Below are 283517 nucleotides of genomic sequence, written 5' to 3' on the forward strand. Positions count from 1 at the left end.
GCTGGGAACACCTAACTGGAGAACCCCGTTCCTAGCGGGGGGCAGTCTTCCTCATTGGGACAATCCCCATTCTACCCCCAGCCTTCCAATCAGAACACTGTCCCCATCCGGAGCACACTTTCATAGCGGGCCACCTTCCCTAATCAGTGCATACTCTCCCACAGAAGAAACGGACCCTGGCCAGAGCACCCACCAGCTGTGACATTACCCCTAATCAGGGCACCTCTCCTAACCGATGCACCCCAAACGGAGGCAAGTCTCCTCATTGAGACATCCTCCCAAAGTTGGGGCAATCCTCCCGTCGGAACATTCCCCTCCCCCCCATCGGGGCAGCCTTCTCAGTCGGCACACGGTCGGCACCCACTCCTAGCAGGACACAACCCCCCCCCCCCCCAGCCGGGGCACCCCCACCACCGGGCACAACCCGTAAACACCCTCTAGGTGGGCATTCACCCCAACCAAGACCCGCCCCACCATGCCGGGAATACCCTCGAACCCGGGCACCGCCCTAGGACGCAACTCAGGATCCGCCTTCTGGGAAGGCCGACGGAATCAATGTGTGTCCGGGGTTAAAGGTCAGGGGTCCTTCTCCACCCCGGCCAGCCCACCAGAATGCCCACGTAGAAGGAAAAGATATTTGCGAAAACCGGAGGACGACGCTTGGCCGCCGCGACACCTCCGGAAGATCGCTGCGTCCGGCCCCGCCCCCCACCTCGCCCGCGCGCGTCGGTTCCGGTCGGCGCAGGCCCGCGCCACGGACGCCGCACGCCGGGCTGCAGTGCGCAGGTGCGGGCGCGGGCGCAGGCGCAGACGCGCGTAACCAGCCCCGCCCCGCCCTGAGCCGCGAGGCGCGGGCGGGGCGATGGCGCGCGGGAGGGGCGGGGCCACGCTGCGGGCCCGGGCCATGGCCGCCGCCGATGCCGAGGTGAGGAGCGGGGCGGCGGGCCGGCGGCGGCGGGGGCGGCGGGCGCGGAGCCGGCGGGCGCGGAGCCGACGGGCGGGCGGGCGCACGGGCAGGCGGGGGCGCCGAGCCGGCGGGGGCCGGGCGGGCCCGCGCCTCCCCGCCGCCGCCGCCGCCGCCGCGCCTCAGGCCGAGGCCGGGCCGAGGCCGCCGGCGTCCGGGCCGCGCCGCGCGGGGCGCGCTTTGTGCGGCCGGCTGGCGGGGGGCGGCCGGCGGGCGGGGGGCGGCGGGCGGGGCGCGCGGTGAGGGCCGGCCGCCCGCGTCCGCGCCGCCGCCCCCGCGCGCCCCGGGCCTCGGCCGGGAGCCCCGCTGAAGGGGCGGAGGACAAAAGGGAAAGTGGGGCGAGCCGGCCAACTTCGCGGCGCGAGCCGAGGCGAGGCCGTCCGCTCCCGGCGCCTCTCCTGCGCCCCGCTGACCTTTCACTTTGTTCCGAATAGGATGGCACCGTCTTTAACGAAAAGTTGGCCGGCCCGGCGCGCTTCTCCCCAGACAATGCTGCCCAGCCCTGGCGGCTGTCAGAAGCAGGAATGCACGACTTCAGTTTATTTCTAAACAAACTGCCTAAGCGGGCTTTGGATATAAAAAAGTTCCCATTCTCTTGTAAATGCTGTGTAGTCTTCCCTTTTGCTAATTCTCAAGGATAGTTTGTTTCCTAGCTTGTAGCAGCAGAGAAAGCAAACTCTTCTGAGATGGACCACTAGCTTCCCACTGAAGGGAAAAGCAAGCAGGAGGCAGCGTGCCCGTGGAAATGCAGAAATAGTGCGGTCTTCCGGCTGACATAAGGGACCGGTTTGGAAAAAAGTGGTGATCTAAAAGTTTTTCTCTGAAAGTGCTTTCATGCGTGGTAACAAATGCGGAGACTTCTAAAGATCAGAAAGCAAAGGTGTAGTAAGGAGCTGATACGATAACCTGGTGCAGAGTAACGGATGGTCTTTTTATTCATCTTTTTCCTGCATTTTGGGGAGTGTTGATAGTAAGCTGCGGGGTGCAGGGAATTTTTGAAATTCAGTGCAAGGAGTGCTAATTGAATTCCTACCATACCTTCAAGGAATGTATTAGGCTCTGGACCAAGTGGGTAAATTAGTTAACTTTAAAAGTCACTTCCCAGTCTGTAGGAGAGAAGATGTACAGTGATTGATGATATGTATTGAGCGCTTGCTGTGACTCAGGGTACTGACTTGCTTACTTTGGGTAAGTTCTCTCATTTAGGTTTCTCTGCTCTGTGCAGCAGGTACTGTTATTTCCTAGTTAGCAGATGAGGAAAACAAGACTTAGAGGAGATTGAATGACTTGGCCTAGTCAGTTATAGTACTCGCACTTTTTCGGTGTTTGGCACATAGTAGGTTTTTCATAAATAATTGACGAGCAGGTGACCCCAGATGGCTCTCATTCCACAGGCAGCCTTGAATAGAGACCTTGACTGAACCAGTGATAATGACAGCCTGTGTTCACTAAGCCCTTACCTGTGTCCCGTCCTGGTATAGTGCTTTGCATGAATTCACTCATTAAAGCCTAACAGCGATCTTCTGAGGTGGGTACTGTTACATTCCTATTTGCAGGTGAAGAAACAGGCAGAGTGCATCCCAGGGTTTCAGAGCTTAGGCCAAAGATGGATGCAGACAGTTTGGCCTGAGAGCCTGTGTTCATTGTTCATTTAAACATGTGCTGTATCTTTGGTGGTCCCTTTCCGTCAATAGAAGCTCTGGGTTTAGATTCATGATTTTAAGTGTTTATTGTGGAGGTGCGTGATAGGGTAAGGGGCCTTCTGGACGGTGGGTAGGCAAGGATCATCTATTGCCGCTAAATCTGGGCAATGGTTACTGGATCAGGATTGCCAAATGATTGAACCAGCAAAGTGAACACTTGAAACTTACCAAATTGCATGTTTATTCTTTTCTCTTTTTCTTGACCTAGAGAGAGAGTCACCACTTTTTCACGCTAAAGATTAGTGGAGTATATCCCCTGCCCCCATTTTGTTGATTAGTAAGTGGGGGCTCTTGGGATTTAATGTGTATTCAGTATTGCCTGGGACCAGAGCACAGGGCAGTCACTTGACTTAAGGCTTTTGACCCAGGGATGTCACCTTTCAGCTGGAGGGCCTTCCCAGGCAGATCGTATGCTTTCCTAGCAGGGTGTCTACTGTGTATCTCTTTCTTTATTATTTTTTATTTATTAAAAAATTTTTTTTTAAAGCCTATTTCTTTAGAGAGAGAGAGAGACAAAGAGAGCTCGAGTCGGGGAGGGACAGAGAGAGAGAGAGAGAGAGAGAGAGAGAGAGGGAGACTCGGAATCTGAAGCAGGCTCCAGGCTCCAAGCTGTCAGCACAGATCCCGACGTGGGGCTTGAACCCACGAACCATGAGATCATGACCTGACCTGAAGTTGGGCGCTTAACTGACTGAGCCACCATCCCTGTATCTCTTTCTTTAAACTTACTATTTTGTTAAAATAATCAGTGCATATGTACATAGTTTAAAAGTCAGATGACTCAGTCTCAAACGGTAGAGCATGCAATTCTTGATCTCAGGGTTGTGAGGTTGAGCCCATGTTGGGTGTTCCTACTTAGGAAAAAAAAAAAATGAACTTAAAAAAAAAGTCAAATAGTGCTGAACAACATTTATAAAAAGCCACCCTCCTTCTCTCTTGCCTTTCTAGAGAGGCAGCAGCCACTTGAGTCTTTACCATTTACTTCAGGTATCTAAATCATATGCTTGTGTTGCCATATCTTCATTCACCAAGTTTAGGGGTTATTTGTTGGCTTCCAGTGACTGTAGATGAGGACTTCAGTTCTCTCATACCTTCTGTGTCTCATTCAGAAAACTCACAATTCTGGTTAGATTCACATCTAAAATCCTGTCTGTTAGGTTCACATCTAAAATTCTCAGTCTCTTCAAGTCATTATTGTGCCATGTGGAGCCAGGTAGTAAACCTACAACTGTTTTTCTTTCTTTTTCTTTTTCTCTTTCTTTCTTTTTTTTAAAAGATTTTATTTTTATTTATTTAAAAAAAAAATTTTTTTTTTTTTAACGTTTATTTATTTTTGAGACAGAGACAGAGCATGAACGGGGGAGGGTCAGAGAGAGAGGGAGACACAGAATCTGAAACAGGCTCCAGGCTCTGAGCTGTCAGCACAGAGCCCGATGCGGGGCTCGAACTCACAGACTGTGAGATCGTGACCTGAGCCGAAGTCGGCCGCTTAACTGACTGAGCCACCCAGGCGCCCCAAAGATTTTATTTTTAAGTAATCTCTACACCCAGTGTGGAGAACTCACGACCCCGAGACTAAGAATCATGCAGTCCACCTGCTGAGCACCAGGCACCCTGTATTTCTTTTTTTTTGTGTATCCTGCAGCCTTTTTTCTTCCCTGGAGTTAATAATTGCCTTATTTTTCATTTGTCTGGTTTTCTTTGAACCTCAGAATAACGTTCTTGCACTTTCTATTCTGTAAAATGTTTCTCAATTTAAGTTTCCTCCATTTAGCCCAGTCAGATCACTGTTCAGTTCCTCGGTGGTCCTGAGTCGCCCTGCCCAAGTCAGGATGCGCTTGTTCTCTTGGCTTGGTGCACACTCTCATCCTGGAATTCTTCCTGTCATTCTTCAGTAATGACCCCCTTTCCCTGCATCTAATGTCTCCCCTCTGTGTTTACTCACTAATGGTGGTGGAACACATTGCCCAGTAGCTTCCCAGGAATTTTTTGGGAGGCAGAGTTTTCAGACTTGCATGTCTGAAAAAGTACTTATTCTACCACTATAGTTAAAGAGTAAGTTTGGCTGGGTTTGGTGTTCCAGGTTGCAGGTAATTTTTAAGTTATCGCTCTAGTGTCTTCTAGTTTTCATCATTGCTGTTGAGAAGTCCAGTGTGATTGTTATTCCTTTGTTTTTTTTTTCATTAAAAATTTTTTTTTAATGTTTATTTTTGAGAGAGAGAAAGAGAAACAGAGCATGAGTGGGGGGAGGAGCAGAGAGAGATGGAGACACAGAATCTGAAGCAGGCTCCAGGCTCAGAGCTGTCAGCACAGAGCCTGACTCAGGGCTTGAACCCACCAGCTGTGAGATCATGACCTGAGCCGAAGTCAGATGCTCAACCGACTGGAGCCACCCAGGCACCCCTATTATTCCTTTGTAACCATTATTCCCCCACCCAATTTTTAGGATCATTGCATCCTTGATTTTCATAATTTCTATGATGTGCCTTAATTGTAACCTTTTTTCATTTATCATGCAGGGCATTAAATAGCACAAAATCTGGAGTTCGATGTCTTTTTGTTTATAGGAAATTTTGTATAATATATTTGAGCTACTCAGTTTAGTTTCTACCATTCATTTGAATGTTATAGCTCCTGTACTTAGTATTCTGATTTTTAAAAGCTATTTTCCTGGTCACATCTTGATCTTGTTCTACCTTTTGGGAGCATTTTTGACTATTCTAATTCTTTCACAGAATTTTTAATTTCCCTTTCCATATTTACATATTATTTATTCTCTTTTTCTTTTGTAATGATTCCTATTCTTGTTTAACGTATACAGTGATTGCTTAATTTTAGTTAAATATCCTAGAGTACAGTTAAAATTTTTAATTTATGTTTTTATTTTGAGAGAGAGAGAGAGAGAGAGAGGGTGCGAGTGTGCGCAAATGGGGGAGGAGCAGAGGGAGAGAGAGCGCACATCTCAAGCAGGCTCCAGGCTGTCATCTTGGAGCCTGACATGGGCTCCAGGCCACAAATTGTGAGACCATTACCCAAATGGAAATCAAGAGTCGGACGCTTAACCAGCCGAGCCACCAAGTGCCCCTTAAAATTTGTTTTTTTTTTTAAATTTTTTAAATTTTTTTTATTTATTTTTGAGACAGAGAGAGACAGAGCATGAACAGGGCAGGGGCAGAGAGAGAGGGAGACACAGAATCGGAAGCAGGCTCCAGGCTCTGAGCCATCAGCCCAGAGCCCGACGCGGGGCTCGAACTCACGGACTGTGAGATCGTGTCCTGAGCTGAAGTCGGACGCTTAACCGACTGAGCCACCCAGGCGCCCCAAAATATGTTTTTTTTTTTAGGTTTTAACTGTAGGGTTGCCTGGTGGCTCAGTGGTAAATGTCTGACTCTTGATTTGATTTCCGCTCGGGTCATGATCTCACTGTTCATGGGATTGAGCCCTGGGTCGGGTCTGCACTGACTTGGAGCCTGTTAGGGATTCTCTCTCTCAAATAAACCAAAAAAAAAAAAAAAAAATTATCTTAAGAGGCTCCTGGGTGGCTCAGTCAGTTGAGCTTCTGACTTTGGCTCAGGTCATGATCTTGCAGTTCATGAGTTCAAGCCTCACGTCGGGTTCTGTGCTGACAGCTTGGCACCTGGAGCCTGCTTCAGATTCTATGTCTTCCTTTCTCTGTCTGCTTCTCCCTGCTCGTACTCTGCCTCTCTCTCTCTCTCTCTCTCTGTCTCTCAAAAAATAAATATTAAAAAAATTATTTTTTAATTTTAAAAAATTATTTTAAAATTACTGTTTCCTGATTTTTTGTTTCTCCTGCATTCCTCTTTGCTGTTGTATTTTTTGATCTTTTTCTTTCATTCTGGAAAGCTTCTTCCAATGTCTGGTGATTCTGGGCTGTTTATTCACCTTTAAGAATAAAGTGCTAAAAATGGAGGGCTAAGTGTTTGGGGGCTTCTTTGCTTGTGGCTTCAGTGGAGGGTGATGACTGAATTTTTGTTGGCTCTCCTCCAGATGTTACTGTCCCCTGGTTTGGCTTCCTCAGAGAAGCCTCCTTGTCTCTCGCCTTGCTGGTGTTAAGCTGGACATTCTGGAGCTAGGTTAAAGGGGAGGAGGAGGAGGAGGAGGAGGAGGAGGAGGAGGAGGAGGAGGAGGAGGAGGAGGAAGGTCTTCCCGTGGCTCAGTACATAGCCTTTAATTTACCTAATCTCCCTGCTTTGTGCCCACTGTCCCCAAGTGTGGCACACTTCTGGTAGAGTTTTACAGAGCTTGCCCTTCTGGTCTCTGCGGCTACCAGTGAGGAGTTCTTTGCTGACTGGGTAGGAGGGGCCTGGAGACCTGAAAGTCCAGTGCTCTCTGTATGTATTCTTACACCCACACCCCTTTTTAGCCCAGGCATCATCCCCTTCTTCTGAGCCTCTCCATGGTTCTGTGGGGTCAGTCAGCCTGCTTCTCAGCAGTAACCCCGGATTTAGGCTGCCCTTTCTCTGTTCTGTGCATTGATTTAGCTTTCCTCCATCTTCCCATTCATATTTTGTGTATGGGTCTCAAATGTCTCTTGGGTGGAGTTTATGTTTCTCTTTCCTGTTCTTGTCTTTGGTTGATTTTTGATAAGAGAAGGGGGTGGAAAGTGTTCTGCCATGTAGAAATGAGAAGCATTTTCTGTAAATCTTGAGAAGTGAGTTTTCATGCACACTGAAAGCATAGCTCTCCTGTGCAAAGGGCTGCTTTCTCTCAGGATCTTACTATGTGGTTTGTGTTTCTGGACTCATGACTGGGGAAGGTTCTGGAGTCATAATAAAGGTAAGCAAGACCAATGAATGTATCTTACTTAGCCCTAATGCTCAAAGGACATCTGTGGGTAGCTTAGTTGTCGGATCTCACGTGTGATGATCCTTGCCCGAGTGGGGGCTAGAGTCTTAGTTTTCTGCTTCCTGTCCATAACCCAAAACAATTTTGTATGTTCGACCACATGCACTGATCACAGCAGCCAGACCTGTGTTGGGAAAGGCTCCAGGAGGAAGATGGGTTAGCCCAGGTCTTAAAGGAGGTGAGGTGTGAATTGGAATGCTGAGGCACACTATGCACATTTAAAAAAAAAAAAAAAAAAAAAGCATTTTTAACAAATTCAGGAAATTGAAACCTAAAAATGCCGAATATTTGTCATCTATTTTTTTCTGATCTTTATGAATGCACATGCTCATATTTAAAAGTGGATATAATCAGTATGTGCTGTTTTCATTCTCTTCTTTTGTATGTTATTTCCTGTGCATCGACATCTTCAACATATTTAATAGCCACATGGTGTGTGTTATAAGGATGTCCCAGTTTCCTAGACCATGATTTGGGGGAGTCTGCATCCTTCGGTACAAGGTGGAATTACTAGGTCAGAAGGGGCGAGTGGCAGGAGGTGAGGTTGGAGAGGCAGGGCAGGGTCATATAGGGTCTTGTTGCTTTGGTAACGAGTTGGTGGTTTCCTAAGCACTGTAGACAGTCATTGAAGGATTTTAGGCACAGAATGCTATTTTGAAAAGACGACTCTGGCTGCTGTGTGGAGGGTGGATTGAAGAAAGGTCAGAAAGGAAGCAGGGGGACCAGTGAGCAGGCTCGGGCCTGTTGACGTGGTGGAGGTGCAGAGGCCAGTGGATTGAGTCAAGCTATGTATATGTGTAAATTTAATTTTTTGAGTAGATTAGATAGTTACATGGTTCAAAATAAAAAAAAAAGTATAAAGTGAAACGTCTCTCTCCTTTGTCCCCTGTCCACTCAGTTCTCTTGGCAGTATTATCGTTATTGAACCTATACAAGCAGGTACACGTGTAGATATTTTAGATTTTTTATTATGGAACTTTTTCGAACCTATTTAGAGGTAGATTTGGTGGTAGAGTCAGCCTTGTGTGCCTGTCTCCCGGCATCAACATTTACCTCTTCATGGACAGTCCCCACTCCATCTGTGAATATGTTTCATCTGTGAATATTTCAGTTAGTATAAGTATTTCAGTCAATAAATACGCAGTTGCTATTCTTTTCTTTTTTTGGGTTCATATTTCTTATTTCATTTCAAATTAGGAAAAAAAATGTGCTCTATTCATTGCCCTGGATAGATTTCTTTTAAATCTTTATTTTTTTCTTGCAGTTGTTTTGAAGATAATGGTTCATTTGTCCCAAAGCTTTCCATAACCTTGATTTTGCTGATTGCATTGCTGTGATGTTATTTGACATGTTCCTCTGTTCTGTATATTTACTGTTGTTGATATGTAAGATCTAGAGCTGCTGCTTTCCAGTATGATAGCCATCATGCCGCTCTTGAGCAGTTGAAATGTGGTTAGTGTGAATTGAGATGTGCTGTAAGTGCAAAAAACACACTGGATTTTGAAGACTTAGTGTGAAAAAGAGAATGTAAAGTATCACATTAATACTTTAAAAAATAGTCATTGCATGTTGAGATACAAATTTTGGCTATATTGGGTTAAATATTATTAAAAATAATTTGTTTCTAATTCCTTTTTTAAAATGTGATTACTAGAAAATTTAAAATTCTCTACAAGGGTTCATGCTTGTGGCTCACATTATCTCTCAGTTGGACAGCCCAGGGTTAGAGCCTGCATCAGACGTAGGTTTGTCTTTTTTTAATTTTATTTTTTATTAAAAAAATTTTTTTTAATGTTTTTATTTATTTTTGAGACAGAGAGAGACCGAGCATGAGCAGGGGAGGGGCAGAGAGAGAGGGAGACACGGAATCTGAAGGAGGCTCCAGGCTCTGAGCTGTCTGCACAGAGCCCGATGCGGGGCTTGAATCCATGGACTGTGAGATCATGACCTGAGCCTAAGTCAGATGCTCAACTGACTGAGCCACCAGGTGCCCCCCCCCGCCTTTTTTTTAATGACTTTTTTATTTGCTCTTTTAGCCATTTCTTGTTTTTAATGATTATTTATTTTTGAGAGAGAGCTCATGTGCAGGGGAGGGGCAGAGAGAGGGAGAGGGAGACAGAGGATCCAAAGCAGGCTCTGTGCTGACAGCAGACAGCCCAGTATGGGGCTCAAACTCACGAACTGTGAGATCATGACCTGAGCTGAAGTTGGAAGCTTAACCATCTGAACTCTGCAGGCGCCCCAGGTTTGTCTTTTAAAAACATTTTTTTAAATCAAGAATACTTTGTTACTAGTATTGAGATTTTTTAAGTTAGGCCTAAGTCTGGTCATCTTGCAGATGTTAACAGTCATTGATATTTATTGCTTTTATTGCTCAGAATCATCAACTGCAAAATGGCAGTCTTCGTTTATTATTATGAGTACTTGTACCAAAAAAACAAACAAACAAAACTGCTTGGTTATCGTAAAGTACAACTCATGGGAAAGGAAAGATTTTTTTTTTTTGATCGAAGTATATTTGACATACAATAATATTACATTAGTTTCAGTGGAGGGAACAGAGTCTTGATATTATTACGTGGAAAGCATCTGACACCCAGTTGCTTCCTAATAAGTGCTGCCTAAGAGAGGCCTAGAGGACTCTCTGTCTTGTGTAGTTTGAAAATTGTTTGCTAGGTTCAAAAATTGTTTGAAAATTGTTTGCTAGTTGTTAAACTGATTTCTGTCCTTGGAGTCCAGGTCCTCTACTCCCTGTCAGATTCCAAGGCTGTATGTAGGCTTAGAGAGTCTCGGTTGCTTGCTCATCCTTGCCCTTCGCCTGTGTTTTGTGAGCTCCTTGAACACTAGAGTGAAACAAAATGCCAGCTGTATTATGGGCTGGTGAAAGGGCAAGATCAAGTGTTGCCCCATCTCTGGCTCATTGGCTCTTCTGTTTTCCTTCTCTTACAGAAGTGGTCTGTTAGGATCTGCCATTATGGGTCTGTAATGTCGGTCCCCATACAAATTCAATAACAGTAAGACATTTAGCCAAAACATAAAGACAGTTTCTGGGAGGACTTTATTAATGTATGGCACATAACACAGAAAAATGCACATTAGTGCGCGGTTGACTCTTGAACAACGTGGGTTTAAACTGCTGATCCACTTACACAAGATTTGTTTTGATAAATACAGTACAGTATTCTAAAGTGCTCTCCTTATGATTTTCTTAACATTTTTCTCTAGTGTTTTTTTTTTTATTATAACAATACAGGATATGATATACAAAATCTGTTAATCTACTGTTTATGTTCTTGGTAAGGCTTCTGGTCAACAGTAGGCTTTTAGTTAAGTTTTTGGGGAGTCGGAAGTTACATGTGGATTTTCAAGTGCACGGGGCTGGCACCCTGACTGTCTAAGTTATTCATGCGTCAGCTGCACTAGAACATGGTGTCTAGGAAGAGAGATACAAGAGTTTTAGTTCTTTCAAACATGGGTGCTTTCTATTTCTTTTCCTTTTCCTTGCCTGATTGCTCTTATTAGAACCTGCATTAAAAAGTTGAATGGAAGTGGTGAAAGCAGCCCACCCATCTCATTTCTGGTTTTGGGGGAAAGTGTTCAGTCTTTTACCATCAAGGATGATGTTAGCCTTGAGTTTTCATAGATGCCTTTTATCAGGTTGAGGAAGTTCCCTTCTATTCCCAGTTTGTTGAGTGGTTTTGTTTTTTTTGTTTTTTTAATCAGAAAGGGATATTGGGTTTTAAGTGCTTCTGCATCTGTTGAGGTGATCATACGGTTTTATCCTCTGTTCTGTTAATATGGCGTATCACGTTGATTTTCATTATGTTGAAACAACTCTTTCTGCGGTGAATCCACTTTGTCATGATACCTGATCCTTTTTACATCTTGCTGCATTTGGTTCAGTAGTATTTTGTTGAGGATTTTTGCATCAGAATTCATAAAGGATGTTATATTGGTCTGTAGTTTTTCTTTTTTATGATGTCTTTTAGCGTTTGGTGTCACGGTAATACTGGCTCTATGAGTTGGCAAGTGTATTCTATTTTTTGGAAGTGTCTGTGAACTATTGGTGTTATTTGTTCTTTAAATGTTTGGTAGAATTCACTTGTGAGGCAGTTTAGTTCTGGGCTTCTCTTTGTTGGAAGTTTTTTCATTATTAACTTAAAAAATTTTTTTTAAATGTTTATTTTTGAGAGAAAGAGAGAGAGACAGAGAGGGAGGGAGGGAGGGGGAGGGGCCGAGAGAGAGGAAGACACAGAATCTGAAGCAGGTTCCAGGCTCTGAGCTGTCAGCACAGAACCCAATGTGGAACTCGAACCCATGAACTGCAAGATTATGACCTGAGCTGAAGTCAGACACTTAACTGACTGAGCCACTCAGGTGCCCCTCATTATTAATTTCTTGTTATAGATATTTAGGGTTTATATTCTTATTTTTGGTGTTTTATGTCTTTCTAGGAATATGTTCATTTTATCTACTTTATTGGCTTACAGTTGCTTAGAGTATTCCCTTATAATTCTCTCTCTCTCTCTCTCTTTTTTAGAAGGTTGGTAGTAATATTCCCTCTTTCATTTCTGATATTAGTAATTTGGGTCTTCTCTCTCTTTTTTTTGTCAGTTTAGCCAAAGTTTTGTGAGTTATGTTGAAGTTTCAAAGAAGTAACTTTTCATTTTGTTGATACTCTTTATTTTTTATTCTCTTTTCATTTATTTCCACTCTTACCTTTATTTACTTTCTTCCGCTTGCTTTGGATTTAATTTGCCCTTTTTCTAGTTTCTTTAAGGTGGAAGCTTAGGATCTTGGTTTGAGTTCTTCTATTCTGATTGATAAAGGAATTTAAAGCTATACATTTCCCTCAAAGCACTTTTTAATTTGTGTTATGGTTGATTTGTATTCCCCAAAAAGATATGTCCTGTTTCCGCTCCCCCCCCCCCCCCCCCCCCGCCGCCCCGTACCTCAGAATGTGACCTTGTTTGTAGATGGGGATCATTATAGATGAGTTCAGATGAGGTTCAGAATAGCATGGTCCCCAATACAATGTGACTGGTGCCAGCATAAGAGAGAAGAGTGCTTTGTGAGGACAGGCTTACCTGGAGGGGACCTACAAGTTAAGCAACATCAAGGATTGCCTGTGAACACCTGGAAGCTGGAGGCACAATAAAGACCCCCTAGAGCCATCAGAGAGAGTGCAGCTCAGCTGGCACCTTGATTTTGGATGTCTGGCTTCCAGAATTATGAGATAATGAATTTATGTTGTTTTAACTCACCCAGTTATGATACTCTTTTATGGCAGTCCTAGAAAACTAAAACAAGCTCCTCCTCTAAATTTTGATATGTTGTATTTTAATTTTTTTTTCAGTTCAAAATATTTTCTGTTTTCCCTTGTGATATCTTTGACTCATGGATGATTATTTGTTTCTTTTTTATTTTTTCTAACTTAAAACAAATTTTTTTTAAGAGAGAGTGAGTGCAAGCGGGAGAGGGGGCAGGGAGAGAGACAGAATCTCAAGGTCCATGCTCAGTGCAGAAGCTGACATGGGGCTTGGTCTCACAACCATGACATCATGATCTGAGCTGAAATCTTGAGTCAGACACTTAACCGACTGTACTATCTAGGTGTGCCTGTTTCTTCTTTTTCTTTTTTTAGAGAGAGAGTGCATGTCCATGGGGAAGGAGCAGAGGGAGGGAGGGAGAGAGAGAGAGAGAGAAAATCTTAAGCAGGTTCCATGCTCAGAGTAGAGCCTGATGTGGGGCTCATTCCCACAACCCTTGGATCATGATCTCAGCCAAAAGCAAGAGTCAGATGCTCAACCTACTGAGCCTCCTGAGTGCCCTGCCCATTTTTTATTTTGTTTTTGGTAGGCTCCATGCCCATGATGGGGCTTGACTCACAACCCTGAGATTAATAGTTACGTGCTCTACCACCTGAGCCAGCCAGGAGCCCCGATCCATGGATTATATAGAAGTATGTTTAATTTCCAAGTATTTAGGTATTTACTAGATTTCGCTATTTTGTTGGTTTTTAATATAATTCTATTACAGTCAGAAGACATACTTTAATTTCATTTTATTTCAATTAGTTAATTTCTTAAAAATGCTCAGATTATGTTCTGTCTTGAAGAGTGTTTGATGAGTGCCTGAACAGAATGAGTACTGTGCAGTCCTTAGGTAGGTTGTTTCTCTGTGTTAGATGGAGCTGGTCTGTGGTGTGGAATCTTACTCATTCTTCCTTGTTGTCTTTTTAGTGATTCTGTTAGTTACTGGCAGTAAAGTTTTGGAGTCTCCTGGTATTGTTACATTTTCTTTTCTTTTTAGTCATTATCAGTGTTTGCTTCATGTGTTTTGAGGCTGTTAGTTGTGTGTGTATTTATAGTTGTTATATCTACCTGTTATTTTGACTCTTTCATCATTATGAAATGTCCCTCTTTGTCTCTGGCAATAGTTCTTTTTTTAAGGCCTGTTTTGTCTGATAACCATGTAGCCCTTTGGGTTCTAATTTGTGGTTTCTCTTTGTAGCTTGTTTTCCCACTTTTGCTTTTAAGCTCTTCGTATCTTTCAATCTAAGATGTTTCTTATAGACAGCATACAGTTGGATCATATATATGTACATATATATATGTACATATATGTGTTTTTTATATGTTGTCTGTCTTTTATTTTATTTTATTTTTTTAACGTTTATTTATTTTTGAGACAGAGAGAGACAGAGCATGAACAGGGGAGGGGCAGAGAGAGAGGGAGACACAGAATCCGAAACAGGCTCCAGGCTCTGAGCTGTCAGCACAGAGCCCGACGTGGGGCTTGAACTCACGGACCGCGAGATCGTGACCTGAGCCGAAGTCGGCCGCTTAACCAACTGAGCCACCCAGGCGCCCCTGTCGTCTGTCTTTTAATTTGAGTATTTAATCTCCTTACATCTAATGTAATTACTAAAAAGGTAGGATTTGCTTTATTAGTTTGGTCGTTGTTTTCTGTATTTCTTACGTCTTTGTTTCTCTGTTCCTCCATTCCTTTCTTTTGTGTGTTTTTTTTCCCTTAAAGTTCTTTATTTTGAGAGAACATGAGTGGGGGAGGGGCAGGGAGAGAGGAAGAGAGAGAGAATCCCAAGCAGGCTCTGCATTGTCAGTGCAGGGCCTTATGTGAGGCTCCGCATGCTCGCCAACATCTGTTGTTGCTTGAGTTGTTACTGTTAGCCATTCTGACGGGTGTAAGGTGGTATCTCATTGTGGTTTTGATTTGTATTTCCCTGATGAGGAGTGGTGTTGAGCACTTTTTCATGTGTCGGTCGGCCATCTGGATGTCTTCTTTGGAGAAGTGTTTATTCATGTCTTTTGTCCCTTTCTTCACTGGATTATTTGTTTTTTGGGTGTTGAGTTTGATAAGGTCTTTATAGATTTTGGATACTAACCCTTTACCTGATACGTCATTTACAAATATCTTCTCCCATTCCTTTGGTTGCCTTTTAGTTTTAGTTTTGGTGATTTTTTCCTTCGCTGTGCAGAAGCTTTTTATTTTGATGAGGTTCCAGTGGTTCATTTTTGCTTTTGTTTCCGTTGTCTCCAGAGATGTGTTGAGTAAGAAGTTGCCGCGGCTGAGGTCAGAGAGGCTTTTGCCTGCTTTCTCCTCGAGGACTTTGATGGCTTCCTGTCTTGCATTTAGGTCTTTCATCCATTTTGGGTTTATTTTTGTGTCTGGTGTAAGAAAGTGGTCCAGGTTCATTTTTCTGCATGTCACTGTCCAGTTTTCCCAGCACCACTTGCTGAAGAGACTGTCTTTATTTCATTGGATATTCTTTCCTGCTTTGTCAAAGATTAGTTGGCCATACGTTTGTGGGTCTATTTCTGGGTTCTCTATCCTGTTCCATTGATCTAAGTGTCTGTTCGTGCCAGTACCATACTGTCTTGATGATGACAGCTTTGTAGTATAGCTTGAAGTCTGGGATTGTGATGCTTCCTGCTTTGGTTTTTTTTTTCAAGATTGCTTTGGCTATTCAGGGTCTTTTCTGGTTCCATACAAATTTTAGGATTATTTGTTCTAGCTCTGTCAAGAAGGCTGGTGTTACTTTGATAGGGATTGCATTGAATATGTCGATTGCTTTTGGTAGTACCGACATGTTAACAATATTTGTTCTTCCTATCCAGGAGCATGGAATCTTTTTCCATTTTTTTGTGTCTTCTTCCATTTCTTTCATAAGCTTTCTATAGTTTTCAGTGTATAGATTTTTCACCTCTTTGGTTAGGTTTATTCCTAGGTATTTTATGGTTTTTCTGCAACTGTAAATGGAATCGATTTCTTGATTTCTCTTTCTGTCGCTTCATTCTTGGTTGAAAGACTTTCTTAATGTTTCTTATAGAGTAGGTCTGCCAGTGACAGATTCTCTTGTTTATATTAAATGCTTTAATTTCTTCTTCATTTATGGAAGCACTTTGGTGTGTGTAGAATTCCTGGTTGACATTCTTTCACCCCTTTGAGTGTGTCATCCTCACTGCCTTCTGGCCTCTGGTTTCTAATGAGAGATCAGCTTCTAATCTTATCAAGGATCTCTCTTACATGAAATGAGTTGGTTCTTTCTTGTTGCATTCAAAATTCTCTTTTGGCTTTCAGCAATTTGATTATGATGTGTCTAGGTGAGTATCTCTTTGAGTTTATCTTATTTGGAGTTTGTTGAGCTTAGAATTTTCTGACTTTCCTGATTATTGCTTTCCTGTGAATTGTGAATTGGCTTTGTCTGTAATGCCAATGTTTACTATTGTCTTCTTCTCTGGTTAGGGTGTCTGATAAGCACAGTGCTTTGCCATCAGAGTCAATAGCATAGTAATCTGTGGGTTAAAAGCATGTTTTTCAAAGTCCACCATTCTTTTTTTTTTCTTCTTTTGTTGTGATAGATATACACTGGTTACAACGGCAAAAATGTCCAGTCAGAGTAGACCTCGGTGCAGGTGCATTTGCCTGTCATTGCCGAGCTCTCCCTCATAGCATGAAAACAGACCACAAACCATGTGTGGACAAACGAGCCTGGCTGTGTGCCACTGTATGTGTGGATATTGGGATTTGAAGTGCAGATGATTTTTATGATTTAAAAAAAACATCTTTGGCTTTCAGGCTTTCAGGTGGCAGGCTCTGGTTTGCTGACTTCTGATGGGGATGTATTCCCTATGCTTCCAGAGCACCCCGTCCTTTGTCAGGACACATATCTGTGGGGTTTTATTTTTTAATTTTTTGAGTAATCTCCCCACCTATCATGGGACTTGAACTCACAACCAGGAGTTGCATGTTCTACCGACTAAGCCAGCCAGGCACCCCACATACTTTGTTTTAATTACTGGTTGCATTATATGTTATTTCTTTGTTATTGTCTTAATGGCGAGACCGTAACCTCATTGAAGGTAGGGTTTTAACTTTTATTAGTTTCCAGCACCTTGAATATTACCTGACACATTTTAGGTGATTTGTAAATGTTGTAAAACTTCATGAAAAAGAAGGAGCTGAAATTGGCTTATGGATTTTTTTTTTTTTTTTCCCTGTGGTGTTGTCTTAGGGTAAATCTTTTGGAACTAACTGGCTTCCAAATGTTTGTTCATTAGTTTGATTTTGTAACATTTAATGCCTTCCGTGTGTCAGTTTTGAACTCTTGAGCCACATCAGTATAAACATGGCACCTTGTCCCTATGGAGATTCTTGTATTCTAGTTTTGAGAACAACACACACAATTAGTTTGATAATTGCTTAAAAGAGAAAAATGTTGCAGAAGCACCAAAGAGGAAATGTTTAACCACTTGGGGTGGTTAAAGGAAGCTTCCTGTGTGTTCATTCCTGCTGCAGAATGATACCACGGGTGTCTTGCTCAGAATTCCAGATGGAATCTTGGAGAAAGGTTGGCTCCTGCACGTGTACAGATTGGAGTGGAGAGGTGGCTGGCATCTCCCAACAAGCTGGCCATAGCACCCCTGTGGCTTTTGAACACTTGACGTGTATGCACACCAAATTGAGATGTGTTGTGTGAAATGTACACTGGTTTACAGAGACTTACTGAGATATTTTGTATTCTTTTTAGTATTAATTATTTTATGTCGGTTGTATGCTGGAATGATAATATTTTGGAGATATATTGGGCTAAGTAAAGTTTATTACAATTAATTACTCCTATTTCTACGTCTTAAGTTTGGCTGCTAGAAAGTTTAAAATTACACTTGAGGCTTATCCTGTGTTTCTGTTGGTCAGTACTGCTCTAGCCTGAAGAACATTTGGAGTTGGCGTTCACTTTGGGCCGTCTAGGATGAGAGCCCTGTAATCTAGGGGAGAGGATGAGAGATGACTTCTCCAGGGAAGGGGCTAACAAGTAAGAGGACTTAGTGGAAGTCTGGAGGAATGTCCCCATTTTGTGGGTAAGAGGAGGGAGGTATCAGGAGAGACCGGCTGGAAAGCAGACTTGCTGGCGGCTGCCCAGCTGTGGAGCCCTGTGGAACGCAGGTGCACATGTGTGGGTCAGAGCCGCCAGGAACGTGTGGGGTGTGTGTTGCAGTTCTCTCGTCTTTGCATCTGCGGCCCTGCGGGGTGCGTATGGTCATGAGCTCTGGCTCAGTGGGAGGTCTGGGGTTTGGTCCAGCATTGCCACAGATCTCCTAAGCATAGATGTGGGTTGAAACGTTAGACTCTTATTTATTTATTTTTTTAAAGTTTCTGTTTTACTTTATTATTTATTTTGAGAGAGATAGAGCACGAGTGGGGGAGGGCCAGAGAGAGGGAGAGAGAGAATCCCGACTTGGGGCTGAAACTCACACTCAAACTCACAAACCATGAGATAATGATCTGAGTCAAAATCAAGGGTTGGACGCTTAACCCACTGAGCCACCCAGGCGCCCTGAAATGTTAGACTCTTAGCTGCTTTTTAGTTTCCACATTCTATCACCCTGGCTTCACAAACATGAGGTGTTTGTGTTCATGTGCTTCTTTACTTTTCTATAAACTAAATCCTAGTGACTCGGACTTCATTCTTCCTTTGCTGTTATCGGGAACTACCTGCCACCCTGCCCTTTGAGGCTGTTGGCACCATTAACCTAGGTGTTGGGAAGTTTGTTGGTTAGTTCTCAGCCTTCATCTTACTAGACTTCTTGACAGCATTTGACATAGTAGTTCAAGAAGAAAGGAGTGCTTAGTTTTCTTCCTTGGGCTTCCAGAACCCCTTACTCTTCTGGTTTTGCCTACCACATCAGGTCTATTTTCTCAGTCTCGTTTGCAGGACTTTTCCTCTGGAGCCTTGTAGTTACTCAAGTGCCCCAGGGCCCTATTCAGGTCCCCCTGTTCTGTGTCCCTACCCTGAACGACATCAGCCAGTGCTTTGTTGACCCCAGCGTCACCTTTGCCAGGCCTCCAGGTTCCGGGATGTATTAAGTGCTGGGAGGGCCGATGGGCACCTTCAACCCAGGGTGCAGCTGGAGCTCTCGCTGACCTCCGGAGCCTGCTCCTGTGGCCACTTGTCCTTTAGTGACTGACTCCATCTGCAGAAGGCGTTCCTCAGAAACTGCTGTTGGCTCTGCCTTTAGAGTACATCTCACGCCTGCCATAAAGGCTGTGCTGGGGCCCACGCCCGCCTCTTCTTCCCGCTTTTCCATGGCCTCCGCGATCTGTGCTCAGGAGCCTAGGTGTCCTCATAGTGTTTCTGCTGTGCACGCAGACTTCCCGTGGCTTGGGAGCTCTTCACCAGGGCCAACAAGGCCTCGTGTGGCATCAGGTCCTGGGCTCCCTACCATCTTTTCCTGTCACTTCCTCAGCTCATGCTTCAGGCCCAGTGGCCCCCTGGCTTTGTTTGTTTTTTTTTTTTTTAAATGTTTATTTTTGAGAGCGAGATCGCGTGAGACAGCGTGAGCAGGAGAGGGGTAGAGAGAGGGAGACGGAAGATCCGAAGTGGGCTCCATACTGACAAAAAGAGCCTGATGTGGGGTTTGAACCCACGAACTATGAGATCATGATCTGAGCTTAATGAATTTGGATGCGTAACTTGTGGAGCCCCCTGGGTGCCCTATTTTCTTTTATTTAAAAAAACTTTTTTTTTAAATTTTAGGATGCACACAAGCTGGGGAAAGGGGTGGGATGTGGGGGGAGAGAGAGAGGGAGAGGGAGAGAGAATCTTAAGCATGCTGTTGGGCACAGAGCCCGATGTGGGGCTCGGTCCCACAGCGCTGAGATGATGACCTGAGCTGAAATCAAGAGTCAGTCGCTTGACTGACTGAGCCACCCAGGCACTCTTGGGCACTCTTTTTTTTTTTTTTTTTTTAATTTTTTTTTAAACGTTTATTTATTTTTGAGACAGAGAGAGACAGAGCATGAACAGGGGAGGAGCAGAGAGAGAGGGAGACACAGAATGTGAAACAGGCTCCAGGCTCTGAGCTGTCAGCACAGAGCCCGACGCGGGGCTCGAACTCACGGACCGCGAGATCATGACCTGAGCCAAAGTCGGCCGCTTGACCGACTGAGCCACCCAGGCGCCCCGGGCACTCTTTTTTAAAGAATAACTTTCTTTCCTCTGTTGTCTCTCATTTTTTAGTATTACTGTAGAATGAATCTATGTTTATTAAATGCAGTCTTTTTTTTAACGTTTTCTCTTTAGAGTGCAAATTATACCAAATTTACCATTGGAGGCTTTCAAGCAAGATTCTATTTTTTAAATTTTTATTTTTCTTTTTTAAATATTTATTTAAATTCAGGTTAGTTAACATACTGTGTAGTATTGGTTTCAGGAATAGAATTTAGTGATTCATCACATATAACGCTCAGTGCTCATCACAACAAGTATCCTCCTTAATGCCCATCCCCATGTAGCCCATCCCCTACTTCCCTCCCTCCTAACCCTCAGTTTGTTCCCTCTGTATTTGAATCTCTTATGGTTTGCTTCCTTGTCTGTTTTTGTCTTATTTTTCCTTCCCTTCCCCTATGTTCATCTGTTGTGTTTCTTAAATTCCACGTGAGCGAAATCATACGGTATTTTTCTTCCTCTGACCTGTTGCACTTAGCATAATATACTCGAGTTCCATCCACGTTGTTACAAATGGCAAGATTTCATTCTTTTTGATCACTGAATAATATTCCATTGTGTATATACACTACTTCTTTATCTGTCAATCGATGGACATGTGGACTTTTTCCATACTTTGGCTGTTGTTGATAGTGCTGCTATAAACATTGGGGTGCATGTGCCCCTTCGAATCAGCGTTTTTGTATTCTTGGGATAGATACCTAGTCGTGCAGTTGCTATTTCTTTTTGACATTAGTCTTTGAGTGTCTTCTTGTTTTGCAGGATAACAGAATTGTAAGAATATGTTTTGTACAGTTCTTGGCAAATGAAAACCTAGATGAAGTGGAAACTTTCCTAGGAAAACATGATTTGTCAAAATTTACCCTAGTAAAGATAATATGCTGGTTATTTGTTGCTGCGTAACAGATACTCTCAAGTTTAGCAGCTTAACAAAGCAGAGATTAATGATCTCACGGTGTCTGTGGTTAGGACCCCATCCTGGGACCTTGGGGTCGGGGTCTCCTGAGCAAGGTCACAAACAGGATGCCAGATGGGCTGCAGCGGCCTCAGAGTACAGTTAGGACAAGACCTTCTTCCAGGCCCTCAATCTGTCTGGGTTATATCACGCATCCTACCCCCTACCTCTTTATCCTGCACTTCCTCCTTCCCTCTCTGTCGAGCTCCTCCTCTCTGTTACTCAGCCTAGTAACAAAGTTAGTTGCTTATCATCTTCGCTAATCTTCAACATTTTATTCATGGGATTAAGCAATGCATCAGACAAGAGAACTATTAGAGGCAAAAGAATTAGAAAATAAATAGTAAACAGTAAAACTATTTGCAAGTGTGATGACTGTGCCTGGAAACCCTAAGAGGGTCAGTGCTAAAATGCAGATGTTGAGATCATTGACTGGATGTAAAATTGACACATAAACATCAAGAGCCTTCAGATATACAGAACATCAGCCCCCTTGACAACACTGTCACAAAGGATGAAATACTCTGAAGTGAGTTGGAAATGTACAAAATTTATATAAGGAAAACTGTAAAACACGCCTGAAACAAAAGACCTGAACCAAGGAAAGACACTTCTTGTTCTTGGACATCATAAAGATGTTAGTTCTCTCAAGTAAATATAGAAATTTACCTTTTTCCTTGTAAAAATACAAGGAATCATTCTTTATTCTTTCTCACCTCTTGCATTCAGTCCATCAGGAAGTCCTGTTGGCTGTACCCACAGGACAACAGCTCAGTTCTGCCACCACTGTCCCTCTAAAGGTGTCACTACTTGGAACTAAGTCACCACTGTGCCTTTCTTGGATTATAGCAGTCACCCCTTCATTGGTCTTCCTAGTTTTTCTGTCTTCATGCTGTACCTACCCGATCTATTTTTTGTGCCAAAGCCAGACTGGTCCTTTAAACATTAGATTGTGTTGGAGCTGTTCAATATCTTGACTGTAGTGGTAGATAGGTGAACCTGAACAGGTGACAAAATTGTGTAGGATGTAACACAGTGACTTCCATCTGAATACAACTAAAGGTGAGGAGATCTGAGTAAGCTTGGTGGGTTATGTCAGTCTCAGTTCAGTATCCTGGTTATGATATCATACTGTAGTTTTATAAAACGTTACAGTGGGGCAAAGTGAGTACTAGTGGGTTGAATAGTGTCCTCTCAGATTCATGTTCATCTGGAACCCCAGAATGTGACCTTATTTGGACACAGGGTCTTTGCCAATGTAATTTATTAAGGATCTCAGGATGAAATCATCCTAGATTTAGAGTGAGTCCTATGTCCAATGACTGGTGTTCTCTTAAGAGGAGGACAGACCCAGATACAAAAGAAGCTTGCCATGTGCTCACAGGCAAAGTTTGGAGCGACGCATCTGTGAACCAAGGAAGACCACGGATTGCCATAGCCACTGGAAGGTGGAAGAAGCAAGGAAGGATTCTTCCCTGGAAACTTCAGAGGGGGCATGGCCCTGCCGTCACCTTGATGTTGGACTGCTGATCTCCAGAACTGTGAAAAGATACCAAGTTTATTTTATTTTAAGCCACCCGGTTTGTGGTACTTTGTGACAGCAACCCTGGGAAACTTATACACTGGGCAAAGTGTACAAGGCAGCCTATTATGTCTCATGCTTCACACGATTCTACAGTTATCTCAGTTGAAGATAACCATTTGAGGAACTGCCGGAATGTTTGCCACAGTGACTGCACAGTTTTGTATACCCATCAGCAGTCTAGGAGGGTTCTAATTTCTTTACAGCAGCATCAACACTTGCTATGGTCTTTCTTTTTTTTTTTTTAATAGGTTTGTTTATTTATTTTGAGAGACACACACACACACACACACACACACACACACACACACACAGCAGGGGAGGGGCAGAGACAGAGAATCCCAAGCAGGCTCCACGCTGTCAATGCAGAGCCCAATGCAGGACTCTATCCCACAAACTCTGAGATCATGACCTGAGCCAAAAGAGTTGGATGATCAACTGACTGAGCCACCCAGGCACCCCCTTTGAAACATTTTAAATTAATTTTTGTATGCAAATTAGTTTTGTATGACCCATTTTACATTAAATTAATTTTGTAGGCAGAGGTTAAAATACGTTGTTTTGCATGTGGATATCCAGTTGTCCCAGCACCATTTGTTGAAAAGACTGTTTTTTTTCACCATTGAATGGTTTTGGTATCATTGTCGAAAATTGATTAACTGTAGATTTATGGGTTTATTCCTAGACTCTTCAATTCTGTTACCAGTGATCACGTGTCTGTCTTTATGCTAGTACCACACTCCTATTTATTGTAGCTTTGTAGTAAGTTTTGTAATGAGGATGTGTGAGTTCTCCAACTTTGTTCTTTTTCAAGATTATTTTGGCTGTTTTGGGACTCTTAAAGTTCCCATGTGAATTTTAAGGTCCCCTGTCACTTTCTACAAAGAAATCGTCTGAGATTCTGATAAGGATTGTGCTGAGGTTTCTTTTCAATATAGTGATCTCTGTTTAGTATACAAGATATATAAAGAACTTATAAAACTCAACACCCCCAAAAAGCAAATAATCCAATTAAAAATGGGCAGAAGACACGAATAGACATTTTTCCAAAGAAGATATACAGATGGCCAACAGACACATGAAAAGATGCTCAGGGTGCCTGGCTGGCTTAGTCTGTAGAGCATGCACCTCTTGATCTCAGGGTTGTGAGTTTGAGCTCACATTGGGCGTAGAGATTACTTAAACTTAAAAAAAAATGCCTGACATCACTCATCATCTGGGAAACACAAATCAAAACTACAATGAGATATCACCTCATATCTGTCAGAATGGCTAAACTCAACAACACAAGAAACAACAGGTGTTGGCAAGGATGTGGACAAAGGGGAACCCTCATGTACTGTTGGTAGGAACACGAACAGGTGCAGCCACTCTGGGAACAGTATGGAGTTTCCTCAAAAAGTTAAAAATAGAACCACCCTACAATCTAGCAATTGCACTACTAGATATTTACCCAAAGAATACAAAAATACTACGTCACAGGGAGACATTCACCCCAATGTTTGTAACATTATCTGTGATAGCCAAACTATGGAAACAGCCCAACTGTCCATCGACTGGTGAATAGCTAAAGAAGATGTGGTGTATATGTATGCAATGGAATATTACTCATCCATAAAAAAGAATGAAATCTTATCATTTGCAGTGACATGGATGGAGCTAGAGTGTATTATGCTAAATGAAATAAGAGAAAGACAAATACCATATGATTTCACTCATGTGGAATTTAAGAAACAAAGCAGATGAGCAAAGGGGCAAAAAAGAGAAGCAAACCAAGAAACAGACTCTTAACTATAGAGTACAAAGTGATGGTTATCAGAGGGGATGTGGGAGGGGGATGGGTTAAATAGATGATGAGAATTTAAGGAATGCACTTGTGATGAGCACTGAGTGATATATGGAAGTGTTGAATCACTATATTTCACACCAGAATCTAACGTTATACTGTATATTAACTAACTGAAATTAAAACAAAAACTAAAATATATATCTCCAGTGATCCCTGAGTGGAGTCATATGTATACCTGATGCCAAGAAACGTGAGCAAATGTTTCTTGACATCCAAATTGAATTGCAGACTAACAGACATTATTGGGTCCTAATGGCAGTGGCCAGATTGAATGGTGTGGACAGGGAGGCAGCACAGACCTGAAGACTTGTGTGAACGCTGGGCCTACCCATGGCCAAAAACGTGTTACTGGATGGACAGACACTGGGAGATGTCTTTGTACTTGGAAGGTGTAGGCAGTGTGCATGTGAGGCAGAGTCCACAGGGTGGTCAGAGTCTGGGCTGGGTGGTGGGGTGTGTCTGAGCTGGATGGTGGTGATGATGGTTCATACGAGGCGGGGGTGGGGGTTGGCGGCAGAGGCAGGTATCAAGGATCCTTGGTTTGAGGAGAAGCAGCAGGAAGGAACCCATTGTTGATTTAGAACACCTAGCTGGCAGCCTAGCCCATGGGGGCTGGTCACAAAGACCAAAAGCTGTTTTGAGCACAGGCCCAGGCACCTTATCTTTGGGACTTTAGCTGAAGAGACGATAGTGCTTTGCATGTATTAGGTGCTCACTGAATACCCTTGAACAGTGAATGAATTCATAGTAATGATCACTTATGAAGACATTGTTTTTCAAAGTAAAGAGGAATTGAAAAATCACAGGTGATTAGTGATAGAAAAATGCTTAAATACTTATCATATGTCAACTTGAAATATTATACTACTATTAACGGGATAATTGTGAAGACTATGGAGATACGGAATGTTTAAGGGAAAATGATTGGTGTGACTCATGATCATGTAAAATGTGTACATCTGAAGAGAAACTGGAAGGAAATGAAAATTTTGAGTTAAGGTAGTGATATTTATTTTAAAATTTCCTTTTACGAACACCTTCCTGATAAAGACTATTGCCTGTGATTGCCTTGGAGCTGGGCTGGGCCCGAGTATGGGCTAGAACTACAACCAGGAGGGCAGAGGGTTGTGGACGGGTCCTGCTGGTCTCTAGTTGTTGTGTACATGTGGTCTGCACCTCTGTCTGCTCAGTCATCACGTGCAGATTGGGTGTCTGTCCCGTGCCACGTCTGGGCATGTGGCAGTGAGCCAGACGGACAGGAGCTCGTATCCCAGCAGAGGACACAGATGTGGGAAGAGCAAATGAGGAGGGATGTGGGAAGACAGGCATTGCAGTCTTGAGGAGTCAGCGAGGAAGCCAGTGTCACCGCAGTGGTGTTAAGTGGGTAACCTCTGGGGGAGATGGAAGGTTCTGACTTAAGTTTGAACAGGGCCATTCTTGTTGCATGTTGGGAATCAGCTGAGGGGCCAGCGTGTGAGCGGATGACATGAAGAGCTGCTGTGTGGTCAGCTGATGGAGACGTGGCTTGGGGAGACAGAAAGAAGGTCAGATTCAGGGTAAGTTTTAAAGGTGGAACACTCGGTGTGCCTGGGTGGCATGGTCAGTTAAGCGTCCAACTCTTGATCTCAGCCCGGGTCTTGATCTCAGGATCACGAGTTCTGGCCCCAGGTTGGGCTCCATGTTGGGTGTGGAGCCTACTTTAAAATAAATAAATAAATAAAATAAAGCTGGGACATTCAAGATTGGCAAGTGAGAAGTTGAGGATAATGTCTTGAGAAATGGTCAGATCCTGGAAATATGTTGAAGGGTAAGCCAAAAGGATTTGCTGATGGATTGGGTGTAGTTTGTGACATGAAAGAGAGAAAACCAGATTTTGAGGCCTTGGGCTTGAGCTCTGGCAGTGGTGGTAGAGTGAGATGGGGTGTTCCAAGGAGAGTAGATTTGCGGGGGGTGGATCATAAGCTTGGTGTTAGATACGTTAACGTACATTCAGGTGGAGATGTTAGGTAGAAGGAGGTCTGACCTGGAAATACAGATGTGGAAGTCTCAATACTGTAGAGAGGAAATTAAACCAAGAGATGGCATTAGTCACCAGGGAGGGAGTCTCTAGAGGCCTTCTCAGCCTCACTTATCGTATGGACAATGTGGCCCTGGCCATTCTTTATCGTAGGGCTGACCTGTGCGGTAGAGAGGGTCTAACAGCCTCCCTGGCTTCGACGCACTAGATGCCAGTCACTCCTCCTGACACCGTCATGACAGTGAAGAATGTCTGGGGGTGGGGGATGTGGTGGCGCAAATTGCCCCTGGTTGAGAACTGCCTATTTAGAGAGAATGTAGCTGGAATCTGACCACTTCTATGAATTTGATGTCCGTCACACGCTCAGTCTCTAGACCATTGCAGGATTCTGGTTACTTACTCTTGCTTGTATGATTCATTTTCTGCCAGGAATCCAGAGGGGCCTTAAACAAAAATACCATAAACAAAAATACCAGTCTCGGATTACTCCCCTCCCTCCCTTAAAGCCACTCTGTTATCGTAAAGTGTAGACCCTGCTTGTCAAAGGCCTTGGACCAGCCTGCCTCCCACTCACCAGGCTCCTCCCTGTCTGGTCTGAGCCCTTGCTATCCTTGTGCTTAGAATGTTCTTGTGTCTAAAGTACCTGCCCTGTGTTTTTCTGTTCCTTTACCTTGGTTTTTTATCTGAAGTTATCTTTTGTTTTTTTCATTTTTTAAAATTTAATTTACATCCAGGGTAGGTAGCATATAGTGCAATAATGATTTCAGGAGTAGATTCCTTAATGCCCCTTGTCCATTTAGCCCATCCCCCCCCCCCCCACAACCCCTCCAGCAACCCTCTGTTTGTGTTCTATATTTAAGAGTCTCTTAGGTTTTGTTCCCCCCCCCTTTATATTATTCTTGCTTCCCTTCCCTTATATTCATCTGTTCTGTGTCTTAAAGTCCTCATATGAGTGAAGTCACATAATATTTGTCTTTCTCTGACTGACTCATGTCAGAGAAATGATGGCTTCCTGATGGCTTCCTGTCTTATGTTAAGGTCTTTCATCCATTTTGAGTTTATTTTTGTGTCTGGTGTGAGAAAGTGGTCCAGGTTCATTTTTCTGCATGTTGCTGTCCAGTTTTCCCAGCACCACTTGTTGATCTGAGTGTCTGTTGTTGTGCCAGTACCATACTGTCTTGATGATTACAACTTTGTAATACGTCTTGAAGTCCAGGATTGTGATGCCTCCAGCTTCGGTTTTCATTTTCCAAGATTGCTTGGCTATTCGGGGTCTTTTCTGGTTCCATACAAATTTTAGAATTGTTTGTTCTAGCTCTGTGAAGAATGCTGGTGTTATTTTGATAGGGATTGCACTGAATATGTAGATAGCTTTGGGTAGTATCGACATTTTAACAGTGTTCTTCCAATCCAGGAGCATGGAATATTTTTCCTTTTTTGTGTGTGTCCTCTTGCATTTCTTTCATAAGCTTTCTATAGTTTTCAGTGTATAGATTTTTCACCTCTTTGGTTATGGTTATTCCTAGGTCTTTTATGGTTTTGGTGCAGTTTTTCATATATTTTTTTCAGGGGTTTGATGTCCTGCCCTGTCTGTCCCCTTCGCTTAAGAATGTGCACTTGAGGGCACCACATCATGTGTCTCTCTGTGCACTGTGGCTTCAGTGCTTGTCCTTGTAGATTATTGTGCACCTTTATGCGCCAGTGTAGGTGTCCATTATGAATGTTACATATGAACGCTGGTGGCCAGTACATGTATTTTAAGTAGCTTTTTTCCATAGTGCTTACTGTTTTCCACAGATTGTTTCCATTTACTTTTCTTCTGCCCAGTCCAAGATAGATATCATTCCTAACTGTGCTTTTCAGTACTTAGAAATTTTAATGTCACATTATTTTCTTAAAAATTGAGGCCTAAGAGGGGTGCCTGGGTGGCTCAGTCGGTTGAGTGTCTGACTTCGGCTCAGGTCATGATCTTGTGGTCTGTGAGTTCGAGCCCCGCATCAGGCTCTGTGCTGACAGCTCAGAGCCTGGAGCCTGCTTCCGATTCTGTGCCTCCCTCTCTCTCTGCCCCTCCCCTGCTCATGCTCTGTCTTTCTCTCTGTCAAAAATAAATAAAATTTTAAAAAATTAAAAAAAAATTGGGGCCTAAAAATGTGTTCTTATTTTTATTTTTTAAATTTTATTTATTTTTGAGAAAAAGAGAGAGTGCAAGTGGAGGAGAGGCATAGAGAAGGGTCAGAGGATCCTAAGTGGGCTGTTTGCTGACAGCCTGATGTGGGGTTCAAACTCAAAAACTGTGAGATCATGACCTGAGTCAAAGTCAGACACTTAACCGACTGAGCCACCCACGCACCCCCTTAGTTTAGTTTTTGATGTTGAATTCCTTATTTCTTCTGGAGTTGGCTTTTTTCTTGTATTTAAAAAAAGATTTTTAAAAAATGTCAGTTGGGATTCCGTGTCCTCTTTTTTCATGTCCTGCATCATTTCTTCCTAGCTTCAGGTATTGAACAGGTCTTCCTTTCTCCATGAAACTGATGCCCCATATCTCAGAATTCACATGTGTGTGAATTTCTTTCTGGATTTATGCCTTTGGCCAGCTTGCCAGCAGCAGTATGCTGCTTAGTTATCTTGTTTCATCATACATCCTGGAAATTAGTAGGGCAAGTCACTCCTCCATGCTTCCTTCAAAAGCATTCTGGATAATTTTGACCCTTTATTTTTTAATATAAACTTTAGAATCCTCAAACTTCATGAAAAATGTTATTGGGATATTAATTGGAATTGCATTGAATCTGTAGATCAATTTGATGAGAATGGACATCTTCCCAATATTGTGTCTTCCTATTTGTGAATATAGTATGTCTCTCTATTCATTTAGGTTTAAAAAAAATTTTTTTTTAATGTTTATTTTTGAGATAAGGGGTATGAGGGGCAGAAAGAGGAAGGCAGAGGACCCACAGCGGGTTTGGTGCTGACAGCAGAGAGCCTGATGCAGGGTTTGAACTCACGAACCATGAGATCATGACATGAGCCAAAGTCGGGTGCTTCACCAGCTGAGCCACCCAGACATCCCTATTCATTCAGTTTTTTAATAAAAAGTTTCAATGAAATTATATTTTTCCTAAACCGATGATTCTCTGATGCCATCATTAAATGATGTTCTCTCTGTTATTACCATGTCTAATTGTTCACTGGTGGTACATAGCAAGGCAGCTGAATATTTAACCTTACCTACAGTCACCTTCCTAAGCTCTGCTGTTATTCCTAGTCATTTATAGGTCATGTGGTCTGCAAGTACTAACAGTCTTATTTCTTCCTTTCTGATACTCATACTGCAAATTTCTTGTCTAATTGTACCAGTTAGTGTTGAATGGAGGCAATGCTGGTGGTTGCCCTTGTTCTTGGTTCCGTTTATTTATTTATTTATTTATTTATTTATTCATTTTTTTAAAGTTTATTTATTTATTTAGAGAGAGAGTGTGGGTGTGTGCAAGCAGGGGAGGGGCAGAAAGAGTGAATCCTAAGCAGGTTCTGTGCTGTTAGCATAGAGCCTGATTCAGGGCTTGAACTCAGAAACCGTGAGATTATGACCTGACCTGAAATCATGAGTCAGATGCTTAACCAACTGAGCCACCCAAGCGCCCGTTGTTTATTTGTATTATTATTCCTTTTTAAAAAATTTTAAGTTTGTTTGTTTGTTTGTTTATTGAGAGAGAGAGAGAGAGAGAGGGAATGAGAATGAGAATGAGAGCAGGAGAGGCAGAGAGAGAGAGAAGGAGAGAGAGAATCCTAAGCAGGCGTCACACTGCCAGCACAGAGCCTGGTGTGGGGCTTGAACTCATCAATCCAATTCTGGATTTTGTAGGAAATGCATTTACAATGTCTTTTGGGGTTCCTTGGCCCAATTCCATGTGGGGAGGGCCATTCCCCACATACAGTACCAAGCAGTTCTCTGATACCAGCAGGGTGTACAGTGTCCATGAATTCAACTCATTTCTGACATTACTTGGGGAAAGTATCTGGTTCCACAGGTTAAGTGTTGAGTCCTACAAGACTGCTCCTTCTCCCATTTAAGATGCCAGTCACTGGGGCGCCTGGGTGGCGCAGTCGGTTAAGCGTCCGACTTCAGCCAGGTCACGATCTCGCGGTCCGTGAGTTCGAGCCCCGCGTCAGGCTCTGGGCTGACAGCTCGGAGCCTGGAGCCTCTTTCCGATTCTGTGTCTCCTTCTCTCTCTGCCCCTCCCCCGTTCATGCTCTGTCTCTCTCTGTCCCAAAAATAAATAAATAAAAAAAAAACGTTGGAAAAAAAAAAAAAAAAAAAGATGCCAGTCACAAATCCAGGTGGTTGCCTCTGCTACTGACTGACTGGCTACAGATTGGAGGTTCCATTGACCTTCTCCTTAGGTTTGATTAATTTGCGAGGATGGCTCACAGAACTCAAGAGACTCATCTTACTAGATTCCTGGTTTATTATAAAGAGATATAACTCAGGAATAGCCCAATGAAAGAGATGCCCAGGGCCAGGTGTGTGGAAGGGCAGGTACTTACATGCCCTCACCAGGTGTGCTGCTTTTCCTGAAAATCTCCACGTGTTTACCAATCTGGAGGTTCTCTGAACCCTGCCCTTTAGGGTTTTTATGGAGGCTTTATTACTTAGCTGTTTATTAAACTCATTGGCCATTGGTGGGCAATTGATTCAGCCTCCAGCCCCTCTGACCTCCCCAGAGGTCTGGTTGGGACTGGAAGTCCTACCCCTCTAATCCTGTGGTTGGCAGGATTCATGGGCAAGCAGTTCCCATCCTTTAGGGCTTTCCCAAAGTCATCTCATTAACATAAAAAAAGACACCTGCATCACTCTCTATGCTTGGGAAATTGCAGAAGTTTTGGGGACTTGAGCCAGAAATGAGGAAGAAGACCAAATACATATTTCCTGTAATAAATTGCAATATCACAGCATGATGTTTACTTTATTAGTTTTTTAATACTCTTTATCAGAATAAGGAGATTTCTGTTCCTAATTTACTGAGTTTTTAAAATCATACTTGGGTATTGAATTTTACCAACATTAAAAAAAATCTGTTAAATTGGTAGATTACATTTATGAATTTTATAAAGTTAAATCACACTTGTATACCTGGGATACACCCAGTAATGCCTGGTAGTGTTTTCTATGCTTTTGGATTCAAGTTGCTGATGTATTCCTTAGAAGTTTTCATTTATAATAGAAATTACCAATTATTTTATTGTCTCTTTCCATCTCTTGGATTCATTTTCCTGTTCATTTATACCTTCTTTAGATGGATTTGTTGTTAAGCCCTTGACAGAGGTATTGGTGACCTTTTTCCATGAAGCTGCAGTCCACAGGTTCTGTTTGGATAGTTATTTTGGGTATGAAGAGGTAGGGGTGATGGCCTGGGGAGACCATGTGGCTGGTTGGGCAGAGATTCTCGTCAAGATTCTGGTTTTGCTGTGACTGGTGGGGCAATGGGTGCTTAGTACATGGTTAAAGAACTGAGTAGGTGGAGAAGCAGGGCCCAGTGGGGCCAGCACACTGTGCAAGGCTGGGTGCATCAGAATTCTTAGCACACTGGTGGCCCAAAGAAAAGAAGAATAAATAGTAAGGAAAGGTGCATGTTGCAGGGTAACTTTTTGCATCCTTTCTGCTCTTAATCTTCCTTACAAAGGTCACGTGCTATTAATAATTTCTTATAATTCCTTCCCAAAAGATTTTTGTGCACATGCCAGCATCTCTGTTCTTACAGGGATCTCACAGACACACTCTTCTGTACCTTAACTTGTGTTTGTCTCCATGGTTTTCCCCCAGTAGCTCATCAGCTTTTTCTTACACTTTTCAAGAGCTTTTAAGTATTTCCTTGTGAGCCTCTAACAATTTCTGTATCTAGTTGGTGGATATTTATTTATTCATTTTACTATATTTTTAAAAAATTTATTATTTTGAGAGAGAGAAAGAGAGAGCACGAGCAAGTAGGGGAGGGGCAGAGAGAAAGGGAAAGAGAGAAACCCTAGGCAGGCTCCATGCTAACAGTGCAGAGCCTAATGAGGGGCTCGAACCCACAAACTGCAAGATCATGACCTGAGCTGAAACCAAGAGTCGGACGCTTAACCAACTGAGCCACCCACGCACCCCAGGTTGGTGGATATTTTAGATGGTCTAATCTAGAAAGAAGGCTGAGTGGATGTCCTTGTTAGGTATGATTTGGAGTCCTTTTGCGAGGGTATCTTAGGGTAAACTAAAAAATAACCCTTGCCTTGCCAAGGGTTACGTATGTGTTAAAATTTTATAAATGTTGCCAAGCTGCCCCCAATGCGGTTTCATTAATTTTATTATCTCAACAGTATATGAGAATTGCCTGTTTATCCCTACTCTCATATTGTCAGGGTTTAAGATTTTTTGCCCATCTGATAGGTGAAAATGGTATCTTCGTTGTTTTAAATGCATTTTCTTAGTAATGAGCGAATAGTTGTATCTGTTTTCATTACCTGTGCTTTTATGTTTCTTTAATCAGCCTGACTTTTCTTTCTTTTGTAAGTCTGAGGAGTGGGAACTCAGGGTGGGGTCGGATTGTTGTCTGTTCTTCGTGAGCTGTCGGTAGATTTGTACAGGACCGTGGCTCCATCGATAATGTGTGTTCTACAGCTGAACTTCCAGTCTGTGTCTGAGTTTGGTGTCTTTGTCGTTTGCTCTTGGCTGAATGGAATCCAGGTACTTCAAGAAGAATGACCTTCATTTTTCTGGCTGACCTTTGACTTGACCCCCCTCCCTATGATGGTTCTGGGGTTCAGCCACAGCCCGCAGGCCCCAGCATCCAACCGAAAATACAGCATGGTGGGTAGGGAGTTTACAGAAGAGCATTTATATAGGAAGGTTAGTATTATTTTTTTTCATATAACCTCAAAAATAGGAAATAATATTTGTGGTTTTATTTTGAAGTTTGCTTGAAACACTACTTTTAAAATATTGCCTCTTTTAAAAAAGGGGCTTCAAATATTTCGTTTTGTGTTAAGAGCCACAACTCGGACTTGATTGGAGGGGCGGCACAGCTGTGGAAGGGTCTCTTCTCCTAAAGAGGAAATTCCATAGTGGAGGATGGGGGACATGTGGGCGGAGACCCGCTGCTCTCACACTTGACGGGGGCCCTGAGACCGCCCCCCTCCAAGGTGTGCTTGCGCTGGGAGGGCAGGAGCACTTGGAGGAGGGGTCTGATGTACATGGCAAGCTTTAGGTTTGCTTCCCTGTGATTCAGTCACTGGGTTCTTGGCTCTAAAGGTCATCTGTAAGGTGAGTTCCTTATGACAGGGCTGGTAAGAGGACTCTTGTTCCCTTAGACTTGACCTCAGGTTCCTGTCCTAGGTTTCTGTTAGTATTTTTTATACAAAGCTGATCCCAAGAGACCCTAAGAGTGATTTTTCTTTTGGCGGTGGTAGGGATGAGCTGTTTTGATGGTTTCTTTAAAAAGACCTTTCCCCATTTTTAGGGTGAAGACGATAAACGTAGAATGGTTTCCTCCTGAGAAAACTCCGCTCACTTAAAATGTTCGTTGTAACCATCTGAGGGGGTTCAGGTGCACTGTGGGCCTGTACCTCTGGACTGCTCCCTGCCTTGGGCTCCCTCCATTTCAGGAGGTGCTTACAGATGGTGGAAAAGGGCAGTGGAGCTGCTGTGATTCCCCTGCAGTGGCCGCAGCCAACAACTGCACTAGTGCAGGAGGGAAAAAATGGATAGAGGTGCAGGCAAGGAACGTGGCGTTTAATATTTTTCCTCTCTCGTTTAACCCCTTTCTTCACGAAGGTGCTCCTAGGCTGGGGGCAGGGCCTAGGAGGTAGGGTGTTGGTGGGGTCACCTCCTTGTCCCACCCCCGCCCCACCCCACCCCACCCCCTACAGAATAACCCTGTCGTGATGTCCTGTCACCAGATGTGTGTGCTTTCTTGGGAGTGGGGGTGGGCGATCCCTCCAAAGCTCTGATTATCGAAAACTATGTAAGGCCTGTTAGTTAAGCTGATGATAAGCCAGTATTTTTTCTCTTGCTTCGACGTTTACAGAGAAAGTACTGGAAGCTTTGGCTGACTAATGGTGTTGCCTCGTTTTTTCCTTCCCTGCCCCATGGTGGCCTCAGTGGTGATGGGGAGCAAGGAGGGCATGAGTGAGAGAGTGTGGGGGCCGGGGACCAGCCAGGCTGTGTGTGGAGGATCTGGCCATGTTATTTTGCAGTTGGCTCATTTTCCATGCAGGCTGAGGAGAAAGAAGTCTGTCAGCTCCGGGCTTGAGACTGGCACTGACCACTCCCCAAGAGTGCCCCTTGGAAGGCGGTGCCTTGCCTAATGGGATCTGCTTGAGCACGTGTTCAGGTTGCAGGATGGCCCTGTCTGCCTTGGTGAGTGGGGGACTCCATTTTCCTTGGAACGACAGAAATGAGGTCGTGGAGAGATGCCGAGACCCAAGGCAGCAGAGCTTCCACAAGGGCTTTCTCAGCTGTTCCGTAGAAAAGCAAGACCGTGGATAAGCACGTGCTAGACACATCTTGGGGGGAGCGACCTGGTGAGGGGCTGTGGTTTTACTTATTGGAAATCGCAGGATTGGAGCAGATTGGTGCATAGGCTGCCTGTTCTAGAACTGTATTCTTGGAACAAAAGGGTGGGGGAGGGTAGGCTACTCTCCTAGATCTGAGGAAACTCCAGCTCAGCCAGCGGAATGAGGAAGAGGGAACAATAGGGACGGCTCCTTTGTGCCTGCCCTTGAACGCGGGGCCACTGTGAATCCAGGCCCTGCACCCGCTGGCCCGCTGGGAAATGGCGCCGCTGTGGGTGGTGGTTCTGAGAGGAACCATTTAACCAGGTATGCAGATGCGTGTTGAACACCTGTGATGGAAATTTCATTGGTGGTTCATGTTAGCAGCGTAGCCCATAATGGAGCGTTTGTTTTCTTATTTTCTGAGTGGAAAGTGTGCTTTTAGAGGAACTTTTCCCCAGGCCATGTTGAGGTCGCACCCTGTGCAAGGGCAGGCTCTGGCCTCCCCTCCCTTTCTTCTCCTTCTCCTCTTCCCTCCCTCCCCCTTCCCCACCCCTCTCAGGTGAAGGGTCCTTCTGTGCGAAGGGTGGGCTGGAGACCAGGGTGGGCTGGAGACCGTTGGCAGGTGAAGCCTGCAGGTGCAAGGTGGGGGCAGAGCCTAGGCACGTGGGGAGGGCAGGCGGTTGGTGGGGGAGGCCTCTCTTAGGTAGACATTTGCTTTTCATTGTAAGAGAATTTTAGAGATGGGGAGTGTTTTTAAACGTTAGAAGATTTTTATCTTCTTGAAGCAGCACAAATCATCTGAGGACCGTGGTATTACGAGAAAACAGCATAACCAAAGTGAAAACATTCAAGTGAGGTAAAAAGTTTTGGTGGCCTTTTAAAATAAAAAATACAGTCAGTCAAGCATTTTGTCATGTCTTTAGAGAACTAGTCGAGGAAGGATACGCTTCTGTGCTGTTCATCACAGTGGCCTGGACTTTTTGGCATTTGAAACTGTGTTGGAGTTCATGCTGTGTAGGGCGCGTGCTGCTCGGTGGGCTTCACGGAATCCAGCAAAGGGCCCATCCAAACTAGCTCACCTTCAGGGTAAGCCTCTCTGTAGAATTGTAACAGAGGCTGTGAGGGACTTCTTCGAGGTCCATTTCCTCTAACGCATTTCTGTTTCACAGACTTTCTTTGGAAAAGAAAAGTGAGCAAATGTTGCGAAGGAGAGCTCACAGCTGCTTCTTAGATTTTTGAAGAGCACGTTCTTTTCTGCCTGGGGCAGGAAGTGGGGCCCTTGGAACTGTGCGAAACTGTGTGCAGCAGGAGGAGGAGGAGGAGGAGGAGGAGGAGGAGGACGAGGACGAGGACCGCCAAAGGAAGAAGTGGTGCTGGCTGTTCACCCCTGGGAGCCTGACCAACATGAGACTTCAGGCTCTTTCTAGGAGAGGAATACCCCCATTCACCGCCCCCCCCCCCCCCCCCGTCCACTTTCCACCCACTCACGCCCCCCACCCCCCATCCACTCTCCCACTCACTCTCCTCCCCACCCCTCCATCCCCCCCCGCTCCCCATCCATTCCAGCAGCCACCAACTCCCCCATTTATCCATCCATCAGATACTCATTACCTATTATATACCAGAATGACTAGTCTGGAAACTTGGGTATGTCCATGAATAGAGCACAAAAAATCCAGGACATTTTCATGATCCCCAAAAGAAACCTTATACCATCAGTAGTCACTCACATTTTCTCCTCCCCTTAACCCCTGGCAGTTAGTTAGGCATCTGTGTTCTGTCTCTGTAGATTTGTGTATTCTGGACTTCTAGACTTTTCATATAAATGGAATCATACAGTATGTGATCTTCTGTGCACCCATACTTGGAGAGTTTCTTTAATTAATTATTATTATTATTTTTTAGAGAGGTTAAATAATGGATTACTAAGGGTTTCCTATCTATAGTGATTTTGTTAGTACTTGTATACTTTACAGATGATCATCAACTTTTAAAAATGTTTATTACTTTCAAGGTAGAGCATGAGTGGGGGAAGGCAGAGAGAGAGAGAGGCAGGGACAGAGCATCTGAAACCGGCTCTGTGGGACAGCAGAAAGCCCAGTGTGGGTCTTTAACTCACAAACCGTGAGATCATGACCTGAGCCGAAGTCAGATACAACTGACTGTGCCATCCAGGCGCCCCAAGATGAATGTCAATTAAAAAAACTTTCATACTAAGTTTAGGAAAGAAATGGAAATATACCAGTTGTTTACTTAGTTATTCTGAATTGCTGGATTGACTGTGATTTTTGTTATGTTAAAAAAAAAACTTTTAATGAGCATATATTAGTTTTATGGTAAACAAATTAACAGCAACCCTTATTTATCTGCATTTCAATTCATGTGATTAATGCTCATTAGTTTTTTTTAAATTACAGTAAAAACCTGAAGGGAAGATGACCCCAGGTGGAGGTGATACTCTGAAAACAGAGCTAATAAAACAGCTGCATCATATACTTGTAATCAGTATGAAGTAAGGGTACCAGCCCTGCAGTGCTTGGGGCCAGGCCGCACCCCTCCCACACTTGGCTGCACTTGGTCCTTTCCCTACCCCCTTGTCCTTCTCTTACCATCTCCATCCCATGCTCTGTCCTTTGTCCCTCCCATCAACAAAGCTCCATTAGCGCGTGCTGCATACCAGACATAGTAGCAGGTCCCCAAGACCCTTCCAGACCTGTAAGGTCAGACTGTCTGTACTAACACCAGGGAGGACATCGTTGGCTTTTCCCACCCCGGTCTGTCAGGAGGCTAGAGGGCACACTTCTAGAGGCTGGCTACATGATGCAGGGCATGTGAGCCTTAAGCTAGAAGAGATATTTGCAGACTTGTAAAAAAATGACACATACACTCTCTCTTCTTCTTCTTTTTTTTAAGTAGGCTTCATGCCCATCTTGGGGCCCACCGCGGGGCCCTTGGGGCCCAACGCAGGGCTTGACCTCATCACCCTGAGATCAAGACATGAGCTGAGATCAAGAGTCATATGCTTAACTGACTGAGCCTCTCCTCTCTCTCTTTTGAAAAGTAGTTACTTTTTATAAAAATATTTTATGTTAGCATGTAATGTGTTATTATTTTTAAAGGAAGGGACAGTGATTTTAAGATTTTCTCTATTTTGGTTTGTAAATATCAATAGCCGTGATCCATAGGATCAAAATCTCTTTGGGATGCTTAGTACTCTCTAGAGTGTAACATGGTCCTGGGACTGGAATGCTTGAGAACTACTGTTTTATTGTACACTGAAGGGCTTGGTAGCCCAGCAATGGAAAAAAAAACCTCCGACAAAATTCCTGTTTCTCCTAGAGCGTGCATTCTGATGGGCGATAAATTCCACCTTTTTTTGGTCATATGCTTCCAAACATTCAACTCTTGGTTTACTTTCTTTATCATGCTCAGTCTTTTTGACAAAATAGGGATTTTGAATGAAATTCAGCTATAAATGTGTTTGTTTTCCCATGTTATTTCAATCCTGTTACAGAGCAGTATTGTAGAAAGATTTTTTTTAAATCACCAATATGATTAGGAATGTGGTCTTTTTCCAAGAATCTTTCTGATTAGAAGGGAAATTTATTAATATTTATTTCTGTGGCTTTCTTCCCATAGCCTGCACTTATTCTTTTAACCACCAGATGGTGCCTTTGTTCTAATAAAGCTAGAATGCTAACTCCACTGGGGATTTTCTAAACATTTTTACAGGGACAGTGCGTCGCAAAGGCACATCTTCCTTTCAAGCTAGTACAGTTCTGCTTTGTAGAATGATGTCCTTGAGAGTATAAGAAGTCATCTGTTGTGTATGTGCTCATACTGGGGTATTCTTTGGTGACCAGTAGATACCCACTGTACCTTCCTGGGTTTGTGGTCTCCCACCTCTGTCTTCTGCTACTTTTATGTTCCTGATATTTCAGCTAGGATTGTTGCTTGAGTTACTCTTCCGATCTGAAAAGAGAAATGGGCTTCTCCTTTTTCTTGGTATATAAACTCTGTCCAGTCTTATTTTTACCTCCTGCATTCTTCAGAAGAGAAGGTTGCCCTCAGAGGGGAGGTGCCCTGTGTAAGGTGCACTGTAATTGTGGGAGGGCTGGAGCCAGTGTTGAGCTCTGGCTCTGAGGATGTGCCCAGAAGTCGTGGTCAGTTACTGCTGGCCGGTGCTCTGACTGTGCCACATGGCCTCACAGTGCTGAGAAGTGGAATGCCCGACTAAAAATTAAACTGGGTGGCTGTTTCCGTAGGGGCTAAGGGCTGATGAGCTTCAGAACCTGGAAGAGGTGCAGGTCCTGCCTTCGGGGAGTCTGTGTTAGAAACTGCCAGATTTTTTTCAGTATATTAAAAACTTTTTCCTCACATCAAAAAATTTGAAGGCTGTTGTCATGGTAGTAATTGTGGAAAGTATGTACTAATTGAGAGAACAGAAAGTAACAAAATTACGGTCAATCTAGTAATGCTACCTACATGAAAAAATAGCTTGTATATGTGGTAATGTACTATTTGCTTGGCCCACGGCCAATCCTGGGAGGGCCTGCAAATTTGTGGGTCCTTCCTGGTAACTCCATTGTTCTTAGGAGCCTGCAGTTGAAGCCGGTGATCTAGGGCAGACCAGTGTTTTGCCCTGGAATAAAGCACACAGTCTGACTCACCCAGAGGGCTGAGGTGGGTGGTGACCAGTTACAGCTGCTCTGTCCCCTCTCTCTGATGTATAATGAGAGGAAATGGGTGATAGAGAGGTGCCCGGGACTGCAAGGGAGAATTTCTAAAACACAAAGATATGGGCCTTAGTCCTGGAGCACAAAGAGCACAGAGGGACAACAGCACCTGCCATTTGGTAGATAGACACTTAATGAAAGCTGTACACCTGTAACCTGAATAAACCCCAGGGCTTCATCAGGACTGGTCTCCATGCGACCATACTTTAAGAAGCAAATTCTAGGGGCCAACAGAAGTTAAACAGGATTTACTGACATCTATCAAGGAATGTTAAAACTTATTATTTTATTTTTTTTATTTAAGAGAGAGAGGATCCTTGGGGAAGGGGCAGAGGGAGAGAGAGAATCCCCAGCAGATTCTATGCTCAGTGTGGAGCCCAGTGTGGGGCTTGATCCCGCAACTCTGGGATCACGACCTGAGCCAAAATCAAGAGTCGGTCGGTCAACCATACCAGTCCCCCGGGTGTCCTGTACCAAGGGATGTTAAGATGATAGACATTAAAGCCCATAGTGGGTTCTCCAGCTCCCCTCACTTCTTCCAGCGCTCCACACTGTGGTCCGTCCAGCTCACTCCAACCCAGCACATGTCCTCGAACACTTGGCTTTCAACTCTGGAGCTTTCCTTTTGTGCTCTTTATTCTTGTGTCCAATCTTGAAGTGCACGTCCAGATGCACTTGGGGGCGTGCTGTGCGTTACTTTGTGCAGTCTTCCTGCCATCACATGACTTGTCTCTTGATGTCATAGGCCTGCATTGTATACTTAATCATCATTTTTATTTATTTAAAAAAAAAAATTTTTTTTTTTTTTTTAACGTTTATTTATTTTTGAGACAGAGAGAGACAGAGCATGAACAGGGGAGGGTCAGAGAGAGGGAGACACAGAATCTGAAACAGGCTCCAGGCTCCGAGCTGTCAGCACAGAGCCCGATGCGGGGCTCGAACTCACGGACCGCGAGATCATGACCTGAGCCGAAGTCGGCCGCTCAACCGACTGAGCCACCCAGGCGCCCCAATTAATCATCATTTTTAATGCTTATTTATTTCTGAGACAGAGCATGAGCGGGGGAGGGGCAGAGAGAGAGGGAGACACAGAATCCGAAGCAGGCTCCAGGCTCAACCGACTTAATCATCAACCCCTTAATCATCGTTTAAAGTGTGTTCTTTATGGGGTGCCTGGGTGGCTCAGTCGGTTGAGCGACTGACTTCGGCTCAGGTCATGATCTCACGGTTTGTGAGTTGGAGCCCCGCGTCGGGCTCTGTGCTGACAGCTCGGAGCCTGGAGCCTGCTTCGGATTCTGTGTCTCCCTCTCTCTCTGCCCCTCCCCCGCTCATGCTCTGTCTCTGTCTCAGAAATAAATAAAAACATTTAAAAAAAAAATGTGTTCTTCAGAAAGTCCGGGAATATGTGTTACGTGCCAGGTACTCTGCTAGATGCTGGGTTGCAAAGATGAGTAAATCCGAGCCCATGCTGCTCAGGGGCCCCTTCCTGCTGAGATAGAGGTGCTTAGGGAGTCTCAGTGCAGCATGTGATCAGCCGGATGAACCCTGGGGGCTTTGCCCGGCTGAGTGGCAGAGTTTTATCTTGGAGGATGAAAGCTGGGGGGTGGACCAAGGCAGTGACGGAGACTCAAGGGCTCTGTTCAAGCCACCGTCAGTAGCTTGATGCGTCAGCACTTCCATATGTTTGGCAGGCTCTTTTGGTGCCTAAAAATTGTTGGGCTGGGTTAGGGGTTAGCAAACTTCCTGGAAAGGGCCAGGTGTGCAGGCCACACCTGGCTTTTAATGCATATTCTTTTTTATATTTATAACTAAAAAAATATAGTTTTTAGTTCGTGGGAAGTACGGAAATAGGCTTGGGCTCGATTTGGCCAGTGGACCCCTGGCCTAGAGTGCCAAAGCACCTCTGTGCTGTGCTGGGAGGTGCGAGCCAGAGCCCATGCGAGGTGGGAAACACTGGGTGTTTTCAGATTGTGGTGAGGTCACAACTCTAGAAAGATAATTCTAACTGCAGAATAGATGTACTAAGTGGGAAAGGACAGAGATTGAAGGCAGAAAAATGAGTAGACCATTTTCTTTTTATTGGTGACTTTCGGGATGATGTGATTTACAGTAAGAAGGTGGTGGTGGGATCTGGTGGAAAATGTAGGAAGCACACAGCATGGTGCGTGCATGAAGAGGGGAGCTTCACTGGAGACGTGCACGGTTAGTATCCGTGATGCTTGTAATAGCTAAGCAGTTGGCTGTAGCCATGTGATACACCATTGCATGTCTTGCATATGATGTTATAGAGAGAGACCTCTATCATCAGGTTCAATGACAGAATGGATTAAAAATAAGTATATTATTTTGTTAACGTAAAAAGCTGTAAGTGATACACTAAGGTGTTTACTATTGGCGGTAGGCTTAGGGGTAACTGTTACCTTTTCTTACTTGTGTTAGACACCCCCTCCGCCTGCTGTCACTGCCCTGCATTGGCTAGAGCCCCCAGTGCATTGTGCAGATCATGAAAGAATTTTGTCAGATTTTTAAAATTTTGTTATTTTATTATTTTTAAAATTTTTATTTAATTTATTTTTTGAATTTGCATCTGAGTTAGTTAGCATATAGTGCAACAGTGATTTCAGGAGTAGATTCCTTAATGTCCCTTGTCCATTTAGCCCATTCCCCCCCCCCCCCCCACAACCCCTCCAGTAATCCTCTGTTTGTTCTGTTCAAGAGTCTCTTACGTTTTGTCCCCCTCCCTGTTTTTATATTATTTTTGCTTCCCTTCCCTTAATGTTCATCTGTTTTGTATCTTAAAGTCCTCATGTGAGTAAAATCCTATGATATTTGTCTTTCTCTAATTTCGCTCAGCATAATACCCTCTACTTTCATCCATGTAGTTGAGAATGGCAAGATTTCATTCTTTTTGATTGCCTTGTACTACTCCATTGTGTATGCATATCACATCTTTATCCATTCCTCTGTTGATGGACATTTGGGCTCTTTCCATACTTTGGCTATTGCTGATAGTGCTGCTGTAAACATGGGGGTGCACGTGCCCCTTCGAAACAGTATACCTGTATCCCTTGGATAAATGCCTAGTAGTGCAATTGCTGGGTCGTAGGGTAGTTCTATTTTTAGTTTTTTGAGGAACCTCCAGACTGTTTTCCAGAGTGGCTGCACCAGCTTGCGTTGCCACCAACAGTGCGAAAGAGATCCTCTTTCTCCGCATCCTCGCCAACATCTGTTGTTGCCTGAGTTGTTAATGTGAGCCATTCTGACAGGTGTGAGGTGGTATCTCCTTGTGGTTTTGATGTGTATTTCCCTGATGATGAGTGATGTCGAGCATTTTTTCATGTCTGTTCGCCATCTTTGGAGAAGTGTCTATGCATGTCTTTTGCCCATTTCTTCACTGGATTATTTGTTTTTTGGGTGTTGAGTTTGATAAGTTCTTTATAGATTTTGGATGCTAACCCTTTACCTGATACGTCATTTACAAATATCTTCTCTCGTTCCATCGGTTGCCTTTTAGTTTTGCTGATTGTTTCCTTCGCTGTGCAGAAGCTTTTTATTTTGATGAGGTCCCAGTGGTTCATTTTTGCTTTTGTTTCCCTTGCCTTTGGAGACATGTTGAGTAAGAAGTTGCTGCAGCTGAGGTCAGAGAGGCTTTTGCCTGCTTTCTCCTCAAGGACTTTGATGGCTTCCTGTCTTATGTTAAGGTCTTTCATCCATTTTGAGTTTATTTTTGTGTCTGGTGTAAGCAAGTGGTCCAGGTTCATTTTTCTGCATGTTGCTGTCCAGTTTTCCCAGCACCACTTGCTGAGGAGACTGTCTTTATTCCATTGGATATTTGTTCCTGCTTTGTCAAAGATTAGTTGGCCATATGTTTCTGGGTCCATTTCTGGGTTCTCTATTCTGTTCCATCGATCTGAGTGTCTGTTGTTGTGCCAGTACCATACTGTCTTGATGATTACAGCTTTGTAATACAGCTTGAAGTCAGTGTCAGATGTGTTTTTTTTTTTTTTTTCATCTGTTGAGATGATCATTATGGGTTTTTTGTGTTTTGTTTTGTTTTTTTTTTAATCATTGTGGTTTTTGTCCTATATTCTGTTAATAATTGTTGCATTGATTTTCAGATGTTAAACCAACCTTGCATTCTTTTTTTTTGTAATTAAAAAAAAAAATTTTTTTTAATGTTTATTATTTGAGAAAGAGACAGAGAGCAAGCAGGGGAGGGGCAGAGAGAGAGGGAGACACAGAATCGAAAGCAGGCTCCAGGCTCTGAGCTGCCAGCACAGAGCCCGACTCAGGGCTCAAACCCACAGACTGCGAGATCATGACCTGAGTTGAAGTTGGCCGCCCAACCGACTGAGCCACCCAGCCGCCCCCCAACCTTGTGTTCTTGGGGTAGATCTCACATGGTCATGGATGTGTAATTATGTTTACATGTTGCCGGGTTCATTTCCTGTTTTGTTAAGGGTTATTGCATCCTTGTGAGAAGATTGGTCTGTGTTTTTAGATTGCATCCTTGTGAGAAGACTGGTCTGCGTTTTTAGGAAATCTATGGCATACTTGCTTGCTGTGTGATCTCGCTGCTATGGGGGAGCTAGGGAACTCCTCCCCTTCTCCAGCCCTTGGTCACATTCAGGGCCAAGCATCTGCCTGTATGTGCATCTGTTGGCCACTTGGGAATGCCTGTTTCACTTTTTTGCCTGTTACTTTGTTGGTGGTCTCTGTCTTTACAAAATTGATTTGGAGTTACTATTTATCTGTTCCTTCTTGGGTTAAGAGTATATTAAAGGTACTAAGCCCATACACTGCATATATTTTTTTGAATACACATACACATGTGCGAGTGAGAGAGAGGGAGAGAGAGAATCCCAAGCAGGCTCTGCAATGTCAATACAGAGCCCTAAATGGGGCTCAATCCCATGAACTATGAGATCATGACCTGAGCTGAAATAAAGAGTTGCTTGCTTAACCGACTGATCCATCCAGGACCAGCACCCCCCACCCCTTTTTTTTCCAGGCTTTTAGAGTTATTTCTTTATTTTGTCACATAAGTGCTTAAAATATTTTGGTAGTTAAATCTGTAAAGCTTTTCTTTTGTGATTCCTGGTCGTGGAGTTAGTTAGGCTTAGAATCAGGGGTTCCTCACTTCAGGGTCACCAAGGATTTCTCCTAGTGCTTGTACAGTTGTGCTGCACTATATGTTATCCCTGCACCCATTGATTCATGTTTGTGATGGCCTTTCTCCCATGGCCAGCCGGTGGCCTCAGTGACCATTTTGTTAAGTATCCCCTCTTCTACTGATTTGAAATGCCCTCACCTTGTACTATGTTCTTATTTGTATATGTCACTGTTTCTAGTCTCTTTTACACATATTTAAGGAAAACTGTAAGAATTTTCATAGGCAGTGATAGATTTTCTTTCACAGAGTCATGCCATGACTAATGAATATAATTATGCTACTTGTGGAGGTTGTTGTTGCTTATGCTGTCAGAAACCTCAAGCTGATCGCCTTTTACCTATATAGATGTATCAGAAGAAATAGTCCATTAAGAAAGGTCAAAACTGCACTGTTCACATTCAGCATGAAATGCCACTGTTTTTAATTAGTACTATTTTGCCATTACAAGATTATTGTTGAGGCACCTGCGTGGCTCAGTCGGTTAAGTGTCCAACTTCAGCTTAGGTCATGATCTCATGGTTTGTGAGTTCAAGCCCACGTCAGGGTCTATGCTGACAGCTCAGAGCCTGGAGCCTGCTTCAGATTCTGTGTCTCCCTCTCTCTCTGCCCCTCCTGCACTCATGCTGTGTCTCTCTCAAAAATAAATAAACAATAAAAAATGTTAAAAAAAAAAGATCATTGTTCATCAGGTTTTCTTAGCAGCCATGGTCGATGATAATTAGAAGCTAGCATGGCGACTTAACAGAGAGCCCTCAGTCTGAGGGACACACGGAATTCAGTCTTTTCAGTCACAGACACACTATGGTTTCATTGTTTCTGCCATATGTGTAACCAGCACTGTAGTATGCAGGGGTCCAACTGAAATCCTCAGAACTGTACTCACCCTTAAGCTCCAGGATTTTGCTAAAATTTTGTAGTATCTATATTGCACATCTTACAAATTCTTTGTCCAAAAATTATTTGTCTTCTGTCTGACTTAATATATTATGGATATGAAACAGCACAAAGTACTTCTGCTTACATTCCTCCATTATTGGTGGCAGTAAAAATGTTGACTTTTCCTCCAGAAATTCAGGATCGTCCACTACCCCCAGTATTTCCTACTTTCCAAGTTGTAGCCCCAGTGTCCCTGGGAAGCCTCTGTGTCACCCCTCAAGATTCAGCCTCGAAGCAAGTGGATCCACTGTGTTGGAGGCACTCATTCTGTTTTTCCCTATAAGATTTGGACCAACCAGATCTGACTTTCGTCCTGACCCCATGACCACTAAGGCATGTGGATAGTGAGACATTTTGCTCATCCAAGTTTGGGGCGTGAGAGTGAGCCCTGGGATTGGTGTGTGTTTATGCTAACCCCTGTTTTAATGCTGCAGGAAGCTGTTGAAACAGTAAAAATCATTTTCCTTTACAGTAGTCACTGGGCTTGGGATTTATTAAATGCTTTAAAATCTTTGTTTTAATTTTTTTTTTTTTAATTAGAGAGAGAGAAGGAGAGCGGAGGAGGGGCAGAAAAAGAGGGGGACAGAGGATCTGAAGTGGGCTCTGCGTTGACAGCAGACAGCCTGATGTGGGGCTTGAACTTACAAACCGTGAGATCATGACCTGAGCTGAAATTGGACGCTTAACCGACTGAGCCACCCAGAAGCCCTTAAATACTTTAAAATCTTAAAAAGTTAAAAATTTCAAGTGAACTGGTTTTTCCTAATACCAGCTTTTTTTGTGTTTTGTGAGGAAATAATGGTTTATTTTGTTCTTGATTGAAAATTTGTGTCTAAGGAGTCATGATATTTTTCTCTATTTAGAAATTTGCTTTTATCCATTTCTAGTTAGTCTGTGGTGGCAGATGTCTTCCTACCACCCAGTTTTCGCTCCCTGGGGGGCTTTGCCGGTCATGGGCTGTGCTCCTTAATAACTAGGTGGCACGCAAGGGAAACTTCAGGGCCTCAGTTTGCGTCAGTGGAGAAAGAGATGGAACCAGGTAGCAGAAATCAACTTCAATGAGCTTCAACAAAAGAAGGGGATGCTGGGTGCCTGGGTGGCTTAGTTGGTCAAGTGTCCAATTTGATTTCAGCCCAGGTCATGATCTCATGATTTGTGGGTTCGAGCCCCCATTGGGCTCTGTGCTGACAGTGTGGAGCCTGCTTAGGATTCTCTCTCTCTCTCTCTCTCTCTCTGTCTCTCTCTCTCTCTCCTCTCTCTCTCTCTCTCCTCTCTCTCTCTCCTCTCTCTCTCTCTCTGTCCCCCTCCCCTGTTTGTGTGCTCTCTCTCTCTCTCAAAAATAAATAAAAGCATTACAAAAATTTAAAAAAGGGGGGGTGCATTGCCTCACATAACCAGGAACTTGGAGGGGAGGTTAGGGTGTCCTTGTGCTGAGAACCCTGCAAGCCACCTTTATGGGGATGCTCCGTTGAGGTCTCCAGATCCCATGGCTGGAGGGGGAGTTGTAGTCCAAAGGATGGCTACCCTACATGGTTGATCCCCCCCCGCCACTAGTGCACTGGCAGTTTAATTTAGTTCATGGTGCTAACAGAAGTAACAGTCACCGTGAAGGCAGACCCTCTCCTCACCCTCACCTCTGAGTTCTTGTTTTCCCGTGCTGTTTTTCTTCTCTCAGTTTTACCACTTGATACAGTTCTAGTGATGAGCATAAACACCGGAATCATGCTTCCTTCCCATAGGGCCCCTCTTGATGTGGACTAGTGAGCTCATTGTTGACAGGCATTCCTATTGCACAGACTTTATTTATTTACTTATTTGTTTTGAGAGAGAGAGAGAAGGTGCAAGTGAGCGAGGGGCGGCGAAGGGGGTGGGAAAGAGAGAATCCCATGAGGGGCAGAGAGAGAGAGAGAGAGAGAGAAGGAGAGAGAGAGAGAAGGAGAGAGAGAGAGAAGCAGAGCTTTCCTGGAGCAAGACTTGAACTCACGAACTGTGAGATCATGACCTGAGCCGAAGTCAGATGTTTAACTGACTGAGCCATCCAGGCGCCCCTTAGAGACTTTATTAAAGGGAGGTCAGGAAAGCTGCTACTGTGGGCCACGAGTGGGAACATAGAACATTCTGCAATAATTTGAATCGTTGTCAAAATAGCATGTATGGAGAAGAGACAGTCCCTATAGGAAGAGCCTGATGTTCCTTTCACGTGCAGGTACAGTAAGGCCATATAGCTGTGCGCGAGCATGCATGTGGAGCTCCAGGGTAGAAGGGATGTTGTGGCTAATGGCACACTACATAGGTGACTTGTTGGTAGTGTGACCTATTCTGTTAGAGTTTGGACTTCAGAAAAACAGTTGTTCGTGTAAATCAGAGTTGTGTAGTGCTTGGTGGCATTACCATAGCTGCTGGTAGGAGAGTTAGCTGGCTTGGAAAACAGCGGAGGTTCGTGTGCCTTTGTGCTTCTGTCACTTAGGGTGTTAGGAATCAACTCGGTAGCTCCTTAATTGGTCTACAAACAGTAACATTCAGTGATGTGAGCCTTGAGGTTGGCTGGCAGGAAGGGCTTCTGATCACTTCAGTGCTTCATGTCTTCTCTGACTTGGCTCTGTTGGCAGCTCCTTAGGTGTGTAGACCCCGCCTAGCAGGGGTCTGTTCTGTGTCTGGGACAGACAGGGCCATGCAGCCAGGCCTCACATTGCTGGTTTCTTGGTAAAGTGGGGTTGGGCCAGGGGAAAGGTTCCTTTCTCTTACAGTTGAGATTGAACCCTAGATTTACCACAAACAGACGTGAGAAGGATAGGGAGTTGTTTTCCAAAATGTTTTTAGTGTTTGAGTCTTAAGAAGGAAAAAAACACCCCCTCTGTTTAAGAGCCCCGCTGAGACATTTAGCACATCATTTGTGTAAGGGAAAGTATAGCTTTAATTTCTAGCTCTGTCCCTTTTCTTTTCTTTTCTTTTCTTTTCTTTTCTTTTCTTTTCTTTTCTTTTCTTTCGTCCTTTCTTTTACGGCATTCTTGGAGAAATTTATGGGGAACTACATGCAAAGGAGTGTATTAAGTGAAGGTGTTCACTTCAAGGCTGTTTATGATGCTGAGATGTCATAGATGCCCTGTGTGTCTCTTAGTTGGGTCCTGTGTGCGGGGAGAGCTCAGTGCATGCTAAGGATCTGCTGCTGCAGCCTGTGCTGTGACGGCATGAATTCATTTGCTCCCAGTAGTTAAGGGAAAAGTTGACTGCCCGTTTATGTAGTCTGTATTAGTTGTACCTTCATGAGTGTATTTGCACAGAAAAATGTTTGGAAAGTTATATGCAAATGTTACAGTATATGCTTTGTAGTTTTCACCTAACTCCCCCAATTCATTTCCTTTACTTAAATTAAAAATGTAAAATCGTGCAATGATGTAGGAATTTTCCTTTTGAAGATCAAATCCTGTTCAGGCAGGATCTGCCCTATGTGTCCCTGTGTGTCCCTTTCTTACTCGACAGTGTCCCCACAGTTTCTACGATGATTTGATACACATCCCTTCAGATTTCTCTCTTATGGAGTTTTATGCAGATGTATTCGAGCCCACCAAAACCGTGTAGTCAGTCTTTGTAGGTGTTGTGTTTTCTCTGTCTATAGAACTGCTTTTCTTCTTCTTTTGAAATACTTTCAAACTTAATGTAAGGAAAGTTGCAAGTATGATAAAAGAGATTTTTTTTCATGAGCCGTTTGAGATTAGGTTGCCCGCCAGATGCCCTACCACTCCGACAGCCGTAATCCAGCTATCCACATCAGATTGATATATCTCTTTTAAACAGTGTAGTTTGTGACGCCATGCTTTCAACACTGGTATGGTGATCTCATTTTTAAATACATAAGTGTTATATGTTATATTCTGATTTTGTATTGTATACACATTACATCTCTCCTTGTAAAGGAGTCCTAAGAATTGCATTGACTTTGTTAAAGAATCCCTGATTGTATAGGTAGAGTTATCCTGGCACACCCCTCAATCTTTTTCCGCATCTTTCTTTTTTATTGTGGTAAAATATGCTTAAACCTAAGTCTTATTGTTTCAGCCATTTTTTAAAGTTTATTTATTTTTGAGGGAGAGAGAGCATGCGTGAGCAGTGGAGGGGCAGAGAGAGGGGGAGAGAGAGAATTCCAGTTCGGGGCTCAGACTCACTAACCTTGAGATCAGGACCTGAGCCGAAATCAAGAGCAGAAGCTTAACCGGCTGAGCTACCCAGGTGCCCCTCAGCCATTTTTAAGCCTACTTTTGGTGGCATAAGTATGTTTACGGTGTTGTGTGACCATCATCATTGCCTGTTTGTAAAACATTCTCGCCACCCCAAGCAGAAACTCTGTACCTATTAAGCAGTAACTCTCCTTTCCTTTTTTTGTCTCTATGAATTTGCCTGAAGTAGGTGTTTCATGTAAGTAGACTGATTTGTCATTTTGTGCCTGGCGCATCTCACTCTGCGTAACGTTCTCAAGGTTCATCTGCGCGATGGCCTGTGGCAGAGCCTCATTTCTTTTTCTGGCTGAGTAATCTTCCCTCGTATGCGTAGACCACATTTTGTTTATTCATCTGCTGATGAACATGTGAGTTTTTTCCATCTTGTGACTGTTGTGAATAGTGCTGCTCTGAATGTTTGTGTACAAGCATCTGTTTGAGTGTCTCTTTTCAGTCTTTGGAGTGTACACCCAGGAGTAAATCGCTGAGTCATGTGGTAATTCTTTCTTTAACTTTCTGAGGAACCACCAAACCGTTTTCCACAGTAGCCACGTCATTTTGCATTTCCGCCAGCAACGCGTGAGGGTTTCAGCTTCTCTACATCCTTGCCAGCACTTGTTTTTGTTTTGGCTCATCTTTTTGACCATGGCTGTCCCAGTCAATGTGAAGTGGGTGCCATCTCCCAGCCTCGTCCCCTCCAGTCAGAGATCATGGCTCTGTGCCTCCTTGGCTCTGGTCGTTTTGTTCCCTTAGTCCTTCGATACAGGAGCTTTTAAAATGGTTCTTGTTTCCTGAAATAGAAATGAAGCACAGTTTACTAAAAATCCATGGGAAGTTGCTGATTCTGTTGAAGTGCAAAGTAGACAGAACTGATGAGAAAGTTGACTGGACTGTGGAAGAATTTGGAAAAGGGATAAAATGGGAATTATGGGAAACAATCGGCCGATACTGGTCAAGATGCCAAAATATTGTCAGGGGAAGGTCTCCTTTATTGGCATTCATAAAGTATATTTATATGTGCCTTTGAGTGTTTCCTTTATTATTTATTTATTTATTTCTAATTTTTTATTTCAGAGAGCGTGTGTACTAGCAGGGTAGAGGGGCAGAGAGAGAGAATCTTAATCAGCCTCCACACTGTCCGCATGGATCATGACCTGAGCTGAAATCTAGAGTCAGATGGTTTTTTTCTAATCAATCTTTTTAGAAGGGAGTTCTTACAATAGTAAAAAGTAAGAAAACGTTAAAAAAATTTTTTTTCTTAATGTTTTATTTATTTTTGAGAGATCGTGAGTGGGGGAGAGGCAGAGAGAGCCGGGGACAGAGGATCCGAAGCAGGCTCCAGGCTCTGCACTGTGACAGCAGCGAGTCCAATGTAGAGTGCGAACCCACGAACCACAAGATCACGCATGACCTGAGCCAGAAAGTTGAACGCTCAACCAACCGAGCCACCCAGGCGCCCCAGAAGACATTTTTTTATGTGCGTGTTTTGTGTCTGGGGAAGAGTCATGAGCTTGTACGTTGACTTGATGTGTGGCCCTGCCGTGTGTATTGGCAGTGAGTGATGCTCTTGGACTCCAGTTAAGTGAGGTCTATGAGTACTTGGGGAGGGGCTGGCCTCAAAGCTGGTGACGAGGGAGTGGACATGTGTGGGCTGGACCATGGCCTCTTTCAAAAGAGGGTGTGGTATTGAAGACTCGTGGGGAGTCTTAAGAGAAGTGTGACATTAGAGAGCTGGGGGAGTGTGGCAGCCCCTCCCTGAGATGGTCCGAGTAGTGGGGCCAGACCCACCCTTTTGGGAACTGGTCCTTCATAGCTTTTGAGCATGGCAGTAATGGGATCTTTGGAAAAGGAAAATAGCTGCTGCTCTTCTAGGGCATGGATGGAGACAAGAGAGCAGTGAGTGTGGTGACTGGTCACTGGGGCAGATAGGGTGCACAGAATCCACTGGGGCTGGGGCCAGCTTGAGACACGCTTGCGTTTGAACAGTTGACTTTGGGGAATGAGTGACAAGTTTATGTCTGGCACATGGCAGATACTAGAAATATCTTTATGATGTATGTACTAAGTACATCGAGCAGTAAAAGTGGCTGGAATTTATTGTGTGTTGCCCACCGTTTTGAACGTTCTGCAGCTTCCTGAGCCCTCTGAGCTGGGTTTTGGATAGTTGTACCCATTTGGTCAAGAGGAAAGTAAGGCAGCAAGGTACCATGCCTGGTCAGCAGAGAGCTGAGCTTGAATCGTGTGAGGGTGTCAGGCCTGCTGTGGACTGTATGTTGAGCTCTGCAGGACACTCAGATGTCATCTGTAGTTTAGAACTAGTTTTTCTTTAGGATTTTATGAAGAATTTAAGTTTCCATCATGTGCAAAGTAGACGACTTACAATTCCATGATCATGGTCAAGATTTTGCCACATGGTTCCTATCTTGTTCGTTCCTTCTCTTCCTTTTCCTTTTTTTTTGTTGCTGTGGTATTTTGGAGCACACCATAGAGGCCGCGAAACTTCCGCTTCTCAACTCAGAGGACGTACCTTTTAAAAACGCAGAAGGCATCCTTACGTAACCACAGTGTTGTTTTCACACCTAACAAAATTTGAAGTGATTGCTTGATGACATCTATTTTAAAATCACCCTCCGATTATGTCAAAATGTCATTTTATGGTTGGTTGGTTTAAATTAGGATCCTAACAGAATCCACACTTTGCATTTGGTTGTTATATTTGATATCTGCAACCATTACCCCTGCTAATATCTTTCATCTTTTGCGATGAGGAAGCTATGTCAGTGGTCTTGCAGAATGTCCCACATTGTGGATTTCTGTTACTGAGTTTGTTAGGACGACTGTATTTCTGAGCCACGTTGCCCATTTTGTTTTTTATATTGATAACCTAAGGGTATAACAAATGACATCATGTTGAGTGATTTCTCTTCGTGATGGTTTTATATTAGGAAAAACTTGGTTGAAACTGAGGAACTAAGAGCTAGATCTTTGGAGTGGAACTGAGTTACTCTGGCCTTGTAAGGTTACTCTCACTGTTGAGTCACCGTGGTACGTGCGGATGTAGCTGGTGGACAGGCCTGTGTTAGGCGCACAGCTGATTGCTGCATCCTGGTGGCCCCGTTGTCTCCACTCTGTGCCTTTCTGCCAGTGAGACATCCTCATTTCTTTTTTTTTTTTTTTTTTAAATTTTTTTTGTGTGTGTCTTTATTTTGAGAGAGAGAGAGTATGTGAGCCGGGGGAGGGTCAGAGAGAGGGGGAGACACAGAATCTGAAGCAGGCTGCAGGCTCTGAGCTGTCAGCACAGAGCCTGACGCGGGGCTCGAACCCACAGACCGCGAGATCATGACCTGAGCCGAAGTCTGACACTTAACCAACTGAGCCACCCAGGCGCCTCAAAGACATCCTCCTTTCTAATGGAGTCCATTTTCATTTTAATTTAGTCTGAGTTAAAGTAGGAGAGATGGAGTAGATGTTTTCCAATGTCAAAGATTGTGAGTCTTCCTGGTGTCATGTTGAGTTGTGTGCCCCATGAGCATCTAATGGCACTAGGTGTACCCAGACCCACCACTGGTTTTCTGCTTAGCCAGGTAGAGAACCCCCTGCACTGCTGTATAGGGTGGGACCCGTCAGTGTGAGAACCAGGCAGAAGGTCCCCATGGGAAGCAAGTGTCACCTTTGCAGGTCTGGAAACTTGATTTTGTCAGTAAACCAAATTGTGATGATCATACTATCCAAATTCACAAGAGACTGACGTATAAAAGAAGAAATCAGCATATTTATGTGGTAAATATGTGTAGATATCTTCACCGTGTGGAAAGTCAGACTGAAAGTAAACATTGTGTGACCTCCATTCCCTGGTTTATGCCCTCAGAACAGACACCTGCTATAGCCCAGCACTTAGCCGGTTATATCTTGGGAGATTGTTCTGGGTGTGTGGCTGGCTTTTGTTTTTGTTTTCCTCCACAGACCGGAAAGAGTTCAGATAGCATGCTTTAACTCATGGAAGCTTAGGGGGCTGTGGAGCCACGGTTCAGAGTGGGAGAGGCCGTGCTTTCCCCACAGGTGTCCACGCACCTGTTTCATTTCTCAGCTTGCTGTGTCTTCTCTGGAAATCACGTTCTATGGGGGTCTGACCTCTGTTGTGGGTCCCAGGCCCAGGGCTGTGCTTGGTGTGGCCTGGAAGGGACACAAAGGACAAGGGCACTGTTCGAGTTGTCTGTTAATGCTTAGCTCACTACCCTGAAACATAGTGCCTAAAGACAACAGTGATCACTTGTTATCCTTCATGGGGCTGGCAGTTCAGACAGGGCAGTGTGTGTGGGGGGGTGATGGCTTTTTTCTGGTCCATGAGCCTGGGGCCTCAGCTGGAAGCCTCCGGCACTGGGGATGGCTTGCACTTCTGGTGGTGTGTGCTTCTTGTGTGGGCTGCTGGTTGGAACGCCCACAGGTGGCCACAGCTCTGGGGTCCTCAGGGCTTTTGTGACCTGGCCTCACGCACCATGGAGCTCACTTTAGCCACAGTCTCAGGTCTAGGCTGTCACAAAAGCCCATCTTATTAAAGGCGAAGGAGCACAGCCCACCTCTCATGGAGGAATGTCAGCATCACCTTGTTAGAGAGGTGTGTAGGGTGGTGTGCACATTGGTCTGGCCATCTTTGGAAAACTACAATAGCCAAGCCTAGCCTAGGTCAAGGGAGCAGCAAGCACGTAGCGCCTTTGGTTTTTTCCTTTGCAGAGAAGCCAATTAAGGGTTAAATAGCAGATGGAAAGGGAGTCTGTTCTGATATTTCACAGTCCCTTAAATGTAATTTCTGGGGCTACTTTGGATAGTAATTGTATTTTCCAAAATTAGGAACTAACTCCTTTTGCTGCCAAAGGGAAAAAACAAAAAGACAAAAGAGGGAAAAGGAAATCTCTCAGATATTGAAAGGATTCATTCTTTTTCTCCCCACCCCTTTTGATAATTAGCTAGTGAAATTGGTATGTGGAAAATAGTTGAAAATTAGGGGGTGAGCAGATAGCACTCTACATCTCACAAGTTTCCTGGACAGAAGACGCATCCCATCTTTGGGAATCCATTTGGTGTTGACAGTGCTGCGCTGGCCCTGATGCAGTTCTCGAGGAGAGGACGCGGTCTCTGGGTCCAGATCTTGGGCAGAGTCCTAAAGGAGAGAGGAACAACTGGCAGGTCAGAATTAGCATTTCTCCTAAGGTGGCTAGAGCCATGACATCTCCACCCTTGGGAAGAGAAGGTCCTCTTTGCCCTGTGTGTGGGATGCTGCAGATTGCCTCCAGCGGCCGAGTGAGGAAAGCCTGTGAGCCGTGAGCAGTGTGCTCTTTGTTGGAGGAGAAGGGCTTTTCTTTCCCTTGGCCTCCTAGCTGTGAAATGTGAAAGCGCGATCACCCCTGGAACCACAGAGTCCAGCAAGCATGCACTTACGTGTTTAGAGAGGATTTTCCCTTCCTTTTTCTTAGTATTTCACCATTGTTGGGTATCTTTACAGCTCCAGTAGATACTATGTGAAATGTGGCACACCCCGCAAAACACGAGGTAAGGGTGCTTTGAGGCTGCATTGAGGAGATGGCAGTTTCGTGGGAGGACATGGACTCCCTCCCTCCTCCCCCTGTAGTGTGGGCACATCTTTACCGGGTTCCTCTGTGGGCTGCCATGTTGGTCACCTTCTCTCAAATTCTTTTTGGAATGGCTTTGACTCTTTTCAAACTTAAGGGGTGTGTGTGTGTGTGTGTGTGTATAGTAGTTAAAAGAGTAACCTTCTCAACATCTGTGCTTAAAATAGGAGTTCCGAATAACGTGGATACATGGGTCCAGGGTGGCTTGAGCCCTGAGAAGGGAGGGAGCTTATCTGTGAGATGGCTGTGGCCTTGGAAATGCTGGTGCTGCCAGGGCAGGGGGAGCAGCTTTCAGGCCCAAGATCAGACCAGAGCACTGGCTCCATGCACACACAGCAGGGTCTGAGATCTGTGTGGCAGGTTGGTTCGACGTTGGCTTCCGTATTTGTATGGCCGAGTCATGGAGCCGGCTGTCAGGAAATGTTTGTCCACATGTGCTGCTCCCTGTAGGTTTGGTCTGGCCTGGCCCGTGTGTGCTAGCCGTGGGGCTGGTCTGTTGTCCAGTGGACCCCCACTCCACTTCAGAGGTTAGAGTATTTGGAAGCAGTTTTAAATTTCTGATGCCTTTAAGGGTTTCGCCCTTGCTGTCATAAATAAGGATACTTTTTGTGGTTAGATCCTTATTGTTGAGACTAGAGTTTTCCCATTGGATCGCTGGGGGAGTTGGAATGAATGTGGGGGAAGATCTTCTTTCCACAGGAGTCCGCATGGCTGCATCTTTGTGGAGAAAGCCACGTTACGATTGGGCTTCACTAATTTAGGTCACCTGAGAGAACAGAGCTCTCTGGAAAAGTGAGCCAAAGGGCCCTGAGATAGATGATTCTCTTTTTTCCCTCTTAAGTCTTCCTTTCAGACTACTCTGCGCTCCCAGCCCCCGTTTGTTGTGGTTCCGCCCGAGTAGAGGCCGGCCAAGCTTCCACCATCCGGGGTTGGCTGCACCGCTGGCAGTGTGGAGACTCGGTGGGGCTGGTCCAGAGCTATCATTACCGTGGTTCCTGGCTGTCCTCGTGATGTGGACACCATTGGTCTGATCTGTTGAGAGGTAACTGGCTACCGATGAGGTGGGCTGAGCCTGGGCTGGCGCTGGGGGTCCTTGGCCGGCCCTTCCTGGGTTCACAGGCTGCCATGGAGCAGTGGAGGCTTTCCTTCTCATGAGCCAAAGGCCCGTCCGGATTTAGAGCTGACACAGTGTCGTGGTTCTTTCTGCCGATATCTTTACAGTTTAAATGGATGAAACTATTTAAATACTTACAGATTATCCAGAATTTGGTCCAGCCCTTATTTGTCTTTGAATTTTAGGAACTTTCGAAGGGGTGATGTCAGAGTTTCTGTGATCTTTCTCCAACAGCCATTGTTTATTTTACAAAAAGAAAACAAAATCAGCAGTGTGGTAGAAACCCGGCGGGGCAGGTACCTGGGAGGTTGAGCCTTTCCAAACCCTGGGAAACTGGGTTTGTTACCTCACCTACAGGGTACGCTGCCTGGCCTTGGGCACGTTCCTAACCTTGTGCCCGAGGCTCTTCACCCGTGGGGGCAGGCACTTCGCCTTGCAGGTGAACCCGCACAGGTGCTGATGAGGGGGCTCACTGTAAATAAAACAGGAGCTGACAGTAAATAAAACACAAGTGATGGGTCGTACTCTTGCATGGAAAAGTAACGAAGGTTCTACACAAAATCTTAACCGTCTTAATTTATACTGTATGCGTAGCAGAAACTGTCTTCTTAAAAACTATCTGAAATCAAATGTAGTAAAGTTGAAGTTAACTGTATTATGATGAATTATGTTTGATGCAGCCATTTCACGTCCATTGACAATGGAGAAACACCTTCTGTGGATGAAAGCAGTGCTGACTGAGGGGCAGAGTGGGGAGACCCTGGTCTGCCCTGAGAGGAAAATGCATTTAATTTAAAGTGTCACGAGGGGGTTGCCTTTATTTTATTTACATACTGTGTTATTTAAGTTGTAAGTGATTATTATATGCTTATTTTATGGTTATATCACATAAAGTGACGGTACGGTACAGACTCGTAAGAGATATTTTTCTTTTCTTTCCTTTTTTTCTAAGGTTTATTTTTGAGGGAGAGAGGGAGAGAGCATGAGCAGGGGAGGGAGGTGTCGGGGGAGAGGGAGACAGAGGATCCGAAGCAGGCTCTGTGCTATTAGCTCAGAGCCTGACACGGGCCTTGAACTCAGGAACTACAAGATTGTGGCCTGAGCCCAAGTCAGATGCTGAACTGACTGAGCCACCCAGGCACCCCAAGATTTTTTCTTTTGATCATGAAGAAAAACCTAGCTGAAACCTAGATTATGTCCACACATATTCTGATGTGGGGTAAAAATGGCAGCACTGCCTTCTTTCTGTCTTGTACTACATTTAAAAATGAAAAGAAGGGGGCGCCTGGGTGGCTTACTCCAGTTAAGTGTCCACCTCCTGATTTTGGCTCAGGTCATGATCTCGTGGTTCATGAGATAGAGCCCTGAGTCGGGCTCTGCACTGAGCGTGGAGCCTGCTTAGGATTCTCTCTCTCTCTCTCTCTCTCTCTCTCTCTCTCTCTCTCTCTCTCTCTCTCCTTCTCTCTGCCCCTCGCCTGCTTGTGCTTTCTCTGTCTCAAAATAAATAAATAAACAAACAAACAAACATTAAAAAAATACAGTAGATACTACTGTTGTGGTCTTTACATCTGGGCATCTTCCTCCTGTGCCCTCTTTTCTTGTTAACTTTAAATTTTTTTTAATGGTTTTATTTATTTTTGAGAGAGAGAGACAGAGCACAAGTGGGGGAGGGGTAGAGAGAGACACAGAACCCAAAGCAGGCTGCAGGCTCGGAACTGTCAGCACAGAGCCTGATGTGGGGCTCGAACTCGTGAACCACGAGATCAGAACCTGCGCCAAAGTGGGACACTTAACTGACTGAGCCACCCAGGTACCTCTCTTGTTACCCTTAAAAACAAACAACTGAGTGTTTTTCTTCAGAAATACTCTGTAGTCTTGTGTAGTTAGAATTGGTTGGTTGCCTGACTGTACTGAGGTTGCTTCTGGTTTTTGTGCAGTAGAGGCGTCTTGGCTGCATAAAATGTGCCGTGCAGGGTTTAAGGTAGGTGTGAGTGGGTGGTGAGGTCACAGCCGTTCCCCTGTGCAGATCATACTGGGACCATCCTGTGTCTGTAAGGCTGGCAGAGTCTAGACTGAGGCACAGGGGAGGCAGGCCAGAGGCGGGGGTAGGGTGGGGGCCTTGCAGCTCTGGGCATCTGATAGAGTGCTGGAGTGGGATTAAATTAGGGTATCTGAAGGCCCTGGAGTAAGATTTTATAATGCCTTTGGGTTTTTTCCTCTGTGTTTTATTTTCTTCTGTGTTCTTTTGTCTTACGGAGAAATTGTTTCATTAATACTTCTTTTTCTGGGGCACCTGGGTGGCTCAGTCTTTAAGCATCTGGTTTTGGCTCAGGTCGTGATCTCATGGCTTGTGAGTTTGAGTCCCACGTTGGGTGAACTGGGTGAACACAAGCCCCACTTTGGGTGAGCCCCCCTCTCTCCCCACCCCTTCTCTCTGCCCCTCGCTCACTTGTGCTGTCTCTCTCTCTCTCTCTCTCTCTCTCTCTCTTTCTCTAAAAAAAAAAATTGTTTTTCTTCTTAGGAATATGATTTCACAGGGCAGAGAATATTGCCTTTTAAAAATGTCAACACTGGGGCGCCTGGGTGGCTCAGTCGGTTAAGCATCTGATTCTCGGTTTTGGCTCAGGTCATGATCTCACACTTTCGTGAGTTTGAGCCCCACGTTGGGCTCTGTTGTGGCAGTGCAGAGCCTGCTTCGGTTTCTCTCTCTCTCCCTCTCTCTGTCTGCCCCTCCCCTGCTCACGCTGTCTTTCTCAAAATAAATAAACTTAGGGGCGTCTGGGTGGCTCAGTCGGTTGAACGTCCGACTTCAGCTCAGGTCACGATCTCGCGGTCCACGAGTTCGAGCCCTGCGTCGGGCTCTGGGCTGATGGCTCAGAGCCTGGAGCCTGTTTCAGATTCTGTGTCTCCCTCTCTCTGCCCCTCCCCCGTTCATGCTGTGTCTCTCTCTGACTCAAAAATAAATAAACGTTAAAAAAAAAATTAAAAAAAATAAATAAACTTAAAAAAATTAAAAAAAAATTAAAATGTCAACATTGCAGGGTGCCTGGATGGTTCAGTTGGTTAAGTGTCCGACTTCAGCTCAGGTCATGATCTCCCAGTTGGTAGGTTCAAGCCCTTCATCAGGCTCTGTGCTGACAGCTCAAAACCCAGAGCCTGCTTGGATTCTGTGTCTCCCTCTCTCTCTGCCCCTCCCCGGCTTGCACTTTGTCTCTCTTTCTCAAAAATAAGTAAACATTAAAAAAAATAAAAAACAATTTTTTTTTTAATGTCAACATTGCCACTTCAGGATTATTGAAACTTAGCGCCCTTTTGTCTTTTGCTGACTTTTATAGACTCCGTTCATGGTTGCCAAATTCAGCAAATAAAAAACACAGGATGCCCAGTTACATATGAAGTTCAGGTAAACGTGCTTACACTAAACAAATTGATGTGTCATATCCCTGAACTCTAAATGTAATGGACACCTGTAGCTGGAAGTGCACTTGACCTTGTAACTCCAGCACGGGTCAGGTTCTGCGTCACCCCGGGACACATTTTTCTCCTAGATTTTTGTTTATATCGTAATCTACCAACTTGTATTTAAGGGCAAAAACTTCACAGACTGGACAATTTTCCTTCTTTTTTTCCTCCATCCACAGCAGTGCTTCAGTGCATCAGATGGACATTCAAAGGGCAGAATGTCATTTTCTAGAAGTTCAGCTCTAACTCTAGCACATAAAGTGCATGCAGAGTGGACCCCATTATTCTGGTGTGCCTTTCCCAAAACGTTTGCTCCATTGCTGTGGTTTATAGTCCGTTCTGATCGCATACTGGACAGACTTTGTGCGGTGCTTCCCCCTCCCGCAGGGGCGCTTCAGCCTGTGGGCCGTTACGGTGCTGCTCTAACTCGGAATTTGTCGTAGGCCGTGAAGTTGGATGGGAGTCTGGGTCAGTGGGTGAGGGAGCTGTTAGTGCTGCAGTTTTGGGCCCGCTTCTTAGCTCCTGTTTCACCGCAGGTCCCCAGGCAGCCTCGTTGAGGCGAAGGGTGAGGAAGAGAAGAACGTGCAGGGTGGGAGTCCGCCCTCTGGGCCGCAGCTGCTGCCTCCTCCCCCCCTCCCCCCTTCTCCTCCTCCCCTCCTCCTCCCCCTCCTCCTCCTTCCCCCCCTCCTCCTCCCCTCTTCCTCCTTCTCCTCCTCCTCCTCCTCCTCCACTCCTCCTCCTCCTCCACACTCCCCTTTGCTTCCTCCTCTGCCCTGTGCCACTGTCAGTGGTCACTCAGAGTAATGAGCAGGGAGGATGCTTGGGTTCTAAAAGTAAGAGCTGCAGACAAGGCAGAGATGTTGGGGTCTTATTTTCGGCTCTGAGGCTTGTCTGGGGCCTGGAGTGATGGTTAGTGCTCATCAGAAGAGTTCCTGAATGCATCCGAATAGATGCAGAGCAGAATAGTGGATACTTCTGGTATTGTTTGAAAGTGTGTTAGGTAATATTCTTAAAACAGAGTTTTTTGGGGGAAGAAGTCATGAATCTTAATTTCATGGCTGGGACATGTGGCTGACAGTGGGGACAGGACACATTCGTGAGTGATCCGGGGAGGCCTGTCCTGCCATGCCTGGCCCTGGGCGCGCCGGGGGGTTTGGAGGCATTTTCAGCAGGCCTGTGATGTGGGGGAGCTTGGTGTCCTTGACGTATGGCTTGGCCTCAAGGCCAGTCAACAACCCTAAAAGCTGTTTAGGACCCCAGAGGGCTCTTGTTTATGTGAGTTCTATCTACTGGTATTGACCAAAACATAAATGAAAACTGAAGCTTTACAAAAACCCATATTTACTTAAAAATAACAAAAGTAAACCTGTAACCTGTTGTTTACATGTTAAAGTGAATGATTTCTGTGAAAAATAACTATTTTCTAAAACAGAACCACAGAAGTGTGGCATTGCTTTACAGGTTGTTGTATCTCTTTCTTGTCTGGCTTCTGACTGCAGGGATGTGCTGTTTGGTTGCAGTATGTGAGGAAGATCCAGCCTCGTGTAGACACGTGAGCCTTTTAGATAATTCCGGATGTGTTGCTGGCTGTAGTGTGCCAGAACCTGATGGGGCAAAGCAGAATGTCGATGGCCTTCCTTCCCTGTGAGGTTTAAACCCATGGTTGGCCTTGCATCTCAGTGCACCTTCCTGTCATGTGTGGTTTTAAAGATTAGGTACTGCTTGGGGCACCGGGTGGCTTAGTTGGTTAAGCATCTGACTTCGGCTCAGGTCATGACCTCACAGCTCGTGAGTTTGAGCCCTGGGTCGGGCTCTGTGCTGTTGACAGCTCAGAGCCTGGAGCCTGCTTCGGATTCTGTGTGTCGCTCTCTCTCTGTCCCTCCCCCGCTCGCATTCTGTCTCTCTCAAAAATAAATAAGCGTTAAAAAAAATTTAAAAAAATAAAGATTAGGTACTGCTCATTTGGGAAACACTGGCTCACTAAATTGTGGGGATCTTCCAAATGTTGGCACATTTCGTCATCCGAGATCAGAAAATTGTATTTTCTTATTAACGTCTCTTCTGTCATCAAAAGTCTTTAAGTGTCCAGCAGCTGTGAAGCTCATGGGGCAGATAGATACACATTTACCCAAATTCTAATTTCCAGTCAGAAGCTAGAATTTTAACATTGGCAACACACACTGTTGGTTTTTCTTTGAGGTCGTGGGCTCACTGTGTTTATTTTGAGAACATGTTTGGCCTGCATCCACACGTGCGTAGCCATGGATCTCGCCAGTTCTTCCAAATGCAGACACCCAGTGAGTGACACTCAGCCCGGCGCCTGCCCCGGGCCTCTCCCGAGCGGCCAGCAGACTGGATTGCTGCTTGCTTACCTCTTGTCTGCTGCCTTCATGAGAAGGCCCGTGGGGAGACTGCTGATTGCACCGCCTCAACAAGGGCATGCCCAGGTGAGGTTGGCTTTTCCGCCCTGAGTGCATAGCGTTGAAGAATGCAGTCACTTAGGAGTTTACTTTGGTCAGAAAAAGACAGATATTATGTGTGTTCACTCATACGTGGAATTTGAGAAACCTAACAGAAGACCGTAGGGGAGGGGAAGGAAAAATAAGTTACAAACAGAGGGAGGCAAACCATAGGAGACTCTTAAATACAGAAAACAAACTCAGGGGTGATGAGGGTGGGGCAGGGAAAATGGGAGACGGGCATTAAAGGGGGCACTTGTTTGGATGAGCACCGTGTGTTGTATGTGAGGGATGGACCACGGGAATCTACTCCTAAAGCCAAGAGTACACCGTATACACTATATGTTAGCTAACTTGACAATAAATTATTAATAAATCAATCAATAAATAAAAATTAAAAAAATAAAAAGTTTAATTTGGTGCTGCCATTTTGGCTCCTAAGGTACCCAAGTAAGCACAGTGAAACAGGCAGGTAGGCTCCTAGTATTACAATGAAGCTAGCTAGCTTTGACCTCTTGGACCCCTGGAAGGGTCTTGGGACCCCAGAGAACTCCTATTTGAGAGTGGGTTGTGGGGATAGGCTAGAGGTGGGTGGTTGGGGTGTAGCTGTGATGGGCTGGGAGTGGGGGCAAGGCCTGAGCATCTGGGCCTGACCCTGGATGGGCTGTAGGAGGTCAGGGGGCTGGGATTAGATGGGGTTAGGTGGCCCCCTGCCTACTTTCTGAGATGCCTGGCCAAGACCTGACCCTGGGAGGGACATCAGGCGCTGCTGGTGAGCTTAGAGGGGGGCAGGAGAGGGTTTTCCTGGGTCCACATACAGAGGTCAAGGGCTCTGTTAGGGAGTCCAGGAGCCCTTCCTCGGGCTCTGCCCGGGCTTCTTATTTCCCCAGACTCTCGAAACCCAGATTCTTTGTAAACTCTCCTACTTTTTTTTTTTTTTTTTTTTTTTGAGAGATTGAGAGAGAAAGACAGCTCGAGAGCGGGGGAGGGACCGAGGGAGAGAGAGTGGATCTCAAGCAGGCTCCACGCCCAGTGCACAACCCAACTTGGAGCTCGATCCCGCAACCATGAGATCATGACCTGAGCTGCAATCAGGAGTCGGACGCTCAACCGACTGAGCCACCCAGGCACCTCACGCTCCTACTTTTAAATGTTGATAGTTGATTAAAGATGGAGACATGTGCCAGTCAGCCCTGTGAAGCTGTCTCACTGGCGGCTCCTCGGTGATGTCAGGTCTGTGTCCGCCCAGCAACCGGGGCGTGTTGTGCCGGCCCCAGCGTAGCCACAAAAGGCTTAGCCCACAGAGAGACTTCTACTCAGCTGGTAGGAAATCTCGGGGCCAGAGATATGAGGGTGGACAACAGTGTGATGCAGCACCTCATGCTCTAGGAGTCTGAGAGTCTGGAACTTTCCTTGCCCTCACCTGGAATTGGTTCTCTCTCTTCCAGGAGCCTCAGTCCTCTCGGTGGGAAGTGGTAGAGAGGAACCAAGATTCTGTGCGTGGTGTGCTTGTTGCTGCCGAGGTGTCCTTGCTTCGGGGCCGTGCGGTGCAGTGTCCAGAGCGTCAGCTGTGCGTGCAACTGTCAGCTGCTTTCCTCCCCGCCGCCCCGTGCTCTAGAGCCAGCATCCTTATCCTCCTCCTGTGAGACCCCGGCCGTTCTCACAGCCCCCACCCCGACGCGGACCGCAGGCAGGCTTGAAGTTCTGTTTGGTTCTGCTGTTGCCAGTACAGGAGTTTGTCACTGGTTTGGGCTCCGTGTTCCGTCCTCACCCCTCTCCTGGTTTGGTGTTGATTTTGTGGATTGCCGGCTCTTGTGAGAAGGTGATGACAGCCATGTTCCCTCTTGTTAGCATACATAGGTTCGGTCCACAGAGAGCATCTGAATTTGGGAGATTTTTGTTCTTCCTGCTTCAGTTGTGGGCTGAGCTCATCATTGGGCTCAGTCCCTGGGCTTTTGGACTTTCAGACGTTCACACTGGCCGTGCCCTGCTCTGCCCTCACCCGTCAGGGGTTAGAGTGGCTACCACTCAGCCTCCTTTATTCATGCGGCAGACACTGGCTGTGGGCCTCTAGGTTGTTCCAGAGAATCTACACAGGTGTGTAGCTGTGTGGAAAGCAGACATGGAAGTGGGCCCAGTGGCCTTTCTTACTCAGTCCTCTTAGAAAGGCCCCAGTAGTTCTGTGGCCACATGCTCATCGGCTCCTTCTGCACGCCGGGCATTGCCGACACTTCGGGGATATGTCAGAGAACAGGACAGGCCCCTCCTGTGGAGCCAGAGTTTGCATGCTGGTGGGGCAGACAGGCTGGGTGGTATGTTTGATGGTGGTGAGTGCCAGGGGGCCGGCGAGGCAGGGTCCAGGAGAGGCCTTCTGATAAGGGGGAGATTGGCCTATTGAGAGGCCGCAGGGTCCGGGGACAGGAAGCTGGGGTCAGAGTGTGGAAGGAGGATCAGAGGCTGGGCCCTGCGACTTTGCTGCCCATGATGAACACCTAGGAAGACCCTGGGCTTTGAGGAGGGACACATCCAGCTTTGATCCCTCCCTGCAAGGACATATTCCCCACCTTCTGGGAGAAAGTCTCTGAGTTCCTGGATTTTAACTTGGTGCCTGGCACCGAATTCTGGCTTCCTGTGGCAGGAGTGTTTAAGAGGGATTACAGAAGGGGGTCCACTACTTAGACTCTGAAAACCACCAGTGGGGCCACGTGTGGTGCTCCAGGGGAAGGTGGGAGGGCAGTAGGGGGAGCTGAGCCATGCTCACGCCCCCTCTCATCCTGTCTACCCGGGGAGATGAAATCAGCTCTGTTTAGGAACTGCTGGGGGGAACATTCTGGAAACACTGAAGAAGAAGGGACGTCACAGGGCGGGAGGCTGCTGTGCACACTTGAGGTGGGTTGGTGGTCCAGGGCGACAGGGTGGGGCGCTGCCACTGCTCTTAGGAGCCGTGCTTGGCATTCAGGGAAATCAGGGACCTCAAGGTTCTGTAGGAATGTCCTGAGAATGTTTTGTGGTGTCTTTTGGAGAATGTGTTACGGAAGTTAGACACGTGTTTTGGGGGTTTTGCCCTTAGCTTCTGAAAGTTGTAAGTAGGGGGCCTGGAGGGGGCCTGCGTCTGCCCCTTCTGCTTCTCCATGGACTCGTGGTGGCAGCGGCTGCTGCACCTGCAGGGACCCCATCAGGAGTGTTTTGTGTGTGCTTCTCCAGCCAGACTCTAACTCTCCCTAAGGCAAGAATTTTTAAAAAACAATTCCAAGAGACGTTGTGTAATTCATGCCTCCGCATAGTAGAGCAAATATTTAATGATTGACGTTTTTATTGAATTTTCTTGATTTATCCATTTCTGTAGTTTTTTGTAGGTTTTTGTTCATTTGAAATACTTAGTTGAATTGTCATCAGCAGCAGAATGCACTTTGATACAATTTATAGCATTCCAGTAACAGTCAAAACTTTTGAGATTTCTAATTATGTAAGTGATGCGTGAACACATTCTTATTATTAAGAAACTGTCTCCTAAAATGCAGGTAAAGTAGAAGTTTCCTTGGGCTGCTTTCAGAGTGTCATTCTCCCTCCTGGAGGTGACTGGTATCTGCTGGTTTGAATATGTCCTAACTGTGCAGTCACCTGACAGTGAGTTTCTGTCAGGATCCAGATACCACGTCCATCTAGAGAAGTCGTGTTGGCGAATTGCTTAGTCTGCCTGTGGGTGAATCCAGGCTGATGGCTGTTTCTTCTTTAGCAGGCAGTTCCGGCGAAGGGGGAGACGAAGCAGGATTGCTGCATGAAAACAGAGCTGCTGAGGGAAGGTAAGGGCGCAGTTTGCCGCTTCGGGAGAAGTGGCCAGAAGACCCATCGCTCTGGTGTCTCCTCACCTGTCCCCGGCTCCCAACTTCTTTGCTTTTACTTGGGTTACTGCGTGGCTTCCCGTGTCCCATCCCCAGGTGGACACAAATGCACACACCTAGATCTGCTAGAGAAGGGAGCCTTTACCCAAGAGTGAAAAGCAAACACCTGGTAGGTGCTTATCTTCAAGTGCACCCAGGAAGTCGAAAGTGAGAAGGGTCGTGGTGAGGTTTATGGCAGCTTTATTTCTGGCGCTCAAAGCGGAAGTGCCCAGGTGCGCATCACCTGGTTATGGCCTGTGGCGTGCACACGGCGGGCGGTGCTCAGCACCTCAGAAGAAGGGGCAGCTTTGTTCTCACGGCAGCACAGACGATACTCAGTGTGTTTTGCTAAGTGAAGGAAGCCGAACCCACAGGCCACGTACTCTGTGACTCCATTTGTGTGACATTCTGGGCAAGGTAAAACTAGAGGCTTGGAACACAGCAGGGTTGCCAGGAGGTGCAGGGAGGCTGAAGAAGGGGCGTTTGCAGAGCAGAAGCCCTGTGAGGAGCCACGGTGGGAGGCACTCTGCTCTGTTGGTTAGGGCTACGGAATAGACTCTGACAAGTGAGTCCTGCTGTGTCACACATGAGCCACGCGAGGGCTGCCGAGAAGTTCACTTTGCAGAGCCGCGTCCTGGCCGGACACTATGAGGCTGATGGCTCGGGAGCGATGCAGACACGGGATTTCGTTTGGCTGTCTGTCAGGGGAGATGGGCGAGCCGCCCTGGACTGCCTGCCACACGGGCACTGGGGCTGAGCAACGTATCACGGCATCATCCCAGCAGCCTCGGAAGGTTAGCGCGGGAGGAACCTGCCCACGATCGTCACTGTCCCTCCTCACTGAAGCTGGTGGCTGCCGCGGGCACTCCTGGTGTTCTGGCCGCATGCCAGCCGGTGCTGTGTGGTTCTGTCTCTCCTCAGAGGAGGGGGAGCTGAGGCGGGGCGCACTGCTGGGCCAAGGTCACCCAGGCCGCCAGACTGGCGGCTTATCCCCTCCCCCGAGAACGTAGAGACGATGGTGTGCGGAGGCGCCGGCAGTGGCTGGTGAGACTGCTGTTGTGTGCACGGCAGGAGAGATGAGTGGAGAGCAGGGGCCCGTCTTACCGGGCCCCGCGGGTTGGCCCGCAGCGTCCCATCACTGACCTGTGTGTCTTGGTGGGTGTGCCTCTGAGTGCCCCCGATGCCTTGCAGGCCATCCCGGCGGTGGTGGGATGGCCTGCCGAGTACCACCTTGCCGCCGACGCTGGTGGCTGCCCTTCCGTGCCCTTCCTGAGCTGCAGCGTGGCCACCCAGCATGCATTGCTGCAGCCCCTGTCTGCTTCTCAGGCAGTCCAGGAGCTGCTGTGACACCTTTTCACATCCACATAGTCGCCTCACGTGAGCACTGTGCACACAGCCAAGGGCCACCGTGGGTGAGCGTGGAATGCGGGTGCTCCGGCGGCCAGGCCACAGGGCAGGCTGTCTTTCTCTGCATGACGTGCTGCACTGACACACCTTTGTAACAGAGCTGCTTCCGATTCCAGTAGAGTTCTAGGGGCTCCTGGGAGCAAGGTGGGTTGCGAAGCTGAGCAGTGTCTGCTTCGCTTCCTCTGACCATTTCCAAGCCTCACTTCCTCCCCAGTGGGAACCCTGCTCTCTGGGGGGCCCCCAGTTCAGGTCTGACCCAGTCAGGCACCTGCGTGATCGTGATCGAATGAGGGTTGTGGTCCTGCCCTGCATCCTGCCCTCACTTTGGGCCTTGGGGGGACCTCATCCAGGTGGGATCTCTTAAGACCTGCCTGAGGGTTTCTTCATGGTACTGTGCTCCCCTCCACTCCTTGAAGTGTCCTCTTTCATGGGCACCCACGGTCTCCAACTCTTCTTTTTCCCTCCCTGGCTCCCCTCCTGGGACCTTTTCTGATAGAAGTTGTGGATAAATAATGCTAGGTGCCATTTTCCTCTCTCACACACTGTCCCTGAGCCAAGGTCTTGACTTCCTTTTGAGGAATTGTTAGACTGATTTCCACAGCAGGGATACATTTTACACTCACACCAGCAGGGTGGGAGGGGTCCGGTTCCTCTACTTCCTGTCAGCTCTTGTTACTGGCTGTGATTTTGATTATAGCCATCTGAGTGGGCGGGTACAAACTGGTGTCTGATTGTGGTTTTGATATGTATTTTCCAGATGATTAGTGATGCTGAGCATCTTTTCATGTGCTTATTCGCCCTTTGTATGTTTTCAGATGAGTATCATTTTAGATCCTTTGCCTGCTTTTTAAATTGCTTATTGATTTTTATTGTTGAATTGTCAGAGTTCCTTATATATCATAGATACTAGTTTCTTAGCAGATATAGTTTGCAGATATTTTCTCCCATTCTGTGGCTTGTCTTTTCAGTTTTTCTGATGGTGTCTCTTTGAAGCACAGAAGTTTTTCATTTTGATGAAATCCAGTTTATCTGTTTTTTCTTTGGCTCCTTTTGCATTTGGTGTAACATTTAAGAAACCATTGTTTGATAGAAGGTCACAAAGATTTATGCCTGTGTTTTCTTCTTAGAGCTTTATAATTTTATCTCTTATAGCTAGGTCTTTGATCCATTTTGAGTTAATTTTTGTACATGGAGTGACATAGGGGTGCGGCTTCATTCCTTTGTGAGTGGATACCCAGTTGTCCCAGTACCATCTGTTGAAAGGACTGTTCTTTCCCTGTTGAGTTGTCCTTGCACTCTTGTTGAAAATCAGTTGTCCGTGTGGACGGATGGCTGTGGTGCCGGTGCCTCCTATTGTCCTTAAATGCTGTTCAGTGCTGGAATAGCTGTTGGAATGCCTGTACCTTCTGCTTCCACCATTGCTGTCATGTCTGGGTGTTTGTGGTTTTGGTTTTAAAGATTTTATTTTTAAGTAATCTCTACACCCAATGTGGGGCTTAAACCCACAAGTCCAAGGGTCCAGAGTCACAGACTCCACTGACTGAGGTAGCCAGGTGCCGCTGTCTGGGTGTTTCATTGCCTGACTTTTCTCTCCATTGTGGATTCTCTTTTTCCTCACAGGTCTTGTGATTTTGGTTAGATGTTTTGAATAATATTGTTGTGGCTTGAACACGATGTTATGTTTGGTTGTCTCCCCTACCTCCCTGTTCCCTAATAGATTGTTGGGCTTTTCCAGGGCACTTGATTGATTAATTCACAGACAAATTTGGCCTCTTACTGGTTTGTTTGTAAGCATTTTTAGCACTGAAATAGAGTAACCTTCAGTTAATAATTGGTTTGTTGCTGTTGTGTGAGAAACGTTTCTCAGGTAGCAGGTGTAGCTCAGTCCTACTAGTAAGGTGTTAGCTGTTCGGGATCTCTGCTGAATGCCCATCACTGAGAATTCTTTTCTTCACCGGGTCAGAGCTCAGCTCCTTGACTCACGTGTAAGACTCGATATTGAGTCTTCTGTTTCATGGACAAGCCATTTTATATCTCCATTTATTTTCCTTTTCTTAAAATTTTCTTAGCCACACGTTACTGTTTTCGGTGTACAGGTGTTGCCATGATTCTTCTGTATTTGCTTATGCTGTTGTAAATGGTGTGTCTAAAATTTTACTTTCCAGTTTTCCATTGCACTTTATCTTTTTGTGACTGAACTTTGAGGTAATTGAGGTCCACGTGCATTGATAAGAACTAATACAGAGAGAGCCCATGTATCCTTTTCCCAGTTTCCCCCAGTAGTGACATCTGGCATAACTGTAATGACAGCGCAACCAGGATATGGACGTCGATACAATCTGCGTATTGGGTTCCTCGGGTTCCCTGGCTTTACTCGCACACGTGTGCATTTATCCCTGGTCCGTCATCACAGTGTAGGTTTGTGTGCCCTCCCACTGCCAGATGCAGAGCACTTCATGGTGCAGGGGCTCCTCCCCCATGGCCCCCTGCAGTTACGCCCTGGCTGCGAGTCTGGGCCCTAGTGCCATGGTTTTGTCCTTTCACAAGTGTTCTGTCGATGGGGTCGTACTGAGTGCTGCCTTCTGGCATTGACTTTTTTCACTCAGCATCATTTCCTGGGGGATTTGTCCAGGTTACTTCACATGTCAGCAGTTTGTTCCTTTCTTTTCTGAAGTAGGAGTCTGTGGTGTGGATGGACTACATCTGTCTAACCTTTCACTCTCTGAAGGACATCTGGGCTGTTTCCAGTTCTCAGCGGCTGCAGTAAAGCCACTGTGAACATGTGTGTTCATCTTGGTTTGGGCGCAGCTTTCCATTTTTCTGGGGTAAATGCCCATGACCACATCTGCTGTCACGTGCTAAGTGCGTGTTTAGTCCTGGAAGAAGCTGCCAAAACTTTCCAGAACCACTGCAGCAATAGTGCGGTGCACGGCGGTGATGTCCTGTCCTTGTCTGTGTTGGTAATTATTCCCATCCGTGGCTGTCAAGCGCGGTCTCCTTGTTGTTTGGAGTTGCTGCTGTTTAGTTTTGAGAAATTTTACTCTTGATGAAGTCTAGTTTATTGCTTTTCCTTTTAGGGATTGTGCTTTGGTGTCAAGGATAAGATGTCTTGCCTACCCCTAGATCCTGAAGATTTTTTTCAGTTTTTTTTTTTTTTTCTTAAAAGTTTCATAGTTTTACACTTACATTTCTTTTCCATTTTGAATTAATTTTTATATAAGGTATACAGTTTAGATTAGGTTTCATTTCTATAATCAGTCTCTCTAAACTCTGCCTTTGGTTCTGGCAGCTTACTTGTTGGTTACTTTGGATTTTCTACATGGGATCATGTCAGTTAGGAATGAATGTTGCTGCTTCTTTCTGACCCCAGCACCCTTTGTTACTTTTTCTTGCTTGGTGGCTCTGGCCAGATACTGGTAGCAATGGCAGGTAGCTACAGTTCCGACCTCTGAGAGGAACACTGCCCTTCCCTTCTTTACCAGACTCTCAGGACAAGCCAACACCATGCCCGTGGGCTTTCCCACACCAGGCAGGTCTCCAGCTCTCTGTGACACCAGCTGGGTGTCCCACAAGCAACTCAGTTCCAATACTGTCTCCCTGGACTCAGGGCTGATCCCACAGGTCAGGGGCTCGGTCCCGCAAAGCTGCCGCCGCTTCAGATGCCAGTCCTAAGCAGAGGGTCCCCAGGGCACACACGACTTTGACTGGTGGGCTGTGAATTGGAGATTCCCACAACGCTCTCCTCGAGTTTGGTAATTTGCTGGAACACTTACAGAACTCAGGAACAGCCCAGTGGGAGTGATGCATGGGACAGGGTACTGGGGAAGGGCTGCAGAGCTTCGCTACCCTCTCTGGGCGTACCGTCCTCCCCATGTGGGTGTGTTCGCCCACCTGGAAGCTCTCCGAACCCTGTGGTTCGGGGATTTCTGTGGCGGTGTCCTCATGTAAGCATGATGCATTATTAACTCAGTCTGCGGCCCCTCTCCCCTCTCTGGAGGATGGAGTCCAAGCTTCTTACTGTGACTTTGTGTTTCTGGTGACCAGCCCCATCCAAGAGCGCATCCAGAGTCCCTTCCTGAGCTGTGTCAGGAGCCAGGGGCAGAGACCAGATACCTATATCTTGTTACATCATTCTGTGTAATCACATTTATCTTTTCTTGTTACTGTTACAACTTATGCTTTTGATGAATAACAAAGCTTTTCCCTGTTTCTAGGTCACAGATCTGTTCTCTACGTTTTCCCTTGTCAGCTTTGAGGTTTTCGGACCTCCTAAGACAAGTGTTTCTCAAACTCAGATTTGTGGATGAGCCACTGGAGGTCTCGGTGAGGCCCAGATGTGTGGAGCCCACCTTCAGAAATTCAGAACCAGCAGGTCTAAGCTGTGACCTGGGAAATCTACCTTCTGTCCAGCCCACCCCCTTGGGCTGCTGTCCACGACCCTGCTGTGACCAGCAGGCACCCCAGCTCCTCTTGTGGTGGGGTAGTGGAGAGGCCTGTGGTACCCTTCTCCAGGGGAGGGAACCTGTCTCCCTGTGCCTTTGCTGTTCTTTTTCATAATTTACTTTGGTGTTGGGGAAAATTGTTCTTCCCTCAATATTTTAGAATAAGGTGGTGGAGAGGCACCTGGGCGGCTCAGTCGGTTGAGTGTCCGACTCTTGATCTCACAGTTTGTGGGTGTGAGCCCCACGCCCGGCTGCATGCTGTCAGCACGGTGCCTGGTTGGGATCCTCTCTCTCCCTATCTCTCTCAAAAATAAGGAAATAAACTTTAAATGAAAACCCTTAATTTATAGTTGTGTAATCATTTAGGAAGTATTTACTGTGCTCATACTGTGTCCCAGGCCCTGTTTCTGTCTCAGGGCATGTCGTGGATAGACAGACAGAACTCTCCTTGCAGACCTGACACTCTAGGGCAGAGGGACAGACAGTATCATAACGATGGGGTCTCCCGTGAGAGTTATTGGAGTAAAGGGACTGGGATGGGTAGAGTCTTGAACTTGACCGAAGCTCTCTCTGCATCCATAGTGTAGTCATGGGCTTTCTGCTTTGGTCTGCCATGAGGTTACATATCTTTGTAGATTTTCTGATATTAAAAGGCATTTATATATAACTGGTCCCAGACAAGGTCTGTCAGAACTGTCCTGGGAGACCGAGCTCTTATAGAGGATAGGCTTGTAGTCCAGGGGTTTGTAATGGGCTTTCTGACTGATATACTGAAAATAGGACCCTTTTTCTGGTTTATTACCCATTTTCTTTAAGTTTGTTCTTGTGAAGCTACTTCTGAAACCTTTCTATCTTTAAACAGTTTTATTTTACAGTGGTGTGTTTGTTCCTGGTGGATATGCAAATCCGTGTAATATTTTGGAATCTTGAGGAGTGTTTATCTTGTGCTTCTGGTTTTACACTGTGTCCCCCAAGGCAGGACTGCAGGCCCTTAGTGTACCTCCCACACAGGATGGACAGATAGCCAGCATGTCTGAGCTCAGGGCAGATTCCCCTGTTCAGGGTTTGGCCTTCTCTAGACTTTAACCAACTAACTTCCAAAATTAATGTCTAAGACATTTTATTTTATTTTCTTAGATTTAAAAGATTTTTTAATTTTTATTTTTAAATTAATTTTTTAAAGTATTTATTTTTGAGAGAGAGAGAGAGAGAGAGAGAGAGAGAGAATGTGCGCATGAGCTGGTGAGGGGCAAAGAGAGAGGGAGACATAGAATCCGAAGCAGGCTCCAGGCTCCAAACTGTCAGTGCAGAGCCTGTTGCAGGGCTCAAACTCAGGAGCCGTGAGATCATGGCCTGAGCCGAAGTTGGATGCTTAAGTGACTGAGGCACCCAGGCACCCCTTTTGAAATTTATTGTTAAGTGATCTCTTTAACCCAACACGGAGCTTAACTCACAACCCTGAGATCAAGAGTAGCTTGCTCTTCTGACTAAGCCAGCCAGGAGCCCCTAACACATCATTTTACATTTACTCTGACCTTAAATCTTTGTGTACATGACGTGAAATGATTTTCCCTTGGATAGCTTTATGTAGACCACCTAGAGAAATGGTAACTGTTGTGTGGGTCGTGTCATGGCAGGGCAGGTCCACAACCTCTGACGCCGTCTCCTCTGTTCACAGAGATATCTATGGCAGCCGATGGAGGCGCATCGGAGAAGCAGGGAGGAGAGGGCCCCGTGGCCTCAGACGGCGAAGCTAATGGGTCCTGTGGAAAGAGCGAGGCTAGCAGCCACGTGACTGCAGCCCAGCACACTCAGGAGAACACAGCGGTCAGCCCACAGGACGGTACCAACAAACTAGCTCGGATAGCTGAAAATGGGGTTTCAGACAGAGACAGTGAGACGGGGAAGCAAAACCACGTCAACACAGATGACTTCACACAGACTTCTGTCATCGGGAGCAATGGGTACTTCTTGAATAAACCACCCCTGCAGGAACAGCCCATGCGGATTACCAGCACTTTGGCTTCCTCGCTTCCTGGTCATGCTGCAAAAACCCTTCCCGGAGGTTCCGGCAAAGGGAGGACTCCTAGTGCTTTTTCTCAGACGCCAGCCACAGCACCGGCCAAGCTTGCGGAAGCGAGTAAAGACACGGAGGACAAGAAGCCCTCGGGCCCTGGTGCCGATGTCAAGGTTCACAGGGCACGGAAGACCATGCCAAAATCCATCCTGGGCCTGGTAATGCGATCCTCGTCGGGACGGGGCTGTTCTCGTGTCTGTTGCGCTGTTTCCTTCCTGTTTGTATTCGCTTTTGTCACGGTGACGGCAGACGGACTCTGTGCGTGAAGGAGAAAGGCCAGTAAATGGCAGTGGTTGCCCCACAGGTGGTTGTGGGCCTGGGAAGATGAGGAAAGGCTGCTGACAGTTCAGGTGTGAACCACCGGCAGATGACCCCTCCCAGCCCGCCTTCGGGGCTTTGTGCTGCTTTTGGGTGTCGGTTGCCCGCTGAGACCAGATGCATCAGATGCTCGTGTGGAGACCTCCTCCTCTGCTTTGGGCCTGGGGCTTGCATCCCAGCACAGGAAGGCTGAGCACTGACTCTGGAGAGAAGTAGTCAGGAACTTGGTTAGCTTCTTGGTGTGACAGAGGGTAGGGACGAGGGACATCCTGATGACACGCCCTGTTTTCATGGTAGGCCCCTGGGAGCAGGGAACAAGCAGCGAGATCCCAGTGTCATGCTGGGTGAGGTGGCTTTTGCCACCAGTGAATATTCGGTGCCTGCTGCGTTTTCTCAGAATGTCCATAGTCATGTTTTGTCTTCCCAGTTCTGTGTTGATCTGGCTGGGGATGAGCTCTAGGTCTAGTTCCCTCGGGATTTCTTGTACCTGGCGTTGCTGGTGAGTCTGACTGTTCGTCATTAGTGGGTCATGTGTGATTTCCTCTCTGCATCCTTCCAGGGTTGCATGAGTAGGCCTGTCCCCTTGGGCCTTGTCGGTGTGAGATGTGTGTCTTTCCTCAGTTCTAGAAAAATGCTTTGCACAGCTTTTTTTTCTGTGGAGCTCTTGACATGGACATGGGGTCTTTTGTCTCCTCAGATGGCTCCTTCTGTGTTTTCCAGCTTTGATTTCTTCTTTAGCACTTTACTTTCTTGCTGTTCATTCTATATCATGATGATTTTACTTTTGACAGTTTTTTGCATACCTAATATCTCCAGTTTATTTAGTTATATTTTGTCTTGTCCTTCAAAGGACATTAGATTCTTTTATAGTCTGTTGTTTTAAAAAAATTTGTAATGTTTATTTTATGTTTGAGTGAGAGAGAGAGAGAGAGAGAGAGAGAGAGACAGAACGCAAGCAGGGGAGGGGCAGAGAGAGGGGAGACACAGAATCCGAATCAGGCTCCAGGCTCTGAGTGGTCAGCACAGAGCCTGATGTGGGTCTCGGACCCACGAACTGTGAGATCATGACCTGAGCTGAAGGTGGACGCTCAACCTTAGACTGAGCCACCCAGGCGCCCCTTCTAATCTGTTGCAAGACCTATTTCCTCAAGTGGGAGTCCTGTTTGGGCTCAGTGCCTCCTGTTTGTGTTGATTTTTCTCCCCGGGTGTGTGCTCATCTCTATTTCCATGGTTTTATATTGCCTGACTGTGAGCTTTGTTGCATTTCCTGTGGCCTGCCTGCGGTGATTGTCGGGAGCCATGGGCACTCCGTGGGGCTGGACCGCTGACTGCCCCGTGCTGCTGGGCCTCCATAGCTGCCGCATGATTCCTGCTCTAGGATCGCCGGGGCTGGGCATCCCCTGACTCCTGTGTCTCAGAGTGTGGGCCTCACCCCTCCCAGACTTGCTGGCCCTGACTTGATTGCCATGTTTTGCAGTATTCTTGTATATGTCCCAAAACTTAAAAAAAAAACAACTTTTTTTTAATAATTAGGAATTCACAGGAAGCTGCAAAAGTAGTACAGAGAGACCCCCATATATCCTTCACCCGGTCTCTCCGGCTGCATTTTATGCAGCCTAGAGCACAATGTCGATTTCTGTGAACACCCAGCACCAAACAGCTCCCCAGGGTCCCTCTTTATCCCTAACCACCCTGTCCCCAGCCCCTGTTCTCTGTCTCCACAGTCACGGCACGTCAGGTGTTCTGTAAGAAGGTGGGGACTTTGAGAGCGGCTCAGCTCCAATGAGACTGGCCACGTTGTGTCAGTGGCTCCTTCCTTTTCGTGTTGCAGGGTTTTCTGTGGTGTGGATGTCCCAGAACTTAACCACTCACAGATTGAATGGCTTTTGGGGGTTTCCATTTGGGGGCTGTTACAATAAAGTTGCTCTGGATATTTATGTACAGAATTTTTTTGGACAAATTTTCATTTCTCTGGATTAAATATCCAGGAGTACAATGGCGGGGTCATATGTTAGTTCGATATTTAGCTTTATAAGTTAACTGCCAAACCAGATTCCAGACAGGCTACGACATTTTACATTCCCGGAAGCAAGGTATATGAGCAGCCAAACTTCTCACATCGTTGCTGGCGTTTGGCATTGCCGCTAGTTTTTATTGTAGCTGTGATACCTCATCATGGTTTTAGTTTGAACTCCCCTCATGGCTGATGATGTTGGACATCTTTTCCTGTGCTTATTTGACATCTGTGTGTCCTTTTTGGTGAAATGTCTCTCATACCTCTTGCCCGTCTTACAACTAATTGTTTAGTGAGCTTTCAGAGTTCTGGGTGTGGGCTCTCTGCCATGGACCGGTTTACAGACTTTTCGCTCTGTCTGTGGCTCGTCTTCACCCTCTTATTAGGGTTTTCCCCGGAGCAGAAGTTTTTCCTTCTGACCAAATCCACATCGTCAGTGTTTCTTTTACAGCCTGTGCTTCTGGCATCGTGTCTTTGAACTCTCCACCTAGCCCTGGGTAACAAGATTTTCTGTAGTTTTTAAGAGAGTTTTTTATTTTTATGTGAACTTTAGATATATGGTCCATTTTTAGTGTTTGTATTAGGTACCAGGTTCAGGGTGATGTTCGTTATTTTTGCCTGCCATTTTTTGGCTTACCATTATCCGTTTTTAAATGCCTGTCTGAAATTTTATATTATTTGTTTATCTCCTTGAAATTATACTTTTATTCTGTTCCTACTTCCAGGATTTTATTCCAGTGCGTATATTTTTATTCTTGAGGCTCTTTTATTGTCACTCTAACATATTCCTCTAAGGAAAAAAAGGCAAATGAAATTCAACTTGAAGAAATCTCTTGACTGTGCAGGCCTATCCGAATGTTAGTCGTGCACTGAGTTAGTATAATTGTTAGCGGTGTGCAGTTGATGGTCACACGTATCGTTCTGGTCACTTGTAAGGACAGAGGACCAAAGACTTTTGAGACTTCAGAATGCATTTCCTGAAGACCACCCCTGCCCGCTGCACACCTGGAAGCTTCCTCTGTCTCTGAGCTCCGATGGGAGGAAGGAGGACACAGCGACGTAGCAACAAGATGAGCTGTGCCGGTGGGGTCACCGGAGTCCCCTCTGATATGGAGCCTCCTGGCTCCAGACCTGGCTTCTCCTGCCCCTGGGGTTCCCTGCCCCGCAAACCCAGTTCAGTCTTACTTGGTTTTCTTAGGAGACCATGTTTTATTGAAAATTGTTTTAAAATCAATCATTCCAGTGAGGAGTGTTGCAGGCTTGTGATAATAAACCCATTTTCTTTGTAAGAGTTAAAACTGAAGGTGTGTTCTCACCACACGGCCTATGCCCCTTGGCAGCAGGCTCTCTCTTATGCAGTGTCGGTACCGTCAGAAAACGCCAGCACAGGGTTAGACTTGTCCGCTGTTGAGCAGAGAAAGTGGAACCTTTTTCCCTTGCATTGAAGCGCTCGTTACTGTGTCCTGTGTTGCAGACCAGGACACTAGTCTAGTTGAATTGTGCCTCAGCATGGCGGTCCCCTAGCCTTCTTTTGTGTTGCTGTCCCCACATTCTCCCTGTCCACTTTCACACAGCCACTGGTATTCTCTAGGTTCTGGAAAAAAGACGTGGCCTTGCTCTTGGAGCCCTCAGCATGGTTAGAGAGGCAGTTCTGAATGACAGAGTTGTGCAGGTCCTTGTTAGTTGCCCCTGGAATTAAGTGTCTGGAAGGAGAGAGCTCACACTGAGCCAACATGGGCCTGGCTGGTGGCTCAGGGAGTGGCCTCCAGGCAGAACTGGAGAGGCGACGTGGAGTGCTGGGGGCAGGGAGGGCCAGCAAGAGCCAAACCCCGTTGTGTCTGTGGCGATGCGGGTAACCTTCTTCACAGCCCATGACTGCCCCTCTGCGTGGGGGAGGCCTAAGCTGCCTGGGTGCTCAAGGCTCTGTCATAGCAGTGGGCACCCCTCCGTGAAGTCAGACACTATCCTGCCTGCATGGGAAGCAGATCGTGTCTCTTTTATCTTTTTTGCTTTTGTCTGATAGTAGAGCCCTGGTAGTCTAGAATCTTCACCCAAGTTCAGCAGCTCTTGAATCTTCACCCAAGTTCAGCAGCTCTTGATTTTTTTTTTCTTTCAGATTTTCAGAAACAATATCTTAAAGATTTTGGGCCCAAGTGAGAATTAGCCTCATATGAATGTTTACTCCTCAGGTTTAATTTTTGCTTCCTGTTTCTGTATACTGTAAAATCATCTTTTGCATTTGCCTATATTAGCTGGTGGAGGCGGAGAGTTACTGTGGCTGCACATTCTGCGTGGTAGTTTGTAGGAGACAGAAAAGAACATTCTCTGACTCTTGTGTTCCAGCAGTGACTTCAGAGACAGATCTGGTATGTTTGAGAGAGACTGAAGAATTTTACAGAGCTGACAGGTTACATGTGGGTAGTAACTGTGTGCCGAGGGCAGGTTAATTGTGGAGGTGGTGGGGAAGAGGGTAGGGCTGGGAGAGGAAGGAAGGGCGCTCCAGGGCTGAGCCACATTCCCAGCCAAGCTACAAGCACACAGGGTCGCTGAGCCATGTAAGTCCCCTTGGGCTGTCAGCCACTGGCCATGCTCCCAAGCAGGCTCACTTTTTTTAATTTTAATTTTTATTTATTTATTAAAAAAAAAAAGTTTTTAACGTTTATTTATTTTTGAGAGACAGAGTATGAGCAGGGGAGGGGCAGAGAGAAAGGAAGGCACAGAATCCGAAGCAGACTCCAGGCTCCGAGCCGTCAACAGAGTTCTACGCGGGGCCTGAACTCATGAACCGAGAGATCACGACCTCGGCCGAAGTCGGACGCCCAACCGACTGAGCCACCCAGGCGCCCCAAGCAGGTTCACTTTTAAGGGCCGGGGCATCGAGCGCATTCACGTTGTCGTGCAGCCGTCCCTCCGTCTGTCCCCAGAACGTGTTCATCTTCCCAGACTGGACTCTGTCCTGTTACACATGGACCCTCCCCTCCCCCAGCCCCACCCCACCACCCCCCTCCATGTCTGTGGCTCTGACTCCTCCAGGACCTCCTGTGAGTGTCCACTCCTACAGGATGTGTCCCCCTGTGAGGGGCTGATCTCACTCAGCATGGTGTCCTCACTCAGCGCAGTGTCCTCCAGGTTCATCCACGTTGTAGCAGGTGTTGGGATTTCCCTCCTTTTTAAGGCTAATATTCTGTGGTGTGGCCGGAGCACATTTTGTTTATCCTTTCACCTGTCAGCGGACCCTTGGGTTGCTTCTGCCCCATGGCTGTTGTGAATGACACTGCCATGAACAGTTGTGTACAAATAGCTCTTTGAGATTCTGTTTTCAGTTCTTTTAGGTATATATCCAGAGTGGGATTGCTGGATCACATGGTAATTCTATGTTTAGCTTTTTGAGAAACTGCCCAACTGTTCTCCACAGCGACTCTGCCATTTTATGTTCCCACCAACAGTGCACAAGGGTTCTAATTTCTTCATGTCCTTTTCAACATTTGTTTTCTGTGTGTGTGTGTGTGTGTGTGTGTGTGTGTGTGTGTGTTTAATTGAGGTATAATAGACAGTTTTTGGTTTTTATAGTAGCCATCCTAATGGTGTGAGGAGATACTATGGTTTTGATTTGCATTTTCCTGATGATTAGTGATGTTGAACATCTTTTCATGTTGAATGTCTTCTTTGGAGAACTGTGTAGTCAGATGCTTTGCCCATTTTTTAATCAGGTGGTTTGTTTTGTTGCTGAGTTGTAGGAGTTCTTTATGTATTCTGGATATTAATCGCTTATCAGATATGTGATATGCAAATACTTTCTCCCATTCTATATAGGTTGCGCGTTCATTCTGTTGATTGTATCCTTTGATGAACAGAAATTTTTAATTTTGAAGAAGTCTAATTTATCTGATTTTTCTTTTGTTGCCTGTGCTTTTGGTATCATATCCAAGAAATCACTGCAAAATCCAGTGTCATGAAGCTTTTCCTGTGTTTTCTTCTAAGAGTTTTAGAGTTTTTTTTACAGTTCAGGTCGTTGGTCCATTCTGAACTAATGTTTGCGTGTAGCGGGTGGTGAGAGTCCGGCTCTGTTGTTTTGCATGTGGAGATCCTGTTTCCCAGCACTGTTGAAGGATGCTTCTTTCTTCACTGTTATTGCCCTTACTGCGTGCGTAACAAAACTTGGTTAAATGGAATTTGATATGAAGTCCAAGTATTTCGAGGCTGCAGGTGATTTTAGGGAAGTGGATGGAGGGGAGAGGGTTAGCTGTGTCTAGGCAGTCTGGAGCTAAGGCAACATTGCTAATCAGGATGAGGGCTGACGACAGTGCTGCAGGCTGCCAGAGTCTTGGAAGGCTGAGACTGAAAACAGATTTAGGAGATTGGTAAAACTGTGAGCAAAAGATAAGTTAAAAAATGTAGCATGGGTATCTGTTGTGCCATTGGGGTTGGGGAGGATGTTGCAAGGGCAGCCTTGAAAATGATAGGCCGTGAAAGCACTTCCATAACCAATACGTTTACCTAAATCAGGTGTTAGCAGACTCTTCCTGTGGAGGACCAGGTAGACAACATTTCAGGGCTTGTGTGCCACATACAGTCACTGTCGCTGCTTCTCTCTACTCCTCCTCCTCCTCGTTCTTGTCAACACCATTTTGAGCTTGCAGATGCTGGCCCACGTCATCCAAGGGGTGTCCTGGCACACGTGCACCAGCGCCAGGCCCTCTGATGGCGGCAGGCTTTGTACTTTATCTTCTTTCTTGGTCAAGGCAAGTTTATGGGGGAAAGGAACGGTGTTTTGGGGGCATGTTGTTTCAGTGACGATCTGCTTGTGTGTAATTACAGTTATTAATTGTCTTTGTTTTCAAGCATGCAACCAGTAAGGATCCCAGAGAAGTTCGAGAAGCTCGAGATCATGAGGAGCCAAAAGAGGAGATCAACAAAAACCTTTCTGATTTTGGACGACAGCAGCTTTTACCCCCCTTCCCACCCCTTCATCAATCACTACCTCAAAATCAGTGCTACGTGGCCACCACAAAGTCACAGACAGGTAATAGGGAGACCTGACAACTGGCTCTGCTCTCTGAGTGTGTGTGCTGAACCCGCACCTCTCGAAACTAGAAACTTGTTGACTGTGAATGCATATGTGCTGTAGGGGAGTGGGGTCAGGGTCGACGGGCCCTTCTCTGCTCACCCGTAAACCTGCAGAGGGATGTCAGACCTCTGTTCTGAAACCCGTTGAATCCCGATGTTGCTTTCTATGCCTGTTATCGATCTCAAAATGAAGATTGTTTTCATTAAGTCTTGCCCCCCCCTTGTTCTGATTGGATAGAAGACCTTAGATTTGAGAACTTCCCCCTGCCCCCCACTTTATAAGTTAAGTGCTGTTGGAAACAGCAGTGTGTTGGGGAGACCTTTGGGTTAAGGTTGTAGAGAAGGGTGGTTTGATTCTGTGATCAGCCACTTCCCATGGGCATTTCTCACTCATTTGAGCTTCTGTCCATGGTCAATTGAGGGAGTAGGTGAACATTTGATCTCTTATCCAGGCCTCTGCAGGAGGTGGGGCTGCAGGAGCGGCCCCACAGGGAGTATACTGGGGTGAGCGTGTCTCGAGCAAGGGGCCTCCCTCTGGAGCCTCTGAGACACCCACAGTTCCTACAGAGATGAGGTGACTCTCCCCAGTGCAGAAAGGACCTTTCTGTGAGGTTGTCCTGTGTATCAGGCACTTCTGATGTCACCTCCTGGGAAGGGGACAAAACCACAACTTCTGTGCCTAGGAGTGTCTCCTGCAGAGGGAAGTACCACCGTGGCCGCCTTGCCTTATCACAGGACAGATGGTGCACCTGTCAGTGTCGTAGGAGTTGCAGAAAGCCTGCCGGGGTGGGGTGGGGGGTGCTCCTTGCCTCTGGTCAGGTCTGCTGGGATGAGTGGGGCACGTGTGGATACAGCCCTCTGTGACCTTGTCCAGGTAGACCGCCTCTGTCTGCTTTCTTCTTCAGACCTCGTTCCTTCCTCTGCCCCGTTGTGCTATCTTCCCTGAGGGGGGGGGTGGGCGGAGTGGTGAAGCCGGTCTTTTCTCTCCATCAGTATTTTAAATTACTGTGGTGCTGGCCCCAGAGCTTCGTTCCTTTCCCATCCTGTTGTAGCACAAACAGGAAGGCCAAGCAGACTCAGTGGCTGCAAAGTGGATCTTACTCTCCGTCTCAGCTTGGGCACAGCTGTGCCTGGCACCAGTCACCCCGTTCTAGCACAGGAAGGACAGAGCCGTGTTTCCTTGTGACCAGTTATGCGCTCAGAGCCACCCCAGTGGGGTGCAGGGCTGCGTGGATGACTGTCTCAAGTGTCCTGTGTGCCCCTTGGCCTAGGGCTGAGGCACGCCTGGTGTCCTCAATGCCACATGTGGGGCTGTCTGCATGACCCTTACTGTGGCATAGTTTACGCTCTTGTATGCTTTTCCAATGCTCTTTTCCTCTGCTTTGTGGAACAAAAATGGAATGGAATAGAGGTTTTATATCCCTTTAGAAGAGTGGTTTTCAGATTTTTTTTTAAAGCCTAGAACTTAAAAAGAAAAAAATTATTATAGACAGCCTCATTCTGTTTTTTTTTTTTTTTTAAATTTTTAATGTCTATTTATTTTTGGAGAGAGAGAAACAGAGTGTGGGGAGGGGAGGGGCAGAGAGAGAGGGAGACACAGAATCTGAAGCAGGCTCCAGACTCTGAGCTGTTGGCACAGAGCCGGATGCGGGGCTCGAACCCATGAACCATGAGACCATGACCTGAGCTGAAGTTGGACGCTTAACTGACTGAGCCACCTGGGGCCCCAACAGCCTCATTCTATAAAACAAGTCAACCTGGAGCTGCTTTATTCAGAACAGGCTTAGGAGTCCTCAGTCCCCAGGAGCCCCAGCTGTTGTCTGGAAACCTCAGACCCCCAGACGTTTGCTTTTTCCTGTCCTGTGTCTCCCTTGACCTCGTGTACCTATGTGGTTTGCTTCACATACTTCTTTCCCTTCGGTTGGTGGACTGCTTGGTGAGGTGGAAGGTGCTGGGAAACGGTCCAGGGAATGACGGTGGCCTATGCTGCATGGCCACACTCTCTTTAGAGGCGGACACATCTAGAGACTGTGCCGTGTGCTCCTCGTCGTGGGTGAGGAGCAGAGTCTCAGGGAGGCAGACTGGACCCATCTCCAGTGATGGGCAGCAAGGCCGCCTTCCCCCCCTTCAGCCTCCCTCGTGCAGCCGCACCGGTACTAGAGACGGGACCGTCCAGAGGCAGGGGACCAAGTGTGGAGGGCGCTCCAGGGCCCTGTTGCTGGTGGGCGGTGGGTTTGCCCTTACACTTATGCCTGCTTGCTGTGGGCTCATAGTGTTTGCCGTGCACAGGGCTGAGTGTTTATTGTGAGCAAAACAAATGATCTGTAAAGTCTTAGCAGCTTTCTCTGTGCCACTTGAAACAAGAAATGCCTGTCACTTTTGTGGCAAGCTGATGATTTTGGTAATCAGAATTTGTGAATTATCACCTACCTTTAAAAAACATTTGAATGGTATTTCTTTTTCCTCTCTTGTCCCCTTTTGACTTTTTTTTTTTTTTAGCTTGCTTGCCTTTTGTTTTAGCAGCTGCAGTATCTCGGAAGAAAAAACGAAGAATGGGAACCTATAGCCTGGTTCCTAAGAAAAAGACCAAAGTATTAAAACAGAGGACGGTGATTGAGATGTTTAAGAGTATAACTCATTCCACTGTGGGCTCTAAGGTAAGGCGTGCCTGGTTGGTTGCACACGTGCTTGGAAACCCACGTCTCTGTCAGGACCTCTTTGGCCACGAGAGTACCATGTGAGGTTGTCGGTAATTTGATGACCTCGGTCCATTTTGGAGGAACCTAGGCTCTGAGGTGCCTCGCTCTGGGGTACAGCCTCCTGCCCAGTGCTCCCTGCCCCCTCATCCATTCCTCCTTCCTGGCCCTTCCCCCAGCGGCAGGGTCTCTGCATCCCACCCCACAGGCCACACCCTGGCAGGAGTTGGCAGGTTGCTCTTGATGCTGGGGTTCTGAGTGACAGATGCGCCCTTGCCCGTGTTCCAGGGCGACAAGGACCTGGGCGCCAGCACCCTCCACGTGAATGGGGAGAGCTTGGAGCTGGACTCGGAGGAGGACGAGTCGGAGGAGCTGGATGAGGACGAGGACCAGGGGGCCGAGCAGGCCGCCGCGTTCCCCACGGAGGACAGCAGGACCTCTAAGGGGGTTGTGCCAGAGGCCGACCGCACCCAGAAGGTAGGCCCTCCTCCCCTCTCAGGGAGGGGCTTACGGTCCTGAGAGGGGCAGTCTGGCCCTCTCAGCCCCAGTCATTTCCCTGTTTCCTTCTTCTTCTCTCTCTCTTTTTTAAAAAGTTTATTTATTTTGAGAGAGAGGGAGAGAGGGAGAGGATCCTGAGCAGGCCCTGCTCTGTCCGGGCCCTGGGATCATGACCTGAGTGGAGATCCAGAGTCTGACGCGCAACCCACCGAGCCACCCTGGCACCCCTTCCCTGTTTTCTTCTGACTTAGGTCTTTGCATTCTATTTCTCGAAGTTTCGGCCTTATTTTCATCAGATGAGTGTTTGTCTTCTTGTACAGCACTCTCTGAAGTAAATGTCTGGAGCTTCTTTGGGCTCTGGATGATCAGGAATACACTGATGGCAGACTGCGTGCCAGTGGTGGCTGCTTATCGCTGGCCTTGGCGTGACCGACCTTGCGAAGTCCTAGGTGCGCCACAGGTGCGGTGTTCCTGCAGGGGAGGTGCTGACACCGGGAGGCCTCTCTTGTCCTGGTCGGAGTGAGCAATCGGGGCTGCCGACCGGGCCTGTGGAGCGGCTATGTGCAGTCCGCTGACACCGGCTGTATCCTGGTGTGCCGGGCGTGTCCTCGTCAGACGCAATTCCTCCGTGTCCACCCAAGGACGTGCTCTGGGAGGTGGCAGCGCGCCAGCTCGGTCACAGGGCACTGCGTGCAGGCAGCCCCGGAGCTCAGCACCGGGCAGAGTCTCCGGGGGCACTGGGCGCAGAGCCGGGCAGAACCCAGTTCCTGAGCAGATGCTGACTTGTGGGCCTGCGTTATGCTCGTAGTTCTGAGGGGGATGAAGTAGAGGAGGAGGGCCAGGAGGGGTTGAGAATCAGGCGGTCACAGATGGGTGTGATCCTGCTGATCTGTGTGTCCTGCTTTTTGGAGAGAACTTTGGACCATCTTTATATAAGATGGGCTGTCGTATCTGATGAGGTTTCTAAAACTTGTGGTAGGCAGAGAAGTGCCAGGTGAGTTCCTTGAAAAAGTGACCTGTTTGAAATCTATAATTTTGCTGATCGTCTTTTTACACTTTGAGTCAAAGTGTTGTGCTGTGTAGATACAGCCTTTGGCACGTGTAAAGTATGTCCCTCCAGCTTTCAGAGTTTTGGGAGTTTCTTTTCTTGTATCAGAAGCCACGGCTACTAGTCTGTCTCTTTATGATTTCTGGGTTCTGTGTTCTAATTACGATAAGCGGACCTTTCTTAATGGTGATTTTGAATAAGTTAATGTGAGCTGTCTTATACTTCATTGGTCTCATTCTTTATAAATATTTGACTCATACATTTGATTTGGGATAAAATATGAGGTAGATACATTCAAAATGGGTGTATTTTATGGTATATAAATTCTATCTCAATAAAGCTTTTTAGACAAAATGTGAGGTCAGGGTCCCATAGCTTCCCTCAAGATGGTTAGCCACACGATGTCAACACCATTTATTGACTGATGTTTCTTTCCCCCGTTGATTTGAAATGCCACCTTTATCGAACACCATATGGCATACGGAGTTAACTCTGTTTCTGGATTCTCTCTCTGTCTCTCTTTTTTAAGATTTTATTTTTAAGTGATCTCTACATCCCATGTGGGGCTCGAACTCACATCCCCAAGATCAGAAGTCGCACGCTTCACCAACTGAGCCAGCCAGACACCCCGTGGATTCTGTTTTTGATTGAGGTTCTCCTCTTCCAGGGAGAATCTAGACACTGACTAACAGCAAATAACTCTACACATTGATACAAAGGAACAAAATTAACTGGATATCAAGCCAACAAAAAGAATCAGGAAACAAGTGGAAGCAGAATCAAGAGGAAAGTGTGGCCAAGTGGAAAGCAAAATAGGATGACAGGAACAAATCTAAATAGATCGGCAATGCTAATACACAGTAATAGGGTTCTTATGTGAAGTGTTCCAGAAAGTAGAGAACGAGGGGAATGGATGCTAGCTTCTTCTGAGGCCAAATTCACTTTTAATCCTAAGTACAATATTGGTGAGATACAACTGTATATTCACATAATAGTGATCATAGAGAAGGTGGGGCTTCCCCCAAGAAGACACTGATTTATGACAGGGAGTCTGTTGATGGGACTTATTAGATTAACAGCTTTAATGAGAAAAACCAGCCTTTTATATATGTTTCTTGGATTTAGGGGATGACCTCATGATTGCCACTGTGACAAGGAATAGTTCACTCATGAGAGTGACTGTACCCGTGTGTTATCACCCAGCTCACAGGCCGGGGCTGTCCTGGCCTCCCCTGTGCGCCCTCCTAGTCACCACAGCCTTGTCTTTGCCCTTGCTGTGCTTTGTGTCAGTGGGGTCATGCACACGATTGTCTTTTTCAGAGTGAGGCTTGTTTCACTCAGTATTATATCTGTTCATTTTCATTGTTACACACAGTGGATTATAAAGTGGTCTGGGGGTCTCAGATCCTTTTAGAGGGTGCATGGGGTCAAAACTATTATTGTAATCATGCTAAGATGCTGTTTACCTTTTTAACTCTTGCTCATCAGAGTTACACGGGGTTTAAACATTTCCCAGTTTAAATTTGTACACTAGTGAATGCTAATAGACATAACCTAGATCAAGAGAAGTGCTTTGTCATTCTCGGTAATTTTTAATAGAGCAAAGGGTTCCTGAGACTGGAACATTCCAGCACCACCACAATACAGTCTTCCTTTGGATGACTGTTCTAATTTATGTGTCCGTTCCACTGTTGATGGATATTTGAGCTGTTTCCAGTTTGGGACCATTACAGATGACATTGCTGTGAGCATTCTCGTGTGTCCCTGGGTGTACACCCACGCTGGGGTTGCCATGTTATGGGAGCAGCGGTAGGCACGGCCACACAGCTCTCCTGCCTGCCGCACGGGAGTGTCCTGCCGCCCTGGCTCGACAGACTTGGTATTGCCCAGAGAGTGTAGTGGTGTTACAGTTCTGATTTGCATTTCCCGAATTTCCCTGAAGCTTGGCTACTTTTTCATATGCTTATTTGCCATTTGGATGCCTTTTTTTGTGAAGTGCCTGTTGAGGACTCAACCACTTATCTGGTTAGTTGTCCTTTTTAAAAATCATTTTGTAGGAAATAAGCTCCTGTTGTATGTGTTGCCAACATATCTTCTTTTTTCTTTTTTTTTTAAGTTATTTGTTTATTTATTTTGAGCGAGAGAGAAAGCGTGAGCAAGGGAGGGGCAGAGAGAGAAGAGAGAGCGAGCATCCCAAGCAGGTTCCACACTGCCAACGGGGAGCCCGACGTGGGGCTCGAACTCACGAACCATGAGATCGTGACCTGAGCCAAAATCAGACCGAGCCGCCAGGCGCCCTCCCGACATACCTTTTTCCACTGTGGCTGCCTTGTCACTGATCTGATTGGCATTCCTGTCCTGTCATTTGGGTTGGAAGCCGGTCTCAGGACGTGTCGCACGGCTATCTTGTGCCGCAGTCGTTCGGGGCATTGGTTAGGGGAGGGCTGGACCCTTACCTCCTAGCCCAAGGCCGTAACGGGGCCTGGTGAGTGGAGTCGTGTCCTGTGGCATCAGGGTCTCCTGCTCGCCACCCGCCTGCGGAGCCTTTCCCCACCCTGTATGATCTATTCCTGGCTCACTGATGTCTCTGGTCCACGTCAGACTTCAGTCATGCCAGCTGGTATACTTTTTTTCCAGTCTCCTCAGGTTTTCATCTTGTGCTTCACTTCTTGCAACCATCACACGTGCAGTTACCAGACAACCCCTATGTGGTAATGCTTATCGCTTCCTTTGTAGCCACTTTACATGAGTTTCGGAAGAACTGGAATCGACCGTGTCGTTATTCTGCCTATTTCAATTGGCAGTTTCATTGCTCAATCTTTAAAAAATAGAAACTACCTAATGGCATATAAAGATAATTTATATTAAATAAACCTGACTAAAGATATCAGAGTCTTTCCAAGGAAGGTTACTTAGTGGTGAGCATTTTAAAACATCTCTAATAAAAGAGGGAGGGATTGGTCCTTTCCCCGCTAACATGGACACTGCAGTGGTTTATCATTCTTGCTGTGATGCTGTAAGATGAGAACTAGAAGGAAACATTAGTATTTAAAAGGACAAAGGAGAAGAGTTTGCCAAGAATATAATCATCTGTCTAAAGAATTCAAGAAAATCAGCTGAGGAACCGTTACAACTAGTGAGTCGAACTTACATGTAATTAAGACCTAAAACCATTCATTTTCTTGTGTGGTTGCAATAGCCAGTTAGAAAATGTAATGATAGCAATATCAATAATACCAGTAATGCCAGGGTGGTTGGGTGGCTCAGATGATTAAGCGTCCGACTTTGGCTCAGGTCATGATCTCACAGTTCCTAAGTTCGAGCCCCGTGTTGGACTCTGAGCTCTGAGCCTGGAGCCTGCTTTGGATTCTGTATCTCCCTCTCTCTGTGCCCCTCATCCACTTGTGTTTTCTCCCCAGCCCCTCAAAAATAAATAAATAAACATTTTAAAAAATACCAGTAATTTCTAGGAGTATTTTTTAGCTTTTCTAGATAGAAAATGTCAGGCTATGCAAACATATAGGTAATAGTGAACAATTGCCAACACTTGACCAATCTTGTGTATCCACACACACATGGATTGTCTTGAAGAAGATGTTTGCCAATGGATCTTTAAAACAAAAGGACTCTTTGAAGAACAAAAACCATAGGATCCCACCTAAAACTGTAAGTTTTCAATATCACCAGGGTACTTAGTAATACATTTAATGGGAAATGTCTGTTACCTGGAAGAGAAAAACTGAAACTTTGCTGAAAGAGGTTGAAAAAGAGACATAGGTTCACAGAAAGACCTATTAATTTCCTGAGAAAAAAGGCATTGTTTGTCTGAGTGAAGACTCTTTACTTGCCTGAGTGAAGACCCCATTGTTTGTCTGAGGGAACACCTGTTACTTGTCTGAGGGAAGACCGTTGGTTTTTCTGAGCAAAGACGTTGTTTGTCTGAGGGAAGAACCGGTGTTTGAGGGAGGACCTGTTACTTGTGTGAGGGAAAACCCTTTGTTTGTCTGAGGGAAAACCTGTTACTCCTCTCAGGGAAGACTCTTTCCTTGTCTGAGGGAAGACCTGTTGTTTGTCTAAGGGACACCCGTGGTTTGTCTCAGGAAAAACCCACTGTTTGTTGGAGGGAAGACCCTCTACTTGTCTGGGGGAGGACCCTCTATTTGAGGCAAAACCTTTTATTTGCTGAGGGAAGACCCATCGTTTGTCTGAGAGACGACCTTTTACTTGTCTGAGGAAAGACCTTTTACTTGTCTGAGGAAAGATCCTTTACTTGTCTGAGGGAAGACCCATTGTTTGGGGAAGAACCAGTGTTTGAGGGAAGACCTGTTACTTGTCTGAGGGAAGACCCTTTCCTTATCTGAGGGAAGACCCTTTCCTTGTCTGAGAGAAGACCTGTTACTTGTCTGAGGGAGGACCCCTTAGTTGTCAGAGGAAAGACCTGTTACTTGTCTGAGGAAAGACCCTTGTTTGTCTGAGGAAAGACCTTTTACTTGTCTAAGGAAAGATCCTTTACTTGTCTGAGGGAAGACCCATTGTTTGGGGAAGAACCAGTGTTTGAGGGAAGACCTGTTACTTGTCTGAAGGAAGACCCTTTCCTTATCTGAGGGAAGAACTGTTACTTGTCTGAGGGAGGACGACCCCTTAGTTGTCAGAGGAAAGACCTGTTACTTGTCTGAGGGAAGACCCTTTGTTTTTCTGAGCAAAGACCCATTGTTTGAGGAAAGATCCATTGTTTGAGGGAAGACCTGTTACTTGCTGAGGGAAGACCGGTTGTTTTTCTGAGCAAAGACCTGTTGTTGTCTGAGGGAAGATCCATTGTTTATTTGAGGGAAGACCCCTTGTTGGTCTGAGGAAAGACCTTTTACTTGTCTAAGGAAAAACCCTTTCCTTGTCTGAGGGAAGACCCATTGTTTGTCTGCGGGAGGAACCGGTATTTGAGGGAAGACCTGTTACTTGTCTGAGGGAAAACCCATTGTTTGTCTGAGAGAAGACCCTCTACTTGTCTGGGGGAAGACCCTCTACCTGTCTGAGGGAAAACCCGTTACCTGGTGAGGGAAGACCCATCGTTTGTCTGAGAGACAACTCTTTACTTGTCTGAGGAAAGACCTTTTACTTGTCTAAAGAAAGATCCTTTACTTGTTTGAGGGAAGACCCTTTCCTTGTCTGAAAGAAGACCTTTTACTCGTCTGAGGGAAGAACTAGGTATTTGAAGGAAGACCTGTTACTTATCTGAAGGGAGACCCTTTCCTTGTCTGAGGGAAGACCTGTTACCTGTCTGAGGGAAACCCATGTTTAGTCTGAGGGAAAACCCATTGTTGGTCTGAGAGAAGACCCTTTACTTGTCTGGGGGAACACCTTTTACTTGTCTGAGGGAAGACCCTTTCCTTGTCCAAGGAAAGACCTTTTACTTGTCTAAGGAAGGACCCTTTACCAGTCTGAGGGAAGACCCTTTGTTTTTCTGAGCAAAGACTCATTGTTTGTCTGTGGGAAGACCCGTTGTTTTTCTAGGGAAGACCTGTTAGTGTTTGAGGGAAGAACCAGTGTTTGAAGAGGGGCTTGTTACTTGTCTGAAGGAAGAAGCTTTCCTTGTCTGAGGAAAACCTGTTAACTTGCTGAGGGAAGACCTATTGTTTGGGGGAGGAACCAGTTTTTGAGGGAAGACCTGTTACTTCTCTGAGGGAAGACCCTTGTCTGACGGAAGACCTGGTACTTGTCTGAGGGAAGACCCATTACTTGTCTGAGAGAACACCTGTGATTTGTCTGAGAGAAGACCCTCTCCTTGTCTGGGGGAAGACCCGTTTTTCTGCGGGAAGACCCTCTACTTGTCTGAGGAACAGTCTGTTACTTGCTGCGGGAAGACCCATTGTCTGTCTGAGGGACGACCCTTTACTTGTGTGAACCTGTGGTTCATCTGAGGAGAGACTCAATTGTTTGTCTGAAGGAAGACCTGTTACTTGTCTGAGGAAAGACCCCTTGGTATCTGAGGAAAGACCTTTTGTTTGTCTAGGGAAAGACCCTTTACTTGTCTGAGGGAAGACTCTTTGTTCTTCTGAGCAAAGACCTGTTGTTTGTCTGAGGCAAGACTCATTGTTGGAGGGAAGACTTATTGCTTGTCTGAGAGAAGACCTGTTACTTGTCTGAAGGAAACCCTTTCCTTGTCTGAGGGAAAACCCATTGTTTGTCTGAGGAAAGACCTGTTACTTGTCTGAGGGAAACCCATGGTTTCTCTGAGGGAAAACCCATTGTTTGAAGATCCATGATTTGTCTGAGAGAAACCCTGTACTCATCTGGGGGAAAACCCGTTGTTTTTCTGAGGGAAGACCCTCTACTTGTCTGAGGGAAAGAAAACCTGTTACCTGCTGAGGGAAGTCCCATTGTTCGTCTGAGAAAGGACCCTTTACTTGTCTGAGGGAAGACCCATTATTTGGGAAGGAACCAGTGTTTGAGGGAAGACCTGTTACTTGTCTGACGACGACTTCTTCCTCGTCTGAGGGAAGATGTGTTACTTGTCTGAGGGAAACCCATGGATTCTCAGAGGGAGGACCTGTTGGTCTGAGTGAAGACCCATGATTTGTCTGGGAGCAGCCTCTCTCCTTGTCTGGGGGAAGACCCTTTACTTGTCTGGGGAAAAACCTGTTACTTGCTGCGGGAAGACACATGGTTTGTCTGAGGGACGACCCTTTACTTGAGTGAGGGATGACCCCTTGTTTGTCTGAGAGAAGACCCATTGTTTTTCTGAGGGAAGACTTGTTACTACTTGTCTCAGGTAACACTGTTTGTCTGAGTGAAGACCTGTCACTTGTCCAAGTGAATACCCACTACTTTTCCGAGAGAAGACCTGTTACTTGTGTGAGTGAAGACTCAAACTCTTTTTCTGAGTGAAGACCCATTGTGTGAGTGAAGACCTGTTAAATGTGTGATTGTAAACCTATTGTTGGTCTGAGTGTAGACCCATTGTTTGAGGGGAAGGCCAGTTGTTTGAGGGAAAACCCATTGTTTGCTGAGTGAAGATTCATTTTTTGTCTGAGGGAAGACCTGTTTTTCATATGAGCCAAAACCCATACTTGTCTGAACGAGAAGATTGTTGCTTCATCCTCCCCACTTCACATAGAAGTCCAGGGTAGTTCTCCTCAAAACCTGAACAGCAGTTTCTGTAAAACAGCTGTTATGGGAATTGTGTGCAGCAAGCCCAGGGAGAGGGAACGGCAGTGACAACTACTGGAGAGTGATGACACGGGGATTTTTGCAGAAATGGGAAAGCATTGAGTGAGCGGAACAGGAAATCCGTGACAAACCCGTTTGTACGTGAAAATGTAGTGTGCTGTAAGGATGAGGTTTTTAGCTTGTGGTCAAGGGATCATGAACTTTTCAGTAAGTGTCATTGGGACAATTGATCTTTCGGGGGAGAAAGTAGAGGTGGGCTTTTTACATCATGGCACATAGCAAATATTACCTCCATTCTGGAATTAGCGGCGATGGCTGCACAACTCAGGATGCTGATGACCACTGAATTTTACACTTGAAAAGCGTGACTTTTAGGGTAGGTAAATTATGTCTCGGTAAAGCTGTTGTTTTGAAAAGTAAAGTACAGAAGATTTGAGGTGTCAACATAAAATATTGAACTGTGGAAGAAAATGTTAGAAATTATATTTTCGTTTCAAATGAAGAAGGCCTTCTGGCGGGAGACACAAACCCAGAACCCACAAAGGGAAAGATGGGCAGGTTTGAGTGGCCAGATAAAGTCTCGACATTTTTGTGGAATAAGAAATACCAGAAGCAAAGCGTGACTTGGTAGGGCAAATGTGTATACCTATTTAACAGACGGAGGATTGCTGTCTTTTATGTGTGTAGCTGCTACTGATGAGTGAGGAGGCAAGGACGCAGTTTGGACTGAGGATTTGGTCACACGAGACAAAGTGCAAGAAATAGGAAAGTATGTGAAGCTGTGGGAGACGTCTTGCTCAGCTCCTTGTGTCCTTGGGGAATGGAGACCAAAGTGACCACACCACCCCTCTGGGGGGCTCGTGGTACCTCCGCGGGCACTGCCGGTGGCAGCAGTTTGGGAACCGCACGTCTGCGGAGAGCAGCACGTGTCCGTAGGTTTGTCCCGGAGGAGCTCGGCTTGTGTAGAACGCAGCCTCGTTGCGAAGCCGACGAGGGGGCCTGTCGATTAGGGGACGGGAAAGTTACTGTGTGCCACCCCACGAAGAACCGGGCCCGGGGTGTGTGTGACCACATCTCTGCCTCGGAGTGGGTGGAAAAGGGGCGAAGGGACACCCACACGTTTTAGCGTCTCTGCGTCCACGTATTACCCGTGTGGATAGAAAAGATAAATACAGCAGAAAAAAATGAGGTGCCTGTGTTGCTTTGATAAGAAGGAATTCCAAAACATGTTGCAATCACAAGAAAGTTTCATTCACGAAGTTGTGTTTGGTGTTCTGCCAGGCAGCAGGCAGAAGCCTGCTTTACTTGTCTGAGGAAAAACCTGTTACTCTTTTTGTGGAATGAGAAATTTTGTGGAATAAGAAATTACGTGTTCAGGCCCATTTGTGCGAAACCTTGGCCGGAGGGAGTGTGAGAAGCACTAGTGTGATGGCCCTGGGGGCTGCCCTGGACCTTGGGTGGGGTCAAGGGTGGGTTTTGCATTCTGTATTATTTTGTGGCCTCTGGAAATCTTTTTACTGTGCGTGTTTTGTGACTTTTTAAAACATTTTCTTGAAACTTTTATTTTTGAGAGAGACACAGAGCGTGAGCGGGGGAGGGGCAGAGAGAGAGGGAGACACAGAATCCGAAGCAGGCTCCGGGCTCCGAGCTGTCGGCACAGAGCCGGACGCGTGGCTCGAACCCACAAACCGTGAGATCGTGACCCGAGCCGAAGTTGCGGACGCGTGAAAGGCTGAGCCTCCCAGGCGCCCTTGTTTTATTACTTTTTAATTGAATTCTGCTCCACATAAAACGCACCGAGTGCACTGATCTTAGACGTACAGCTGATGGTCTCTTACGTGCCGGGGGAGCTGCCTTCTGATCAGTACAGAAATAGAGCGAAGGGGCAGCCCGCCTGGGATGGGGCTCTCGAGCAGGGAGTGGGCCCCGGGCCCCGGGCACGTTGTGGCCACGGCACTTGTGTTTGCCCCACCCCGCCTGCACGCATGCGTCTCCGGCGCTGACCGCCTGGGTGTCTGGCAATGTATTTTTATGGAGTCCCCTCCACCGAAGGGTCTCATCGGTTGTATTTTCTTTCTGGCTCGTTGTGTGGCTGACCAGACGGACGGCGAGTCTGAAGAGGAGCAGGAATCGGCCGGCACCGGGGAGGAGGACGAGGATGGAGACGAGTCCGATCTGGTAACCCCAGCCCTGCGCTCTCATCTGTGTGTGGTGGCAGAGTAAAGCAAGAAGCTCTGTAGTCCGGCCGTCGTTGGGAGTGTGTGCTTGGAATCAGGGCCTGTGACTCAGGTCCCAGACCTTGGCGAGGAGCGTGAGAATGACCGCTGAGCAGAGAGCCAAAGGCCTGGCACGGGCACTCATGGGACGGTCCGGGCCAGGCGGCCATCCGGGCGGAGGTCGGGGCTCTGGTGCGAGGGGTGGCGGGACTGGGGAGGAGCGGACAGCGAGGACCGCGGCCGTGATTCTGCCCGGTGACCAGTGTGAGGGGGAAGGAAGGATCTGAGGTGTCTGAGGTGGAGCGGCAGAACCTTCTGTGGGCTGGGTGTCACATGCAGGTGAGGGGCCAGAGGGCGGGGGCGCTGGGTCTGTGGGAACGGAGGGGCGAGGGCTTGGAAATGGGGGAGAGCACGAGCCCTAGGATGGGGCCTGGGAAGCACCCGACAGGTACACGTTAGGCGGAGAAGGAGGAGTTGATGTGAGACTGGGGAGGGTCACGTGAGCTGAGAAATGCTTTCAAGAGGGCGACGGCGGCCACTGGCGTCAGTGTGTCACGAGAAGGGGACCTGGGAGGGATGATTGGGTTTGGCGATAAGCCTTCGTTTCTCTGGAATGGCGGGTTGAAAGCAACAGTGAGCTTGGGGGTAGTGCTTGCGGAAGTTGGGTCTGAAGTTTGGCGGTAAGGGGGGGGGCGGGGGTGAGGCAGAGGGGATGGAGCACAGGCTGCATCGGGCCGCTTGTGATGTGGCAGAGGGGTCCTGTGTGTGCTGCTGGCCCGCCGTGGTCAGAGCCAGGCATCGGGCACCGGGTGGCCGGAAGGGCCCGCGTGCTCCTCTGTCTTTGGAACGGTCTTTTCCAGCTCCTCTGTGTGTCCGTAGTGAGCAGGGATGTGAGGTCCTCGCATTAGACCGGTGACGGGTGGCAGTTCTGTGGGTTTGTTTCGGATTCGTGGTCATTAGATGCCTTTCTGCATCCAGACTTTAGAAATAGGTAGTCATAAAAATCTTAAAATATTACGAATTAATTATAACTTCTTTCCTTGTCCTCCATGTAGATAATTAACGTGGACATAGATTCTGAAGCAAATTGAGGCCTTGAGTGTTTCTTTTCTCACAAGCAGAACGAATGGATGCATAAAGTAAAAGTGGATTTGCTCACTGAGAGGTTATTTATTTAGTTCCTGAGTAGAACCTCCTCATTCTTTTTTGTGCCAAATTCGAATAAGATTTCTAAATTCCACTTAAATGTTCTTGGTCTTCCTTTTGGTCTTCCCTTTTTTTTTTTTTTTTTTGGTCTGTAAAATAACAACTTAGAGTGATTTAGGGGAAAACATGAGTATTTTTAAGAATGAGATCAGAAAAATGTCTGGAAGTGAAATTAATCTTCCAGTTGAAGAATCAGGATATAGTAGGTATTCTGTTTTGCAAGAAAACAAAACTTCTGGTACCTTTTGCTTTCAGGAGCTCTCATGCTTTGCTTTTTCTATTCCCGCCCCTTTGGTTCTCAGAGTTCTGAATCCAGTATCAAGAAGAAGTTTCTCAAGAGGAAAGGGAAGCCTGACAGCCCCTGGATCAAGCCTGCTAGGAAACGGAGGCGGAGAAATAAAAAGAAGCAAAGCAGTATCCTGGGTAAACGTGGTGTCCACACTTGCAGACACTCTGGGTGGCGGTGGGGCCACAGGAAGCTGGCCTGGGGTGGGGGTGGGGCTTCTACATAGGATTTCATTAGAAAAAGGGCTCCACTGTTCTAAGGGGGAGAATATCTGGACCTTGTTACAGGCACTCAGGGGATCCTCAGGTGGCTTCCTTCTGGCCAACCTCCCTTGATGCTGGCTCCGTTGTTGAATGTTGAGCTCATGGGGGTCATTCATCTCCTTCCCTGTGTGTCCCACAATCTGTGGCTTGTGAACATTGTTATGGTTACTGTGTCTACCCTCGGTGTCGGGTGCAGGCAGTGTCAGCCCGGGTCCACACAGTGGCTTTTGACCCTTTGGTCCCATTCCCCTGTTCTGGCAATAATTTTGTTAAAAGAGGACCAGGGAACGAAATGACCCTGAAATCCAGAAGGTGAGCAGGCCTAGTGGGCCAAAGGTCACTTCTTACAGCTTTTTTGCCCAAGATTTGTCGCTTGTGATAGAGTGTATGTAATTCATGTGTAAGGTGGTGACTTTTCACGCACGTGTATGACCCTGAGACCTCCAGTACAGACCCTGAAGTGAATGCCTTGCTGTCACTTGGTGGCCTTTCCCTCTTCCCAGCCAGCCCTTCCTGTCCCTGGGCTCTCTCCTCCGTGCTCTGCATGCACATTGGTTAGCACCGTCTAGGGCTCTGTTTGAGTGGATCATCGGGTAGGGACCCTTTCCCCAGTGGCTTCTTTGTGCATTACTTTTTGAGTCCTCCATGTTGCAGTACCGGTGGAAAGTTGGCCGTGGTGTGGCTGTCCTGTGGTTTATCCCTCACCTGTCGATGGACATTTGGGCTCTTTCCGGTTTTTGCTTCTTCCGAATAAAACTGCTACGAACATTTGTCTATGATCGTCATTAAACAGATGCCTTCGTTTATCTTGGGTAAATATTTAGGAGTGGAATGCCTAAGTTATATGCTGTATGTCTAATTTTTTAGGTAAATACCGGACGGGTTTCAGTAAGAAACCTGAATACTGCTCTCTTTTATGTTCCCACAGCAGCATGAGAGCTCCTCCCCTCCGTGTCCTTGCCACCCTTGTCGTGGCCGGGCCTCTTCAGTCCCGGCGCTGCTGGGGCTCTGCGGGCCTCCCTGCGCCTTCACTTTGTATTTAGCCAGTGAGTAGTGAGGTGGCTCACCGTGGCCCTGTGTACCTTCCTTTGTCAAGGTTTCTCTCCTTTCCTCATTTAAAAATCAGATTGTACACCTTCTCATTGACTTGCAAGAGTTCTTTCAGTTTTCAGGTACAGATCTTTTGTTATATACATGTTTTGCAAATACATACGCCTAGTAAAAGTTTAAAAAATTTTGTGGAGGTCTAATTTATCGATTATTTTCTTTTAAAATTCATGCTTTTTAGGATCTCTGAAATCTTTCACTAAGTCAGATCACAAGGATTTTGTCCTGTATTTTCTTCTTGAAGTTGTGAGCTAGTGCCGTGTATGGTGTGCAGCAGGGCCACTCTCGTTTTGCGTGGGGACGCCCATTTCTGCCTCATTGCTTAAATTGACAGCTTTCTGTGTCGCCCTGTGAACCTTTGTCGACAGTTGCCGTAGGGGCTGTTTCATTTGCTTGCTTGTCTTTACACCAGCACCCAGAGCCGAGGGGCTCGTGCTGTTCGTCTCCAGCCCCCCGGTGCACACGTCGGTTTGTTGAGTGGGTGGCAGGGAGGCAGCGCTGTCCCCCCAGAGCAGAGGAGAGCTGTGTGTGGCGCCCATGAGCCTCCCATGAGCTCCGTCTCCTTCACTCACGTTTCCTCTTCTCTTTGCTGCGGGTGACCAGCCCATGTGGCTTTTATGCAGGCGAACAGAAGCGTTGCTAGACCCCAAGACTTGGATATGATGTGTAAGAAGCATGCTTCAATGTTTATTCACACAGGAATTTGAATTGTACCTTCTTTCTGCAAAGTGTTTAAGATTGCACAGACTACTCATGTTCTTCAGATTTGTGGTGATGATTTCTCACCGTGGTTGGCTTCTTCCTGTCTGTCAGTGAGCCGAGGTACAGAGTGTGGCACGCATTCAAAGGCCTCAGATGCCACACTGCTCTGAGTTATGGCTCACTTACTTGTGATCACTGACATATCATCGGTTACTAATGTTCGGAAGCTTGGTGTGAAATACGGACACCTGCCGTTTGCTGGCTTTAGATATTACCCTGTGTAGGTGCGTGCTATCCACAGGCCTCCCTGGTGAAGTCCGCTCACAATGGCAAGGACCCACGCGGGCTCTCTGGGGATGTGTGGACAGGCTGGCTCGAGGGCACAGGAAGCCTGAGTCTAGTTAGCCCTCATTTCACAGGCTCCTCAATTGCATTCACATTGTTTGCCCTGTGGTATGTGATACCCTTCATAAACCACCGTGTCTGACAGGTGGACGTGTCCCTGTAGTCCTGTGTCCTTTCCCTGTGAATCCTGAACTCAGATGTCTGTGGGGTTGGGCAGGTTTTCCAGGAACATTGCACACGGCGTGGGGTGGCTTCTCGGCTACTCTTTTTTTTTTTTTTTTTTTTTAAATTTACGTCCAAGTTAGTTAGCATATAGTGCAACAGTGATTTCAGGGATAGGTTCCTTAATGCCCTTACCCATTTAGCCCATCCCCCCTCCCACAACCCCTCCAGTAACCCTCTGTTTGTTTTCCATATCTAAAAGTCTCTTCTGTGTTGTCCCTCTCCCTGTTTTTATATTATTTTTGCTTCCCTTCCCTTATGTTCATCTCTTCTGTATCTTAAAGTTCTCATATGAGTGAAGTCATATGATATTTGTCTGTCTCTGATTGGCTAATTTCGCTTAGCATAATAACCTCTAGTTCCATCCACATAGTTGCAAATGGCAAGATTTCATTCTTTTTGAATTTTTTTTTTTTTTAACGTTTATTTATTTTTGAGACAGAGAGAGACAGAGCATGAACGGGGGAGGGTCAGAGAGAGAGGGGGACACAGAATCTGAAACAGGCTCCAGGCTCCGAGCTGTCAGCACAGAGCCCGACGCGGGGCTCGAACTCACGGACCGTGAGATCATGACCTGAGCCGAAGTCGGACACCCAACCGACTGAGCCACCCAGGCGCCCCAAGATTTCATTCTTTTTGATTGCCAGGTACTGCTCCATTGTGTATATATATGCCACATCTTCTTTATCCATTCATCCATTGATGGGCATTTGGGCTCTTTCCCCACTTTGGCTATTGTCAGTAGTTCAGCTCCTTTTTATTAGCTGGTCTTTCACACCTGCAAATCAGATTTTTGTGCTTTATTTTTAAAGCTTTTTTTTTTTTTTTTTTTTTTTTTTTAATTTTTATCTTAGAGAGACTGCAAGCAGGGGAGGGGCAGAGGGAGAGAGAGAATCCCAAGCAGACTCCACGCTCAGCACAGAGCCCAACACGGGGCTCGATCCCACAACCCTGGGATCATGACCTGAGCTGAAATGAAGAGTTGGATGCTCAACCGACTGAGCCACCCAGGCACCCCTGTTTTTTTTTTTTCTTCCTGTTTTTTTTAAAGTAGTATTTACAGAACATTTATTTACTATGTTTTTATCTGTTTCCTTGATTATTTGATCAGCTTTTACCTAACTTGATGTAATTCCAGAGAAAGATGTTTTCATATGTCAGTTCCTCATTTTTCTTGATACAGCTCCCCCTCCTCCCATGAACAGTCTGTGGACATGGGGAATTAGCAGAAGGATGCACAGGAAAGAAAATGATAATGAGGCTTCAGTGGCCTGGGCAGTGGTTGGGTTTGAGTTTGTTGTCTTGAATGGGTTAATCAGCATTCTCTGTGGTCTCTACGGGAGAGGCGTGGCCCCGGTGCAGTGTTTCACGAGTCCGTTTTGAATGCAGGTTCTGAAGCATATACGTCATCTTCAGGAAGCACAGAGCAGACGGCACCAGGAGACAGCACGGGGTACATGGAAGTTTCTCTGGACTCTCTGGATCTCCGTGTCAAGGGGACGCTGCCCTCACACGCAGAAGGTGAACGTCGGTGCCATGACCAGACCAGGCACCATCTTGCTTTTGCTGGGGGAGGCCTTGTATTAACGTGATGACCCCTGGTGGGTAGTAACGGAATGTTTAATTAATTGCATCCCTAAAAGGTGGCTGAGTGGACCCTCAGGGGCGTGTTTGCCTGGTCACCCGCAGCACTGGAGTGACACATCTCACACAAGATCAGGTTGTTGGTGGTCATGGCTTCTATTTCCCTCTGTCAGCCAGACATGTTCTTACATAGAGCTCCTGATGGAAAGGTGTCTTCCTGCCCTGCTGACTCAGGAAATGTACAGGTGCTAAAACTGTCAATAGTGTGGCTTTGTCATCTTCTCTGACTCTGATGGTGATTGGTGCCCAGGTCCGTTCTGTGCTGAAACAAAGGGTCCACCTAGTGCTGGTTTGGGCTGTGAGGGTGTGGGCGCAGCTGCGGCCCCCTGCTGCTCTGGAGTTCTCCCGCCAGCCGCCCCGGTTGTGCAGGGCTTTCTCCCCACCGCTGCCTCCTCTTCTTGAACCATTTCAAAGTCTTTCATCAGTGAAAAGTAACTAATCGCTGACTATTTTGGAAAATCTCTTTACAATGTGAAATCCCCAAGTTATTTACACCCCACGTGGACCGTGAAGCTGTGGGTCATGTGCTGCTGTTGGGGTTTAACCTGTCAGTCTTCTGAGGACAGATAACTAGCTTTTTAGGGTTTTGAATGCTAGAAGAATTTTGATCACCTCTTTAGTGTGGGAAATCACACCTTTAGCCGAAAACGCAAGTTGTAGACTTGTCCGTCAGAGAAACCGTCTTTCTTCTTGCACCAAATGGAGCAGAGAGCATCTCTGTAATATCATAAAGTTGTCAGCATAGTCACCTTGTGCTTTCTTTCCACATGAAGGATCATTTTTCTAAACCTGATTTTAAGTTTGTTTCAGGAAGTTAGGTTTGGATATAAGCTGGAAATAGTATTTCCTTTAATCAGACTGCTCCTCTGCTGTGGCCCAGTGGGGAGGCAGGTGAAGAGCACAGTGGAAATTCCTGTCGCTCACTCGTGGAGTGACCTGGGCTTGTCCCAGCAGGGAGGTTGTGTGTTCGTGTGCTTATGTTCTGTTTCTGGTAAAAGTAAGGGCCAAACTGGTGGGAGCCAAGCTGGAGAAGTAGGAGAAGACAGTGGAGGGTTCCTGAGATTCCATGACATTTTGTAAGTTGACTTTCTAAACTTGATATGATTGGTAACTTCTCACTAATAAGTCAGTGATTGCTCAAAAGTCATACTTGTAGTTGAGAGAATCAGCACATGGAAGACACAAGTTGCATTTGCATGTGTACATTTATTTTATTTTTTATTTTAAAAAAAAAAATTTTTTTTAATGTTTATTTATTTTTGAGACAGAGAGAGACAAAGCATGAACGGGGGAGGGGCAGAGAGAGAGGGAGACACAGAATCGGAAGCAGGCTCCAGGCTCTGAGCCATCAGCCCAGAGCCCGACGCGGGGCTCGAACTCACGGACCGCGAGATCGTGACCTGAGCCGAAGTCGGACGCTCAACCGACTGAGCCACCCAGGCGCCCCAAGTGTACATTTATTTTAGAGCCTGAGTTTTGGACACTCGAGGGAGGCAGTTGTGGAGCCTGAGGCTGGACTGGAGGGACTGAGTGCCTCAGGCTCCCTGGAGGCCTGGGGTCAGGGGGCGTGCTCTGTGACAGGTGCAGAGGGAGGGCAGGTGATGGTTCTGGGTCATGGGTCCAGATGGCCCAGGCTTGAGCGTGGAGAGTATTTCCCATCAGAATTCACTGCCTGCATGTCTCTCTAGGCATCTTTGCTGCCCTTTCTGCCGAGTTGAGGTTGAGTGACATTGTGGTCCCAGCAGGTGATGGGAGGGGAAGCCAGACGTGGGTGATGGGATTTTGGCGGGAGCCAGAGCTCAGTGGGAGTGGGTACCCTGGTGGGGTTCTCTTGAGCCATTCACCTGCTACCCCTGGTGGCTCCCACTGCTGGAGACAGGAGCACATCCCACGTTCAGGAGGCATCTGAACCACTGCTCTCTTGTCCATGTGTATGGAAAACTAAATCCGAAGGCCTGGTCTTCACCCCACCCTCGGCCTTCTCAGCGGTGCTGGCTGGGCCCCTGCACCGCCTGTGTCTTCCTCATTTGAAAATCTAGTTGCCGAGCAGGGTCTCCGCCAGGGCTCTCCCAGTTTTAAACTTGTAGCGGCTCTAACGTTAGTTCTAGTTCGCCGTTTGCCTGTGTCCTCTCCTCACGAACGACAGGTGTCATGGTCTTGGAGTGTAGGTGACCCAGACACTTGGCCAGTGGTGGAAGACCTGCATCCTGACTCTCCTGGTAAGGGCCAGCCTTGGATTACACGCAGGGGTAGTGAGGCAGTGAGGGCATGTCCTCCAACCCCACGTGGGCCTGCTCTGAGGTATGGCAGTAAGAGGCCATTTTTCTTCTTTGGCTGTCTCACAAGAAGAGAACTCGAAATGTGTCTTCCTGTGGAAGCAGCCAGACCTTGTAGCCGGGTCGGAGTGAGGGGTCTGCCTGCACTCCACCCCCGAGGCCGGCCTGGCTCTGGCTGCGCTCAGATGTGGGCTGTGGCCCCCCTTCCCCCCCCCCCCCCCCCCCCCCAAGCACTGCTCATCTAGTGTCTTCCCCGTGAATTGGGGATGAGAAGTGCTGCCCTCATCAGTACTCTCACCACTGGCCCAGCCTCCCTCAGCTCCTCCCTCCTCGGTCCGATAAGTGTCCTGCATGGAAAAGAAACCCTCCCAAATGGAATTGAATGTTTGTTTCTGTGGCAGCAATTCTAAAACCAAGTGAGGAAAACAAGGTCTCAACACGTATCGTATGCTTTTTTGTGTGAAAACCAAAAGATATAGGAGTAGCCGAGGAAGGTATAGTCTTTCTCTGAACTTAGGTCCTGGCTCCTGAGAACATGGATTAGCAAGGAATCCTTAGGGGCCTGGCAGGTGCTATGCTGGTGGGAGAGGTTCCCGCCCTGCCCCGCCAGCAGTGGGCACTCCACCCGCAGGTGGGCCTTCCTGCTGTGGGGTGCTGCTCGTGCTGGCAAGTAATTGGCGTTGTTTTATTTCCTTCCACGTGAGGTTTCTGCAAAGACTATGTAATTGTTCACTTTCTAGACTGCGTGTTGAGGTGGGGACTTTGTGCCACTGAGTATAGTGAACGCCCGTCTGGGAATGCACTGTGTTATTAGTGACGCTCATGTGTGTCTGTGTGACTTTAGGGCTGGCCAATGGTCCTGACTTGGTGGAGACGGACGGCCTTCAGGAAGTGCCCCTCTGCAGCTGCCGAATGGAGACCCCGAAAAGCCGAGAGATCACTACTCTGGCCAACAACCAGTGTATGGCTACGGAAAGCGTGGACCACGAAGTAAGCAAGCAAGCTCACTTCCGCTGCAGTGACAGGACTAAGGCAGGACCCCAGAAGCACAGTAGAATTGGTGGGCTTATAGGCTTGCCATACCTCTGCAGCTTCTGGCTGGACCCTTGGGCACAGGAGAGCGTCCCTCATCTAAACTACTAAGGTTGTTTGGCACCCCAGACACACTCTATACTCGATGGACAGAACAAATAACCACGTGGTCTTTTTTGTTGTTTTTCCTCATTCTTCATAGTGGGGAGTTGGTACCCTGATGGTCCCAGGGGCTTGGTTGTTTCTCCCTCCCTCTCCTTTCCTTTAGTATCTTAGGGACTCATGGTCTTTTCTGTATTCCATGTGTTGTAAACCTTGTTGTTGTAGAGTGAAGCATAGATCCAGAAAATGATACAAGACAGATGTTTGGCCCAATGAGTGTGTCCAGGGCGAGCACTCTGGTAGCTTGCCACCAAGGTTCGGGCTTGCCCTGGGCCCAAGTGACCCCCAGCCTACCCTCCACAGTGCTTACCTTGCCTGCATGTTCCGAATAGTCTCATTCTGCCCGGCGTGAACTCGGAGACATCGTTGGCCTTTTGCCTTTTAATTTATCTATGATGCCCCTTATTTTCTTTTCCTACCGACTTATCTGTGGAACAATCCCGGGCCACATGGCTGCCTCGACTGGACTCTGTGCCTCCCACTCACAGTGCTGTCCGTGGCCCTGTGTCCTCCCTGCTCACCTGCAGCTTGCCACAGAGACAGACTAGACCGGGACAAGACGTGCAGAACGTCTGGTTGTCTCTTTTTCTGATGGTAGCAGCTGCTTACTCTTGATGTCTGTATTTATTAATTCCTCAGAGGTTTCAGCACGGCCATGGTCTGTCTGTCCTATGTTGTTCATTTGTCAGTTAGGGTAGTGGTGTAGAGGGGCCTATCTTCCCATCTGTTCCATCCCCCAGCAGACATCTCCTAGAGGATCGCAGGGTCCTGAGAGCCCTTCTCTGTTTCTTCCCACTCTTCACATCGTAAATTTGGTCTTGGTCATCTGAGGTTGACCAGTTCTTTCTTTTATAATATTGTTAATGAATGTATGTATTTAAACATATTCGACGGGTTTTAATTCTATGCGTTGTAATTATTCTTGAAGCTCAGATTGCCCCATCTTTGGCATGGGTGTGTGGGACCTCTCTGTGCTGAACTCTTTTGTGGAGTTGGAAGGTCAAGACTATTTTCATAATGATAATAAAAAGTTATGTGTCTTTTCACTGATCTTTTTCACAAAGTATATGCTGGCATTTTATGCATTGAGAATCTCTGTTTAACTCCTGGAACTCATAATTTCCATAGTGTTACAGAGTCGTCCGAAGTGCAACATGGTGTATTTTAACGTAATAGTACTGAAACCGTGTGGACAGTGGTTTGAGAGCTCACATAACAACAAAGCATTTATGAAACTACCCTTGTAGAGTTTGGTGTAGCTGCTCTGAGTGCAGAAGTGGATGGAGAGCCCAGCTCTCTTATTAAGCCGGGTATTCAAAGAGTTTTACAGACAATATAGAACAGCGCCGCTCTTGTCACTAAAATGTTCTTTATGTTAACGTGATAGGTTTATTGCTATTTTTAAATAAATTAAAATTTAAAATTATTTTTTAATTTCTCCAGTGGCAAAATGTCAACAGATATACCCCACCTGGACAAAAGGTCTTTGGGACCCTTAATAGTTTGTTTTTTTAATGCTTGCTTGCTTTTGAGAGAGAGAGCGTGCGTGCGCGAGTGGGGGAAGGGCAGAGAGAGAGGGAGACACAGAATATGAAGCAGGCTCCAGGCTCCCAGCTGACAACACAGAGCCCGATGGGGGGCTTGAACCTGCAAACCATGATACCATGACCTGAGCTAAAGTCAGATACTAACCGACTAAGCTGCTCAAGCATCCTGGGACCCTTGATAGTTTTTAATAGTGCACGAACACAAAGAACCCTGAAACCAAAGATTATGAGAAGCACTGGCTTTATCTCTTTCATCCTCTTGTCCCCAACCTGTTCCCTGATGTCCTTGTGCCTTGGGCAGGCAGGAGTCCTGGTGGTGGGCTTTGAGAGTTTCTGGAAGCTGCAGCATACTGGCCCCAGGTCTCAGCCTGCCCTCCCCTAGTCCTCCCTGCTTCCCAGAGACACTGCCTTGGTCTTTCTTCTCTTCCTGTCCCAACACCAGCATCACACACGTCTTGTAGCTAAACAGGGTCTGTGTCTGCTTCCAGACGTTCGCGTCTTGCAGCTGTGGTAGCTTGCTTTTGTTGTAGTAAATAAGTCTGTGACTTGTGGCTTTGCAGTCTAGTTGCTCAGTTTTATGTGGGATTCCAGGAAATTCTTAGGCCACTGCTGTTTTCCCAAAAATTGTTTTTGTCTGGGTGGTCTGCGTGTCTTTATTTAGTTGCTAGCAGTCCTTCCCAAAACAAGCTCATTTGTCTTTTTTACTTGTCAGGCAGCTTTATGGAAGCACACTTCACATGGTAAAAGTCCCCTTTTTGTGTGTATTTCTGAATGTTGACAAATGCATACAATCATGTGACCACTGTTGCTGTGCTGTCAGGAACCTGCTGTTCAGGTCTTCTGTGCTTTGCCGACTCTGTCCATCGGTTCTGTTGCCGAGGGACAAGTGTGGATTCTTCAGCCACAGTTGTGGGTTTCTCCTTCTGGACCCATTGGTGTGGCTTCTTGTGTGTTGAACCCTGTTGCTGCGTGCACATATGTCCCTCGGCAGTGTCCCTCTGCAGCCCCGTGGAAGCACGTCTGCCGAGATCTCACTTGTCTGATACTAACGTAACCACCCTGGCTTTCCTCTCATGAGTGTTTGCAGGGCACATGCCCTGTCCTTTACTTTTCACCTGTCTTTGTCTTTAAATTTAAAGTGGATTTCTTTAGTGTGTAGTAGGGTTTTACTCTTGTATATGATCAGTCTTTGTTTTTAGTTATTTATTTATTTAGAGTGCAGGAGGGGCAGAGGGAGGGGTGGGTGGGAGAGAGAGAATCCCAAGCAGGCTCTATGCTGTCGGTGCAGAGTCTGATGTGAGGCTTGAGCTCAAGAACTGCGAGATTGTGACCTGAGCTGAAGAGTCGGACGCTTAACTGACTGAGCCACCCAGGTGCCCCTGACATCTTAATGGTGTTAAGATTTATGTCATCCGCTACTCATTTTTCTCTATTTTCTGCCTTTTGGATTGAATTTTTTTATGATTGCAGTTTATCCCACCATTGGCTCTGTGATGTTCGCAGTGATTGCCCTGGGTTTCCAGGCTGCATCTCTAACCTCTGCCTGATGCCACACCATTTGATGTGGTGTGAGAATCTTACAGTGACATGGTTCCAAATCCTCCCTCCCATCTTTTGGTGTATGTTTTAATTTCATATATGCTAAAAACCCGCAGTACATTGCTGTTATTTTTCTTTAAATAATTATCTTTCAGACTGATTAAACATAAAAGTAGTCTCTGGTTGACCTTCATTTAGCCCCTATGCAGGCAGCGCTCTCCCTCTGTTTAGACGGTGTCCGGGACCCTGCCATTGCAGCCATCCCATGGCGCAGGTCTGCGGCGACAGTGAGTTCTCTCCCTTCTGTGTGCCTGAGAATATCTGTTTCTTGCCTTCATTTGGGGGAGGTTTTCATGGGCGGAGAACTGTCAGGACCCACACATGCCGCTCCCGTGCCGTGTTCCCTGGCTCCTGACGAGAAGCTGGCCGTCTTCAGACTTCTGTTCCTTTGCTTGTGGTGTTTTTCTTTGGCTGCTCCGAGGTTTTCTCTTTGTCTTTGGGCCTGGGTGGGATGGTTTTGCTCTTTTGTTTTGTTTTTCTCTTTCAGTGTTTATACTCCTTTGCTTTCTCTGAGCCTCTTGGACTCTGATCTGGCACCTGCTCGTCCCAGAGCCTCCTCACCTGGCAGCCCTGTGCTTCTCGGCCAGCCTGCCCTCCTGTTTCTGGCTCTCTCATCATGCGTGCTAGGTTATCTGACATTGGCTCAGCTGGTGGGTGCTCTGCTCTTTTTGCTGTTTCTATTTTAGGTTTGGGTTAATTACATTGACCTTTTTCCATTCAGTGACTTTTTCTTCCTTGTTGAGTATACATACTCATGAGCCAGTCAAATGCATTCATCTGTTTCCGTATTTTGTTATTTCTAGCATCTTCATTTGACTTTCCTAACATTCCCAGTCTGCTCGTGCCGCCTGCTCTGGCTCCTGGTCCTGTGCTCAGACTCCTGAGCAGAGTCCCTCTGCCATAGCACCACTGCTGCTGTGGGCCAGATGAGTCTCTGTGCGGGTCTGTGCTGTGTGGGGTGGGTGTTTAGCAACATCTCATCTCGTGACAACCGTAAATGTCCGTGATGTTGTCAGGTGTCTGCTTAACTGTGTGTCCGTCGCAGAGCTCCTGATGTGTGTTTGTGCCACCTCTTTGCTGTGGCTCTCCCGGTCTCCCTCCCCTGGGGCAGCCACTGTGACTTCTTTTAATTTTTCCTTGTGTTTTTCTCCATAATTTTACATGACTCACTTTCTGCTGTCATTCCTTGACCCTCTCCTTAGGAGACACTGCCTGCTGGTTTCTGAGTGGGGAAGAGGTGCTCACCTTTTAATTAATTCTTCTTTCTCATCGCCCCACCTGCAGTCTGCGTTCTATCCTCAATTTTGGTTAAAACGGTATTCGTGGTTTTCATAACACACGATGGCAACGTTCACAACTGAGCCAGCAGTGTGCTTGGAATACATTCATTCTCCTCCTCAACATTTTATGTTTCTCAGAGTTAATAATTTTCTCATTTTTCATTGTCTTTGTACCCATTCTAAATTCAGTCCTAGAGTGATAGAATTACACATTTCTATAGGTGTTTTCAGCATATCCAGTTTCTCTGGGTCATAGCTTTCTCATCTTGGTGGTGCATAACCTTCAGTAGCTTCTTACGAAAGGTGGCTTGGGAGATAAATATCGGAGACTCTGTATCCTGGAAATGCTTCATTTCAGGACAGAAGTCTAGGTTGGACACGGTTTCCTTTTTCTGTTGAAATCACTCCTCTTCGTTTGGGTTGTTGCTGTGCGGGGCCCGTGCAGTCCTTGCTGGCGGTTAGGCCATCTCCTCTGGGCGTACCACTGTCCTGGGCTGCCACTGGCTCCCTGTAGAAGGGACACGCGTGCCCTTCGTGCTGGAAACCTGTTGCCCTTGTTCATTGATCCTTTTCTTTTCTCTGTTTTCCCTTTATTTTAGGTCTCCTAGATGGAGCTTCCAGTTTTCTTCTATTTTCCACATTTTTGTCTTTCTGCTTTAGTTTTGCAAAATTCCCATCTGTCTTCCACCAGTTCTGTGGAAATTTCCATTTCTTCTACCTTTTCTGATTTCTGAGAGCTCACTCTTGTTCCCTGAGCATGCGTCTTCCTTCATAGCGTCCTGTTCCAATGTGAGAACGGACACAAGGTCTGTTTCTCTAGGGGCGCCGGTGAGTTTCTTGCACACTCTTCTTCTGCCCCGGCTTGTACTCCCCAGACTGCTTCTGATTTCCGCTTCTTTGCTTTGGTGTCTGTGCTTTGTCTCTGCTTCCCCCACTCGGGCACATGTCGGTCGGGGAAGGAGGGTCTGGGCCTTGCTGTGGGGCGGCCTGGTCAGCTGAGCAGTCGCTGGGCAGGGCATGGGTGTCTCCTCCGAGGCTGAGGTGGGCTGCTACGGGGGTGCACCTGGGCCACGTTCGGCCCGTCGTCTGTGCAGTAGCCCTTTCTCTGGTGTTTTGCTCTGGCCATCATGACTGCTTGTAGGTTCTGTGGATTCGCATTGAGGTCCCATTACTGACCCACAACATCCTTTCCATCCGGCCTGGCGTAAGTCCCATTTTTCCTCAGTACCTGGCCCAGCCCCCAACTTGCCCAAGACTTTTTCCTCGTTTTGGCAAGTTAACCACCCACTCCACGGACACTGTGTGTGTGGCCAGTCATCAAGCTCACTGTTCTGTTCTGGTGGATGTGCAGAGGATGGAGCCCTGCCTGCCCTCTGCATTTCCAGCCCTACGCGGGAGCCCTCAGAGTCTGCCTTGGACTCACACCTGCCAGACTCCTCCCCGAAGGCCCTGTCGCTGACCCTGGTCCTGTCTGATTGCAGCTGGGCAGGTGCACCAACAGCGTGGTCAAGCACGAGCTGATGCGCCCATCCAGCAAAGCGCCGCTCTTGGTGCTGTGTGAAGACCACCGGGGCCGGATGGTGAAGCACCAGTGCTGTCCTGGCTGCGGCTACTTCTGCACAGCGGTGAGTGCCCGGCCAGCCGTGCGAGTGCCCCGCTACACAGCCTGGCACCAGCGCTCGCTGCCTCCCTCCGCTAGCTGACAGCTGTGGCAAACGCCTCCCGAAGCTCCTGAATCTGGGGGCCCGCCTGGAGGGTCCCTCCCTGCATACGCTCCCTTTTTGCCGCCTGTGAGTCTTTGGCCTCCCAGGGACCGTGGGGGCATGTGAGCCGGGCACCCTCCGCTCTCCTCCTGTTCACTTTGTCTGAACACACGGCGGCCTTTCTCCTGGACAGGGCCTGCCTCACCTTCGGCTTTGCCTTCATCTCTCGGTGGTTACGGTCTTGTTCGTTCCATACACACCTGTGCCCACTGGTGCCTACGGTGCCTGGATGAAGGCGAGGAGCCCTGTGGTTCACTTGGCCCGTGGCTGAGACGCCCACTTGGGCCAGGAGCTTCTTTACAGTGGCTGCTCTTTGGGTTTCACATCTGTGTGCCCTTCCTTGTCTTCAGTGTCCTTTGTTGCTTCTGCTAAGAAAAAGAGGGACACTGCTTCTCTATGTCCATTGACCCTTAGCTCCTGGCAAGAGTGCCCTGCTCTCATTGCTTCTCATGCTACTGGAGGGTTACCTTCCTTGGTGCCAGCGAGAGTCCTTTTGAGGCCATCAGGGGTTTTCCTGAAGTGCCCCCATGGTGGTGCTGGGTAATCTCTGCAGAGCACCGTTTTCCCGATGTTCTGTTCCACGATTCTGTTCCTGGATTGTACTCCAGGGGTCCTTCTTGGGGCCTGGTCTTTCGGGGCCTCCCTCCTCTGGTTAGAACTGCTGGAGGGTGAGGCCGTGGCCCTTGGAGGTGCGGGGGGCAGTCAGGTGACCTCCCCGCTTCAGCAGGGCTGTAGGATGCAGGTCTCCCACTTACATAGCCAGGAACTGGGGGCCCCGACTGGCCTCTGGGCACACCCATGCCATGTGCAGGCTCAGGAGCACTGTGTTTACTTTTATGCGTGTTAGCCCTAATTTTAAAAAATAATTTTTCATCTTCCCATTTCTAGGGTAATTTTATGGAATGTCAGCCTGAGAGCAGCATCTCTCACCGTTTCCACAAAGACTGTGCCTCTCGAGTCAATAATGCCAGCTATTGTCCCCACTGTGGGGAGGAGATCTCCAAGGCCAAAGAGGTGACCATCGCAAAAGCGGACACAACCTCTACCGTGACACTGGCCCCTGGGCAGGACAAAAGCTCCTTGGCGGAGGGCAGGGCCGACACCACCACAGGCAGGTACGTGCCCAGCAGAGCCTTGGGCAGCTCTCCTGGAAACGTGTGTGTCTCTGAGTGCTAACTGCTGTGTGTGTCTGTACACATCTGTACCCCTGCACGTCTGTGTGTGTGTCTGCGCCCTTGCGCATGTGTGTATGCACACGTCTGCGTCCGTGCCCCATATGTGCTTATACACGTTTGTGTCCCTCCGTGTGTCCATACACATCCATACATGTGTCACACATGGGTATAATATGAAACAATAGCTCCAGCTGCTACAGGTTATTACTAAATTGTATTTTGAAGGCACTAGGTAACCAGAAAAGAATTTTTTTAAGGGAATGGTTCATTTTGGGAGTATGTAATATGACAGATATTACACTGATACAGAGAAAAGTGAAACTTTGTTGAGGGTCATTTAAAAGAGACTTGGGGGCGCGCCTGGGTGGCTCAGTCGGTTAAGCGTCCGACTTCGGCTCAGGTCATGATCTCGCGGTCCGTGAGTTCAGGCCCCGCATCGGGCTCTGGGCTGACAAGCTCGGAGCCTGGAGCCTGCTTTGGATTCTGTGTCTCCCACTCTCTCTGACCCTCCCCTGTTCATGCTCTGTCTCTGTCTCAAAAATAAATAAACATTTAAAAAAAAAAATAAAAGAGACTTGAATTGTAGATGTATCAAAATGAATATTGGGAGGAGGGCAGTTTCTTCTTGTTCTTCTTTTTGCTAATGTATAAATTTAACATACTTTGAATCAGACTTCCAGGGGAATTTTTGCCCCCTGGGGAGAGCGGTGGGGTTTGATAGATCCAACCTGAAGCTCATTCACAAAAGCAAACTTGAACGTGGTCCTGGAAGCCCTGGAGAAGTTTCCCTTGCTTTGAATGTCACTTTTTTCTGGGAATTTGCCCTTGAATTGGGCTCTTTGATCCAAGGAACTAAATAGAAAGTGAGTCTGAAGTCATTTTCATGCTCAGAGAGCAGCATAGCTAGAAGGGTCTGAGTGAATCATGTTCTGTGTTTTCGTTGGTTTCCACAAGAAGCGGAGTTTTTCACATGTCTAACATTCAGCATGTTGTCTGTTTCCTACCCTCGAAGCACTGCTGGACCATCGCTCTTGGAGGACGGCAAGCCACAGAGTACGGCCCCCCAGGCAGCCGAGGGCTTCGACCCCACAGGGCCTGTGGGGCTGGTGAAGCCGGCCCCTGGCCTTTCCCAGGGACCAGGGAAGGAGACCTTGGAAAGTGCTCTGATCGCTCTAGACTCGGAAAAGTAAGAATCAGTTTGTATTTTCAGATGGCTCAGGGCCTGACCCACTGACATCTGCACATCTGGACGCTCCTTCCTACAGATTTTCTTCCCTCTGTGTCAGCCACTGGGCCATTTGCGCGCACATCTTTAAATCCCCCACTGCTTCCAGTACTGCCGTGGCTGCACTTCCTAGGTGTCTGCATCCAGTAGGGTACCATCTGAGGGTCACAGGGCATCCCCATGGGGTCATGGGGCATTCCCAAGGAGGTCCTGGTAACATCGATCAGCTTTTTGATTGATGGTGTTCATCAGGACAATTCACATATTTTTATACTGTTTCAGGAAATTATTGCAAGCTGTTCAATATACTAAGAGCAAAAGGTGACATCCTTAAAGTCGTAAGTGAGGACAGTCGTGGTGAGGCTTTTACAAATGTTTCCCCTGGATGTTGTTAACCCTTGGCATTGACCTCGGGACATTGGAGCAAATTCCACTTGACTGGTTCCTCATCTGTGAAATGAAGGGTTGAATCAAGTGGTCATTCAGGCTTACAGATCAACTCCCAGACAGCACAGCCCTGTAGGAGCACCCTGAGTCTGTGACCTAGGAACCAGGCCGGTGTCCTCCCCTGGGGAAGCGTGCCTGTGCTGGAAAGGGCATGCATCTCATTACTCTTGCTTTGAGGAAAGCTCAGGTGTTGGGACACATCGCCAGGTCCCCCGTAACTTCAGCTTTGTTAGTGTCTAGCCCTCGTCTGTGGTCCTGGTGTTCTGGTGACTGTTGTGTTCCCCTGCCCCACTCACCAGGCCCAGACTTTGTACTGCTGAAGGGGGCAGGCTGGGCCAGGTGTGATGTGGATGAAGAAGATAGTTGCTCATTTTTGTTGTTTTTACTGGGAGATGCCTGAGCCTGGTGAGTTTGGTGCCCTTGACCCTGGGGCATCAGCAGGTGGACGTCATCCAGGTCTTCCCATCCTGCAGCTTCCTATGCATGTGTGTGTGTGGCAGCAGGTGGGCCAGGAGCCAGGGTGGGGTCGCCTGGGGGTCACAGCTGTCCCACACTTTCCCCGCAGACCCAAGAAGCTTCGCTTCCATCCGAAGCAGCTATATTTCTCCGCCAGGCAAGGGGAGCTGCAGAAAGTGCTGCTCATGCTGGGTAAGTGGCCTGCACCTGAGCTGGGGCTGGTGCCTGTCCGGGTGGCCCCAGGAGCAGGTGGCAGTTTGCTGGTACCTCTTCTCAGGAGGAGGGTCTTACTTTGTTTCTCTTTATCTGTCTCTCATTTCTCTCATTTCAGTTTTTTTTTTTTTTTAAATGTTTACTTATTTTTGAGACAATGCGAGAGACAGAGTGCAAGCAGGGGAGGGGCAGACAGAGGGAGACACAGCATCCCAAGCAGGCTCCAGGCTCTGAGCTGTCAGCCCAGAGCCCCACGCGGGGCTCGAACTCACGAACCGTGAGATCATGACCTGAGCCGAAGTCGGACGCTTAACCGACTGAGCCACCCAGTCGCCCCTCATTTCAGTTCTTGTTCATGACATTCGTATCCTGTTATTCATAGTAGTAGAAATATTTCCTGTGAATTTCTCATCTAAAAAAAGAATTAGGCATATAATTAAATCAAGAGGAGATGTAGAATCAGAAAAAGCAAGATGAGCGAGCTAGGGGCCGGCTGTGCGCTGACGGCAGGAAGGCGGGTGCCAGGCCTGTGCTGGTGTAAGCCAGCTGTGGGCAGAGCAAGACCACTGACAGTGATGTCTGCACATACATCTTACGGTTGATGCACCTTATGGTTGATATCTTACGGTTGATGCTTCGAGACCCTTCGCAGTTCTGTCTCTGGCCAAGGAAGGGGCAGTAATTTGATTCTGAGCTCACAGCTCAAGAGTTGGTTCCTCTGGGTTCAAAAGGGATTTAAAAAATCCCTTTACTTGACAGTCAAAAAAAGAAACTTAACAGTTTGTGCTAAAAATGTAAGTTATTTAATGTTGACCAAAGTGGGTTTTAAAAAATTTTTTTGTAATGTTTATTTATTTTTGAAGGAGAGAGACACAGAGTGTGAGTGGGGGAGGGGCAGAGAGAGGGGGAGACACAGAATCTGAAGCAGGCTTCAGGCTCCAAGCTGTCAGCACAGAGCCCGAAGTGGGGCTCGAACTCACAAACCGTGAGATCATGACCTGAGGCGAAGTCAGACACTCAACCGACTGAGCCTCCCAGGCGCCCCCAAGTGGGGGGTTTTAATCGTTTTCTTTCTAGGCTTGATGGGGTGCTGATGTTGCTTGGCTGCTCTTTGGTTGGTCTGTTGGCCAAGTGTCCGTTTCAGGCCTGCTGACACTGTGCGCACCAAGCCACATGTGTCTGAGGCTGCCCAGTGGGCCTGCCGCCCGTGCGCTCAGCAGGTGCCCGGGCCCAGGGGAGGCCGAGCGCAAGAGTGCTTGAAAACACACAAGGGAGCCCCTCTGGGTTAGGAGCAGCGAGGGCAGGGATTTATAACGTTAGGTGACTCCCAACCACAGACCCACCTGTTGAATTTTGTGTGAAACTAGCATACTCTCTTTTGAGTCTTGCAGTGAAATTGGAGCCTGGCTTTGCCCTTAGCTAGACACGGGATGGTATCGTGCGATGCTGGCCGTTGGTGGTTGTCTACATGTATCTTTGCCAGCCTTTATGAGCATCCTGAAGTGCTGGGAGCCAGGGGCTGCACCCGAAATAACCGGTGAAACCTGTGTGTTCACAGTGGATGGAATCGATCCCAACTTTAAGATGGAGCACCAGAACAAGCGGTCCCCATTGCACGCTGCCGCCGAGGCCGGCCACGTGGACATCTGCCACATGCTGATCCAGGTCGGACGCACGGCTCTCCGCAGAGCCTTCCACACGCTCTGTCTTGCCTTTGTCAAGTGAAATTGCGCAAGATTCATAGTTGTGAGAGCTGGGAAGTCAAACAGCACTGAATGGTCTAAACAGAAAACCAGTGTTTCTGTCCCTCCAGTCCCGGCACGCCCTGGCCCTGCTGGCAGTCTTGAAGCTGTTTCTCTGGCGTTTACCACTGGGTTTGAAAATAATGTGCTGCTGTACAGCTGTTTCTTGATTTGTTATTTTCGTTTCCATTTTGCAGCCAGTTTTTAATATTAATTACTGACTTTGGAGTGTGGGAAGGCTTGGCCCAGGCACGCGCACCTCCCTCCCCCAGTCCTCCTCATTTGGTCATGTCCCTGTGTTGCTGAGATGAGTGGGGAGATCTTGTGTTGGGTGGTCACGCCAGTACTTTCAGAGCTGGCCACGTCACGTCCGAGAGCGGTAATCGTTTTGTGTTTCTGTTGTCTCTCGGCCTCCTGCTGATTCATTCCTAACCCTCTCAACAGACTGCACCTTGTCTCCATGTCACCAGGAAGCCCGTTGCGTGCTCCCATGCTTTGTTTCTCTGGGACACCCCCTTTCTGACCCTGTATTGGTTCCCTGTCTCCTGGAGACCACATTTTCAGTCTGATCCTTTATCTCCGGAAGCTTCAGAAAATTTTCTTTAACCCACTGGTCTGAAATTTCACTGTGACACAGCAGTCTTTTGACTCCTTTGGGGCATTTAGTACGTCATACGTTCCTGTCCCTTGTTCTGGGGTTTCTGGGTGCTGTCTTCCCGTCTGCATGCCCAGTGGTGCCCCCTGCAGCCCCTGTTTACACATTAGACCTTATGGACTAATTCTCTGGTCTTCCTTTCCTGCCATGCACCATTCCTTCATTTTCGCTTCCACTTGCTGGCAGTGTTCTCCACCTCACCCTCCAGCTCCTCTGGGGAGTTGTAATCTGTACAGGCCCATCTTGAGATCTTTCTGGCACCCTGTGAGTTCCTTTTTTGTACCTCTGTTCTTCCCTTGTTTCTTTGAAGATATTATGAGAATTTTGAAGTTTTATGCTGCTCTGTTCATTTGGTCTTTATTTTTGAAAGGTTTTCCTCAAATGCCCGATTCCTGTTTGCTTATATCTAATGTGATAACATGCTGGTGGGGGATCCCTGCCCTGTCACTGTCGGGTGCCCCGCAGACGCTGCCGTCTCAGGAGGAACACACGTACAGGTTGTCTCCTGAGCATGTATGTCTCTGTGGGAGCCGGAGGTGCTGGCGGCCAGGGCACCTGGGATGTTCCCTGGTGGTTCTGGCCAGAGCCCATGGAAGTGACAGCCATGGGTGGGGCAGGACACGACTCCGTTGGTGTTTGCACTTGTATCTTACAGTAGATATACCTGTTGGGGTAGATTCCTAGTGCCTGAAAATGTTCTTGCAGACCCTTCCCAGCTTTGTGGCTTGCCAAAGAGCCTCTGTTTTTTTGTATCTTGTTAAGTAGCATGTTGGTAGATTTGTTAAAAACTCAGTGTGATGATCTTGGTATTTTATTTTATTTTATTATTATTTACTATTTTTTTAATTTACATCCAAGTTAGTTGGCATATAGTGCAAGAATGATTTCAGGAGTAGAATCCAGTGGTTCGTCCCCTATGTATAACACCCAGTGCTCATCGCAACAAGTGTCCTTAATGCCCCTTGCTCATTTAGCCCACCCCCTACCCACAACCCCTCCAGCAACCCTCAGTTTGTTCTTTGTATTTAAGAGTCTCTTATATTTTGCCCCCCCTTTTATATTATTTTTGCTTCCCTTCCCATATGTTCATCTTCCACATATGAGTGAAGTCATATGATATTTCTCTTTCTCTGATTTTCGCTTAGCATAATATAATACCCTCTAGTTCCATCCGTGTGGTTGCAAGTGGCAAGATTTCATTCTTTTTGGTTACTGAGTAATACTCCATTGTATATATATACACCATATTTTCTTATTCCATTCATCTGTTGATGGACATGGGGCTCTTTCCATACTTCGGCTGTTGTTGATAGTGCTGCTATAAACATATAAACATGGGGGTGCATGTGCCCCTTCGAAACAGCATACTTGTATCCCTTGGGTAAATACCTAGTCGTGCAATTGCTGGGTCGTAGGGTAGTTCTATTTTTAGTTTTTTGAGGAACCTCCATACTGTTTTCCAGAATGGCTGCACCAGTTTGCATTCCCACCCGCAGTGCAAAAGGGTTCCTCTTTCTCTGCGTCCTCGCCAACATCTGTTGTTGCCTGAGGTGTTAATGTTAGCCATTCTGACAGGTGTGAGGTAGTACCTCGTTGTGGTTTTAATTTTTATTTCCCTGATGATGAGAGATGTTGAGCATCTTTTTCATGTGTCTGTTAGTCACCTGGATGTCTTCTTTGGAAAAATGTCTGTTCTTTTTCTCATTTTTTCACTGGATTGTTTGGTTTTTAGGTGTTAAGTTTGATAAGTTTTCTTATAGATTTTGGATACTAATCGTTTATCTGATATGTCATTTGCAAATATCTTCTCCCATTCCATTGGTTGCCTTTTAGTTTTGCTGATTGTTTTCTTTGCTGTGCAAAAGCATTTTATTTTGATGAGGCCCCAATAGTTCCCTTTTTGCTTTTGTTTCCCTTGTCTCTGGAGATGTGTTGAGTAAGAAGTTGCTGTGGGTGAGGTCGAAGAGGCTTTTGCCTGCTTTCTCCTCGAGGATTTTGATGGCTTCCTGTCTTATGTTTAGGTCTTTCATCCATTTTGAGTTTATTTTTGTGTCTGGTGTAAGAAAGTGGTTCAGGTTCATTTTTCTGCGTTTTGGTGTCCAGTTTTCCGAGCACCACTTGCTGAGGAGACTATCTTTATTCCTGCTTCGTCCAGGATTAGTTGGCCATACATTTGTGGGTCCATTTCTGGGTTCTCTGTTCTGTTCCATTGATCTGAGTGTCTGTTGTTGTGCCAGTACCATACTGTCTTGATGATTACAGCTTTGTGATACGTCTTGAAGTCCAGGATTGTGATGCCTCCAGCTTCGGTTTTCTTTTTCAGGATTGCTTTGGCTAATTTGGGGTCTTTTCTGGTTCCGTACAAATTTTAGAATTGTTTGTTCTGGCTCTGTGAAGAATGCTGGTGTTATTTTGATAGGGATTGCACCGAATATGTAGATTGCTTTGGGTAGTATCGACACTTTAACAATACTTGGTCTTCTAATCCAGGAGCATGGAATATTTTCCATTGTTCTGTGTCTTTATTCTTCCATAAGCTTTCTATAGCATTTAGTGTATAGACTTTTCACCTTTTTGGTTAAGTTTATTCCTATGTATTTTATAGTTTTTGATGCAGTTGTAAATGGGATTGATTCCTTAATTTCCCTTTTGCTATTTCTTTATTGGTGTATAGAAATGCAGCTGATTTCTGTGCATTGATTTTATATCCTGTGGCTTTGCTGAATTCATGGATCAGTTTTAGTGTTATTGTTGTTGTTGTTGTTGTTTTTGTGGAATCTTTTGGGTTTTCCACATACAATATTGTGTCATCTGTGAAGAGTGAAAGTTTGACCTCCTCCTTGCTGATTTGGATGCTTTTTATTTCTTTGTGTTATCTGATTGCTGAGGGTAGGACTTCCAACACTGTGTTGAATGACAGTGGTGAGAGTCTTCGTATTTTAATAGGAACTTTTGGTCTAGCTAATACTTACTGTAATTTCTGGCATTCATTCATTCATTCATTCATTTAATTTTAAACGTTTATTTATTTTTTCTTTTTTGAGAGAGAGAGCGAGTGAGCGAGTGAGCCAGGGAGGGGCAGAGAGAATCCCAAGTAGTGAATCCCTCTGTGCTGACAGCCTGACTTGGAGCTTGAATTCACAAACCGTGAGATCATGACCTTAGCTGAAATCAGGAGTTGGACGCTTAGCTGACTGAGCCACCCAGGCACCCTCAAATATTTCTTTTTAAATTTCCTTTGTTGTTGTCTTTTGGGTTGATATTTGTTTTAATTTTCTCATTTCCTTTCTCTTCACTCACTTGGAGGCTACATACTCCTCTTTGTCGCCTCCAGAGGTCGCTCTGTGATCTGGTGTGCAAGTGTTGTGTCCTTGGTCTTGAGACAGGCGAGAAGAGGGAGCTGCAGGTGCCGGGGAGCGAAGGAGGGAAGGTGCGCTGGCCTGCTGAGCTCCGGCGGGGAGACCTGTGGAGGCCTCGGGTGCAAGTTCAAGAGAAGCCTGGTAGGACTTGGGGACAGCCGAGGTGGCCTCCCAAAGTGGTCACAAGGGTTGGTTCTTGGCAGTGACAGTGGTAAGTGGCTAATCTGACGGAGGACAAGCCTGTTGGAGAGAGGTCAAGGGCAGCTGGCATGGCTATTGAGGCAGTGACTTCGGATGCTGGTGCTCTGAGGGAGAGGGCTGGGAGTCAGTACTCCAACCGGATGTCCTCTCATCCTTGTCCTGTGGAGTCACAGAGGGTGTGGCTTATGCTTCTCTGAGGGTGGCCTGGAGGCCCAGTACAGTGTGGGACTGTTGTAGGACAGGGATGAAGCAGGAGGTGGGGGCAGGTCACCCCAATGGGCCTGTTTGCTGCATGAGGTTGAGTGAGGGGGCCACCCAGGCTTCTCCTCACTCTCAGAGACTGGTATGGAGGGCTTCTTGGGAGACGTTACCCTGGATTTGGAATTCTAGGTTGCTGGTTCATTTCTCTTGCTTTGTTTAAGGAATGATTCCACCGTCTTCTAGTTTCCATGCTTGCTTTTTAAGAAATTAGCTTGTCGTTCCTTTTAAAGGACTTGTTTTCTCTTTGGCCTTTTTTTTTTTTTTTTTTTTTTAATTTTTTTTTAAAGAAATCTTTTTCTCGTTTTTAATGTTTATTCGTTTATTTTGAGAGAGAGAGAGAGAGCACGCACAAGCGTGGAGGGGCAGAGATGGATAGAGAGAATCCCAGGCAGGCTCCGTGCTGTCAGTGCAGAGCCCGATTTGGGGCTCGAACTCACAAACCTTGAGATCATGACCTAAGCCAAAATCAAGAGTTTGATACTCAACCAACTGAGCCTCCCAGGCACCCCTGGCCCTTTTTTTTTTTTTTTTTTTTATGTTGAAGAGTGTGTGTGTGAATGCGTGTATGTGTGGTGCATACAGAAAGGTCCTTAAGGTAGGGGTGCCTGGGTGGCATAGTCAGTTAACTGCCCGACTTCGCTCAGGTCACGATCTCACAGTTTGTGACTTTGAGCCCCGCATCGGGTTCTGTGCTGACAGCTCGGAGTCTGGAGCCTCCTTGGGATTCTGTGTCTCCTTCTTTCTCTGCCCCTCCCCTACTCACGATCTGTCTCTCTCTGTCTCAAAAATAAACATTTGAAAATTAAAAAAAATAAAAGTCCTTACGGTATAAGCATCCTGTTAATAAATAATCATAAATGGCTCCCACCTCACCCCAGGTCAGGACACAACAGAGCCTACCCCCCGCCAGAGGGGCTGGCTCTCCAGGCTCTGATGGTGACAGCCCCCATCTCTGCACTTCTCTGGTTTGACCACCTTGCAAGCACCCGCAAACCATGTGGCTTACCCGTGTTTGCCTCTCAGCTTTGTGCTCATGGAGTCCCACAGTGGGGATTCTTCTGTGTCTGCCTTTCAGTCCAAGGGCAGAAGCCTGCCTTGTGCCCGTGACCACTGAGGGAGGAAGTGTGCCTGAGCTCTGGTCCCTGGGCCTGCCTCTGCTGCCCTCGTGTGAGGTGCCATCCTGGGAAAGCAAGTGGGGGCAGGAGCTCTGTGCTGGTCTGCAGCTTCTTGTGGGTCTTAAACTGTTGCAAAATAAAATGTTACTTATTGTGGAAAACCAGCCCTTTTTAGTGTTGTTTTCTGTGGCCTTCTGGGCTGACCTGATGTGTAGGGCTTGGCTCCAGCTGCCTGGATTCTTAGCCTGATGTTTAATTCACTGGCCCAGGCTGCTCACCCTCTGAGCTTGGGAGCCTGTGATTTTGTGTATTTTTCTTCCTTTAGAACCTGAGCTTTTCTTGAGATTCCCCAGGAAAGATATGAGGTGGGCTTTTCTAGTTTGCCCTAAGTCCAAGAGTGTTGTTCCCTGGAGACTCCGCTTTTGTGGGGTGTCTCCCACCCCACCGTGTCCACCGGGCAGGCTCTGGCTCTGCTCCCGCTCTCCAGCCCCAGAGCAGCACTAAAGCCACCGCCGTCTCTCCTGGGCTGCTGTCCTGCCGGGGTCTGAGAAGTGTCCTCTCCCAGCCAGGAGCGCCTTTGAAGAGTGGTTTTGATACCTTCCCATCTGTTTAATTTTCATCCTCGGGTCTCACTGGGAGCAGCAGTTATTTCATTTGGGCCCCGGTTCTCTGCAGTGTGGCATGCCTTGCCACGTGTGGCTGTTTGAATGTAAATGACAAAGTTAAACGAAAGGAAATGTGTGCCCCTCCGGCCTCAGCTGCACCTCCCAAGCTCGGGGGCTGTGTGTTCGGGGCGGCTGTGCTGGGCGCAGACGGAGAGCTCCAGTGCCAGCACTGGGGACGTCCGTAGTGTGGGCACCCCTGCCACTGGGCACTCATAGCAGCTGCCCTGTCCTGGGTCCAGGTGTGTGTGTCCCCATTGACAGGCCACCTCCATCTGCTCCCCAGCTCTGGGTGCCTGTCGCCCTGTCCTTCATGTGTTAGTGTTACTGCCATGAGCCTATGAGGTGTCTTCTAACACAGAAAGGTGGGTGTTCTAACAGTCACAGAGCCCGGAGGGGAAGGACAGAGCCACACCTGTTGCACTGACCCCTGAGCCTAGGGACTGCCATGGGGGTGTGCCATGCACACACCCACACAGGATCTTGCACATTCTGCACGCTCTCACAGGGGCCTTTTGGGGAAGAGGGGTGGGGGTTGGGATCTGCCTGGACTTGGTGTGTCTGGCCTGGAGCTTAAACTAAGTCCGTCCTGCTGGATTGACTGGAGCTTTTCCCTGGGGACCTGCTTCCCTGTTCTCACCATTCTCTCTGGGGGAATCCCGTCAGTCACGTGGGGATCTCCTGGTTTGACTCTCTTTTCTCTGTCTCCTCCCTTTGTCTCGCGGTCTTCCCTACCTTTTCCTGGTGATGATCACTTTTTTCTGGGCTGACTGGCGTGGTGTCGGTTCTGGATTGTGTGTTCCAGTGAGGGTCTGTGTGCTTGTGTGTGGGCTTGGTCACTTTTTGCTCCTCCTTTCGCTCAATCGTGCCGGGAACTAGTTGTGAGTCCTCAGACCTGCCCCTGAAATCTCAGGGAGGGCCTGGTCCTCTGATCCCTGACTTTCAACTCTGCTTGTGGCCAACAGCCCCATCCTGCCCTCTGGAATTTGGCAGAAGTCTCCTTCGAGGCTCCCTGAGTCACCTCAGCTCGCTGGTTTCCCTGTGCAACACTCTGGGTCTATTTAAAAATTTCTTAACTCATTTTTAAAAAATTTTTTTCTAATGTTTATTTTTGAAAGAGAGAGACAGAACGGGAGTGGGGAAGGGGCAGAGAGAGAGGGAGACACAGAATCTGAAGCAGGTTCCAGGCTCTGAGCTGTCAGCCACAGAGCTCGACACAGGCCCCAAACTCACAAACTGTGAGACATGACCTGAGCTGAAGTCGAGCACTTAACTGACTGAGCCACCCAGGCGCCCCACTCATTTTGTTATTTTTGTTTTTAATTGCTAACAGCAAAAACAATACTATTCTTAGCCTTCTCCTAATAAGTATTTATTTTATAAACTAAATACTAGCTTTTGGTATGTCAGTTTAAGAAGGTGGAGGTTTTTCCCCTATGGGGAAGAAAGGTTTCAGTTGTGAGATAGCTGATTTGCTTCTAGCACACGACCTATTTTAAAGTTGGGGGCTTAAGTTTCACACAGACTGAAGTTTATCTATGTGTACTTGCTAGCTCATTAGTTTTCCAAGTACATGCTCTATTGGGAGAATTAGAAATTGCTTCAGAATACATACTACTGGAGATCAGTTTTGGTTCTGCTTATTTTGTTTGGGAAGCATTAAAACAGCCAGAGAAAGAGGTCACTGAACCAGAGTGTCCTTTGGTCATTGTAGGCCAGGTGACGGCCTGCCTCCTGGCCCAGCCCCACTGAGCGGTCCCTTCCACATCCCTTCTTTGCCTACTTTAGAAGGTTTTCACTTCTTTTTAATTTCTAAAGGTATTGTCACTAACGTGCTTTAAACATTTTCTATCAAATCGGTTGGAAATGAAAATGCTCTTTTTTTTAATTTTTAAATGTTTATTTGTGTGTGAGAGAGAGAGAGAGACAGAGCACGAGCAGGGGAGAGAGGGAGACACAGAATCCGAGGCAGGCTCCAGGCTCTGAGCTGTCAGCACAGAGCCCAACTTGGGCCTCAAACCCATGAACCATGAGATCGTGTCCTGAGCTGAAGTCAGAGACAACCGACTGAGCCACCCAGGGGCCCTGAAAATGCTCTTCTTGAACTAAAGATTTGGCAATAATAGAACAATCGTGTCTTTGAATTCGGTTCTGAAGACTCAGTTATAGCTGGTCATTAGAAATGATTTTTTAACGTAGCTCACGGGGTCTTAGCACTTGCAAGTGTCTGAAGTGTCTGAATGTGAGCCAGGTGGGGGCTCCCGTGGCGGCTCCCCCACACCTGAACTGTCCTGTGTCACCAGGCGGGCGCAAACATTGACACCTGCTCAGAAGACCAGAGGACCCCATTGATGGAGGCGGCAGAAAACAACCATTTGGATGCAGTGAAGTACCTCATCAAGGCCGGCGCCCTCGTGGACCCGAAGGTACGCTACCTGGTCTGAATCCCCTTCCAGTTTTGTGTCGAAATGTCTCATAAAGCTAAGCCGGGGCCGGTTCCTCGTTGGAGCAGCTTCAGGAATTGGCAGCCGGCAGATGTCCGCCTGGTAGTCCAGAAGCAGTTGTCTGCTCTCCTTGCGTGGTCACGGGTCTATTTGGGAGAATACTAGTGAGCGCTGGGTGTGCTGTGCCTGGCGATAGTCGCAGCAACTAGTAAGGAGTCTGCCGTGCCCAGTCTCTCCCTCCTTCATTTTGTGCGCTTCTCCTCTTCTGACTTTAACTTAGAGCAGTTAGACACCCCACTCCAAAAGAGCATACAAATTGGGAAGAACAAGTAAAATGATCTCTGTTCGTAAATGGTATGATTTTATATGTAGAAAACCCTAAAATCCCATCCAAAATCTAGAACTAACAAATGCATTCAGAGAAGTTATAAGACACAAAGTTAATACAGAAACATCAGTTATATTTTTATACACTTGAGATGAGTTATCCAACAAGGAAATTAAGAAAACAATTCCATTTATAACAGCATCAAAAAGAGTAAAATACTAGGAATAAACTTAACCAAGGACACGAAAGACTTATAGACTGAAAACCACAAAACATTGCTGAGAGAGATTAAAGAATTGACTTAAGAACATGGGAACATGTCCTGCGTTCATGGGTTGGACGAGTGAATATTGTCACAATGCCAGTACCGCCCAGAGTGAACCACAGATCCAGCGCAATCCCTGTCAGAATCCCAACGAGTTTCTCACAGAAATAGAAAAGCACGTCCTGAAACTCCTACGGATCTCAAGGGACCCTGAACAGCCAAAACAACCCTGCAAAAGAACAGAGCTGGAGGCCCCACACTTCCTGACTTCAAAACCTACTACAGAGCTACCGTAATCAACAGAGCGCAGTGCTGGTGTGAAGACAGAATGGCCCAGAAACGAACCCTCACATGGATAAAGTGATTTTTAGGAGGGGGCCAAGACCACTCAGTGGGAGGAAAGGGCCATCTTTTTAACAAATGGTGCCAGGAAAAGGGAATCTCCACATGCAAAGGAATGCAGTTGGGCCCTTACTTTAGACTGTTTTCAGATATTAACTCAAAATGGATCAAAGATCTAAATGTAAGAGCTTAAACCATAAATGTCTTAGAAGAAAAGATAGAGGAAAATCTTCTCAACATTCATTGGATATGGCAATGATTTCTTGTATGTGACACCAAAAGCACAGACAATAAAATTAAAATAGATAAACTTCATCAAAATTGAAAATTTTGTTTGTCAAAGGATACTATCCCAAAGTGTGAAGAGACAACTCACGGGATGGTAAAAATAGTCATAAATCTTGATAGGGGATTCCTATGCAGAATATATAAAGAACTCCTACCACCCAATAACAAAAGTCCAACCCAGTTCAAAGATGGGCAAGGAGTTTGAATAGGCGTTCCTCCAAAGAAGCTCTATAAATGGCCAGTTAGCACACAACAAGATATTCAGCATCACCAGTCATCGGGGAAACGCAAATCAAAACCACAGTGAGTCACCTCACCCCCTTCGGGCAGCTATTATCTAAACACGGAGAATAAGTGCTGGCAAGGTTGCGGAGAAACTGGAGCCCTCGTGCACTGCTGGCAGGAACGTAAGATCGTGCAGCTGAGTGGAAAACTGTGGCGGATCCTCAAAAACTTCAACGTAGAATTACCATGTGATCCAGCTGTTCCAGTCAAGAAACTGAAAGCAGGTGCATGAATCAGTGTTTGCTCCCCCATGTTCTCAGCGGCATCGTTCACAAAGCGAGAAGGTGGAAACAGCCAAGGTGTCCCCCTGCAGGGGGACAGGTTAGTGAAAAGTGGTCTGTGTGCATCGTGGGGGTTTGCTCAGCTGCGAATGGGAAGGAAGTCCCAGCACCAGCGTCGTGCTGAGTGAGAGCAGCCCTCATCCTGTAGGATCCACTCCTGTGAGGACCCAGGATCATCAAATCTAGACGCTGGAAGTAAGTTAAAGGATACCGGGGGCGGGGCCGGGGGTGGGGTGGGGCGGGGCGGGGCGGGCGTCCCTTCTTAGTGGACCCCACGCTTCCTTCCAGAGTCCGCACCCACGGTGGCACGCTACCACTGACTCGTACACTTTAAGGTGACTAAAATGACAAGTTTTATGTTGTGTACCTACACATGTATTTGTTTAGAGCCACGATAAAACTATAAAAACGATCTCATGGTCTTTCACAGTGTCACACAATTTTCCAACAAAAAACTTACACTGTTGATGGTAATTTATCAGCTTCCTTTTTCCATCAAATATCACTATTTTTCTGTCATTAAATATTATCTTATCACATTATTTTAAGTGACTGCATTGTATTTCATATTATATTGTCATTGTATTTCATGATGTAACGTAATGGTATCGTTTTTAGTCAGATTTACTTATTGCCTAATATTTAGTTTTGAATTTCCATTATACACAGTGCTTCAGTAAAACGTTTTCTTAGCTAAGTTTTGGTACATGTTTGGTTTCTTTAGGACATATTTCTGGGTGTGGAATTGTTAGATCAAAATGTATAATCATTTTTAAGGCTTTTTATATTTTTTTCTGAAGGGCACCGAGAGTATGTGAGCACTCGCTCCTGTCTGCTCTTACCAATGCCGACTATTAGAGATTTTTTTGAAAAATATTAATTAACAGTTTGATATACGAAAATGGTTTGATATACGAAATTTATTTTTTTACTATTTTAATTCACTTGTCTTAAAGTGCACACTTTGGTGTATAGCTATTCATATGTTACGAATATTTTTTCCAGCTTATGTTTATAAAGTCGTTTGCTTTATTTTTGGTGGTTTTGCAATCTGGAAACTACTATTGTATAAATATAGATAGCTATTTTTTAAAAATTATTTTTATTTTTATTATTTTTTAATTTTTTTAAGTTTGTTTATTTTGAGAGAGAGGGAGTGGTGAGGCACAGGCAGAGAGAGAGAGACAATCCCAAGCAGGTTCTGCACTGTTAGTGCAGAGCCCGACGTGGGGCTTGAACACATGAACTGTGAGATGATGAGCTGAGCTGAAATCAAGACTCAGACACTTAACCAACTGAGCCACCCAGGCGCCCCTGTAGATAGCTATAATTAATCCTCTGTGTTATGATGGGTGGGTGAGTCTCGCATTTACCTCATTCTCTGATGGGTTCACAGGAGCCAGCGCCCAAGCTAAGCACCAATGCAGAGGCAAGAGGTTAGTGTTCAGGGCTTTACAGAAGCAGCAAGAGCCTGTAGACAAGGACTGGAGAAGTATCTGTGGCTTGAGGGGAGCAGGCATCTGAAGTGGGTGACTCGTAGACGAGCTTAGCCATAGATTGGGTGTAGTGTAAGAAGGTGGTCACTGAGGTTGAAGACTGATCATTGAAATTATTCAGTCTGAAGAAGAGGTTGTAGGATAGTTGCCAACTGATATGTAATTGGAGTCCCAGAAAGAGGAGAGAACCTGGTAGAAAAAAATTATGTTGGGAAAAAAGTGGTCATAAACTTGCCAGATTTGGTAAGAAAACAATCTACAGATCCAAGAAGCTGAAAAAACCCCAGACTGGGTAAATTCAAAGACTACCTCACCTAAGCACAGTGTGGTTAAAACTGTTGACAACTGAGAATGGAGAAAGTCTTACAAGCAGCTAAAGAACAGCACGTTACGTGCAGGCGGGCAGTGTCACAGCGAGCCACCAACTTCTCATCTGAAACGATGGGGTAGAAAGCTCAAAAAATTGTCAGTCCAGAAGACTGCATCCAGTAAAAGTCTCCCTGCAAACGAATTGTGTAATAAAACATTCCCAGTTGAACAAAAGCTGATAGGATTTATTGGTACGTTTGCCCAAATAGGGTTAGGAAAGCCCGGGAGTCAGCCCAGGAACCGCCCCTGGGAAAGACTGTTGTTTTCTCTAAATTTCCGAGAAGATAGGGGCGCCTGGGTGGCTCAGTCGGCTAAGCGTCCAGTTTCAACTCGGGTCGTGATCTCGCGGTTCGTGGGTTCGAGCCCTACATTGGACTCTGTGCTGACAACTCGGAGCCTGGAGCCTGCTCCAGATTCTGTGTCTCCCTCTCTCTACTCCTTCCCTGCTTGCATACACGCACGCTCTCCCTCTCGCTCTCTCTTGTGCGCGCTCTCTCTCTCTCTCTCTCTCTAAAATAAACATTAATTTTTTTTTTTAATTTCTAGAAGATAAAAGACTATTTAAAGCAGAAGTAATATCTGTACAAGGTGCAGTTCATACCAGTTTAGAAGTAAAATGTATGCCACCAACAGCACCAAGCAAGAGCCATGAATGGAGCCCTGCTGTTGTCAGGCTGTCGTTTCTGCTGTGGGAGGCAGTAGGTATGAATCCAAGGTGACCGATAAAGAGAATAATATCGTCATCCCCAGAGAAAGCACAAAGAAAATAATTTACAAGAAATAACAGCTTTAAGGACGATTTACGAAAATCGAGTAGAGGCGGTAAGATGGGATCCTGAGCAGTATTTGTATAACTACAGGCAGGAGAAGAGGAGTAAACACCAATGGTACAAGGAGCCCTGTCCCTGTCTGTGGTGACACCACGTGTGAAGACTGAACACACCAGGACCAGCTGTGTGCTGCTGCAGGGTGCTTGCGTTATTGGAGACACGGCTGGAAATAAAAAGGATGGAGAATGTAGATCATGCAGATGGTAAATGTGAGAATCAAAAGGAAAAATTTTTAAACTTCTGTAAGAGAAAAGATTATCTTTGTGATTGCAGCATAGGGAAAGGTATCTTAAGACACAGAAAAGTACAAAAATGGTAAAGTTAAGTGCATTAGAATTAAGAATTTCTAATCAACAGGATGTCACAAAGTTCACAAAAGGCAGGCTACACACTCCCAGAAGATTTTGCAGCACACTGGCAAAGGATTCATATCCAAAACTATAAGGAAGTCCTACAAATAAAAGAATCCAAAAGAAAAACAGGCAAGGAATGAGCGGCAGTCCTCAGAAGAGGAAGTCTGAGTAACCAGCAAACACGCGGAAGGCGCTCAGCCTTTTGAAAACAAGCCTGAGACCCTGTTGGGTAGCCCTTGGATGTGGTGGTGCTCAAAGGTTGGACCGCCCAGAGGAGCCACAGCGCCCCCTGCATCCCTGTTGCTGGGCGTGTGCCCCCGCCCCCAGGATGTGTGAACAGGGGACGGTTTTGCAATCTCAGTGCATCTTTAAAGAGCACAAAGTCAAACAGAACACTTGAGAACAAGGCAAGCCTTTGAAGCCAACAACCATACGTTTTTGTGTTTATCATACAATTAAAATTTTAAACACCAGTAATCACAGGATTGGACTGTGTGGGTTTTCTTGAGAAAAGTGGGTTTACTGATTAACTTCAGTCTTGATAAGAAGTGTGTATTATATGTATGTGAAAATGTAGGATTACTGCTCTTAGGGTTAGAAACGGAGAGAAAGAGGGAATAAGGAAACATGGTCAATAGAAAGGTGGGAGCCGGTGGGGAGAGAAGCGGAGGGGCCCGTGAGGAGAAGACGGTGGGAGTGTGTCCGCGTGGGTCCTTGAGGTGCGTGCACAGGAGGGATCCATCTGTGAAAGATGCTACCTCAGGTTGGCGCCGAGCCTGGCTGTATAGACGGGGCATGAATGGTCCCCCAGCCCTCCCGGAACCCCCGAGTCTCTCCTGGAGCTTCCTGAGTCCGACCTCTCCTCTCCAGTGGTGGGTGGCTTTTGTTTTGTTTTGAGGTAGTTCAATTAATGGGATATATTTAGCATGCCTGAGGAAGCAGAGCTGAAAGCTAACAGGGAGATGTGCCCAAGCAGCCTCAGGAAACAGAACGCACTCAGTCAGCCACCAGGACGTGTGTGGGGCTGCAGGGCAGGCTTTGCCCCTGTTCTGAGCCCCTGCTCTTCCCTGCCATTTATTATCTTTAATCCTGTGGCGTACAGACAGTGATTACTGCCTCATTAGCACTGCTTTAAACGTGCAGTGGCAACCATTTCTTGTAGAGGTCCTGATGGGTACTGTGGCCCTCTGGTCGTGTGAGGAGTGCAGTGGCTTGAAACAGTCCCAGGGGCCCTGTTGGAACAGAGGGACGGGTCGCCGCACCTGGCCACATGGAGAAGCCTGGGGCGTGCCACGGCCTGTCAGACCGTGAAGGAAAGGGAGGGACAGCGGTTCACATGTGTGCCTGCAGGCTGTCTGCAAGTGGAAGGCCCTTTGCCACCTGAGGCCTCGTCCCATCGGCGTCAGAAGCTCGGGGTCTGGACCCCAGTGGTACAACCTCTGAAAACAACCCCACCCTCCTCTGCCTGGGCTCCTTATCGTTCTAGACGGCACCTCCCCCCTGTGGGGAATGAAGGTTCACTGTGGCCATGCGCTCAGGGCCTGGCACGCTGTAAGTCATGTGATTTCTCTGGATCTAAATGGCATTTTGTGTTGCAGGATGCAGAGGGCTCCACCTGTTTGCACCTTGCTGCCAAGAAAGGCCACTATGATGTGGTTCAGTATCTGCTTTCAAATGGACAAATGGACGTCAACTGTCAGGTAAAGCCACGTCCTCCACTTACCGACACTCTACCTGGCTGGTTGGCCAGAGACCCCAGTCTGGGGGGACCTTTGTAACAGTCCTGGCTCCCTGCCTGTTTTCTGTGGCCCCCCCTTGCAAGGCCTCGGAAGGCCTGGCCTCACTCACCCTGGCTGCCGCCTCCCCAGGCCGCCCACTGGTTACTCTGAGAGCTCATCCCGCAGTGACCTCTTGGGCCACCGTAGTCTCCTGGCCTGGGTGAACATGTCACCACTGAGTGGGGTCCCTGACCTCCTGTATGCCGGGTGCCCTCCCTCCCGTCGTGCCCATCTTCCCACCTAGTGGCTCTCAGGGTTCCAGGGCAGGGTCTTTGCGTGACGAGTAGTCCTTGGCCTGAGGAGGTCCCATGTGTGTCAAGTGAGTGAGTGACTCGGGAGAGCATTGAGGGAGCTTCCCTCCCACTTGCTGGGGCCCAGACCCCTCTCCTCCCGCTTGACTCTGGGCTCTGGGAAGGCTGTCTTGGCATCACAGGCTCTGCCCCATCTTTTAGGAGTGTCATTGCCTCCAGCCCAGCTCTCTGCAAGCCACCCTGACAGAGACCCTCCCCAGTGGCCTAGAGATGTGGTTCCCTGCCATGTGCCTCACGGCCCACCTCTGCTCTCACAGGGTCCACGGGCTAGACCCCTACGCTGTTTCATTTTCTGCCTCCCATTTGGTTGGGTTTTGAACATTTCCTCTCCTGGGCTGGGCTGGCTCCACGAGGCCAGCTTGTCCCTGCAGTGTCCCCAGTGCCCAGGCGGTGCCCACAGCCAGCCTGCAGGGAGGGCCTCGCTACGGTCATGGAAGCTGCATATCTGCCAGAGAGATGTGGCAGCTGGGGGTGTGCAGGGAGTCGTTTGGGAGGTGCTGGGGAGGGTTGAGCTTTCTGCCACCAGACCATGAGTTGGCAGCGTGATACGCATTTCCTGAGGACTTGCTTTTCCTGGTTTAAACAAAACTACCCATGACCAACTGAGTAAGGAGAGACAGGCCTGGGTGGGTGGAGTGGTAGAAAGCCGACTGGTCAGAACCACGGTGGACCCTACAGATGGGGTCAGTCTGCGAAGACTTTCTGCCGTCTGCCCTTCAGGAGGAAGCCAGAACTGCGCACAGCCTCCGTCAGTCTCTGGGCTTGGATTGCTTTCCGTCCGCAGTTCTTGGCAGCCTGGTCTTGCTTCCTCCTCGGGGTCTGTGTCACTAGGGCCAGCACTTCCCACCAACCAGACTTCTGGTCTCTGAGGGTCGGTCTGGTCGACGGTGTTTCTGGTCCAGGGATCCAGGCAGGTGCACTCAGGTGTGCGGGGTATTGTCCTGGCAGTGTCTGTCCTCCAGGCTGGAGAGGGGCGAGGTCCCGCAGAACCATCTGTCCCCCTCAGAGCAGAGGTTTGTGAGGGTCACACTGGGTGGTTCTGGCTCCGTCTTGCACCCACTGAGATGTCTGGGGCTATACCCGGAGCCTTGGTTTCCTCACCAAGAAAATGGGAACTTGGTCTGGCTCCCGCCTCTTGGGGCCGCCTTATAGGTCCTCAGTGAGACTGCTCTTCATGTAACTTGTCTCTGGGAGCTGTGGTGAATTGTAGGGCTTTGTGTTTTGTTTTGTTTGTTTTTTGAAATTAGGATGATGGCGGCTGGACACCCATGATTTGGGCCACTGAGTATAAGCATGTGGAGCTCGTGAAGCTGCTGCTGTCCAAGGGGTCTGACATCAACATCCGGGACAACGTGAGTCTCTGGGTTTCGCTGGTCCTAAGCAGGTCCTGGAGGAGGATGGAGAGACCAGGGCGTGCAGAGCTGACAGCTGAAGGTTCTTTTTCTTGGAAACCTGACCAAGGCTCTGCCCTCTTTTTCCATGTTTTCAGTGGCCCCTGGACCCACTGTGGTTTCCTCAGGTTGTTTTGTGTGTTGGCCAGTTGCTGGGTATAGATTGAGGGGCGGAGGTTCCTGAGACCTGCCTGTGGGTGGTACCTGCCTATTTAGAGGCGCACCTGGATCGAGGAGCCCAGGGTGCACACCATCCCTGTGCAGGTAGATGTGTGAGCGCCGGCTCATTCTGTGGTTGCCACCATGCACTCAGACCACGAGAGCTAAGGTGCTGGTATTGAAGGCTGGTTTTGTGGGACAGGTTTGGTCTCAGAAAATGGGGGCTTGGGGCCAAGGTCCGAAGACTCACCAGTCCCTGTGGGAGTAACCTCCTGGCAGCCTGTGTGTCAGCAGGCAACTCCGATTAATTAATTAATTAATTAATTAATTAATGTATTTTTAAGTTTATTCAGTTATTATATTTGAGAGAGAGAGAGGGCACACACGCACAAGTGGGGGAGGAGCAGAGAGAGAGAGGAGACACAGAATCTGAAGCAGCTCCAGCCTCCGAGCTATCAGCACAGAGCCTGACGTGGGGCTCAGACCCACGAACCACGAGATCACGACCTGAGCCGAAGTCGGACGCTTAGCCGACGGAGCCATCCAGGCGCCCCAACTCCAGTTAATTTAAAAGGGCATTTCTGGGAAGGTCACCGGGGAGCTGCTCTGGAGCAAGGCAGAGGGACAGGGTTCCCAGAACAGACAGACGCAGTGCGCCCTGCAGAGCTATGTCCACTGTTACAGAGTGTCACCAAAAGCCATAAATAGAAAGTCTAGCCACAGACTCATTAAACTGATAATGAAATAAGAAAGCAGGTTGGCAGTAAGAGTTGATTGTTCCAAGCACACCGTTCAGTAGCGTGCAAGTCAGCATGGAGCCTGAGAGTCCAAGGTAGGGAGGCAGGTGGCCTTTTCCGGTTCTGAACCCTGAGCGGGACAGGGCTCTCTAGACCCCCGCTTGAAGAAGGGGTGGGAGCAGCGAGCACCACCTGGTCTCTCATTGTGGCTGCTCAGCATTGGGACCCTTTCCTGCATCTGTGAGCGGGTCTCACCCTGCCCAGAAACGTGGCACACAGGCCGGGATCTGGGCCTGCAGCACGTGGCTCGGCTGCGGGGTGTTTCTGTTCGTGTCCTCAGAGCTGCTGTGGGTACGATGACACCGCCTGAAAGGGACCGGGGACTGGAAGGTGAGGATAAAGGGAAGGGGTGTGGGGAGGTCCCTTGTGGCCGCAGCAGAGAGCAGTCGCGACCTGCCCTGCTGATGCTTTGTGACGCGGTTAGGGCAGTTGCGGCCGTGTGTCCTTGGGCATGGCGCCCCTCGTGCAGCTGTCTGGGGTCGGGGTGCGGGTGTGTGGGCAGCACACGGCTTCACAGAGTCCAGCGGGTGTCAGTGCTGGTGCTGCCGGCGGTCCTCAGGAGTCAGAACAATCGACGGATTGCGTGTCTGTGGGCCACGTGACGACGGAACCACGTTTCACCTTGACAGTTTCATCGTCGCGCTAGCGGCAGACTGTACTGTGGCAGGTGTGCAGTGACACGTACACCTGAAATAGATGCTTGTGAGCCCAGAGTCCACCACAGCCACACCAGTGCATGACACTCCTTCCCAGTTTCCTCCTGCTGCTTTGTAGCCAGCCGCCCGCACCGCTTTCTGTCCCGTGGGGGTTCTTTGTGAGCTTGGTGTTCCGTGGGTAGATCCCTGCGGTGTGGACGCTGCTCAGGCAGCGTTGGTCTGGCGGTCAGTGTTCCGTCGTGTGGACAGATCAGCTCACTCGTCCCTTACCCGGTCATGGACATTTGTGTCTTCTGGGTCTGGCTCTCACACGTGGAGCCGCTGTGAACACGCACACAGGCAGGCCACACATTTGCATGGCCACATGCTGTCATTTCCCTCAGGTGACACCTGGGTCCCGTGATGTGTGTGTGCTCACGTCTGTGAGGACACCGCCCAGCTTCTGGAACGGCCACGCCCTTCCCAGTGTCCAAGAGCTGCTCCTTCCCCCTCCCCGGGCCTCAGCATGGTCAGTCTGTGTCCTCTTCCGGGAGGGGTCTGCTCACATCTGTTGCCCATGTTTTAGTGGGATGTTTATTGTTGTATCCTTCAGTTTTGAAGGGTTTAGTACATTTTGTGTACAGGTCCTCTGTATCAGATGGTTTACGAACCCTAACAAGTAAGCAGATGGTTTTTAATTTTGATAAAGTCCGGCTTATCAATTATTTTCTTTTTTTTAAATTTTTATTTATTTATTGAGAGCGAGGGAGAGAGAGACAGCGTGAGCAGGGGAGGGGCAGAGAGAGAGGGAGACACGGAATCCGAAGCAGGCTCCGGGCTCTGAGCCGTCCGCACAGAGCCCGACGCGGGGCTCGAACTCCCGAACTGTGAGATCTTGACCTGAGCCAAAGTCGGACGCTCAACTGACTGAGCCACCCAGGCGCCCCAATTATTTTCTATTTATAGGTCACGTTTTTGGTGTTCTCTTTAAGAGTTCATTGCCTAACCTCAGATCCCTTTCTCCCATGTTTTCCTATAATAGTTTTTAGTTTCAGGTGGTCATTTTCATAGATGGTAGGAGGTGTGAATCAGAGTTCTGTATTTGTGTGTGGATGTGCGTGTGTGTGTGGATGTGTAGCTGAAAGTCCTCCTTTCTCCACAGAATTGACTTTTGTCCTTTTGTCCACATGTGCGGGGGTCCACACCTGCCTGTCCTCACACCGTTGCCGTGCTTTCCCAATGCTGAGAAAGTGCCACCACGAGGCCCGTCGAGACATTACGCATAGCACAGGAATCCTCCCGAGTGTACCCCTTTCTCCCAACCTCATGCTGTTGCTCTCAGACATTGTACTGATGCCACAGTACGTACTTTGTTGAGACTGTCAGAGATATTTGGGAAACACTGTCCTGAAGAAAGTCTCAAAGATCCGCTTGTTTGCTTAGGTCCTTCGATCCAGGGTCATTTTTCTTCTGTGCATCTCACTTCACTCACTGTCCTGGGCACTGGTCTGCCCGACACCAGTGCCCGCAGAGCCCTTTTCCTGCCCTCACTCGGGGGATGTTTCGCTGGGTGTGGATCTGTGGTTCACAGCTCCTCTCCATGCTTTCCTCACACTGCCTGCATCCTCGCCAAGGGGTCTACCACAGGGGACTCTCGGGGTGCCTTGTCCTTACTTCTCGGTGTACAGCACATCTGTTTTCTTTTGGCCGCTTTTAGAATTTTCTCTCTGTCACTAGATTTTGGCAGTTGGATTAGGATGTGTCTTGTGTTACTTGTGTTCGTGCGTGGAAGGTCAGTAAGGGTATAGTGAGCTTGGATTAGTAAGGTTAGAGTTTTGTCAGATTTAGAAATTTTTCAGTCCGTATTTCTTCCAGTAATTTTTCTGCCCACCCCCACTTCATAAGGGCCCCCGTTCTGTGATTAATCAGCTGGTTTGACATTGTTCCACAGCTCACCGATGGTCTTTTCATTTTCCCAAATAATTTTTTCACTCAGGATTGCAGTTTGGCTGATTTTAAAGCCATTTCGCTGGTTTTATTGCAATTTTGCTGTGTTTTCAAGCTCAGTAATCTTTTTTTTTTCTTTTTACACCCTATGATGCTGTTAATCTCCCCCAGTATGTTTCTGTCAGACACTGTAGTTGTCAGCTCTGAAAGTTTTGTTTGTAACCTTGGGTTGGATGCCAGACATGATGAAGTTTACCTTGCTGCGAATTTCTTTATTCCTGGAAATGTCTTGAGTCTTGTTGTGTGTGCAGTGTAGTTACTTGGAAACGGTCTGATTGTTTTGGGTTTTACTTTCTAGGTTTATTAGGTGGCTTCAAGCAGATCTCAGCCCAGGGCTGCTCATCTCTCCTGTGTGGGTACTGGCACTGAGCCCTCTGTGCCTGGGCTTTGGGGTGTGTCCTTCTGGAGGTCAAAGGTGGGGATATCCAGATCTCCAGAGGCCTCTTTCCCAGCCGCACAGCCTGCTGTGCAAACCCCGGCCACCTTTTTTGTCCCCTTCTCAGGGATACAGTCCTTCATCATCTGAAAACCAGTCTTTCACACATTTTGATTGTTTGGCTCTCTCAGGCGGGCGGGTGAGTCCAGCTGGTCCCTCTGGCTCTGTCTTTGCCAGAAACAGAGTGCCGCCTATCGCTTCAGATACGTGGGTCAGGCCTGTTGTGACACAGCAGGCAGACCTCTGTGAGTCTGGGCTGCATAGTCCCATGCTAGGAGGAGCCTTGGTGGGAGGGACAGTCTCAGCATGGAATTGTGGTTATAAAATCATAGACCCTTCTGATGAAGGAATGAGAAAAGAGGTCCCTAAGGAAATCACATTTTGCTCTGGAGCTTGCAGATGTGTGGAAGATGGAAAGATCAGAGGGGAGGAAGGCGACTCAGAACAACGTCCAGGAAAGGAAGCCCCAGGCAAATCCCGGCTTTTCACAAAGTACCACGGAGGAGTCCGTAGAAAAGCCTGTGCCTGGGGCCAGCAGCTATTTGCCAACTGAGAGGACCACACAGTTTCTGTTTTACTTTTATGTTTCCTGCAGTTCATTGAGCTGAAAGCATTGGATGCACTCAGAGTGTGGGGATTGTCTGCGAGCACAGGAGCGTTACAGAGGGTCCCCTGGGCAGGAGAGGGCCAGGAATGGGGCGTGCAGAGTCACGTAGCCAGCACGTCGGCCCCGTGAGGGCGGACACGGGGCCGAGTGGGGCAGGCACTGTGCTGAGCTCTGCCTGGGTGCCACCGAGCCCCCTGTGGCGGTGTCAGAGTGAACAGCCAGGCTTGACTTTGGTGGTGGCTCCTGTGAGAACCTCGGGGTCCCCCAGGGGTGGGGACCCTTGAGCGGTGCACACTCTGCCGGGAGAGCAGAGAGCGCTTCCAGGGCAATAAATGTTTCTGCCACCTCTGAGGGTTAAGCCCTGAGTCCAAGTCGGAGAAAGAAAAAGACTCGGACTTTCACTTCCTTGTGTTCCCGAGGAAGAGGTTCGCTAGAGGAGAGGCTCCGTAAGTTGTGACGCGTGAGCTCAGCGGGCTGCAGGGCGGTCAGGGCCGCGGGCGCGCCTCGCCACCCGCAGTGAGCACGGGGCGGCCGCCTAGCTTGTCCCCAGTGTGGCCGGCTAGCCGTCGCGGGCCGTCCTGTGGTAGGCCGCTCTCCCTCCCGGCGGCGCCGCACGCTCCCTGTACCACGTTCCGCACGGGCTCTCCGGTTTTCTCCCTCTCGCGTTTGTTTCCAGAACTATGGTGTGTGTGGTGCCCTAGTAAACTTGCTGCGATCGTTGAAAATCGTTTATATCTTGTGTACAGCACAAATGGTTTTTTCTCATATTTGATTTAAAATTTTTATTTTGTAGAGGTTTTCGGGAAGTAAAATTTTAATGCGGTCAAATTTGTCTACTTTTGTCTTTTTCAAATCTTACACAAGTATCGTCCTCTCCTGTGATTGTACTTCTATTCCAAAGTGAATATAATTTTAAAAATTAGATAAAGCACAGTACTCCCAAATGTGATGTTAATAATGTGTTGTGTTTAGGTTGGTCTTATTGCAGATGATTTTTTTATTCAATTTCCAAAATACTCAGTACTGTGCATTGCTTTTATAACAAAAATGAAACAAAAAAGGAAGTGCCCTCGCCACTCAGACGGGTGCTCTGCCCTCCTCTTGGCGCGCTGCGCTGTCTGTCTGTGCAGGAGGAGAACATCTGTCTACACTGGGCTGCGTTCTCTGGCTGCGTGGACATAGCTGAGATCCTGCTGGCCGCCAGGTGTGACCTGCATGCCGTGAACGTGCACGGAGACTCACCCCTGCACATCGCCGCCAGGGAGGACCGCTACGCCTGCGTCCTGTGAGTGGCTCTGCTGCCGTGGCCCCTGCAGGGCTCCCAGGGTGGGCGAGGCCCTCCGAATGGAGCTCCTTCCCCAAGCGGGCAGAGGCGTGAGTCTCCCAGCCTGCGATTGAAGTCAGCATGGTTCCTTCCGGTTCAGGGAGGATCGTTGTGAAAAATCCCCAAATGCTTAGGTCAAATTGTCCGGCACCTCCGGTCTGGGGCGACGGGCCGGCCCTGCTCAGGAGGGGTGGAGGTGCCGGTGCTGCTGCTCGCCACTCGCCAGAGCTGTTCCCCATGTCACTCACACGTGGCTGCAGTCGGGGTCCTAGGGAGCCGCTGTGCTCCCAGTGGGAGCTCAGAGATGAGGGGTTGCCCTGTGGTGGGGGCCGGAGCACCGCGCTGCCGCTCACCGTGCGGTTCTGACTCGCATCAGGCCCTCGGAGCACCTCCCGGCCCCTGACCGTGTCCTCGGCCACCTGGGTGTGCTTTACCCGTTCATCCTTGAGCGTGCTTTTAAATGGGAAAGCCAGGAGACCTCAGATACCGTCCTTAGTTCCTTACACGCTCTTCCTGACGAGAAAGCTGAGGTGACTTTTGATCGTAAATGTGGGAGAAGGAGTAATGGAGTGCATTCCTGGTGAGTCAGGCTGATCTTTCTAGAAGCTCTGGTCAGCAAAGCTTAATTTCCAGATGAGTGGTGTACTCTCTGTTTTTACTGACTAGAGTCACTTCATAAATCTCATCCTCATGCCTTTAAATTAAGATCTGAATGTTTTGTTGGCTTACATTTTTCCTTTTAGCCTCTTTCTTTCTCGGGATTCAGATGTCACCTTGAAAAACAAAGAGGGAGAGACGCCCCTGCAGTGTGCCAGCCTCAACTCCCAGGTGTGGGACGCTCTGCAGATGAGCCGGGCGTTGCGGGACGCAGCCCCCGACAGGCCTGTCCCGACGGAGAAGACGGTGAGCAGGTGAGGAGGCCGTTCTGGGGCAAATGGTGACACGTGGGGGGTTAAGAGTTTGAAACAAAAGCTTCTCTTCAAGCTGAGGCGTCCCCGGGCCCGAGAGCAAAGTGCCTGGCCCAGCCCTCAGCGGCTGCCCTGTTGGGGCATCACTTGTCACCGCGAAAGGTAACGTCCCCCCTTTCCGGCGGCAGAGACATTGCTCGAGGCTATGAGCGAATCCCCATCCCGTGTGTCAACGCTGTGGACAATGAGCCGTGCCCCAGCAACTATAAATACGTTTCTCAGAACTGCGTGACGTCCCCCATGAACATTGACAGAAACATCACCCATTTGCAGGTCAGCGGTGCTGGCGGGCGGGGGGGGCGGCGGGCCTTTGGGGCCCGGGGTCCACGGATGTTTCCCCAAGAAGACCCGGCCCTTACAGCAGTTGTCTTCCACCAAAGAGCTGAAAGGCAGATAAAGATCCTTCCTGGAAACGGACCCTGTATCCTGTGTTGGGTCCCTAGCCCCCAGGGCAGTGCCGAGCATCCCCTGGATGATGGTAGTGATTGGTAGTTTGTGGGCCACGCTAGAGCGAGGAGCCCGTCCTGTGCCTTGAGGGGCCTGGCTCCTGCTGAAGTGAGATGCGTGCCCTCAGGGCTGGACCGTGGCTCGGCACTCTGCCTTTCCCTGTTGGGCAGCGTCTGGCCTCAAGTGCAAGCCTGGCAGGATTTCCTTCACGTGTCCCTGTCTCATGGCCCCGCACGTCTGACCACCCCCTCCTCTTCTCCTTCCTGAAGGCTCTTCTTCCAGAGCCCCTTGTGCAGGCTGGCAGTGTCTTAGAGGCTGGGTGTTTTCTGCCCACGTGCCCTCTTCCTCAGGGCTGCACACCGCCCGGTGTCCCTGAGAATGGAGACGTTAGGGCCAGTCACCTTTCTTCCGCACGGGCGTGGCTTTCAGAAAGCACGTGTCAGGTAGAGGGGTGGTTTTGGGACTCGTGAGGCTGTGAGCAGAGAACAGCTCTCCCGTGTGACGCACGGTCTCCCCACAGTACTGCGTGTGCATTGACGACTGCTCTTCCAGCAACTGTATGTGTGGCCAGCTCAGCATGCGCTGCTGGTACGACAAGGTGAGCCTGCGGCTGGGGCGCGCTGTGCGGTGAGTCCCCTCCGACCCAGGACGGTGCCCAGCCGGGCTGGGGCAGCTGGGGAGATGAGGAGAGGGCTCTGAAGGCCAGCATCTGACATAAGAAACTTAAATGCTCTTGGAGTTGAGAGTTCAGAGGTCATCGGTGGGGGTGGAAGCCAGGGTGTCCTGGGGTGGGGATGAGACACAGGCTTGGAGGGGAGACCATGGCAGACGGTTGTCTCCAAAGTCACCTTGTAAGGAAAGGGGCACGGGCCTGGGGCTGGGGTGCGTGTTCTTAGCGAGGCATGGCTGTGCCGAAGGTGAGCAAGGGCAAGCATTCTGAGGAAAGTTCTCAGTGTTCAGAATGGCCCTGGTGTGTCGCCTGATGGCTTGGCGGGCGACAAGTGGCCAGGTCCCCGTCATGGCTGTGGTCCTGTGGGCTGCAAGGCCGAGAGTGAGCAGTGGTCCAGGGGGCACCGACCCCTTGAAGGAGGCGGAGAGGCCTATGGGCTGGTGGCCTTGCTGAGGCTGAGTGAGTTCCAGGGAGAAGGAGGGAGGCCGACCACGGCAGGTGTGGACTCCTGCTTTGATGCTTCCCATCCAAAGCACGAACATGTAACTTTATGCTCTTACCCAGCTACGAAGTTTGACCAGAAACCCTCGTTTTCATAATAAGGTTTTTAGTTTGTAAAACTGTGTTGGTGTCAGTTTATTTAGCATGAGTGGCGAGCCGTGCTCGGTCCTGACTGCACGTCTGTCCCCAGGACGGCCGGCTCCTGCCGGAGTTCAACATGGCGGAGCCGCCCTTGATCTTTGAGTGCAACCATGCCTGTTCCTGCTGGAGGAGCTGCCGGAACCGCGTCGTGCAGAACGGTCTCAGGTGAGCGTGAGCCCCGGGAGCCCCTCCCTGGGTGCAGGATTTTAAGCCCTTCGGTAGAGTGATGTCAGGTCTGTTTTCCAAGTTTGAAAGTGATTCTGGTTTCTCACGAAGTTCATTGTATTTACGTGTATTCCATACAGACAGGGGCACAGTGTGTTCAAGTGCATCTGCGTGTGCACAGTAGAGATGAAGAGGTGCTGTCTCCTCTGAGTCCCGTGTCCTCTGGCCTTTTACAGGCTGGAGTAAATAACATGAGAGTCCTGCTTCCAAGCAGCTCAGTTGTGGGTGAGGCCCACTGAGCTGGGGCTGGGAGACAGGCTTGGTGTGAGCACTGCCTCTGTCTCCCAGTTAACGTGCACACAGCAACTGTTAGGGCCACTATTGTTTTATTTTAATACTCAAGCCATTTCTGAAACATCCCGTACTGTCTGCGTGTCTCTAACAGCGACAGTGTGATGGTGTTCCGGTACAAAACATTTCAGACCACGTGGGTGCCTTGTTTTTAAGACACTCGGGGTACTCGGTCCAGTGAGGTCTGGCCAGCACCCTTTGCACTGGCCAGGCTCGGACCCGTTACCTGAGCGTCCCCTGGCCGTGAGCCTTTCCTCTGTACACGAGCTTGAGAATTAGAAGACCTCTTTCCGCCCTCTCAGCTGTGAAGGGGATTTATGTATGACATCAGTCTAGTGTCACGGTATCAGCAGCCAGAGAGTGCTTCTGACCAGCCCACACGTCCCTGTCCCCTGTTGACAGGACATCCTCTGGGGGAGGACAGATGTGCCCTTCGTCCCCAGGACCCCTGGACACACCAAGGGGCAGGTGGGTCCCCATGGCCCTGGGCCTGGGAGAGCTCCCCATCTACCCTGAGGGGCATGCCGGGCGTTAGCCCCTTTGCCCGTCATCACAGCCTAGAGGCTTGGCTAGACCTATCCCTGTGTTCAGATGAAGGAATGGGAGGGCGAGGGGCTGTGCTCCATGCGCTGGCATTCGGGCCCAGTTCTGAGGCCATCTTGCACTGACTGAGTGCGCACCGTGGACATCAGTGCGAGAGTCGCTGCTTCTTTGAACGTGAAGCCCTGAGGTGCTCTCCAGTTAAGAAGGCAGTATCTTCCACTCTGTGTGCTGCTGTGGCTGGCAGTGTAATCTGCATGTGAGCTGAGCTTTGGGGAACTTGGCAGTGAGTGGCTGACCCTGTTTTCCAGGGCGAGGCTGCAGCTCTACCGGACACAGAACATGGGCTGGGGCGTGCGGTCCCTGCAGGACATCCCCCTGGGCACCTTCGTCTGCGAGTAAGTGAGTGCCTGGGTCGCCCCAGGGCTGCCGGCTGCCTCTGCCGTTTTGTGGACAGCAGAGCTGTGCCTGGGACTTGCGGGTATCCCTGAAAACCAAGTTCATGTTGTCTCCACCCCTCACCTACCTCCTTGGCTTTCTGCTTGCACTTAGGCTCTTATCAGGTCATGGCTCATTCAAGATGGTACCGTTCAGTGGTTTCCAGGGTAGGGTCACTGTGGATCCCTGGTCAGAGAAGGGGTTTCTGTGTCGCCCTTTTCTGGGTCCTGAAGTTAAATCCCAGCTCAGTCCCTGGCAAAATTTTCCAAAATGCTTGGCGACAGTTTAGAGGGCCCCACCATGGCTGCTGTGCAACCCGTCCTGCCATCAGGGGCAAGGCAGTGCTGTCTGGTGTTCTCACGCGCGTCTTGCTTCCTGCAGGTATGTGGGAGAGCTCATCTCTGACTCGGAAGCTGATGTTCGGGAAGAAGACTCTTACCTCTTTGATCTTGACAATAAGGTAATGTGTTTGGAGGGGTTGGGGTGTAGAGCAGATTGCAAGTGTGCAGCATGGGAGTGGTAAGGAGGCTCGCTCACACCGGCCCGCTCTGCGCTCAGGAGGCCTCTGGGCTCGTGCAGAGAGTAGCCTGCCTCTCCCGAAGGTGCTGAGCCCGGATGCACCAGCCCTCTGAAGCCCCGCTGCTCATGGGATTAGAGCCCATGGCCGTCAGAGGGCAGGGGGCTCACGGTGACAGGCAAAGTGGGAGCAAGACTTGCGTGAGGCATCAGGGGTTGCATGTGTGTCCCAGCTGCTCTCCTGGTTGTGGGGACAGTAGTTGGACCCTGGTCTTCACTCCAGGATCCAGGCTTCCGGGGACTTTTGGAGGCAACCTCATGCTGTCCTTGCCCTACCCTGGTACCTGTGTTGTTTTCGGTTTGTGACTTTCCTGTTTAAGAACTTACAGAAGCAGTCAGGGTAGAAGTGGGGACATGGGGCTCTCTAGCCAGAGTCCCGAGTAGCTGCCCTGTGGATGAGGACTGAGCCAGGCCCGGACCTTCCTGCCGTGCCCACCCCAGCCCTGCCCTGCAGGTGGCTCTCAGAGAGCCAGGCATGTGAGATCTGTGTTTCACGAAGAGAAACCTACATCCTGGGAGGTTGCAGTGCATGGGCACTGCCCCACACCCCTACCCCAAGACTTCTGGGGCACCCCAGTGACCCCATCATGTGTGCACGGTGCAGTGAGCCATGCCCCGCCCCCAGATCCTCTTTGTGCTTCTTCCTCGGTCTTCTGCCTTTCCTCATCTGTTGAGCTGTTTGCCTTTTATGGTTTGTAGCAGTTCTTTATGTGTTCTGGGTCAGATGCCCTTTTGGACATTTGTGTGTCATGGACCTTTTCTGTCTGTGGCTTGTTTAGTTCCTAATGATGCCTTTTAGCGAATGGAAGTGCTTTTTTTTTTTTGTTTTAGAGAGAGAGAGAGAGACAGAGAGAGAGAGAGAGAGAGAGAGAGAATCCCAAGCAGTCTCTGTGCTGTCAGCGAAGGGTCTGACACAGGGCTTGATCCCATGAACCATGAGATCATGACCTGAGCCAAAACCAAAGAGTCGGACACTTGACTGACTGAGCCACCCAAGCTCTCTGGAAGTTATTTTTAGTGCAGTCCAGTTTATCAGCTTCTTCCTACGTATCGTGGGGTTTTGTAACGTCCCAGTAAAGCCAAGGTGTTTTAAAGGGTGATCAAAAGATACACATCTGTGCTTATTCCCCAGAAGTTACACTTGGCCTCTACATGTAGGTATATAGTCACTTTACTGTAGGGTTAAGCTTTTTTTTTCCCCCCCATATCTGTATCTGCCTGACTTAGGACCATTTGTTGAGAAGATCACCCTTTTCTCCACTGCTCAGTAGTGCAGCTTTTGTCATAACGCAGTGTCCTTGTGTGCCTGGGGCTTCCCTGTGTCCACGACTGTCTTGGCTGGGCTGTGCCACATTAATCATCCTAGTTTACGTCCTCTGACGCTGGGGTCTTTGGGAGTGTCTTGATCTTCTTGGTTTCCTTCAGTTTCTATATAAGTTTTAGAATCAGCTTGACAAGTTCTGCAGAACCCCTGTAGGGATTTCATTAGGGTGGTTTAACCCGTGACCCAGTTAGGGGTCACTGAGGGTCTTGCCACCTTCTTTTCTAGGGTGTATCACTCCACTTGTTTGTCGTCTTCAGTTACCCCCAGTAATGTTTGATGGTGTTCTGTGGTGGGATCCTGTAGATCGTTTGTTGTATTGTTTTATCTAATAGGTTTTTGATCATTTTACTTTGGGGTCAACTTTATTGTAATTAATTTACACGCAGTGAACTTTAAGCATGTGATTTTGTTTTTTACAAATGTGTGTGCAGCCTAATCACCCCCACAGGCAAGATCTGGAACATTACCCCAAAGGCGCCTGTGCCCCGATATGCCCCCAGCCCGGTTGGCCACAGAGCCACTGTCTGTCTCTGCTGGTGGGTTTGTCCTGCGTTAGAATTTCCTGGAAGTGGAGTCAGAGCGTGTGTTCCTCTCTGTCTGGCTTTTCGTGGGCCACCCGGGTGGTGGCAGATCCTGTGACCCACCAATACCCATGCTGGGTTGTGCTACCACTGTGGATGGACCTGGATATTTCCAGATTATGCTGTTAGGAGTAAACCTACTGTGAATCTTCATAGACTTGTTTTTTTGTGGGTGTGAGTTTTATTTTCCTGGGTAATTCCTGGGAGTGGGATTATTGCCATCTGGTAAAAGTATACATTTAATAACTTACAAAGAAGGAGCAAGCACTTTCCCAAAGTGGTTGGACCACTGTACGTTTCCACCAGCAGCAAAGGAGAGTTCCAAACACTGTCATTTTAATTTGGCATTTTCTTGATGATTATTGACAGGAGCATCTTTTCACAGCCAATTGGCCTCCTTATGTCTTCTTTTGTGCGCGAGTTTTTAAAATTTGTTGCCCATCGCTTAATTGGGCTACTTGTTTTCTTACTGGGTTGGAAGGGCTCTTTACAGTTCCTGATTCGTGACCTGTGTCAGACACCTGTATTATCTCCTAGCCTGTGCTTCTTCATTTTCTTTTTCTTTAAAAAAAAAAATTATTTCTTTATTTTGAGAGAGTGAAAATACATGCGCAGGTGGCGGAAGGACAGAGAGAACCCAAGACACCGGGCTTGATCTCGTCTCCATCTCATGGACCCTGGGATCATGACCTGAGCTGAAATCGAGAGTCGGACCCTAACCGACTGATCTACCTAGGTGCCCCTGTGCATCTTCATTTTCTTAGTGATGTCTTTCGTAGAACAGAATAGTTTTTTTATGGTTTAGTGCTTTTTGTGCTGTTAGTAATCTTTGTCTATCACAAGGTTGTGAAGATTTTCTCCTTTTTCTAAAATTTTTATATTTTTAACTTCTAGATCCATGATCTGTCTTGAGTATGTAGTTTCAGATAAGGCTGGAGATTTCTGCTTGTCCGTGTGAATATACAGTTATTCCAGACCAGCCAGCCAGTCAGCCGGAAAGGCTTCTGCTGGTAGGTCTGTGCCTGAACTGTGTTTTGTTCCTTTGATTTATCTGCTGACCCTCAAAGCTATACCACTGTCTCTTGACTACTGTCAGTTCAGAGTAAATATTGACACCAGGTAGCTCCTTTTTAAAGGTCCTTTTAGTTCTCTGGGGTTCTCTGCATTTCCATGTAAGCTTGAGAATCCGGGTGTCTGTGCGGAGAGGCTGCTGGGATCTGACTGGGATGATGTCCGGTCTGTTGAACCACTTAGGGGCGTTGGCATCTGAGCAGCATCCAGTGTCCTCGTCCCTGGTGTCTGGGGGTGGAGCCAGACCCCAGCCCCTCCTGGGGGCACCACTCTGGCAGCCCCGTCTCTCCTGCCAGCGGCTGCCCTCGTGGCTCCCGACCTTCCAGTCTTTCATCAGCCTCACCCCACCAGATTGGGCCCCTCAAGATGCTCCCTTCATCCTGCTTCTGTGGCTCATTCATTTTGGTGTGTGAAGGGCTGCGAGTACACCATAGCCTCCAGGGGCCGCTCCAGCTCAGACCTCGTGTCCCCATTAGTGTGGCTGCTCCTGTGTCCGAGGGACCTATGTGCCCACTGTTTGGGCCCTCCCCACCCACGGTCTAAGGTGTCAGCAGACTTTCTGGCTCTGCCTTCAGAATGTTTCCAGGGTCTGACCACCTGTTGCCACGTAGCCTGCCTTCTCCCTGGCATGGACTGTCCCTGGGCTCTGGGTCTGTGCCTAGACCCCAAGGTCTCCCTCTCCTTGCTGTTCTAGAACCTTCTGAACACCCACCTCTCCTGCCCCTGTTTCCAGGAAAGTGCAGGTAGCATATTGGAAGCTATGGGGTCCAGAGACCAGTGGGCAGAGGACCCAACTTTGTGCTCTGTGACTGAGGCGGGGTGGGTGTGGAACCCGCAGCTTGTCCCCAGCACGGGAAAGGGGCTGTTGCATGTCCTGAAGGCTTTGGTCAGGGTCTCCACATGTGACTGGCTCCCAGAATTTTTGTACTCAGTTTTGACCAGTCATCGTCATTCTTTCCGAAGCTTGAGCTGTCCCTTTCCGTGGCCGTGGAGCCTGTTCACACCAGCCTCGCCTCCTTGGGCTCCATTATGTCTGGCTTCCCTCATTTGCCCTCAGACTTCCCTAAGCTGCCCGTGGTCCTTGCAGTGGAGATGATTTTTAGGTACCAAGTCAGGACACCAAGGCGCTCATTGCCACCCGGGTGCCGTTGGCCTTGGTCTAATTTTTTAGAGGACAGAGCTCTAGAATAAAAGTTATGAAAGACGTGTTCACGTCACTATTCCCATTCAGATGTAACATCACTGGGTTTTCCCCACTCCTTTGGTCTTATACTTGTGTCCTCCACAGTAAAGATCCCGGCTCCTAGCGTGTTCGTTTCAGAGGAGCATCCCTAACGTGGCAGCAGCGTGTGTGTGAGGTCTTAGAACATGTCCCGCTGAGGACACGAGCACCAGCCCGCAGCACTTGGCGCGATGGTCTCTCCGTGTGGGTGGGCTCCCAGTTTGCTGTTGTAGGTATGTTTGTGTGTCTCGGTTCATTTTCAATTCCAGATTTTATCTTATTTTTATTTTTATTTTTATTTCATTTCATTTCATCTCATTTCATCTCATTTCATTTCATTTTTATGTTTATTTACTTTTGAGAGAGAGAGAGAGAGAGAGAGAGAGAGAGAGTGAGTCAGAGTGTAAGCAGGGAGAAGCAGAGAGAGAGGGAGACAGAATCCGAAGCAGGCTCCGGGCTCCGAGCTGTCAGCCCAGAGCCTGATGTGGGGCTCAAACCCATGAACCATGAGATCATGACCTGAGCCGAAGTCCGACGCTTAACCAACTGAGCCACCCAAGTGCCACATTAAGTGCCAGAATTTTAAAATTTGTTTTTTAGTTATGTAAAATATTTACGTGGTTTAAAAGTAAAGATTGCACGAGGTCATACTCAGAAGTCTTGCGTGTTCTGCGTGCTCCTTTCCTGCCCTCAAGAGTATCCATGTGTGTGTGTCTCACCTCCTCGCGTTTCTGACAGAAAAGGTGGTCCCCCCTCCGTTTTTCTGAGGTGCTGCTGTGGCGTAGAGCTCACCGTGTTCCGAGCACGTGTGGATCCTTCTCCTTCTTTTGGGGACGTTCGGGTTGATCTCAGCCTTGGCTGTTGCGTCTCCTGTCCTGCACACGCGGCACTGTGTGGGGCGTGTGTTGTCCTCACCCAGGTCCCCAAAGCTCTGCCCAGCAGCCAGGCAACTGCAACTGAGAATTTCCATTGCATTCTTTCTTATTATTTCTATTCCTCTGAGATTTTCACTCGGTGAGAAACATACTGTTTTACCTGTGGCGAGGATGCTCTAAGGGAGCTTCTGACATCCTCACGTGTCCGTGCGGCATCTGCTTCACTTCAGGGCTGGACTCCGTTGATTGTCATTTCTCTTCAGAACGCGTCCGCTTCCTCGGTTCTTTGTCTTTGTTCGTGCTGACTTGTTGGTGGCTCCAGCGTTCCTGCGACGTGTGTCGTGTGCTCTGTTAAAATTGGCCGGCTGGGCTCGAGTGCGGGCTCTTCCCCTGTTGAGGTGGCGACATCCCCGGCGTCCGTCCCGTCCTGTGCACCCGCCGCTCTGCCGTCGTGGGCTCCGGCGCCTCGCTCCCGATCCTCACAGCTTCTGCTCCCGGTTTCCCCTGCTGCGCAGGGTGGGCTTGCCCGCAGACCTAGTCCGTCACACCCAGAGGCAGAGGCCAGAATCCGTGCCATGGCCATCGTTCTGGACTTCGGCATGTCTTTGGGACCTGCCGGGAGGTGGGATTGCTGAGTCAGGGGCATGCATGCCTTTGGTTTGGCAGAAAAGTTGATGGAGACCACCCGTCTCTGCCACCGTTTTGTCTTCCCTTGACCGCTGAGGGTCCTCTGGCTTCTGGTTAATGCTCTGCCATATGCAGGATGCACACCTGGAAGGTCCCCTTCTCCTTGGTGCCTGTCTGGTTTTCCCTCCCACGCTTTACACTTGGTTCCTGTGGTCACTGCATCACAAGTGCCCAGGGACTCAGCCACACGAGAAGGTCCGTGCTCACTGGCTTCCCCTTGTGGACATTGTGTGACCGGGCTCTCTGCTTGGGGCCCCAGGGGCTGATGGGGGTGTCTGGGGAGAGGTGCCCGCAGTCTGTTTTGTGGGTGTGGCATTCAGCTCCTTGCGTTCTGGGGTCGATGCCCACTTCCTCACCGGCTGTGCCCGGCCACCCACATTCCTTGCCACGTGGCCCCTCTGACTCCAGGCCCTAGCCACCTCTGGCACTCTGGGTTTTTGCAGAGAAAACTGCTTCTTAAAGGGCTCCTGGGGTGAGGTCAGGCCCCCAACCGAGCACCCTTTCTCACTGTCGGCTCAGTATCCCTTCTGCTGCGTGTTGTCATGGGAGGAGTGCTGGGTCAGGGTCGTGGGACTTCTGTCTGTACCACTGGGCTAGCAGGACATGGCAGTGTTCCTGTTCCGTGGCTGTAGCCACCCCTCGGGAGCCACCTGACGGCCCTCGGCCCGAGTGCCGCTTCCTTCCGTCTGTCCGACCTGCCCTGCACGCTCCGAGTCTCCCGGCACCTGCTCGCGATGGGCTCTGCCGCCCCCTGTGGTTCCCATCGCCCGCCTCCTTCCTCCTGGTACTGGTGGCGTCAGAGCATCAGATGATCCACGTGTGCCCTGTGCAGCCCGACTGGCCAGGAGGCATATGGAGCAGGCCGCCTCCCCAAGGCACGGAGGCCTCCTGCGTCCCTGCTCCGGGGGCGCACCTCTGCCCACGGTCTGCAGACTCCTGCGCGAGCTCCCCGCTCTCCTTCCCGCCCACTAGGATGGTGAGGTGTACTGCATTGACGCGCGGTTCTACGGGAACGTCAGCCGCTTCATCAACCATCACTGCGAGCCCAACCTGGTGCCCGTGCGCGTGTTTATGTCACACCAGGACCTGCGCTTTCCCAGGATTGCCTTCTTCAGCACCCGCCTGATTGAGGCTGGGGAGCAGCTGGGGTAGGTGCCGTGGTCCCCAGGGGCTGGCCGGGTCTGGGGACCTTCCGGGGTGCATCCGTGTGCCACCCAGTGCAGACTTCCCCCCGGTGGCCTCCTGTGTCTCCAGACCGCTTGCTCGGGCTGGCCTGCCCCCAGGCGGTGTGGGGCCTGGATGCACCCTTAGCTCTGCTGTCTCCCCAGGTTTGACTACGGGGAGCGCTTCTGGGACATCAAAGGCAAGCTGTTCAGCTGCCGATGTGGCTCCCCCAAGTGCCGGCACTCCAGCACGGCCGCGGCGCAGCGGCAGGCCAGCGCCGCCCAGGACGGCCAGGAGAACGGCCTGCCCGACACCAGCTCCTCCACCGCTGACCCCCTATGAGCAGCAGCCGGCCTGGGGCGCCGAGCGTCGGTGCCGTTCACACTGAGGTTGGAGAGGAAGGCGAAACGCACACAACACCCGAGGGCTCCGACCTGGGGCTGGAGGGACCTGGGCCGTGGCTGCGAGGCCCCAGCGTGGCTGCCTCCGGGCTGGGGGCGGGCGCTTTGGAACACTCTGGGAATCCGCGCTGGCGTGACCTTGTGAGTTTCTGATGATGGTTTTGTCGTTTCCACGTTTCCCGTTCCCCCTCAACTCCCCTGGTTCCTGTTCCACCGTGGGGCTTGTTGGCAAAGCCCGGTCAGCCCAGGCTCCCTGCGTGGCACCTGCCGAAGACACCATCACCCTCGAGCTGCTCCGTTAGACCTGCCTGCACGAGGCCTGCGTGGCTGGTGCCAGTTCTGGGCACCGCGCAGATGCCGTCCCCACCTCGACCTAGGAGAGGTCAGGGCCAAGCCGTCACTGACTTTGGAGAAAACGTTTGTTTGCTTTTTAAAGAAGTCCTATATCTAGTCCTATATATCAGACCTCTAATGCATTTCTTTCTGAGGAAGCGGTCTGGCGGGTGCAGGAGGGCCATGGCCCGAGGAGGACCCCGCACCGGCCCCGCCAGCGCAGCAATGCTGGCGCCTTCTGTTGATTTTTAAACCACATGCTATGATGAATAAACTGATTTATTTTCTACCGTTATTGAACATTAGGACAAATAAAAACACAAAACACAGACAACGGTGCTGATTCTGGTGTGGTTTCTACTCACCATGTGAAAATAAACTATCAACTGTATAAAGAGAACAAAGTGATTTTAGAATAAAATGCAGGAAAAAACTTTTTTTAAAACGTTAGTCTTGTCGTGGAATAAATTTGCCATCACCTTTTGTGTGACGGCCTGCCAGGTCATATACTTTTTTTTGGCATATACTTTTTTAAATACTGTAATTAGTGCAGTAGCAGTGGGGTTTTTGTGCGGCTCTTCTAAAACATTCATGATGCAGTCATGTTTATTTTTTTCTGTTAAAATGTTTTTGACAGTTTTAAGAGCAGTCTTTTGGCTCAGACCATTTCTTGTTCTGTTTTCAATGAAATCAATAAAAAAAAAAGAAGTACTTTAAAGGAGGTTTTTATTATGATGCCATGTTTCAGCTGGTTTCTGCCAAACACCCGTGCTCCCTCTGGGGTGCTCGCGGGCTCACACGCGGCCCGGGTCCGAGCAGGCGGCACACACCTTCCTTGTCAGCACAGCCTGTCTCTGAAGAGGACGCTACCTGCATCCGCCCCAGGCAGACAAGTGCAGAGTGTGTGTGCATGCCTGTGTGTGTGCGTGCCTTTGTACGACCAGCACCAGGCACTGAGGCCCAGGTATCTTTCTGGAGGCTGATGGGCGTAAGCACCAGGTAAGTGCCCAGAATCCCTAATCAGATCTGCATTTGAGCGCGATGAGACTGGAGCAGTTTCTTCCTGCCAGCCAGCCACGGCCTCTGCCCCTCAGCAGGAGCCCTGTGTCCTGTGCAGGGCTGGCCTTCACCCGGGCACCTGTAAACTCAACAAGAAATAGCTTGAGTGTTTGGGTTTTTTAATACGTGGAAGTCATCCAGTTAGACACTTTCAGACATTTATCTGGAACAGTAACCGCTCTCCTGCACATTGTGAATAGCCCAGGTAGGATGCCTTCCCTTGGGGCCCTTGGTCCAGCCGTGTCACCACCAGGAAGGTGACCACAGGCCTGGGTGTACGTGAGCACCCGTGACCCAAGTGGGACAGAGATGGTGCTGATCCTATAGAAAGACGACGCCCCTTCTTCCAGGAGGGCTTGGGTTGGCTCCCCAGGCTTGTCTTTCTCCTCTGGGTGGTGCCTTGAGCGGGGGCTGGGCTGGGGCAGTGGCCCGGGAGGGTTCGGGACAGTGGGCCCCCAGGAGGCCTCATCCCAGAGGCAGTGGGGGGGAGGGGAGGGGCAGGGGGTCCACCTGGAGCTTGGATTTCAGGCCTCGTGGACCCCACCAACCTTTTGTGGCCCTTGCCCCAGCACAGTCCTCACCCCCTTGGGTTCTAAGCTCCTTACCTTGCAGTCAGCTAAGGTCGTTTGCACTTTGGTGATTGTCCTGTGCACCGGGTTAGATGCTGGGTGTGCAGAGGTATCTGTCGAGTCAGGATCCAGTCTTGTCGAAAACTGCTGCTGTGTTAGGGAGGCCTGTGGGGTGAGTAGACCCCACCACCCTCCCACCCACCAGACCCCATGACAGCAAGTCCTGACCATCTAAAAGGAGCGTACAGGGAGCCTGGGTGGCTCAGTCGGTTAAGCACCTGACTTTGGCTCAGTTAGTGATCTCGCGGTTTGTGGATTTGAGCCCCATGTCGGGCTCTGTGCTGACAGCTCAGAGCCTGGAGCCTGCTTCAGATTCTGTGTCTCCCTTTCTCTCTGCCCCTCTCCTGTTCACGCTCTGTCTCTCTCAAAAATAAACATTAAATAAAATGAGCCTGCACAGGGCGGCTTGGCTTTGGGGAGCCTAAAGTTTGTGCCCTGGGCTGCTGTTTCCTGCCTGGTCCTAGAGACTCCCATCAGCATCCGCTGTGGCTGTCCCTAAACCAGTTGTGGGCAGGGCTCAGGGTTGGGCCCAGAGAGGCTTGTGGGGTCTCTGCGCCAGCAGGGTACAATCTGTAAGCGTGGGTGTGGGCATGTGGCTCGGGGGGGTGTGGTGGGGTGGGTAGTTCTCTCTGGAGAAGTCCTCCTTGTCATTGCCAAAATCAAAACAGCACATGAGAACTAGAGAGAAACCGAGAAACCCGCCAGAAACGCCTTTTCTCAGCCTCCCTGCCTGCTTCAGGGAGCACACCATGCCCTCCCCTCGGCTGTGTCCTGTCTGTGACTCCTCTGGGGACCACACCGCGGTTAGGTCCTTGCTGACGTACGCATGGATGTTTCCAGTCTCCACCAGGGACTGTGGCGCTTGTGTGCCACCCTTCACTCCGCTGGTGTTCTCTTAGAGAAGGGGTCAGAGGGCGTCCCTGGTGTCCACTTGGGAAGTGATCCTCAAAACCCCAGCCTTTACCTCCACCAAGAGGGCATGTTTTCACACACCTTGCATGCACCATTGTCCTACTTCCTACTTTTTCTAATTATCCAGAGCAACGTGATGCCTCAAAGCATTACATTTTGCACTTACTTGGTTGTTGCAGACCGGTTTTTCCTCTTGTGTGTACTACCTTGGTGAAAATTTCATTGTGGTGTTCGTATTTCCCTTACCGATTTGTGTGAACTCTATACATCGTAGCTTTGTACCCATGCTGAACGTAAGTTTAAGTTTAGCTCTGGAATCTAGGTGGGATTTACTTGGTGTCTGGTATGAATTGAAGATTCTAAGAATTGAGGGATGGTTTTCACATGGTGAAGTGCATGCGTCTTGTTTGTACAGCACAGCGGGTTTTGACAGACTGCTTTCCCCACGTAACCCTTCCCTCCCCAGAGAATAGGCCTTTCCCGTCACCTGGCAAGTTTCTGTGTTCTTCCCAGCTGGTTCCCACTTCCGAGAGGCATTTCCTGTTCAGGTTTCTTTCACCATAGATTGGATTGGTTTTTTTCCATCGCAGAACTTCATGTGAATGGATCCATGCAGCATATGACTCTTTTTTCTAGCTTCTCTTGCTCAGTTTTTTTTTTTTTTTTTTTGCTCGCACTTTGTAAAGCGTCAGTTTATTGCTGAAGAGAATTCCGTGGTAAGGATATGCCAGGTTTGTTTACCTCTTCCCCATCGTATGTACATTTGTATTTCCAGTTTGGAGCTATTATCAGGAAAGCACCTGTGAACATTCTCTTACAGTCTGTTGTGTGAATGTTTTTGTTGTGCAGGGAAAATCCCTGGACACGGACTTGCTGCGCGAGGCGGTCAGCACATGTTCCGTTGTGGCTGTGCTATTCTACTCACCGTCGCGTGTGAGAGCGCTCTGCTGGTGTCCCCCGCTAGTACCAAGTGCACCTATTCTGGGGCGGGGGAGGTGGTGGCACGTGGCATTCATCTGCATCCCCACTGATGATGAGCACCTTTTCAGATGCGTGTTGTCCGTGCACAGTGTTCAGTCTTTTGTGTGTTTTTTAATTGGACCATCTTTCCATTGTTGAGCGTAGGAGTCCTTTGTGTATTCTAGGTACGAGTCCTTTCTTTGTCAGACAGAAGTATTTAAGTGTTTCCCCTCAGTCTGTTATTTTGTGTTCATTTTCTTCAGAGCAGAAGTTTACAGATTGGGGCAAGTCCGGTCTCTATTCTGGGGGCATTTTCTCTGTCCGCAGGCATCATATCATTGCCCATTCCAAGGTTGAGAAGATCATTTCCCATTTGCTTCTAAATCCTTACGATTTAAATTTTTTTTTTTTCAACGTTTTTTATTTATTTTTGGGACAGAGAGAGACAGAGCATGAACGGGGGAAGGGCAGAGAGAGAGGGAGACACAGAATCGGAAACAGGCTCCAGGCTCCAAGCCATCAGCCCAGAGCCCGACGTGGGGCTCGAACTCACGGACCGCGAGATCGTGACCTGGCTGAAGTCGGACGCTTAACCGACTGCGCCACCCAGGCGCCCCTAAATCCTTACGATTTTAGACTTTATGCTTTGGTGTGTGATCCATCTCAAACTGATGCTTGAGCATAGAGGGAGGTAGAGATCAAGCCTCATCTTCCCCAGCGTGGGCATTTGCTGATTTTTAGAAAGACTTAAAGATTCTCCCATTGAGTTGCATTGGCTCCTTGGTAGAACATTAGTTGGCACATGCGTGTGGACTCTATTTATGAACTCTCATTCCTTTGGTTATTTGCCTGTCTTTCTGTCTTTATTCCTGTAGCTTCATTTTAAGTATCAAAATCACCTGTGGTCTACATACTCCAAATTGTTTTTATTCTGAAACATCATATAAATTCCTATCAAAAAAAAAAAAAATGCTGGGTGGATTTTTTTTTAACTTTTAAAATCAACTTTACTGAGATATACTTCACATCATAAAATGTACTCAAGGGTTCCATGAATTTTGACAAGTGTATGTACTCCTATAACTATCACCATCACAATCAAGATGTAAAGAATGTCTCATTATCCCCCAAAACATTGCCGGTGCCTCTTTGCAGTCAACCCCACCCTGCCCCAGGAGATGCTGATCTGCCTGGGTCAGTATAGATGAATGGTTTCTGTTCTAGAATTTTTTATAATTGGAACAATACAGCATGTACTTCGTTATCTCCCCATTTAAAACTATGTGTTAGGCCAGGGAAGCCAGATAGAATCGCAAACTCGCAAGAAAGATGCAGGACAGGGCAAAGAGCTTTTTCTTTCTCTGAACCATTTGAAAATAGCTGGCTTGATGCTCCAGTGTCCCTACAAGGGCAGTCTCCTGTGTGACGACACCAGGATGGCGCTGCTCTCTCCCCGTAGCCCGGATCTTACACTTAACTGAGAGCCTCACAGAATAATTCATGATCTTGTCATACGTTTTACTGTCTATACACCAAGACATCGTTACTACTTTTGCTTTTATTAGCCATTTATTATTCTTTTGATTTGTAGCTTGTGTACTCATTTTTTCACTGGTTTCGTTTTTTTGTTTTTTTTTTCCCTTGTAATGGCGTGCTTGTTTTGTTGTGCTTTGCTTTATTGTGCTTTGCAGATACTGTGTTTCTTACAGATTGAAGTTTTGAGGCATCCCTGCATCGAGCGAGACTGCCGGCACCGTTTTTCCGACAGCATCTGCTCACTTCTTGTCTCTGTGTCACATTTGGTAATTCTTGCAGTATTTCACAATTTTTCATTATTATTATATTTGTTACGGTGATCTGTGATCAGTGACCTTTGGTGTTATGACTAATTGTTTTGGGGCACGTGAACCGTGCCACGTAAGATGGTGTGAACTTGATCGATACGTGTTGTGTGTGTTCCGACCGCTCTGTTGAACGGCTGCTCCCCCGTCTCTTCCCCCGCCACCCTCAGACCGTCCCATTCCCTGAGACACAACAGTACTGAAATCGGGCCAGTTAATAACCCCACCACGGCATCTTTGTGTCCAAGGGAAAGGAAGAGCTGCACATCTCTCACTTGAAATCAGAAGCAAGAATGATTCAGCTCAGTGAGGAAGGCACGTCGACAGGCCGAAAGGTGGGCCTCTTGCACCAAACGTCAGCCAAGCTGTGAATGCAAAGGGAAAGTTCCTGAAGAACATTAAAAGCGCTCCTCCGGTGAGCACATGGATGATAAGAAAGGTAACCTCCTCACTGCTGATGTGGAAGTATGTGTCCGTCGCCTGAACACGAAGATCGACCAGCCACGACGTTCCTTTCGGCCGGAGCCTCACCCAGAGAGAGTCCCTGACTCTTCAGTTCTGCGAAGGCTGAGGTGAGGAAGCTGTGGAAAAGAAGTCTGAAGAGAGCAGAAGTTGGTTGATGAGATTTCAGGGAGACGCTGTCTCCAGAAGACGACCGCACGGTGGGGGCGGCGGGTGCTGATGTGGAAGCTGCAGCAGGTTCTCCACAAGACGGGGCCAAGACCATCAGTGAGGGTGGCTGCACGAAACATTTGCAAGGTAGACAAAACAGCCTTCTGTTGGGAGGAGACGCCACCCAGGACTTTAACAGTGAGAGAGAAGTCAGCGCCTGGCTTCAAAGGCTGACTCTCGTTAGAGGCTCAAGTACCTGGTGACTTGAAATTGAGACCAGTGTTCATGAACATTCTGAGAATCCTGGGCCCTTGAGAATCGTGCTCCATCAACTGCACCTGTGCTCTGTAAACAGGACAGACAAAGCCTGGATGACAGCACATGCGTGGTTTGCTGTATATTTTAAGCTCCTGTTGAGACTTACTGCTCTGGATAAAGGATTCCTTTCAAAATATTACTGCCCAGTGACAGCTCACTGGTCACCTAAGAGCTCTGATGGAGATGGACAATGAGATCAATGTTGTTTTCGTGCCTGCTAACATAACATCCATTTCTACTTCCAAGTCTTATTGTTTTTTTAATGTTTATTTATTTTAAGGGGGAAAGGGGCAGAGAGAAGAGAGGGAGAGAGAGAATCCCAAGCAGACCCTGCACTGCCAGCACAGAGCCCGATGCGGGGCTCACAAACCATGAGGTGATGACCTGAGCCGAAATCAAGAGTCGGGTGCTCAATCGGCTGAGCCGCCCAGGCGTCCCCCAAGTCTTATTATTTAAGAAATATATTGTGTAAGGCTGCCGCTGCCATATTGATTTTTCTGACAGATCTGAGCAAAGTAAATTGAAACCGCCTGGAAAGGATTCATCATTTTAGATGCCATTAAGAACACTCCTAATTCATGGGAAGAGGCCAAAATGTCAGTATTAACAAGAATTTGGAAGAAACTGACTTTGAGGGGTTCAGCCTTCGGGAGAGGACGTAGGTACAGGTGTGGTGGCAACAGCAAGAAAACTAGGATTTGAAGAGCCTAAAGATGCTGGCATCTCAGGATAAAACTTTAATGGATGAGGAGTTGCTTCTTATTGAGGAGCAAAGAAAGTGGTTTCTTGAGGTAGAATCTACTCCTGGTGAACACGCTGTGAAAAGTGTTGGAATGACACAGCCTAGTTGTAAAGCAGCTTCAGGGTTGGTAGGACAGACTCCGGTTTTCAAAGTTCTCCTGTGGGTAAAATGCTGTCACAAAGAGCCCAGGGGCTCAGTCGGTTAAGAATCCAACTCTTGGGGGGCGCCTGGGTGGCTCAGTCGGCTGGGCGTCCGACTTTGGCTTAGATCATGATCTCGCAGTTTGTGAATTCGAGCCCCGTGTCCGGCTCTGTGCTGATAGCTTGGAGCCTGGAGCCTGCTTCAGATTCTGTGTCTCCTCCTCTCTCTGCCCCTCCCATGCTCATGTTCTGTCTCTTTCTGTCTCTCAATAATAAATAAGCGTTAAAAAAAAAAAAATTCAACTCTTGGTTTCGGCTCAGGCTGTGATCTCGCGGTTTGTGAGTTTGAGCCCCACGTCAGGCTCTGTTCTGATGGTACAGAGACTACTTGGGATTTTCTGTCTCCTTCTCTCCCTTCCCCTCCCCTGCTCACGCACTCCCTCTCTCTTCTCTCAAAATCAGTAAAATAAACTTTAAAAAAATGGCCATCACAGAATGCTACAGAGAAATCATCTGTGAAAGGAAGAATTGATGGGGAAAGCTTCATTATCATCTTATTTTAGGAAATTTCCACAGCCACCCCTGCTTTCAACAATCACCACCCTGATCAGTCAGCAGCCACCAACATGGAGGCAAGACCTCCACCAGCAAGAAGATTCTGGCTCGCTTAAAGCTGAGTTGATGGTTAGTATTTTCTAGCTATTAAATACTTCTTAGTTAAGGTATGTGCATGGATTTTTTTTTTTAAGATATAATGCTGTTGTACTTAAGCCACAGTATAGTGTAAACGTAACCTTCATATGTACTGTGAAACCAAAAAATTCGTTTGACTCTATTGTGATATTTACTGTGGTCTGGAACCCAACCCTTATCATCTCTGAGGTGTGCCTTTTCCAGTTAGTCTGTCATGGCCAGAAGCGAAAGAATACTAGAATTTTATCTTCCTCCAAACTGAAAGCCAGTGATCTCAAAAGCATTTATTGACTAACCTTTCCATTCCCACAAACCATAAATCTCATTTATTAGATTGTGTGCACGCACACACACACAACCCTTTTCATTGTGCTGTGCTGTCCCATTGGTTTAATTCCTTTCAGGCAAGCATCCTATTTCCTTATGTTTTCAAATAGAAAAAATCCATTGTAAATACAATACAGGAAAAAAAGTTAAAAGTCCACTTACTACCAACGTCTTCCTCACGATGAACACTTTCGTGAATATTCTTCCAAACATTTGTATAAAAACTTATTGAGGTGCCTGGGTGGCTCAGTCCATTGAGTGTCTGACTTTGGCTCAGGTCATGATCCCACAGTTTGTGAGTTCAAGCCCTGCATCAGGCTCTCTGCTGTCAGCACGGAGCCCACTTCAGATCCTCGGTGGCCCTTTTTCTGCACCCCCTCCTCTGAAAAGTAAATAAACATCTAAAAATATATATACTGATAAAAAGAACAGTACGTAACATTTCCGGAGCTCTTGCTGTTGGTTTGACACAGTGCTTCCTGTGTCCAGACACTTGTAAGTGCTTCACAAACACGATCGTCTAAATCTCAGGATAACTGTATGCTGGGGACTGCCCTCTCCTTAACAGAAGATGGAACAGAGATGTCAAAGACCATGCCCGTGGCCACACAGCTAAACATGGCGGAGCCACGACTAACCCACAGTCCGACTCCAGAGCCCACACCTCCCACGAGGTCTCTTGCTCCCAAATGACCCCGCTCGGTGCCGTTAAACTTCCAAGCCTCTGCCCACCTGGGACCACCTTGTCTAATTCCAGGTTCTTTCATGATGTTTGCCTTTCTCTGTGAAGCAACTTTTCATGTCCTTTGCCAATTTTCAGTGAAATGGTTAAATCTTTTTATTGATCTGAGAGAGCTCTTTGGATAGCAAGAAGATTCATCCCTTGTCTTCTACATCAATAGTATTTCCCAAATGTGCCGATTTGCTTTGTGATGGGTTATTTAAATATATGTATTAGCTTTTGAGTGCTTTTTTTGCTTCTGCCTAACAAGACTTTCAAATTCTTCTGTAATGCAGTCAGGTAGTTTTTTCCTGTAAGTTGGTAGTTTTCAGCCCCTGGCTGTGTGGTGTCGTCCACGGGTGAGCCCACTGAGCAGCTGTGCAGAGGCTTCTGGACTTGGTGTCACATTCAACCCCTCTGCAGTTCGAGGTTATGACACCCTTGCTGCTCTCCCAGGGAGGTTTCTTCACATTTGCACCATTTCTAGAACTTCTTTTCTTTTATTTATTAAAAAAAATTTTTTTAACCTTTATTTATTTTTAAGAGACAGAGCATAAGCAGGAGAGGGACAGAGAGAGAGGGAGACACAGAATCGGAAGCAGGCTCTAGGCTCTGAGCTGTCAGCACGGAGCCCGATGCGGGGCTCGAACTCACAAATGGTGAGATCATGACCTGAGCCAAAGTCAGATGCTCAACCTACTGAGCCACCCAGGGGCCCCTAGAATTTCTTTTAAAGGGTATAGAAACTGCACAGTCTGCTTGGTGTTATTTTATAGTATATTTTTATATTGTTAGGACTGTTCATTTATTGTTCTTTTGTGTTCTCTTTCTCATGATTTTATTTGTTTGCTCTTCTAGATAAGCTTTGTTACTTTTTTTTAATTAAAAAAATGTTTTTTAACGTTTACTTATTTTTGAGAGAGAGAGACAGAGTGTGAGCAGGGAAGGGGCAGAGAGAGAGAGGGAGACACAGACTCTGAAGCGGGCTGCAGGCTCTGAGCCGTCAGCACAGAGCCGGACCACGGGGCTTGAACCCACCAACCGTGAGATCATGACCCTGAGCCGAAGTCCAACGCTGAATCGACTGAGCCATCAGGCGGCCCCGCTTGTTACAGATTTGTCAACTTCCATCTGTCTTTATAAAGAAAACCATTTCTCTGGGGAAAATGTCCAGAAACAAATAGATTCCTAGGTATGAAAGTCAAGAGAGAAATCAATACAGATGTGGTAACTACCAGGATAGAGCAGTGGTTCTCAGCTGGGGTGACTTTGCTCTCCAAGGGGACATTTGCAAGATCTGGAGACGGACCTGGTTGTCACAGATGAGAAATACTGTGACATTTTCTAGCATCTAGCAGGGATGCTGCCGAACACCCTACAATGCATGGGAAAGAACCCCGTGCCTCCAAATGTCTGTGGTGTCCAGGTGGATCAACCCAGTGATGGAGAAACTAATTGAAAGGGTCAGGGTGGGTGAGAGGAAAGGCAGTGGGAGCGTCCAGCGCAGGCCAGTAGGAGCCCAGGAGTCACCAGTCGGGCAGTGAGGGCTGGAGAGAAGGAGGGCCAGCTGCAGCTCTCCTAGGCTTGTCAGGGAGCTTGGATTTTTGAAAGTCACAGGGAGAGTGACGTGGTTGGAACTGTGCCTTGGAAAAACTGCTCTGGCTGCTGAGGAGAAGGGACGGGGAGTAGCCATCCGTGCTGGGTCAGGGCAGAGAGAAGGGAGGGACCAGGAGCACTTCTGGAGTTGGAGTGGGCAGGGCAGGGTGGTGCACTGGGCACAGGGGAGTAGGAAGGGTCTTTCGCAGGCGGTTCTGGCTGCCTGTCACCCAGCATTGTGTCACAGCTGAGGACAGCAGTGAGGAGCACAGACCTTGTTCTCTTCCTCATGGGCTTCCATTGTAGTGAGGGAAACATGTCAAGAGTCACAAACAAATGCACAACTAAGAAAGTCTGGACGCTGTGCTGGAGAAGCAGATGCTATGATGAGGACGTGGCTTCTGGCCGACAGCTGAAGTGTGTACTGAGTTGTCCGGGCACAGGGACAGCATATGGCACCTGTGAGCACCTGTGGGCTGGTGGTGCTGGCCCTGAATGAGCAATGAGGCTGGAGAGGCTGGCGAGGGAGCGGCACCACAAGAAGGCTCGGCAGGGTAGTGAGGCCGTTAAGGTCACAGTTTGAACAGGCCACTGTGGCTGCAAAGAGGGGACAGGACAGGGCCACAGCACTCCTAGGTCACAGACAGCACTGGTCCAACAAGTAGGAAGGTGGCCACACTGATGGAAAGAGATGGAAGGGGCCCAAATATCTTTATTGTTTAAGTTATTTACATTTCTTAAAAGTTTTTATTAAGGTAAAATTCACTAACGGAAAGTTCACCATTTTAACCATTTTAAAGTATACAATTCAGTGGCTTTTAATAAATTCACAATGTTATGCAATCATCACCAATATGTAATTTCAGAAAATGTCCATCATTCCAAAAAGAAACCCCACACCTATTATCACTGCCTCCCCCTCGGCCCCTCCCCCAGCTGGCAGCCACTAATTGTACTTTCTCTGCAAATTTCCTTATTCTGGAAACATTTCATAACATAGAGTCCTATAATAGGTGGCTTCTTATGTCTGGCTTCTTTCAGTTAGCATGATGTTTTCGAGGTTCATTCAAGATGTAGATGAGATTACATGCACAGGATTTTATTAGATTGTATTAGGTGACAGTGAGTAGATGTTATTATTACTAGAAATAAATTGGGAGGCAGTGGGGAAAGGCTGGAGGAGCGTCAGACTTGCTCAGCTCTGACTTCCAGTGAAGAAGAGTGATAGAAGGCTGAGTGGGAGCGTCTTCCCTCACTGAGCGTCTGAAGCAGGCTCAGTCAAGCCACCCCAGAGTCCTCAACTCAAAGAAGTGTGGCCATGACACAAACAGTATGATCAATCTGGAGCTTTTTAACGGCTGAGCCCCTTGTGACTTGTGTTTCTTATAGTTTGAGGGCTCCCGTTTTCATGGCAGCCACAATAATAATAATAATAATAATAATAATAATAATAATAATAATGTTTGGTGTGTGTTTCTTTTAAGAAAGGCTGAAAGTCAGTTAGCTAACCATCCATCTGAAGAACCGAATAGACCCAAAACAAAGGAGAGGAAAGGAAATATAAAGAGTAGATATTAATGAAATTGAAAACAGATTTTGAGACAATCAGTAAAGCCAAAAATTGATTCTTTGACAAGATTAATTAAAATGGCAAACCTCTGGCAAGATTGAGAGAGGGAGAGAAGAAAATACATAAGTAGGGACTTGAAAGCAAGCGCTGCCATAGATACAGTGTAGATGAAAAAGATAATATTAACAACTTTGGGCCAGTATGCGACTAGAAAAATAGAACTGGGTCAAACTGACCCAAGAGGAGATGGAAAATCTGAACAGTCTTACGACCCTTAAGGATAGTGAACTAGTAATAAGACTTACAAAAGAAACATCAGGCCCAGCCAGTGAATTCCACTGAGCTTTCAAAGTACAAATTTTTTATAGTAATGCTCCCCAACTTAGTTAAAGGACAGCATGACCTTGACACCAAAGCCTGGTAGAAATGGGTTCAAGAGGTGAATACTCCAGGATGATGTCATTTAGAGACCAGCTTCAAAAACTCTAAACAAATTACTAGTTAACCGAGGCTCAGTAGCGCATAAAGACAACACAGTCATGACCAAGTGTGAACTACGCTAGGAACAGGAGGGTGGTTTCACTTCAGGAAATCAGTTACTGTAAGCTGCTGCCTTAACATCCAGGAGAAAAATCAGATGATCATGCTAATGCAGAAAAGGCATTTGATGGGACTCATCATGTATTCATGGTAAAAACTCTAGAAATTAAGACTTGAGGAGGATTTCTTAATCTGACAAAGGGTACCTACTTTTTCTAAAGGACATAGCAAACATCATACTTCATGGTGAAAGGTCGAAAGTATTTTAAGATGAGGAACGAGACAGGGTGCCCACTGTCACGTTTCTGGACATCATTGTGCCAGCTGGCACAGAAGATAAGAAAAAGAAACACAAGATACAAGAATTGGAGAAGGAGAAATGAAACTTAGTATTTCAATATTATCTACATAGAAAATGTAAAGAAATCTAACAATGAATTGTTAGAATTAATCAGAAAATTTAGCAATGTTGCTTATACAAAAGCAATATACACAGGGAACTGCATTTTTTAAAATGAGCAATAGGAAATTGGACTTTAAAAATGGAATCCTCTATTATAGCATGGAAAAGTTAAAGGATCTCAGAATAGAGCTCATATAATTGTGCTGGACCTAATTTATGGAGAAAGTGATAAAACTTTATTGAAATAAAGACCACTGAAATAGATGAAGAAACAGGTTTTGCTAATGCATTGATAGCCTCAGGCGTCTGGGTGGCTCAGTTAAGCGTCCGACTCCACCTCAGGTCATGATCTCATGGTTCTTGAGTTCGAGCCCCGAGTTGGGCTCTGTGTTGGCAGCTCGGAGCGTGGAGCCTGCTTCAGATTCCGAGTCTCCCTCTCTCTCTGCCCCTCCCCCACTCGCACGCTGTCTCTCTGTCAAAATAAATAAACATTAAAAAAGTTATAAAAAGAAAAGAAAGTCTCAATATCACAAGGATGTATATTTGCCCCAAACTGATCTTTGGGATTTTATGCAATTCCTGTCAAAAGCCCATTGTGTGTGAGTGCAACCTGAAAGTTGATTCTAAAAATTATATAGACAAATGAAAGAATAGCAAAAATTCTCCTAAAGGAGAAAACCAGGTAGGAATATATACCTTATTGTAGATCTTGAGTAACTGATACAGTGTGGTGCTAGCACATAGACAAATTGGTCATCCGAGCCGAACTGGGAGCCCAGAAACAGACCCGGGTGTACACACCGCTGGGGTATACGAACGAGCTGGCTCTGCAGCGGGGAAAGGACGCCTTATGCCACACAGAAACCTTAGCTGCATATGGTTTAAAATGCAAACAGCAAGACATACAAATTTTAGAAGAGAATATAGGAGGATGTACTCTTAACATTCCAAAAGAATATCTTCACAAGAATAAAGTAAGGAAGAATTTCGTATGATTCAAAAATCACAAAATACAAAGGAAAAGTTGGGTAGATTTAGACATCTGTGTATCATGAGTGAGAGAAGGTTCTGCACTGCTTTCACCTGGCAGCCCATACAAAAATGCACAAGAACTTCCACCAGTCAGTAAGGAGAAAAAGGACCCTGCTGAGAGTGGGCAAAAACTTGAAAGGGCGATTTGATTAAGGGGAGACATGCATGAGTAATAAATCTATGAGAAGCTACTCAACTGTATGAATAATCAAGGGAATGCAGATTAAAAGCCATTGGGAGATGTTTGAATGCCCACCAGATGAAAAAATGTCCCGATAATAGCAGAGTGTTGGGGGGTTGCGCTCTGGGCACTAATTGTGTGGTACCCCATGAGGCGGAGATCTCGTCCAGTGGCCTACCAATCTCGCTCCTCGATTTAGGTCTCCTGGAACCTCTTGTCCACATACCGAGAGAACTATATTAGATGTTCGTTGGAGAATTTTTTTGGAAATAGCAGAAAACATAAACTAGAATGTCTACTTCGAAGTAGTGTGAACAAATATATTGTCATACTACAGACTAATACACATGATGACAAATGAGTCACAGCTGTGTGAAATGACGGGAGCATTGTGGCAACACAGTATGGAACGAGAATAAAGTTGCAGTCCTATTTATTACAGTTCAACAGCGTGTAGGACTATACAAATATTGTACAGGGATACAAAGAAGAAGGAAAGAGAAGGGTGAGCATAAAAATCAGGACAGTGGTGGCTTCTGTGGGAAGTGGGAGTCCGCGTGGGGGTACACGGGGGCTTCAAAGATATCCTGGGTCTATTTCCTAAGCTGGTTGGTGGGTTATTCTTTAAACTTTATGCATGTTTTATAATTTGCATGTATTCTTTGATTTTTAAAAAAAAAAATTTTTTTTTTAACGTTTATTTATTTTTGAGACAGAGAGAGACAGAGCATGAATGGGGGAGGGTCAGAGAGAGGGAGACACAGAATCCGAAACAGGCTCCGGGCTCTGAGCTGTCAGCACAGAGGCCCGATGCGGGGCTCGAACTCACGGACCGCGAGATCGTGACCTGAGCCGAAGTTGGCGCTCAACCGACTGAGCCACCCAGGCGCCCCATGATTTTAAAACGTAAGTAGCGATATGGGGATGATTACGGAGGGTGCCAAGAGCAGGGGGTGGGCAAAGAGGACATGTGGGCTGCTAACTCAGAAGGGGAGGCGGCACAGTATTTGAACACTGAGGAGATGCAGGTAAGTCTGAGGTGTGGGAGTCTTGGCTCCATGTAGCATTTACCTTTATTATTTAAAAAAATAAACATTGGGGCACCTGGTGGCTCAGTCAGCTGAGTGTCCAACTCTTGACTTTGGCTCAGGTCATGATCCCATGGTCGTGGGATCATGCCTCGCATCAGGCTGTATGTTGAGTGTGGAGCCTGCTTAAGATTTTCTCTCTCCCTCTGCCTCTCTCCCTTGCTTGCATGCTGTCTCAAAAATAAAATAATAAAATATTTAAGAAATTAAGCATTAATTTATACAAAAACAAAAAAAATTTTTGCTTAGTTCTCTCTCCCCCAGTCCCCACATGAGAACCCAACATGCAGTGCCAAAGGTGGGATCTAGAAGGGGAGGCACATCTCATTTACATCAGCATCAAAACCAATAAAATACTTAGGAATAAGTTTAACCAAGGAGATCAAAGATCTGTACATCAAAAACTGCAAGACATTGATAAATTGAAGACGACACAAATGAATGCAAAGACACTCCCCCCCCCCGCCACCATACTCTGTATCCATGGGTCGAAAGAGTTAACACTGCAAAATGTCCATACTATCCAAAGCCATCTAAGAGCCCAAATAGATAAAGCAACCTTGAGAAAGAAGAAATTTGGAGGCATCAAACTTCCTGATTTCAAACTATATTACAAGGCTATATGAATCCAAATAGTATGGTACTTGCATAAAAACAGACAATAGAGGGGCACCTGGGTGGCTCAGTTGGTTAAGTGTGCGACCCTTGACCTTGGCTCAGGTCATGATATCATGATCCGTGGGTTCCAGCCCTGTGTCGGGCTCTGTGCTGAGACCTCAGAGCATGGAGCTTGCTTGGGATTCTCGGTCTCCCACTCTCTCTGCCCCTCCCCCCCTCGTGCACTCTGTCTCTGTCTCTTTCAAAATAAATAAATAAACTTAAAAAAAACCCAGACAATAGACCAATGAAACAAGAGCACAGAAATAAACCCACACATATACGGTCAACTAATATTTGACAAGGGCGCCAAGAATACTCGACGGAAAAAGGATAGTCTTTTCAATAAGTTGTGTTGGAAAAAATGGACATTCACATGCAAAAAAAATGAAATTGGACTCCTATCTTACACCACTCACAGAAGTGAACTCGAAATGGATTACAAATTTAAATGTAAGACCTGATATCATAAAACTACTCCAAGAAAACATGGGTAAAGATCTCCTCGACATTGGTCTTGGCAAAAATTTTTTAGATACGACCCCAAAAGCAGAAGCAACAAAACACAGATCCACAAGCGGGACATCAAACTACAAAGCTTCCGTGTGAGCAGCGCCCTGCTGGCTCAGTCGGTGGTGTGCAGCTCTTGATCTTGGGGTTGTGGGTCCATGCCCACGTGGGGTGTAGAGGTTACTTAAAAAATAAAATCTTTAATGAAATAAAAAGCTTTGCCCAGCAAAAGAAACCATCAATCAAATGAAAAGTCAGCTCACAAAGTGGGACAAATATTTGGAGGCCACATACCTGATAAGGGGCCAATATCCAAAATATGTAGGAAACATGTACAATAGCAAACAAACAAAAAACCCCAAATAATCTAATTTTAAAACGGGCAGAGGACTTCCCAAAGATGACATACAAATAGCCAACCATTTCATGAAAAGCTGCTCGACATCACTCATCCTCAGAAAGATGCAGACTGAAAGCACAATGAGGTATCACGACTATTGGGATGGCCGTCATCAAAAAGACAAGAGCTGACAGGTGCCGGGGAGGATGTGGAGAAGGGGGAAGCCCTGTGCACCATCGGCGGGAATGTAAAATGGTGCAGCCACCGTGGAGCAGTGTGGCGGTTCCCCAAAACATTCAAAATAGAATTACAATATGATCCGGCAATCCCACTTCTGGGTATTAGCCTAAAGGAAATGGAACTGGGATCTTGGAAAGATGTCTGCACCCTCTGTTCACCGCAGCTTTATTCACACAGCCAGGACATGGAAACACCCTAAGTCTCTATGTACAGATAAATAATAAGGTGTGAGGCATACATACAATGAAATGTCATTGTGAGCAGAGTCATAAAAAAAGAAGGAAACCCTGCCGTCCCTGACAACATGGATGATCCTTGAGGCCGCGGTGCTGAGGGAAGTAAGCCAGATGCAGAAAGACAAACTTTGTATGGTCTCACTGACTTGTGGAAGCTCAAAGAGCTCGACTCCGAGAAACGGAGTGGAATGACGGTCGCCAAGGGCTGGGAAGTGGGCAACAGGAAGATGTTGGTCAAAAGGTATAAACTTCCAGCTGTCGCAGGCCCTCTTACTACAACAAAAGAAAAGGTAACTGTGGGAAGTGACGGATGTGTTAGCCAACCTGACTAGGAATCATTTTGCAAGATACACGTGTGCCAAATCATCACACTGAACACCTCAAACTTACACCGTGTTCGCTGGCAGTCACATCTCAGTGAAGTTGGGGAAAAAGAAGGGGGGACCTGAGGAGGTGCTGGGCTTCCAGGTATGGTGGACGGAGGCGAGCAAGGCTCCTACCCTCCAAGTGTGGGCAGGGGGCCGAGTTTCGAGGACAGCGGAGCATGATGGGGCAGGACGGACTTGGAGACCCCTGAGGACGTCCTGGGGGACTGCGGGTGACGCAAGTCTATCCGGTGTGTGGCCCTCTGCAGCTGCTGGACTCGTGAGGGTGCCCCTGGAGGTTCAAGGTGGGGCCTTTTGCCAGTGAGTAGGATGGAGGACGAAGGACCAGGGAGCCCCGCCAGGAAAGGAGGCCGTTGGGGGGTAGGAAGCACCGAGACCGGGTGCAGGGAAGGCCCGGGGGGGAAGAAGAGTGTCATCAACGGGTAACAGGCTCCAGCCTCCTAGCCTAACGACGCTCCCCTCTGCACCCCACGCAGCCTCAGAGCTGCCTGCCCCACTACATTTCCCAGCGAATGCTCTCTTTCGTTCCCCTGGAAGAGCTCTTTAACCCGCTCCTCCTTTCAACCTGCAACGCCCCTTCTCACTGTCCGTGGATTATCTTGTTTCTTAATTCAGTGAGAAAGGAGAGCAATCAGAAGACAGCCCTCATCCGCCACCCAGTTAACCTACCACCCCTCCTGTGCCTTCAGCCCTGTGGTCTGTCTTCCCTTCCGCTACAACCAAGGAACTCTCCCAGGTCCTGGGCCCTCTGGCCGGGAGGAGGCAACACGCCCTCCCCGCACCACCAGTTGTTCTTTCTATTGAGTAATTATGCACATAAAGTCCGACAGCAACCCCTTCTTGAAAGAAACACACTAACTCCTTGAGCGCCACACCTCCTTCAGCTGTAGTGTTTCGTGTCGTCTCTGTTCCCCTTCGTAGGACAGCTTGCTGCACAAGGTGTGTGCCCTGCTGCAGGCAGCTCCTCACGAGTCATCCTGTTTAATCCAGTCCACTCAGGTGTTTCTAACTCTTCTATGGAAACTGCTTTTATCAAGGTAACAGGTGCCTCTGTCTTGCTGACGATTGGATGTTTGTCCTTCACCTCTCTGGATTGCTCAGCAGAATTTGCCAGATGACTGTAAGCCCTCTCTTGACACATGCTCGTCCCAAGGCCCTGGAAACTCTACTCTCCCGAACCTTCCCGCCCTGAATTCTCTGACTGCTTCTTCTCAGGCTCCTTTTCATCTACTTGATTCTTTCTGAGTTCCCTCCCCTCCCCCAGGGCTCTCTTCTCTCTGCGTACGCTTATTCCTCACAGATGACTTCTGATTCAGGCAGTGGTCTGGCAGGATGGCCCCCTCTAGAGGACTGGCTGCTGTGACTTGTGCAGGGTCTGACAAAACCTCGAGGGAGAGAATAACCGGTGTCGGTATTGTTCCCAGGCCTGCAGCAACGAGGGGCAGTGGCCACCGGAAGGGGATGGCAGGAGCTGGGACCTGCAGGTGAGGCTTATGGCCAACCCCGGGTCAGCCAGCAGGAGGGAGCTGGGGGAATACAAGCCTTGACCTCGCCCCCACCAGCCAAGTACCACCGAGGGTGGGAGGTTGAGGGAGTGAGCTGGTGTGGTCTACACAGCCAGCACATGGCACAGAGCCGACTGGGGCAGGACAGAGACAACAGGAGGGACAGACATGAAGTATTAACATGGCTTCCAGATTTGTGTCTCCAGCTGTGACCTGCCGTGTGAACATTCCTTGCAATATCCACTCGCCATCTCCACTTTTATGTGAATTACAAAATTCTTTCTTTTTTTTTTTTTTTTCAACGTTTTTTATTTATTGTTGGGACAGAGAGAGACAGAGCATGAACGGGGGAGGGGCAGAGAGAGAGGGAGACACAGAATCGGAAACAGGCTCCAGGCTCCGAGCCATCAGCCCAGAGCCCGACGCGGGGCTCGAACTCACGGACCGCGAGATCGTGACCTGGTTGAAGTCGGACGCTTAACCGACTGCGCCACCCAGGCGCCCCACAAAATTCTTTCTTAATCTCCACTCCCCATCTCCCTGTTTTGGTAATGAGTACCAGTCAACATCACTTAGGTCGCCACTAAGAGCCCCCGTTCTTTTCCTCCAACACGTCAGCCATTGAGTCAGCTGCACGACACAGTGGCTGTGCACGAGGCCTCTCATCCAGGCCACACCATCTCTCCTCTGGACTGCGGTCAAAAACCCCTAATGGCCTCCCGGTTTCGTTCAGTGACGGGACTATTGGCAACCTCCCTAGATAATCTTCCCTTCTGCCTCACAGCTAAGTGAAGCTTGTTTATGTCTCAGGCCACTGTGTGCCCACCTTAGTGGGAAATGTCAGTTCTGGTCCTCTTTGCCACACGTTCACTTCCCCACCCTCTTCATACATGGTTCACATCTGCCCAATAGAGTTTATTTTTTTTTTAATGTTTATTTATTCTGAGAGACAGAGAGAGTGCATGAGAAGGGGAGGGGCAGAGAGAGAAGAGAGAGAATTCCAAGCAGTCTCCGTGCTCAGTGCAGAGCCTGATGTGGGGCTCGAGCCCACGAACCATGAGATCATGACCTGAGCCGAAACCAAGAGTTGGATGCTTAACCGACTGAGCCACCCAGGCACCCCTCTGATTTAAAAAAAAAAAAAATTAATGTGTATTTATTTTTGAGAAAGAGAGAGAGCATGAACAGGGGAGGGGCAGAGAGAGAGTGAGACACAGAATCTAAAGCAGACTCCAGGCTCCGAGCTGTCAGCACAGAGCCTGACACGGGGCTCAAACTCACAGACTGTGAGATCATGACCTGAGCCGAAGTCGGATGCTTAACTGACTGAGCTACCCAGGCACCCCAATTTTTTTAAAAAAGTTTATTTATTTATTTTGAGAGAGAGAGAGACCGAAAACAAGTGGGGGAGGGGCAGAGAGAGAGAGAGAGAGAGAGAGAGAGAGAGAGACCCAAGCAGGCTCTGTTCTGTTAGCCCGGAGCCAACACAGGGCTTGATCTCATGAACTGTGCTGAAATCAATAGTCAGACGGTTAACTGACTGAGCCACCCAGGCAACCCTGCCCAATAGAACTTAAAGAGAAATTTGTTGGGGAGCTGCTGAGAAACCTTTCCTTTGTTATAAAAGGATATGTTTTTGTTTTTGAGAGAGAGAGAGAAAGAAAGAGTGAGTGGGGGAAAGGGACAGAGGAAGAAGGATAGAGAATCTCAAGCTCCACACTCAGCACAGTACCTGGCATGGGGCTTGATCCCACGACCCTGGGATCATGACCTGAGGCGAAATCAAGAGTTGGACGCTCAACTGACTGAGTCACCCGGTCCCCCCTATATATTTATTTTTAAAAAATGGATGTCCTTTTTACACCTTTCTCTTTCTTCATTTGAGATGGTGATATGAAGATGGGATGCTTTGTGCTACGGCAGCCACCTTGGGCCATGAGGTTTGAGAAGTATGAAGACAAAAACCATACACTGTGACCATGGGAGGGAGGAAAGGATGGCAAGAGTTTGTGTTCCTGAAATGGGATACTTTATGCCTTTTTATTCGGTGAGGCTAAAACTGTACTGTGTAAACCACAGCTGGGACTTGAGTTGCTAACTTCTGAATGCATCCTGGGCAAAACACACCCCAAAACCTGCAGCCTATTCTGTACTCAACAGACAGAGGGATTCGTTCAGAACAGGAGTCACGATGGTGTCTCTCCTCAGAACTCTTCTCTGACGTCCCATCACACCTGGAACAGAAGCTGGAGCCCATATCTCCATCAGCACAGCTCCAAGATTGCCACCCTGGGCCTCTGTGCTCTGTCCTCGCCTCACTTGGCACATCTCACTTCTCTACGACATTCAGGTCCATGCGAGGATGATTTCCTGACAGGTCAACCCTGACTCGATGGTAGAAAAGCCTCTTGCACTGTCACTTGCCATCTTGTTTACTTGTTCAGTTCTCATGGCATCCACTGCCCCCGGGTGCTGCATGTGCGTGAACTGGTGAAGGGGACAGTGTCCAACATTTGCCTTATATCCTCTGTCACTCACCAGGAGTGAGGCTTCTTAGCCGAATGAACCAATTGTGTGCGAATGCAGTAGAGCAGTGTCTGGCACAAAGTAAGCGTTTGCCACTCCTTGTGTAAGAATGTCCGCTCCAGGAAGGCAGAGCTGGGATTCCAGCGCCTGGCGTCTAGCAGGTGTGTTTCGGAGCCGCTGATGGATGGATGCGTGGAGGGCACACAGCAGGCTCCCTTCAGTTTTTATTGAGTGGACGGTGGAACAAAGGATCTCTGAACTGAGATTTCGGAACTGATTCAATTCGTGTTGACAGGAAGGCCTAGGATATGCTTGAGGGCTGGGGGGGGGGGGGGGGCCAGGACGGAGTTGTGCATCCTGAAAACCCGAGACCAGGGAGTTGAAAGCATGTCTATTAGGATGCCAGAGACTCTGAAAGGGGTGGCAGGGGAGGGCCCGGGAGCCAGCATCTTCTTGGAGGAGGCCGGTGGTCCGCCGCGAGGGGAGTGAGGTGCGGAAAGAAACGTGGGGAGCCAGGGGCCTGACCCCTCCGCACTTTGGGCTGGAGCTCCTCAAGGCTGCTGACGCCTCCTGCTCCTGGGGGAGAAGGCGGCGGGGGGGGGGGGGGGGGGGGGTGGCGCTGGGGCCGCTCAGCTCGGCCGTCCGTCGAGGACGCCCAGCCCCGCCCGGGCCCCGGCCCCAGCTGCTCGCTTCAGCATCTGGCCAGCGCCCGGCCCCGCGCGAGGCGGCACGCGCACTCGGCGCACGATCCCCGCGCCCGCCCCCGCCCTGGGCTCGTCCCGGAGACCCGGGGGCCGAGGCGCAGCCCAGAAGGCCGGCTGCCCCGACCGGCCGCGGGGGACAGGGCGGGGGCGGCCAGCTGGGGGCGGGGCGGGCGGCATCCGGGCGGGCGGGGCGAGCGCGGATTGGCCGGGCGCCGCCACGTGACCGGCCCCTTATAGGGCGTGGTGCGGGCGGCGGAGTCGGGTGCGGCGGCGGCGGCGGCGGCGGCGGCGGCGGCGGCGGCGGCGGCGGCGGCGGCGGCGGCTGGGCCGGGCGAGGTCCGGTGCAGGTCCGGCGGCTCCGCGGCTGCTCCGCTCTGAGCGCCTGGCTGGCGCGCCCCGCGCCCTCCCTGCCGGGGCCGCCGGGCCGGGGGATGCGCGCGGCGCCTGGGAGCCATGGTCCGCTTCGGGGACGAGCTGGGCAGCCGCTATGGGGGCGCCGGTGGGGAGCGGGCTCGGGGCGGCGGGGCCGGCGGGGCGGGCGGCCCGGGCCCCGGGGGGCTGCAGCCGGGCCAGCGGGTCCTCTACAAGCAGTCGATCGCGCAGCGCGCGCGGACTATGGCGCTCTACAACCCCATCCCGGTCAAGCAGAACTGCTTCACCGTCAACCGCTCGCTCTTCGTCTTCAGCGAGGACAACGTCGTCCGCAAATACGCCAAGCGCATCACCGAGTGGCCATATCCTGCCGGGGGGGCCGGGCCGCTCAGGGGCCGGGGGACCGTCCGAGGTCGCGGGGACGGGCCGGGCGCGGCGTCCGGTGTCCGCGCTCCGGCGCGTCGGGGAGGGGGCGGCCCGGGCGGGGGGGGCCGGGGCTGGGGCGGGTCGCGTGCGGCGCCCAGTGGCCATCTTTCCCGGGGTCGGGAGGAGGGTGCGACCTGGGGAGAGGCGGATGGGGACGCGTCTCTCGGCGAGGAGGGGGCGGGGCGGGGCTCCGGGGGCCTTCGCGCGCCGCGTGTGCGTGTGTGTTTGAGGATGTACGCGCGCGCGCGCGCGCGCGTGTGGTCGTGGTGGTGGCGGCCGCGGGAGCGGGACGGACGCTGGGCGGAGCCCCCTGTCCCTGGACTCGTCCCTTCGCTCCCTTGGTCTGGGTGCAGAGCGCGCGGCCAGCCTGGAGGGCACACGAGGGCGAATCCGTGTCTGTGTAGGTGTGAGCACCCGTGTGGACGCGAGCCCGGGCGCGTGCCTGGCTGCAGGTGCTTGCGTGTGTGTGCGGGCATAGCATAGCATGAACCCGGTGTTGCGCGTGCGTGCGTTCGGGACTCGGTACATGTATATTCGAGTGCCTGTGTAGGCACATGTGGCTACGTGTATCTGTAGGTGAGAGTGTGCGCCTGCGCAGGATCCTTCCTCAGCCTCGCGCTAGGGGCGCGCAGTCCCCTCCCCTCGGGTCGAGGACGCCCGGCGGAGCGGGGCTGGGGCGCTGTCCGCGGTGCTGACGGCCGTCTGGACGTGCCGAGGGGCTGGCTGCCGAGAGACTGCAGAGGCTCCGCCTCCAGGCGGCCCCCCCGCCCCCCCACCCCCATCCCCAACCCCCCCATCCCGCCGAGGATGAGGGCAGAGAGGGAAGGGTGGGCTTCTGACCGGTCATTCTCAGGCCCTCTGGAGGTGGCCTCGCTGTGGTTGCTGCACTGCTGCGCGCTGTGGGCCTCGGCTTCCCCGCCTCCCCTCCCCCTTGGCACCTCCTGGCCAGTCCTTAACCCACGCACTCCATTTGAATACATGATCCTGGCCACCATCATCGCCAACTGTATTGTGCTGGCACTGGAGCAGCACCTGCCTGACGGGGACAAGACACCCATGTCTGAGCGGCTGGTGAGTGCGGCGGGGCCGAGGGCAGGGCTGCGGGTGGCGGTGGCTCATCCGATTCCAGGACCCTTTAGGATCTGTGGATGAGCTTAGCTTCCTTGGACAGGGACATCTGGGCAGCTCTCCTCTCCTTTTTGTGGAGGAAAAGGTGAGAACCCAGGCAGCTAACACCTCCCTCAGGGTCTGGGGGACTGGGGTATCCGGCTCAGCCCATGGTGGGAAGGAAGGCCTGAGAGAGGCCACGTTAGCTAACAGCTACTTTGCCCTGTGCCACTAGCCACCCCACACCCTAAAAGGGTTGTCCAGTTCTACAACCTTAAGCCTTGATCTAAGAAACTTAGTGTAACCTGGGGTAGGGGAGTGGCATTCATAGTGGTCCAGGGTCAGGAATGTCAGGCTCTATGAGCACCCTCACGATGGGTAGGCTGTGGTAGGCCCTGTGGTACGGTCCTGGGTCTAGGGGCTGTCCTCCTCTCCCTCAGAGTTGTCTTTCCTGGTTCTGCTTGGAATACCTTCTCCATGGGGCCACCCCTACCCAGGGGAAGCCCTCCTTCCCAGGCTTTCTTCCCAAACATCCTAAATTGTTTTCACCCACTCCTGCCAAGAGCCGCACAGGTCCCTGTGGTGTCCCCTGTTGGAGCACATGAGAGTCAGGATGCCAGGGCAGGGTCTCTGGAGGGGCTGGGGCAGAGGAAGGGTGATATTTGGAGCAGTGAGTCCCATTTCAAAGGTGTGGCTTGTCCCCTAGCCCCTAGTCTTTCCTGCTGCCCTGATCCCTTTGCCTGGGCTTGGTGTGGGCTCCCAGGCCTGAGAGACTGAGCCTCAGAACAGAGAGAAGGAAAGAGCAGGTACAGGGGTCTGGAGAGGGAACCTGGGGTCTGGCTGAAGAGCTGCCCCAGCAGTCTCTCCTGGGGTTACTGGGCATCAAGAGGAGAATCCCTCTTTCTTTGTAGCCTGGCAAGTGATTGATCGTCTCTGTGGCTTCTTTCTATGACGTCAGTGGAGATAGACAGGAGGTGATACAGGGCCTGTTCAGTGCTTAGTGTGGGCCCTGAACCCTCACTGCCCACCATCACAGGCCCAGGGGTGGGGAAGGGGAGACGGAGTAAGGCTGACCTGGGGGTGCTCACAGTGTTGCAAGGCACCAAAAGAAGGCAAGGAAGTGGAGAGCCAGTGGGTGGGAGGTTTTCTGGAGTAGTCATTTCTGGAGGTGCTCAGAAGGCCGGGGGGTTTTGGTTGTGAGAGAGGAGGGGTGTGAAGGACAGCACAGTCATGCCGCCAGGCAAGAGTGGGTGTGGTCCCTGTGGGGGAGTCTTGCCCCACCAGGAACCAGACAGGGTCACTTGCCTCCTGTGGCCCCCTTGTGCACGCTGGTGTTGTGTGTGCTTGTGCTGAGTGTGTGTTCAGGGGGCTAGAGCAGAGGGTGAAAGTGAGAGCAGAGAGCCTCTGCCAGGCCACAGGGCGTGGCCATATCTCCAGGGAAGTCTGGCAGGGGTAGGGCCAGAGGGAGGCAGGCCAGGAGATGGTGGGGGGCAGGGGGCAGGGAGACCAGTGCACAGTAGTTGGTCTCACGCTTGTCCCTGCTGGGTGACAGGCTTGAGTGGGCCAGCCGGGCATCCAGGCAAGTCTGAGCTCCTACCTCCCAAATGAGGGAAGATTTGCTTTGTGGTGAGGGGGGTTGGGCTATTGGGAGAACAAATAGAATGTGCCTAGAGGCCTTGGGAGCCCTTGCTGACCCTAGTCTTGTGTGTAGACACAGGTCTTCGGGCCGTTAGGACAGACAGAAGGCTGGAACACGGATTGGGGCCTGGAGAGGAGGGGCTGTGGCGGCTTCAGGGTTCAGACCTGGAGGCTTGTGCTGATGCTGGTGGACCTGTAGGGGGCTGGGTGACAAAGGGTCAGCCTCTTCACTGTCTGCCAGCCTGGAGTGGGGTGGGGCCTTCACAGCTCTCTGTCTCTGGGGTTCTGCTTCTCGGCCAGCCGTCAACCTCCTGAGCGGCCTTTGGCCAGAACCGCTAGCTTGCAGTCCCACCTCACCCCTTCCGAGCTCGCCCTGAAGAGAAGGATCTGTCGTGGGCCCTGTCCCATCTCCCAGCTCGGGCCTGCTCTTTCGTCTGCCTGGAAGCTCTCTGTGAAGACGTGTTTGTTGGAGCCAGTGTCTTCCCTGGGGCTGATGGTCAACAGCCCCTTCGTTTGGGGGAGAGAGGACCCTCTGACTAAAGTAGACCTAAAGCTTTCAGTGGATGATTTCGGTCATGAGTCAGCATCTGGGTACCAAGATGGGAGAGCTGGGTGGTGATGGGCACAGGGCTGACGGGGCCTCTGGGGGAGGTAGCTCCTGCCAGGCACAGCCGGAGAGGCCCCGGCTGAGGGTATTCCTGGTCATATGGGGAGGACTCTTGAGGACCAGGCTTCCTGTGTGTGGCGGGGGGAGACACGGGCTGCTGACCCTCAGTGGGAACTGACAGCAGCCACAGGGAGCCAGTCTGGCGCTCTCCTCCCCTGCAGCCCCAAAGTGGCCAGTCCCCAGGCCCTGCAACCCTGGCCCCCTTCTGGCAGGGCAGAGCCGCTTTCTGTAGGGCAGTTCCTCCTCTGGCTCCCTAAGGGCAGGCCCTTCCCACCACTCCTTCATCTGCTTTTTTATAACAGCAGCCCTGGCATACAGGTGTCCTTGGTCTGCACTCAGGCCGTTTCCCATGCTGACCTTCCCAGTGCACCCCCGTGGTCCAGTTCCCTGGGGCTCACCTGCACCAAGGCTCTCTATGCCACCGTCCCCAAGTGAGCGATGCCCCTGGTCACTTACCACACCATCTGTGCATGTCTCCATGTGACGTCCTCCTCCCCGAGCCCTGTACAGCTTGCTTCCCGCCTTGCTCGGCACCAGACAGACCTGGCCCCAGTTGATGCTCGTGGCTGAGTGATAAGATGCGGTGACAACATTCTTTTGCTCACACTGTTCCCTCCACCTGGAATTCCTGTCCTCGCTGCCCTGCTGTCTGCCTTACTCTCCAGAGGCTCCCTGGGGTCTGGGCTGTATTTGTCCCCACCAAGATTTGCATTTGTGTGTTATGATTATTATCCAGAAGATGTGTGTTGAATGAATAAGTGGGTCCCGGGCTGCACCCCAGGCATTGGGGCATTATCCAGGCAACTTCTGCAGTGATTGGAGCCCAGGATCACACCGATCACCTCTGGGTTTGAATATGGCTTGGTTTCCAACAAGCTGTGAGTCTCCAGCAAGCTGTCATGTCTGGGCCCGTTTCCTTTAGAGTCAGGATGATAATACCTTTAGTGCGTGGGGTGTGGGATGGATTGCAGAAAAGGCCCACAAGTGCTGTCAACATTGCTTCTCCTGCTGCAGGGCTTCGAGGCGTGAGAGACCCCAGGACACCCCCCCCCCCCCCGCCACCGCCCTGTTGTGGCTGGGGTGCCACTGACTATGGGAGCAGGGCCACGTTTCCTGTGAAATCTGTAGGTGGTGAGGCTGAGTGGAGGGGGGGGTGGGGTCAGAGCTGGGACAGTGTCCCTGCCTGCTGCCTCGACCTGCCCAACTTGGGGGTGGTGGCAACCCTTTCTCTGCCTCTTTGCAGGATGACACAGAGCCCTACTTCATTGGCATCTTCTGCTTTGAGGCGGGGGATCAAGATCATAGCTCTGGGCTTCGTCTTCCACAAGGGCTCCTACTTGCGGAACGGCTGGAACGTCATGGACTTTGTGGTGGTTCTCACAGGGTAGGTGGCCAGGACCTGGGGTGTCCCCTTACTTGGAGCTAGGGCTGAGCCAGCAGTGTCCACACCAAGCTGTTGTGAGTGCTGGTGGCCGTGTGAGGAAATGCCTGATTGTGTGGGACGGGGCTGTTACCCGTGAGTGGCCGTCTTTGCTGAAGGACCTACGTGCAGCGTTCTGTCCTCAGGTGGAGCGCTCTTACAGACCACAGGCGTGGGGCCACTGGCTCTGTGGCTGGGTCCCCATGGGGGAGGGGCTTCCCAGGGCAGAGGGAGGGCTCTGGGCAGTTTCCTGACTGAAGAGCTGCCTGGAAGGGTGTTCTCAGAGCTCTGGCGCTGTGCTTGGACGAGTGCGTGAACGTTGTGTGTTTCCACGGTTTCTGGCTCCAGGAAGGTGCTTAATCAGTGTGTCCTGCCCACCACTGTCCTCCTCAAATGGACCCTGGTAATTGACAATTTGTGATTCGAAGTTGATTTGGGGGTGGGCTGGGGTGGGTGTGCAGGCAGAGCACCCTGCTCGTCGTCACTGAGCCCCTCACCTTTGGAGGCTAGGTCTTTCGGTCTTTCTGACTGCCTGACAGTAGGGCCCTTGCCCTGCTTCTCTGGCCAGTGGGCTGAAGGCTGGAGCTAGGCTGCTCTGGGAGTGGGGTGGGTGAGTGCTTAGGGAGTTTGCTCCACAGGACCTGTTTGCATAGCCCAGGCCCCAGAGGCCCCACCCCAGGCCAGGGACTGCAGTCTCTTCTTCCCTGGGGCCTTGTGGTCCCAGAGAGGCTCAGAGCCCCAATCAGAGAGGAGGAGGGAGGCCCCACTGTTGCCCAGAACACTCCTTCCCAAGGAAGGGTGATTGTGGCCAAGGCCTCCACCCTGCCCAGCGACCCCTAACCTGCCTTGGTGAAGGTGACCACCTGTGCAGAGGTGGTTTAGGCTGAAGGCAGAGGAGGGAGGAGGTGACCACGGAAGGCTCAGATCTGGGGCTCAAGCCTCCACGGGCTCCCTGTGTGTGAGAAGACATGAACTTGGCTAAATAGCCTCTGGGCAACCAAGCAAGACTCCCGGTCCCACTGATGATGCTGGTGGGGGTGCTGGTGGTGAGCGTGGCCCTCAGAGGGTGGGGCGCTCCCCGTGGTCCACGGGGCACTGGGCAGGGTGTCCGGGAGCATCACTGGCTGTTTACATCGCTCCCTCCCTCTAGACGTGAGCCCCTGAAGACAAGAACGGTGTCTTATTTTTCAGGGTGTCCCCAGAGCCTAGCTTGGGGCGGGCCCCCAGGAGAGGTCAGAGAGTGTCTGCTGAATTAATGGGTTACTGAAGTGGCAGTGCTCTGTGCTCGGCCTGCTGGGAGCCCGCTGGGTGGCAGGACCCTGCCTCCCAGTCTGCTGTCCATGGTGCTGAGTGTCTGGGTTTCTAGGAACAAGGCAGGGAGGCAGAGGAACCCCCATCTAGTCCTTGGCAGGACCTGCGGTCTTCTGATAAGCTCGTCCTGGTTCCAGGTCCAGGGAGCCATTCGCTCAGTGAGGGCTGGGAGAGACTTCTCAAGGGGAGGTCACAAGACAGAGGAGGGTGGACTCACCTTCCTGAGAGCCCCAGTGAGAGGGTCGCAAGGGTCCTGAGACCTTAATTCTGGCCCCTGGCCCTGGCCTTGGAGACCCCTACTTTGTCCATCTCTTCTTTCTGTTTCTGTTTCTTCATCTCTCTCTCTCTCTCTTTCACTCTCTCATCTTTCCCGTGTACTTCTCTCCTCCATCTCACACCCCACCCCCCAACCCTGGTTTCTCTGTGTCTCTGTCTCTCTTTTCTTCCTTCCCTTACTTTCGTGGTCCTCGTCTCTGCATTTCTGGCCTTTTCTGACTTCTTTGTCTTCTCTGTCACTATTTCTTTCACTCTTGATGCCTTTGTTTCTCTGTGTCTTTTCGCTTTTTCTCTCTCCTTCTTCCTTATTCTCTTTCGGTTTTTGGCCTTGTTCTGGGTCTCAGAGTCTCTGCTCTCTGCGTCTGTAGGAGGAGGGCCAGGAGTTGGCACTAGTAGTTTCCAGGCTCCCTCTCTCTGCACATCATTGCCAGAGGTGTCTCAGGTGGGGACGGTGACCTGTGTCCCCTAGGGGCTCACGTGTGGGCCCAGAGTCATGCAGGGAACCCGCTCAGGTGCTCCTGCTTGTGGCTCACGGGGGCTTATGAGCCTGGGTGTGTGTGCATGTGGGTATGTGGTAGAAGGAGGTCCCAGGTCATTTCGGTGTGAGTGCTAACCAGTGGGGAAGCCAGGGAGGTGCTCTAACCCAGCCCCTCCTGAGCTGAGGTCCCTGTGGATAGCCATGGGAGGGGCATTACTTCTCATTACTTTGTTGTTTTTAATTAGGGTTTACTTAATTGGGGCTCAGAGGGCTGGAGGCCCCTGGTGGGGAGGGGAAGGGCTCTGGCTGGGGAGGCCGCGTTGCTTGGTGAAGCCCGACTTGTCCCTAGAGGCCTGCTGGGGTCCCTTCTGCTTCTGAGGCTGGTGTGCAGGTCATGGGAGGAGACTTGAGTGGAATGGGGTCCCCACCCATGCCTCAGGGAAGCCCCTTATCCCCAAGCCTAGGTCTACCCCTGGCATTAGGGAGCATAGCACCTAGTCCTAGCTCCACGGGGATGTGCTGAGGGGCTGTCCTGCCCACAGGCCCCCCGTATGCCCCTCGTCCGTGCCTCTGCCACTTGAGCTGCCATCTTCTGACACTTTCTCTGCTAATCATCATTGGTTAATTGCTCATTTATTGAAAATTTGCTGAGCCTCTGCCAGGTGCTGAGGACACAGGAGTGAACAAGACTGCTGATCCCCTGCCCTGTGGCCAACATGCTGGGGGACACCGTATCCCCAGCCCTCCTCTGTTTCTTCTTGGTGTACATAGATTTCTTAGAACATTCACACTTCATTACGTGTGATGTTTAGTGTGCCCTCCGCCACTCCTGCCCCTCGATATATGCTTGGCAAGGGCAGGTCTTGACCTGTGTTCTTCATGGCTACATCACAGTGCCTGGGGGGAGGTATGCCATGAAGGTCACTCCGTAAATGGAAAGGCCATGCTTCAATTTCCCGCACCGGAAGGGAGTTAGGAGTGCGGAGTGTGGGCTGGGAGGCTCCTGCTCCATGTAGGATGCGTAGAGAGGCCCTCAGTGGGACGGTGAGTTTGGAAGGGCATGAGGGGTGAGCCATCTACATATTTGGGGAGGCGGTGGCTGGGGGTGTCAGTGCAGGACACAGGTGTATCGATGGTCTTCAGAGTCCAAGAATAGTCAGGATCCCTGGGGAAGCTGCCCATGACTGAGCCCAGGGACCGGAGTTCGTAGATTGGGACTGGCCAGTGAGGTGGGTGGAGAACCCAAAGAGGAAAGTGGATGGTGTTTCAGGAAGGAAGAGCTCTTCCTAAATAGAAGCAAGAGGAGGGAATGGAGGAGGGGTTCGTGGTGAGCACCTGTGGGCAGCTCTTCTTTTCAGAATTTTGCAGCAAAGCAAGGCAGAGAAGTGGGGCAGTGGCAGGAGGGAGGTGAAGGGGCAGGATAGAGACTACAGCCTGTGTGGTAGTCCAGGAGGCAAGGATGAGCAGACGATGTAGGCAGCGTGTCCTGGAGAGATGTTCTGGATGGATGAGGGAAGGTGGAATCCAGAATGCTGGGAGTCCCTGTCTGTTGATCTCAGCGGGAAATGGGGGAGGGGCTGAGAGTGCACTTGGGCTGGCAGGTGAGGAAGCAGGGCGGTGGAGAAGCCCTCAGACTGTTGTGTTTCCAGTGAACTAGGAAGCAAGCACATGAGCTGAGGTGTGGTGTGGAAAGGGTTAGAGGCTGATGCACAAGGGTAGGGGATGAGATGGGGAGGGCAAGGGAGGTGGGGGCAGAGAGATGGGGAGTCAGGAGAGAGAATGAATGGAAGGAAGAAAGGGAGGGAGGAAGGATGGGAGGGAGGGAGGAGGGGAGGGAGGGAGGGAGGGAGGAAGGGAAGGAGGAAGGAAGGAAGGAAGGAAGGGAGGGAGGAGGAAGGGAGGGAGGAAGGAAGGAAGGAAGGGAGGGAGGAGGAAGGGAGGGAGGGAGGGAGGAAGGAAGGAATGAAGGAAGGAAGGGAGGGAGGAAGGGAGGGAAGGAGGAAGGAAGGAAGGAAGGAAGGAAGGGAAGGAAGGGAAGGAAGAGGAGGGAAAGGGGGAGGGAAGGAAGGAAGGGGGAAGGAAGGAAGGAGGGAAGAAAGGAAGGAAGGGAGAAAGGGAGGGAGGGAGGAAGGAGAGGAAGGGAGGGAGGGAGGGAGGAAGAGAAGGAAGGAAGAAAGGAAGGAAAGGGAAGGAGGGAGGAAGGAGAGGAAGGGAGGGAAGGGAGGAAGGAAGGAGGGAAGGGAAGAAGGAAGGAGGGAAGGAAGGAAGGAAGGAAGGGAGGGAGGAGGAAGGGAGGGAGGAAGGAAGGAGGGAAGGAAGGGTTCCTCTGCCACATCCAGTCTCTCACCTCTTCCTTCGCCTCCCTCTCTGTTCACCTTCCCTCCTTTACTCAGTGACTGTCTGGCCGTCCATGCCCTCATTCACTTGGAAGGTATTTGTCAAATGCTCTAGTTGCTGAGGCCACGGTGGTGAGCATGGAGGCTGCCATCTGCTGGGGGCGATAGTGAACAAACAACACGTGCCATGCAGGGTAGTGAAGCGCAGCAAGGAGCGGACGGCCAGGGTGGGTTGAGGGTGACGTTTGTCCTTTCGTGGGGGTCAGGAAGGGCCCTGGGAAGCACCGCAAGCAGGGGAGCAGGCAGGGGGGGAGGTGGGTCTCGGTGAGCCTGGGAGGGGAGCAGAGGGTGAAGATGTGGCAGGCTGTGGGGGCTGCTGGAGGGCTGTGAGTGCAAGAGCTGGGACCCGGTGCAGGGCTGACCAAGGGGACGGTAACCCAGGTGGATATGATGGGGCCTTGGACTGGGGTGCAGCTGGAAGGAACACTGGTCTGGTAGATTGCCCACAGGAAACCGTCTGGCACCTCCTTAGTGGGGCAGCCACGCCCCAGCTCACCTGTAGCTGACCCCACGTGTCTGACCTCCTGATGCTGTCCCCGTGTCCCTGCCTCCACCCTCACAATCCCTCTTGGAAGTCCCTGCCCCACCCTTTGGTCGCTGAGGGATTGATTCCAGCTGGCAGTCAGGGCAGGGGCCCGAGCAGGGGCCCCTCAGACCCCGGGCATGTCTTCCTGCTGGCAGAGCCCAGCGTCCCCCAACCCTGAGAGTCCCTGCTCCTGTCATGGCCTCAGCCCGGCGCTTTCCTTCCTGGTCCTGGGGGACACGAGCAGAGACACGTGTCCTAGCTCAGGCAGGTGGCTCCTCCAGGGGACGTTTCCAACCACAGCTTCTCATTTTACTTCAGATTAAACTGGGATTTCTTTTCAGGACATGTAATTAGAGCTCAGGGGCCTCTCTCCCCAGACTGGGCCTCCTGTGGGAAGCAGAGAGGGCAAGCGGGCTGCGTTGCTCTGGGAGGAAGTCTGGTCCTGGCTCAGCCCTTGACCACTAGGAGGCCTGCTGCTTCCTGTCCAGCTGGGGCATAGACAGGCCGGCCTCCTGGCGCCGTGGAGGCCCGGCTGAGAGAGGGGGTGATGGTGCAGGAGAGTGCTCTGGGGAGGCCAAGCCCAGAGGACGTCTGCCCTGGACGAGGCGGGTCCAGTAGGTATGGGCCGAGGTGAGCAGTGACCGTGTGTCCAAGTGTGGAGACCAAGGGGCTGGGCCTCACTGTGGCTGACAAGTGATTTCATACCCGAATATGAGGTGACCCTGTGTCTAAGTTTGAGATGACAAAAGCCACCGTGTCCGAGTGCCTAGCAACACTGGATTTGGACGTGGGCTGCACCCGGTGTGCGTCTGAGCTGTGGGCACTGGAACAGTCGTGTTCGGCCACCGCGTAGGTGCCATAGGCTCCATATAGGGTCTCCCTCCATCCTGTCTACGACTGCGATGCCACCGATGGGGTCTCTATTGGTCAGATCAGGGGTTTGCTGCCGGGGGTCTGTTTGCCTGGTCAGATTAAGGGCTTGCCGGGTGGGGGTGGGGGTCTCTATGCCAGGTCAGATTGGGGGTCTGCTGGGCGGGAGGGGTGTCTGTATGGCTGGTCAGGTCAGAGGTTTGCTGGGTTGGTGCCGGGTCTGGTCAGGTCAGGGGTTTGCTGGACTTTCTGTCCTGGTCCTGACTTGAGGCTGGACATGGCCTCCTCAGCATTTAGCTGGGACCAAGGGGTGGGGGGCTGAGTTCTAACAAGTAGCCCCGGGAGCAGCAGAGGGAGGTCCTCAGGGCCATTATTTGGGGTATGAAGTTTCAGTCCTTCCAGGTAGCATCCATGGGGCATGACTGATGACTCGGAACAGGTCTGGCCAGGGGTCTGCAGGCCCTGCTGGTGCTGTGGTGTCATTGAGAAGTCCACTCCCAGAGTGGGCTGGGGGCGGATGGGGTGGGGGTGCCCTGTGCCCAGCCCCCAGGTGCCTCCCTCCTGCTAGTGGCCTCCTCCTGGGTCTGCCGGGCCCTGGGTACAGGCCTAGAGCCCCGTGGTGGATTATATAACTTGAGGGAGGTGGGTAGGGTGGAATCCCGGCCTCCCTCATAGCACACGCCCCCGGGCTGGGTATTTATAGAGGACCAGCTCACTTACTCTGCTTGCTGTCTCTTGGTGTCTCCTCTATCCTATTCCCCCTCCCCCTTCTTCCTCTGTTTTAGGGTTCTTTATACTCTCCTGGGCTGGAGCTCGGAGAGCATAAAGAGACAGGCCCCTCCTCGGCATGGCCCGCAGACCCCCCAACCCTTCCGCCTTGTGTCCGAGGGCTGAGGAAGAGCCCTCTCGTCTCCAGCCCCAGGGGCCTGGTGATCCTGGGTAGGGCAGGGCATCCGGACTTCCCAGCCTCCTGGAGCTGAGCTGTGCTGTGGGCAGCTGACCCTGGGATTCAGGCTCTGGCGCTAGGGTGTCCTGAAGGTTGTCTCAAGCTAGGCATTCTCGTGTGGGGTGGAACCTCAAGTCAATGTGCAGATGCTTGAGGAGCTCTGCACGACTTGGGGGTGCCTTTCCCATGCCACCTAGCGCAGCAGCCCCGAGGGAACGCTGGCTCAGTCTCTGCAAACTTGCTGCCATGGAGCCCAGAGCAGAGAAGCAGCCCCAGGCCCAGATATGGCCAAGCACTTTCTGGGCAGCCGGCCTCTGAGCTGGAGAGACTGGGGAGGTTGGCCAGTGACTCCTTCAGGTTTCATTCTGAGTGGGCCTTGAAGCCTTGGAAGCCTGACTCGGGGGACCTGCCAGCCAAGGCTCACGAAATTCTTCAGGGAGGGATGGTGGGGAGGTAGGTGGTACAGCCTGGAGACGTGAATTCAGTTTTGGCTAGTGGGAGGGGGATGGGATGCTGGAAGGCTTCTGGGAAGGGAGGGGACACAGCCATGTGGGGGCTGAGATGTGTCCATTCCTGGGCCCTGTGGTCTGCTTGGGTGCACTGAGTGGCCAAGGGTGGGTGGGGGACTGGGCTGTGAGAATCAAAGGCTGCTCCCCATCTTGGATGTGGGGCTGGTGGGCTGAAGAGGCATGACCAGAATTCTGAAATGGGCCGGAAGTTAGTTGCCAACACTTAAGGAGCTTTTATGTAAAAATCCACGTTTCCATCCAGCTTCTGCTCTTGGGACCGGCCTACCTAGGCTGGTCTGTGACCGCGTCTCCAGGCTCAGGCCTCAGTCAGTACTCTGCTCCCCCAGACCCACAGGGTCCCAGGCCTGCCGTGTCTCCATGGGGGCAGCTGAGGGCAACTGCTCCCCTCTCCTGTGGCTGGTGCGCTGTGAGGGCGCGAGACTGTGCGTGTGCATAGTGCGCGCACCTGCCCTGCATGGGTGGAGCTGCCAGCCTGGAATCTCTGTCCCTGCCCAGCCCCAGGCAGCTGCCCTGCCACCCTCTCTCTCACACTGGTGGGCTCAGAGCTGCACATTCATACTGAGGTGAGAATGGCTGCTAATGTCTTCATGTGTTACAAAGCTGGTCTCAGGACTGAAGCAGGGGATGGCCGAGCAGGTACAGGATGGAGGCCCCCCACCACCTTGGCTCCTGGTCCCTTCTTGGGCTGTCCAAGTAGGGGAGCCGCTGGCATGTGCAAGGCGGGGCTCTTTGTGACCCTGTGCCTCCCTCCCCCTGCCTGTAGCTCACACCCTCTGGGCCATCCCCAAACCTGACGTGCAGTCAGACGGACCTAGACCTCTGAGGTTGTCAAGAGGTCAAGTGTAACAAGGCCCCTGGGCGTCCTGCCATTCACCCCTGCCAATGCCATCCTGCGCCCCTCACTGTACCCTCTTTCCCCAGTTCTGTGTCTCAGTCTCCTTCCTGGGGAGGCCACTCTAGGAGCCCCCACCACACCAGCCAGTGGCACCCTCTCCCCACAAAACAAGAGCCTGTGCCTCTGGTCCCCTGTCCTGGCTGGGAGGTGTGGGGCCTTTGTACTTCTTGTTGGATGGGGCCATTTGTGGCTTCTCTCCAACTCCCACACTGTCCTCCACCTTCTGGCCTCTTTGCCCTTCTCTTGCCCCAAAAGGCTCCCCCTCTGGCGCTCCGTGATGAGTCCATCTGTCCACTCGCACATGTGTTCCCTTGAAGGGCTGTGTGTGAGCTTGGGCTGCCGTAACGGAATGCCATACAAGGGGTGGCTGAAGCAACAGACATTTATTGGTGACTGGAGGTCTGAGATCAGGTGCCGACAGAGTGGGTTTTGGTGAAAGCTCTCTTCCCGGCTTGTGGACAGCTGACCTCTCGCCTGTTCTCACGTGGTCTCTTGTCTGTGCACACAGAGAGGTCTCCGGTATCCCTTTCCTCTTCTAAGACAGTCCTGTCTACGTAGGGCCCACCTTTATGATCCTGTTTAAACTTATTATCTCCAAATACAGTCACATTAGGGGTTAGGGTTTCAACACAGGAATTTGGAGGAGGACACAGTTCAGTCCATAACAGGCTGTGCTCAGACCCCAGGCTTGTCTGGACAAGCCTCTGTCTGTTCCCATCACCGCTGTGCCCTGTTGCTAACGTGTTCACCAAATACCGTGGGGTTGGAACCCAGCTGGGAGAGCAGGAACCCACTTGACCCCCATGGACACAGGGTAGTGTTGTGGCTGATCCCAGGCCCCCGTCCCTGTGGCTGGTGTATGTGGCTCAACTCCTCCCTCCTCCTGCCCTTCTTCTGACAGTGGGCCCTTTCTCATCCTTCGCGGGCATCTGTCTGTGCCTCACAAAGCCCCAGCAGCTGCAGGGCCAGAGAGCGCTTGGGATGGCTGACCCATCCTGGGCTGGGCGGGCAGTGGGGGTGGACACCGCTGGGACTGCAGAAGGTGGAGGTGTTCCCTGGGTGCTGCAGCCTCCTGTAAGGGCAGGGGCCCCTGAAGAGCCCTCAGCGTCGCCTCCCTGCTCTGTCCACACCTGCTGGGTCAGGCGCTCGTGCTGAGAATGCAGTGGTGGGGGCGGGGACGGCCTCTGGGATGGGCAGGAAGTCAGACCATCCTCCTTCCCATCACCTGATAGGTACCGGGCTCTGTGTCTCCACTGAGGCACAGCCAGAGGCAAACCCTGCAACGCCGGGCAGATGCAGAGACCCGAGGCCCAGCCTGCCCCAGCTGCCCTCCGGCCCCGGCCTCACCCTCTGGTCTGCTCCTTGAGGGTAAAGTCCCTCCTGGATGCTGCGTTTCCTCCCTGTGCTTTTCTGGGCCCACATGCCTGGGACACAGGCGGTGTGGGTGTGGGCCTGGGCACAAAGGCCTCCAAATCTGTCCTCGGAGCTGCTGGACAAAGGGAAGGAGGCAGGTCCAGCTCCTGAAATGCGAAGAGGTAAATAAAAACTGAAAGCTGACTGTTTTATGAGGTTTCCTGTGTGCTGGCTGCTGTTCTGATATGATAATCCTGCAGCCGTCTTGAGCCGGATGCCATTGTTACCACCTCCATTTAAAAAATTAAATACTTGGAGCACATGGAGGGCTCAGTTGCTTGAGCGTCCGATTTTGGGTCAGGTCCTGATCCCAGGGTCGTGAGATAGAGCCCTGTGTGGGGCTCTGCGCTGGGTGTGAGGCCTGCTTGAGATTCTCTCTCTCTCTCTCTCTCTCTCTCTCTCTCTCTCTCTCGCCCCCCCCGTCTCCCTCTCCCCCCTCCCCCTCTCTCTGCCCCTCCCCACTCTCTCTCAGAAATAAAAAGAATTAACTATTTGAGCTAAGTGTAGATTCTCAATATGCAGAGAGAATGGTGAATGGGTCACATCCCATGAAATGGGGCACAAAGTCACAGCCAGACATTTGTGCCCTCACAGCTGTGTCCCCCAGTGGCCTCCAGCCCATGGCAATCACTGATCCCTCCTCCGCTTTCATAAGTTTGAGTTTTTAAGAACATTATAAAAATGGAATCACACCTTTAGGGACTGGCTGTCCTCTCTGAGGCCAACTCAGAAGATCTGGTTTCTTCCTTTTCGTTGCTGTGTGGTGTTGTCTTGTGGCTTCCCTGAGTCTGTCTAACCACTCACCTGCTCACAGACACTGGGTTGTTTCCAGATTTTGAAATAATATGAACAAGTTGCTGTGCACATTCTTATACAGGTTTTTGTGTGAACATAAGTTTTCTTTTCTCTGGGATGAACGCCCAAGAGCACAACTACCCAACTGTTACCCAGAGGCTGTGTTATTTTACAAATTTTACGTTCCCACCAGTAATGTGTGAATGATCGAGTTTCTCTGCATCCTCACCAGCATTTGGTGTTATCACTACGTTTTGTTTTACCCGTTCCGATAGATGTGTAGTTTTAATTTGCATTTCCCCCGTGGCCAGTGATGTTGGACAGCTTTCGCTGTGCTCGTTTGCCATCTGCGTATCCATTTTGGTGAAATGTCTCTTCATATATTCTGCTCATGTTCTAATTGAATTATTTGATGCTAGTTCATCGTCAGATATGTGGCTTGCAAATATTTTCTCCCAATCTGTAGCGTATTTTTTTGTTCTTATAGAAGGGACTTTTTCAGAGCAAAAAGTTTAAGTGTTAATGAAGTCCAGTTTACAAGTTTTTCTGTGTATGGATGGGACCTTTGGTTTTATCTCTGAGAACTCTTCACCAGCCCTCAGTCCTTAAGGTTTTCTCTTATGTTTTTTTTTCCTATAAGTTTTATAGTTTGCATATTACTTGTAAGTCCATGACCCATTTTGAGTTAACCTTTCTATCGGCTGTGAGGGTTAGACTGAGGTTCTTTTTTTCCCTTTCACCTGTGGATTTCCAGTTGTCTTAATACCATTTGTTGAAAAGGCTATATTTCCTCTATTAATTTTTTTTGGACTTCTGTCAAAAGCCAGTTGGGCATATTTGAGTGGGGTTTTTCTGGGGTTCCCTCTTTTGTCCCACTGACTTGCGTGTCCAACCCCCGACCAAGCCTGCACTGTCATGATTACTGTGGCCTCAAAAGTCTTGAAATCACATAGACTCATGCCCATTGCTTTCTTCTTTTTTTTCCCAATTGTTTTAACTATTCTAGCTTCTTTCCTGTCATATAGATTTTGGAATAATCTTGTCAATATATACACAGATCTTGATAGGAATTGTGTGTGTCAGTTTGCAGAGAACAGACTCCTGGTTGCTGAGCATGGTGCGTCCCTCCATCTGTGTGGATCTCCTTCGACGTCTTTACTCCACATTTTGTAGCGGTCAGGGTTCAAGTCCTGCACATGTTTCATTACATTAGCGTCTGAGTTCTCTTGTATTTTTGCTTGAGTATAAATGCAGTCGTATTGCATTTTAAGTTTCAGTTTCTGCATATCCATTGCTAGTATCTAGAAAGAGAATAGATTTTTATATGTTTGTCTTTAATCCTGCAACCTTGCTGAACTCACTAATTCTTGGAGATTTTTTTCAATAATTTTTTTAATGTTTATTCATTTTTGAGAGAGAGAGAGACAGAGCGTGAGCAGGGGAGGGGCAGAGAGAGAGGGAGGCACAGAATCCGAAGCAGGCCCCAGGCTCTGAGCTGTCAGCACAGAGCCCGATGCGGGGCTTGAACTCACGAACTGTGAGATCATGACCTGAGCTGAAGTCAGATGCTCAACTGACTGAGTCACCCAGGCGCCCCGAGATTTTTTTTTTTTTTTTTTGAGATTTTTTGGAATTTCCAATGCAAATACGTCATTTGCAAATAGGGACAGTTTTATTTCTTTCATTCCAAGCAGTGTGCTGTCTCTTTCCTTTTCTTGCTTTACTGCGTTGATGGGGCAACTGGGACCATACTGAGTAGGAGTGGTGAGAGTGGAAGGCTTGGTCTTTTTCCCACTGTAGGGGGGAAACACGTTCAGCGGGGTGTGGGTCCTGTAGGTCCTCGTTATTAGGGTGAGGCAGCTCCCCACTGTTCCCATTTTCTTGAGAATTTTTGTCATGAATCAGTGTCACATTTCATTGAATGTCTGCATTCAATGTCTGCATCGGCATGATCACGTGATTCTTTCTTTGTAAGCCTTTTAATATGGTGGATTACAGCGAGTATTGAACCAGCCTTACTTCCCTGGAATAAACATGGTCACGGTGTGTTTCTTTTTCATATACTGCTGAATTCTACTTGCTAGTATTTTGTTAAGGATTTTTGCATGTGCATTCATGAGGGTTACTGGTCTGTAGTTGTTTTGTTTTTTGGTACTGTCTTTGTCTGGTTTTGATATCAGGATAATCCAAGCTTCATAAAATGAATTTTGAACTGTTTCTCTTGCCATCCTGTTTTCTGGAAACCATTGTGTGAAAAGTGGTGTGAATTCTTCTTTAAATATTTGGTAGAATTCTGCAGTGAATCCATTTGGGCCTGGAGATTTATTTTTTGGGAGTTTTAAAATTATGGATTCAATTTCCTTATAGTTACAGAGATATTTGAATCATCTATTTCATATTGGATGAGTTGGAGTTGTTTGTGTTTTTTTAAGGAAGTGCTTCATTTCGTCCGAATTGTCAGATTGCTGTGTGTGGAGCTGCTGATGGTGCTGTCCCTTTCCCTCCTGACGTCTCGGGATCTGTGGTGGCGCTGTGCGTCTTCCCTGACACTGGTGATTCGTGTCTCCTCTCTCTCCTTAGTTGGTCTCGCTAGAAATTGTCGATTTTATGATCTTTTCAGAGAAACGGCAGTTAGTTTCGTTGTTTTTATTCTTTTTCTCTCTCGTTTTCAATTTCCTTTATTTCTGTACTTATTTCTTGCATTCTGTTGCTTTGGGTTTCTTTTTCTTAGTTCTTGTGGTGAGCACCTAGCATAGTGATGTGAGACCATTTCTTCTTCTTCTTTTTTTACATTTATTTATTTTTGAGAGACAGAGCACAAGTGGGGGAGGGGCAAAGAGAGAGGAAGACACAGAGTCCGAAGCAGGCTCCAGGCTCTGAGCTGTCAGTACAGAGCCTGACGTGTGGCTCAAACTCACAAACTACGAGATCATGACCTGAGCCTAAGTTGGACACCCAGCCGACTGAGCCACCCAGGCACACGCCCCCAGTTTTTCTTTTCTAAGTGTGCATGTCGTGTTATGAATTTGCCTCTCAGTGCTGCTTTAGTTGTACCCACACATTTTAATATGCTGTCTTTTCAATTTAATTCCGTTCCATGTGTTTTTAAGTTATCCTTTAGACTCCTTTGACCTGTGGATTGTTTAACAATGTGCTGTTCAGTTTCCAAACGTTTGGAGATTTTCCAGTATCTTCCAGTTACTGAATTCTAGTTTGGTTCCACTATGGTCAGAGAACATACTCTACTATCTTGATTATTTTCAGTGTATCAGTGTTTGTCAAAGCCAAACACTAGGTTTGTTCCCTGGGCTCTTGAGAAGAATGGGTGTGTTGCTGTGGGTGTGCAGAGCCACACAGCTGCACTGCAAGTGCGGGTCCGATCCTGTTTGTGGAAGGTGCTACTGAGTTCTCGTGTGTGCTTGCTGCCTTTCTGCCTACTTGTTCTCTCCACTGTTGAGAGTGCGCCGAGGGCTCTGACAATAACTCTGCTGTGTCTGCTTCTCTTTCCGGCCTAACTGGTAGGTTGGGTTTTGCATCACGTATTTTGCAGCTCTGTTGTTGAGTGCACACGCATATAGGGTTGCTATGCCTTCTTGAGAGATTGCTTTCTTCTGTGGCCATCTGTGTCTCTGGTAGTTTATTTGCTCTGAAGTCTATTTTATCCGATTTACTATGGTCATTCTAGCTTTTCTTTGATTAATATCTGCACAATGTATCTTTTTCTATCTTTTTACTTTTAACTTGTCTATATCATTATATGTGAAGTGACTTTCTTATAAACACCATATTGTTGGGTTATGTTTATTTATTCGTGGTCCCAATTCTTTTATTTGGTTTAGACCAATTCCATGTGGTATAATTATTGATGTGTTAGGACTTAAGTCCATTTTTATATTTTTTGTTTCTGTTCGATCTCTCTTATTTCCCTGATTTTTTTCCCTTGCCTTCTCATGGGTTACTTGAACGTATTTTAGAACTCGGTTTTAACTTACCTGTGTGTTCTGAGTGTAGCTCTTGTAAAGGGAATGGTTGCTCCAAGTATTGCATTATAGGTACATCACTTATCTGAGTCTGTTGGTGTCATTTTTACCTGTTCAAGTCAAGTATAGAAATCTTATACACCTTACATTCCATTACCCTCCCCCATTTATAATATAATTATTTTAAATGTTTCCTCTGCATGAACTGCATCAGGATGTGCTATAACTTTTGATGCAGTCATCAAACGTGGTTGAGGAAACTCTGAGAAAGAAATTGTACTTATCCATATTTTAATTCTCTCCATTGTTCTTCCTTCACGGTGGTTGGTGATTCCTTTTTTTTCCATCATGTCCTTTCTGTCTAGAGAACTTTTTTTTTTTACAGTGCAGAAAAGCAATTTTTAATGTGTATTAATTAGATTTACACCTTTTTGAAATCTTACATATTGTTTTATGTAAGCTAGTTCTAGCTTTCAATTGTCTTCATAGTTGAAACATTTTATTTTATTTTATTTTATTTTTTTAATTTTTTTTTAATTTTTTAATATTTGAAACTTACTGTCAAATTGGTTTCCATACAACACCCATGAGAGTGCTCATCCCAAAAGGTGCCCTCCTCAATACCCATCACCCACCCTGCCCTCCCTCCCACCCCCCATCAACCCTCAGTTTGTTCTCAGTTTTTAACAGTCTCTTAGAGAACTTTTTATAGTCATTCTTTCAGGCTAGATCTGTTGGTGACAAATTCTCTTAGTATTTCTTCATCTGACAGTGTCCTGCTTTCTTCATTCCTGAGAACTATTTTTGTTGGGTATTGGTGTCTAGGTTGACTCTTATTTTTCTTCAGTACCTAAAAATACTGTGTCACTTCCTTCTGTCATGATTCATGATGAGAAATCTTGTCCTTTAAATTGTTTTCCCTGATAGGTAAGGTATTGTGTTTCTCTGGCTACTTTGAAGATTATATATACTTTTCTTGTGAAAGTTCTCAGAGAGTAGTCATATAGTACAATGGACAATGTACACAGCCTACCTAGATTCAGCAGACATTAATTTTGCAATCTTTATTCTTCCTGTATTATATATTTCACGAAGTCATTTAAAAGATGTAGGTAGTATGAAGCTTCATCTCTAATATTCCATGAATAAGGACACTGGCTGACAAGACTACAACAATATTATCATACCTCACAAAACAATCCCATTATCACCTAATTCATTCCACTTTCAAACTTCCAATTGTCTTAATTTCTTTTTAGCTTTCAGAAGTTTGTGATATGTCTTGCTGTTGATATCATTGCACTTATCTTGTTTGGAATTCATACAGTCTTGAATCTGTACGTTTAAGCCTCCTACCAAATTTGGGTTGTTTTCAGCCATTATATTTTTTAATGCTTTTTCAGCCCTACCTTTCTCTGTCCTTCCAGGAATATGATATATTAATATTACAGTTGCATAGATCCTTGAGGCTCCCCCCTCCTCCTTTTCCTCCTCTTTCTTCTTCCTTCCTCTGTTTCCTCTATTTTGGTGTTGAGCCCATCCTCTTTAGCTTTTCATATTGGTTATTTTATTTTTCAGTTATAACATTTTTATATCTTTTATTTTGTTGATACTTTCTTTTTTGTTCGTTTCAAACATGTTTGTAATTGTTTGTGGAAGCATGTTTATCATAACTGCTTCAATATCTTCGTCAGAGAACTCTGACGTCTCTTTTATCTCAGTGTTGGCATCTGCTGATTGTCTTTTTAAATTCAGTTTGGTATCTTCCTGGTTTTTTGTTGAATGAGTTTTGAATGAAACCTGGACTTTTCTTTTCTTTCTTTTTTTTTTTTTTAATGTTTCATTTATTTTTGAGACAGAGAGAGACAGAGCATGAGCAGGGGAGGGGCAGAGAGATAGGGAGACACAATCCGAAGCAGGCTATCCGGGCTCCGAGATATCAGCACAGAGCCCGAAGCGGGGCTCGAACTCATGGACCGTGAGATCATGACCTGAGCCGAAGTCAGACGCCCAACCGACTGAGCCACCCAGGCGCCCCTAACCTGGACTTTTCCTTATCATTTTCTGAAACTGGATCTTATTTAAACCTGTTTTAGCTGGGTCTCTGTTCCAGATCTGTAAGGGTCACTGCTGGTGGTGACTTGGAGGCAGCTCCTCCTGGGGTATCCATGGCTGCTGTGACTGTCCCAGGTCACAAGGACTTCACTGATCAGGGCTTTGCTGCACTTCACTAAAGTCATAGGCCTCTTGTGAGCTGGACAGCTCAAGGACTTGCTGTCCACCTGAGGGGCCACCTTCTGCCAGTGCAGGTCGGGGGGTGGTGAGGGTCAGGGAGGTCAGAATGAGGGGCTGTATAGGACATCCCTGCAAGGGGCACTCACTGTACCCTGGAGGGGCTTGGGGCCTGCAGTCTTTGCTGTCCACTCTGCAGGGTCCCCACTTGTCCTGTAGCCTTATTTATGAGAAGAGGTTGGGGGAGAATGACCACTTGTGGCTTCTGTGCTTTGGGCAGGGACTGTGACACTTCTTGCATGTAAGGCTGACCTCAGCATGTGTCAGTGTGTGTCACTATGTGGGGCATGAGGTCCTAGCCCCACCTCTTCCTGGGTTGTGAGCCTGGACACTTGGATGTGCTCTCTGAACCCCAGTTTCTTCCTCTACAAGGAGTGGGTAATGGTGTTGATCTCTGAGTCCCTGGCACAGACAGGACTCAGTGTGAGTGACATGGGAGTGCCGTCTGGTGCCAGGAGCGTTCTCCAGGGTGAGGGCTCACACATGCCAGGCCGGCCCTTCTTCAACCCTGCCTGTGGCTGCCTGGGTTTGGGGCAGGCTCAGGGCCTCTAGTGCAGGGGAGATGGGCCTGCTCAGCCCCAGGTTGGGGGTGGGTTGGGAAGCCGAGAGGATGTTGAGGCATCTTTGGCCGAGACCCACAGGCTGTCTCCATGGCAACTGTCAGCAGCCTCCCGGGCAAGAACCAACACCTGGAAAGTCAGTGAAAGAGCCGTTCCTGGAGATGGCCCTACCACGTGTCTGCCAGCTCAGCTCCTGTGTCTCCCTGGGCTGGGGTTAGGGGCTGTGGGCCTGACCCGCGTGGCCTAGCCAGTGAGTCCTAGCCCAGAGACCCCCAGCCTGCCAGTGTGAGCTGACACACGGGCATGCAGGTGTGGATGCCTCTCCTGGGTGGAGCTACTGCCTCCCACGGAGCCACCTTGCCTCCCCACCCCCTCATGATGACAACAGTGATGGTTCTAAGGATGCCGGTGCTGGCACTTCTGCTGCTGGTGGGTCCTGATACTGCCAGGCACATCTAACGAGCGTTGTCTCCTGGCAACCTCACCTCGGCCTATGGGGCCCTCGAAATGTTATCTCTATGTCGCAGATGAGGGAGTGGATGCTCCCACACGCGGCGCCTTCCCTAAGTCCAGCAGCCAGGAAAATGCAGGCTCAGTCTCGAATCCTGGCCTCTTGACCCAGGGTCCTGGCCCTGGTGGTCCAGGGCTCAGTTTGCTCCAGCCAAGCCCTCCCGGGCCCCGGGTGCTCATGTCAGGGTGGCGAGGGCATCCCCAGCTCCCTGGCCCCAGCAGGGCCTGACGTCCCTAGAAGGGGCTGAGTGGTGCCTCGGAAATGCTTCCTGCCTCAGGCCCTGGCTGGAATGGGGGCTTTGCTCAGCTCAACCAGCCTGGAGCCAGAACCACCATTGCTGGGGTCACGGCATCTCTGAGGGGATGGGTGGGCCCCTGGGCTCCAGACCCTTACTGATTTGTTGTCTAAACTGAGGTGTTTTTGAGAGTCAAAGCCTTGCCTGTAGCAATTGTGCTGGGTCCACGGCACAGACTGAGGCTGTCCTGGGCAGCTGAAGATATGTGGTCACCCTGTCTCTGCTATTTTTGCTGGACTTGATGGAATGGGTCTCAGGTAGAGCTGCTCTCTTGGCCTGGGGATGGGCAGAGGATGTCCTTCACCATCATAAAACAGCAAGACAACCATCACCCTCCCCAGGGACAATTGGGGAGATTCAGTGAGCTTTGCATGCTCCCAGTAGGGCAGGGCCCCTCCAGGCTATCATCACTGGCCTCCTTGTGGTTGTGATGGCTGTCCCCAAAGAGTTCTAGAACATGGGCTGATGAGCTTGGGGAGTGTTGGACCACACTAGGTCTGTGGTCTTCCCCAGGCTCAGCATGGACCCTCTGAGGGGCTGGGGCACGGCTTTGTCCCATAGAGGGGCAGCAGGAAGCAAGGAGGGGGGAGCAGGGACAGGCCAGGGGTGACCACCAAGATGTGGGTTTGGGTTCAGATTGGGATTAGGGTTGGGGGCAATTGGTGGTTTCTCTCTCCAGCCACTTCTCTCAGACATATAGCAATTGTGGCTTCCTGGTCACTTCTGCCGCCTCTTGGCATTTTCAGAAATGGGTGGTCTTGTGGGGTGTGGCTGGGTTGGGTAAGGCCTCGGACACTGGCTCTGGCTGTGATGTGAGCCCGGAGACTACTGCACAGACAGCTGTTGAAAGGCAGGGCGACCTCAGCTGGGACCCCCGTGTCTGGAGGGCAGGGGGTGAATTCCTGGATTAGGGTAAGGGGACACAGGCCAAGGCAGCAGCTGCGAGGTCCCACCCCTCCTGTAGCACCTGAAGCTGGGAGGGCCGCCTGCATCTTGGGTGACAGTGAAAGTGCGTCTCTACAGGGGACCGGCTGGTGTGTCTGTGCCAGGTGTCTGTGTGTCCATATGGCCTGCGTCCTGTGTCCCTGTGTCTGCGCTGTGTTGATGTGTCCATATGTCCACACCCCCTGTGCAAGGGTGGCCTGGGCCTGGGAGTTGGGTGACAGTCAGAAGCGGGGGTTCTGTGTGCTCTGGGACCCAAATCCCTGCGTATGTTATGTAGCTGTAATCATAATTTACATAAAAACTTGTATTTTGCCTTTTTCTTTTTGTATAGCAGCATATTGAGGTAAAATTCACATGCCACAACGTTAACTTTTTACAGCGCATAATTCAGTGGCATTTGAATGAGTGTGGTCATGGTATTGCACACCCATTGCCACAACTGGGTTTTAGTACATTTCTGCCGTCCTCCCAAAGAAACCTACCCGTCAGCACTCACTGTCCCCCCCACCCCTCCCAGCCCCTGGCAGCCTCTCATCCTGTTTCTGTCCAAGGGTTTGTCTGGTCTGGACATTCACACAAGCGCAGTCGCACACCGTGAGGCCCTTTGTGTCTGGCGTCTCTCACTTAGCATGTTTTCAAGTTCTTGCACGTGCGTCAGTCCTCTGTTCCGTTGTATCACAAACACGCTACGTTGTCCTGTGCTGTCGCCAAATGAATGACCACCCAGTGCCCCGTTCACGGCCGTGTGTGTGTCGTATTGTATTTCTCTGTTGCTGAACACTGAGATGGCTTATCTGGGGTTATTAGTCATGATGCTGTGATGCCTGTCTGTAACTGCGGCTTCTTAATTTTGCATTATTTCCATGGGACAGATTCCCAGAGTGGACTGGTTAAAAGTGTTTAAACATTTTAAGGTATTTCATTTTGCCACGTTGTTTTCCATCCAAATGAGAAGCATCGGTTTACATTCCCACCAGTTGTATTGAAATCATTCGTTTCACAGCGGCTCTGCCACCACTGGTGTTATGTTTCTAAAGCTCATATTAATTTATTGGGTGTAAAATTAATACCCTATTTTTTAAATAAACCTATCGCTTTGCCAGGTTACCTTCCAGTTTCCATTACTGGTGAGTCTGGATGTTTCACACATTAGTAAATTGTGTTTAGTGTGACGAGTTATCTCTGTGGCTTCTTTGCCATTTGGTTTGGGGAATTTCGGTGCTTCTTCACCAGCAGCTGTGGGTGTGCACTTCCCGCCAAGCACGGGGCAGGCGTGGGGCTGGAAGGAGGCACTGGCTGGTCCTGGAGGGGAGGGGAGCTGACACCCCGCCCCCACCTCCCTCTCAGGCTTGCTTTGCCACCTTGCTTTCCAGGATTTTCCTAAGACTTCGGAAATAGTGGCACCAGGAGGTACTTGCTGAATACAAGGATGTGTGCTTTAACTACCTTTCTGTTACTGGTGTTCATATAACGTCTGTAATTAAAGTACCTCAGTGTTAACATATTTTGTCTTTTTTAATCTCAGTGAAGGGTAAACATTTTTCTTTTCTGTATAAATAAAAAATACTGATTTTCCCACTTTAAAATGCTGATCTAGGAAAGAATAGAAAGCATGACCCACAATCTCACTGTCCTGAGATAACTTCTGTTAATATTTTGAGCTGTTTCTTTCCAAGTTCTTTCTATGTGCAAGTTTTCAAACTACACAGTTGGTATCATCCCGCGGGGATATTGAGGGCGTCCAGCCTCCAGCATGAGCAGGCCACCCCCACACAGAGTGTGCTCCGAAGGCACGATTCTTCTGTCATGCGATGGGCCTCGGTCACCCCCTCTTGTCAAGCATGTGGCTTCTTTCCAATTTTGCTTTTACGGATGAGACCCCAGAACACACATGCATCTTTAACACACCTCTGATTACTTCCTTGGGACAAATGCCTAGAAGTTGGCTGATGGTTTATTTCGTCTCAGTCATACTTAAAAATTCTTCCGTTTCCTGTCATTTGGTTATGCTTCTGTTATCACATATTCAAGTGTTTTTGTGCAACAGAACACTCTTTTGTTTTGGGCTCTGTTTCCGTTTCGATCTGAATCCGTTTGGTGCTGTCTCTCCACATTGGTGTGTGGCCTAGTTGCTGAGCTCAGGGTAGGGCTTTAGGAAGTATCTCGTTAAAGAAGTTCTTTAGTCTTGCCTCTTCTTTCCTGAAGCTTTCTTTAACTTTTTGCCCATTTAGTTTTCCAGACGAGTTTTGAGATTCCTTTGTCGTAGTTCAAAGAATTCCTTTTGGGATATTGTTTCAATTATTGAGAATCTCTACATTGATTTTTGGAGATCACATTCTAAAATTCTACAGATACAAACCTGTCCATCCAGGAGTACAGTGTATCTTAGCATTTATTCAGTGCTGCCCTCTTTTTGTAAATAAGATGCTGTGGTTTTCTCTAGGTAGGTCACTCGTATTGTTAAAGTTGTTCCTCAGTGGCTTGTATTTATTGATGCCAGCGTGATTGAGGTGTTCGGTGTCATTGTATCTCCAAGCAGTGATGTCTGGTATCCCTTAACTTTTGAGTATTTATACTCAGGTGTGGATGCGGGCTCAGGCCGTCTCTGAGTGGGGCTGTGCTTTTGTGTTTGCCGATGGCAGCTTGCAGCCGGGCCTGGCTGTTTTTCAGCCCAGATTTCTCAGTGTCGGTGGGACGACAGCACCTGCAGCTTGCTTTTCTCTCTTTCCTTTTGGTCTCACTGTGCTGTACTTTTCCTTCGAGGTCCTCTCGCTGTTTTCTGTCGCCTGTAGAAGTTGAAGTTAGGGGCGTCGCACACCTGCAGGGCAATGTTCAAGTCGCTGCCGTTGGCCTGTGGGCCTCAAAACCTGAGTGACACCGGAGCCGCCCCCAGGGCTCCTTGCACCCTGTCGCTGGGCCCGCGTCACGTCCCCCACGAGGCTGATGCTGCCGGTCCTGGGACAGCACTGTGAGAAATCTGCTCCTGACCAGGCTCCTGGGAGTTTTATCGTTGTCTTCGGAAATCATCATCTTATCTATTCAGTTCCTTATTTCTTACTCACGTTCTCTTATGTTAGTTAGAATTCTTTAAGAAGATTGAGAATTCTGGTGGTAATTCTTATTTTATCATCTGATTTTAAAGGAAAACCTTTGTGATAAATGTGGGTTGGTTGGTACTCTTGAGAGTGGATTTTGAGCATGGAAAAGATTATTCAGAAACTGTTTTAGTTCCTAAACTCAACATCCAATTTATTAAAGTTACAAATCCAAAAAAGTAGTTCTCTTTAAAAATTTTAGATGACTTTGTGACAACGTGGATGGCCCTGGAAGGCGTTATGCTGAGTGAAGTGAGACAGAGACAAACACTGTATGGTCTCACTTACGCATGGAATCAAAAAAGTACAAACCAAAGCGAAACACCATCGGATTTGTGGCTGCCAGAAGTGGGAGTTACGGGGAGGGGGAGCTGGAGTAAGGTGGTCAAAAGATACAAACCTGCAGTTATACTATAAAGATAGTAAGTACGAGGGATGCCCCGGGCACCATGGTGTCTGGAGCTCGTGCCACCGCGTGACAAACAAGCAGGCTGTGAGGACTGGGTCCTAAGAGCTCATCACATCTCATTCACATTTCTCTGTGTGCGATGATGGGTGTTGACTAGACCTGTCGTGGTGGCGATTTCACAACAGATGTAAATCAAAACATCGTTTTGTGCACCTTACGCTCATACAGTGATGTATGACAATTACATCTCCGTAAAACCAGGGAAAAAATTTTTACATTCAGCTGATGAAAATTTATATTCATACATTTAACTATTTTTAACAGTGACTTTCAAGATGACTCAAATGGTGTTTTATCCCATTTCATAGACTTAGTTAATGTCAAACATTTAAAATTTCACTTATAGGGGCGCCTGGGTGGCTCAGCTGGTTAAGCATCTGACTTTGGCTCAGGTCATGATCTCGTGGTTTGTGAGTTCGAGCTCCGCATTGAGCTCTGTGCTGACAGCTCAGAGTCTGGAGCCTGCTTCGGATTCTGCGTCTCCCTCTGTCTCTCTGCTCCTCCCCTGCTCATGCTCTGTCTCTCTCTCTCTCTCTCTCTTAAAAATAAACAGTAAAAAAAAAGAGAATATGATTTTATTTATAAATTTAACTGGATCTTCCTAAGTGCTTAAGAATTGTGTTTCCAGTAAGTTCAAGTATAAGTATGGTGAATCATACATTTGTGTAAATGTCCCAACACCTTTTACAGATTTATTAAGGTTTGAACTTAACATCACAAGTCTAAGTCAATTTTTTCATTCCATTTATAAAGTCGGACTCACACGGTGAATGTGATGCTGGACGTGACCGCATTCAGCATGTTGGCGTGTGCTGACACATTCTGTGTTTGATCCTCCCAGGGTTCGATGTGATCGTCCACTGAGGAAACCGTCTCAGAGCAGATGAAGCTGAGGCTTCCTTCCCGTTCATTTTGGTTGCCTTGTCGGCCAGATTCTTTCCGGACACACCGGTGGCCGCGACAGGCACTTCTCAACTCAGTGCTGGGGTCTCAGCACTTGTGGGTGCAGCTAGGCTATAATTCTGACATCACGGCTAGATTTTGTGTTTTTTATGTTTCTTTAGATTGTAGACACATTCTTACCTGCATCCAAACACCTTTGAACCCTTCGCTAAAAACCAAAGAGTTGTTTTCCTGTCCCATGGGACCATGACCGCTCTGACATATCTGGCTACTACTTCTGAGGTCCTTTACTGACAGTTCAGGGTCTGTCTGCGGGTATCAGGATGCCTGGTGGCCAGAAGGCTACGGGTGAAGGAAGGCATTACTGTTCCTTCTTCTTGGGAATGATGCTGGAGCTTTCCAAGTGACGTTCACTAGCCGAACACCTGCATCTTTCCTAGGCTAGACTCCGCTCACCGAATGCCTGTGTGCTAACATCCCTTGCGTTTCCCTGTAAATCGGCAGTTACATCTGGAGATTTCTCTTAGAGAAATGAAACATTGCAGTTGTGATGGAAGTCTTCTGGGGCGCCTGGGTGGTTCAGGCGGTTGAGCGTCCGACTTCGGCTCAGGTCATGATCTCACGGTTGGTGGGTTCGAGCCCCGTGTCGGGCTCTGTGCTGACAGCTTGTAGCCTGGATCCTGCTTCGGATTCTGTGTCTCCCTGTCTCTCTGTCCCTTCCTGCTTGCACTCTGTCTTCAAAAATGAATAAATGTTAAAAAAAAAAAGGAAGTCTTCTGCATACACTCCCTCAATCGAATTCTGTTCTCTTTCTTCCCTTCTCTTTCACGTTCTGGATGTAGCCGCTGTCCTGATTTGTGGTTGTGATGCCGTGCGTGTGTGAGTGTTCCAGGTCCTCCCATATACGTCTGTATCCATAAATAACATACGGTGTTGCTTGCATGACTTTAATTGTGTGAGCGTGATATGTATTTACACACACATATAACTATTTCACAACTTGCGTTCTTACCCTTCGACATTGTTTTAGACATTTTCCATGTTAGTGGTGTGCAGGCTTATCTAAGTTTTACGTGCTCGTCCATTTTTTACTCAATAATATTTCACCGCGTACGTGTACCACAGTTAATTTCTCCTCTGTGCTGCTGCGAGCAGCCTGCACATATGTCTGCAAGCGTTTGTGTGACGTGTCCAGTATGCAGTTAGAAGTGGTTTTCTGAGTCATAGGGATGCTCATTCTAAAGTTTTCTAGAAGTAGCCAAATGTTCTCCAGGACGGTTCTACAGTTTTCTCTTCTGCCCTCAAAACTGTTGCTTGACATCACTCGGCTATGACTTGGCTACACTGAGGAGGTGAAGTGGTGTCTCTTCTTTAGTGTGATGTGAACTTCCCTGTCGCCAGTGGTTTTGAGCTGCTTGTCTCTTTTGCAATTTGCTGATTTTTCTGATAGGTTATTTGTATTTTTAATATGAATTTATAGGAATTCTTTATGTTTTCTGGGAACAAATTCCACATCAGTTATGTACATTGCAAATATCTTTTTGTTTTCTCTGTAGTATCTTTCATGGTTTAGTTTAATTTATCAACCTATTACTTTATGGTTTTGGATTTTTATGTCTTCTTTAGAAACCTTTCTCTACCTTGCAATCACAGAACTATTTTCTTGTTTGTTTCAAAGTTTTAGAGTTTGCTTTCTGACATTAGGCTTCTTTTTATTTTCTAATTTTTAAAATTGTGGCAAAACACATACACCATGAACTTTGCCACCCTAGTCACCGTTAAGTGATGTTTAATGTACTCTCCTTGTTGTGCAGTCATCGGCACCGTCCGTCTCCAGGACTCTGTTCACCTTGCAATTCTGAAACTCTTCCCCAGTAAACCCTAACTCCCCAGCCCTCCCCTCAGGCTCTGGCAGCCTGCATTCTACTTCCTGTCTCTATGATTTTAACGACGCTAAGTACCTCACATGAGTGGAATCAAACAGTATGTGTGTGTGTGGGTATATATATATATATATATATATATATATATATATATGATATCCTGTATCATATATATTGTATATAATTTTCTCTTGACTGGCTTATTTTCCTCGGCATTGTGCCCTCAAGGTTCAACCATGTTGTATCATGTATTAGGATTTCCTTTTTTTTTCAAGGCTGATTATTACGTCACTCTATGTAAACATCACAATTTGCTTTTCCCTTCATCCACTGAAGACACTTGGGTTCCTCCCACCTTGTACCTATTGTAAGTAACACTGCTATGAACCTAGGTGTACAAATATCTCTTTGAGACCCTGCTTTCAGTTCTTTTGTGTACCTAGAATTAGAGTTGCTGGATCAGGTGGTAGTTCTATGTTCAGCTTTTTGAAGACCTGCCATACAGTTTTCCTCAGGGGGCACACCATTTTGCTTTCCCACCAGCAGCGCATGGGCTCCAGTTCCTCCACATCCTCTCCAACACTTAATCTCCGTTTGTTTTTTTTTTTTTTTTTTTTTTTGTTTTCTTGAAAGTAGACATCCTAATGGGTGTGAGGTGGTATCTCAGTGTAGTTGGGATTTGCATTTCCCAATGATTAGTGATGTTGGACATCCTTTCATGTGCTTATCGGTCAATTGTGTATCTTTTTGGGAGAAATATCCATTCAAGTCCTTTGATATTTCTAAATTGGGCTTTTGTTGTTGTTGAGTTGTAGGACTTCTTTATATATTCTGGATATTGATCTCTTAAAATTTTTTTTTAATGTTTATTTATTTTTGAGAGACAGAGACATAGTGTAAGCAGGGGAGGAGCAGAGAGAGAGGGAGACACAGAATCTGAAGCAGGCTCCAGGCTCCGAGCTGTCAGCACAGAGCCCGACGTGGGGCTCAAACTCTTGAACTGTGAGATCATGACCTGAGCCGAACTTGGACATTTAACCCACTGAGCCCCCCAGGCGCCCCTTGATCTCTCTCATTAGATGAACGATTTGTGACAATTTTCTCCCATTCTGTAGATTTTTTTCACTCTCTTGATAGTGTCCTTTGATGCACAGAAGTTTTAAATTTTGACGAGGACTAATTTATGTGTTTTTTTCTTCTATTGCCCGTGATTTTGGTGTCATACTCAAGAAATCATTGCCAAATCCAATGTCATGAAGGTTTTCTATGTTTTCTCCTAAGGGTTTTATAGTTTAAGGTCTTACATTTAGATAAGCAAAAGACCCATTCTGAGTTGCTTTTTTGTATCTGATATAAGATAAGGGCCCAACTTATTATTGTTTTTTTCCGTGTGGATATTTAGTCTTCCCAGCACAATTTAGTGAAAAGATGATCTGGTCCCTTTTGAATGGTGTAAGCACTCTTATTGAAAATCAATTGACTGTATATGCGAGGATTTGTTTCTGGGTTATTATTTTATTCTGTTGGTCTGTATACCTATCCTTATCCAATACCACATTGTTTTGATTACTGTTGCTTTGTAGTAAGTTCTGAAATCAGAAAATGTGAGTCTTCCAATTTTGTTCTTTTTCAAGATTGTTTTGGCTATTCAAGGTTCCTTGAGATTCTATATGAATTTTAGGGTGAATTTTTCTGTTTCTGCAAAAATTATTGTTGGAGTTTTGACAGAGATTGCATTGAATCTGTAGTTTACTTTGGGTAGTATGGACATCTTAAAAATATTAAGTTTTCCAATTTATGGATATGGGATATGCTTTTTTTATATATATACAGTTTTTTATTTGCCAACTATTCAAAAAATTAAATTAAAATAAAACAAACTATGGATTTATTTTGAGAAAACTGATCTCTTTACAATCATTTGGGTCCTCTGGCTTGTATACGGGGGGTACATCTTGGATATGGGATAGTTTTAAGTTTGTTTAGTGTTCTTCAGCAGTGTTTTGTAGTTTTCAGTGTACAAATCTTTCACCTCCTTGGTTAATTTTATTCCTAAGTACTTTATTCTTTTTTTTGTAAAGTTTATTTATTTATTTTGAGAGAGAGAGAAAGAGCATTCAGAGGAGGGGCAGAGAGAGAGGGAGAGAGAGAATCCCAAGCAGACTCCATGCTGTCAGCACAGAGTCCGATGTGGGGCTTGAACTCATGAACCACGAGAACATGACTTGAGCTGAGATTGAGTCAGACACTTAACCGACTGAGCCACCCAGACGCCGCCCCCGCCCCCAGCCAAGTATTTTATTCTTTTTGATGTTATTGTAAATGGATTAAAAAAGCTTCATTTTTTTGTTTGTTCATTGCATTGCAATGAAATACAACTTATTTTCTTGTTTTGACTTTATATCCTGAAGCTTTGCTGAATTCATTTGTTCTGGTGATTTTTGGTGGATTTTCTACAAATATAGGATTTTCTCCATTTGAGATCTGTTGGGATTTTTATTGGAATTGCATTGAATTTGTAAATTAATGTGATGGATTACATTAATGGTAATTCTACTATTGAACTATTATGTTGCTATGACAACTCAATTGGCCATTATATACTCTTAAAATACGTACTTTGGAATTTGGTTTATTTTAATTTTTAATTTAATATTTGTGTTCATAATTGAGATGTGTGTAAAATTTTCTTGTCCTTTTCCAGTTTTGATATGAGTTGGGAAGCTTTTCTTGTATTTTTATTCTCTGAAACAGTTTGTATAAAATTATCTGTTCTTTGAATGGTCATAGAACTCACTTGCAAAATTGTCTGGGTCTGATGTTCTGCCAGAGGAAACCTGAATCCAAATTCATTTATTATTATCATTTTTTTAAGTTTATTTATTTTTGAGAGAGGGAAAGACAGAGTGTGAGTGGGGAAGGAGCAGAGAGAGAGAGAGAGACACACACACAGAATCTGAAGCAGGCTCCAGGGCTCCCAGCTGTCAGCTCAGAGCCTGATGTGGGGCTTGAACCCACAAACCATGAGATCGTGACTAAGCGGGAGTCGGATGCTTAACCAGCTGAGCCACCCAGGCTTCATTTTTGTGAATGGCTTTGGTAGGTAGGACTCTGAGGCGGCCCCCAAGGTTTCCATCCCTGCCTGTGGCCATCTCCCCTTGAGTGTGGGAAGGACCAGGGATATGATAAGATATCACTGCCATGGTTAGTTTATAATCAGTCGACTGTGAGCTAACCAAAAAGGACCAACCTAATAAGGTGATCCTTTTAAAGGGACTGGGCCTCTCCCAAAACAGAAAGTTTAGAAGTGTGAGAGGGACTGTTGAAGGCCAGGTTGCAAGGACCTGAGTGCTGTCTCCAGGAGCTCAGAGAAGTCCCCAGCTGAAAGCAAGACAGTGGGACTCCGTTCACTGTGAAGGGTCTGGGAAGCGTGACTTTCCCTAGGTTGGCTTCCAGATGAGGGCGCAGCTGGCTGACACCTCGATTTCAGCCTCGTGAGACCCTCAGCGGAGCACACAGCCACAATGACCTACAGAGCTGTGAGCTAATGAGTGCTATTTCAAGTTACAAAAACTGTGGCCAGTTTATACACAGCAATAGAAAACTAATACAATTGCTCATGGCTTATTCAGGTTTTCTACTTTTTCAGTTACTTTTGATAATTTGCATTTTGGGGGGGATATATCCATTTCGTCAAAATTTTAACATTGGCATAAAATTGTTAATAATATTCTTTTGCAATTCTGAAAATCTCTCCTGTTTGCAGTTACATTCCCTGTGTGTAAATACACTTAGGCATGTGTGCATACATGTGTACGTACACGTTCACTTGCGTGAGCACTCGTGCAGATGCACGCGAGTGCTGTGCGTGTTTGTATATGTGTGTCTGTGTACAGGCGTGTACAGATATGCATACACTCTTTTTCTTGATTATTCTTGCCAGCAGCTTGTTCGTTTTATTAAACTTTCAGATTCGGCTGTTATTTCTCTATTTTCTGTTTTAAGCATGTCTACTCTTTATTAGTTCCATTTTTGTCTTTTCTGTATATTTACTGTTTTTCAAGATTCTTGAGGTATATCTGTGCTTGGTTTATTTATTTTCAATCTTTAAAAAAATCACTGAAGTTTACAAATTTCCCCTAAAACATCACTTTAACTGAACCCCACATACTTTAATATGTGGTATTTTTAAAATATTTATTTTATTTAAACATTAAAAAAATTTTAAATTATTATTTTTTTAATTAAAAATTTTTTAAAATGTTTGCTTATTTTTGAGAGAGAGACCGAGCATAAGCGGGGGAGGGGCAAAGAGAGAGAGACATAGAATCCAAAGCAAGCTCAAGGCTCTGGGCTGTCAGCACAGAGCCCAATGTGGGGCTGGACCTCACAGACCACAAGATCATGACCTGAACTGAAGTCAGATGCTTAACTGACTGAGCCACCCAGGCGCCCCTAACTTACTTATTTTCATGTTTATTTATTTTTGAGAGAGAGACAGAACACGAACGGAGGAAGGACAGAGCAAGAGGGAGACACAGACTCTGAAGCAGGCTCCAGGCTCTGAGCTGTTGGCCCAGAGCCCGACTCGGGGCTCGAACTCATGAATGTTGAGAGCGTGACCTGAGCCAAAGTCAGATGCCTAACTGACTGAGCCTCCCAGGCACCCCTAAAAAAAGTTTTTAGTGTTTGTTTATTTTTGAGAGAGAGGGTGAGAGAGACAGAGCATGAGTGGGAGAGGGGCAGAGAGAGAGGGAGACACAGAATCCAAAGCAGATTCCAGGGTCTGAGCTGTGAGCACAGCTTGACATGGGGCTCGAACTCACGAACTGTGAGATCATGCCCTGAGCTGAAGTTGGATGCTTACCTGACTGAGCCACCCAGGCACCCCTAAATGTTTATTTTTGAGAGAGAGACAGCATGAACAGGGGAGGGGCAGAGAGAGGGGGAGACAGAGGACCTGAAGCAGGCTCTGAGCTGTCAGCAATAGAGCCCGTCATGGAGCTCAAACCCACAAACCGTTAGACGATGACCTAAGTCGAAGTCGGACGCTCAACCGACTGAGCCACCCAGGTACCCGCGAGTTTCTTCTTATTTTGACCCTAGCTTCATCTTAACTTTTATTACTCGTGCATGGTACTTCGACCGGGGGTGGGGACACAAGGCCTTCCTCACGAGGAGTCCAGGATGCATTCCAGCAGCAGAGCCAACAGGATTGTGGTGCTTTGCCTGAAGAGTGAGAGGGGCGAGGACTCAGGGCTGCAGCCCTGATCTTGCCTGAAATAAACAGTGGGCGAGCGGTGCTCACTGAGCCAGGTGGTGGGGAGGGGACCAAGGCCGGGGGCAAGAACCAAAGTTCCTTGGTCACCATAATGTATCACCTCTGGACTTTTTATTTATTTATTTATTTATTTATTTATTTATTTATTTATTTATTTAAGAGCACAAGTGGGGGAGGGGCAGAGAGAGAGGGGGACAGAGGATCTGAAGCCGTCTCTGTGCCGACAGCAGAAATCCCGATATGGGGCTCGAACTCACCAACTGCGAGATCGTGACCTGAACTGAAGTCGGACGCTTAACCAACTGAGCCATCCAGGCGCCCCAGCTCTGGACTTTTTAAAAGAAGTACATGTTTCAACACTTTTAAACAGTAGTGTTAAAACAAACAAACAAACAAACAAACAAACAAACAAACAAACAATTCTTTATTGTATGATGCTTGATATGCTATTTTGACATCCAGGTAGCAATGTTAGAAAGGCAGTTAGGTTTATGAGTCTGCACTTAATGATGTGTGTGCACTTAATGTGTGTGGTGCTCAGAGTTACGGGGTAGACCTGTCGGGCCTGAGCCCTGGGGCTTCCTCTTCCGGAGTCTGGTGGAGAAGGCCAGGGTGGCGGTCAAGACCCTGAGGGGCTGCCGGGGACTTGGAGGAAAATGAGGGAGTTGACCCAAGGGCAGAGAAGCAACCACTTAGAGAGGGAGACTTGACTCTTGGAGTCAGCAAGACAAAGGCTTGAATGGCGTTTCAGGGGAATAGTGTGGGTGACATCCCACGGGGGGACAGGAGGGTGAGGTGGTGGGGACACCAAGGGCTGACCCTCTGCATGAGCTTTGGTGTGAAGGGAGCAGAGAAGTGGCTGTGCTGAGAGGTGGCTGTCTGATCTTCTCTGTGTTTTGAGATGGGACGCCTTGGAATATAGCTTTCGGCTAATGGGATTGATTATGATGGCTTCCCTGAGTCCCATGTACCCGCTCTTCCGCCTGCCCCACCCCACCCCGATCGGTACTCTCCTGAGAGAAGGTGAGGAAGGCTGTGTGTGGCACCTGTTCGGGAGCCGCAGCCTCCGTTTTCCTCGTTTCCGCTCATCACCCCGTCTCGTGAGGCTGCTTGGGGTGCAGTAGGGGTTGGTTTGCGGACCGGGTTTCGGCTTGGATTTAGTTGGAGGGCAAACGCAAGGCCGGGCCAGGTGCCAGAGACCACGTGTCCTCTCAGGGTGATTCCGTTCAGCTGGAGGGACGGTCACGCCAGAAGCAGTCATTACTGACATTACCGCGAGGACGTCAGGATTCAGTGCCTGCCTCGTCCTGCCACAGCAGCGCCACAACCTGTGGCAGCCTCGTGCTCAGACGGTGGGGGTCACTGTTGTCGGGAGAAAGGACATGGGTGGTGGGGCCTGTGTTCTCTCACGTGAATGTGGAAACCCTTACTTCCCTCCTTCTCTGTTCCTGCCAGGATCCTGGCCACAGCGGGCACTGACTTCGACCTGCGGACCCTGCGGGCTGTGCGTGTGCTCAGGCCCCTGAAGCTGGTGTCTGGGATTCCGAGTGAGTCTGGCAAAAGCAATCAGCCCCAAGCCTACCTGGATCACTAACACCCTCCCCCAAGCCCACCATGGCCACAGCCACAGTTAAGCCTTAACCAGTGGGCCTTTGGCTCGGGTGACTTGAAGCTCAGGGCTCCTGACCTGTGAGAACCAGGTGTGAAGAAGCCTGACATTCTCTGTGAAAGCCCAGAGAGTGGCTCTGTTGTTTTGCCCTGATTTGGCTTCCCCAGATGGAAACTTTGCTTCTCCTCACACGCTCTGCTACATTTCTAGCTCTTTGCTTCTTTTTCTGGGGTTAAAGCACAGACAAGAGACCGAGCAAGGTGGTAGGCAGGATGCCTGACAAAACAGTCAAAGGACCACCTGACTTGGCTCAGGCTTGGCAGGGCCTTGGAGAACTGAGGCCCGGTTAAGACATGCTCTTGGATTCAGCTGCTCAAGGAGCCACACCTGGTTAGGAGCGTGGCCAGGGTTACCTTGAGAGGCAGGGGCGACCCTGACTCCTGTTCCTCAGTCCAGTGGAAGTCTGGTTTTCGGTTTCCTCAGGGCCCCAAGTGGGCAGGGACCTAGGGCTATGTCCCTCTGAGGCCGCTGCAGGGGGAGCCCCTGTTCTGCCCCAAGACCCTGCCAGGTAAAGGCTCAGGCTTGTATCTGAGAGCTGGGGCCATGCGGGGAGGGGGTCATGGGGTTGAGCTTCCTCTGTGTGCTGAGTCCCTCTGGCTTTGTGGTCAGCGGTCAAACACTCCTGCAAGCAGGTCCCCTGCTTTGCTTTCCCTAAAGTGTTGGGGCCTGTCAAGATCTGCTCTTCCCTCCCAGCACCCCCTCCCCTCCCCTCCCCTCTTAGGACTGTGTTCTTGCTCCACCCAGAGCCCTCCATAGGTCCACACATCTCGCCAGCACCCACCCTCCACCAGACCCCAATTCTGACACGACACGCCCTGCCCCTCCCCTGCGCTGGGATCTCTCCGTCTACTTCCCTCTGAGACTTATGCTTGTCCCCCACCCTGAACACTCTTGTGTAAGCACGTGCGGTTTCCCCCGACTCCCCACGCTCCCTGCTCCGTCCCCTACTCTGAGGGCTCTCAGATCAGCACCTTGCCCCGGGACCCCCAGTCCGAAGCAGCCCAGGTGCTCGCCAGTCTGCCCCCCCCCCCCCGCCCCCTGCACCGCCCACCCTGCTCTGATGTGCCCTGCTCTGGCTGCTCTGGCCCAGGTCTGCAGGTGGTGCTCAAGTCCATAATGAAGGCCATGGTCCCGCTTCTGCAGATTGGGTTGCTTCTCTTCTTTGCCATCCTCATGTTTGCCATCATTGGCCTCGAGTTCTACATGGGAAAATTCCACAAGGCCTGTTTCCCCAACAGCACAGGTGAGGCCTGGCAGCACCCCTTGGGCTCAGACGGGACCGCAGACTCACGCATCCAGGAGACAGGCACTGTTCTAGGTGCCAGACAGACGGGGGCGGGGGGGCACACACCACAACCTGAAAAACACAAAAACATGAGTAAACACATAAATGCAATGATTACAGGTTGTGGCACTTGAGGTAGAATAACTTGGGAGCCTGCTTCACAGAAATGCGCCAGGGGAGGCCTCTCTCCTGAGGGGACAGGTGAGCAGTGATCGGACTGACGTTAAGAGGGATTGCAATGTGGCCGCCAGGCCGGAGAACTCCACTTACGAGGCGCAGCCGGGATAGAGGGGGAATCACGTGGGCTTCGTGGCCGTGGCAGGAACTCCGAGTCTTCCTCTGAGAGAAATCAGGAAGACGGTGGAGGGCTCTGAGTGAGGACTGACGTCATCTGATTGTTCTGGCTGCTCCAGGGAGGCAAAGGCAGAAACAGGCTTCCTCAGGAGGGCAACATCTCGACTGGAGAGACATGGCGGCTGCGGCCAGGCTGTTCTGGTGGAGACGGCACAACGGGTTGGGCTCTGGGTGTGTTTTGCAGTGAGGCGGATGAGCCACATGAACGTGTCAGTCGACGCAGGGAAAGCTCTGACTAAAATTTAAATCATTCGTGATTTTGAAAACGTCTTATCAAAGCACTGTGTAGGGCCAGTGTAGTGAGGCCTGGGCCCTGCAGCCCCCAGCCATCCTGTGGCCACACGTCGTGGGGGCTCTGAGCCGATCTGCCCGGCAAGCAGGGCCTGCGGTGGCCGACTCCAGAGTGACAGGCAACATCTGTGTGTCAGGAGAGCCTCAGTGTTAGTTTGGCTGCGAGAGAAAGCAGTCAGCGTTGTAGCGGCAGGAAGAGTTGGATGTTAGGGGTTTGTCGTTTTTGAGTTTAAGGCGAGTGAGTCCTGAGCGTGTTTAAACAGTAACGGGCAGGTTCCAGTAGGAAGGGAGAGGTTGACCAGTGGTTCCTGGGAGGGTTGGTCTGAGCTCAGGGGGAGCCAGACTGTAGGCAGGGGGAGAGAGTTGGTGCAGGGAGGGAGGGTGGGGGGAGTCAAGGGAGGATTTCCACTGGTGCTTGATGCCTGCCCACCTGTGATGAGGCCTTTGAAGCCCAGGGGCCGCAGGAGGGGTTGGAGAACTTGGTGTTTCTGGGTTCAGGGTCTGTGCTTCATTCTTCTCTCCACAGATCCAGAGCCGGTGGGTGACTTTCCCTGTGGCAAGGAGGCCCCGGCCCGGCTGTGTGAGGGCGACACCGAGTGCCGGGAGTACTGGCCGGGACCCAACTTTGGCATCACCAACTTTGACAATATCCTGTTTGCCATCTTGACAGTGTTCCAGTGCATCACCATGGAGGGATGGACTGACATCCTTTATAACGTGAGTTGCATCTTGGCCCTGGGACTGTGGATGGACCCTGGAGCTCCTAGGATCCCATTTGGGGTGACGTTCCTGACCTGAGAGCCTGTGCCCAGCCCCAAGTTCCTTCCTCTACCCTGGGATGAAATACAGGCCCCTTCCTTCAGATGACTCCACCAAGGGCCCACTGTCATCAATGTCGACTCGAACCCTTGACCTAGGTCCTAGAGTCTCCAGGACAGCTTCTCTTATGAAAGTAAAACCGAGGGCCAGGTAGAAAGCCAGCAAAGAAAATGCCAGAGAAGATGCTACTGCTGCTGGTCACATGGTCACAGCGCCAGTCCCTAAGGCTCACTGCAAGCTTGCTCCAAGCTAGGCCCTGCGTGAAGTGCCCTGTCCCTGTTAACTCATAGAGTCGTCTCAAGAACCCCATGTACAGTGAGGAGGCTGAGGCATGGAGGGGCTGTTGAAGTTGCTCAAGGCCCTGAGACTGGTAGGCAGCTCGCCGGGAACTACTAGTTGTGCCATCCCTGCTGGGTTTTCTGGATGGAGGGAGGGAGAGGGAAGCCTGCTGGGCCTCTCGTTGTCCCTAGGCTGCCCGGTAAAGACAGGAGCAGGGCAGCGTTTATGGCTGCACTCAGCAGACTCTCAGGAAGACTTCTCTGATGGCGCTGGGGCTCTGGGCTCAGAGTGTGTGTCTTGCACATTTCTGTCTTCTCTGCCGTGTCTATCTGGTGCTGTTTCCTCTTCATCCTCTTGCCCACGAGGATGCCTGCCTGTCACAGTGATGTACACAGGGCAGTCTGGGTTGGTACCCATGACAGAAGCTGGTCTTGCCTGGTGGCCCATCTCACTGCCACCTCTCCTCCATGTGACGCTCTTCTGGGAGGACTCGACCACAGAAGCTTGAGCAGAATTCTGTCTCTTTTCTTATGTGCTGACCTCCCTCGCTACCTCCTACATGCTGTAGCCCTATGAGCCACCGGGGCATAAGAACAATGAAATTAGTCCCTCAGGGGCTTTGGGAGGTAGACAAGGAAGGCACACATGAGCTAGAAATCTTGGAAGGTTTGGCTGGGAAGGTATGGCTGGCGGATTGCTGTTTTCTGGATAGCTAGAGCGAGCTCTGCTTGTGGGCTGTGGGTGGAGGACTTGCAGGTACAAGATACCTCGTGCTGAACCTGCCACTTGGGTGCTGAGGTGGGGTTTGGGCTCTAAGCCCCTGGAGGCCTGTGTTCCCCGGCCTCTAGGAGCCCGGGGAAGAAATGACGGTGCGATAGTCTGGTGGCATGAGGGACAGGAGGAAAGGGGCAGACTGGGGCCCTCTACTCTGTGGGTGCATGGAAACCCAGGTGGATCTCAGGGCTAGGAATCCAGCAGATGCTTGGGAAATGCTCGCTGAGCGTGCAGAGGGAAGGTGGAAGTTCAGGAAAAGCTGGCCCAAAGTCCCTGGAACCAGATCCCTCCTTGGACTGGGAGTCGTGTCTCCTGACAGGCTCTGTTTAATTGAGGAAAAGAAGAACAGGCACAAAGGCAGTTATGAGGAGCTTGACTGTCCTTTTCCTACAGCCAGTCAAGGAATGATTTCCCAAGGACAGACCCTAAAAATAGCTCTGAGCTGGCCACATCCCTGCCAGCCCCACCTGAGCAAGGGCTGCATGAATAGGTCTCTGCAGCTTTCAGTGCCCCCTGGGACTTGGCCAGGGGCCCTGGTGACTCAGATGGGTGGGTCTGTGCCCTGTGTGGGAGGGGCTGAGCAGGAACTAGGCCCTAGGGCAGGACTGGTCACGAGAGCCACAGAGGGTTCATTTGGCATATACTTCCATTGGACCCGCTGGGCTCTGGGCACCCCCGAGATGCTACATGTACAGTGGTGAGCAGACGACGTTCGATAAAGGCCTTATAATGCCAAGTGCTTTAAAGAAAACAAAGGTGGATGAGGGGCAGGGAGTGATGAGTTAGACACCTTGTGAAAGCCAGGCCTGGTGAGGTCTGGAAGCCAGACATGCGGGTGCTATGAGATTGTGCCTTGGCGGTTTGGCAAGGCACCAGGACACAGTGACAGTGGTGACCTGTGAGGTGGCCTAGACCTGGCTGGGTCCACTCTCCACACTGGGGGGTAAGAGGGTGAATTGCTGCAAATCAGACCGGGTGTTTTGAAGGGGATTCTTCAGAGAAAGAGCCTGCCGCTTGCCTCCAACCCAGTGCTCCAACCCAGACGTGCTCCTGGAGTGTGGAGCCCCAAGTGACAGTGCCGGGATTTCAAGGGCAGGAGCCACTGGCCTGCCACGGTGGGGCGGAGGGAGACAGGTGGAGAATACACTCGATGTTGGGAACAGAGGAGGGTGTGTGAGTGTTTCTCACGGACCAGCTATGGCCAGGGGACAGTAGCCAGCCAAGAGCCCTTTTAAATTCTGACCAGGGCGAGTGACCTCTCAGTAGAGAACCTGTGTTCACAACAGACTGCTGAAAAAATGGGGGTGGGGGTGGGGGAGTTCTCCAACTGAGGGAGAAATGGCTTGCCTGCATTTTGAAAAGTAAGTGGAGTCAAATGGGTTCCTGGAAGAACCCACAGAAATGCCTTGTGAGAGAGGAGTCAGCAGTAAATTTCCGTCAGGCCCAGAAAGATGAGATTATCTCAGGGCACGGCCAAGCATGGAAAAACTTGCCTTCCCTCCCACCCCCCACCCTTTTTCCTCCCCTGCTTGCATTGTGTTGGGGTCAATAACCCAGCCGGCAGCAAGCTGAGGAAGAAGGAACAGTGTTAGGCGTGGAGGGGCAAAGAGGGACCACGCCTCCCTTTCCCAGTGAAAGCAGCCAGCTGTGGCAGGCCAGCTAAAAGAGTAGATATTCTCAGTGTAAAGCATGTTAAGTAGTTTTATTGCCAGCTGGGATTGGACACTTAATTACTGAATTGAGACTGTGTTTTCTACTTAAAGTGATTGTAGAACTTTCTACTACCCAGGAGTTATCAGAAAAGTTATAGGACTTATCCAGGTTTTTATCCAGGGGCATGAATATGTTCAAAGGGACAGTAGGAGGTAAGTGAAGTTGGCTTATGATTATATACATGTGGTTTTGCATATGCTCGTTGTACTGGTTACACGAAGCTCTGAGGAAGGGTTGTTCACATGTGTAGGTGCAAAGGCCGTGTTTTACAGTGAGCACAGGTAGGGCTTGCTCGTCTGTTGCGTGTGCAGTGTGAGAGAGAAGAACCAAAGATGTGACATCAGCCACTGGGGAAGGTGGTGCCCTTTCTTGAGAAGGGAGACTTGGGAGTGAGATATTTGCTCGGTTTGTTTCAGTGGAGTAGTAGTGGAGCCCAGGGACTCTGATTTGCCTCCATAATGTTTCAAAGAACTGGTTTCATGCAAGGGAGACGCTGAGTATACAGTTGGGTATATGACAGGGAGCTCAGAGGAGACAGCAGGGCTGAGGGTGTCCGTCTGAGATCATGGATGGAGTTTAACAGTATGGGAGAGGATGTGATTGGCTCAGCAAGGAATGTAGAAGGAGAAGCAAAGAAGGCCCAAGACTGAGCCCTCTCTGAGCTTGGCTGTTGGGGGAATTCCAACATTCCGAAGACAAGTAGGAAAGAAGGAGCCAGCGAGAGACCAAGGTGGAGCCTTTGAGGCAGGGTAGAAACAGCACCGTGAGCGTGCTGTGTCTTGGAAGCAGAGCTAAGAAAAAAGTTTCTAGAAAATGATCAACCAGGTCAGAGGTCAAGAAAGATGCTGGTAATTTGACAAGAGCGGTTTCGGTGGTGGGGGTAGAAGCTCGGAAGGTGCAGGTTAAAGGTGAAGGCAGGATGAGAGCGAGGACGGCAGGTGGAGTCGGCTCTTTCCCGGAGCTCCCTGTGAGGTGTAGCGAGACGGTGGGAGGGAGCTGCAGGGAGAGATGGGGGTTGGCTGGTGGTTTTTTCCTAAAGTAAACTCTATTTGAGATAATTGAGGGCTTATGTGCAGTTGTAAGAAATAATACAGAGAGATCCCGTGTCTCCTGTAATGGTTACACCCTGCAGAACTAGTGTGCCTCACAACCCGAATACTGACACTGATGTCGTCGAGATATACAACATTCCATGCCGGAAGGACACCCAGGTTGCCTTGTAGCCACACCAACTTCTTTCTTACCCTCACCCCCCTCAATCCCTGTTGACCACTAGTCTCTTTGTCACATCTGTAATGTCAAGGAGGTTATGTAAATGAAACCATAGTATATGTCACTTTTTGGTATTGGCTATTTTCACTCACGTGATTCTTTGGGGATTCATCTAGATTAATGTGTGTCAGTAATTGGTTCCTTTTTATGGCTGGGCAGTCTTCTGTGATATGGGTGGGCTAGGTTTATTTAACATTTACCTGCTATAGGACATATGGATTGTTTTCAGTTTGGGGCTATTGTGAACATAATTGCTCTACACACTTGTGTACAGGTTTTTGTGTAAACATAAGTTTTCATTTCTCAGGGATAAATGCCTCGGGGTGCAATTTCTGGCTTGTATAGTAGTTGCAAGTTTAGTTTTTTAAGAAACTAAAAATTTCCCAGAAGGCTGTATTCTGTTACATTCCCATCAGGAGTGGATGGATAACGTAGCCTCCTCACCAGTATTTGATGTTGTCATTGTTTTCGACTTTAGCCCTTCTGGTTAAGTGTGTACTGATATGTCATTATGGTTTTAATCCGCACTTCCTAATGGCTGATGGTGTTAAGTATCATTTCCTACTTTTTTGCCATTCATTTGTCTTCTTCAGGGACATACCTCTTCATATCTTTTGTCCACAGTTTGTCTGGATTGTTACTTTACTGTGAAGTTTTCATATATTCTAGGAACTAGTTGGTTGTCAGATATGTGGCTTGCAAATACTTTTTTTCTAGTCATTAACTTGACTTTTCATACTCTTCACCTGGTTTTTCACAGAACACGCATTTTTAATTGTGAAAAAGTCCAGTTTATCAGTTTTTCCGTTTGTAGATTAGGCTTTTAGGGTCAAATTTAAGAACTCTTTGCCTAGCCTTAAATCCTGAAGATTTTATTCTATGGTTTTTTTCTTAAAGTTTTATTGTTTTACATTTTACATGCAAGTCTGTGATCCAGTTTGAGTTAATTTTTGCATAAAGTGTGAGGTCTAGGGGCACCTGGGTGGCTCAGTTGGTTAAGCATCCAACTTTGGCTCAGGTCATGATCTCCTGGTTTATGAGTTCAAGCCTCGCATCTGGCTCTCTGCTGTCAGTGCAGAGCCCTCTTTGGATCCTCTGTCCCTCTCTCTCTCTCTCTCTCTCTGCCCCTCCCCCCCTCAAAAATAAACATAAAAAAAAATAAAGTATGAGGTTTGGGTTGAGATTCTTCTCTCACTCCCCCTGCTTCTCCACACCTTCCTTCTTCCCTCTCTTCTTTCCTACCTTCCTTACTTTTTGGAGGCTTGTGAATATCCAGCTGCTCTAGCAACCCTTGTTGAAAAGGCTATATTTCCTCCATTGAATTACTTTTGCACCTCTGCTAAAAAATTTGGGTGTAGTTGTGTGGGTCTTTCTTTTCCTTCCTTTTTTAAACAAGGTCATACCCAATGTGGGGCTTATACATTGCTTAAATCAATTTGTTAATGTTTCATTAAGGGTTTTGGCACCCATATTCATGAGGGCTTTTGGTCTGTAATTTCCTTCTAGTTTGAATTATGTTTGTCTGGTTTTGGTATGAAGGCAATACAAGCTTTATAAAACGAATTAGAAAGTAGTTCTTCCTTTCTCATTTTCTAGAAGAGATTTGTGTATGTGGTATTAATTCTTTTTTTGAGAATTGGTAGAATTCTACAATCTGGGTCTAGAGATTTCTTTTTTAAATGTTTTCAATGTTTATTTATTATTTTTGAGAAGGAGAGAGAGCCAGAGCACGAGCTGAGGAGGGACAGAGAGAGAGGGAGACAGAATCTGAAGCAGGCTCCAGGCTCTGAGCTGTCAGCACAGAGCCCAACATGGAGCTTGAACTCACAAACTTGTGAGATCATGATCTGAGCCAAAATCAAGAGTCAGATGCTTAACTGACTGAGCCACCGAGGCGCCTCAAGATTTCATTCTTTTATTTGTGGCTGAATGTATACATGTATGTATGTATGTGTGTGTATATGTGTATGCACATAAATACATTTACATATAAATGTATATTTATATATCTTCTTTATCCATTCATCAATCAGTGGGCATTTGGGCTGTTTTCATATCTTAGATGTTGTAAATAATGCTGCTGTAAACATAGGAGTGAATGTATCCCTTTGAATTAGTGTTCTTGTATTCTTTGGGTAAATACCCGGTAGTGTGATTCCTGGATTGTAGGGTAGTTCTAGTTAAAAAAAAAAAAAAAAAAAAAAAAAAAATTTTAACATGTATTTATTTTTGAGAGATAGAGAGAGACAGAGCATGAGTGGGGGAGGGGCAGAGAGAGAGGGAGACACAGAATCCGAAGCAGGCTCCAGGCTCTGAGCTGTCAGCACAGAGGCAGTCGCGGGGCTCGAACTCACGAGCCATGAGTCGTGACCTGAGCCAAAGTTGGACGCTTAACCGACTAAGCCACCCAGGCGCCCCAGGGTAGTTCTATTTTTAACTTTTTGAGAAAACATACTGTTTTCCAGAGTGGCTGCACCAGTTTGCATTCCCACTAACAGTGCATGAGTGTTCCTTTTTCTCCACATCCTCAACAACACCTATTGTTTCTTGTTAAAATTTAATTTTAAATTTAATCAAATAACCATGAAAGGAAGTGGTATTTCATTTTGGCTTTGATTTGCATTTCCCTAATGACTTATGATATTGAGCATCTTTTATGTGCTTATTACACCATTTATATGTCTTCTTTGGAGAAATGTGTATTCAGATCATTTTCCCATTTTAAAATTGGTTAATTTGTCATTTTATTATTGGCCAGTAATTTTTCTGTATCTATTATGGATGCTAGACCCTTATCAGATATATGATTTGTAAATATTTCTTACATTTTGCGCATTGTCTTTTCACTTTCTTGATGGTGTCATTTGAAGTACCAACAATTTTCATTTTGATGAAGTCCAATTTTTCTATTTTTATTTTCATCATTGTGCTTTTGGTGTTACAGCTGAGAATTCATTACCAAATTCAAAGTCGTGAAGATTTATTCCTATATTTTCTTTTAGGAGTTTTCTAATTTTTATTCTCATATTTAGGTCTATGATACATTTTACTTTTTGTATGTGATGTGAGGTAGGGACTCAGCATCATTCTTTGCATGTGGATATCCAGTTGTTGAAAAGACTGTTCTTTCCCCCATTGAATTTCTTGGTACCATTGTTAAAAAATCAATTGATGATAAATGTAAGGGTTTATTTCTAGATCATCAATTTTATTCCATTGACCAATATATCTATCCTTTTTAGGGGGAAATTTTTAAAATTACAATTTCACTTTCCTTAATAATTATAGCTCTATTAAATTTAACTATTTTATATTGGATGAGTTGTGGTAGTTTGAGTTTTTTGAGAACTTGGTCCATTTCATCCTTGTTAGTGAATGTATGTAGAGTTGTTTGTGGTATTCCTTCATTAACCTTTTGATGTTTGCTGGGTCTGTAGTGATATCCCCTGTTTCATTCATAAAATTGATAACGTGTCTTCTGTCCTTTCTTCTTGGTCAGTATTGTTAGAGGTATGTCAATGTAACTGATTTTTTTTTCAAAGAACCAAGTTAAAAAATTGACTTTTTTCTATAGTTTTTATTTTCAATTTTGTTGATTTATGCTCTTATCATTATTATTTATTTGCTTAAGTTTCCTTTGGGTTTATGTTGCTCTTTTTTTTTTCTAGCAGCTTGAGGTGGAAGTTTAGATTATTGATTTGATTGATTTGGTTATTGATTTGATTACTCTTTCATAATGTATGTATTTTATTTAGTGATACAAATTTCCCTCTTGGCACTGCATTAGCTGTGCCCTTCAAATTTGACACATTGTATTTTTATTTTCATTCAGTTCAGTGTATTTTTATATTTCCCTTGAGACTTCTTCTTTGACCCAAGGACTATTTAGAATTGTTTTCCACCTATAAGTAAGGTGTCATTTCTCTTTTGATTGTCTTTAGTTTTCTTAAATTTGACTATGATATGTCATGTTGTGGATTTCTTTGGGTTTATCTTATTTTATTTTTTATATTTATTTTTTATTTCAGAGACAGAGACAGAGTGAGAGAGAGAGAGTGTGTGTGTGCATGCACACACACAGCAGGGGAGGGGCAGAGGGAGAGGGAGAGAGAATCTTAAGCAGGCTCCACACTCAGCATGGAGCCTGTCACAGGGCTCGATCCCATGACCCTGGGACCACGACCTGAGCTGAAACCAACTGAACCATCCAGGTGGCCCGAATTTATCTTATTTGGTGTTTGTTTAGCTTCTTGAATCTGTAGGTTTATGTCTCTTGATAAATTTAAGAAGTTTTCAGGTGTTATTTTTTTGAACACTTTTCAGCCTCAGTGAATGCATGGTGGTCACTACCAGCGTACCGGACACTCCTGTATTTTGCTCTCCTGATGACATGAACATTAGGTCTGTTGTTACAGTCCCACAGGTTCTTTAGGCTCTGTTCTGTTTTTTTTTTCTTTTAATTTTTTTTAATGTTTATTTATTTTTGAGAGAGAGAGAGAGAGAGAGAGAGAGAGAGAGAGAGAGAGAGAGTGGAGGAGGGGCAGGGAGAGAGGGAGACACCGAATCCAAAGCAGGCTCCGGGCTCTGAGATATTAGCACAGAGCCTGATGCGGGGCTTGAACTCAAGAACCGTGAGATTATGACCTGAGCTGAAGTTGGATGCCCAACCGACTGAGCCACCCAGGTGCCCCTTCTTGTTTGTTTTTGAAGTCTGGTTTCTTTCTGTTTATCAGACTGGGTAACTTCTGTTTCTCTTTTTTACTCTTCACTTATTCTTTCCCCTGTCTGCTCTATTCTGTTGTTATGCCTTCCATTTATATTTTAATTTTGATTATTGTTGTTTTCAGTTCTAAGTTTTCCATTTGGTTCTTCTTTATATCTTCTACTTGTTTGCTGACACTATTTTTTTGTTGAGACTTTCTGTTTTTGAGTGTGTTTCGAGTGTGCCCATGATTGTTCTCTGAAGTATTTTTATAATAGCTGCTTTAAAATATTTGTCAGGTACTTTTATTGTCTCTGTCATCTTAGTGTTGGCAATCTGTATCAGTCAGAGTTCTCCAGAAATATAGAACCAGTAGGATGTGTATGTATGTGTGTATACAGATATATGTGAAGAGAGAAAGACTGATTAATTTCTAATTGGGAATTGGCTCTTGTGATTATGAAGGCTGGCAAGTCCAAATCTGCAGTTTGAGCTGGCAGGTTGAAGACCCAGGAGAGATGGTGGTACAATTCCAGTCTGAAACCCAGCAGGTGGAAACCCAGTAGAGCCAATGGCGCAGATGAAGTCTGAAGGCAGTCTACTAGAGAATTCCCTTTTACTTGGAGGAGGGTTGGTCTTTTTGTTCTCTTCAGACCTTCAACTGATTGGATGAGGTCCACCACATTATGGAAGGCAATCTGCTTTACTCTATCAATTAAAATGTTAATCTCCTCCCAAACACATTTACAGAAACACCCGGAATAATGTTTGACTGAATATCTAGGGACCCCATGGCCCAGTCAAGGTTGACACATAAAATTAACCATCACAGCATCTATTGAAAATCTATCGATCTTTTTTTCCATTCAGTTTGTGCTTTCCCTGGTTCTTGGCATGGCAAATGAGTTTCAGTTGAAAACTGGACACTTTTGGTACTGTGTTATGAGACCAAGGCTATAAAAGTCAAAAGGTCTAGGAGAGATGTCCTTCTTTGCATTCAGTTTTTAGATTATGCCTGAGTGCTGGCTTGTGGCTTAAACCAGGCACATGGTAAGGACTGTTCCCTGGGGACTTGTGGACTTGCTCTTGATCACGGGGAAATGTGGCATGCGGCTCACTGCCTCTGAGCTGCTGCAAAAGCTGCTACAGACAGAAGATCAGACTTGAGCCTAGGGCCCGTGGGCTCCATTCAGGAGAAATGTCTTTGGAGCTGACTGGTATGTCCAGCAGCCTGGGAAGAATAGGGGAGTTGTCCAAGCAGAGGCTGGCATGCAGCCTTCAAGGTATCCTGGGACCCTTTGGGTCCCTGGAACTACTCCTTGGCTTTTCAGCATTGCTGGGCAGTGATCAGTAGTGCTAAGTGTCCTTGGTCTTTTGAGAGCTGCAGTTCCCGTGAAAGCTCTGTGGGGCAAAGGCAGGCAAGTCTGATGTGGGTCCTTCCTGGACTCCCCCTGTCTGGACCTCCCACCACCTGAACTCTCCCTGCCTAGGCCATGCCAGGTGTTCGAGGTAGGGTCAGGGGCACTTCTGTAGCCAGGGCTATGTGTCTTGTCCACCTGTTTCTCCTCATCTCCCCCTTGCTTCCAGACAAATGATGCAGCCGGCAACACCTGGAACTGGCTCTACTTCATCCCTCTCATCATCATCGGCTCCTTCTTCATGCTCAACCTGGTGTTGGGTGTGCTCTCAGGGTAAGAGGCCACATGGGCTTGGGTGCCACCTGCCCCTCCGTATTCTCAGGCTAAGGGGACAGATGGTGGGGTCAGATATGGGCCTGTGTGACATGGGAAAGGCCTCGTGGCCACCCTCTGTGGTGGTCACTCCCAGCATACTGAGCTCTGGCCAGCCTTTCCTTTGTGCTGCCATCCTGACCTCTGCCTTGACCGTCATCTGGCCCTGGCCTCCTTACGTCTGTCCCACCCTTGGCCTTCACCTGGCTCTGATGATGGGGGAGGGGCTGCTGCTGCATCTCAGCTGGGTCTGTGGTGGGGTTTCTGGGAGTGGAGAGTGATGGAGCAGCCCTGTATCCTGGCTAGAGTGGTCACCAGGCTCTCCAGCGTAGCCTTGACCCCTGGCTTGCTCCTCCTCTCCAGACACCTTTCTGTGCTGAACTCCTCCAGTAGAGAGCAAGGGAGGGTGGGGCTAGGAGTCCTTCCTGAAGAAAAGTGCTTCCTGACTCCACATTGCAGTGAGATGTGGCACACGGTACCCTCCTGTGGTATGGACCAATGGCTACAGAAATGCTTTGTGCTTAGGGGCACAGATGGGGCTGATGTTTAAGGCTCCTGTCCTTCTACCAGGCTGAGGAACCTGTGTTGGGAAGGCCTGGCCTGCTCTCTGCCCCTACCTTGGTGTCATACCTCCTATAAGACTCGAGGAGAACAACTCCTCCCTGCCCACCCTGAAGGTTCCTGCTCAGGCCCAGGGTTCCTGAGGGAGGCCGGGGGAGAGGCTGGTGGACCCAAGAGGCAGCTATCTTACTGGCCGGGAAAGGAACAGCCATTGAGAGGGCAGTGGTTAGGGGCCAAGGCCTGCGTGCTCTGGCTCTGGAATGTGTCCTTGGCCTCGGTCCTATCCTGAGGGATATGTCACTAGCATGTCTTTTCAAGCACTTGCATAGGACAGGCAAGCCCACAGCACAGGGAATGGATGTAGAACTTCTAGTCTAGTGAGGGGATTGCATGGTCGGAGCTCGACGGGGTTGGTGGGGAAGCCAGGGGAGGCCCGGAGCTCAGAGAAGCCACCTAGGGAAGGGGCATTTCCAATGAGACCCAAAGGGGGACCAGGAATGAACTCCATGAAGGAGGGAGGAAGGTCTCCCAGGCAGAAAAGAGCTGGGGTGGAGGCCCAGAGGTACAGAGGGGTGCAGGGATGCTCAAAGCTGGAACCAGAAGGTGTGGAGGGGAGAGGGTGCTGAGCTGGCAGACGGCAGGCTTGTGTGGAGCGTGGGCTCTGTGCTGAGGACAGTGCACAGTGGGGGGTGGTAGGAACATGAGTGGGTTCATGGTGAGTTGGGAGAGCAGCCTGCTCAGTCTGGCTTTTTGTGCAGCTTACCCTGGAGAACGTGCAGGAAGAATTCAGGGATTGGGGCTGTGTGGCCCCTCACTGAGCAGGGCCATGAACTTTGTGACTGTGTGGCCCTTCTCCCCACTGTGAGCATCCTGGCCTCTGGGAATGGGATGATATGCGATGGTTTTCCTTATTAGTCTCAGCTGAGCCCTCTCTCAGTCATCCAGGCTAAGCAGAGGGACCCCAGGGTTCTCTTTCAGGTTCTCCTTGGAGATGGCAGGGCCCCTAAAGCCAGCAGTCAGTGCACAGCATGTGGGGCCCATGGAAGCAGTGGTTGATGCCACGGGTACAGCCTGGCCTGGGGAAAGCTCGCCCTGCAGGGCCCAGTCCACGTCTGGGCAAGTGCTGCTGGATGAGCCGGCTTGGAGCCAACCAGCCTCGCGTTCTTCTTCCCAGAGGAGCAGGATCAGCGAACCCTCTTGTGGCTTTTCTCAGCAGTTAGAACTGATGCCTGAGGAGGGCAGGCCCTACTGCTGGCTACCATCTGAGAAGTGGTGCTGTGTGCAGGGCCTAGATTGCTGCAGCAAGTTTTCACTGGTGGCTCTGAGACTGACTCAAGCAGTGTTGTTACTGCCCCACCCCTGCACCCCAGGCCCTCCTACCCTCATCGTGGCCAAGGGAGAGGGGAGGAGGAGGAGAGGGGTCCTATATTCCTGCGAATTCAGGGTTTGGGAGGGATGGGAGGTCCAGGCAGGAGCTGGCTCCTCTCATTTCCAGGATGGCCACAGCTCAGGCCCTGGTGGACACTGGCCATGAGTTTGGGTCAGTGCTGGCCAGAGCTGAGCTCTCTCTCCTGCTGTGGCTATGTGCCAGGAGTCAGGCCTGCCAGGCTCACCGCACCAAGCTGCTTCTCTTGGAGGAGGAACAACTACTCACCTGAGACTAGACGTTGCTATTTTGCTGTGGGGCTGTGCCCGCCTGCCCTTTGGGGACCTGGATCCTGCCCCAGGCCTGAGCTGAGAGGCTTGCAAGGCTGTATGCTGGGTGCCTGTGTGCCTGTGTGTGAATGGCTTCCTTCTGGCAGTGTGAGGCTGCAAGCTTGGCTGGGAGCCTGGGGCTGGGCTGCTGAGGGGTAAGGAGAGCAGAAATCTCTCTCCTGGTCATCTCAGACCTCAGAGGTTTGTCTGAGGTGGCTTGCATGGGCTGTAGAATGTTTTCCTTTTGTCTCTGGCTTGCCCTATCCGGTCCCTTCTTGCCCTGTTCCTGTCTGTCCATCCCCTCCTAGTAAGGGCTCTGGGTCTGAACCAACAGAAAAAACAAAGTGTAAGTCCTCTCAGGCAAGTCTTGCCCAGAAGCCCTTCGTAGGATGGCAGGTGACAGGGCCTGGCACTCAGAGGGAGGGGTGTGCTTTGGCCTGCTCTGGGCAGGGGGTGTGGCATTGTCCCTGCCCTCTGGAGCCCCCTCTGGGGACTGCGGTGCTGTCCCTGTGTGCTAGAGGAGTCTGAGGAAGGAGGGTTCACCTGGGCCCTCCGAGGGCTCAGGTTGGAAGAGGCCGTGGTGGTGAGGCTCCCTGGGAGGGCGGCCTGTGACCTGCATGTCATGTCCCAGCCTCTTCCTGGTTCCCTTTGCCTCTGCGTCTGCACACCCATGGGGCGGGCGAATGTGCTCACACTCACCTGATCTGCTTACTTTTGTGGCCCCTGCACAATGCAGAGAGTTTGCCAAGGAGCGTGAGAGGGTCGAGAACCGCCGGGCCTTCCTGAAGCTCCGCCGGCAGCAGCAGATTGAGCGGGAGCTCAATGGGTACCTGGAATGGATCTTCAAGGCTGGTGAGAACCAGGGGCTGCTGCCTTGCTCCCGGCCTGTCCTCTGTCAGTGCAGCTGGAGCCCCAGCCCTGGGCCGGACGAGACCAGCCTGGAGAGCTGAGGAGAGCTGAGGTGTTGGAAGTGGCTTCTCCAGCTGGCCCGGGGTCCTGACACAGGGCAGCCATATGGCTCTGGAGACACCGGCCTTTTTAATGGAGGCTTCTGGCATGGCCTAGCCTAGAGCTAGTTTCTGCCTGTCAGACTCAAGCACCCTTCCCTTGACCTGAGTGTGTTCTGCGCCCTGTCTCTGGGCTGTGTCAAGCCTGGGGTTTCTGACTGCCTCCCTCCCCCGCCCCCGCCCCAGGCCAGCATTCTTTCCTGCATATGGGGCGCCTGCTGTGCCTCCTGAAGCGCCTCTTCGGCCAGGAACTCACCTAGTGGGGTGGCTGCCCCCAGGGGAGGGTGATGTGAACAGGCCAGGCCCCCCTCATGGGGCACCATGTGGGGGACACATAGAGGGTGTCTGTCTCAGTAGGAAAAGCTCGGCCGTGAGCCCCACGGCCTTCTGGAGTCATAAGGGTGAGAAGGCGGGTCCAGCAGCAGAGGCGCATCTTTACTCTGCCGTGTTCCTGGGGACTGAGCCCTGGGCAGGGTGGGGGCAGGGAGGCTCCCAGCTGAGGCTGTGTCTCACTCGCAGAGGAAGTCATGCTGGCTGAGGAGGACAAGAATGCGGAGGAGAAGTCCCCTCTGGATGGTAGGTGACCACTGTTAGCACTCCGTGCCCGGCGCGCCGCGTGTGCATGCTTGCATGTGTGGTGCCGTCTGCCGTTGTTCTGCCGGCAGCTGCACGGCCGCCACCTTCCGCAGGGTCCTGGGCAGACCCGTTCTGGAGGTCACCGCATGCTCCCGGGCAGTTGCGTGCCGTGGACCCGAGTGGAGGTAGCTGGCGGTGGGCTTAGATAGCACACCTGCCGAGGTATCACCGGGGGGCTCAGAGGAGTCCGTGCTCACAGTATGGACCCGAGAGCTGTGTTCTCCAACATGACGCTTTACATGTGACTGTGTAAGCTCATGCGTAAGTCCACTGCAGTGAAGTAAAAGTGAAAGTCCTGCTCCTCAGGCTCACCCACCACATCTCAAGCGTTCAATAGACATATGGGGCTAGAGGCTACTGTACTTACTGGTCAGCACAGATGTAGATCATTTCCATCATTATAGAAAGTTCTATTGGACTGTGCTGCTTCTAGAAGCTTTTAAAGTTCAGGTTTAAACCAAGTTGTATCTGTGTCTAGAGCTCAGGGTGATGTGGCTCCCAGATTGCCACGGAAAGCCTCTTAGCACAGCCTGGGGCCGCTAGGGCGGGGATGAGGGCCAGAGTGGCCATGGTTACTGGCCTGGCTACTAGCACAGTCCCAGTGGCAGGACAGTCGTCCTGTTTTCACACCCACTGCTGAGGAGAGGGCCAGAGAGCTTGTCTGTGTCCCCTGCGGCCTCAGCTGGACCCACATCTGGGGCTCTGCGCATGTCTGTGCTGGCCCCTCTGCAGACCTGACTGATCTCTCTGGCCCCAGAGTGGGCTGCTTGGCAGTGGGCCACAGTCCTGGCCTTGTCCTTACAGACGTCTCCTGGTCTCCCTGGTAGCCAGGCCTTCCCCACTGACATCATCGTGGAGAAAAGGGAAGGTGGCACTCCCCTCACGATTCCTTGTCCCCTGTGCTCTGAAGACTGAGAGGGGCCCACAGGGGCCAGGATAGGAGATCCCCAGGAAGATGGTCGCAGGCTCAGCTGAGATGCGCCCCCGCCCTGAGGCAGTCCCCTCCCCCTCCCCTTGTTTAAAGCAGTGTTGAAGAGAGCAGCCACCAAGAAGAGCCGGAATGACCTGATCCATGCCGAGGAGGGGGAGGACCGGTTTGCAGACCTCTGTGCTGTTGGTGAGTCTCTTTGGTTCCTCCTGGCCTGTCCTGTGAGTGGGTACAGGAATTCCCCTAGCTTCCGGCCTGTCCCCTGGGCCCCCCAGCCCTCTGGGGCCACCCTCCTTCCCTTCCTTCCCTACTGCTCACACTCCTGTGTCCACCCTGATGGCAGGAGGTACAGTGCCCTCTGCCCTCTGCTGTGTGCTCAGCATTTTTTCCCCTGGTGCAGGCAGTGGAGTGAGCGGTGTGTTTGCCCAGTGCTTCCTGCCCTTTCCCATCGGTGCAGTCCCGGCTGCTCTCGGCTCTACCACCCCCAACGTGGGCACAGAGCCTCGGGCCGCACCCCGTAGCTGAAGGGCTACGTGTGTGTTACTGACCGTAGCGACCGAAAGGTTCTGGCTGTCTCTCTTCCCAGCCCCTGTCTGTCTTCCACGCTCCTGGGGCCTCTGGCTTCATCCCCTTCTTCTCAAATGGTAGAAGAGAAATTCTGGTTGCTTGATCACACAGAGCTGTTTTAGTTCCCTTCCTCAGTCTGGTACCAGGAGTGCCCAGGCCTTTTCCCACCAAATGCCCTGTTACTGTGCATTCTGCAGCAGAAGAGGGCTGAGCCAAGGGCCTCCACCTTGGTGGTTGGAGACAGGCCTGCATGGCAGTGAGCTTCTCACTGGGGCACCAAGTCAAGGGGTTGCAGGCGAACTTGGTCTCCAGCCGTCCGTGAGCAGGCCCGAGTCCGAGGTCTGCTTCTCATTATGTGGTTGCACTTATTTGCATTTATGACACAACTCTTTTTCTTAAAAAAAAATTTAAATGTGCATTTATCTTAGAGAGACATGCAGACAGAGTGCGAGCAGGGGAGGAACAGAAAAAGGGAGACACAGAATCAGAAGCAGGCTCCAGGCTATGAGACAACTCTTTGATGAAAGTTACTTGTGTATTTATCTGTCAATCAGTCTGTCTCTGTGTGTCTCTATCTATCCATCCATCAATCAATGTGTCTGTCATCTAAGTATCTATCATCTGTCAGTAATCTATCTATTAATCAATCTGTGTATCTATCAATCTATCATCTGTCAATTATCTATCTATAATTCAATCAATCTAGGTATCTGTGTGTCTGTCTATCATCTATCTTTTCTGTCTTTTTTTCCCCACACAGCCCAGTAAACCCATGTCAGTAGCTTGGGATTTATCCCTGTTTCTCCACACATATCAGATATAACACATTTGTATCACACACACATGCATGTAGACATGCACACATACACACATGTAGAGTTTTGGGATCTATTCATGTTACAGATAGGCTTTCATACAAATTTTTCTATACCCTCTGGAGACCACTCCCCTCTGCAGTGTAGTTCTAATTCTGTCTTGTCAGTGGCTGCATGGTGTTGCACAGTATGGATTCACTCTAATTGCTCAGGGGCTGTCCGTTGACGGCCATTCATTTATTTTTAGGTTGTTTTATCTTCATCATGAGCAGCGCCACCGAACAGAACCCTATAAGCAACCGTCCTTCCTTTCCAGTGCTTCTGTCCCTGCGGGCAGATTTCTGGGAGCTGGGCACTGCGTCGCCTGCTAGACGTGCCCCTCCCAGTTACATGCCGTAGCTACTTTCGACTTTACCTTGACGCCAACTTGATGATGTTTCCTTGGAACTGTCGTTCTCATTTCACTCATTACTAACGATTTTGAGCTCCTTTTTAAAAATGTTTGCTTCTGATTTGAATTTGGGTTTTGGTGAGTCTTCATATACCCGTCCATTTTTCCGTTGGGTGGTTTGTGCTTGCTAGTTAATAAGAGACTGATGTGTGTTGTGGATCTGAGTTTTGTTACAGTTTTTACAAATTTATCACATGAGTGTTGTATTTAAATAGTCCCCTTTATTCCTATTTTACTTAGAGTTTTTATTCTGATTTTTTAAAGTCTACAGTTTAAAATAATTTAAGCAACACCTAAAGTACCCGTTCTTCAAGGGTAAAGATAAAACTGTGAACCCTTCTAGTAAAGAAATAAAAAGAACTAGGACCAGTTTTATAAATTGTGCCTTACGAGGAAATCTTACATTTTCTCAGCGTTTCAAACTTGTTTCTAGAGAGTTGCCTGTAGTTTCTCTTGCAGTTCTTTTACTCTCTCCCGTATTCAGCCCTTTGTTCATTCACTCAGCAGATGTTTATCAAGTGCCCCTGACGTGCAAGTAACTGCTCACGGCTCCGGGGCTATAGCACTGAACAAAATGATGAAGCCCCTTCATCTTCTGCGTTTTCTAGCCTGGCTGTGGCATCAGACCACAGGCAGTAGAATAGGAAGAGCACACAGCATGTCAGTGCCACGTCTGGAAAAGGAAAAAATCGAGAAGGGCGGGGGCTTGGAGGTTTCAGGGGTTTTGGAGTTTTAAAGAGAAAGGCCACAGAAGGCCTCCCTGGAAAGGTCGCTTTTGAGTAAAAGCTGAAGGAAGTGAGGAAGTCAGGCCCATGGAAGGGAACATCCAGGCAACACGTGAGAGGATCCTGAGGCCAGAAGGAGCGTGGCACTTGTGGGGACTGTCTGGGAGGCCAGTGTGGCTGGAGTGGAGCGGTGTGGGTTTCGGGGGAGCAGTGCCACGGGATCGGAAGGTCGCAGAGGGCGGGGCCCAGCAGGGACTGTGGCTGCTGGTGGGTTTGCAGAGCAGAGTCGCTGTCCTGCTCCAGTTGGGGTGCAAGAGATCCTCAAGTGCAGGAGGGCCAGATGCGGGCCCGTTTAGAGGCCACTGTAGAGATCCAACCGGCAGTGGCTGCCATGGAGGTGTGCAGTGGCCAGATTCTGGGTACATTCTGAAGACAAACACACAGGCTTTGCTGGCCAGCTGGATGTGGGCGTCAGAGGACTCGGGGCGGCCATGTGACTCAAGGAGGGGCACTGGGGGCTGACTCCCAGAGTCTGGGGAGCAGCTGGAGGGCCAGTGGGGGCGTCAGGTAGCACCTGTATGTGGGGGTCTGGCGGTCAGGCGGTCAGGCGGGAGACGTTGCACAGTCGCTGTGAGGGTGTTTAGGCCCTTGAAGCCGGCTCACATCCTGCTGACTCTGCTTCTGCTTTTTCTGGTTGTTGGAACGTTTATCTTTGCCTTCTGTTTTATTAATTTGGATTGTGTGGGGTGAATATGTATTAATGATCATTTAAAATAACCCTGGTTTAGATTTCTTTTCTTCTATTTTGTTTTTGTTTTAAATGTCATTACTTTCTTTTGTATTTTTATTATCTTTGTATAGTATTTTGATTTACATATTATTGCTTTCCTAATTTCTGAAAATGTGTAACTGTTTCTTTTTCCTTTCTTCTTTACCCGCAAAGGCACTGAAGGCCGTGCCCCGCCCCTGCATACGGCTTTGCTGCGATGGCCTCCTTTTATGGGCTTTTCCATCGTGGTTTCTTTTCTTCACTCTCAAAAGGTGTCTGGGAATCTGCTTCGCTCCCCACAAATTTCTCACTTTTCTAACCCACAAACAGCCGTCTCCCCTCCCCTGCTCTCATAATTAGAACCATGCTTCTTTACTATTTTAGCCTGTTTTTTATTTTTACTTATTTATTTATTTTTACCATCCTCACCACTGAGATGCATCATTTCCATGAGGAAATTGCTGTATTTGCCATCTCTCTGCCCCTATTGGCCCCGGTGTGACCTTTGCAGTGTTCTCCTCTTCTCCCTGCCAACTCCTGGTTTAGAGAACTTTGGTGTTTGTAGCCCTAGGCTGTCATTAGTCCCGTGGTCACCTCAGCTGCTTAGCACATTCCCAGAGGTGGGTTTGCTTTTAGCCGTCCTCCAGCCACTACCCCATAGACCTGTCTCTGCTTCCTCTCTGTCCTGTGCTTGGCCTGCTTCCCCGAGGCATGTGTGTGGGGGGGACCCTTGTGAGGGAGGCCTGTTTAATGGCTCCTCCTGCTGCTCCGTGGTATCGCCCTGTCCCCTTCTTTCCCTGTGCAGATGTAGCCTCGGGGGGCTGGAACTCTCGTCCTGGGTCAGAAGTTCCTTCTCTGCCCAGCATCAGGCCTGGTGGACTTTTCCAGCCTGTGGGCTCAGGCCTTCCTTCACCGAGGCTTCTTCTTTCCATGTGTGCAATGACTTCGTCTCCTCACCGTGCTCGTTTTGTGTCCCGACTCCCCGTCGTCCGTGCTCTGCCCCTCGAGGTTTCTCCCCTCGGTTAAAACCCACTTGTGCTGCACCCTCCAGGCTACTCGTCTGACTTTAAGAGTGAACCTCCTTTCCTTTCATCTGCTGAAGGGGATTTTATTTTTTCTCCAAGAAGTTTCTCTCTTTTACTTTTATTGTGATTGGTTTGGTGCCGCACACAAGTCCTTGGGATTCTCCCGATATCTCCTCCTGGGTGTCTTGCAGGGCCGAAGGATCATGTGCCTCAGGCCTCAGGCCTCAGCAGGTTTGGGTGTGGGGCTTCACAGGGTGGAAGAAGTCATGGGTCCCCTGGTGCCCAGCACCCCCTTTGTCCCTCCCTGTGTGCTGAGGATGGCTGTGTCTTATGTGCTGGGCTTGTCACCCCTCCATCCGCTGTCACTGCTGCTGTTGACTGAGCCCAGGTGCCAGGCCCCGTGTTGTTGCCCTGACTCCTACATGGCCCGCGAGGTCCAGGTTCCCTGTTTCCTATTTTCGAGTGAGGACTCTCCAGGCTGTGTGGCGTGTATAAGGCCCTGTGCCTAGGGCAGGGGTGACGGGGGTTTGTGTTTTCATGGCTTGTTGTTGAACCTCACCTTCATTACCCTGTGCTGGTGAATGCAACAGCAAAGCTGTTTCTCCTCTGTCCCTTCACTGGCCTCTGGTGGGCTCACCAAGGGCGAGAACAGAGCTTAGTCGTTCTGTCTTCTCTCTGCCACTCAGGGCCTGGCGCGAAAACTCTGTACATGTTTGTGGAAGGAATGGCTGTTAGGCAGGGCCGGCGTAGACTTTTTATTAACAGTGAACTCCCTTTGGGGCATGATGGGAAGAAATGCAGACATTGTATGTGGTCGCGCATTGTTCACACGAGTGCTTAACTGTGACGTCATTTGCAGGTTAATTTAATTCTCGATTTCCCCTAGCTTGACGAGATCGGATTCTTGTTCCTTGGAATAAGCCTTTTGGTTATAAAGAATATGTGTTGATGAAGCTAAACGTGGAAATGCAGAGTGCTGAAGAGAAGCAGCCTCGTCTCTCATGCTTTTCCCCTCCCAGAGCTATGATTCTGGATTTGGCATGTGTCCGTGCTCACTGCAGACCCCTGCTTTTACCAAAGACCTGGGCTGGAGTCACTGTCCAGAGCTGACCTGAGCACACGGTGGTAGCTTCTTGCTGAGAATACTGTCTTCCGGGGCCTGTGCCCTTGTCTTCAGAGACCCAGGGCCCAGAATTCCCTGAGGCACAGCATGCCCTGTATAGTGGTGGCCTGGGTGTCCCTGTTCCCTGACCAAATGAGAGGCTGGCTGGTCTCTGTCCTGGGTGCTGCCAGGGTTCCCTAGGAACTGAAAGGCAGTCCCTCATGTCCGGAGTGCTGGGGCTTCTGCTCCCTGCCCTGTCCCTTGGACTGTGTGTTAGAGGAGGGATGGGTGGGGCTTCAAGAGCCAACTGGGGATCTGTGGTTTTGTGCACATGTGGCTGTGGAAACCGCTTTGTGGGTATTCCTTTGATGAGTGAAGATGTATGTGGTTGTCTGCATGTGGGCACAGGTGCAGGATGAGGGGGGCCAGGAGTTATGACAAGGAAGCATTCCTATGAAGCTTTTGCATGGTTAAGGGCTCATTGGTTCTTGCTGGGCCTGGTCCAGTGAGCCAGGAGGTGGGGGCCATGGCCCCTCCCCTGGAGAACTTACTGCTTGTCTCACTGGTCACATATGTGTGCACAGAGCAGTTCACACAAGTCACGTGTCCCCATTACCCTCCTTCCCAGAGTGGCCCTGTGTGTGTTCATAGGAGTGTCTTCAAGAATGAGATGCTCAGGGTGTTGATGCGTGCTGTGCAGTGTGTGTGTGTGTGTGTGTGTGTGTGTGTGTGTGTGTGACTTTGCTTCTAAACGACTCAAGAAGTGGTGGGGGAATCTGCCTGTGTGGGTCTCTGGACAGTTCTGTGCGTGGCTCTGCCTGTGTGTAGGTCTCTCCATGTCTGTACTACTCTTGCCTTCCTCCCTCCGTGCCCTGTTGCTGCTTTTGAGGAAGGAGCGGGTGTGTCTGGTTGTGGCCTTGGCACTTTGCAGCCCTCAGTGAGGCTGGCCAAGAGGTTTTGTTGAATGAGCTATCTCTGACTAATTGGCAATGGCTGGTGTGTAGTGTCTGGAAATGGACTGGGAGGCTGTGTCCTGGCTTATCCAGGAGGCTGTGATAGAGCAGTGGCCTTCAATGGTCTGGGTGGGGTGTGACATCTGGAGTGCCAAGAATTTGCCACAAGGGCCCTGTGAGGTTTCTTGAAAGGCTGGCTGATGGGTCCTGGCCCGTGGACCCTTCCATCTGAGTCTGGGGCTGCGTGTGACAGCATCTCCCATCCTGATGCCACCGCTCAGTTTGTAGACAAGTCTCCAGAGGCCTCAGGGCCTGTCTTCATTTGAGTGAATCCAAGAAAACACTAGCCTAATAATGCTGTTAGTGTGCTGCTGAGGGTCTGGGTGTGCACACACACATGCGCAAATATATAGAACATCACATGACAAACACACACTCCATACCCTTCCCCGGGGACTCCATGCCCAAGTTGACTGGTTTTGAACAATCGGAGGCTCACACATGCCCAGGCCCTTATTGCAAAAACTAAGAGAACCTGATGCACTGCAGAGACACAGCCAGACCCTGCACACATGCACACTCACGGCCTCCAAGCGCCCACGAAGACTGCTCACTTGCTCATCAAGGGGTGCATGGGCTTTGAGGTGAAAGCCTGTGGGCCTGTCCTCGCAGTGATTGCAGCCTTGTCTGGGAGCTGGGTGCAGAACAGGTCAACAAGCCAATACTGGGGCAGCTGGTACGCGGTTGTGATTATTGTTGGGGAGCTGATTTCAGATGGGGTGCCCAGAGAAGGGTGTTCTGTGGAGGTGACATCAAAGTCCAGACGTGGAGCCGAGAAGCAGCCAACTGTGGAAAGAGACCAGCAGTGGGAAGCATTTCATGCTTAGGTCACGGCAGAGCAGAGGTGGTGTGTGTGTGGAAATGGGGGGAAGCCATGACAGCTTTGTGTGCAAATGTTCCGGAGAGTTTGTTGGGCTTTGTGGGCCATACACACTCACTCTGCCTCTGTACCAGAACAGCAGCCATGGACCAGACGCAAACCAAGGAGCTTGACTGTGTTCCAGGGTACTTAAAAATAGGTAACTGGTGGTTGTTGATCCCTGAGTTGAAGCAGGAGGGAGGGCCAGATGCTGCATGGCTCCCTGAGGCCCCCGGAGGGGTTGGGATGGCCTGGGGGCATTGGGGCTGTGCTGCTGGAAGGTGGCTGAGGGGTGCTGGGGGCCATCTGGAGCCTGGTAACCATGGAGACCACCAAGGCTCTCGGTTCCCCCATCTGTGAAATGGGGGTGGGGTCCGGACCTGGTGCAGGCGGGTGCGGCGCAGGGGTAATTAGCTCAATGTCGGTAGCACACTGGGTCTGACCCATGGTGTCTGTGATCAGAACCGGGGCCTCTAGCTAGGTCTGGGCTGGGGCAGGTGTCCTTGAAGATGTTTTCCTGTGGGAGATACAAGTTTGAGATGGGAGGGGAAGCGTGTCCTCAAGGCTGCGTCCGTGGGGCACACATCCATGGAAGGAGAGCGTGTCTGGGGGTCTGGTGGTCTCTGCATGTCCTCAGTGAGCTCCTTGTTCCCCCAGGATCCCCCTTCGCCCGCGCCAGCCTCAAGAGTGGGAAGACAGAGAGTTCGTCATACTTCCGTAGGAAGGAGAAGATGTTCCGGTTCTTCATCCGCCGCATGGTGAAGGCACAGAGCTTCTACTGGGTGGTGCTGTGTGTGGTGGCCCTGAATACGCTGTGCGTGGCCATGGTTCACTACAACCAGCCGCAGCGGCTCACCACGGCGCTGTGTACGTAGCTGCAGCCTGGGCCTCCCCCTCACCTCTTCCCGAACCACCTCTGGTCTGCAGCCTGGAAATCCCGGTTCACAGCCTTTTGCCTTGGAATGCCCTGGGTAGGACCCCTGCACAGACCAAAGTGCCCCCAAGGGCATCTGCTGGGGCCTGAGCTCCCCATCCCAGGTTCCAGGAGGCCTAGCTCATCTGTCAGTGTGGTGGGCAATGGTGAGGGTCCAGGGCACCCTGGGGGGAGGTCGGTGTGATGGGTGCATGGCCCTGTGTCCTCCCTTGGGAGGGCTTCAGACCCATGGAACAGGGCACTTGGCCCCTCATTCCAATCTGGCGTGAGGCTGCGGCTCGCTCCCTGGACTCCTGAGGAGAGAGTCCAGGCTTCTAGGGCTCTTTTGGCTGTTTTCATTTTGCTTTTTGCTTTTTGCATCTGAGTGTGTCTGTGACCAAGGCTGACTTACCTGTGGGCCTACGGACAGACCATGAGTCTGAGTCATGACTACTTGGTCCTGGCTACTGTTCCAAGGAGTAAAGGAGGAAGGCGGCTGGGGTGGTTGAGGCCCTTTGCCCCTCTCCAGGGACCAGGGCTGACCTTCCAGGACCAACCCTTCATACCCTAGGGCTCTGCAGGCCATGGGGAGCCTAGTCTCGGTCTGTCGTCTCACCTCACAAGGGCTCTAAAGATGAAGACTCTCTAGTGGTTTCTGTCTTCCGGTTAGAGCCCCCACCTTCTTGTTGCCTGGTATCTAGGGCTGCCTGGTATCTGGGGCTGATCTGGACACAGGGCCTGTTTGGGGCTTCCACAAGGGCCTTGCTCTTGCCACGGGAGCCCTGTATGCCTGAAGCCACCCTGAGGTGGGGTGGCAAGACCATCTTTTTCCCAGAGAAGAACCCTCCTGGATCCCTCCTGGCCCCTGGTGCACCAGCCACATTCCCCTCTTTCAGACCACTGAACCTGGTCAGTTTTAAGCAGGAGCTTGGACAGTTCTGGAAGGGTTCTTATGAGCTCTAGACTCTGATGGCTCCACAGGCCACTTGAAAATATGGGTGGGGGTGGCTGTTGGGGTGGGACACTAGGCTAATAGTTTCCCAAACTTGTACTGAACTCTCCTGTTGTGTAATGGGGAAGAGCACAGAGGCAGCAGAAGCACAAGGGGCCCCGTGAGCTTCTAGCAGACAGTCTGGGCCAGGTCCTCGGGAGTGAAGTTCAGATGCAGTTTGTGGAGGCGCCTGGGCGGCTCAGTCGGTTAAGCGTCGACTCTTGATTTTGGCTCAGGTCATGATCTCACGGTCATGAGACTGAGTCCCAAGTTGGGTGCTGTGCTGCGTGTGGAGCCTGCTTAAGATTCTCTCTCTGTTCCTCTGCCCCTTTCCCTTCCTCTCTTTCTCTCTCTCTCGAAAATAAATTAAAAAAAAAAAAAAAGAAAAAGAAGCAGTTTGTGTGCATGGAACTGCCCGCTGTGGCCCCTAATTCATGTATCCTGGGGCCTGTAGTTTGGTGTCTTGGGACTTTGCTTGGGACTGAGGTCAGTATTTCCCTTGGTATCACCTCAGGATGAAGTTTCCTCACCCTTGGGGGTTGGGTAGGGACCCAGCGAGATGGGGCTTCCTCTTAACTTGGCCAGAAGTGCAGCTGTTCCCTGGGTCTTCTTAGCCAGGCCTTTCTTTCCCATGGAAGAAGCTGGTGGTGCCTAGTCAGTGTTGTGGGATCTGCCACCCGCGTGGGCAGGAGGCAGCCATCACGGCCTGGTCGTGTATCTGCTGTGCAGGAGCACAGGGCTCAGAGTGTCCAGGTGCTGGTCCAGGCCACAGGCATCCCTGGCCAAGAATCTTCCCCCTTGCTGCTCTGCCTTCTCTGTGGCTCCCTGGGAGTTTCTGAGTCCCTTGGCATTACCTAGGGAAAATGGCTGGCGGGAGCAGTGGGGGTATGCTAGGGTCTGCGCACCTCTGCTCAGTGCCCTGCACTCTGTTCTTGGTGGCTGGGCTGGTGCTGAGGAAGGCTGACCCAGCCAGGTAGGGCAGGTCTTGCAAGAGGCAAAGCAGAGGTAGAGGGGGTCCCCACCAGGACTAGCTCCATTGAAGCTCCCTAGGGGGCTCTGGCCTGAAACGAGCTACCCTGAAGAGCGTGGGTTCTGTGCACCCTGGCCGTCGGTCCACTCAGGAGCCACCCCCGGTGTACCACCAGGACCCCCGAGACTGAGGCTTGAATGGTGAGGAGGGAAGGAAGTCCTGCCATGCTCAACTCTGTAGCTGGCTGTTGGGCTTTGTCATCCTGTGAGCCCCCTGGTCTCACAAGACCCTCTTGACCTCCCTCTCCAATGTCCCTCTGTTGTCCCAGCACACTGTCCTCTTATTACGACATAGAACACTGTTCAAATTCTCTGCCTCTGCTCCCCTTTGTGGTGTAAACTCCTGGAGAGAGGGGTCAACTCTGTCTCCTCTGCAAGCTCAAAGCAGCACCAGTGCCTGTTAGTTGAATGAATGATTCTGGAGTGAACGGCTGAACACCCTTTCTTGGCCTCAGAGGGGAGGCTGAGCATATGAAGTCGGTGGGTCTGCTCCTCAGGCGAGCGAAAGGGCAAGCAGGACATTGGGGGTTTCTGTGCCCAGCTGCTCCCTTTCTCTGAAAAAGCCTCGCCATTGTCAGGTTCCGTGCTAGTTCCTTGAAGTGCCCTCACTTGGGTCTGCTGGGAGCAAGATCAGTGCCTGGGCAGCTGTAGCTCCAAGGTCTGTCGTGTGGGCAGCTGGAAGTCCCATCTCTGTGGCCTCTTCTTCCAGGCCCTGACCTCTTTTTGTGGGGTGCCCCAAGGGGCAGGGGCAGGTGCCTTTGTGACCTTTGTGGAGGGTCTCTGGGGCTCGGTGGCCTTGGATCTTTGCAGGTTGCTGTGGTATTCCGAGCTGGACTTGGGGGCAGGGTAGCTCCCTACCGCCCCTCACACCTGCAGCTCTGCACAGCCAGGACCAGGTGTCAGTCATTCAGGCCTGGCTGAGGTGGGTTCTTCTGCTTAGGTCAGCGGGCATCCACACCTGTGACACTGGCTTCTTGGCTTCTCCAGGGGGTCAGCTTTGCCTTCTCATTACTCATCCCATGCCTGGCTGGGGTGCCTTGGGGATTTTTTGGCTGGCTTCAGAGGCCACGCTTCTTGTGGTGAGTTGCTTACAGGAGCCGATGACCCATGTACTCAAGCCATGGAAGATGGTTCCCTACCTGAAACCTCGGGCCATGCGGGCCATGTGGGCCATTGCGTATCTCTTTGCGGGCAATGGGGCCGGTATCTCTGCTCCTCCAGAGTCTGGGCTGTTGCCCATCTGGCCCTGACTGAGGCGTCTGGGGCTGTATAGTGTAGCACTTGGCAGAGAGCTGTGGAGGAGAGCAGATGCCAGTGCCCATAGGCAGGAGGTGTGTGGTCCCGTCTTCCGTTGTGTTTTATCAAGAGCTGCTTGAGGTCCAGTCTCCCAACCAGTCTGGATGCCAGAGGCCCCAGGAATGCTGGGCTGGTCACTCTCCAGTGACTGCACTTGGGGAGGAAGATCAAAGACAGTGATCTCGTTCTGCCATCTGGAATTACTGGTTTGGCCAGTGGCAGAGCCTGGCTGGGCTGCGTCTCTTGTCTGTGGCCTTGTGGAGCTTCCTGACTGCCTGTTGTTCATTGCTCTGACACTGCCTGTTGCTCAGGCTGGGTTAGGAGTTGTGTCTTGTCTGTGTGCCTGGGGTTCTCAGCATGGCCCTCATTGCCAGTGTGGCCCTTAAAGGTCAGCAGAGCTGGTAGCGGGACTCCTGGGCCGGGGCAGGCCCTGCTTGCTGCTGCTGCGGTGGGGCCCAGCCTGAAGGAAGGTGCGCCACCCATGGGAGCCTCTGTGGGCCTCAGAGACTGAGGGGGTGACATCCTCCAGGCCCCCAGCAAGCGTTGGCGCCTCCTGGGAGCCTCCTGCTGGCCAGGCCTGGGGATGCTCAGGTGGTAGGTGAGCACATGAACAAAGTTAAAACCAAATAAGATGACGCAGGGACCCTGAGGGAGGTGTCGGGAAAGTCCTTCCGGAAAGACAGGGTGATTCTGATGAGGAGGCTGAGGGGCTCCACTGTGATTAGAACATGGGGTGGGGAGCAAGCCTGAAGGCATCCAGCTTCTGCATGGGGACCCTCTGGGGAGTACTGTGTGGCCCTAGAACTCACTCCTGAGCCCCATCCCAGGATCTCTCCTCTTGTGGAGGCTGTCTTTGTGTGCTATAGACACTGGGCACGCATCCTATTTCAAAGCGAAAGAAGCATCTCTTTGTGCCCCTTCCAATCCCAATCTATTTGTTATTCTTGTCCTGGGCTGAGATTTCTGAGCTCAGGGGCCACAGACCAGGCCTGCAGGGCTCAATCCTGGAAAGGCCCAGAGGTCTTGTCCTCCAGTCTGGGCTGGAGCCAGGTGGGAAGAGGCTGAGAGCTAATCCCCCTCTTCTCCGGCTTCTCCTAGACTTTGCAGAGTTTGTTTTCCTGGGTCTCTTCCTCACAGAGATGTCCCTGAAGATGTATGGCCTGGGGCCCAGAAGCTACTTCCGGTCCTCATTCAACTGCTTCGACTTTGGGGTGAGTAAGATCCTCACCAGAGATGCCGGCTAGGGGTCCAGGAGGGTCTAGCTGTATCCTTGCTTGAGAGTGCACATGGCCCCCTCCCACTAAGCTGTACCCAGTGTGAGCTGGGGTCTGTGCAGCAGGGCCCAGGTGGTTGAGGGTACTGTGACCCTGTGTGGGTCAAAAAGGCTTCCTATAGACGGTGAGGGGCCTTTGACAGAGGGGAGGCCTGTCCTTTTCGGGCCCTGACTTATGGGGGTTCCAGCCACAGTCTATTCCCCACCTGTACGACATCCTGCTTCCCATCCCCGACCCTGTCTGTAGGATCTTAAGATCACTGAAGGTGCTGTGACCCTCTGTGTGCCTGGTACAGCAATCTTTTAAATGTGCTGCTGTCCCATGGAGGGCTCAGTGTCCCCCACAGAGCTCAAGGGGACTGTGATCCTGAGTCTTTACTGTCCTACAGATCTGGCTGTGGGCAGCTTGGCACATGATTCAGGGGAGGACTGACAAGCCATGATGGTCCAGCCCTCCTCGTGGGCCCGGCCTGGGTCCCTTCACCAATCTCTGTAGGTCAGGGAAGTTTCGAAGGCAGGTGTTCCCAAGACTCACTGGGACAGAGCCCAGGAAGTGGCACAGGCCTTCCCAGGCCAGCAGAGCATGTGGACACCTCTCTGGTGCTGAGCCCAGGGAGGCGTTCTGACCCACTAGAGGTTGTCAGTGAGATGTGACAATGCCCTCCCCAAGAGAGGCAGGCTCACTCACACCTCTGCAGAGTTCTCAGGAGCTGGCGGGGGGGGGGGGGGGGCCCTAAACGTAGGCAGAAGTAAAACTTCAACTTGAAAATTCAGTGTGACTTTGACTTTTTCTGTCAGTGGAGTTGAAGGAACATTGTGTCCACGGCTTTGTTAAACCTTCGCAAGGACTCCCACTTTGTAGATGAGTAACTGGAGAGGTGGTGTGCTTGGCCCAAGGCTGCCCAGCTACTTTGTGGGGGAGGCAGCGTGGACCCAGGAGTTCTGGCCCTGGAGCAGCGGGTTTACACCACGCAAGGCTGCCTGATCTCTGTGGGGAAGGAGGGGTGGTGGCTGCCCAGGGCGTGCTTTGAGACACGGACACCTGCGTTTCTGAGACACGCCTTCTTATCCTTTGCCTTCTTAGTTATAGGGAAAGGCTGTAGTGCATAATAGGCCAGAGGAGATCCAAAGAGCTGAAGAGCTTTCAGAGAACCCTTAAACTTGTCCTTAAACTTGTAAATGTGTTTATGTCTTCTGGTTTGAACTAACTGGATCCCAGGACATGGAATGACTTACACATAAGCTAACAGATTATTCCAAAGTTTAGCAGCATATAGCGTGTCTACTGGGTCACAGTTTTCTAGATCAGGCGTCCAGGGCTGGCTTGACTGAATGCCTGTGGCCCAGGGTCTCTCAAGGAGGTCACAGTCCCACTGACAGCTGGGATGCGGTCATTTCAATGGATGGGGACTGGAGAATTTGCATTTAGGCTCATCACATGGCTGTTGATAGGACAGGACTCGGACAACCAGCCTCCAAGCTCGCTCACATGGTTGGTGGTAGGCCTCAATCTCGGTCTCATGAATGTCTCCCGATGCTGCTTGAGTGTCCTGACGACACGGCAGCTTGTGACCTGACAGAGAGACTGAGAGTACCCAAGACAGAAAACACAGGAACCCAGTCTCAGAGAGATGACCCATCAGTTTTGCCATATTTTATTTGTTAGGAGTGGGTCACTTGGCCCAGCCCACATTTAACAGGGGTGGGGGATGTTACCCAGGGACGTGAAACCCAGGAGGCAAGTGTCACTGGGGGCCATCTGAGAGGCTGCCTGCCACAGTCTACCATCTGGCTCCCAGTGATTCTATCTTTCCTAGTGCAGATACAGTCACCTCCTCCTGCTTCCCCAGCCACATCCCATCATGGCGCCAGCTCAGAGTCTGGGGCCTCATCGCCCAAATCAGGCCAGGGTGGCTCCTCAAGGACAGCTGCTCGGTCCCTCTCTACCCGTGGATCTGGCGAACTAAAGAGACGAGGTATCACCCACATGGTGGTGGGATGGACTTGGGTACCTGCCGTAGACAGTCATGTTCAGAGGGGACAGCAGGGTGCTCAGGGAGTCCCTGGCCCATAGCAGTTCTGGAATCCTGCTGGGAAAGTTTGGAGACACCAGGATAAGTTCTTAAGGGCTAGGAAGCCCCTTGGGCTTTTTGTTTTAGCCTCTGTGTCACCTTTCTTGTTCCAGAAAAGATAACATATGTTTTCAGCTAGACAGTTCTCTCAGCCTGCTTCCTACCAGTAGAATTTTGGGAATCCAAAGGCCTATTTTTTGTCTTGTACTGTCTCCGTCTCTTTCAACCCAAGCTGGTGATGTTCCTGCATAACTAAGTCTTCTCAGAGCATCGTGTGTATGTCATGAGTCTTCCTGGAATTCACCCCATTTGACAAAAGCTGTCCCTACGCTAGCGATCGGCCCTTCCCCACTGGGTGCCCGTGCTGAGCGGACTGAGACCGGGGCACATTTGGGCCCTGGAAGGCTTGCTGCTCGGTGGGCTGACGTGCGAGGTTCACCTCTATCTCTGTGGGGCTTCACATGGGACTGAACGGGGCTCTCAGGCTCCCGCAGTGTCACAGTCGTGCCCCTGCCCTGGCTGTTTCTTTGCACTGTGCCGTTTCCTAATGTGGCACTATTTGCTGTCTGGAGAAGGGGAGCATTTCCAAAGCGGGCACGTCCTGGAGGACGGCATGTCCCTCTGCGTCTCTCTCTTCCCACCCTGACAGTGCAGCAAGAAGACCCCGGCAGCACCTGCAGACGCCTCGGAGGCCTCCTGGTTCACATGGCTCGCTTTCGTCTTGTCACATAACCGCGGGCGACCGTGTGGCCGAACTTCCTGGCAGTGCACACAAGGGCTCCCTGTAGTTTCTTGCCAATGTCCTCGCTGTCCCCCAGACACCTATGTGAAGCGTTCACACTCCCTCGCTGTCCAGGACCCGTGGGTAGTGTGTTGAGAGCGCTGTGGGCTCTCGCTGACGTGCTGCTCAGGGCCCATTCTCTGGCTCCAAAACCCCGCCCACATCATAGGGCTTTTGTAGAGTGTGTTCCGCTTCTGTCTCCAAAACACGTATTGGTTTTTCTTGGTGTGTAACAAGTCGCCCCAAAGCTTAGTGGCTTAAAACAACAAACACTTGTTATCTCTTATCTTGGTGGGTCGGGAGTCACCGACTCCCGGTGGGTCGGGAATCAGGTGCCACTTGACTGGGGCCCCCCAGCTGTCACTCTGCCACGTGGCTGCAGTCACCACAGGCTCTTTGGAGGCTGGGAGCTCATGCCTAAGCTCTCGCTCATGGCCGCCAGGCCTCAGTTCCTGGTCACGGGGGCCTCTCCTCATGTCTCACAACACGGCAGCTGGCTGCCCGCAGCAGAACTGAGAGCATGGTGAAGGAAGCCAGTCTTTGGAACCGAATCTCAGAGGTGACAGCCCGTCACTTCTGTCACATTCTCTTTGCTCAAAGTGCGTCACTAGGTCCAACCCACCCTTGAGGGGACAAGGATATTCAAGGTTGGGGGAGACACCAAGTAGTGGGGGATCACTGTGGGCCATCTCAGGGGCCACCTGCATCAAGAACGAATGGGAACAAATTCTGAGGGTTAAGGGAAGACAGATGTGCTGGAAGACTGGCAATAAGAATGTAGATTTGGGAAACGGTGCTCACCAGCCCCAGACAAACATCTGGAGGCTGCGTGTGTGCTGTGAAAAATTGGTAGAGGTGCTCAGGGTCGCCAGGGACAGGTGGTGGCAAGCTGGTCCCACTGTAGTGCTGCCAGCGCCACAGCAGGCCTGTAGGCGTCGGGCTCCCTGGATGTTCTCTGACCCATGCGTTTGTGTTCGACGTGAGAGAGATGCAGAGGACGGCTGTGCGTTTGGGATGGCCCACAGCTTGTGCGCCTGCCAGCACAGACGTACGGGTTAGTGGACCGCGTTAAACTGTACAGGAGTCTCCAGTCATGCCTCTGGGCCCCGGTCCTGGCACAGTCACCAGGTTCTCGGTGCCTGGGAGAACGTGGACGTTAGGCTGATCTGATGCGGAGTTGGTCAGGAAACCAGTCGGCCTGCCCTCCCTCTACACCCTGTGTCCCCCTGGTATGCACGGGGTGGGCATGTTGGGGCGCAGGTGAGCACCAGGACTGGTGGGCGCAGGAGCTCAGTGTGAGGCGTGTATCTTGTGCTGCGGATGCTGGGAGTGATCCCGCCGCACACACGCGGAGACGCTTGCCCGCACAGGCCCGTGTGTGACACTCGCGTGCGTGTGCCTGAGGCCGACCCCGTCTGCACCACAGGTCATTGTGGGGAGCATCTTTGAAGTGGTCTGGGCCGCCATCAAGCCGGGAACCTCCTTCGGGATCAGCGTGCTGCGGGCACTCCGGTTGCTGCGGATCTTCAAAGTCACAAAGTATGTCACCTGTGTGCCCCTGGGTGGAGGTGGGGACGGGGAATGCAGGTCACGTGTGAGACTGGTTGACACAGCATGCTTGTTCCTAGGAATTCATGGTGCTGGCTTTGAACTCAGCCGCCCGGAACCTCTTTTTGTGCTTATAATAATGGTTTAAATACAAAAGATGGGTATAAAACACCTGCCCAGCATGGCTGTGTGTTGGCCCTGGGGGCCTGTCTGTCCTCAGGGTTGTTCCTGACTTGCCGGCAGGATTCCTAGTTAGCCTGCTCCTCACAGTTTCATACCGTCCCCTCTTTTGAAACCAGAGTCCCATCTTTCAACCTTCAAAGTGTTACTTTGCTTCCTAGTTAATAGAGGAAATAGAAGCCATCAGATGGAAGTTTTTTTTTTTTTTTTTTTTATCATCCTGGCCCCAAATCTGCCCACCTTCCCTGCAGCCCCCAGAGAGGGAGGGAGGCCTCAGCTGACTTTGACCTTGCGACCTGAACCCCTGGTTCCCACACGGCTCCCGTTCCCAGGCCTGCTTTCTCCACTGTGTGCCTGACTTTGCCCTGTTTAGGCTGTGGCAAGAGGACAGTGACAGGCCTGTGTGTTCAGTTCTATTCCACTTGGTTCTTTATGTAACCCTGGACGCGACTTGCTGCATTTTGTCTCTGAGGGGGTGGGGCCCATGCGGAGGTGTGATGTAGTTATTGAGTGCTGGGCCTCTGTGCCAGGGTTCTAGTGGTGGGAAGATGGGGAACACCTCACCCACAGCTGTCTTTCCAACAGCAAAGGCTGCCGTGCCCTCAGCTGGTCTTAACTGTGGCCACACAGCACAGCAGGGACCTCATCTACCCAGAGTTATTGGACTCCTGTGCCATCAGTATGTAGCCCACACATGCTCCAGCATGGATTTCCATGCAGTGTCCCCCGCAGCCTGGGCTCTAGGTCACCCCTCCAGTGGCCTCTCAGGACCCCACTGATCTCCCCAGGGTAGATGGGAGTTCTTTTGGTCTTTTCCAGTCTGTTTCAAATCCAAACCTAAGACCATTTGAGGACACGATGGTGTCACTGCAGGAGAGTTTTGGGCAAGAGCTTGGCCTAGCTGGGTCCACAAATGCCACTGGATGCCTCGTGCGGTCTGGTGTCAGTCCTCTGTTGCTTCCATGTGCATCGCTCTGGGAGGTGACCGCGAGGTCTGCCTTCACCTTGGCTGAGGGGCCTGGTGTCTTAGGGGCTCCACTTCCTTCTGGAAACCAGATGGCCCCTGTCCTGAGGTGGGCCGGCTTTTCCAGAGTTTTCCAGCCCATCTTCTGTGAACCCTTGAGTGTCTTAAAAGAGAATTCATGAAAGACAGGTGAGCCTCTGTGACATTGGCACCATTGAGGGCCCAGGGACGCACAGGTGCGCACAGGTGACTGATGTCTGTCCTGCCATCCCCACCTTTCCAGGGTGGTGGAACGGCATGTGCAGAGGCACAGAGGCAGGTGGCATGTCTCCAGTGGCTGGAGGCCATGTGTCCTGGCCTCTCCTGGGGAGGAGCTCTCCAGATGCTGGTGTGGGGTTGGACTCCCAGTCACTCAGTGAGTGAGCTGTCAACAGCCAGGCCACCAGCAGACTTCAGTCTTTTCCAGTCTGTTTCAGCTAGGCACACAGTGGGGCCTGTGTGCTTGGGTCTAGTTGAATGAGAGGGACATGGTCTCTGACCTCCAGGAGCATATGAAGAGTGTGACGGAGGGGTGGGCATTGTGGGATGCCAGGAAATGGTCTCGCAGTGCTGCCCTTCTACCGCACGCTGTGTCCCAGACCCTTGGTGAGAGGGCATTGAGAGGGGCATTGGCACCGGGCTTACACCACCCATCACAGCGCTGAGGACCTGTTCGGTGCAGGCCAGGGGGCTGATTATGTTCTGGTGTGGCTCATTCTCGACTTGTGGTCTGAGCCCCCGCTCAGACACCTGGAGGCTGCCTGGGTGTTGAGGAGTGGAGAGAGGTCAGACACCGTTCTGCTGGGCAAAGTGACAAGGGCAGGTTTGAGAGATGAGAGTGAGTCCAGCACTGGACATGGGCTCTCCACCTTCCCCCTGGAGCCCCTGGCGGAGGAATCTGGAACTCTAGAGAAGAGCTCTCGCTGCCCATCCAGGTGTGGGGCCCTTGGGGTTTAGAAGGTCTTGGAAGCCACAGGTGTGACAGTGAGAGTCCAGAGCGTGGCATCAGCGTGAGGGTCAGGCCTCGGCGGACATGGCCAGGTGCAGACAGACCCCATGTGCCCCGACAGGTACTGGAGCTCCCTGCGGAACCTGGTGGTGTCTCTGCTCAACTCCATGAAGTCTATCATCAGCCTCCTTTTCCTGCTGTTCCTGTTCATCGTGGTCTTTGCCCTGCTGGGCATGCAGCTGTTTGGGGGACAGTAAGTGGGTCCTAGGGGGCGTATGAGGCTGGGGGCCCCCGCTGGGGAGGCAGAGCTGAGCGCTGACGTGTTGCCCAGGCCCCTCCACCTGTCTTCCACCTGGAGGTGTCCCCCAGGAAGACAGTGGCTCCGAGCACACGGCCCATTCACAGCCTGGGACAGCATGGCATGCCAGAGTGCCCCCGGATCCTGATGAGGCTGCCTCCTCCCAAGACTTCTTATTTTCCTCAGGTTCAACTTTCAAGATGAGACCCCGACAACCAACTTTGACACCTTCCCCGCGGCCATCCTTACTGTCTTCCAGGTAAGGCTTCTGGTTCCCTCAGCTCTCCAGGTGCTGGGAAGGCAGCCTTCCCTGTCAGCCCCTTGCTGGTGCCTCAGCACAACCTGAACAGCCAACATTTCAGATAGAACTTTCCAGAAAACAGAAGAGAACAAGCAGGAGATGAGCATAGGGAGGTCTCCAGTGTGTAGGCCTCCAGTCCCTGGGTCCCTGCCACCAGATCTAGGAACTAGTTCTGGAGGGAAGCTGGGTGCTGTGATGCTGTCCCAACAAGCATGTGTAGGTCCCTGGGGGACCCAACTGTCTAGTGGCCATTGGACTTCAAGCCGCCAACTTATGTCTCAGCACCAGGACCTGGAGTCAGGGCTGTCTTTGACCCTTTGAGAATAAAACAGCAAAGCACTACCTAAGCTTCTCCCTCCTGTATGTCAGGTCTGGTGACCCTTCAGTTCTTTTTTGTGTCTGGACAACTTGGTCACCATGACTCCTGGAGAAGCTCAAGCTCTTGGCCCATGTCCTCTGTGATGCAAACCTTGCATCAACTCAGGTGATCTCTGCCCTCTCAGAGGGTTCCCTTTTGAAGGGTTTAGCATTTTGTCCCCTTGCAGGGCTTTGGCAGCCCTGATGCCCCTGTGGCTGTCCTCACCTGTAGGAGGATGCCAAATGTCTCTGTCGTATGAACCTCCTTGGACACCATGCCTGTGATTGAGCAGGGTGGGGTGGGTTATTGTTTTGCCCATGATGACTCTTAGGGAGGCCCAAAAGGCCATGTGTGCTCAGGCCAGGGGCTCAGCTTGGACCCTTGGTCTCTGGGGCTACCCTTGGTCTCCAGATTATGGCCTCTAGCAGCGGGTGGTCATGACCTTTCCTGCACAGTGTGATCTGCTCAGTGATAGGAAGGAGTGCCTTCCTCCTGTGCGTCACTAGGGCTGCCCAGTGGGATCTTGAAAGGCAGGAAAGGCGAATTGGCAGGAGTGTGTTCCAGACACAGTAGCAGGAAGTGGAGGCCGGGGGCAGCGAAGGCACAAGGTTTGTGGCAGAAGGACTGGGGCTGGCAGAGGCCAGGTTGGGTGGGCCTTCCTTGCCAGGCCCAGAGGCTTTGCCTAGCAGGAGGTGGCACAGGGGCTCCCAAAGCAGGGAGGTGATGTGATTGACAGGGCTCTGCTTTGTTTGGTTTATTGCAACAGAACAGAAAGGAGCCGAATGAGGCTCATGGTGCTGGTGTGGGATAGAGGGGAAGAGGAGGTCAAAGCTAGGGGAAAAGATGGCTCTGGTTTAGACCTTAGACCCCCTCTCGTCTGAACACAGCAATAAGCTAATAGATACATCTAGAAATTAAAAGGACCCAGCCACGCAGAAAACAAACTGTGGGCTGGAAGTGGAACAGTGATGAGAGATGAAGAGACCTGGGCGCCCGGAATGTGGTCTGTGCGAGGCAGGCGGGCTCGGTGTCAGAAGCATCCATGTGGCACTCGGTGTGTGGCCCTTTGAGGAACAGAGGACCAGAGCTGAGAGAGAGCAAATATGGCCAGAGGAGGCTGAGAAGATCTCAAGGGCAGACAACGGGCCAGGCCAGGCCTGTGTCTTCCATGGATGGTGCTGGACGGGGGCCTGAGACCCTAAGATGGCAGCTCCTGCTTCTGAATGGGGCTGGAGGGCAGAGGGAGAGCACATGGCCTCGTGGTGAACCTGTAGGCTGAACCCTGGTGATGCTGACCCTACAGAAGAGGGCTGACAACGTCTGCAGTTGGAAGGTGAGCTCACTGCTAACAAGACAGGAATAGCAGAAGAAATGCAGGCGACTTTGTGCCCAATGTGCTTGAGCCCTATAGAGTGTTAGAGGAAGAGCTCGTAACACATAACACAAAATTAAAGCAAAAAGTACCTAAGAACCAAGAACAGGTTAATACAAAAAAGAACTAAGCTGAAATCCTAGGAATGCAACAGATAGCTATTTAAAAAAAAAAAAAAAAAAAAAAAAACCCAAAAGGTAAACTATACACTGGATATGACCCAAGAAAGGACGGGTGAGCCGGAAGATGTGGAGGAACTGAGCCAGCTGCACCATGTCGGGTGAGAGAGCCGACAGCAGTGTGGTTCCAGCCGAGTCCTAGAGCGTGTGTGTTCAGAGAGCTGAGCAGGGTGAGCGGAAGTCATGGCAAGCTTAGACGTGTTGTGTTAAAGAGGAAATCTTAAAAACAACTCTAGAAAGAGATTCCCTACAGAAGAAGGACAGCCTGATGGCAGAAGGTTGGGGGAGTAACTTTGAAATACTGAGGAACAGCACCTGTCAGCCTGGAATGCCAACCCGGAGAGCCGAGGTTCAAGTGTGAGCTAGCACTGGAATGTTCAGATGCTAATACGGAGAGTCACTAACCCCCCGATTGCCGAAGGCACTGCAGACATGTATATATTTAGTAAAGCCAGTGACTTGGAAGAAAAAAAGAACATTATACTCACCGAGAAGAATTTAAAAATCTGAACTGTTTCAGAAGTTGAATAATTAAAAGCCTACCCCCCCTAAGCCACCATGTTCTAATTTTATGAGTGAATTCTACTAAATATTTAAGGAAGACATTATTCCGGTTTTATACACATGACTCCGGAGAAGATAAAAAGGAAGGCACCGAGCTCATCTTATGAGACTAGAATAACCTTGATATAAAAAACCATGACCGAATTAATGTGAATTTGCTTTATGATGAGTTACAGGCAGAGACTACAGGCAGGGGGAGTTGTCACACAAAGGAAACTTTTATTTGCGGTAAGTAAGGAGATCATGGGGAATAACTTCCAAAGCCATGACCCCCCATGTGGGGTAAGTGTGTTCCTTTGATATGAATATTCAGGAAGGGGAGCTTTTGTCAACATATATAGAGGTGGGTATATGGTCACTCATGCACGCTCAGGAAACATGCCTGTACACGCATCATCTGCTATGCTAGTGAGAGTTGTGCTCCACCTCGGAAGGAGATTTTCACATTAGAAAGAGGTAAAGGGATTAAGGCAACCGCCTGCTCAGGTGGGAGTTCGTGACTGAGCTCAAGCTGGTCCAGGCTGGCTGAGCTCTTCCCGTTATTTGCCTCTGAAAAGTTAAGGCTAACGTTCATGTGAAGAAGAAGGGCGGCCAGTGGGGGTCTTGCTGGTGACACAGCTAGATAAGGATAATACTAAAATAAAAATATAGGTTGTGATCACAAACCCAGAGAGAGAAGGGAAACAATGACTAATCAAATCTAGATTTGCTTACAAATTATCATTATGATCAACTTGAGTTAATCCAGAAATACAAGATGACTCAACATTACAAAGTCTATTAATGGAATTCATCATCTTCGCCGATTAAAGGAGTAAAAAACCCTGTGTGATCAGAAAAACACCTGAACCCAACAAGAGCATGGCACAGAGTGAGAGAACAGAGAAGCAAGATTGGGAGATTGGTTCACTGTTGAGACTGTGTGGATTCATCATATTCTATGTGTGTCTGAAATACACTTTTTCTAAGAAAATGGAATCACATGATAAAACCCAACGTTCCTTTCAAGTAAAAACTCTTAGCAGATTATGCTGGTACCAGTGGTCATAGTGCAGTAGAACAAGAAAATGTGAAACAATTTCTCTGGATTGGCAAGGAAGAAAGAATGTTCACAGCTGGAATATTTATATACACAGAAAACTTGAGTGTTGTAATTGCTGACAGTATGGGACAATTTGGTTATCCATAGAGCAAAACACGCAATTGGATTCCTACTTTGCACCAGATTTGAAATCAGTTTGGATAGATTAAGACCTAAATGTGAAAAGCAAATTTGAAACTTTAGCAGTACATAGAGGAGTGTAATGGTACTAACTCAAGGCAGGGGAAATCCTAAGATCGAAGAAGCACAGATCATAAAGGAAGAGATTGACAAATTTGACTATTAAAATAGAAATTTCTGTGCATCAAAAGATACTGTACAAATGTTTTTTAAAAGTCATAAACTTGGGGCATCTGTGTGGCTCAGTTAGTTAAGCATCCACCTTTGGCTCGGGTCATGATCTCGCGGTTCGTAGGTTCGAGTCCTGCATTGGGCTCTGTGCTGACAGCTCAGACCCTGGAGCCTGCTTCCGATTCTGTGTCTCCCAGTCTCTCTCTCTGCCCCTCCCCTGCTCTCTCTCTCATACACACACACACACACACACACACACACACACACACACACTCTCTCTCTCTCTCTCTCTCTCTGTCTTTGAAAAATAAATAAACATTGAAAAAAATGTTCTTAATGTCATAAACTTGGAGAAGACATTTTCACAGTATTAGCAAATAGCCATCGAAGGGTTAGTGTCCAGAATATATCAAGAACTTCCACAAATCAAAAAGAAAAGACAAATAATGTAGTGGGAAAAGCAGAGTGTAACCAAGCATCTCACAGGAGAGGATGTTGGGCTGATGAATGAGCCTGTAAGGACTATTACCAGCGTTCCTAGTAGTCAGGGAGATGCAAATTCAACCCATCTTGAGATAGCCTGCCTGTCTGTCAGTTTAGCAGAAATTAAACCCAATAATACCAGGTTTAGAGAAGATGTGGAGACATGCGGGTGACTTTATGCTGTTGCTGGGCTGATGGAACCACTTTGGAAAGTGATTTCATAAAATCTAATAACTAGAACTTACATATGAGTAGTTCCTGTTGTGGGTCTGTGCTCTGGAAAGTCTCCCGCCCAATTGCACAAGGAGACACTTGTGAGACGTTGTAGCAACATTATTTATAATAGCAAACAACTGGGAGTCGCCACAAAGTTCATCAACAGGAGAATCGATGAGAAAAGTGTGTTGTGTTATCTGTACAGCAGGAAAATGCATGACCTAGAATTAAATGTATTAACGTGGATGAATCTCGCAAGTATAATATTAAGCAAAAAAGAATAAGATTCAGAATAATACACAACATATGATACTATTTAAATAAGGATGAAAACATGCAAAACAATATTGCTTATGGCATATATGCATGAAAGTATAAAAGCTTGTGTGGGAATGATAAATACCAGATTCAGGGTGTGCCGTGTCGCTGGGGGCTGGGCTGGGGGAATGGGAGGGGGGAGGGGGTTCCACTCAAGGAGTGCCACCGCCCTTTGAATGCTTCAGTTTTCAAGCCGGGGAGTGGGTACACGGAGGGTTGTTAAAATTTATTCATCATACCTTTCTGAACGTTTGAAATAGTACATAAGTAAAAAATAAAAGAACACAAAAAGATGAACTAAGTAGACATTAACCAAAAGAAAGCTGGTGTAATCTTAACATCAGCCAGAATAGAAGTTAAGGGAAAAAAAGCCTTAGTAAAAATAAAGAAGTATATTACATAACGACGAAAAGAAGACAGCAATCCTGAATCTGCATGACCTACCAACACGGCCTAAAAATACACTGAGCAGAAACTGACAGAAGTACGTGGAAGTCCACATCTTATAAGAGGTTTATAATACATTTCTTTCAAACCATAGGATGAGGCTGACAGAAGATTAGAAACGATGCAGAAGAGCTCGTGAAAAACACGTCGGTTGACATCTATAGAACCCTGCACCCAGCTGCTAGATAACAAACCAAACAGTCATTATAGAGCATTTACAGAAATTGACCACGTGTTAGGTCACCCAGGAAATTCCTACAGATACTGAAGAATTGTTATCCGATGGGGCACATTCTAGATATAATTTAAATAAATAGAAATCATTAGTAGAAAGTTATTTGAAATCTTCCCCACGTTTGAAAGCTGACGGACCAAGTTAAAGAAAACATCAACAATGGACGTTATGAAATACTTAGATGAACAATAATATCTAAGCTTACGGGATGAAGCTGAAGCAATACTTACAGGAAAATATATAATGTGAAATGAAATTATCAAAATAAAAGAGGGGCGCCTGGGTGGGTCAGTTGGTTAAGCATCTGACTTCGGCTCAGGCCATGATCTCACGGTTCGTGGGTTCGAGCCCTGCATCGGGCTCTGTGCTGACAGGTCGGAGCCTGGACCCTGCTTCGGAATCTGTGCCTCCCCCTTTGTCTGTTCCTCCCCCGCTCACACTCGCCCTGTCTCTCTCTCTCAAAAATAAGCATTAAAAAAACCTTTTTTATAACAAATAAAAGAAAGAATGAAAATAAACTAGTTAAATACTCATCTTAAAAACCCAGAAAAGAGTCTCCAGTGATGGAGTCTAGAGGAGATGCACAGAAATGGCACCTTACAAGGGGAAAGAAAAGAAGGAAGATCAGGTCATCAGCCTTGGACCTTAGGTAGCTGAAGGAGAAAATGTGTTTGGTGTGTGCCACATCTTTGCTTCCCTCGATGACACTTTAGTCCGCGCCACCGGTCTTTCTGGCAAGGAAACCATCTGCCGTGTGACTGGCGGGATGAGGGTGAAGGCAGACCAAGATGAGTCCTCTCCCTCCGCTGCCGCTGCCGTGTTGGCTGCCCAGGATGTAGCCCAGAGGTGTAAGGAGCTGGGCGTCACTGCTGTCCACATCAAACTCTGGGCTGCAGGAGGAAATCAAACCAAGACCCTTGGACATGGGGCTCAGTCAGCCCTCAGAGCCCTTGCCCCTCAGGAATGAAGATTGGGCGGATTGAGGATGTCACCCCCATCCCCTCCTGTAGCAGGTCACTGTGATTGCCGTTTGTGAACAGGATTCCTCAAATTATTGTTTTCTGTTAATAAATTGTCTTTCTGCAAGCTAAAAAAAAAATCCTAGAAAAGAGAACAGAGTAAAACCAAAAAAAGATTGAAAGCAGGAAAAAATGGTTAATAAGCAGACGTTAGTGACACAAAACTAAAACATCAAGAAAACAAAATCATAAAAAGCTTGTTCTCAAGAAGACTAATAAAGTAGATGACACTGTAGCAAGACTGATCAAGGAAAAGAAGCACAAATAAAAAGTATAGCCCATAAAGGAGGTGTAACTACAGGAAAGGGAGACATTTTTTTTTAATTCCAAAGAATATTAGGCAAGACATTTGAAAACTAAGATGAAACATGCAGTTTTATAGGAAAATATCAAAGATTTAAATTGGCTTAAGAAGAAATTAAAAACCTGGATAATTTTATAACCATTAAAGAAAAGGGGTCTGTAGAGCTCTTTTCCTGCCCTGAGCCTGGCAGGTCATAAGGTGAGTCCTGCCAAGTGCATACAATTCATTTGTGTTGCTTCGCACAAGACCAATATACAAAAATAGAGCTTTCCTATATGATCTGATCATTCAACTAGAAAATTTAATTAAAATGAAGGATTTCATTCACAGAGGCAACAAAAGCTGTAAGGCACCCAGAAATCTACAAACAGAATGCAAGACTTTTATGGGTGAAATTATAACTTGTTATTAAAGGACCTACAGATCTGGTATTCAGGAAGTATATTTATAATGAGGAGGCCTTAACATGGTAAAGGTATTTGTTCTCCTAGTTCAAGCTATGAATTCAATGTAGTCCTGATGCAAATTCCAACAGGACTGTTTTTGGAATTCAGCATATTGATAATGTGGAAGAGTCGATGTCCAAGAATGGCCAAGACAATTCAGGAAGGAGGGATTTGCCTCACCACATGTCAAGAGTTTTTACGAAGCGACAGTGGGGAGCATCATGAGGTACACAGGCAAAATACCAGAAGACCAGACCAGAGAACCCGGAAACATGCCCAGGTAGGAAGCCGGTCTTAGGAGAAGGATGGCGATATACCTCAAAGGGGACAGGATATTTTAAAAAGCGGGTCTGTGAAAAGTGGCTTTCCACTGGGGAAAAATGTAGATCTTCATCCCCATGCATCCACAGAGCAGTTACCACAAACTCCAGTTGGATTAGAACCCTAACTGAAAAATCAAACTTTAAAATGACTTGAAGAAAATGTAGGAGACTCTCTTTATGGCCTTCGGATGGAGAGGAATTTCTTAAATGAGGTTCAGAAAGCAGAAAGCACGAAGGAAACGGTGCCACATTTGGCTGCATTGCCCTCTGTCATAAGACAGAAAGGAACTGAGAACATTTCCAGTAGCTCCTGCAGACAGAGGGCTAGTATGTGCAAGGACACGCATGCAAGTGTCACAGTCCGTGTGGGGAAGACGGGGTGTCCGAAACCTGAGACCGCTGAGGAGGCCCCAGAAGATGACGCCTGATCAGCCCGCCCTCTCACCCCTCAGATGGGAACTGTGTCCACTACAGATGTAATTTAGAGTAAGCGATCTGGAAACCTCGTAAAGTCAGAGGCTGGCATGACCGGCTGCCTGGTGGTCCTAGTTTGCAGCGTTTACAGTGAAACTCTGTAGCAAAACACTGGAAACAGCTAAGGTGTGGTCAGGAGGCATGTGGGTGGATGCCTGAAGGGTCACAGTAGGGGACATGAATAAGTGGACATGTGTGTATCACATGGATAAACTTCAAAGATATGATATTGGATGGGGACAGCAAGTTGAAGAATGATGTGTGTAGTATGATACCTTCCTGTGTGTGTTTAAAACACACATGGCACATTTTATTTATAGATACATGCATGTCACGTGGGTAGAACTCTACTGACACGGTTCCTCACCAGTTTGTGAGTGGGGTCGTCTGTCAGGAGTGATTGTGGGCAGTGATGCCAGTGGGACAGATTGAGCAGTGTCTATTTTTTTTTTTTAAATTAATGTTTATTTTTGACAGAGAGAGGGACAGAGTGTGAGCAGGGGAGGGGCAGAGAGAGGGGGAGACACAGAATCCAAAGCAGGCTCCAGGCTCTGAGCTGTCAGCACAGAACCCGACGCGGGGCTCCCACTCACAACCTGTGAGATCATGACCTGAGCTGGAGTCAGACACTCAACCGACTGAGACCCCCAGGTGCCCCCAGCAGTGTCCATTTTTATTGGTGGACACATGAATGTCTGTTACTTGATGCTTTTGTACTTTTCCAAAAATATAGTAGCTAAGAGACACATGTTTCTTGATGGGGCAACAACTGCATTTAGCTACCCTCACCGCTGGACGCACTGTCACATCATCTATAAAATCATGGCCTCCATGGCTCTGGGAGTGGGGAGTTCTGCCTCTTCGGCCCTGCCTCAGTTCTCCAGCTTATGCTGTAGTTCTCTTCCTTGCCTTCGCTCGCCTTTTCCTTCTGCTTGGCACCCCCTTTCTGTTTTTGGAAATGCTAGAGCATATTCATCTTTTGAGGCCTGACCTAGCTCAGCAGCCGTGTCTTTCTGGAAGTTTTTCTGGAGGACCGTGGGCCACCTTGACCTACAGAAACACCATCATCCAGAAACCTGTGCGTGTGCGTGTGTACACAGCCATGTCTTGACTCTGAGTGTGCGCACACACGTGCATATGGGTGGAGGTGGCCGTGTAGGCATGACTTGTGGTACTATCCCTCCACAGATCCTAACAGGAGAGGACTGGAATGCAGTGATGTATCATGGGATCGAATCGCAAGGTGGAGTCAGCAAAGGCATGTTCTCCTCTTTTTATTTCATTGTCCTGACGCTGTTTGGAAATTGTATCCTTCTTGCAGTGCATTAGTGCTTGGTCTGGGCCCAGGAAACCTGGGGGGGGGGGGTGCGGGGTGTGTTGGCCATGAAAAGGAGAGGTGCCTTCTCGTTGAGTGTGAATGATGGAGCTTCTCCTTCTGGGGAGCTGGCTTAAGTCTAGACAGTGAATACTCTTGAGGCAGTCTGAGCTTGGGGGACCTGGAGGCTGTGGGCCAAGGTTGATGGAAGCATGAACTGTGCGTATGGTGTCCAGAGGGCGTTGGTATGGTCAGTGGCAGGCTCGGGAGGGTTGCTGTGGGAAGACGTGGGCTTTGAACACAGGGCAGTAGTTTTTTTTTTTCTCCCCGCTTTAATTCTGTAATTAAGTTTTGGTACTGGGCTTTTAAAAAACTTTCCCCTGCTGAAAATCTGGTACGTGCAGAGAAATGTAAGGCAAGTTTTCCTGTAGCGGGTGCCAATCAAGCATGTGTTTTAGGACCTTGTGTGTGTGTGGGGGGGTGGGGGGGTGGGTCTGTGGGGTCAAGGAGAGCCCAGCGCATGTGACAGCTCTGCCTCAGGCAGGTCACCTGGGAGAAGGAGGCTGCTGGGCTCATGATGCAGGCAGGGGGCAGGGCCAGGAGAGGCGAGGTGCGAATGTGGCCCCACTGCTGGGGCAATAAATTCAGGCTGAGCAGGGGCACTCAGGTTCTCCAAGTCTTCTGTATATCAGAAACCCCAAGGACAGTTAAAGCTCAGGTTCCAGCCCACAAATGTGCATTTTAACACACTCCCCTGGGGGTGCTGGTGTTGGTACTGTGGCCTGGGGACCCCACTTAGAGATCTGCTGTATTAAATATCCTGCAGAGCCTGGAAAAAGATCTGAGCTGGCAACAAACACCTGTGTGTTGTCTCCTCCCAGACTGACCTGCTGGCTCTGCCTTGTCTCCTCACACGCACACCTGGGCACTTGACCCCGTTTGTCCCTCCTTGCCCCTGGCGTGCTGGCCGTCATGCCAGCCTGTGACCTATGACACTCCAGACCTTATTTCTCTCTGCCTCCATCGGACTGTCTCTTCTGCTGCACACCCAGCAGGATTGTACCACCTGTCAGCCCTGTGTCGTTCACGGCTCAGGTCCTGGACCCCAGGGTGGGGAGCCCCGCCCCGCTCCCCCCCCCCCCCCCGGGAGCCTGAGCACAAGGCCTGGGAAGGAGGATATCCAGGGTGCTCAGGAGGGCCCATGCTTGTTTCAGTGTTTAGCAGACAGGGGGGGCCTGGGGGCTGGCTGAGAGGAGAGCTGTAAATGGCAGCCATGGTTATCAGAGAGGGAAGGAGCCTGAAGTGTTGGCTTCAAATGGTGGGGGGTGAGGGTGGGGGTGGGGAATAACTTCTGTCCAGAAAGAGGTGCCCACACCCCCCAAGACTGAGCAGCGGCCTGAAGCCCTTCACAGCTAATTCTGACCCTGTGCGGTCAGGCCTCGTGCTAGCCACTGGGAATCTTTCCTGCTGCCCCTGTGTGCCCCTCTTGCTGGGCCTCAGGTGCCAGGGCATGACCTTAGTCCCGCTCTTCAGGTGTGGGAAGTCCTCTGAGAGTGTCCATGGCTGTGGTTAGTGTGGGGAAGCGGTCCCTGGCCTCGGTGTCCTGTCCTCTGGTCTCTGCGGAGCCCTGAGCAGCCTTGCCAACGAGGCAGTGCCCTGGCATGTGGGGGGCCTCCCTGCCAGACTGGGGCCTGACTAGCATCAGTCATCGCTGTCGGCCTCATACAAAGCCGGCTGCTCCTCAGGCCTCGCACTGGTGGGAATAGTCGCAGCCTGGGCCGAGGGGTGAATCCCCAGGCCTGTGGTGAAAGAGCTCAGGTGTAGGGGACACAGGGCTCTGGCTGGGGTGACTTCGCCCCCAGAGGACACTGGCAGTGTCTGAGATGGGTTGGTTGTCATGACTGGGCTGAGGGGCTGCTGCATCTGGTGCACACAGGCCAGGGATGCTGTTCAACATCCCACCGCAAAGGGTTGCCTGGCTCCAAACGTCAGCAGTGCCGAGGAATGACATTAACTGGGCACGGCAGCGGGGGAAGGCCCAGGGAGGGCCTGAGGCACAGCACAGAGTGCAGGCAGGGGATGGTTCTGGGGAGGCGCTGCTCTGAGGTGCACAGGGAGGAGCTTGTGGGAAGAGGCAGCTCCAGCCCCAGGAAAATTGAAGTGACTCACGTTAGTGGCCTGATCTGGACAGACTGGAGGAGGGGGGTGCAGAGAGGTAGCTGCCGACCACAGGCCCCCGTCTGGGCCATTTGGACCCCTCCTGACTGTGGGATCCTGGGTGGGGTACTTACCCTCTGTGGCCTTTGCTTGCTCATTTCTTTTTTTTTTTATTTTTAAAAAAAAAAAATTTTTTTTTCAACGTTTATTTATTTTTGGGACAGAGAGAGACAGAGCATGAACGGGGGAGGGACAGAGAGAGAGGGAGACACAGAATCGGAAACAGGCTCCAGGCTCTGAGCCATCAGCCCAGAGCCTGACGCGGGGCTCGAACTCATGGACCGTGAGATCGTGACCTGGCTGAGGTCGGACGCTTAACCGACTGCGCCACCCAGGCGCCCCTGCTTGCTCATTTCTAAAAGGGGATTGTAGTAGTGCCTTGTCATGGTGCTCCTGGAAGGGCTCAGTGAGGTGAGGGGTGGGGGGTGCTAGTGTTGTCTGCCATCAGCATGACTTGGGCGTTGTTTTTGCCACTCTAGCAGGAGGGCGTCTTGAAACAGAGGGCCCCAGGACCTCACTTTGAAAAAGGAAGGGAGAAAACAACACTGAGCAGGTGTCCTAAGCCTAGCCTAGGAACCGAAAGCACTGGTCACGGCCGGATATGCATGTTTATGGTCTGTCTTAGGTGGTCTCTGCTCACAGGACCCAAAGGTGATGGAGCCCATGTGAAAGCAGGAGGTGTTGGTTGGGAGGCCTCTCACATTGGCCAGAAATTTGGGGGAGGTGGGGATAGAAGTAGGCAGTCCAAATTAATCCAACACAGCCTCTGAGCTTTGGGGCTGGAGAGTCAGGCCTGAAGAATGGGGTTGGGGAAGGAGTTTGTGTGGCCATTATGGGGAGTTGATACGAGATTGAGGGAAAGAAGGATGGGCAGACCAGGCAGCGTGGCTAGTCTGTGTCTGAGGGCAACAGGGGACAGAGGAACAAGGGGACTTGAGAGGTATATAGTCACGGAGGATCTGGGGAGATGAGGAACCCTGTTCTCCATGGGGCAAGTTGCAGCATGACTGTGGGAGACTTGGGTGGGTGGGTGGGCGGGGCAGAAGGGTTCCTTTCCTTAGCTGGAGCCAACCAGACACTCTGCTGAATGTCTTCCTGGCCATCGCTGTGGACAACCTCGCCAACGCTCAGGAGCTGACCAAGGTGCGTGGGTAGGGGCACCACCTGCAGCCCAGGACTGGCAGGGAGGGGCAGGCGGGGCAGTGTGTGTGACTCTGGATGAGTCCAGAGAGCCATGACGAGGGCCAGTCCAGGGTTAAAGACCCATGTAACCACCCTCCACGGGCATCTCCTCAAGGTCCTAGACGGGCAGAAGTTAGGCTGCCACTCAGATGTGTGTGTGTGTGTGTGGGGGGGGGGGGTTGGTGCTGAGGAAGCGTGAGAGATGATGTGCCAGGAAGGCAGATGAGCACAAGGGCAGCTTCTGGAGAATCTGAGACCTGGAAAAAATGGCCAGAAAGGCAGGGGGAGTTATGAAGAATGGAAGATGCAGCCCAGAGAGTTCTAAGAAGTGAGGGGCAGGCTGCACCAGGCCCCTGCGCTCGTCCTTGGGAGGTGAGGGGCCCCTGTGGCCAGTCTGGAGTGTGCATGGTTGAGCTCAGGCAGTTACCGGGCAGCTCTGTCCTCAGATGCCAGGCCTGGCTGGAGCCTGGAGGAGCAGCTGCTGCCCCCTTGTCAGCTTGTTTGTGCCGCAGCGGGACAGCCTCTTCTCCTGGCTGTGCCTAGCGGGTGGCATCTAATACTCTCCTCTTGTCCCTGAGCCTGGTGGGGGGTGTGATTATACATGGCTTCCCCTGTGGTTGCCTTCCCGATGACACAGCCCCCTGCCTGGTCACCTTCACCCTCACAGCCATGGACAGTGCAGCCCTGGCTCCCAGGAGGAGGGTCCTGCTGCCTCGCTGGGCCACCTGAAGGGAGTGCTCCCTTGCTGCAGAACCCCACGTGCTTGCCATCTTGGCTGAGCATGTGGCCTGCTTGTGCACCTGTCCATGTACACGTGTGTATGCTGGAGCTCACACCTGTGCACATTCCTCTGTGTGTCTGACACAGTCCTGCCCTCACTATCTAGCACATCCCGACTGTCAACATCATCTCTGTTCTGGGGTGAGCTTGACTTGGGCTTTCCCTGAGGAGGGCAAGTTCAGGACGTTTCTGCAGTCAGTATGGGTGTGTGCAGATACGCCACGGTGCTTCCGACAGGTGTCAGGTGCCCTGCCACCCTCTTCTGTTCTCTGGGAGGAGTGCTCCAGGGGGAGGCAGGCCTATTCAGTGTGTCTGCCTTGGTTTCTGCTCAGACTTCCTCTTCTCCGGGCCCAGGCCTGGGCCGTGGTGGTGCCTGGGGGTATAGACGCCTACCCTGCTCTGGCTGCTGCCTCCTGAGGACCTGGAAGTCCCACTGGCCTGCTCATTCCTGTTGTCCGCCAGGGCCAACACTGGGCTTTGCCATCTAGGAGTGGCTGGAGAATGACTGTTCCTGGCCCCAGGCTGGGCTTCCGGGTGGTGGGGTCAGGGGGATCCCCTGCATCCGCAGAACATATCTTGGTGTCAGGATTTCTGGGACCACATGAAATGGGGGTGCCCAGCAGCGTTGGTGGTCTGGGCACCAGCTGTGTTGGTGCAGGGGTGAGCTTGAGCTTGAAGTTCTCGCCGTCTCTTCGGGTCGTGCTGTGGGTGAGAACACACCAAGGAAGCGATGTCCTCGGGGCCCTGTCTCCATGCAGAGACACCCTGTGAGATGTCGGACCAACTGCCCGTATTCAGGAATCGTCTTTCCCTGGGAGGTGGAGCAGGTGGAGGCCTGTGTTAGGCTGTGGGGGCATTTCCTGGACTGGCTCTCCTTCCTTTACATTCCCACAAACGTATTACAGTATTACATTCTTTTCAAAGTGGAAATAAACTCTATGAAGTCTGTTTGTAGAACACCTGTCCTCTCTGCCCAGAGGGCTGTAAACCAGGATGGAGCCCGCAGCTTGAAGAAGGACCTCGATAGGGGTGTTCTGTGGTAGATGGAGCTTCGCCTCCTCTCTGGGGCCTGAAGCTTGAAGACCTCTTCGCTGTGGTGGGAAATCTGTAGGCAGCTAACAGGGGTTTTAATTTTTGCCATTTTGGGGCCTCTAGGATAATATTTAGGGATGTTTTGGGCCACAGTGGGAACATCAGCTTCCGTGGAAGCCAGGTGGGCCTGGGGTTGGGTTTGGGGGAAATAACAGTGGTCTCAGCAGTGTAAGTGGAGGACGTGGAGCCCTCGGTTTCCCTCCACGGGCTCATGGGCTCAGCCCAGAGCTTTTCATCTAGATCCTGGAAGCAGAGCATGTTGGTTTTGCCCAGTGACGTGGGGTCGGGGCCAGAGGGTCTGCCCAGAAGTCCACTCCCCTTCCCACGGAGGGGGCAGAGGCAGGGCAGGATATCTACATCTGTGTCAGAGAGCCATGGGGGTCCTTCCCACAAACTTGGTGGGGGAGGGGATACCATCAGGCATTGTAAGTGGCTGCCATGTGTTGGGGGACACAAGAAGGGACTTCTCACAGCCACTGCTAGGGACAGGTAGACAGATGTGATCCGACGGGTCCCGGTAGGAAAGCTCAAAGGCTGTGAGGTAGCTATGCCTGACCCTCGCCCGGTGACAGTTCCTGTGGGTGATGCTGAGCCGGGACCTAGGCTCAGGGTGCAGAGTCCTGCCCCTTGACCTTGCCCACAGTTGTGGGGCAGAGGCTGGCTTTGTTCAGGCGAGACAGGTGTCCCCGAGGTGCGGGGGCGGCAGGTGGGAGGAAAGGAGGGCTGGGCTTGCGTTTTGGCAGAGCCAAGTCCGAGATACCGTGGGACACGTGTGCAGGCAGCCGCTAGGTCCTTGTGGCTTGAGCTTGTGTATGGCGTCGGGGTGCAGGCTCAGGGCTGGGATCACCAGCTGTGAGCACCCTGGGACTGGCCCATGGCAAGAGGGTGCTGAGGCAGGAATCCTGTGGAACACGGCCCGGAGCAGCAGGTACAGGCCGCCAGAGGGCTTGCGTGGGACTGGTGCTCGCTGCTGGAGCCTGGATGGATTGTGCTCACGCAGGGGCTGCTGCCTGGCCCACTGGTCCAGAGGGCAGCAAGGACTCCTAGACCATGGAAGGAAGAGCTCCAAGGCCAGCTGCACACCTCTGTCTGTTCAAACAGGATGAAGAGGAGATGGAAGAAGCAGCCAATCAGAAGCTTGCTCTGCAAAAGGCCAAAGAAGTGGCTGAAGTGAGCCCCATGTCTGCCGCAAACATCTCTATTGCTGCTGCGTAAGGCTCTTGGGGGTGGACTGCGGGGCGGTGGGGGCTGCTGCAGAGTCTCTTGGCTGGGCCCCCAGCAGGGCACTCCTTCCGGGGGCTTCCTTGGAGCACCTTGTGTCGGCTGGAGCTTTTTGGGACACAGCCTCCCCCAGGAGCTGTGATGAGAGGGAACGGCTCCCCTCCTGCAGGAATCTGTGAGCAGAGGGTTCATCAGGAAGAGCCTCCATGGCTTCTCCCAGTTTGAGTTGGAGCAAGGTGTGACGATGCGTGGTCCTCCCGTCATGGGTGGGATCGGCTCTGATTAAGCCCTTGACAGTCTTGGGTGGCTCCAGAGCTCCTAGCTGGGGCAAAGACTGTGAGTCAGGGGTAAGGTATCGATATGTCTACTTTATAATTTTCTTAAAGTTTGTTCATTTAGAGAGAGAGAGAGAGAGAGAGAGAGAGAGAAAGCGCGCAGGGAGGGAGAGAGAATCCCAACCAGGCTCCGTGAACTCATGAACCGTGAGATCACGACCTGAGCTGAAACTGAGTCAGATGTTTAACCAACTGAGCCACCCAGTCGCCCCTCCATACGTCTGTTTTCTGCACAGCTTTTTAGGAATGTATTTTGTGAACCCAAAGATTCTAGGTGGTATTTCAGCAGCCCAAGAGACTTAATGCAGTTTCCTAAATTGTCTTTGAGGTTTCTGTGTTGGGACAGAGGTCAAGGGGAAGCCTTGCTGATGAGAAAAGGTGAAGGCGGGGTTGAAGCTTCCTTAGGGAGGCTGGTCATCCCGAGGTTCAGCTGAGCTTGAAGGAACATTGCAGAACCACATCTGGAGGTCTTAGGGCCTTCAGAGTTGGGACAGCCTAGGGCCAAAGGCTGCAGTATGCTGAGGGAGGTCACTGCCGGGGGAAGAGAGGGATGGGAAGGGGGAAGGAAGGTCTGGCCTGCTGTCAGCGTGGCCATGAGAGAGCACAGAGAAGCTCTGTGTTTGTGGGGAGCTCGCTCTCTGAGCCAGGCTGAATCTGTCTGGAGCTGGCTTGTCTTCAGTGCCACCCTACCCCACCCTACCAAACACCTCCCATTTCCCATGTGGACCCACCTGGTGGGCACCAGGAACAGCCACAGGTACATCTGTGGTGACACATGCATCTGTGCTGCTGAGTGTATGTGCCGGCATGTGGATGTGTTTGCTGGGAGTGTGGGTGTGCAGGTGTGAGGGAACGCGTGTGTCTGCTTGTGCGTGAGTGTGTATCATAGCAGCCCCGTTCTTGTTCAGCAGTCCCAAGAGTGACGACCTGTTTTCTAGGAAGGCCTTTGCAGAGGACCTGCCCCTAAGCCAAGCAGGAAGCACTGGCCTCTGGGAGAGAAGAAGCCAGAGGAGATCACAGGCCCCTGGGGGGCCCAGGCAGGGGTGCAGGGGGCCTGCGGGGAGCCAGGCAAGACACAGCAGTCATTTCTCAGACAGCTGCTGGGGTGCTCAGGGTTTAGTTGCCTCTGTTTTGTTGTTTGGCTGGCTCAGTGACTTGGTCGGCTTGGTCCTGGGCTGGCTTTGAGGAGGTTGTGGTGACCTGGCAGACGGCCCCTTCTCCTGAGCTTTGTGAGCTACTGGTGGTCTGCTTCAGCAAGGGTGGTAGATGAGCCTTTGACTTCTTCATGGGCCTTGTGGGTTTCAGTTCAGCGTTTGCCCTCTCTGCTCGCTCTGGAGGTGAGTGCGCTGTCCCATGGGCCTGATGCCTGTCAGAGCTGCCTCTTCCCTGGGGGCATGTGGCAGGGCACCCGTTCCCATCAGGGCCAGGATCTCAGAGAGGCAAGTGCCGGGGCCCTCAGCACCACCACACAGAGCATGTCAGGCCACCAAGAAAGGTCTGGATGCTCTTCCTCTGTCCCTGTCCTCATCTGGGGATACTGCTATGTAAGAACAAGGTTGCAGACTGGTAACCCCGGGCCAGGGTATAACACCAGCTGCTGGCCCCATCTCCACTGTGGTGCTTCTTTTCTCCTAGGTGGGGTTCCTGGGGTTGCACAGGTATTCTGCCTCACAGCAGGTCCTGAGCTCCGTGTCAGCTTGTCAGCCAGGCACGTGTGTCCCCCTGCCTGGGCTGTAGGTCCCACGGGTTCTCCTGGGATGTGGCTTTGGGTTGCTGTCCTCTGCAGCATGTCCTGGTCTGCTGTTGCTGGACACGGTGGTCAGTCTGACGTGATCACTGAAGATCCCACACGCTGGGCGGGGTCTGAACTCCCGGGCGTGTGAATGTCTGCTCTCCTCTTTGTGTGGAGACCTCTGAGCCCTGGAAGCCGTGGCTCAGAGCCCCGGTGTCTGTCTGTCCTCTGTCCGCTGGCCCCCCTCCCAACTGTTTCTGTTCTCCTGGTGAGTAGTGTTGGGTAGACGGGCAATGCCTGCTTCTTCCCCACTGCTGGGGTGGGGTTAGAGTGAAGCGCCCGAGTGACACTCGCCGTGACACTCCCTGCAGCCATGCCGTGTGGTCTGTGCAAGGGGAGGACTGGTCCAGATGTTCTCTGTGACGCCTCGATGCCGGGTGGCCCTTCATGTCCTTGGTGTTTGAGAGGCTCTCCTGGGCCTTGTGCAGCCTCACACAGAGCCTGAGGGGAGAGGGTTCCACGCCTCCTCAGAGGGGCGTCCCTGTCCCTTGGAGTTGGGCTGCAGCCCCAGGTGACGGCCACTTCAGGCCCCTGGGAGGGAAGGGACGGTAAGGGTGACATGGCCCTCCTGGTTCTCTGTACTTTGTCACCCTTCTCCTCACCTGGACTTCTGAATGCTGGTGTACACACTCACTCACACAGTTCACTTACCTCATCGGAGTCACAGCCCCCTGACGCTCACTGTCATGCCTGTTTGTGCTCATACGTGTTCATACTCACCTGGTTGGTCACTCACACGTGTTCACACACATACACACACATGCTCACTCATAACCCCACACTCATTCACACACTCTCGTATACTCACACACCATCCACGCACTCACGTTCAGTCATACACTGATTTGCACACTCACACACACACGTTTGCGCCCAGGACCTGCAGGCGAGTGAGTTGCTCTGGGCTCCTCACGAATGTGTGTAGACTCGGCCTTGAGAAGGAGTTGCTGGGAAGCCACCTGGGGAACTGCCTTAAAGGGGAATGATTGTGGAGATCTTTGGTTTCTCTCTGTTGGTTTTGGAAAAGCTTCCAGAAAGTCCCTGGGAAATGGCTGGAGCTATACCCGAAGGAAGTGGGTTGGTCATGTAGCCTGTTAGCCCCTGGGAAGGGTCGTGGTGAGCTGGAGGCATGTGGTTTAGAGCCTGGGGAGCCGATGGGGTCAGGTGGGCTGGGACAGAGCCAGGTGGTCAGGCAGCAGGGCCCAGGTGAAGCAGCAAAGGGCAGGTGTCCCGTGCTGGCTGGCTTTGCTCCCATCTTGAAGGCAAGGCGAATGCCTAGGTCATCCCACCGCAGCCCCGTGGGCGTGGGACACCAAGAGGCAGGGGAGGGCCATTTGGAACTTCGGACAAGTGGTGCTGGCTCTCTCCAAGCCGGCTGCCCTTTAGGGGCCTAGTGTGCTGGGCCGTAGCGGATGGGCAGCAGGACCCCGGCTTCTCTTCTTCCAGCCGTGGTGGGTGTGCTGTGTTCTTTCTTAGCGCCACTTTTCTGCCGGATGCTCTTTCTTTCTCAACTTCTCTTTTCCCCCGAGGTCTCGGCCGGTGCCCATTCTGATGGAAGCGTCCCTGGCCTCCTGCCCAGATTTACACTGCAGCCTGCGCCCTGACCTGACGTGGCTTAAACATGTTCTTGTCCTTTAGAGCCCTCTCTGGTTTTCTCACTTTTGTTTGTTTTGTCTTTTGCATGTGCAGTTTTGTAAAGCACACGCGAGGTGCTGCATCTCACAGCTCATCTGTCTCCAGCATAAACTCACCGTGAGTCGCTCTGCTACGATCCCCGTCTGTGGCTTCGTGACAGCTACATGCGAACACCTCCCTCCACCCCTAACTGCTTTTCCACCTCAAATCACTTGCTTCAGGGGCAGCTCCGGGAAAGCCTTCTGCAGCTGGCGGGGGACAGTGGGCATGCTTCCCGACGTCCCTGAGTCCTGTTCACGGGCATCAGCCTCTCTGAGCTCGGCCCCTCTCCTCTCCCTCCTGGTCGTCTTGTCTGCTGTCTGTCCATGTGCTGTCTCTCTGGTGTCTTCAGCACCTTCGCTTCTCCTGAGGTGACCACCGCTGGGCACCAATGGGTGCTGTCTCCTTACGGTTCCCGTGACGGAGAGCGTTCATTAGGACTCACAGAGGACATTCACGGGGTCCTCCTTCCCCACTCCTTTTTCACTTGGGAGGGGGTGTATCTATGACCCTTAGGAAGTTGTGCCAGCAAGATCAGAGTTGCTGTCTCATGTTAGATCAGCCAGAGCCTGAGATAGAGCCATAGAAACCTCAGTGTGGCCCTCCTGGAGGTGACGCCAGTCTGGCGGGGGAAGTTGTCCTGGGAGGCTTGTCCCCAGGGGCTTCCTCCCAAGGGTCAGACCAACCCCTGCAGGTGAGAAGTCCCCGGAGTGCCTGGGTGTAGTCAGTAGGTAGCCGGGTGCCTGCTTTGTGTTCTGGTGCTGTGGGAGCCCTTGCCATCACTGAGACACCTGCCCCCTACTCAGCCAGCACAGAGCCAGGTTCAGCTTGCCCGCAAGCACTTGGAGCTGCTGGCTGTTGGGGCCTGATGTCTCACAGGGTAAGAAAGCTGGGTCCTGGATGAGTGATTCGCAGGGTGGAGTAAAATGTGCACATAGGTATTGATGGTGTCACAGTCGGGGCTGCTTCACGTTATCAGCGGCTGCGGGTAACTGGCTCTCTCAGCCCAGAGACTTCAAAGCAGGGCCATACCAGTGAGGCTTCTTTTTGGGTCCTACAGGCATCTGCAGTGCCTGGGGCAGGTGTGGCTGAATAGGGCTATACCAGCAAGCTGGGGTCGAGACATCAGGGGAGCGACTCCCCCCTGTGACTCCTCAAAGAGCCTTTTTAGACAAGGGCTTTGCCTGGATCATTGTCACCTGTGTGTCAGATGGTTGGCCTGGCTCTCCCTCTCATGTTCTTGCTACTTGTGAAGTCGGTGGAGAGGTGCAGAGAGACCAGCGGTGGCCAGACTGAGCAAGGACAGGGCAGCAGCCAGGTGGGTGCAGGCTGACTCAGACACCAACAGGGAGGAGAGGCCTGGCACACAGACTCAGAGACACATCCAGAGAGGAAGTCAGCAGCATCACTGGTAGGTGGTTGCAGACAGTTTCAGGCGGCACTAGGGCCCAGAGAGGCAGAGAGACCCAGCAGGAGCAGGGCCCCAGAGGGGCCACGTGACACAAGTGTTCAGTGTCTTGCTCCCCTGGGAAGTTATGAGACGAGAGGAGTCTGCCAGCCCCGTGGCACCCTCCAGTCTAGCGGGTTAGCTGGTTGCTGGCAGAGGAGGAGCTGCAGCCCAGGGTTGGCCTGAGGGCACAGCCATGTCATCACAAGCTCATTCTCACCGGAGCTCCCGGCCACTCCGAGTCGGAACATTGTTCCCACTGTCTCTACTGCCTGTCTGTTCTGACGGAACTCACCTCCCCGCCCCTCACCGTCTTGGGCTGTGTCTAACACTAACCCTGCTGCTGCTGTGGTCTCAGCCCTCGTGGGCTCTTATGACTGAGGAGTGACCCTCAAGGCTGTCATCCCTTTCACGTGGTTCAGTGTTGTTCAGAGTTGGGTCCTCTGTTTCGGTGCCAGCCTGGGATGGGGTAGGTCCCCCGTGCCTTTAGTCTGAAGCCAGAGAAACAGAGGGTGGTTGTGTTGCAAGGCGTCCCCAGGAGTAGGGCCGCATGGCTTTGGTGTGTCAGAGGAGGCAGCTCAGGGCCTGGGTGGCAGTTGAAGCTGTGGGGTAGCAGATGGCCAGAGAGGCTAACAGTTGTCCCCCCTGTGTTGCCCTGGCCTGTCTGCCACATGGGCTCCCGGGTGAGGCACAGACAGCGTACTCTTTTGCCTTCACGCTTTTGAGGCACTGCCCTGGAAATGGCTCCCCGCACTGGAGCCCGGACCTCACTTCAAAGGGACAGGGTTAAGCATCATATGCTTTGTGCAGGCCAGCTGCAGGGACTGGGCTTCCCCCACCCGGCCACCTCTGTCTTTGCAGGTCAGCATGGTGCTCAGTGGCCCAGGGCCCTGGAGCTGGTGGCAGGGTTGGCCTGGGGCCCCTCAGGCTGTCACTCTAGGCTGTGGTGTCAGTACATTTGGGGCCTGGCCAAGGCCTCGCATCTTTAGATACCTTTTTTTCTGTGTTGCCTTTGCATGCATCTGATCCTGGCTCCGTCAATGGCTCACCGTGGGGCCCTCTGTGAGTCGCAGCCTCTAGGCTCAGTGTCTTCATCTGTGAAATGGGGACAAGAGCAGCACCTAATTCCTAAAGGTGGTTTTGGGGGTCGGATGAGGTGGGCATTGCAGCCGGTAGCACAGTGTGGCCCTTGAACAATATAGGTTCCACAGCCGGCATTGTTCTTACGCTGCCACCACCACCACCGTGGTGGGTCCAGAAACCTCCAGAGGCTGAAGGAGGAGAGTCTGGCCTCAGCAGAGGTTTCTGCTTGGCTGAGGTGGGACTGGAGTCGCCTGCATTGGAACCCTTATTCAGCAAAGACCCCAGAATGCAAAGGGCTTCCCATGTACCCTGGGCTGTGGAGCCCCACATGTAACCATGTGGGTGAGGCTGGAGGGTGGTCGAGGCCTTTGGTAGCCTGTGCATTGGGGGCTGAGTCTGGAGCACAGGCCATTCCTGGTGCTGGAGGGCTCCTCTCTGTGCCGGTGGATGAAGGGGGCTCCCTGTGGAGCCAGGAGAAAGGAGGGCATTGAGGACCATGGGAGGAAGCATCTCCAGCCCTCGACCTGAGTGCTGGGCTCCTGGGAGCAAATGGCCGCTGAGCCCAGTGGCAGCTGCCCAGATGGGGCTGACCACCTCGGGGAGCAGTCACAGCTTTACTCTTCGCTCCTGTTAGGGCCAGCTGCCCCTGGGCAGCTCTGCTGTATGCTTCAGCGAGGCCCGTGCCCCAGCGCTGCTGCAGGTGGCTCCCTGCCTCCTGCCTCTTCCTCAGTCCTGCCCCATTTGGACGCTGCCCCCCACCTCTCCCCATTTTGGTCTTCCTGGCCAGCAGCCCACCTGCCCTGGAAGCCTGTCTGCCACCTCATGCTGGTTCTTATCATTCCCACTGCCCTGCAAACCGTGGCCAAGGGCCCCTGTGCACCTGCTCAAGGGTGGCTTTGAGCCCCCACCTGGGACACCCCCCCCCCTCAGTCTTTGGGCTCAGGATGGGGCGAGGGCAGCGCTGAATTCTTGTTACCCTGGGTATCCCCCACCTGCTCTGCACCGACTGCCAGGGGTCTTGAGGGCTCCTGCCACCCCTCCTCCCTGCGTCCACTCTGCCATCTCTCCATTGCTGCGACCATCTGTGGCTTCCCCTGCGAGGCAGAGAGGTGGGGGGGCGGGGCAGACGCTCACTGCCGGTCTCCCCACAGCAGGCCGCAGAACTCGGCCAAAGCACGCTCGGTCTGGGAGCAGCGGGCCAGTCAGCTGCGGCTGCAGAACCTGCGGGCCAGCTGCGAGGCGCTGTACAGCGAGATGGACCCCGAGGAGCGGCTGCGCTACGCCACCACGCGCCACCTGCGGCCGGACATGAAGACGCACCTGGACCGGCCGCTCGTGGTGGAGCTGGGCCGCGACGGGCCGCGGGGCCCCGCGGGGGGCAAGGCCCGGCCCGAGGGCGCGGAGGCCGGCGAGGGCACGGACCCGCCCCGCAGGCACCACCGGCACCGCGACAAGGCCCCGGCAGCGGCCCCGGCGGCGGCGGCGGAGCAGGACAGGGCGGACGCCCCGAAGGCCGAGGGCGGGGAGTCCGGGGCCCGGGAGGAGCGGGCGCGGCCGCACCGCAGCCGCAGCAAGGAGGCCCGGAGCGAGCGCGGACGCGGCCCGGGCCCCGAGGGCGGCCGGCGCCACCACCGGCGCGGCTCCCCGGAGGAGGCGGCCGAGCGGGAGCCCCGGCGCCACCGCGCCCACCGGCACGCACCCGACCAGGGCAAGGAGGGCGCCGCGCCCGGGACCAAGGGCGAGCGGCGAGCGCGCCACCGCGGCGGCCCCCGGGCCGGCCCCCGGGAGGCCGGCAGCGGCGAGGAGCCGGCGCGGCGGCACCGGGCCCGGCACAAGGCGCTGCCCACGCACGAGGACGCAGAGAAGGAGGGCGAGGTCGAGGACAGGGACAAGGAGAAGGAGCTCCGGGACCATCAGCCCAAGTGAGGGAGTGCGCGTGGCGGAGGTGGGGCCCTGTCGGAGGGGCGAGGGGCTGGGGGTGCCGGTGGCGCAGGGTTCAGGGGTGCGGGGCTGTCCCTGTTCAGGTTGGCCGTCCCGCCTTCCGTCTCAGCCTCTCTCTCTGCGGTGGGGACAACCCTGCCCTGTTGGGGCGACGTGTAAAATCCTTAAAACCGCATGGGGATCAGGTTTGCTTGGTGCGTGTCCGCCGTTATTCTAAGGCTCACAGGAGAGAGAGGGTGTAGGACGAAATCGTTGGGACTGGTTTGGGACACATTGGCTTGGGAAGATTGGAGAGAGCCTGAGGGAGGCCCGAGGAGGCCACTGGGGGCTGAGTGGTAGGAAGGAATAGGGCCAGGCTGGGTGGCCATGACAGAAAGGGCCTCCCAGCTCTCCACACCAGCTGGCTCGCCTGCTCCCTGGCAGAGACAGGCCATGACTCTGAGTCTGTGAGAAAGCTGGGGTGACAGGAGGCCCCAGGCTGAGGCCAGCACTCTTGGGCGCCTGCCCGGCAGCTGGAAGCCCCTGCTCAGGTCCAGAGTCTGTCTTTGAGTGCAGAGTTCTGTGTGGGGCCTTTGGTCTGGAGGGGCCGCAGGTGGAGTAGCTTAGAGAAACACCCTCTTCTGGGCTTCTTCGTTCTGCACATAATTCCCTTTTATATACATAGTGTGATGCCAGCCATGCCTGGTCGTGTGCCAGGGACAGACAGGTTGAGTCGGCCCCATTTTTACTTTTCAGACCTGAAAACACAGAAGTGTACAAAGTGATGAAAACCATATGAAATGTCAGAGTAGCAGAGGAAGTGGTCAGGGATTTATCTGATTTGCATCAGGGCATAAGGAGCTGGATTTTGCAGACTGACTAGGAGTTTAGGGCTGCATCAGAGTCTGATGTGCATTCTTGGTTGCAGGGAGCCACGCTGTGACCTGGAGGCCAGTGAGATGATGGGTGTGGGCCCTGTACATGCACTGCCCAGCACCTGCCTACAGAAGGTGGAGGAACAGCCAGAAGATGCAGACAATCAGCGGAATGTCACACGGATGGGCAGTCAACCCTCGGACCTGAGTGCCACTGTGCATATCCCGGTGACGCTGACCGGCCCTCCTGGGGAGACCACGGTTGTTCCCAGTGAGTATCTCCCCGTATCAGCGGGGCAGGGCCCACCTTATGCAGGCCCAGTTTGCTCTCCCCCGTCCCCCTCTCTCCATGGCAGCCGCTTGGGGACAGAGCATGCCTGTGTGAGCCTGTCTACACCAGCTCGAGACAAAGTCCTTTGTGGTCAGCATCTGTGCCTTGATGTCTCTTTGTTTCCGATGCCCCAGAGGAGCACTGTTGCTATCACATGCCACTTAAACTCTATTCTCCTCCCTTCCAAAAATATGTGCAAGTTACCAGCTCAGTGCCAGGCATGGTGTGAGAGTGCTGGGGATAGGGGGGGGGAGTGGAACTTTGGGGCTTACGGTCTCATCAGGAGAGCAGACCTCAGGATGGTCACAGCTCTTCATAGTTGTGTGAAAGCTGCTAAGGACCATGTCCCCAGACTTGATGGGGGCTGAGAACTAGTGGGTGAGGAGGAGGAAGTTGTCGGGGTGCTGGTATTCCTACCGACTTACTTTGCCCTATGATCCCTGCACTAAGATCCCCATAGGCCTTTGCCTCAGCCCCTTTTTTCTTTCACTCACTCACTCACTCACTCACTCACACGTGAGTGTGAGCCTGATTGGGCAGCCACTCCATGCCTGACTGCCTGACCATGAGGGCAGGAACTGAGGGTGCAGGGTGGACAAGATACTGCTCCTGTTTTCAGGCCACTCCACCTTGTAGGGACAAGACGGACAAATACCGTCCCCTCATACTGTGTGGAAGGTGCATAGACCTCTCGTGAGCGCCGAGGACAGAGAAGGCGTTCCACGGGGAGGGGAAGATACCACAGAAGCAGAGCTGACGTGCAAGGCCAAATGAAGATTTAGGTCTCGAGTAGACCAGTTGCCACCACCTGGTGTTGCCTGTATTTGCAGATGTGTCCACAAACACAGACACATGTCTGTGTCTGTTACCTCTTGCTCAGGTGCTCTCACCTGGGGCCTGTGAACCGGTGCACAGTGCTAGGTGTGGCAATGGGAGATGGCCAGCTCCAGCTGCTTAAGCTCTCCTCCTTTTTGCTTCCTTGGGAGAGTGCTTTCCCTGGCCTATCCCTGGTTTCCCTTCCCATGGGTAATAGTGGGTCTGTCTTACCAGACTCCTGGAAAGCAACCCCCCTGGTCTGAGTCTCTCTGGATAAACTTGAGGATCGGCCCAGGCTTCCCACCTGACTTTTGTCAAGCCCCTCTTCCCCAACTCCTGGCAACCCCTGATCTTTTTTACCATCTCTGTAGTTTCGCCTTTTCCAGAATGTCATCGTGTTGGAATCATACAGTGTATAGCCTTTTCAGATTGGCTTCTTTCACTTACCAATATGCATTTCAGGTTCCTGCCATGTCTTTTCATGGCTCAATAGCTCATTTCTTTTTAACACTGAATAGTATTCCATTGTCTGGGGATACTGCAGTTTATTTATCCACGTACCTATTGAAGGACATCTTGGTTGCTTCCAAATTTTGGCCATTATGAATAAAGCTGCTATAAACGTGTGCAAGATTTTGTGTGAACTGGTTTTCAACTTCTTTGGGTAAATACCAAGGGGAGTAGTGGCTGTATCATATGGTAAGACTGTGTTTCATTTTGTAAGAAACCGCTGAACTGCTTATACCATTTTGCATTTCCACTAGTAACGTACGAGGGTCCTATTGTTCCACATCCTTGTCAGCAGTTGGTATTGTCAGTGTTCCAGATTTTGGCCAGGCTAGTAAGTATGTCGTAGTATCAAATTGTTTAAGTTTGCATTTTCCTAATGATGTGTGATGTGGAACATTGTTTTCATATACTTATTTGCTATCTGTCTTTTCCTCTTCAGTGAGGTGTCTCTTAAGATCTTTGACCCATTTTTTAATCTGGTTGTTTTCTTATTTTCAAATTTTAGGTGTTCTTTGCATATCCCGGATAACACTCTTTTATCAGATGTGTTTTTTTACAAATATTTTTTCCCATCCGTGGCTCATCTTGTTCTCTTGACGTTATCTTTCACAGAGCAGAATTTATTAATTCTAGCTGATACGTTATTTTTCTCATGGATCATATATTTGGTGTTGCATCTAAAAAGGATCATCAGAAACAGAGTCGTCTAGGTTTTCTCCTGTGTTATCCCCTACGAGTTTTATGCATTTCACATTTAGGCCCGTGAGCCGTTTTGACTTAACTTGTGTGAAAGGTATTATGTCTATCTATATTCATTTTTGCATGTGGACATCCAGCACCATTTGTTCGAAGAGGTGATCTTTGCCCCACTGATTACCTTTGCTTCTTTGTCAAAGATCAGTTGATTCTATTTCTGGGGTCTATTTCTGAGCTCTGTATTCTGTTCTTTTGCCCTGTTTGTCTATTTTTTACCAATACAGCACTGTCTTGATCACTGTAATATTATGGTGAGTCTTGAAGTTGGGTAGTGTCAGACCTCTAACTTTGTTCTTCTCCTTCTGTATTGAAGTGTTGGCTATTGTGGGTCTCTTGCTTCTCCATGTAAACTTTGGAATCAGTTTGTTGATATCCATAAGATAACTTGATGAGATTTTGCTTGGGGTTGCATTGAATCTATAGGTCAGGTTGTTAAGAACTGACACCTTGACAATATTGAATCTTCCTATCCATGAACATGGAACATTTGTATCCTTATGTAGTTCTTTGGTTTTATTCATCAGAGTTTCAGTTTTCTACGTATAGATATTGTAGATACTTTGTTAGATTTATACTTAAGAATTTCATTTTGGGGGGAGCTAATATGAATTAATTATTCTCAAGTTAGTTAACAGGCAGTGTAGTCTTGGCTTCTGGAGTAGAACCCGGTGATTCATCACTTATAAATGACACCCAGTGATCATCCTGATGAGTGTCCTTCTTAAATGCCCATCACCCATTTACTCCACCTGCCAACCTCCCAACCCCCATCAGCCCTCAGTTTGTTCTCTGCATTTAAGAGTGTCTTATGATTTGTCTCCTTCTCTGTTTCTTATTTTTGCTTCCCTTTCCCTATGTGCATCTAAGTTTCTCAAATTCCACATATGAGTGAAATGTGATATCTGTCTTTCTCTGACTGACGTATTTTGCTTAGCATAAGACTCTCCAGTTCCATCCATGTTGTTGCAAATGGCGAGATTTCATTCTTTTTCATCACTGAGTAGTATTCCATTGTATATGTATACCACGTCTTTTTAATCCATCAGTTGATGGACATTTGGGCACTTTTCATAATTTGGCTATTGTTGATAATGCTGCTATAAATATTGGGGTGCATGTGCCCCTTCAAATCAGCATTTTGTATCCTTTGGAAATACCCCTACTAGTGCAATTGCTGGGTCATAGGGTAGTTCTATTAATGATATTGTGCTTTAAATTTCAAATCCTGCTCATTCATTGTTGGTAAATAGGAAAGCAATTGACCTTTGTGTATTAACCTTGTATCCTGCAACTTTAAATCACTTTAAGTTCCAGAAGTTTGTTGTTGTTGTTGTTGTTGATTCTTTTGGTTTTCCATATATATTATCATGTCATCTGTGAACAAAGACAGTTTCATGTCTTCCTTCCCAATCTATATACGTTTTGTTTCCTTGCCTTGCCTTAGTGCATTAGTAGGACTTCCAGCACAATGTTGAAAAGGAGTGGTGAGAGGTGACATCATTGCCTTGTACCTCATCTCAGTGGGAAAACTTCAAGTCTCTCATCGTTAAGTATGAGGTGAGCTGTAGGTTTTTTGTGGAGAGTATTTATCAAGTTGAGGAAATTCCCCTCTATTCCTAGTTCACTGGGAGATTTTATAATGAGTAGGTGTTAGATTTTGTCAGATGCTTTTTCTGCATCTATTGATATGATCAAGTGACTTTTCCTTTTTAATCTGTTGATGGGATGAATTACATTCAATGATTTTCAAGTGTTGGACCAGCCTTGAATACCTGACACAGCTCTCCCATTTAGTTATGGTATATGATTATTTTTATACTTTTGGGGGGATTTGATTTGCTAATATTTTGTTGAGGATTTTTGCATCTATGTTCATGAGAGATATTGGTCTAACCAGTTTTCTTGTAATGCCTTGTCTGGTTTTGTTACTAGGGGAATGCTGACCTCATAAAATGAGTTAGGAAGTACTCCCTTTGCTTCTATCCTTTGAAAGAGATTGTTGATGATTGGTATAATTTCTTCCTTAATTGTTTGGTAGAATTCATCAGTGAACCCATCTGGGCCTGGTGCTTTCTGTGTTTTGGAAGGTAGTTAATTTATGAATCAATCTCTTTAATAGATAGAAGCCTATTTATTTTTATTTTCATTTATTTATTTAAAAAAAAATTTTTTTTTTGAGAGAGAGACAGAGAGACAGAGAGACAGAGTGCAAGACGGGGAGGGCCAGAGAGAGAGGGAGACACAGAAGCTGAGGCAGGCTCCAGGCTCTGAGCTGTCAGCACAGAGCCCAATGTGGGGCTTGAACTCAGGAGCCATGAACTGAGCCGAAGTCAGACACTTACCCGACTGAGCCACTCAGGAGCCCCAGAAGCCTGTTTAGATTGTGTATTTCTTCTTGTGTGAGTTTCAAGGAGATTTGTCTTTCCAAGGAATTGGTCCATTACATGCAGGTTATCAAATTTGTGGGCATAAGAGTTGTTCATAGTATTCTTTTATCATCCTTTTCATGTCCATGAGCAGTCGTGATGTCCCTTCTTTCATTTCTTATATTAGTAATTTGTGTTTTCCCTCTTTTTTCCTAGTTAGTCTAAATAGAGGCTTATCAATTTTAATGATCTTTTCAAAGAAACAGTTGCATTGGTTTTGTTGATATTCTTTATTAATTTTCTCTTTTTAGTTTCATTGATTTCTGCTCTAATTCTTATTATTTCTTTTCTTCTGCTTACTTTTAGCATGCTTTTTCTTTTTGTTTCCTAAGGTGGAAGCTTAGATTATTGATTTTAAATCTTCATTTTCTAATATATGCATTCAGTGTTATAAATTTCCTTGTAAGCATTGCTGCTGCATTCAACAAACTGGTAAGTTGTGTTTTCATTTTCATTTAGTTAAAAAAAAAATATATATATATGTTTTTATTTGATGTTTATTTATTTTTGAGGGGAAGGGGCAGAAGAGAGGGAAACAGAGGATCCAAAGCAGGCTCTGTGCTGACAGCAGACAGCCCCATGTGGGGCTCGAACTCACGAACTGCGAAATCATGACCTGAGCTGAAGTCCAATGCTTAACTGACTGAGCCAACCATGTGCCCCTAGTTAAAAATATTTTTGAATGTCTTTTGAGATTTCTTCTTTGACCCATGTATTACTTAGAAGCGTATTGTTTAATTTCTATGTCTTTGGGGGACTTCCAGTTATCCTTCTGTTATGGCTTCTAGTTTAATTCCATTGTGGTCTGAGAACAGACATTGTTGCCCACTTTTTAATTGGGTTGCAAATATTTCCCCCCAGTTTGTGGCTTGTCTTTTCATTCTCTTAATGTCTAGTATTTATGATTGTTAATGGTGCAAGGGTTAGTTTGGGTTCTGTCTTGGCCTCTGCTGGGTGTGGAAATCTGGGCTATTGCTTTTTAAATGTCAGTTTTGTATCTTCCTACTTTTCTGAACCCTCAAATTGCGTATTACTTTTAGCACTGACTCTGGTTTCTTTCTAAGTACATTGTCAAAACTTCTACAAATACAGCTTTAACTATTCCTTTCCAATCTTAGACCTCTCATTGTTTGTTTTTCTAATTTTTTAATTTTTTGCGTGATTGCATTGGCTAAATACACTATCAGGTAACAGTGGACTTAGTGGGTACCCTTACCTTGTTTCTGCCTGTATTTGGGTTTGAGGTGTGTGTGTGTGTGTGTGTGTGTGTCTGTGTGTGTGTGTGTGTGTGTAAAATCAAGGTACAGTACTCATAAATTCCTATTTCAGTAAGTATTTGTCTGGAATAGATGTTGAATTTTGTTGAATGCCTTTTTAGCATGCTAGACATCATACATTTTCCCCCTTAAATATGGAGATTTATAGTAATGAACTTTTTACCATTGAACTGTCTTTGTGATCTTACAATAAACCCCGCTTAGTTAACATTTTTTAAAAAGATTTTTATTTTTTAAGTAATCTCTACACCCAATGTGGGGCTTGAACTCACAACCCCAAGATCAAGAGTTACATGCTTTACTGACTGAGCCAACCAGGTACCCCAGTTAACATATTTTGAAATGTGATGTTACATTCTGTTAATATTTTATGTAGGATTTTTGGATTGATACTTTTTACTGACACCAGTTCTTTTAGCGTTCCCAGACCCAAGTCCAGCATGAAGAGGGTCCCCAGGTACCAAGCAATTCTCAGACATCAGGAGGGTGTCCAAGAGTTTGTCTCAATTCTGATACTACCTACCAGTAGATACCATCAGATTCCACAGGTTAAGGGCTCAGCCTGCAAGACTGAGATCTACAAGCCCTCATTTCAGACACCAGTCAGAAGCCTCAGGCCGTCGCCTGTGCTTCTGACCTGCCAACTGCGATTGGAGGTTTCAATGACCTTTTCCTTAAGTTCTTTAAATTTGCTCACAGAACTCAGAGAAACACTTATGTTTACCAGCTTGTTAAAGGATATGAAACAGGATAAGAATCAACAGCTAGATGAAGAAATATGTGTGGTGAGGTCTGGAGAAAAAGGTGTGGAGCTTCCATGCCCTTTATTGGCACGCCACTCTTCCCAATCCCTACCTGTTCACCAATCCAGAGGCTCTCTAAACCCAGTCTTTGGGTTTTATGCAGGCTTTGTTGCAGTCCTAAGTCGTTGACCATTGGCTGGTCCAACCTCCATCCCCTACTTCCTCCCTGGAAGTCAGGGTTGGGGCTGAAAGTTCCAACCCTTTAATCATGTGGTTAGTCCTCCTGGCAACAAGTCCCAGCCCTTGGATGGAGTCCACAAGTCACCTTCATTAGTAACAGGACACCCATGTCACCTTTATGGCTCTGAAATGTTTCTCAGAAACTGGAGGAAGGCCAAATGTATCTGTGAAATAGATTTTAGAGCAAATATATATTTCTTACAAATCATTATATTCCATATTTTAGAGTGAGATGTGTTCTATAGTTTTCCTATCTTATCTTTAAGTATTGTAAGGTTTAGATATGAATACTATATAGTTACAATATGCTTAATGTATCCATCACTGAAAGTCAAATGTTATAATGTTTCAAATTTCCTATTACTTAATTTTATTTATCAAAAAAACATTTTTTAATGTTTATTTATTTTTGAGAGAGACAGAGACAGAATGTGAGTGGGTTAGGGGTAGAGAGAGAGGGAGACACAGAAAGCAAAGCGGGCTCCAGGCTCCAAGCTGTCAGCACAGGGCCCGACGCAGGGCTTGAACTCACAAGCTGTGAGATCATGACCTGAGCCGAAGTTGGACACTCAACCAACTGAGCCATCCAGGCACCCCTAAATTTCCTATTATTTTAAATGGGAAAATTATAATGTCCTATAAAAATTTTAATGTATTACAGTTGGTTGTACTCAAAATCCTCAGTAAATTTTTAAAAATATAACGAAAGCATAGTTAAACACTGAAAAGTATCAACTATCATATCAGGACATAAAATGCTTTCCCTCCCTGATCACCACAGTTAAAATAGCTGTTAACAAGCAATTGCTTTGGACACGTCCTTTATTGAAACTTATTGCATTTTTCAAAAACATTCACACATGATTCTAATAGTCAACCAGCTGAATTTGGAATCTTGCCTGAGAGTTTTTCCCTACATTTGTTGTTGTTGTTGTTGTTAAAAATGTTGTATTGAGAGGCACCTGGGTGTTTCAGTCAAGTGTCCCACTCTTGATATTGGCTCCAATCGTGATCTCGTGGTCATGAAATTAAGCCCTGTGTGGGGTCCTGTGCTGAGAGTGGAGCCTGCTTGCGATTCTCTCTCTCTCCCTCTCTTTCTGTCCCTCCCCCCACTCATGCTGTCTCTCTCGCAAAATAAATAAATAAACTTTTTAAAAATGTTCTGTTGAGTTTGGGGGAAGTATACATTTTTCCTACATAAACATCAGCCAAAAAAAAAACCCAACAACATTGTAATGAGAGATACCTATGTTTTCCTGAAG

The 283517-nt window shown here is 49.2% G+C and overlaps 2 protein-coding genes and 1 long non-coding RNA gene across 13 annotated transcripts in view; 2 read left to right on the top strand and 1 right to left on the bottom strand.

Moving 5' to 3' along the window:
• The first annotated feature begins 832 nt into the window (after positions 1-832).
• EHMT1 (euchromatic histone lysine methyltransferase 1) lies at positions 833-152387 on the top strand. 8 transcript variants are annotated; one of them, XM_019438337.2, is made up of 27 exons: positions 833-925; positions 66452-66518; positions 74124-74680; positions 81697-81877; positions 84421-84578; positions 84906-85094; positions 95428-95505; positions 97052-97172; positions 101064-101195; positions 104439-104584; positions 110696-110839; positions 111866-112092; positions 113165-113338; positions 114390-114472; positions 116052-116158; positions 124792-124914; positions 131368-131469; positions 133106-133210; positions 139021-139175; positions 139958-140125; positions 140311-140455; positions 141150-141227; positions 141991-142106; positions 143309-143395; positions 143817-143895; positions 150744-150919; positions 151100-152387. In XM_019438337.2, exons 1-27 carry the CDS (start codon positions 863-865, stop codon positions 151275-151277), a joined length of 3939 nt encoding a protein of 1312 aa, XP_019293882.2. In that variant the 5' UTR covers positions 833-862; the 3' UTR covers positions 151278-152387. The 8 variants fall into 8 exon arrangements, with proteins under 8 accessions (XP_019293882.2, XP_019293883.2, XP_019293885.2 ...); XM_019438338.2 differs by having other exon boundaries at positions 861-925; positions 66455-66518; XM_053908618.1 differs by lacking the exon at positions 833-925 and adding an exon at positions 25934-26004.
• LOC109260241 (uncharacterized) lies at positions 49884-55594 on the bottom strand. Of its 4 annotated transcripts, none has more exons than XR_002076917.2 (5): positions 55490-55594; positions 55086-55211; positions 54125-54226; positions 52434-52580; positions 49884-50844 (listed from the first exon to the last, which is right to left on the bottom strand). It is a non-coding gene; the product is annotated as an uncharacterized LOC109260241 (long non-coding RNA). The 4 variants fall into 4 exon arrangements; XR_002076919.2 differs by having other exon boundaries at positions 52434-52632; XR_002076920.2 differs by having other exon boundaries at positions 55079-55211.
• Positions 152388-174408: 22021 nt separating the features above from the next.
• Positions 174409-283517, top strand: part of CACNA1B (calcium voltage-gated channel subunit alpha1 B) — a 190709-nt gene continuing 81600 nt past the window's right edge. The window contains 21 exon segments of the mRNA XM_053908620.1: positions 174409-174871; positions 175901-176006; positions 179591-179635; positions 179637-179731; positions 211873-211964; positions 213177-213329; positions 214543-214733; positions 225163-225266; positions 228298-228413; positions 229088-229144; positions 230232-230321; positions 238116-238325; positions 242786-242898; positions 247240-247352; positions 249615-249746; positions 249978-250050; positions 259412-259529; positions 262831-262898; positions 265911-266020; positions 273516-274283; positions 275210-275427. Coding sequence (XP_053764595.1) covers positions 174591-174871; positions 175901-176006; positions 179591-179635; positions 179637-179731; positions 211873-211964; positions 213177-213329; positions 214543-214733; positions 225163-225266; positions 228298-228413; positions 229088-229144; positions 230232-230321; positions 238116-238325; positions 242786-242898; positions 247240-247352; positions 249615-249746; positions 249978-250050; positions 259412-259529; positions 262831-262898; positions 265911-266020; positions 273516-274283; positions 275210-275427 — 3253 coding nt within the window. The 5' untranslated portion in view covers positions 174409-174590.

The sequence above is a fragment of the Panthera pardus genome, unplaced genomic scaffold (assembly GCF_024362965.1).
Source record: "Panthera pardus isolate Hobbes unplaced genomic scaffold, ASM2436296v1 HiC_scaffold_20, whole genome shotgun sequence".
In the NCBI taxonomy this organism is placed as follows: domain Eukaryota; kingdom Metazoa; phylum Chordata; class Mammalia; order Carnivora; family Felidae; genus Panthera; species Panthera pardus.

Coding starts and splice junctions, on each gene's coding strand:
- EHMT1 (XM_019438337.2), top strand. CDS start 863: ATGGCGCGCGGGAGGGGCGGGGCCACGCTGCGGGCCCGGGCCATGGCC. Junction 142,107..143,308: donor GTCGTGCAGAACGGTCTCAG/GTGAGCGTGAGC, acceptor CCTGTTTTCCAG/GGCGAGGCTGCAGCTCTACC. Junction 143,896..150,743: donor TCTTTGATCTTGACAATAAG/GTAATGTGTTTG, acceptor CCCGCCCACTAG/GATGGTGAGGTGTACTGCAT.